Raw genomic sequence first — 219,452 nt, 5'->3', positions numbered from 1 at the left:
CCGCCATTGATTATTAGTCAAATCTATGTTGAAAATTACACACCGTCAGAAAAAAATAATTCTGCACACTTTTTGTTAAGCAAAAAATCTAGACTATCTTGAACTTCAAGCATTATTGCAACCAAAAAAAAGCTCGCTAACTCAGTGCCTGTATAAGAGTCATTAATACTTTGAACTATAAATGTCTTAATTTCACACTTACCTGATGTCCCCACAGTAGTATTGTTGCAAACTTAACACTTGCATGGGAGTGTCCTTGTGTACCACATCTTCAAGGTCTTCCTTCCTTTAAATTAGTAGTTTTCACTGTAAAGCTCTGGGTATTCAGCTTTTATCTTTACACAATTATTACGTACACAACTGTTGTCTTTCTTCAATGTTTTAAACAGAAAACTCTAGTGTTCTTTTTCCACGAGAGATTGTTCGCTGGGCTGTTCCTTTTTCATTTTTGTCCTTTTGCTCCAAAGGGGAAACTGTTCCCTAAATCGACGTCACCAACCACAGTCAGACAGGATGTGAGAATCTGCTTTCAGGTCATGTGGCACACTATGTGAGATTCCATGATTGCAGGAGGTAACTGTAGCTGACTTAATTGTAGCAGCAACTTCACAGTAATATGAGCTAGGGATCATTTATTTCTTCCAAATATAGTAGGTTACCAAAAATGGCTAATTTACTTTGAGCTTTTCCAAAGGGTTTTTTAAAAATGTTCCTGCTTGGGATGTGGGCATTGCTGCTAATTTGTCGTCCTTTCCTAATTGTCTTTGAGAAGGTGGCAATGAGCTGCCATCTTGAACCATGTGGTGTAGGCACACCAACAGTGCTGTTAGGGAGCAAGTTCTAGGATTTTGACTGAGCAACAGTGAAGGAACGCCGATAAAGTTCCGAGTCAGGATGCAGTATGACTTAGAGGGGAACTTGCAGGTGATGGTGTTCCCATACATCTGCTGTCCTTGTCCCGCTAGGCAGGTTTAGAAGGTGCTGTCAGTGCACCTTGTAGTTGGCACACATTGTTGCCACAGCTGCCATTGTTGGAGGGGGTGAATATTGAAGATGGCGAATGGGGTGTCAATCAAGTGAAATGTAATTTCATGTCGTCAAGCTTCCTATGTGTTGTTAGAGTTGCACTCATCCAGGAAAGTGGAGAGTATTTCATCACACTGCAGACTTGGGCCTTGTAGATGGTTGATAGACTTTGGAGGTGGGTTACTCACCGCAGACTTTCCAACCTCTGACCTGCTCTTGTAGATACAGTATTTATATGGCTAGTTCGAGTTCAATTCCTGATTAATGGTAACCCCCCCAGGATGTTGATAGTGGAGCATTCGATGATAGTAATACCATTGAATGTCAAGGGAAGTTGGTTGGAATCTTTTTTGCCGGAGGTGATCATTTCCTGGCACTTGTGTGGCATGAATGTTACTTGCCACTTAACAACCCAACCTGAATTTTGGCTAGGCCTTGCTACACATGGGCAAAGACTGCTTCAGTTTCTGAGGAGACACAAATGCTGCTGAACATTATGCAGTCATCAGTGAACGTCCCCACTTCTGAGCTTACGATGGAAGGAAGGTCATTGATGAAGCAGCTGAAGATGGTTGGGCTGAGGATACTGCCTTGAGGAACTCCTGCAGTGATGTCCTGAGGCTGAGATAATTGACCTTCAACAAACACAATCATCTTTCTTTGTGCTAGGTATAACCCCAACAAGCTAAGAGATTTCCTCTTGATTGCCATTGACTCCAGTTAAGCAAGGGCTCCTTGATGCCACACTCGGTCAAATGCTGCCTTGATGTCAGGGGCAGTCACTCTCACTTCACCTCGTGAGTTTGACTCTTTTGCCCATGTTTGCACCAAGGCTGTACCAGGTCAGGAGCTGAGTGGCCCTGGCAGAATCCAAGGTGAGCGTCTGTGAACAAATTATTGTTTATTCGCACTGTCAATGACACCTTCCATTACTTTGCTGATGATTGAGCGTGATGGGGCAGTAATTACTCAGGATGGATTTGTCCTGCATTTTCAGGACAGGACATCCCTGGGCAATTTTCCACATTGTTGTGTAGATGTTCAATGTAATAGATGTACTGGAGCAGCTTGGCTGGGGACACAGCTTGTTTTGAAGCACATGTACTTAACTCCCAAGGAGGGTTCAGCCACATTGTGGTGAAATCCCATTTGTTGCATAGATCATCTTCAACAAAGGCATCATGGCCTTCTCTCTGCATCCTTGATAACATCATCCAATATTATAACAGTGGCTAAACAGCTGGAATGTAGCCAGGGCCCAGAGTCTTTTCAGTATCCAGTGCCTTCAGCTGGATACGTGGAGCGAATCAAATTGGCTGAAAACCGGCATCTGTCATCATCGAATCATAGAATCCCTATAGTGCAGAATGAGGCCATTCGGCCCATCAAATCTGCACCAACTTTCCAACAGAGCAACCCACCCAAGGCTCTATCCCTGTAACCCCATGTATTTACCTCACTAATCCCCCTAACCTACACACCTTGGGGCACTAAGAGGCAATTTAGCATGGCCAATCAACCTAACCTCCACATCTTTGGACTGTGGGAGGAAACTGAAGGAAAGCCACACAGACACGGGGAGAATGTGCAAATTTCACACAGACAGACACTCATGGCCGAAATCGAACCAGGGTCACTGGTGCTGTGAACCTCAGTGCTAACCACTGTGTTACTGTACTGCCCAATGAAGCCATGTGACTCCCTGTGATGCTGGGGACCTCAGAAGAGGCAGAAATGGATTATCCACTTCTGGCTGAAGCTGGCCTCAAATGGTTCAGCCTTGTCTATTGCACTGAAATACTGGCGAGTATATCATTAGAGCCTTCACCTGCAAACATTTGTCCACCAACATTTGTGACAGGATGTTACAGAGCTGCAGACTTAGGTCTGATCCAGTGATTGTGGGGTCATTTAGTCCTACCTATCACACGCTGCTTCCGCTGTTTGGTTTGCAAGTGGTCCTATGGTGTAGCTTCACCAGGTTGACACCCTTTTTGGTTGGCCTGGTTCTGCTCCCGGCATGCCCTCCTGCACTTTTCATTGGACCAAGGTTGAATGGGGGATATGCAGGGCAATGAGGTTACCGATTAGAAGCTTAGAACCACAGAACCCCGATAGTGCAGAAAGAGGCTATTCAGCTCATTGACTCTGTCTGCTCTCCAAAAGAACATTGTATCCAGGCCCACTCCATCACCTAGTCCTCACGCATGGCGAATGCACCTAACCTGCGCATCTTTGGACACTGAGGGGCAATTTAGCACGGCCAATCCAGCTCATCTACATATCTTTGGACTGTAGGAGGAAACTGGCACATTCAGAGGTATCCCACGCAGACACTGAATACAGTTTAGGCGCGGCACAGTGGTTAGCACTGTGTGGATTTTTCACATTTTCCCCGGGTCTGCATGGGTTTCCTCTGGTTGCTCCGGTTTCCTCTCACAGTCCAAAGATGTGCAGGTTCGGTTGTCTGGCCATGATATATTGCCCCTTTGTGTCAGAGGGATTAGGACTGTAAAAGTTCTGTTGCTGAAGACCCACAACACCTCATGGATGCAGATCTTGAGCTGCCAGATCTGTGTTAAGCCTATCCAATTTCGCACAGTGGCAGTGCCATGATAGAGGTTTTCTTCAATGTGAAGATACGACTTTGTGGGGCGGTCACTCCCACCAATGCTGTCATGGACAGATGATTCTGCAACAAGTAGATTGATGAAGATGAGGTCAAGTAGGTTTTTCTCTCCTGTTGGTTCCCTCACCACCTGTTACAGGCTCAGTGTAGCAGATATGTCCAAATCAGTCAGTAGTGGCGCTACTAAGCCAGTCTTGGTGATGAAGTCCCCCACCCAGAGTACATTCAGCACCTTTGCCACCCTCAATGTTCCTTTCAATTGGTATTCAACATGGAGGAGTACTGATTCAGTCACTGTTGGGGGTCTAGGAACAAGAAAGGTGGTAATCGGCAGGATGTTTCCTTGCCCGTGTTTGACTTGATGACATGAGATTCCATGCTCTTTAGCCAACGTTGAGGGCAACTCCGTCCCAACTGTATGCCACTGTGCTGCCACTTCTGGTGGGTCTGTCCTTCCAGTGGGGCAGATGGTATTATCTGGGACAGTGTCTGTACAATATGATTCCATGCAATGTCAGACTGTTACTTGACCAGTTAATGGGAAAGTTCTCTCAATTTTGGAATAAGCTGCCAGATATTAGTAAGGAAGACTTTGCAGGGTCATCTCCGGTGCTGAGGATTCTGGATGGTCCACCTGGTGTCATTCCTTTTTGATTTCAAAGCCCTATGATACAACTGAGTGGCTTGCTAGGTCTTCGAAGAAAGCACTTCAGAATCAACCGTATTGCTGTGAGCTTGGAGACACATCTAGGCCAGACCAGGGTAAAGATGGCATAATGATTTCCCTAAAGGACATTAATGAACCAGATTAAATTTTATGATAATCAACGATACTTCATGGTCACCATTACGGAGTCTAGCTTTTAATTCAAGAACCAGTATGTTTCACTGTATACTAATACATGTGACAATAATAAATCAAATCAAATCAAGTCAAATTCTTCCCTGAGTAATCACTGTGGTGGGAGAGTGGGGGGGTGGTGGCATTGTTTGAAATTTGGCAGAGTTAAAGTGAGTACTGTATGTGAGTGTTGTTTGAAGTTGAAAGAACAGTGCCTTTATGTTAATCAGCAGTACAAGAAACAGCTAAGAGAATACCGGATTGACCTAACTTTTGAGCCTTGATCGTTTTTACCCCACATGGATGGGTTTTGCTTGGGATTCTGAAATTTGAGTACACAAGGCACATTACAGAATCCCCTACCAACAAGGAAACAGGGAGAACAAATACAATGAGATCTTTTATTTAGATGGAACAATGGAGAGTTCAGGGATCCACCTGAACCGCTGGTTAAACTCATTTCCATTTCCCTGGTCAGTTTCTCAATTCTGAGAAATCCATGCTTTTCAAATCAAACTTGGATCTATGTTAATGACACTTGAAAAATGTCCTAATTTTATTTGTGTAAGTACAGAACATTTAAACAAACTTTTAATACATATAGACTGCAGCGATTCAAGACAGCAGCTCATCACCACCTTCTCAAAGGCAACTAGAGGTGGGCGATAAATGTTGGCCAGCCAGCGATGCCCATGTCCCACAAGTGAATAAAAAAATGTGCTCATCCATGTCTAATTCGGAACATCCTGATTTTGGTAAGTAAGCTTCCTGTTGGCTTCTATATTAGTGTGATAGTGCTAGTTTCTATAGTACTTCAAGAATTGAAATAGTTCTAACCCCATCCACTCCCAACCTTTATATACATTCCTGAAGTTAGCACTCCTCCCATTGTTCTTGGACATTAAGCAATTTACACAGCCATTGAACCAATAAATCTTTTGAATGACTTGGTGAATCAAACCTTTCTTTTCAAGAAAAGCTTATCTTGTTCTGCTGGCTGTTGCAGACTTTGCCCTTGAGCAGAAAGAAACAAAGCAGTGGCTGTTGGGAAAGGAAAAAGAAATAATGAGAATGGTACGCACCATCCTAACGTTGATAAATTTTTCAGGGCAAGTGGGTCAACCCTCTTCAACCACAAAAACAGGAAATGCTGGAAAACCTCAGCAGTTCTGACAACATGGGGACATGATAGAGGTATATAAGATACTGAAGGGAATAGACAGAGTCAATAGTGAGAGACTGCTCCCTAGATTGGTTACAAATACAAGAGGACATGATTTAAGGGTGAGGGGGGAGAGGTATAATTTGGATATGAGAGGAAGGTTCTTTACGCAGAGAGTTATGGGGGTATGGAACACGCTACCGAGTAGGGTGGTGGAGGTGGGAACGTTGGACTCGTTTAAGGTTCAGTTAGATAGGCACATGAGTGAAACGAGGATGGAGGGTTATGGTAGGGGTTATTAAATAAGGGTTAGAACCTCGGGAGACACCGGAAAGGCAGGCTTGTGATTAACGTTTTTGTCTTTTTATTCCGCAGGTGGAGGTCCACCTCGTTGTGAAACGAGGGGCATGCACACGGTGGGTCGTGCGTGGGCTGCTCTTGGAGGTTCCGGGAGTGGCCTAGTACTTCGTGTCGGTGTGTGTGCTTGATCCTGGACCGGTAGACGGGCGCCGCAACATCTCGGTGACTAGCACTGCTAGCTGTGCAGATACATGGATTTGGGCCTGTGTCTGTGGGAGTTTGTGCATTCTCCCTGTGGTTGCGTGGGTTTCCTCTGGGCGCTCCGGTTTCCTCCCACACCCCAAAGATGTGCTCTTAGGCTGATTAGTTTTACCAAATTGACACTATTCTCCCCTGAATCTGGCTAAGTCAGGGGTTCTATTTGTAGATACGCAGGGTAGATTAGGTGTAGGGTGATGCGGCGGCGTGGGCTTGTTGGGCCGAAGGGCCTGTTTCCCGTGCTGGGTTGTTCTTTGTTCTTTGTTCTTTGTATCTGTGGAGAGAGAACAGAGCCAATGGCTGAGATTCTACTACTGCCAGCAAGGACGCAGAATTTAGTGCTCAGCCAAAACTCCATTCACTGCAGCGGCACTGGAGAATCCCAGCCATGGGCAAGGTTGTAGAATTGATGCCCGCATTGCAATCTGGATGACTCTTTATCAGAACTTTGCTTTTATCAATCCTCTAAGTGCCTTAGAGTTTGTAAGTCATGAATTTCCTCGGCTGGACGAGATTCTGAAACATAAGCAATAAGTTAACATCTGTGGTGTTGAAAAGTTTCCAAGAACACCTTTAATTCTTAGGGTTAGATATGGATAAGTGATGATTTAAGGCGAGATTTTGGAGACAATGTTTCATAAGGATGTAGCAATAATTTGCTCAAGATTTAGAGGAAGGTTCCATTCTGTGGTAGGGAACTAAAGTGGCTCTTGCTTCTGCGGATGGGGCACAGTGTAACAATTTGCTGATGCAATGCTCATCACCATCCTTCCTCATTTCTCAAATCAGAGCCCTGCTCTCAGACCTCCAGAAATAGAAGCTTCTGGAGTAAATTTCTGAATTCACATTGGCCTGTGGCATCTGTCCTTTCACCATTTTGCTCAGGGAGGCAAATTTTCAGTACTGAAGAGTCATGCGGACTCAAAACATTAACTGTGTTGCTCTCTCCGCAGATGCTGCATTGACTTTTGTTAAGTCAAATGCTCTGTGCTTCTATGTCATAGTGCCCAGGGAAGGGTCTGAGTTCTTCAGTTCAAACCCTCCTTTGCAAAAAAAGAATGTGGATATATCCTGAAGAAGAATCCCAGTGGAAACAGTGCAGGGGTTAAAGAGAGGTCAGCTGGTTTGTTTCTAGATATTTAGAAACATAGAAATCAGAAGCAGGATAGGCCATTCAGCCCTTTGAGCCTACTGCACCATTCATTTTGATCATGGCTGACCATCAAATTCAATATCCTACTCTGCCCTTCCCCTCATATGCCTTGATTCCTTTTAACTCCAAGAGCTATATTTAATTTCTTCTTGAAATCAGACAACGCTTTGACTGCAACTACATTCCATGGTAACAAATTCCACACATTCACCACTCTTCTGGTGAAGAAATTTCTCCTCACTTCAGCTCTAAAAGGTTTACCCCTTATGCTCAAACTATGACTTCTAGTTCTGGACTCCCCCACCATTGGGAACATTCTTTCTGAATCTATTTTGCCTAACCCTGTTAGAATTTTATAAGTTTCTATGAGATCGCCTCTCACACTTCTAAACTCCAATGATATAATTCTAGCTGATTTAGTCTCTCCTCATTTGACAGACTTGCCATCCCAACCTTCGTTGTACTCCCTCTATAGCAAGGACATCCTTCCTCATATAAGGAGATTGAAATGGCACACAATACTCCAGGTGTGACCTCACCAACGCTCTATACAATTGCAGCAAAAAATTTGGCTCTTTTCCTCATCCAACTTGAATAGATACTTATGCTTTGTTTCAGACACCTGAGGAAATATAATCTGAAGATTAACTGCACTAACTAACAGAGTTGATCAAACGATACCATTGCAAAATGTTTTCTTCCAAGCAAAGGCAATCCTTTTATGGAAGGAGTCTTATATTGGAAAACCAATAATCAGAAGTTTGGAGGAATGACATATAATTTACCCATGATTCATATTAAATTTGATGTCAAGATTCTTGATGTGCTAATCAATGGTGATAAATCTTTGGTACCAAGCGTTCCCCTTTTAGGACAGAGATGAGCATAATTTTTTTTCTCTCAGTGGGTTGCGTGACTTTGGAACTATCTGCTTCCGAAGGCAGTGGAGGCATTGAATATTTTTAAAACGGAGGTAGATAGATTCTTGGTAGGGAAGAGAATCAAAGGTTATCAGTGGTAGGTGGGAATGTATAATTCGAAACGCAAACAGCATTTGGCCCAGCATGGTAAATCCTGGCTAATGTGTGCTGGTGGTCAGACCTAGTGACATGTTTAGACAAGCATTTTCATTGTAGATTGAAACAATGGTAAAAGGAATGACACAAAAATGCGACAAAATTATAACAACAGAGTTCTGTAAGATTTTTATAAACCGTGCAACATATCTTTCAATTTCTGAAGTAATATCTTGGCATAGTGGTAGCGACTATTTACATCACATACATTCTACAAGGCTAATGATACGTTTTAGCTTCTGAGGCACCCCTAACTGCTGTGAAGTGGCAATCAGAATCGATTGCCACTCCGTTCTACTCACTTCCCTGGAGATGAAGCCATTCCTTTCTCACCTGACCTTCTGACTCAGGCTGGGTGAAATCACTGTAGGGTAATGGGTTCCCAAGGCCTTGTGTCAAGGCAGGTGAGTCAGAGGTCAGGAAGCCATTTCCTTTTTTCACGACACTAGTAAAACATGTAGGTTTGTGGATTCATCCAATTTGAGAGGCCAAGATGTGGTCAGTGGTGGGGTGTGGAACGGCAGTCGGGGAGGTCCTGTGGGCGATGGGAAAGGGGAGGGATATTGTGGGGTGTAGTCAATGGCTGGCAGTGTATTCGGGGGGCCCCATGAGGGGCTGGGGGAGTAGAGGGTGGGGAGGTAGTCATCTGGGAGTGTAATTGTGTGGTGGGGTGATAGTGGGTGGGTGGTTGTGAAGGGCATTTGGGAGTGTGGGGAAGCCCCTGAGGGGCACAGGAATTAATCTGGGGATCCCGTAGGGAGTTGGGGAAGTTCTGTGGGGTTCGAGGTATGGGGTAGGGGGGGAATCCTGAGGTTTGTTGGAGAGCCCTATAAGGAGAAGGGAGGATGTTGGGGATGTGGGAGAGTCCCATGGGGGTGGGTGAGTGGTATGATCATCCAGCAGTTAGAAGTGGTTTTAATGCTTCTAACTTCTTCTGGGTAATTATTACTTGAAGACAATCAGAGCCATCTGAAATTTGCAATTTGTATCATAATTTTGGATGGTTCCTGGTGCAGGAGACTGCAGTGCTTACTTGGGAACCTCTGCGGATGGGAGGGACTCCCCACTGTATCCTTGTGGTAGCCCCCAGATACGATACCCTGGAGCTCAGAGGTTACATGGTGTTGTTCTGACCAGGTGAGAAGGAATGGACCAGCTCCCCTCAACCTCCTCATTTGATTACAGATTCTTTTTCATGAGGATATGCCTTTTCCAAATCCAAGCGTATTTAACTCCTTATGCTGTGAGCAGTAAGGACCCAATCAAACACAGTTTTCTTGAGTTGAAGAGAGTGCAAATTTATTAACCATTAAATCTGACAAAAAAGTGACATCACACACACACAAACACACAGGTTTAGAAATAAGAGAATTTGGTGTTCAATAAAAAAAGTTCAAATGTACAGTTACGTCCTTTCATTGTCTGTGAGGTGCAGAATTTTACCCTTTGGGCTGATTTGGATCAGTTAGTTTTTGTGGATGCAGTCAGATGTAGAAGATGTTGCCGTTCTTATGAGATCTTAGTTTGCCAGTAGATTTCTCTTGAAGTTGGCTTCTGAACCCAGTAATATGCTTGTTCCAAGAGAGGGAACCCAGCTCTCAGCCTGTTTCCTCTGCTGAAAATGTCCTTGCAACTTCCGTGCTGTGACTCCAACCTGAACTCAAAATACTTCACCTATTGTGTATTTCCGAGGGGTTTTGGGTGGGTCTGCCTGTGGCAGCCATTGTTTCAATATCCATTTTTAATGTCATCTCCTTAGAGAGTTAAGAGTTTTAATGGGTTTCTAAATAATAGGAAAGTCTCTCTGTTCACAGTTTCTCATCTTCATCTCAGAAGGTGGCCTTACATTTTTACATAGTTTGTGCTGTCTTATTTCAAATTACTAAAATTTCCAGTCAGTTGAAAGTTGGAAATATATATTTTCAAAACTAAAGTGCAAATAACTCACGACAGTGTACATTGTACCACACTGCACAGTATTTGCTAAATTCCCTTCAGGTAGTGTGGAAGATATTGTAGCTCCTCAGCACAGATTATTAATCCTAGATCACAGTCCAGCAAATACTGTTCAGAAGACAATCCATTGCTCTGCTTTAAGAGCTGTGGCTTCTTCAATGGATATTTTATTGTTCTTCAGGCTGTTTTGGGACAGACACAAGAAATGAAGACGTCATGAAATGGCTGCCAGTGAAATCTAGTCAATCAATATTGTTTATATTCTCTATCACAACCGACCATGTTCAACAGCCAATGGAATAAATGTCTTGTTTTCTCAACCCCTGGATCCACTGCCACTCTGACCGATCACCAGATGGCAGCCCTTTTGTCTGTGGTTCCCTCCCTTATTGCTAACAAAAGCATCACTTCCCCAAGGCTGGTTCTGAGGCCGGGGGAGATGCATAATTTTGAATGGATGGGATACCCTTTGGGGTCCTGCCTGCCTAACCTTGATGTAATTTCAACTTAGCTAGGCATAGCCTTGGGTAGGAAACCTGTCCATTCACCTATTAAAGCCTTTACCTGGCCATTAAGGGCCTTATTTCATCCAGCTCAATTTATAGCCTGATGTGCGTAAGTAGGGTGGGAAAGTGGCATTTGCATATTTCCCCACCTTGGGTGGAAAAGTCCCCATCTCAGGGACACCTCACACTGAAGGCCCTCTCAGGGCTGCAGCACCCTCTCCTGGGACATTGAAGCTATTAGGCACCCCGCTCACCTGACCTTCCAACACCACGATTGCCTCCCTCTCAATAACCCCTTCCTCTGCCCGTTCCCAAACCCCTGGGCATCTCCTATCCTCTCTTAACTTTTCAAAGATTCCAGGAAATCGTCCCAGGCAGAGTGTTGTGTTCGGCCTCTGGCCACTGTAGCACTGTACCTTGCTGGGTTGAAGAGCCAATCTGACTTTGGTTTGTCTTCAGAGGAAAGTCATGGCAATGGGAGTTTAGGAATCGACGGCTATGTGTTAGGCAAGACTCTCAGGGTGGTGATTGCCGATCGCTTGCCATCCATAAAATTCTACCCATTGAGGGAAAACCATGTGCTTATTGAGTACCTATGCTGCTGATCTGATTCTAGGTGTTTGAAAGTAATAGTTAAATGAGTGAAGCTGGACATGCTTACAGAAGCACGTGCTTATATGGATAGAAGTGTGAACATAGAATCCATATGCCATACGGTGCAGAAGGAGGCCATTTTGTCCATTGAGTCCGCACCCAGGCTCTATCTCCATAGCCCTACATATTTACCCTGCTAGTCCCCATAACAGGAAGGGGCAATTTACCATGACCAATCCACTTAGACTGCACATCTTTGGAACGTGGAGGGAAACCAGAACACACAGGGGAATCCTATATGGGCACAGGGAGAATGTGCCAACTCCACACAGAGAGTGAACCAAGCTGGGAATTGAACCCGGGTCCCTGGTGCAGTGAAACAGCAGCGGTCACCACTGTGCCATCCCAGAGAATATGTGAAAGGATAAAATGAACAAAACTGGAGAGAGTGAGTTACTGGTGTAAAGTTGTAGCATAAAATCACTTTGTGTTACATAAATCAAAAAGGAATGTTCCTGCCTACTGCTGAACATCACAGAAAGTTGAAATTCTCATCGACTCAGAAACATGCAGTGTAACAATTGGAATACATTTCAGAAAATGAAGAGTTATTGAGAAAACTTCATATTTCATTGATACAAAAATATGACAAAATTGTAAGAACAGAGAGTATATGTTTCTATAGACAGGAGATCACTAAGACTATTATAGACTGTCCGGCATATTTTTCAAGTACTATCTTGTCAAATTAGGGATGGTTTCCCAACCTAACAATTCAGTGATGAAGCCTGGAACCTGCAAGGGCAGTAGCCAGATAATAAAACTATCCAATTAGGATCTACAGTCTGTCAAATTATGGTTGGCATCAATGCATTTATAATTGGTTCTGTTGCACCAGAGGCCCCCTGGTTGTAACATGAAACCCAAGCTGTGTTTATAGACACATCATTCTGTCTATTATTGCAGTTACAGATGGAAATGTGTCATATGAGCACACTAATTAGGAGCAGGAGTTGGCCACTCAGCCCCTTGAACCTGTCCCCACCAAAGTATAAATGAAACTTTCCCACCCTATTGTGGGCTTATCTGATGGTAACCTCAACTCCCTGTTCCCACCTGCCCCCAGTAACCGTTCAAACATCTATCTGCCTCTGTCTTATAACTATTTGAAGACGCTACTGACTTTCGAGGAATAGAGCTCCAGATTGATGACTCTCTGAGAGAAAAAACATTGTCTTTATCTCTGTCTTAAATGGGTGACCCCCAAGTTCTAGATTGTCCCACAAGAGGAACTACATCCTTTCTGCATTCACCTTGTCAAGATTCTTCATGATCTTATATGTTTCAATCAGGTTTCCTGCTTTTCAATTCCAGCAATGTCAGGAATCTAAGAGAATTCTATCCAGAGTCCAGTCGTGATACAAGTGGAGAAGAGTTTTCTGGTATCATAGCAAGAGAAAATTCTCCACAAAATGTCTGCTACCAGGTTTCCTCTGACCAATTGGTCCAAATACAACAACTGGACTACCAAAGCTAATGGAGAGACACTGGTAAGAGGACAGATTTTTTTTATTCATTCGTGGGGCCTGGGCATCACTGGCTGGCCAGCATTTATTGCCCCTCTCTAGTTGCCCTTGAAAAAGTGGTGGAGGCTGCCATCTTGAAGCGCTGCAGTATATGTGTTATGGGTTGACCCACAGTGCTGTTAGGGAGGGACTTCCAAGGTTTTGACCCAGCGACTGCAAAGGAAAGGCAATCTATTTCTAAGTCTGGATGGTGAGTGGCTTGAAGGGGAACTTTCAGCTAGTGGCATTCCCATGTATCTGCTGCCCTTGTCCTTCTAGATGTATGTGATCGTAGGTTTGGAAGGTGCTGTCTAAAGATCTTTGGTGAATTGCTGCAGTTCATCTTGTCGATAGTACACACTGCTGCTACTGAGCGTATGTGATGGAGGGAATGGGTGTTTGTGGATGTGCTACCAACTAAGCAGGGCTGCTTTGTCCTGGATGTTGCCTTGAGTGTTGTTGGAGCTGCACACATCCAGGCAAGTGGGGAGTTTTCTATAGCACTCCTGATTTCTGCCTTGTAGATGGTGGACGGGCTCTGGGGAGTCAGGAGATGAGTTGCTCGCCGCAGTATTCCTAGCCTCTAGGAATATAGAAATATCTCAATTTAAACTGTTTTGGAATTGTGGGTTACTCAGTAAACTATAGTTTCCTTTTTAGAATCTTTCCCTGTACCTTTTTCTGCTCTGTTGGAGGATTTTAAATTTTGATGAGAAAATACTTTCTGTTTCCAGTTGCAAACCAAAGCATGTTTTAGGCAGCTGTCAGCTGCTTAGAATAATTTCAGATATGACTGATCTTAGTTCAGAGAACAGGCTAATTCAGCAGTGATTATTAGATGACTGTATTTAAAGGGCCACTCTTACCAAATCTCTTGCATGGAGCTGTTTACTTTCAGTGCTTCAATGAAATCATTTGCTCCAAGCAGTGTAATGTTATTCTCAACCAACCTGGGAACAAAAAAGTCTATCAATTTCATTCTGTTTTCTCCCATTTGATTGTCTGTCTCTCTTTCGGTGAGCTTTACCCACCCACTCCAGCATCAAACTGTAGACCATGCAGATGCTAGCACTGTAATGGACATGTAGTAAATATACTCGATAATGCTGGTTGTTTCTTTAAATGAGGCCTCTTACTTGAAATATGTTAACTGTGCTATTTTACATCACTGACATCTATTCTCCCACAGCTTCACTGTGTATCAATTATGGCCCATAATAACCCCCACTGTGTGACCTCATTGTCCTCATTGCACCTCTTCATTGTGGGTGGCACATTGGCACAGTGTTTAGCATCACTGCACCAGGGACCCAGGTTCAATTTCGGCCTTGGCTCACTGTCTGTGCAGAGTTTGCACGTTCTCTCCATGTCTGTGTGGGTTTCCCCTGGGTGCTCCGGTTTCCTCTACACTCCAAAGATAGGTTGATTGGCAATGGTAAATTGTCCCTTAGTATCAGGGGACTAGTAGGGTAATAATGTGAGGGTACGGGGATAAGATCCGGGTGGGATTATTGTTAGTGCAGAAACACGGTCTGAATGGCCTTCCCCTGCACTGTAGGGATTCTATGATTATCTCACTATCCTTCATTTTACATTCTCTATATCTCATTTCCCTCACTGTACCCCCACTATATCTTTTACCCCCAACATGTATTCTCTATATCCCATTGTCCCTCACTCTGTGTCCTCTATGCCCTTCTGTCCCTCTGCAAACTGCAGCCTTCCATTGTGTCGTTTTAATTTCCTGCATGAAAACTATTCTTTATCTCCCACTGTTTCTATCTCTTGTAATCTGCTTCCCAATGTCTTTCTTCTACATCCACTGCCTTTGGCTCTGCACCTACTTTATCTTCCCCTTACCTGACATTGTATTCTCCACAGCTTTTCTCTGTTTCTCTCTTCACATTAATGCCTAATCTGTGAGTATTTCAGCAATTTTTATTTTCCTCTGAACAAGTTTTGCTACTTTCTATGTCTTTGTTATGTATTCCATATATTTACATATCCATTTGATACCATTAATACATTATACCACATATTTCAATAGGATTCGGGGTGGCACGATGGCACAGTGATTAGCACTGCCCGCTCACAGTGCCAGGGACACGTGTTCAATTCTGGCCTTGGGTCACTGTCGCTGTGAAGTTTTCACGTTCTCCCCCATGTCTACGTGGGTTTCCTCTGGGTGCTCCTGTTTCCTCCCACAGTCCAAAGGTGTGTGGGTTAGATTGATTGACCACACAAAATTAATTCTAGTGACAAGGGGATTAACAGGGTAAATATGATGGGTTACTGCAATAAGGCTCGGGTGGGATTGAGGTTGGTGCAGACTCGATGGGCCAAATGGCCTCCTTCTGCACTGTAAGGATCCTATGATCAAAAAGGAAAGATTAGTTTTAGAGAAAAAAGCCCATCAATCTTCAGGACTGTTAGTGATGAATCAACTATTGCAAAGATTAGGTTTCATTTTTACCAATCTATTTATCTCCTGTGTTGATGCTCAAAGACATGGAACTGGATTTGCTTTAGAATTATGACCAAAAATTGAACCCCTTTTTTATTTTTTCATGTAATGTGCACAATGCTGATAAGGATGGTGTTTATTGGCTATTGCTTGCTGCACTTCAGAAAATGGCAGAAAGCTGTCTTCTTCTAACTAAGTGATGGGCTAGGGCATTTCAGAGGACAGTTAAAACAGTATTGTGGGTCTGGAGTAACATTAAGACTGGGTGAGAATGACAAACTTCCTTCCCTGAAAGCCATTAGTCAATGAGATTAGTTTTTAATGGCAATCTGGTACTCACCATTACTTAGCTCAGTTGACTGGATGACTGGCTTGTGATGCAGAGGGATGCCAAGAGCACAGGTTCAATTCCTGCAGTGACTGAAGTTATTCATAAAGGCGCTGCCTTCTCTACCTTGCCAGAGGTATGGTGATCCTCAGGTTAAATCACCAGTCAGCTCTCCCCCTCAAAGGGCAGAGCAGCATCTGGTCAGCTGGGACTATGGTGACTTTACCTTTTATTACTTATACCCAATTTTATTTCCAGATTTCATTTAATTAACTGGATATAAATTTCCCAGCTGCCATGTTGGGATCTAAACTAATGTTTCTGGACCATTAATCCAGGCCTCTGAATCACTAGTCCAGTTACATAGTTACTGTACACACTGTTGATATTTGATACTTTATTTAGGCTTGCTTTATTGGGTACCGTATTATAATAGTTATAAAGCTGGACTAACAATCCAGAACCTTAAAAAGCTATAATTTGCCTCCTTAGTCAGTGACTTTGTTTAACAGTGACTAGAATTCAAAAGTACAGATAAAATACCCATATTCTAATGAACAATTGCTTAACTCAGCCAAAAAGTGCTAACCAATATCAGTTTATATTGAAGTCAATTTCAAGTTGCCACTTATAACATGTTAAGTGATTTGTGTACTCCAGGCCAGAGCAGGTGTGCTAACTCACTATTTCCCTTGCTAAGACAAACTGAGGGCCGAAAAAAGCCTAAGTGAATAGCTTTACGTTAAGATTCAATCACTATTGTATTTAGCGTAACTAATTCTCTCTCATCTCATTAAATGATGTGGGGTAACAGTTTCATTGAATCATAGAAGGAGGTCATTCGCTCCACTGAATATGCACCAACTCTCAAACAGAACATCTCACCCAGGCCCTAACCCCATCGCCCCATGTATTTACCCACTAATCCCCCTAACCTGCACATCTTTAGATTGCGGGAGGAAACCAGGGCATCCAGAGGAAACCCACGCAGACATGAAGAGAATGTTCAAACTTCACACAGTCCACCCAAGGCATGAATCAGGCCCAGATCCCTGGTGCTGTGAGGCAGTGCTAACCACTGTGCCATCCCTAAAAACTCTACTTCCAACAATTTAATAATGAGATACATTGACCTCAAAACATCTTGAGATGTCCTGAGGTTATGATAGGTGCCACATGACCGCAAGTCCTTTCTTGTTTTCTCAACAGAATCTCTTTCTCTCTCATCCAATGGCTTTTACAGAATGACATAATGACACAAAATAAATTGAGCATATCTGAAACACGTACCACAATGTTTGTAAACTCCTGTTTACTTTGAGCACATCAGCAAAGCACCTTGCTGCTTCATCATCCAATTCATTTGCTGTAAGCCTAATTTAGAAAAATCACATTTCTAGAATATTATTAAACTCTACCATTGCTAGCTTAGATTTGGCATTTATTTTTTATTCATTTCTGGGACATGGGCATCATTGGCCAGCCAGAATTTATTGCCCATCCTTAGTTGCCCTTGTTCAGTGGGCAATTGAGAGTCAACCACATTGTTGTGGTTCTGAAGTTGCGTGTAGGCCAGACCAGGTAAGGAAGGCAGATTTCCTTCCCTAAAGGACATTATGAACTAGATGGGTTTTTCCTGATAATGGTTTCACAGTCATCAATAGATTCTTAATTTCAAGAATTGGGAATATCTAATTACAAATACTTTTATTGAATTCAAATTCCACCATTAGCTATGGCAGGATTTGAACCCGGGTCCCCAGAACATTAGCTGAGGTTCTAGATTAATAGTCTAGCGGATAATACCATTAGGCCATCACTTCCCCCGCTGAGAGTACTTCAGGGGATTTAAGCACAAGTGTTAGGTAAAGTTAGGAAGTATTCAGAAAGTGCCATCCTTGAAAGACTAATTTTCATTGTTCTATTGTGTCTTCCATCAATAATACTTTCCGCTTTTTTGCCATACCAAAGACATTTGGGGAAGCGAACATTCAGAACAAGAATAAACCATTTAGCCCTTTGAGTCTGTTCTTCTCTTTTATTAGATTATGCTGGTCTGTACTTTAACTCAAATTACCTGCCATTGCCCTGGATCTCTTAGGTTATCTCACACCTAAAATCTTTTGATCTTGAAAATTTCAGTTGGTCCCCAGCATCCACTGCCTTGAGAGGAATAAAAGCAAATTCCTATCACTCTTTGTGCAAAGAAGGGATTCTCGATTTCAGTACCGTACAGCTACATGGAGAAGTACAGAACATAATGTTCCAATTTTGGAGGCCGAGGATATGGGATTTGATGGTGTTGATATCTGGGCTGGAATTCTCCTACCCTGCCCACCACGGGAATTGTAGCAGGCAGGGGGGTGGACCTTGCAAAAATCCACTGACCTCAGGCAGGATTCTCCGGTTTTGTAGCGAGTGTGACTGGATAATCCCATCCCTGATTTTTCTATTATCTCAATGTTAGAGACTGAGGGCGGGATTTTCTGGCTATGCTCATCCCAAGGCTGGAAATTTTCACCCAAGGTCAATGGACCTTTGCATAGTCCACCGAATTTTTTGTCTTGCCCGTTACGATTCCTGTGGCAGGCGGGTCAGGAAAATTCCGCCCTGACTTTTCTGTGTCTTCCAAGGAAAGAGATGCATGCATTCCATCTGCGATGTTAGTATGTGTGCCGTCCGATAATGTCATGCATGTGCGATTCCAGCATGAACATACTTCATCTCCAGGCAATGAACAGGGAAAAAACATGTTGCAACTGTACACTACTCTGGTGCGGCCGCACTTGGAGTACTGTGTGCAGTTCTGGTCCCCACATTACAAGAAGGATGTGGAGGCTTTGGAGAGGGTGCAGAGGAGGTTTACTAGGATGTTGCCTGGTATGGTGGGGAGGTCCTATGAGGAGAGACTGAGGGATTTAGGGTTGTTTTCGTTGGAAAGAAGGCGGCTAAGAGGGGATCTTATTGAAACATATAAGATGATTAGAGGTTTAGATAGGATGGATAGTGATAGCCTTTTTCCTCGGATGGAGAAAGCTAGCACGAGGGGGCATGGCTTTAAATTAAGGGGGGGTAGCTACAGGACGGATGTCAGGGGTAGGTTCTTTACCCAGCGGGTGGTGAGGGATTGGAATGCCCTGCCTGCTGCAGTTGTAAATGCGCCTAGTTTGGGGGCGTTTAAGAGATCTGTGGATAGGTTTATGGACGAAAAGGGATTGGTATAGGCTAGTGGGTCATTGTTTTTGTAACTGGTCGGCGCAACATTGTGGGCCGAAGGGCCTGTTCTGCGCTGTAATGTTCTATGTTCTATGTTAAAAACTTTCTTTTTAAACTAAAATCATGAGGAAATTGTTTTTAACCCACTCCAACACCAAAAAGAATAATCCAGGAATTTTTGGTGAACAATTTTTCACAAATGATTTCAGTGCACCTAAAAATACTGCAAGCCAGATAAAGGGCAGCACGGTGGCACAACGGTTAGCGCTACTGCCTCATAGTGCTACGGACCCAGGTTCAATCCTGACCTTGGGTTACTGTCTGTGTGGAGTTTGTATGTTCTCCCTACCTCTGCACGGGTTGTCTCTGGGTGCTCCTGTTTTCTCCTACAGATGTGTGGGTTAGGTTGATTGGCCATGCTAAATTGATCCTGGTGTCAAGGGTTTAGCGGTGTAAATATGGAAGATTACTGGAATGGGACCTGAGTGGGACTGTGGTAAGTGCAGACTAGATGGGCCCAATGGCCTCCTTTTGCACTGTAGCAATTCTAAAGGTCAGCTAGATATATAATTGGAATGTAGGAGTAGGCCAATCAGGCCCTCAGGCCTGTCCTTCTATTCAACTAGATCATGACTGATCAGAATCTTATTTACCCCACTTACATAAGAACATAAGAAATAGGAGCAGGAGTAGGCCTTCTAGCCCTTCGAGCCTGCCCCGCCATTCAATAAGATCATGGCTGATCTGTCGCTGCTCAGTTCCACTTTCCCGCTTTCTCCCCATAACCCTTAATCCCCTCTCTTATCAAAAACCCATCAACCCGCGTCTTAAAAATATTTAGCGAGGCAGCCTCCACCACTTCAACGGGCAGGGAATTCCAGAGATTCACCACCCTTTGAGTGAAGAAGTTCCTCCTCAACTCCATTCTAAACCGCCCCCCCTTTATCTTGAGGCTATGCCCCCTAGTCCTACTGTCTTTTTTGAGCGGGAAGAGTCTCTCCACCTCTATCCTATCCATCCCATTCATCATCTTATATGTCTCAATGAGATCTCCCCTCATTCTTCTAAACTCTAACGAGTACAAGCCTAGTTTATTCAGTCTCTCCTCATAGCTCAACCCCCTCAACTCCGGTATCAGCCTAGTAAACCTCCTCTGCACTCCCTCCAAGGCCAAAATATCTTTGCATAAGTGCGGCGACCAAAACTGCATACAGTACTCCAGCTGTGGCCTCACCAATGCCCTATACAGCTGCAGCAAGACCTCCCTAGTTTTATATTCAATCCCCCTCGCTATGAAGGCCAGCATCCCATTTGCCTTCCTGACCACCTGCTGCACCTGCAAGCTGGGTTTTTGCGACTCATGCACAAGGACCCCGAGGTCCTTCTGCACCGTCGCCTGCTGCAGTTTTTCGCCCCGTAAGTAATAGTCCTTCCTACCATTCTTCCTACCAAAGTGGACCACCTCACACTTGCAACATTAAATTCCATTTGCCAGTTCCTGGCCCATTCGCCCAGCCTATCTAGGTCCTTCTGCAGACTCTCCACACCCTCCGCACAATTTGCTGTTCCCCCAATCTTGGTGTCATCAGCAAATTTCGACACCCTACACTCGGTTCCCTCCTCCAGATCATCTTTATAAATGGTAAAAAGCTGAGGCCCCAGCACCGACCCCTGGGGCACTCCACTAGTCACCATCCGCCAATCCGAATAGCACCCGTTGACCCCCACTCTCTGCCTCCTATTTGACAACCAATCCTCTATCCACGCTAACACCCTACCCCCAACTCCATGTCCCTCGACCTTCTGCAATAACCTCTTGTGAGGTACTTTGTCAAACGCCTTCTGAAAATCTAGAAAGACCACATCCACCGGCTCTCGTCTATCCACCGCCCTAGACACATCCTCATAGAACTCCAGTAAATTTGTCAGACACGACTTCCCTTTAATGAAACCGTGCTGCGTCTGCTCTATCAAGCAATTCCCTTCAAGATGCCTCGCAATTTCCTCCTTAATGACAGATTCTAACATTTTACCTACTTGACTCTATATTCTACTTGACTCTATATTTACCTACTTGACTCTATATTCTACCTGACTCTATATTTACCCCACTTGACTCTATATTCTTAATTCCTCGGCCAAAGAAAAATCTATCAGCCTGAGTTTTGATATTTTCAATTGACATAGCCTTCAGTTTTTTTGGGGGGGGAGTGGATGTGGTGAGTTTCTGATTTACGCTACTCTTTGTATGAAGAAATCCCCTTCTGCTTTAATCTAGTAGTAAGTATTTGATGCAACTTCAATGCATTAGCTGCTAATGTACCAGCAAGGATATTTTCCATTGGTCATTGAATGAGGCTGCCAACTTTGGGATTAATTAATCCCCCCCATGTCTATTAAGGTCTAAACTGATACTTAGAGGTTTACAGCATTGAAACAGGTCTTTTGGCCCAACTTGTCTATGCCAGCCTTTTTTTTTAAACATCTAAGCTAGTCCCAATTGCCTGCATTTGGCACATAGTCCTCTATGCCCCATCTTACCTGTGTAACTATCGCTTTTTAAAAGACAAAATTGTACCTGCCTCTGCGACTACTTCTGGCAGCTTGCTCCAGACACTCATCACTCTCTGTGTGAAAAAATTGCCCCGCTGGACACATTTGTACTTTTCCCCTTTCACCTTAAACCTATGCTCTCTAGTTTTAGACTCCCCTACCTTTGGGAAAATATATTGACTAACCGATCTATGCCCTCATTATTTTACAAAACTCTACAAGATCACCCCTCAGACTTCTATGCTCCAGAGAAAAAAGTCCCAGACTATCCAGCCTCTCCTTATAACTCAAAACTTCAAGTCCCAGTAGCATCTTAGTAAATCTCTTCTGCATTCTAGTTTAATAATATCTTTTCTATAATAGAGTGACCAGAACTGTACACAGTATTCCAAGTGTGGCCCTACCAATGTCTTGTACAACTTCAGCAAGACATCCCAGCTCATGTATTTAATGTTCTGACCAACGAAACCAAGCATGCCGAATGCCTTCTTCACTTCTCTGTCCACCTGTGACTCCACTTTCAAGGAACAATGAACCTATACCCCTGGATCTCTTTGTTCTGTAACTCTCCCTGATGCCCTAACTTTATCTGAGTAAATCCTGCCCTAGTTCAATCTACCAAGATGCATTATCTTGCATTTATCTAAATTAAACTCCATCTGCTATTCGTCAGCCCACTGGTCCAATTGATCAAGATCCGTTGCAATCTGAGATAATCTTCTTCACTATCCACTGTGCCACCAATTTTGATGTAATCTGCAAACTTACTAACCATGCCTCCTATATTCTCATCCAAATTAATATAAATGATAAATAACAGTGGACTCAGCACTGATCTCTTAGGCACAGCGTTACCCCAAATCAGTGTATATACCAGAAGAGAATTACATTCCATCTGAACTGGAGGCTTATTCCTACAAAAAAGTATGTAATTAAAACTAATACCAGAGTATCTTCAGGGAACTGTTGTCCTCCAGTGCTGAAGCTAAATGTTTACCTCCTTCTGTGGAGATGTGATTTGCTGCAAGACTGGAAAAAGATATATCTAATTCAATGGTATATTTTAGATAAATCACAACATTACTTTTCTACTTTAGTATTACACAAAATAGAGTTGTCTTTTTATTCCCTCAGAATACCAGCGCCCATGGGAATGGGAAATGGCAATAGCTCTGTTCAGGTGACAGTATAATGAGCTGATGGTTGTTCCAGCACTTTAACCTAAACACCAGGTAGTTGAGGCTAAAGGAGATTTAAAAGCAAATTGGAAACAGTAGTTAATATCTGAGAGAAGGAAGTGGCTCAGGACACCAGCTGGAAGAGCTGAGGGGAGTGAGGTCAGCAGGCATTGAACTTGGCATCTCTGCTACGGTTCTCACCAATTTTTACAGATGCACTATAGAAAGCACCCTATCCAATTGTATCACAGCTTGGTATGGCTCCTGCTCTGACTAAGACTGCAAGACCATTTGATTTTAAAAAAGGTAGCTTTATCAGAATGGAGGCCTTTCTGGATTTTTAAAAAAACTTATTAAAAATATACTGTCTATTCGCATTATTTCTGTAAGGTTTTTAAAGTAGTTACCTTCTTGTGCAGAAACCTTTTCTATGCACTTCTATCACGCAAACCAGCCTCCCGTCCATTGCCTCGAAAAAACAGTCAGTATAATCAAGGACCCCACGCACCCCGGGCATTCTCTTTTCTACCTTCTTCCTTCGGAAAAAAGATACAGAAGTCTGAGATCACGTATCAACCAGCTCAAGAACAGCTTCTTCCCTGCTGCCATCAGGCTTTTGAATGGACTTACCATATATTAAGCTGATCTTTCTGTACACCCTAGCTATAACTGTAGCACTATATTCTGCGCCCTCTCCTTCCCTTGTCCCCTATGTACTCTATGCTCTGCCTGTACAGCACACTAGAAACAATACTTTTCACTGTATTCCAATACACGTGGCAATAATAAATCACATCAAATCAAAAGCTCAGATAGACACCTATATATATTCACAATTATGCTTGTCAAAATAACTTGGAGTTAAAAGACCTTCAGATTATCTACGTATTGTTGATTTTTTCTAGAACTGTAGATGAACTGAGACTTGTGTTGTTTATATAAAATGCCACACTGTAAATATTTATATATATATTTATCTTAAAGTCCTGCCAAACTGAACAAGAAACATGAGCTATAAAAGGTATTTGTAGATTCATTTAATTTCATTGTTTTTATGCATTGTTCTTGCTCAGTGCCAAAGCCTCTCTATGTTCTAATCAATCTCTAAATAAATCAGAGTATTAGTTTTAGTCTGCACGTATTGGTTTGATATTTCCAGATCTTGGAAAGGGTCAGGCAGATGTACAAGCATCTTGTGCAGTGGACGGCACAGCTAGAGGGTGATTGTTAGTGCTGGACATATATCTCACTCAGAGGAGGGAAAATGGTAACAATGCATGTTCAATGTCTTTAGGAAGCTTGTGGTAAATTTATGGGGATAGGACCAGGACCTGGATAAGATGCTCTGTTGAAAAGTTGGTGCAGACTTGATGGGCCAAATGGCCTCTTTCTTCACTATAGGGATCCTATGATGTAAATGCCTTCTCACTGTGAAGACAAGACAGGATTTTTCTGGGGGAAAGCCCACGTTATACAGTTCAATTCCTGTGCTTAGAATGTGAAAAATAGCTATAGCTATAGTCAAACACCCCAAGGTGCTTCACAAAAGTTTGATCAAGAAAAATTTGACACCAAACCCAGGATAGATGACCAAATAATATAAAAGCAAAATACTGCAGATGTTGGAATCTGAATCAAAAACAGGAAATGCTGGAAAATCTCAGCAGGTCTGACAGCATCTGTGGGGAGAGAATAGAGCCTATGGGCTGGGGGGGGGGTGGTTAACGGGGGTGAAGAAGGACAGCTGGAATGAGGAAGTGGGAAAAATGGAAGTGAGAAAGATGGATGATAAAATGGATGAATGAGATGAAAGGAAATGGAATAAAATAAATGAAATGGGGTGAAGGTGGAAGGGAAAGTTCGCGCTCTGAAGTTGTTGAACTCAATGTTCAGTCCAGAAGGCTATGAAGTGCCCAGTCGGAAGATGAGGCGCTATTCCTTCAGTTTGCGTTCGGGTTCATTAGAACATTGCAAAAGGCCAAAGACGGACATATCGACAATAGAGCAGGATGGTGTGTTGAAGTGGCAAGCAACAGGAAGGCCTGGATCCTACTTGCGGTCAGGCTGAAGGTGTTCAGCAAAGCGGTCACCCAATCTGCAATTGTCTCTCTGCTGTAAAGGGGACATGTTTGGTCAAAAAAGTAAGTTTTAAGGAGCGTCTCAAGAAGGGAGGTCAGGAGGTTTAGTGGAGGACTTCCACACAATTTGAGGTCTAGACAGCTGAGGGTATGACCGCTAATGTTGGGATGAAGGAGATCAGGGAAGTGCAAGTGACCAGAATTGAAGGAAGGCAGAGTTTTAAATGGGTCAGAATTTGTTGGAATTTATCAGGAGAGTTAATCCAGGATGATAGTGAGGTGAAAAGAATATTAATTAAGTACAAACAAAGATGGTCTTCTTGCCTTTTGAGAGTTGATTTCCATGGGTATATTAGCATTGACTAATTTTCAGACTCTGTCCCATTTATGTCATCCTAATTCCGCTAGGAATGTGATTACCTGAGCTTTCTTAAAGAAGGATGGTTTCTTAAAGCTTCAGCAAAGGCGACAGCCCCTTCATCTCCGATCTGATTCCCCCACATCCTGCAATTCAATTCAAGGCTGAGGGTCACTGAAGGTTTGTCTGGAAAACTTTGCTGAGATAATATATAACTTGGTAGGCAGGTCACTACCTGACTAGGTACCTCACTGAGACACAACAGGTATTCTCTTTCTCTCTTACTCTCAGTACTGCACCAAGAGTGTTTTGCGCTGTTTTGTTTTCCAGCCTCTGAAATCGATCTTAAAATTTATGATTTTCATGATTCAGAAGCAGAAGTATTACCACCGGGCCAAAGCTGGAGAATGCCAAAACCACTGCTACAATTAACTTGAGATGGTAGCATCAAGTCCTTCTTGATAAATCATCGCCATTTTTAAAGAGAGGCTGCAACATATGATTCAAAGTGCATTTATTGAGTCACAAGTAGACTTACGTTAACGCTGCAATGAAGTTACTGTGAAAATCTCCTAGTTCACTAATCCAGGGCCTGTTCGGGTGCATGGAGGGAGAATTTAGCACGGCCGATGCACCTAACCAGCACACCTGGGAGGAAACTGGAGCACCCGGAGGAAACCCATGCAGACACAGGGAGAATGTGCAAACTCCGCACAGTCACCCAAGCCAGGAATTGAGCCACTGTGGGTCAGGCAGATGTACAAGCACCTCGCCACTAACTACTGTGCCGCCCCTAAGATCCTCTGGTGAATTATGTGGAAAAAACTAGATAGAAAGAATCTTTTCTGATAACTTCACTTAACAAGACATTCTTTCTGTTACTCCATGATGAATAAAATATTAACCTTGCCTCAGTGGTAGACCTCTCAATGGCGCTCACAGCCACAATGGCAACAGTCCCCCTATCCCTTCTCCTCTAGTCATTGGTGCCATCCTGCCTGACCTTATCGCCGCCTCCTATTTCTTCTCCAGACCCTGGAGTGCTGCTAGCCAGATTCCCATGACCAACTTTCTTCTCCTTCCTCTTTCTGCCCTTTATCCTGGTGATTCCTGTGAAGTCTCCAGTAAGGGACAGAAGCATAAAGCTCATCTCTTTTGGTGAAGTGCTAAGAAAGTTTGCCAAATATGCATTAATAGAATGTTAGTTGCAGGAAGTCTCTTATTTTATATCAAAAGTCTTCTTCAAATTCTGCATAGTCAGCCAATTAGCAGCAACTAACTGTGAATAATGAGCGTGTGACTGTAAGTGTAGTTGTGATCCTCACCAATGACTACTCCTGTTCAGCTAGACACTTTTAGAAGAATTAATTGCCATACTAGCTGGCAAAAATGGAGTACAGCCTCTTTAATGAATGTTGGAAGCAAATTTAATTGGTCATCAAAGCCTTCATCATCCTTTGGGTGACTGTTCTTAGCATGTTCTTCAGCCTCTTTGCCAAGATGGCATCTTGTGCTAAAGGTCAGCTGACAAGGCAGTGGAGTTGACAACCAAATCTTGACCACCTCAGTGTCTCTTCAGTGAGTAACTTATTCAAGTAAAGTCACCCTCTTTGTATGTTGGACATGATATATAGATAAACGTGAAGTTCCAGAAAAACATGACTCTACAACAGACAATGCTATTGGGATCATTTGGACTCTGTGAATATGTGTAAGATGTAAATATGTTGGACATACATTTCTTCAAATCAAAACGAAAATAATATTTGTTCATGTTTAATAACTCAATATAACAGACCAGGGTAACATGAGACACATCATTCACCACCTTTTCCCTTATTATAGAGGTGTTTGATTGTCTTACTTTTCCCAACTGCTTGCGCTAGCATCTTCCCTCCTTCAGCTGTAATCTTGTTGTATCCGATGCTTTAAGTCAAAAAACAAGAAAGCAATTAGTTTACCATTTTTCTCCTCTTTATCGACTTAACTCTAGCTCCTAATGATGCCTAATAATGTTGTCTTTCAACACTATATTCTGCACCCTTTCCTTTCCTTTACCCCTACGTAATCGATGGGCGGGATTTTCCGGCCGCACTCGCCCCGAAACCGAAGTCAATGGATCTTTCCATGGTCCACCCTCTTCCCATGGTGGGCGGAACAGGAAATTTTGCCCCTGTGGATGGTTTGCTGGTGTAACGTGCAAGAAACAATGTTTTCCACCGTATCCCAATACATGTGACAATAATAAATCAAATCAAAGTGCCTTTCACTATCAAAAGGTCTCACAGAATCTCTGATTGAAATGTTATGGAATTTCTTAGGAATATTCAGCTTGTACACGTGCCATTACATTGTAATAGGCTCCTTCAGGGCATTGTGAATTGTGTATCTTTACTGCTCAAAGTCTTTGGCTTTACTATTCCAAGTGTTCCCAGGTAGACACTTTCCTACAACATGGCTTAAAATTATCATCAAAGGAAATGAAATACTTTGGGCCCACTGTTGGCTAAATGTTTGAATTAACCCCTTCAAAGGTTAAGTTCCTGGGAAGACACACACTTCTGGGTTGATTTATTAGTCTTCAGTACAAGAACTAGTAGCAAAATCCACAAGATTTCCCCAGTGGAGTTCAGATCACAATGATTAATGCAGTCAGTGTCTAAACAGAAATTGATGTCACGGTGACCCTCAGGAATTCCTCCCATTGCTATGGTAGCTGCAGTGACAGGTTATTTGAGCTAAGAATTTGGATTAAAAGATTAGACCAGGGAAGGTTTTTTTCCCCTCTGTTGTTATAGAAGGCTTTCCTGAACAAAGAACAAAGAGAACAAAGAACAGAAAATACAGCACCATAACAGGCTCTTCGGCCTACCAAGCCTGCGCTGATATGGGTTTCTATCCTTCTGATAGCCTCCCATTCATATCTCTATCAGGATATGCCTTGAATGTTGCTAATATGCCTGCTCCCACCCCCTCCACTGGCAATGCGTTCCAGGCATCCAGCACCCTCTGCGTGAAAAACTTTCCCTGCACATCTCCTCTAAACTTTCCCCCTCTCACCTTGAACCTGCACCGTCTTGTAGTTGACCTTTCCACCTGGGGAAAAAGCCCCTGACTATCCACCCTATTTATGCCTCTCATAATTTTGTTGACCTCCATCAGATTGCCCCTTAGCCCCTGTCTTCCCAGTGTAAACCTCCACTCAGAGCAGAGGAACTGAAATTAGCAAGGGAGGTTTAAGGATGTAGATTCAAAGAATTTCTACAGTGCAGAAAGAGGCCACTCGGCCCATCAAGCTTGCACCAACACAATCCTGCCCAGGCCCATGTATTTACCCTGCTAATCCCACTGATACTAAGGGGCAATTGAACATGGTCAAGCAACCTAACCCACACATCTTTGGAATTTGGGAGAATACCGGAGCACCTGTACGAAACTCATGCACACAAGGTGAGAACATGCAAACTCCACACAGACAATCACTCAAGGTCAGTAACAGACCAGGCAACATCCTGGTAAACCTCCTTTGCTCCCTCTCCAAAGCATCCACGTCTTCTGGTAGTGCACGCAATATTCCAAATGAGGCCCAACTAAAGTTTTATACAGCTGTAACATGACTTGCCAGCTCGATGCCCTGGCTGATGGAGGCAGGCATGCTTTATGCCTTCTTGGCCACCTTATCAGCTGTGTTGCCACTGCAGAAACGAAGAAACCACGTGCAAATTTGCAAATCATTCTACCCTCTGACTAAGGTCCAGGCTTTCATGGGCCTGAGTTGGGTGTCAGTTCGGGGCTAGGCTTTGGGCAATGGCGCACGATAAGGATGTTTCTAAGTTGTCCCCACACCACCCTGTCAGCCTGGCGTGAAGTTTAACAGTTAACGAAGGACAGATCAGCCTCAACAAAATGATTTGATGAGGATGTCACAAATACCATCTGACTGAACAAACAACAGCCTCACTGTCAGATTTGCCTTGTGGCTAAGGATGATGATGATTAATCATTTAAAAGCAGCTCCTTTCATTCAGAGATTCAGCTCGAATATCTTTTAACAGTTTGTGTTTCATGTCATTTCGAATGTGTTAGCTGCCGATGGTGCTCCATATCCTGATTTACAGCTCCTCTGTGGGAAATAGCTCTTTCTCCAACACATGCAAATTCATCCGGAAGCAATGGCATTCTTTCCACACATTCACGTGTGAGATTCCAATCTGACCAGATCATCACTAGATGGAGCTGCACTGCAGAAAGCAAATACTTCCTAATGATACAAAAACTGAAAGGGCAAGTTTATCTCGTGCGACTTGAAGCATCTGTTTGAAAAGCTGGGCTAGAGTCTTCATAAGTCTATCAGAACCTTGATGCTTAGCAATTTATGCATGCAAGGAGGGAGCACAAGTCTATGGGATTTTAGTGTATTTTGGTCACCCATTTACACTTGTCTCAGGACTTTCTGTGTGCTCAACAACCAGGGTCTACTTCATAGAATCATAGAATCCCTACAGTGCAGAAGGAGGACATTTGGCCCATTGAGTCTGCGCTGATCACAATCCCACCCCAACCCCTGTTCCTGTAACCCCACGCACTTGCCCTGCTAGTCCCATGCATTTAAGTTGAATTAATGAACTGCCCGCCCAACTTTATCAGCATTTCCCCCTTTACCGTCGCGTTCGCCGATCCGGGATCGCGCCGAAATGAACGTGCTGAATAAAAGTCTGAATCGGGCACTCCAGCTGCTGAAGGGGCCAGATCAGCGATTCCAACGGCTCTCTGACTCAGATTGGTGGTGAGGGGGGAGGGAGGTGGGTCAGATCATTTCTGGTTGGGGGGAGGGGAATGAGGCCAGAGCATTCTCTGGGGCACGGCAGGGCGGGGGGGGGGGGAGTGGGGAGAACCAGATCATTCTCTGGCGAGGGGGTGGGAAGGGAGGACGAGGTGGGTCAGATTTTCCTCTAGGGGGAGGGAGAGGGAGTGAGGCCAGATTGTTCTCTGGGGGGGTGGGGAAGGAGGGAGGCCAGATCATTATCTTGAGGGGGGGGGGAGGGCGGGGAGTGAGTGAGGCCAGATTGTTCTCTGGGGGGGAGGCGGGGTAGTGAGGCCAGATCATTCTCTGGGGGGAGGGGGTAGTGAGGCCAGATCATTCTCTGGGGGGAGGGGGTAGTGAGGCCAGATCATTCTCTGGGGTGGGGTAGGGAGTGAGACTAGATCGTTCTCTGGGGATGAGGGTGGGGAGTGAGGCCAGATTGTTCTCTGGGGGGTCGGGGGGGGTAGTGGTGGAGAGGAGGGAGGCAAGTAAGATTGTCTCTGGAGGGTGAATAAGGGAGACAGTGATGTCTGTGGGGGCCGTTGCTGCTGCTTTTTGCTCCCGGCCTGCTTTCTCCCCTTTCTGTGGCCTGGGAGCGATCTGACACGGGGGCACTTCTTCAAATTGTTTTCTAACTGCGCATGCACAGTTCAGAGCTCCGATCGTTTTGGCCGCGCTAAACCCCGCCCACAGCGCGAATGGGACTGGCGATGGTTTTTTCAGGCTAAGTGCGTATGGGGGTGCCTGAAAGTAGATTTCCAAATCGAATCTGAATTGCACCCAGATTCAGCACTTAGAACGAAAATGGTAAAATCAGACCCTGAGGGTCAATATAGCGTGGCCCCTCAACATAACCTGTACATCTTTAGACTGTGGGGGGAAACCAGAGCACCTGGAGGAAACCCACGCAGACACAGGGAAAAAGTACAAATTTCACACAGACAGTGACCCTTTGTAAGACACTTTAGTCTCCAAAAATAGGCTACCATACAACCTGACCTCCAATGATGTGAATAGTGTACGTCCAGACTGATGTTTGAAATCGTGCATGAATTCATAAGTTTGCTTACGTCAATTTGCTGAGACTTGAACATTCAGCGATCAGAGTTGAAACATACTGGGCACCAATGTCAGTAATCTGATTTTTGTATAAGCTGGAAGACCAAATATGAATCAAACAGTCACACTGTGGTCACACTGGGCTGCCACGCTGAGAAAATAATGTAATAACGTGCAACAAGACCACTTGAAGCAGTGATCATTTCAAGCCTTCTTAACTGTAGAAAGAGCAATCTATCCCTATGACCTTGTCCAGCCCTCCAAGAACTTTCCATCCCTCTGGTTCTTCCTACTTCGCACATTCTTCATCCATTCAACTGCCAAACTCAGGAATGACCTCCCTAAACCTCTTCCCCCCTCATTTCCTTCCTTTAAGTCATTCCTTAAAACTTCACTTTTAGTATAATGTTTTGGTCATCCATCCTAATGTCTGCTTATGGCTTCGGTGTCTAATTTATGTCTGATAATTGCCTGTAAGGTCGTTATGGAGTCATAGAATTATATAATCCCTACAGTGCAGAACAGGCCATTCGATCCATTGAGTCTGCACTGACTTTCTGACGCAGTAACCTAACCAGGCCCTCTGCCCTGCCCTATCCCTATAATCCCACACATTTCCCGTGGCTAATCCTCTGAACCTACATATCTTGGAACACAAATTTATCATGGCCAATCCGCCTAACCCACATATCTTTGTATTGTGGGAGAAAACCAGAGCACCCAGAGGAAACCCACACAGATGCGGGGAGAATGTGCAAACTCCACACAGACAGTCACCCAAAATTGGAATTAAACCCAGGGCCCTGGAGCTGTGAGACAGCAATGCTAACCACTGTGCTGCATAACAGCACCGAAGGAGACTGCTTGGCCTATTGTATGCCTGTTGACTCTCTAAAAAGGAATCCAGTCAGTTCCATTGTCCAGATTATTCCCACAGACCTGTCGGTATACCTCCCTCAAATGCCCACCCAATTTCCTTTTAAAATCATTTATCATTTCAATCGCTACTGAGCTGGTAGGTAGCCGGCACCATCATCACCACTTGCTGTTAACGCCACAGTATATAAATGCAACTTTTTTTAGCTGCATGGTGACTGTTTCATTTGGGCTTCATTCCACAGTGTATTCATGTGACATTGAGTTAGCCGTTGAAAGCAGATCTTCTCGCGTATGCAGATTTGCAGGCTTTCTGTCGCCTTTCACATCACAGTAGGGCTATTGTGTTAGAATAATTGTTAGCTCTAATCTAATCGAAATTCAGCTGAAGAGGCCAGAATTACCTCATGCCAGAGAACTAACAGTAAAACAGAGGCAAGCAGGCCTCGGAAACAAAGCCCGGGCTAATTCAAATAGCTCTTCGAGGTGAAGACATTATTAATTGCTTTTATTGCATGAATTATCCTTTCCTAAAGTATGATAAAGAAAACGCCTTTGTGTTCAGAGCAGAGGCTTCGGAGAACTGGAATGCAAACTAATGATCCACCATTTTGCAGACTTCTCGAACTAGAAATGCAAACCATCGTGAAAATACACCTGTTGCAAATATACTGTAAAGAACATTAATTGTGTCTACATATTATCACCACAACAAGAATTGTTCACAGCTATAATCCTGCTGGATTAGAAATGGTTTTAGAAAATGTTTTCATGAAGACAGTACCTATTGGTCGTTAAACATCGATCAAAAACTTTTGTCATATCCACATTGTGCTAACAAAAATCAATTTTAAAGTTTTTCTTCCTGTTCAAGTGTTCTTGTACCAGGCAGACTCACACTAATTGTGCTTGATGCCTACTCCAAAGCCTTTATACCTATCCTGTAAGTGGGGAGTCCAGTATTAAACGCACCACTCTAACTGAACACGTGGTAAGTTTTAAGAATGTAAAGTCATCATTGTTCATAAGTTCATAAGATATAGGAGCAAAATTAGGCCATTTGGTCATCAAGTCCACTCCACCATTCAATCATGTCTGATATTCTCCTCATTCTCATTTTTCTGCCTTCTCCCCATAACCTTTCATACCAATCAAAAATCTAACTTCTCCTTAAGTTTACTCACTGTTCCAGCATCCACTGTTATTTGGGGTAGCGAATTCCACAAATTCACAACCCTTTGGGAGAAATAGACTATGACCTTTTATCCTCAAATGCCCCACTAGAGGAAGCATCTGCTCCATGCCTACTTTATGCATACCTTTTATCATCTTTTGTCTTTTGGCTTTTATATTTTATCCCTCTTCTGATAAAACCTAGAATTCCACAATTCTAGCTTCATCAATGTGCAACTGTACCCCAAATCCTCTTGCTGTCCCACAACACATAGCCTACTTTCATTCAAAGTATAATTTTCACTTCTTAAAAATAAAAAAATGCACTCCCTCTTTTTTTTGTTCTTTCTCACATGGGGCATGGGCATCGCCGGCAAAAGCCAATATTTGTTGCCCATCTCCGATCGCCCCTTGAACTGAGTGGCTTGCCACATCATTTCCGAGGGCAGTTCAGAGCTAACCACATTGCTGTGGGCCTGGAGTCACATGTAGGCCAGGCCGGGTAAGGATGGCAGATTTCCTCCCCTCAGGGGCATTAAGTGACAATGAAAAAGATGGGTGTTTATGTCAATTGGTTCATGGTCACTATGACGGCATGAGACTACTTTTGTATAGCTCCAGGTTATTAAGCAAATTTAAATTTGGCCAGTTGCCATGGTGGGATTTGAATCCTTGTTCCCAGAGCATTAGCTTGGGCCTTACCACTATGTCATCATCAGCCATCACTGACATGGAATTCCATCTAACATTTTTAGTTTATTCCCTCATTTAGTCAATGTTCCTTTACTCTTCAGAAGCCTTGTTTTTCCTCCTAACTTGGTATCGACCTAATTTCAATACCATCCTCTACTGGTTTCCCATCTAAATCATTGACTACACAGATCTATATATTATACAGCTAACTGCCTATATCATATGTATCAACATGTACACTAAATAATGAAACATCACTTACTGGCGCACTGTAAAATAGGTAACTCAGTTAGCTGTGGACAGCTGGTTAGTGATGCAGAGCGAAGCTAACTGTGTGGGGTCAATTCCTGTACTGGCTGAGGTTATTCACGAAGGCCCATCTATTGAACCTTGCCTGAGGTTGGTGATCCTCAGGTTAAAATGAACACCAATCGGCCCTCCTCCTCAAAGGGGAGAGCAGCCTGTGCTCATCTAGGACCATGGCGACATTACTTTTATTTTGTTATGCACTGAAGATGTGTGAACACTATTCCCAAGTTTTCCACCTGTCACTGCATTTCTTAAGAATCCAGGGAAGACTAGAGTTTGAAATATCTTTGCAGCTTGCTAACTTACCCGAGAGATTGAACAATTTTGTACTTTCTGAGTTCTTCAGTTAGGACTTGAACTCCATCGTCTGTGATTTGGTTTGCATTCAGCCTGAATAAAGTCACAATAGAAGATATTAAGTAGACCAAGGTAAACTGGACGTAAAGAGCAGATTTCTCCCCAAAGAATTCTGATTTGTGGGAAAACTGGAGTAATTCACACTGTTCTTTTCAGTGGGAGTTCAGACTAGAATCTCCCACACTCTATGCACTGCAGAGGCCATCAGTGTGAATACCATTATATTTCAATTGGCAGGGCCTATTTCCACCCAGGAAGCTCAATTGCTGGCCAGTCCCCCCAACGCCCCCAACGTCCAATGGCCTAATCGCAACCCCCCACCCATCCTGGCCCTCCCCAGTCTCCAGCCAGCCCCCCCACCCTACAGTGCAGACACCCCCCGCAGCTGATTCCCCCACTCAGCCCACCCCAATCACTGACCTCCCTCCTGCCCCCATTGATGCCAATCAGAGTGGCAGCGGGACCCCCATCCCCACTGATTACCCCAGGCCCTGTCCCATCAGGCCCCAGCCTCAGGCCTGCCCCCTTGGCACTGGCCCATCCCTGGTAGGCAGTGTCAATGTGCCCCTGGATATTGGCACCTTGGCCCTTGGGCAGTGCTGGGGGCACAGGCTGGCACTGCCAGTATGCCCATTGTCAAGGAGGACCATCCCCACATGGCCCAAAACCCTGGGAGGGCCCAATTGCCCCCCCCCACTTCACTCCAGAAGGGTTGGGCCGCTAACTCCCTGAAAGTGGAGAGCTATAGTAATCTTCACTGGAGTGAAATACTCTGGCTGGGTGGGAGAGGCTAATGGGCCTGGATAATTCAGCACCGGGTCTGTTAATTACATTAAAATTAGATGTAAATAGGGATTTAAATTACTTCCCTGTCTTCCCACCAGCTTCCAGCATGGATTTGATGGTGCCAGAAATGCAGCACTGGGCGATGTGCACATGATGGGAAGACAAGCCCAGCTATGAGATTCTCCCACCCTGCCGCACTAGAACATTAGCACTCGGTGTGGGAGAATCGCCCCCCAAATGGCACTACTCTGAATAAGAACAGGGAAGCTTCCCCTTGTCTAGGTCAATATTTACTCCTTTCTCAGCATTAAAGCAGATTCTGTTCATTTATCTCATTGCTTGTGACCTTGTTTTGTGCAAGTTGACTGTGACATTACATCAGCAATGGCTTCGAATGAACCCCTTTCCCTGGCACATCCCAAAGTTCTGAGAGGTGCTATGTAAACGCAACTGTTTTTGTCTATAGAGCTAAAATGACTAATCTGATAGTGTGAGGATAGAACAGCAAAACTGTGAAGAAATTTCTGTTCACCAAATAAAACTCTGCAGCTTTACAGCAAGCACAGAATTCAACCAGATTCCGGAATGTTTTGTGGCAATTTCTGACTGCCTAGTGTCTTTCTGGTGTAAATTCACCCTGCTGGGACCTGCTCGGTGTAATTTTCATGTGATTTTCAAACGGGTAACCACACACATCTAAAGCAGTTGAGGACCTATTTGACTTTGCAAATCAGGATCGTCAGCCAATAAGGACCTCCTTGCAATAGCAGTGGGTTGAATGTGCGCTGTACGTACTTCGCTCATTAGTACTCAAGTCTTGGTGGTGGGTTCCTGAAGGAATCGATGGAGGCCATTTACAAATTAGCCAATAAATATTTCTTCATGTATTTTTGCAGAGCCTGGGGTTGTATTGGTAGCTGGAGTTAATCATCTATGGAATATCTGACCTGCATACGTAAAATGGACTGTAAGAAGTCTCACAACACCAGGTTAGAGTCCAACCAGTTTACTTGATAGTAATCTCACAAGCTTTAGGAAATGGCATTCCTTCGTCAGGTGTGTGGAAGGTTCTGATCAGAGAAGGGCATATAAAGACACACACAGTTTACAGAATACTGATTAGAATACATGTCTTTACAACTATCCCTTACAGCCATTCAATAACAGGTTAGCTGCAAAGACTTGTATTCTAATCAGTATTCTGTAAACTGTGCATGTCTTTATATGCCCTTCTCTGATCAGAACCTTCCACACACCTGACGAAGGAATACCATTTCCGAAAGCCTATTATAACTAAATTACTATCAAATAAACTGGTTGGACTCTAACCTGGTGTTGTGAGACTTCTTACCGTGTTTACCCCAGTCCATCGCCGGCATCTCTACATCATGACTACATAAAATGAAAGCAGATCTACTTTGATATTACATATTCTTACATTGGAAAAAGCTTAAATCTTTAATAGATTCATTTTTAGAACGCGGATACCACCGTCACAGCTGCATTTATGGCCCATCACAAAGTTAACTACAATTGTTAATCGATGTGTGAATGCATTCATATATAATTGGAAGGAAAAAGTCATTGCTAGTGTTCAATTCTCTGTAGACATTAGTAGCTAACCAGGTAAGTGATTTAGTGGATATACTTAACTGGACACGCAAGGAAGCCTATCACTGAATTCTGTTCATCACGAACTGTGTGTAGAGTGTAAAATGAGGTATAGTCATGGTGGACACAGATAGATACACTGAAAGGATAGGAGTAGGAGTTTAGCGTGTTTATAATTCTTACCGAATAGTACAAAGCTTACTGAAACAAGGAATCAGTTCTTTCACCCCATAGTCATTGATGTTGTTATTATCTAGTTCAAGTACGATTGTTTCCTGAAGATAACATAAAATAAATGTGATTGCACTGCAATCAGCAGAGTAGACATTGCAATAGGTGAAATTGATACAATCTTTACAGATTTGCTTAGCAGCAAGCTTGGCTACTTCCTTGCTCTGCACTTCAAATACGCACCTCAAGAGCCATTTGAAGTGTGGAACAGCACGCATCTGATAGAAGTTGCTGATCATGTAGGTTTTCACACAGCTGATCAGGTAGGACTTCAATGCTGACCTTTTTTTTGGACTTTTGTTTGGCAAGTCAAATGATTCAATAAGTCTATCTTGGTTTTGGAAAGCAAGCCACAGAGGAAGAAGATGGTTAGCTGAAAATGTTCTCGGCACTGGAGCAAGTATTCTTTAGAGGGCCCCTTTGAACTTTGGTGTGGGACGAAAGGAATAAGCACGTGCTGTGGTTTTCCAGGGGGAACATGTCCAGTGAGAAACTTAATGAGTTCTTTCACGCTGATTTTCTCATCTACAACCAAGGAAAATGCAGCAAAAAATGACTGCAGGGTCAAATGAAGGAACTCATAAGTTGATTGATTCCCACATCCATCGTAATGACCTGTATTTTTGACAAAGCCCAACTGTAAATCCTCCTCTGAGATGTCAGCCGCTGTGATTTGTTCCTGACTGAAGATGAAGTTGCTATTCTCAATCCCTTCTTTTGCCAATCTGCCGAATCGCATTAGTGTGTCTCTCTTGGTTCTGAATGTCTCATTCTGACTTTTGTTTCTTTTGTTCAATGCTGCTTTGGAAGAACGGTTTAGGAAAACCCCTAACATCAACAGGTAGACGTCAGGTAGTGTAACATAGTCCAACAACTGCTGGGAGCTACACGTGGACTGAAAGTGCTCGTAACATTTGAATATAATCCAACAAAACAACGGCACAGAGCACAAACTGCACAGGTGGGGGTTCGCCTCCAGCTGGGTCAAAAGTGAGGTTTGATGGGGTTTGTTTTTGAAGAACTTCCTCAAATACTGAAGTAAATGGTCCTTTGAAAAGCCTTTCAGGGTCATTCTCTTTCTAACCATTCTCAATGGTAGCTCTGTGCCAATTCTTGCTGTCAATAGTTTTCTGGACTTTTTCAATAAATTTCCATGGAGAAGATTCATCAAAAGGGCCACAGGATGCATGGGGTCAAAGGGCGAAGAGATGTCGGGGATGTCATTGAGGTCACAGTCAACGTTGATTTCATCAAACCCATCCAGGGTGAAGATAACAGAAGCTGGGTGTCGTAGGATGTAGCTGAATATCTCATCAGCATCTTTGTCAGGGTAACAGTTGTATTTGAACAGCAGATCTCTGAGGGAAATCCTATCTTCCTCCTTAAAGCTATTGAATATTCGGCATCTGAATTTGAAGAAGAATTTAGCATCAGCACAGAGCTCCCCTTTGGACCACAATTTCTGAAGTCTCTGGAGCAGTATGGTCTTACCAACTCCAGCATCACCAGTTATAAAGACTGTTTCTGCATCTTCGTTGATGACTCCAGTATCGCTGACCAAATCCTCCAAGTGGGAAATGTTCCCTTTAGTTTCATTGACTGCGTTGATTAATTCCATAAGAGACTCGGTGTAAGTATCATCCAGCAAGATGTCTTCTTTCTGAACATATGAAGTGACGAACTTTCTCTGTCTCCTCAGCTGACATCTAAGTTTTTCGGAATACTGACAAACTTAAAACAGAAATCAAAATTTTCATAATCATAACAGAATATATCTTTATTTATACATAATGTGCCACTTGGATAATTTCTGTCCCTTACTTCAGTCACAATTCCTCCCTCAAATAATGAGAACATTGATGTCCCCTTTTGTTTTTACAGCATCTACATTGATTTCATGTACAACATAGTTACTTACCAGCGTCTGTGAGTAGTACTGGTTTTCTCACTAAATGCTCAGGTGGTCGATACTGAATGGCTTTTATCCAATCTTACAGTTCTGGATAAACATCCTTAGCCCTGTATATCACATGCACAAAATACTCTGCAACTTCATGTCCTTTGCTGTGTATGATATCAAGGATTTCACGCACCTAAAGAAGGTGTATCAACAAACTTTAGGATTGCAAATATGAAACAGAAAATGGTGTATCCTGTGCTAGTTCAGAGCTTATAATATTCTCAAAATTGCCCTCAATCTCACCCAAAGCATTGTCCAAAGATGTGCAGGTTAGGTTGACTGGCCATGTTAAATTGACCCTAGTGTCAGGGGGAATCAGCAGGGTAAATATGAAGAGTGACAGGAATAGGGCCTGGGTGGGATTGTGTTCAGTACAAACTTGATGGGCTGAATGGCCTCCTTCTGTACTGTACGGATTCTATGACCTTTCGTCAGAGCTGAAACTGAACCACTATCAGATCAGCCATGATCTTATTGAATGGCAGGGCAGGCTTGAGGGGCTAGATGGCCTACTCCTACTCCTATTTCTAATGTTCTCATGTGACCTCAGACTTTTGTGAAATCCCCTAGTTGCCATATTCCGGCGCCTGTTCGGGTACACTGAGGGGGAATTTAGCATGACCAATGCATCTAACTAGCATGACTTTTTGGATTGTGGGAGAAACTGGAGTACCCGGAGGAAACCCACGCAGACACAGGGAGAACATGCAGACAGTGACCCAAGTCAGGAATCAAACCCAGGCCCCTGGCGCTGTGAGGCAGCAGTGCTAACCACTGTGCCACCATGCATGCCGCCCATTGCACACACTCTGCAGCAAATATATTCTTCCTGAGGTGCGGTGCTCAGTACTCCTGAGAGGGGCCAACCATGTCCGTATACAGCAAAGCTGTGTATAAAGGGATGGTTGCTGCATTTTGGTTGGCTCTACACGGCACTTAGTGGGAAACTTCCCTGTTCTGATGGAGAGCCATGATTTACCCATCCATTTGTACCTTGTCAAATTCTGTTTCTCTGCACAAGTTCCTTATCCTCCGAGGTGAAGTATCCAGACTGCAGCAGGTTATCCAGGATACACTCAGTGTTTTTAATTCCATTCACCAACTCCACTCAATGCACAGTGCGGAGATCTAGGTCAGAGGCAACATGCTGTTCATCGGTTGCTGTTCCTTCCATGGTAACTGCTGAAATTGTTATTTTTCCTTCTTCACTGGTACTTTAAAGAGATATTCCCCTTTAGGTTTTTCAGAGCTGGTTTCTGAAGGGGCCCCATATGGGGTGCTGAAACCTCAAACCAATCCTCTAGTAAACAGTTATGTTTCTGTCTAAGTAAGAAGAATACCTCACAGCTCATTATACATGTTCACACACTTCCTCAATGGGTAGACTCACTTCCGACACTGTTTACTTACTGTGTTAAGGACCTCAATCTAGATTGACAGTCCAGCATTATAGCGAAGGAGTGTTGCACCGTCAGAGATGTCATCTTGCCCTTTCAGATAAGAAATCCAAAGATGTGCAGGTTAGGTAGATTTACCATGCTAAATTGTCCGTTAGTGTCCCAAGGTGTATAGGTTCATAGAATCCCTACAGTGCAGAAAGAGGCCGTTCAGCCCATCGAGTCTGCACCCACCCAGGCCCCATTCCCGTAACCCCACATATTTACCCCACTAATTCCCTGACACTGGGGTCAATTTAGCATTTCTAATCAACCTAACCTGCACATTTTTGGACAGTGGGAAGAAACCGGAACACCTGGAGGAAATCCATGCAGACATGGGGAGAATGTGCAAACTCCATGCAGACAGTGACCCGAGTTAGGAACTGAAATACCCAGAACTGAACCCAGATTCCTGGCACTGTGAGGCAGCAATGCAGGTTAGGGGAATTAGCAACGCAGATATTTTGGGTTATGGGGATAATAAGGCCTGCATAAGATGTTTTGTTGGAGAGTCGGTGTAAATTTGTTGGGCCAAATGGTCTCCTTCTGCACTGTAGGGATTGCATGATTGAATGATTACCTGTGCTATTTCAAAGACAAATATGATCATTGTTGTAATATAGGAAATATTTAGATGATTATTGGAGCTTTTGTTTGAATGTGGAGCCTTTGTCTCTCCTAGTGTCATGATACTGTGCTGTTGATATATTTTATGCTTCTGTAGAGTGCTTAAAGTTAAGAATTTTTATTCTCAAAGTAGTCAGTATGTTTGAAGGGAAGCAGCAGATGCTGGAAAGCAGGATAATTACTCATTTTAACCCTACACCTCTACTTAGAATGAAGCTAATTGTGCTTTGTTTATAAATGAGAAAGGATTCCTGTTTTTTTCAAATTAATGTAGTGGAAGGTGAGTTAGGTTTGAGAGGGTCATATGATCATGTGATACTAGAAATAGGAGTAGCTTGACTTGCAACAGACAAAAACAGCTTTGTGAATTCAGTTTCCATCTGAGGCTGTTAAAAAAAGATGGCTACAAGTTGCTCTCTCTCTCTCTGAAAAGCCTCTCTCTGCAATGTATCTCTGGAACCTCCAGAGCTGTTACCCAAGTCAGACCAAGTATGTTTTTTTTTATTAATTCGTGGGACATGGACATTGCTGGTTGGCCAACATTTATTGTCCATCCAATTGCCCTTGAGAAGGTGGTGGTGAACTACCTTCTTGGGTTGCTGCAGTACACAGGCTGTGGGTTGACCTGCAATGCCACTAGGGAGGGAATTCCAGGATTTTGACCCAACTTTGGAAGTTCTGTCTAAGGATCTATGGTGAATTGCAGCAGAGTGTCTTGTAGATAGTGCACACTGTGATCCTTAACTATATTTAAAGTGTGTATTAAGTCCGGAAGAGAAATATTGCTTAATTGGAACTGAAATAGCGATAAGTTAGAAATTAGAATTGTTTCCTTTCGTGTTAAGTATTGTTCAACTGTTAAAAGTTAAGCTATTAAATTTTATTTGTTATATGCAAATTGTACTTGTTTTTGATGAAAGAACCTTGATGTGTCAGTAGAATCACAGTTGGCGTGAAGCATCTTATCCTCACATTTATGCTGAGAAAAAGTTGTTGGGGTATAATCTTAACTTCATAATATACCTTGGGGTTCGGCTCCAGCACCCTAACACTACTGATAGGGTGAGGACAGAAATTCTTTAAACCAGTTGTCCCTTTACCCTAATCTTTCAGAAACTGAAAGCATCTCTTGGAGGTCAGCTCATTAATAGACTAGAACACTGGCCTCTTACATGCAGTTTTGTGATGGATGACAGAGGTTGAAGCCAATGTGGGTTAAGGCCAAGGATGATGGTGGATCAGGCCAAGAATCACAGCCGAGACAATAGTAACTCACTTTCGTGTTAATGTGTTTACATGTGTTTAGTTTCCTTCTGTTGGTCTCTTTCTCCCCACTAACTCCCCTCATTAGTCAGGGTCCCAGGGCTACATTTCCTGATCTCCTTCAGAAGCCTGGTGCTGGACATGCTCCTCTAGTGAGGTTGCAAACAGACACCATCCTGCACCACTTGCTGGAATTGCAGCCCAGAGAATTTCTGGAACATTCACAGAGGCAAAGGTGTTTGAGATGGGAAAAGTAGATGGTTTGGAGATGGTAATGGACTGATCACTGAAAATATCCAGTCAATGGGATGCTATTAGCAACAAGTTCTAATAAATACTAATGTCACCTCAGGCTGATGTGACTACATAAGTGACTTAAATTTAACTGCTCGGTAAAATATGTTGTTTATTTGTCTGCAATGTTGCTGTCATAACATTAAAGCTTTAAGTTAAAGACAAAATATTGTGGATGCTGGAATCTGAAAACAGAAAATGCTGGAAAATCTCAGCAGGTTTGACAGCATCTGTGGAGAAAGGAGAGAGGCAACATTTTGAGTCAGAAGGGTCATCCTGACTTGGAACGTTGACTATTTCCATTTATGTACTAAAAGGAAATAGGAAAGATTCATACGTAATGATATATATTGCTATTCAAGTGCAGGCATGAACCATGATGAACTGTAAGACGCCAACTTCAATCGCTTAGCAGGATCTATGGAAAGTTCTAAAATGGATTATAATAGACAGGGATCTTCCTTGAATGGACATGAAGAAACAGCATGATTCTGTAGAATTTCACACCTCCTATTGTGAAGGCTTACTCCAAATCATGGGGAAAATCTACTTCCAGACTCATAGAATCCATACGGTACGGGAGGCCGTTCAGCCTATCAAGTCTGTACTGACCATATCCCACCTAGGCTCTATTCCCATAACTCTACACATTTACCCTGCTAATCTCCCTGACACTACAGCAATTTAGTATGGCCAATCAACCTAACCTGCACATCTTTGAAGTGTGGGAGAAAACCAGAGCACCCAGAGGAAACCCACGCAGACATGGGAGAACATGCAAACTCCACACTGATAGTGATCCGAGGCTGGAATTGAATCTGGGTCCCTGGCACTGTGAGGCAGCAGTGCTAACCACTGTGCCATCATGCTGCCCATAACTCCTGGTGATGGGGAGACTCCCCAGACTCCCAGTCTGCCATGTACTAAGACTGCGTGTCCACAATGAAGTGCTAAAGACAACCCTCTATCATTTATTAATGGATTTAACCTACACTATGAAAGACCATCATTTGCCTTTTAACATGTATCAACAACCTTTCATCATTTAATTGAGTCTGTTGATTTTGAAATTCTTTAATCCAAAAGTTGAGAGAAGAGTGAGACCAGGCAGTCAATAGACACCAACATCACAGCTGGAAAGAAAAGGTTGTGTCATCCTGCCTTTTTAAGATGTATGTGGCTTAAAGTATTTTAAAAGCCTCTTCTAAACAGCTCAAAGTGTGTCTGTAAGGTTAGCACTGCTGCCTCACAGTGCCACGGACCCGGTTCAGTTCCCGGCTTGGGTCACTGTCTATGCAGAATCTGCATCTTTGCCCCGTTTCTGTGTGGGTTTCCTTCGGGTGCTCCAGTTTCTTCCCACAGTCTGAAAGATGTGCTGGTTAGGTGCATTGGCCATACTAAATTCTCCTTCAATGTACGCAAATAAGCGCCAGAGTGTAGCGACTAGGGGATTTTCACAATAACTTAATTGCAGTGTTAATGTAAGCCTACCTGTGTATAGTGGGAGATTCAGAAACCCCTGCTTTCTGAGACTATTAGATTAGTTTAAAATCAGGACCACAATGTGCCTTATATATAATCAAAGGTATCACAATGTGCCTCACTCATATGCTATATAAAGGTATTGTTTGCACATATATAATCATTGTTGAACAAGTATAGATTTAAACTATATTTTTGTATTTTCTTGTGAGCTTTGGCCAACAAGCAGTTTACCTCTTGGTATAATGGGAAATACGTTTAGAACATAAGAACATAAGAAATAGGAGCAGGAGTAGGCCATCTAGCCCTTCGAGCCTGCCCCGCCATTCAATAAGATCATGGCTGATCTGTTGTGGCTCAGTTCCACTTTCCCGCCCTCTCCCCATAACCCTTAATCCCCTCTCTTATCAAAAACCCATCAACCCGCGTCTTAAAAATATTTAGCGAGGCAGCCTCCACCACTTCAACGGGCAGAGAATTCCAGAGATTCACCACCCTTTGAGTGAAGAAGTTCCTCCTCAACTCCGTTCTAAACCGCCTCCCCTTTATCTTGAGGCTGTGCCCCCTAGTCCTACTGTCTTTTTTGAGCGGGAAGAGTCTCTCCACCTCTATCCTATCCATCCCATTCATCATCTTATACGTCTCAATGAGATCTCCCCTCATTCTTCTAAACTCTAGCGAGTACAAGCCTAGTTTATTCAGCCTCTCCTCATAGCTCAACCCCCTCAACTCCGGTATCAGCCTAGTAAACCTCCTCTGCACTCCCTCCAGGGCCAAAATATCCTTGCACAGGTGCGGCGCCCAAAACTGCACACAGTACTCCAGCTGCGGCCTCACCAATGCCCTATACAGCCGCAGCAAAACCTCCCTAGTTTTATATTCAATCCCCCTCGCTATGAAGGCCAGCATCCCATTCGCCTTCCTGACCACCTGCTGCACCTGCAAGCTGGGTTTTTGCGACTCATGCACAAGGACCCCGAGGTCCCTCTGCACCGTCGCCTGCTGCAGTTTTTCGCCCCGTAAGTAATAGTCCTTCCTACCATTCTTCCTACCAAAGTGGACCACCTCACACTTGCCAACATTAAATTCCATTTGCCATTTCCTGGCCCATTCGCCCAGCCTATCTAGATCCTTCTGCAGACTCTCCACGCCCTCCGCACAATTTGCCTTTCCCCCAATCTTGGTGTCATCAGCAAATTTCGACACCCTGCACTCGGTTCCCTCCTCCAGATCATCTATATAAATGGTAAATAGCTGAGGCCCCAGCACCGACCCCTGGGGCACCCCACTAGTCACCAACCGCCAATCCGAATAGCACCCATTGAACCCCACTCTCTGCCTCCTATTTGACAGTTTAATTAGACAGTTTAATTAGACAGACCACATTCTTTTGTAACAATGAAGCATAGAGCCTGTACTCTATTATCAAGGGCAGACCAAGCAGGTACAAGCTGCAATGAATAGATGTATTCAGCCTCTATTGGTATAAGGGACAGAGAACAGCTAAGAAAGATGACTCATTCCCAGGACTGCTGGTGTTAGAAGCAGCTCTTGAACCTACTGGATTTGCATAGGCCGGTTTACTAGGCAATGGGGGAAAGAGTCATTGGGTTTGGCTGACTAATGAATCCCTAATTCTGCTACAAGTTAGAATGCTATTGGCAGAAGTAACTATAGTATATGAATGTATCTGGACCATCATCTTGGATAACAGGTGGAGTGGGAAGATGAAATCTTCAGATATGTATAATCTGTTGTGCTCATATGATGTAACATCAGAGCGAGGTTAGATTCCTCAGACTATCCCGCTAGCAAAACGTGATGGTCAAATAAAGAACGTCTTTAACTCCGTACTGTCTTTTGCAAGTCTTCACATTCGCTGAGATCAACTGAGTTCAAGACCCCTCAGTGGGACATCCTGAGAAATTCCCCTTACATTGTGACATTAATAAAACAAACTTTAAATTGGACATCAGGTTGTAGTCATTAGGGCCTGCCTACATTTCGGGCTGAACAATCTTTAGTTTGAGGGAACCCTGTGCTTTATCCAGGTTTGACCCCAGCCGTCTGAACTTAAATTCCAGGGTGTGTAAAGTTCCCTCCTTTGCTCAAAGACACATCAACTGCTAACTGTTTGGTTTGGTTTTAATATATGTAGAAGTGCATTACTGCCTTTAACTGTATCTTTCTTGGATATCTGCGTTGTGTGATTAACATGGTGAAAGATATTTCTGGGTGAGTGTGTGAATGGATAATATTTAAATTCATGTTGGAGGCACACATTTACCTACCTTATCAACATTAAACAACATTGATTAGAGACTGGAAGAAATTGGGTATTTCACTCTCTCCCTCTCTCACTTATCCATGACAATATGCAAACATTATTTTGATAGACGTTCCATTCATTCCCATGAGGTTTTTTTATTATCCACCAGTATGTTATACCATAAATACCCATAAATAAGTACAAACATTTTGCTGCTATTTGAGTGATGGAAATACCAATTAGACACTGTTTCAGTATAAAATATGTCATTGGTGGTGGAAGAGTAGTTATGATAGGTGTCATGGTCATTTCAGATTTTCAATGAAATCTTGGGACGTCTCAGCAGCTACAGTTTCTGATATTTGATGAGTCACAAAGGCATTTTTAATACATCATAGAAAATACCAGGGTTTACAAGCTGGCTGTACAGCAAGATTTCAGTTCTTGTATATTGTCCCATTCACTGGAACCCACACAGAAAACACTAGGCAGATTTCTTTTTCCTTCCATAGGCAGAGAGTGTTACGACTGTTGAATACTTTTTAGCTTCATGGCGTAGGATGGCTCCATCTAATCGCACAGAAACCATCATTCACAAGACAATCCGCCTATCTTTCGCAAACCTTTTGGCTTCTTCCGCAGAGATATTATTACCATTCAAGCTGATGGGGAAAGAAATCAAACAGGTTAACAATGCCTGTTAATATTTCAGTCAGCGGTAGCAAACAAGAGTCAGACATGCACCTGCAGACAAGCAAACAGGCAACTTTACCCATTAAGGACCAATTGAACGCAATTTTATACAGCTCGTATGTTTTTAGAGTTGGCGGGTGGGCCAATTGGCCAGGAAAGCCTTTACATTTAGGCTTCAACCTCAATACCGGGACAGCACAGTGGCACAGTGATTAGCACTGCTGCCTCACACTGCCAGGGAACCAGGTTCGATTCCTGGCTTGGGGCACTGTGCAAACTCTGCACAGACATTCTTCCCGTGTCTGCATGGGTTTTCTCCCACAGCCAATGTTTGATTTGATTTGATTTATTATTGTCACTTGTATTAACACAAAGTGAAAAGTACTGTTTCTTGCGTGCTATACAAACAAAAAATATTGTTCATAGAGAAGGAAAGCATAGAATGAGAGTAAAAGATAGAATTAGAAGCTTGCAAGAAGTTGCGTAGCTCTGGCGCCATCTTGGACAAATCCAATGTGTGGGTTAGGTGGATTGGCCATGCTAAATTGTCCCATAGTGTTAGAGGGACTAGCTAGGGTAAATGCAAGAGGTTATGGAATAGGGACTGGGTAGGATTGTGGTCGGTGAAGATGTGATGGGCCAAATTACCTCCTTCAGCACTGTAGGATTCTATGATTCTACAGGGCAGGATGAATTATCTGGGCTAAAATAAAATTTAAAGAGGTTTCTGGGGTCGGAGGTTTGTGTTTGGATTTGCTGCCTAGACACACTATGCATTTTCCATTGAATTTTGTTTTACAGGTCTGCAGCTCCCTGAGGCAGCGCCACAGCGGCTGTCCACCACCCCCCCCCCCCCCCCCCGCCCCCCCTAAGGACTGCGCCAGCCCACGCCTCCCCCTTTTCTCCACACCCACCCTCTTCTCGCTGGTTAATTGGCCAGCCAGCGTTCCAGGACTGACTGCAACTGGAAGCATGTTTTGTGTCCGCTTTCAGGTCTGCCAAGTGCGCCCACCCGACGGACAAAAGCGTCAGGCCTTAGTGACCACTAAGTACCGGATAACACATATCTCTTGTTTACAAGGTTCTGTAGGAGAACATTGATCTACTCAAGTCTTATTGAAAAAAAGCAGAAACTTCATAGTCTTGGAGAACCCTATGGAGCAGTGGTATGATTCACTCTTTGGTTAACAATCTGACAGGCTGCAACGTGAATGAACCCCTATTCAGGAACTAGAGGGTGGTTAGAAATATAGAAACTAAAAGCAGGTGTAGGCCATTCGGCCCTTTGAGCCTGCTCCGTTTTGATCATGGCTGATCATCAAATTCAATATCCTGATTCCCCCTCTTCCCCTCATACCCCTTTAGCCTCAATAGCTGTATCTAATTTTTTCTTGAAATCAGACGCTTTGGACTCAACTACTTTGTGGTAGTGAATTCCACATATTCATCACTCTCTGGGGTAAGAAATTTCTCCTCACCTCAGTCCTAAAAGGTTTACCCCTTATCCTCCATCTATGACCCCCTATTCCGGACTCCCCCACCATTGGGGACATTCTTTTTGAACCTACCCTGTCTAACTCTGGTAGAATTTTATAGGTTTCTAAGAAATCCCCTCTCACTCTTCTAAACTCCAGCGAATGTAATCCTAACCGAATTAGTCCTTATGCGGAGAGGGTTTTATGGGCTTCTACAAACCATGCGATGAGGGAGATGCCTTCCTCAGCCACTCGATATGAGTGGATTTCGACCCAGATTGAAAAGCCAGAGCTCCAATCCCCACAGAGTGGGACTGTCAGGAGCGGCCTCCTGAACCTTACACTTTCTGACTCACAGGGACCACTGCTAACACTGAGATAATCAATGAAGTGATTATAACCCATTTAAGCAGCAGAATTGTTTTAACGCATGGTAAAATTGCCTGAGGTTGTCAGTGTGGTGTAGTTAATGCTCTAACACTGGCAGGTAAACTGTTAAACACCAGCACAATAATGAAACACATGGGAAAACATGACTATCGCGAAATCACAGCAGTAAGTACCCTAACCACATGGTTAAGGGTAAATTAAAGGGGTTTTAGACAGAGGCTCAATGTGGAAGGATTCTGTGATCAGTGGGTGAAGGGGCTGGGTGACTGTTGGTGTGAGTGGTTTGTCCTGGGGAACTCCAGCAGTCTGAATTTCCCCAGATGTACTGGTACATCACAGTGCTGTCTTTCTTTTTCTCCTGACAAGTTCCCTATCCAGAAGTCAGGCTGACTGACCGGCTGGCTTGGCCACTTAGAGGGCAGGGAAAGGATCTGGCATAGAGCTAGTGAGGGGGGGAGCTGGATGGGGTAATGAGACGGGGGAGAGAATGGGAATCTTGGGAGGCTCCACTCCTTGATGCTGGGGATGGAGCTCAGACGGGGAGGCATGAATGGTGGGAGGTTGTTGTTAGTGGAGTTCAGTCCATCAAGTCTGCTCCGCTATTGAATCATGACTGATATGATTCTTATCCCCGTACTCCTGTCTTCTCACCATAAGCCTTGAACTCCTTATTAATCAAGAACCTATCTATCTCTTCCTTAAAGACACTCAATGACCTCGCCTCCACAGCCCTCTGAGTTCCACAGATCTACCACCCTCTGACTGAAGATATTCTTCTCATCTCAGTTTTAAAGGAGTGTCCCGTCACTCTGAGGTTGTGCCTCCGAGTTCCAATCTCTCCCACTAGTGGAAACATCCTTTCCACATCCACTCTATCTAGGTTCTCAGTATTCTGTAAGTTTCAATTCGATTCCCCCTCATCTTTTAAACTCCATCAAGCCTAGGCCCAGATTCTTCAATTACTCCTCATATGACAAACTCTTCATTCCTGGAGCATTCTTCTAGCTTGGTGGGCTAAGAGGAAGCATTCCCATTCCTCTTGGCCCACAAGCAGTGTTGTAAGGGCAATTTCCTTTTCCATAAAGTTGCTCTTGTGTTCCTAGAGTGGCCAAGTTTCTGTAGGCTTGGAAAACCCTGGAGACCATAGTTAAATCTTCAGAGTTCCATCTCCAGTTAGCTGGCCGTTCCCTGTTTTACCTCTTCCAAATCCAGAAGTGGGTTGGTTTAGGAACAGTTTTGAGATTTGAAAAGAAAGTTTGCATCGCATCTGATCCTAGCTCCCACCCACCCCACCCCCATTGATGGCCAATAGGTATCCCAGGACCATTTTATTTTGACTACACAGTTTTACCCCAGAGCTGAAGCCTTTCCAACCTCTCCAATGTGGATTGGCACACACATGGAAAATCGCCAAGGAAACAAGGACTCAATGGCTGGAATTCTCCAACCTTGCCCGCGCCAGTCCTGCTGCAGTGAATGGAGATTGGGCTGGGCGCTAAATTCTCCATTCTCGCTGGTGTGGAAGGGAACTTCGGGTCTATATTTCAATATGAGTAATTCAGGAATTCCATATTTGTGAAAAGAAAAATATAGGATGTTGTGGGAAGAGGAGGAAGAAAGGAGATAACCGGGCTGTTTTTGTTCTTTGTTCTTTTTTCTATAACTCTTTCAAAGAGCTTTTTCATTTTGTTGAATGTGTTGTGAGATTTTATAATATTTCTTACCAAATCTCTTCTATTGTTTCATTTTCATGCAGTATGTTGAAGAAATGATTTGCTCCCACCTCAGTGATTTTGTTGTTAATCACCCTGTGAATGAAAGAAGCTATTTCAATATTAATTCTGCATGACACTGTTTTCAGTATTAAATCAACATATTGTGCATTTCAATCCCATTTTTGCTACTTGGGTGGCATGGAGGCACAATGTTTAGCACTGCTGCCTCACAGAGCCAGGGACCCAGGTTCAATTCCGGCCTCGGGTCTCTGTCTGTCTGGAGTTTGCACATTCTCCCCGTGTCTGCCTGGGTTTCCTCTGGGTACTCCGGTTTCCTCCCACACTCCAAAGGTGTGCGGGTTAGGCTGATTGGCCATGCTAAATTGCCCCTTAGCATCAGGGGGATTAGCAGGATAAATACATGGGGTTACGGGAATAGGGAATGGGTGGGATTGTGGTCAGTACAGGCTCGATGGGCTGAACGGCCTCCTTCTGCACTGTAGGTGTTCTATGATTCTAACAGAGACAAAGGAAATGTATTGTTACAGAAAATGCACATTGATATTTACCATAAATGAAGCAGGCTTTTGTTGACCCTGAGCGCTTCAGCGAATAACTCTGCTGCATCATCATTCAACTGATTTTCTGTCAACCTAGTTTCAAGAAGGAAATGTTAGAGGTCAAAAAAAACCTCCTGAACTTGATTGTTGCTCAAACGCAGTAAACACAAGTCACAAGCAAAAGAGTAGTAACTTTTAACAAAAGCACAGAACAAAAGCTGGAAATGCACAACTGGTCAGACCTGATGGTACGACCTGAGTGCGTCCCTTCATTAATATGTTACTTGTTTTCTTTGTAACAGTAAACACAGACGTGCTCTCTTTCCTTCATATAGTACAACCGTTCCATGTCTTGATCATTCTCCGAGTGAGTAACTACGGCACTAGTCCTAAGTTGGCTGCTTTCAACCCTCGTTCTCCTGGCATTGTGTCCTGGTTATGCCCCAGCACTCATGCCATTGAATCAGTTGTGGGTTTAAGCCTCACTCCAGAGTCTGAGCACATCTTCTAGGTTGACCCTTCAGTGCTGCGCTGAGGGTTTACTGCACTGTTGGACACACTGGGCGGGATTTTACGGCTCGCTCATCCCGCAACCGGAAGATCCTGCCAAAGGTCAATGGATATTTCCATGGTCTGCCCCTCACACGCTCCACCTGGAACTGAGCCACTTCAGATCAGCCATGATCTTATTGAATGGCGGGGCAGGCTCGAAGGGCTAGATGGCCTACTCCTGCTCCTATTTCTTATGTTCTTATGGTGGGCGGGATGGTAAAATTCCAGCCACTGGTAGCCTTTATCCTAGTGGCAGAGGTGGCTGGTAATTGACTGCATGTGGGATCTTCCAGTCCCACCGCTGTCTTGTCCATCCTACTACCAGCTGACCCATTGTCGGCCCGGGGGGGGGCACTTTGGGCGGGACTGGAAGATCCCACTGGAGGGAAGGCCTACTGCCTTCCAGCTGAAATGTTAAACCTAATTATATCTGTCCTCTCAGGTGTCTGGAAGAGGACCCATGATACTATTTTAAAGAAGGGCTGGGGAGCCTTCCCCACTGTCCTGATGAATATTTATCTCTCAATCAACAGCATCAAAACAGATTATCTGGTCATCAGCTCATCAATGTTTGTGGGAGTGTACCCATCTGGTTCACTAATGTCCTGTAGGAAAGGAAATCTGCCGTCCTTACCCGGTCTGGCCTCCATGTGACTTCACAGCCACAGCAATGTGGTTGACTCTCAATTGCCCTCTGAACAAGGGCAACGAAGGATGGGCAATAAATGCTAGCCAGCCAGCAACACCCATTTCCCATGAATGCGTAAAAGAAAGGACTTGCTGTGCATAAATTGGCTTTCTACATGACAACAGCGACTACACTTCAAATTAAACACTTGTTATTTTTCTTCGTAGTGCATTTTAGGGATGGGCAATGAATGCTGGCCCAGCCAGAGAAGCCCACACCTCATGGATGAATTAAAAAAAAACATTATGTGTGCAAAATCTTTCAATTTTTTGCACGATCTTTCAGGCACGTTAACTTAAAGAGACCGACCTCCACGGGGAATTTGCTGCACTGCTACGCAACTAAGAGGGAACATTGCCTCAAAGAATAGCTAATATGCTCCAAAGCATTTTGGGCCTTCCGGAGATGGCGAAATGCCCTACGTAATTCCAGATACCTGCCTTATCTTCAGGAGCTAAGAAGACTAATCAGAATGTTTGGGGATAAAGAAGCTTTGACAAAATCTGCTGTTCCCCAGATAAGGCTGGATATTCTGAAGCTGAGATTTGTTCTTACCAAAATATCTCCAGGGATCTGTTATCTTTCAGTGCAGCTGCTAAACTCTTCCCGCCTTCTGTGGAAATGCCATTGGCTGCCAGGCTGGATAAAGGACACAGGTACTGTTAATGCACATTCAAGAACAATAATGACAGCTTATTAGATAACATAGATATGGATCAATATTCTAGACTTACAAGATGCAGTTTACTAAACTGTGATTTCAACTGCCTAGGCCCTAGGAATTTCTTCTCTATATCATTACATTCCTCTAATTCAAAGGTTCAAATCCCTCTGTGGTCTCATTTGTCTTTGTACAAAAGAAAGGGATTTGCACTTATATAAGCACCATTCAGGACTGCCAGAAGTCCCAAAGCTCTTTCCAGCCAATAACGTAATTTTGAAGAAAATCCCTCTCTGTGCCTCTCCCCCTCCCTACCTTGCTTTCTTTCTTCAGGTCACTCCTTAAAACCTTTTTGAACTAGCTTTTAGATCATAGAAACATAGAAGATAGGAGCAGGAGAAGGCCATTTGGCCCTTTGAGCCTGCTCTGCTCAGGGCTGATTGTCCAACTCAATAGCCTAATCCTGCTTTCTCCCCATAATCTTTGATCCCATTCACCCCAAGTGCTATATCTAGCCACCTCATGAATACATCATCTGACCTAATATTGCCTTAAATGGCTCAGAAGCACCTTAAGACATGTTAAAGGCAGTATACAAATATAAGTTGCTATTGTTGAAGGACGATGAAAGGAGAAAAGTGAATAGGAATAGTCTTTCGTGCCTTTTCCTATCTCCTTGTGCCTGTCTTTGTCCCATATCCCTGCATACATTAGTGAACAAAAATCTATCAATCCTAGATGTAAAGCTGACAATGAACCTAGCATCATTTGTGGAGGATGTTACACAACTTCTAACATCGTTTGCCTGTCGCTGTGTTTCCGAATTTCATTACCGGAAGGCCATGCTTTAATGTATGGACTCTCCAGCCAATGACAATAGTTATTCTTTCCAATAACTTGGAAGCATTGATCAAATCACCTCTCCGCCTTATAAATTCCGGGCAATATAACCCTCCTTTATGTGATCTTCCTTGGTAATTTAACCCTGTAAGTCCAGATAACAGAAAAGCAAAATACTGCAGACGCAGGAATCTTGAAACAAAAACAGAAAACGCTGGAAAATCTCAGCAGGTCTGACAGCATCAATGAAGAAAGAGAACAGAGCTGACATTTTGAGTCAGGATGACTCTTTGTCAAAGCTCTGACAAAGGGTCATCCAGACTCAAAACGCTGGCTCTATTCTCTCTCCACAGAAGTCCAAATAATATTCTGGTCGATCCATATCCCCACCCTATACCTGGAAATCTGCGCATTTAGTTTGGCCAATCCACCGAAGCTGCACATTTTCGACTGGGAAGAAACCGGAGCACCTGGAGGAAACTTACGCAGACACAGGGAGAACGTGTAAACTCAAGAAAGACAAAAACCCAAGGCCAGAATGGAACTCAGGTCCTTGGCACTGTGAGGCAACAGGCTAACCATTGTGCCACTCTATTATACAATTGTTGGCGAGTCCCGTCTCTGATTCGATATGAGTTTCCTTAGGGTGTGCATCGAATGACCCTCTCCCTCTACAGTTAACACTGATGCAAAGTAATTAAATTAGTTTTGCCATTTTCTTATTTTCATTAACAATCTCATTGCCATCAGTTTCCAAGGAGCTCACGGTGCTTCTGACAACTTGTTCTTTCTTGACGTAACTGTAGGAATGTTTATTTTTGTGCTGACTCTGATATTTCTTAACAGTCTCTTTCTACGCTAAAATAAAAACAGAAAATGCTGGGAACACTCAGCAGGTTTAGCAGAATGTGTGGAGACGGAAACAGAGTTAATGTTTTGAGTCAAATATGATTCTGAAGTTTTGAAGAGGAATCATATTTGGCATGAAACATTAACGGTTTCTCTCTCCATATCTGCTGTCGGATCTGCTGGGTATTTCCAGCATTTTCTGTTTTCATTTCCCATTTCCAGCATCCGCAATATTTATTTTTCTTTTCCCTTTAATTAACCTCTTCCAGTCTGTTTCGTTACCTTTTTTATTCTTTGCATCTTTCCCATTTGCTCTTATCTTTAAAGTTTAAAGTTAAAGTTTATTTATTAGTATTATGAGTAGGCTTACATTAACACTGCAATGAAGTGACTGTGAAAATCCCGTGTGGCCACACTCTGGCAGATGTTCAGGTACACTGAGGGAGAATTTAGCATGGCCAATCCAACTAACCATCACATCTTTTGGACTGTGCGAGGAAACCAGAGCACCCAGAGGAAACCCACACAGACATGGGGAGAACGTGCAAACCACACAGACAGTGACACAAGCCGGGAATCAAATCCAGATCCCTGGCGCTGTGAAGCAGCAGTGCTAACCACCCATGCTTGTTTTTGCATTTTGGCTTGCTTGTTGTTTCATCTTTATGTTGTTCCTTACTTCTTTAGTCATTCATGGCTGTGTTTTTTTTGGTAAATTGAACTTCTGCATGCTCTCAAGCCAAGACCGCTGGATAGACTGGGCAGTAGTGACATTACAACAGTGACATTATATCCACTGTTGGAGTGAGCTTACAGTTCTTAGGGAATGACCTATTTTGACCAAGCTGACATTTAACAGATTTATATCACCAAAATACTGTGAAGAATGTGATTACCTGAGCTCTTTTAAAGAAGGATGGTTTCTTAAAGCTTCAGCAAAGGCGATAGCTCCTGCATCCCCGATCCGATTCCCCCACATCCTGCAATTCAATTCAAAAGTTCTCACTGACAATTGCTATTCAAGCCAAACAAATGTATATTTATATATAGACAGAATGTCTGAGAACAAAACAATCTTTTTACCTTTAATGGATTTGTTACATTTGGTGCCACACCAAAGATTGCTACATAAGATAAAGATGCACAGTGTTACGGGTAATGTATTAGCATGGATAGATGTTTGGTTAACTAACAGAAAGCAAAGGCTGGGGATAAATGGGTGTTTTTCTGGTTGGCGATCAGTGACTAGTAGTGTGCCTCAGGGATCAGTGTTGGGACTGCAATTGTTTACGATTTACATAGATAATTTGGAGTTGGGGACCTGGTGTAGTGTGTTAAAATTTGCAAATAATACTAAGATGGGTGGTAGAGCAAAGTCAGCAGAGGACGCTGAAAGTCTGCAAAAGGATATAGATAGTCTAAGTGAGTGGGCGAGAGTCTGGCAGTACAATGTTGGTAAATGTGACGTCAACCATTTGGTAGAAATAACAGCAAAATGGACTATTATTTAAATGGTAAAAAATTGCAGCATGTTTCTGTGCAGAGGGACCTGGGTGTCCTTTTGCAGGAATCTCAAGGAGTTGGTTTGCAGGTGCAGCAGGTAATTGAGAAGGCAAATGGAATTTTGTCCTTCATTGCTAGAGGGATGGAGTTTAAAAACAGCGAGGTTATGTTGCAGCTGTATAAGGTGCTGGTGAGGCCACATCTAGAGTACTGTGTACAGTTTTGGTCTCCTTACTTGAGAAAGGATACATTGGCACTGGAGGGGGTGCAGGGGAGATTCACTACGTTGATTCCAGTGTTGGCTTAGGAGGAGCGACTGACTAAACTGGGGCTATACTCATTGGAATTCAGAAAAATGAGGGGAGATCTTATAGAAACATATAAGATTTTGAAGGGAATAGATAAGATAGAAGCAGGAAAGTTGTTTCCACTGGCAGGTGAAACTAGAACTAGGGGGCATAGCCTCAAAAAAAGGGAACAGATTTAGGACTGAGTTGAGGGGGAACTTCTTTACGCAAATGGTTGTGAATCTGCGGAATTCCCTGCACAGTGAAGCAGTTGAGGCTATCTCATTGAATGTTTTTAAGGCAAGGATAGATACATTTTTGAACAGTAAAGAAATTAAGGGTTATGGCGAGCGGGCAGGTGAGTGGAGCTGAGTCCATAAAAAGAACAGCCTTGATCTTATTGAATGGCGGAGCAGGCTCGAGGGGCCAGATGGCCTACTCCTGCTCCTAGTTCCTATGTCCTTATGTTCAGTAACAGAATCACAATGTTACAAACAACTTTCAAACATCCAAGTCAAATACTTTTCTCTAGTGGGTACTCTCTAAAGAGAAATAGCTTTGATTTGATTTATCATGGTCATATGTATCGAAGCACGGTGGCACAGTGGTCAGCACTGCTGCCTCACAGTGCTAGGGACCCAGGTTCAATTTTGGCCTCAATCACTGTCTGTGTTGAGTCTGCACATTCTCCCTGTGTCTGTGTGAGGGGTTTCCTCCCACAGTCCGAAAGCGTGCGGGTTAGGGTGACTGGCCATGATAAATTGCTCCCTAGTGTCAGGACTGCAAATATGTGAGTTGCGGGGATGGGACTGGATGGGATTGTTGTTGGTGCAAGCTTGATGGGCCAAATGGCCTCCTTCTGCACTGCAGATTCTATGATACAGTGAAAAGTATTGTTTTGTGTGCTATCCATACAAATCATACCATACATAGTCCGCAAAGTGTCACCACTCCATAATTGAACAAAGGACAATCAATCCAGCCACCCCCCCACTAACTGCTAGGAATCAGAATCTCTGTAAACATTGGAAATTGGCAATTATGAAACTGCAAAGCAAGATTTCTGCTTTTTTGAACGGACACATATTCTTTCCCCTCTCAATCTTCTCCTTTCGCTATGCACCATCCTCTAATGAAGGGGAAAGGTTAGTTAGCTGCTCCCAAATCGATGGCAATGTTACTCGATGACTTGACTCCATGAAGATCCATAGGGATAGCCCTCCCTCAGAAGAAGCCTCTGACCTTTGCTTGATGCCTTCCCACACAGGCACTGCTGAATTAGAAACAGAAAGTGCCAGAAAATCTCAGCCGGTATTGCACTCGCATTGCTGGAACTGGAAGCATGTCGTCAGTGCAAGCTACTTTGAGAGATAGCATTTGTCTGCTTTTCAGGAAAGCAATGTTAAGTAGATCAGGGATCCTGCTCAGAGTGATACTTCACCTACATTAAGCTGTAAGGGCATTAAGGGCCTCAGGGTCATTGTCCTGGGGAACAGAAAAATCATAGAATCCCCACCGTGCATGAGGCCATTTGGCCCATTGAGTCTGCACCGACCCACCAAAAAGCATATCACCCATGCTCAGCCCGCACCCCCCCCGCCTCATCACTGCAACCCAGGACATCCATCAGAGCTAATCCACCAAATCTACACGTTAGGAGCAATTTAACATGGCCAATCAACCAAACCTGCACATCTTTGGGATGTGGGTGGAAACCAGAGCACCCGAAAAAAACACGCAGACACAGGGGGAATGCGCAAACTCCACACAGTCACCCACGGCTGGAATTTAAATTAAAACCTTGGCGCTGTGAGGCAGTAGTGATGACCACTTCCTTGTGAAGTTGAGGGTTAAGCTACCTTTGACTCAGTTGGTAGAATGTCACTGAGTCAGGAGAGCTTGGGCTTAGGCTTCTTCTTAGATACTTGTATCTAACACTGGGAGCAGCCAGAGTAATGACACTGGGAGCGTGAGTGGAACTGACAGCGGCTCCGAGGAACAGCAGCACCGGTGGAGAGTTGGTGGGACTTTCTCAAGTGTGTGGGATCCAAGATGGCAAATGAGAACAACTTTGCTTTATTTATGGTGTCTGTTGTGGTTATTTTGTTATCTGTCTGGTTTTAAACAAATCCAGCTGGTTGCTATTTTGTATTATATTGTTTTTAATGTGTAAATGGAAGGTGGCATGTGTCTGCTTTTCAGAGAAGCGATGTTAAATAGATCAGGGATCCTGCTCAGAGTGGTACTTCAATTACATTAAGCTGTAAGGGCATTAAAAATTGAGTGCAACTGGATTGTACTTCACTGCAAATGACTGGTTAGATCTCAGCTTCAGTATTGTTGAATTCTAAGCAGCATTCAAAAGTCTGACAGCAGCAGGGAAGAAGCTGTTCTTGAGTCGTTGGTATGTGACCTCAGACTTATGCATCTTTTTCCCGATGGAAGAAGGTGAAAGACAGTGTGCCCGGGATGCGTCGGATTCTTGATCATACTGGCTGCTTTTCTGAGGCAGCGGGAGGTGTAGACAGAGTCAATCTGTGTGATGGACTGGGCTACATTCACCCAAATAAAACCACTAAACTGATTTATTTCTTTACTGCTTGTGGGGCCTAACTGTGCACGTTGATCGTGGACTATTTTACAATAATGATTGCAATTTTAAAGTACTTCTTTGGCTGTAAACACTTAAGCAGAGTTTTCACTTTATTTGTCATAAGAACATAAGAAATAGGAGCAGGAGTAGGCCATCTAGCCCTTCGAGCCTGCCCCGCCATTCAATAAGATCATGGCTGATCTGTCGTGGCTCAGTTCCACTTTCCTGCTTTCTCCCCATAACCCTTAATTCCCCTGTCTATCAAAAACCTATCTACCCATGACTTAAATATATTTAGCGAGGTAGCCTCCACCACTTCAACGGGCAGAGAATTCCAGAGACTCACCACTCTTTGAGTGAAGAAGTTCCTCCTCAACTCCATTCTAAACTGACCCCCCCCTTATCTTGAGGCTGTGCCCTCTAGTCCTGCTGTTCTTTCTGAGCGGGAAGAATCTCTCTACCTCTACCCTATCCATCCCCTTCATTATCTTATACGTCTCTACAAGATCCCCCCTCATCCTTCTAAACTCCAACGAGTACAGACCCAGTCTATTTAGTCTCTCTTCATAGTCCAACCCCCTCATCTCCGGTATCAGCCTAGTGAACCTCGTCTGCACTCCTTCCAAGGCCAATATATCCTTGCGCAAGTGCGGCGATCAAAACTGCACACAGTACTCCAGCTGCGGCCTCGCCAGTGCCCTGTACAGTTGCAGCAAAACCTCCCTGCTTCTATATTCTATCCCCCTCGCTATAAAGGCCAGTATACCATTCGCCTTCTTGATCACCTGCTGCACCTGCAGACTGGGTTTTTGCGACTCATGCGCAAGGACCCCCAGGTCCCTCTGCACCGTAGCATGCTGCAGCTTTTCACCCGTTAAATAGTAATCCCTCCTACTATTATTCCTGCCAAAGTGGATAACCTCACACTTGCTAACATTGTACTCCATCTGCCAGGTCCTCGCCCACTCGCTCAGCCTATCTAGATCCCTCTGCAGACTTTCCACACCCTCCGCACAATTTGCTTTTCCACTCGTCTGGTTTTGTCAGAGCGTGACAGCGGGCAGGAAAAGTGGTGTTGAAGCTATGGGCACCATTGGCAGCTTTCTCTGCCATATTGTTGGGTACACAAAAAAAAAGGCAAGGGGCAGATCCCAAAATGTAACACTGGCGGGACAGGCTCTGATTGAGCCTGCTCCACCAACAACTTGGTTTCATAAAGGTTGGGGTGTGATTTTTAAAGGCTGCCCTAATGCACACAAGTTCATATGGCAACCACCCCCACCTCCCTCACCACATGGGGCATTGCTTAAGAGCCTTAATAGGAGAAAAGGGCAGGTTTCCTACCTCAGATCCTGCCCGTTCCTCTGTGAAATTGAGTCCTGGGTCGGGGCGAGCAGGATCCCAGAAGGAATCCCATCCATGCAATTTGACAGTCCTGCTCTGCATCCTCCCCCCGCTCCCCCACACCCACCCCACCACCACCTCACAACCTATACGAGGGGGGGAGTGTAAAATTCTGCCCTGGGTTTAGAACAGAAAACAGCTCACTATGTACCTCCCTGTTCTGCATTTTGCCTCAGGAATACCCAAGATGGACATTGAATAAGCTCGAGATTCAGAGAAAACTTTTAATTTCCCCCTTTTCAGTGGGCAAGTCTTGGGGGTTGGGGGGGGCGGGATCAGTTCCTCATCCTCGCGATTCTTTTCCATGTCACATACAAAATAAAAATAATCAGGAACTTGAATTTAACTGGATAGTTTTCAGGAGTGATAATGTAATGAGGAAAGGGTGTTTTTGAATCATGTGAGTACTATTTTTGCACAGATAAGGTACAATCCTGGCTTGCAATGTGGTTTACCATGATTAATTTATAAAACACACCAGAAAAATAAAGGGAGAAAATACTTTCATATTTCTCTTTCAAAACAGATAGTCACATTGATTACTTGTGCTTGATTTCTGTAACTCAGAGTGTTGAGGTTACGTTTTGCATACAATTTGATACTAAGGAAATTTCAGAGCTGTTTGTGACGGAGTTTGTCTGCTGGAGAAAGCACAAAAACGTGTGGTGAAAATGCAACTTTGAACGGATGTCCTCTCAAAACCACACGTTAAATCTTTGAGGAACTTGGCATGAAAACTGCTGAGAAGGACTGGCTGGTGAAACTGCTGCTGATGATGAGGTGTTGCACGGTGGCACAGTAGTTAGCACTGCTGCCTCACAGTGCCAGGGACCCAGGTTCGATTCCAGCCTCGGGTTACTGTCTGTGTGGAAATCATAGAAACCCTACAGTGCATCACGTCTACACTGATTACAATCCCACCCAGACCCCAGCCCCATGTCCCTACATATTTACCCACTAATCCCTCTAACCTACACATCTCAGGACACTAATGGGCAATCAACCTAAGCTGCACATCTTTGGACTGTGGGAGGAAACCAGAGTTCCCGGAGGAAACCCATGCAGACACAGGGAGAATGTGCAAACTCCACACAGACAGTGACCCGAGCCAGGAATCAAACCTGGGTCCCTGGCATTGTGAAGCAGCAGCGCTAACCACTGTGCTACCGTGCCGTGGAGTTTGCACATTCTTACCGTGTCTGTGTGGGTTTCCTCTGGGTGTTCCGGTTTCCTCTCACAGTCTGAAGATGTGCAGTTAGGTGGATTAGCTACGCTAAATTGTGTCCCAAGATGTGTAGGTTAGGGGATTAGTGGGTCAAATACATTGGGTTATGTGGATAGGGCATGAGTAAGATACTCTGTTGGAGAATCAGTGCAGACTTGATGGGCCGAATGACCTCCTTCTGTACTGTAGGGATTCTATGACAAAGCTGGAGGTTTCAAATAGAGACCTTCAAAGGTGACCAGAGATTAGGCTGTGTTTATATAAATTTCTCAAAAGAATCATAGAATCCCTACAGTGCAGACGGAGGCCATTTGGCCCATCGAGTCTGCACCAACCACAATCCCACCCAGGCCCGATCCCCATAACCCCATGTATTTACCCTAGCTAGTCCCTTTGACACTAAGGAGCAATTTAACATGGCCAATCCACCTAACTCGCACATCTTTAGAGTGTAGGAGGAAACCGGAGCGCCCGGAAGAAATCCACGCAGACATAGGGAAAATTTGCAAATTCCACACAGTCACCCAAGCCCGGAATTGAACCGGATCCCTGGCACTGTGAGGCCAAAGAATGGGAGGCTGAAGATAAGACATGGAAAACTGATTTCCAAGCAACATCCTCCAGGATTGCGGAAATGAATGAGATGTTGTAAGAATTCAGAGTAAATAAGAGGTTTTTCATTATGCAAAGAATGACCTACAAATGGGATGGACTTCCAGGTAGAAAAGTGGAGAGAAAAACCCAAAGTCACTTGAGAAAAATTTCACTAGACTAAAACGGATCTAGGATCAGACTAAAACAAACCAAGTTCATTTTCTTTAGCTGAAGATTATCTTGTTATTTTCTGAAGACCAAGAGCATGAAGAGCAGATTGTATACTCACCCCACATCTCTAATAACCTTGTTTTTCTGAATCGCTTGTGCTAATAATGTCCCTCCTTTGCTTGTGAGTTTGTTGAGTCCAATTCTGCAATATCAGATTGATTAAAAAACTTCTATAGTACATATTTATAAAATATATTGTTTCAGCTTCAAATATCAAACTTAAAGTTTCCCCTTTTTTCTTTCATTGGCTCTTATTTTGTGTTTATATACAATTCAATCCAATCAAAGTCCAATTCAAAGTCTCAGCAAGTGAGACATTCCAGATCCAAGCTGACAAGACAGGCTCACCACTTCCTGTCTTGCACTTGATCTACATGACCTAAGCTGATAGGAGTTGGCATTGCACCACCTCCAAGGCTTGATCTCATTTGCATCTTAGCCAAAAGGCCAAGATGCTGCTTTAAAAAATTGCTTCAAATGAAGCCTTAGTGTAACCTCATGACTTCAACCAAGTGCAGGATATGAATACTATACTTGATCTTGGCCAAAAAAATGTCCCAACGGCAGAGAGTTAGAAAAAGGTTGGTCTCAAGGATCAAGCAACTAATTCTAGGTCAACTGGTCACTTGAAGAATGTGGTTGGTAGATTTTTGTTAACGAAAGATGGTCGGGGCAAATGCAGTTGCAAGAGTCTTGATATTTAGACCTCGCTGGGGTTGATATCTGTGGTGGGTGGATCTAAACATACAACAGCTGTCCACGTGCCGGATTCCCGGCTCCCTCTAGCCCCCATGGATGGACAGATGGGCTATCCACCTGAAAGCAGCAGGTTGCTGATTCAACTTGCTAAGGACCTCTTAACAACAATTAAAGAAGCCAGCTGGGATACCCACTCAAAGTTAAAGCTGTCATTGGGTTGAATAAAGTGTCCTGCCTTGCAATCTTCGCACTAACTCATTTCTTTCTCTTAAAGAAATAATTTTCCTGGGATACAATTACAGTGGAGGGGCATTCAATCTCCCATTGTAGCTTCAGTAGAAACTGGAGAAGAGTCATAACTTCTTTCTTATACCATTTATCCAGGGTTTCTATCGAATCCCTGTCAAAGCTATAAGATATTGGGAGGAATGTGCAGAAATTGTACAGCATTATTACTATTACCCTGGCCAATTGTCACCATTCCCCCCTCCCCACCATCACCACTTTAAAGATCTGTTGGGTAAAAAAAGGCAAGTTCCATCCAGTTTGACTTCTATTATTGTGATAATTGTACAATGCAATCATAATGGAGTTGTTGACAAATTACTATCAATCGCTATCAAATAGTCTACAATAGACCTAGATTCTGCTAGTTTCTCAATGGATTTGGTCTACTGTATCTGGAACGAGCTGCCTGAGGTAGTAGTGGAGACGGATACAATTTTGTCTTTTAAAAAGCATTTAGACATTACCTGGGTAAGATGGGCGTAGAAGGAAATGGGCCAAATGCGAGCAATTGGGACTAGCTTTGGGGTTTAAAAAAAAAAGGCGGCATGGATAAGTTGGGCCGAAGGGCCTGTTTCCATGCTGTATACCTCTATGACTCTATGACTAGTTGCTGGTCAGAATCAAATACCCCATCATTGTAAGCACCGATGGGTGCAATGAGGATTAAAATAACCTTGTCATCACAACAAGCTTGACCCTGCCCTCATCGGACACGGAGTTGGTACGAGAATATATGAGGTTCCCTTGGTGAACATTCAGCCTTGCACATCCCTCTTCCCTCAGAATTAACTTATACAAGATGAATATTATGATACTGATTGTATATTCTCAATGTTGAACAGAATATATATTGGAACAAAAACGCATAGTGTGTGTAATATGGCTCATATGATGTAATTCCTTGTTCCTGCAACAGTTATGAGACGATTTTATGCACAATTTACACAATCAATAATCATTAAGATAGGGTGGGACAGATTAAATGATGTTCTTTGGTATTATTTAGTGGTTTACAGTTTTGGAATAATCATGTATGCGTAAAAGTTTGCAAAAATCTAAAAACTCAACATTAACAGAATGAGGACTATAGAATCCCCACAGTGCAGAAGGAGGCCGTTCGGCCCATCAAGACTGCGCCGACCAGAATCCCACCGAGATCCTATTCCTGTAACCCCACATATTTACCCCGCTAATTCTCTGACACTAGGGTCAACTTAGCATGGCCAATCAACCTAACCCACACATGTTTAGACTGTGGGAGGAAACCGAAGCACCCAGAGAAAACCCATGCAGACACAGGAAGAACATGCAAACTCCACACAGACAGTGACCTGAAGCCGGAGCTGCACCCCGGTCCCTGGTGCTGTGAAACAGCAATGCTAACCACCGCGCCGCCCTAATAACACAATATTTCATGAAAGACTGCGATGTAGATACATAGAAAACAATACATATCTGTGCACATGTGGATATATAATCAGTAGATCTGGACCTTTCATTCTGACTGCTGAAGCCTATTTGTTAGTTATGTAGTTTTATGAAGAGTTCATTCCGTTTTGTGCCACCTCTCACATTTTGCTGCTCTCGGTAACCATTTATGCCCAGTGCCCCTGATAGAACACTCACGCCAAGTTTGCTTGGATAGCCGGTGGATGAGGCAATCCTGGATAAATTCTCACTTTTTAAGCTAAAGCCAATTGTAACGATCACCCCCCACACTCTTCACCAAATGTGCCCCAGCTGACTGTGGTCAGTCACCTCCTCGAAGACCAGAGCTCAAACCTATATTCTTCCAGCTCAGAGTGGCCCGGTTACTCACTGGAGAAACATGCTCAGTTAACTGGAGAAATCTGTGCTTTTTCTAAGTAAATTCATGACTGAAACTGGTGGAGTCATGAAGAACTGAGCATTGCTTTCTCCCAAATAAATGATTTGACCATTTAAAGGAACATGCCTACAGATTATTATCCTGAAGCACTGCAGCACCGTGAGTCATTGACGTTTACAACATGAAAATAGGCCCTTTGGCCCAACTTGTCCATGCTGACCTCTTTTTTAAACCCCTAAGCTAATCCCAACTGCCCGCATTTGGCCCATATCCCTCTATACCCAACTTATCCATGTAACTATCTAAATGCTTCTTAAAAGATAAAATTGTACCCACCTCTGGCAGCTTGTTTCAGACACTCACCACTCTCTGTGTGAAAAAATGGTCCCTCTGGACACTTATATATCAATCCTGTCTCATGTTAAACCTATGCCCTATAGTTTTAGATTCCCCTATTTTTGGGGAAAGATATTGACTATCTCGCTGACCTGGGCCCCTTATTATTTTATAGACCTCTATAAGATCACCCCTCAGCCTTCTACACTCCGGAGAAAGAAGTTCCAGTCTATCCTTATAACTGGAAGGCACTTTTGAGAGATTCTTGCAATATCAATGCAGAATCTTCATTTTTTAATAGGTTTTGCGCTGAGGAAGAGACACACCAATATTATTCCATCTCTGTTCTAACATTAAAGGTGTTCCTTAGAATTGAGATAATGATCTGAATTTTACGTGTAAAATGCGTGCATGTACCAGATCCGGAAATGTGTGAAAACACACAAAAAGATGTTGGGTGCGCACCCCGCTGTAATTGGGCACTTGCATGATACTTTGGTTGGTGGGCCATGGAGGAGCCCAAAGATGTGCAGGTTAGTTGACTGGCCATGCTAAATTGACCATCGTGTTAGGGGGGGTTATGATGTGGAGATGCTGGCGTTGGATTGGGGTAAACACAGTAAGGAGTCTCACAACACCAGGACTTTAACCTGGTGTTGTGGGACTTCTTACTGTGTCGGAGGGGAAGGGTAAATATGTAGGGTTACAGGAAGGGAGTGGGATTGTGGTCGGTGCAGGCTCGATGGGCCAAATTGCTTTCTTCTGAACTGTAGAGATTCTATGTGTCTGAAGTGTGTCTGCCTACAATCAAGCAACCAAATTAGCTCATTGAAGAGTTAATTGAATGCAATTTGATGTTGTCTGTCTGCTTTCACGGGTGGGCCGATTGGGTTTAAACTGCAACCTCGATCCAGGGCCGAAATAAAATTGAAAAACCTTCACGGAGCCTAAGGTATGTGGATAAATGTGCCGCCTAGACACTCTTTGCATAGTCTCTCTCTTTCTATCTATCCTATTTACAGGTCTGCAGCTCCCCGAGACAGATCATCCCCACCTCCCCAAACTAAGGGAACACATAGGAAGAATTAGCCTGCCACCATCCCTTTCCTCTGCTCCTGCCTGCTTCCCACCCTCCCCAGCAGTGCTGGGCCATTCACAGTGTGGATTTCACACACTGGTTGCCAATTTGTTATCCAGCAAGCGTGAAATGGTGTTGCAGAGCCTACCATGCACGCTCCCAACGAGCGAACATGGGAGGCCAATATTTCTGTAGTTTCCGCTGGCTATTGGTGGACTGCAATGTTGCCATTAACATTAAATGTGGTACAAATAATTTGCATAAACTGTCAACATATTACTTCTTACTTTAGCGTTCGAAGATATGGGCATTCTTCAACAACTCGGGCGATAAACTGGGCACCGACATCAGTGATCTGATTTCTGTACAGGCTGGAAAAGTAACATATCTTCTTTAGGAGCAGTGACACCCATACATTGACAATTAATTACTATCCACAGTTGGTAAATCCTTCTGCTCTGGCATCATCATTCACTATAGAAAGTCTCTCAACACCAGGTTAAAGTCCACACACACCTGATGAAGGAATAGCCTTTCTGAAAGCTTGTGGGTTTACTATCAAATAAACTGGTTGGACTTTAACCTGGTGTTGTGAGACTTCTTACTGTGTTTACCCCAGTCCAATGCCGGCATCTCCACATCACGATCATCATTCACTACCCATGAAGATTGTGAACACAGTAACGTGATTCAATATGATCAGGAAATAAGCAACTGGTGTTTTTAAGTTGCTTTTACATTGGCTTCAATTCACCATAGAACGGTTACAGCACAGAAGGAGGCCATTCAGCCCCATGTTGGCTTGCTGTAAGAGCCACTCACATAGTCCTATTCCTTAACTAACTCCACCACCACTTTTTCTGTGTAGAATCATAGAATGGTTGTAACAAAGGAGGCAGCGAGTTGGCTCTCTGTAAGAGCAACTCAGATAGTTCCATTCCCTAACTAACTCCCACGCTCCTCCCCACACTGTCATTGCCCCGTAGACCTGCAGTTTCTTTCTTTTCAGATGCTGATCCAGTTCCCTTTAGAATTCCACAACTCTACTCCACAGTTTCAGCTTGTTCTTCCGAGATCCTATCCTTTTGCTGCATAGAAAGGTTTGCCCTCATGTTGCTGCTGGTTCTTTTGCCAACCGCCTTGAAATAGAGTCCTCTGGCTCTGGGCCCTTCACCTCTTTATCTCCCTTGGTTCGGATTCCCCGTGGCTTTGAATCCTGATCAATTCTCATAAATCTTTCCTGCATCTTCTCTAAAGCCTTCACATCCTGGCTAAGGTGCCCAAAATTAGATTCAATGCTGCAACTGAAAGTCAACTAAAGTCTCATAACATACATCAGAACTTTCCTGCTTTCGTGCCTGCTTTTCTGTTTTGTGGTTATAGCTGAGTTATTGTGTATTTAAAGAATTGGCCTGGATTATCTGTTTCCCAAATTGTAACATTTCATCATTTGTTGAAGAAAAATTATTTTGCTACTTTCGAAAATACTCCACTGACAAAGGGCTGTTTCTCAGACTGAGACAGTAAATTGTGTTAAAATAAATTTTTGATTGTGGGTTACAAGGTGACAGAACATCAGCACTGAGAAATCAAAACTATTTGAAACATTTCACACATTGAATGAATAACACAGCATTAATTCAATGGAACTCACAAATACTGTGGTGGGAAAATATGAATTTAGAAAACTTATTGACCTGATTCTCTGCTCAAATACTCAGTAATCCATTGAACTTTGGAATCACTAGGGTTCAAAAAGAGGCCATTCGGCCCATCGAGGCTACAAAGACTCTCCGAAAGAGCATTCCCAACCAGGCCCTCCCGTCCGCCCTTGTCCCATAACCTTGCGCATTTGCAATGGCTAGTCCACCTAAACTACATCTGTAGAAACTAAGAGACAATTTATCATGGCCAATCCACCTAACCTGCACATCTTTGGACTGTGGGAAGAAAGCAGACACCCGGAGGAAACCCACGCAAACACGGGGAGAACGTGCAAACTCCACACTGTCACCCAAGGCCAGAATCAAACCCGGGTCTGTGGCTCAGTGAGGCAGCGGTACTAACCACTGTGATGGCCATGATTATTTACTGAATTCATTGAAGTGAGAGCCGGACCTATCCCTGCCTTTGGGGCTGAGATCTCCTCATACAAGAGGTAGGCACTGTGAAATACTAATCTGAGTCAGACCGGCCTCATGGGATGGCTGCAATCATCCAAGGGGGTCAAAAAAGAATTCCTTAAATTTCATTACATCACCCACCCTCATTGTTCCCGCAGCCCGCACTACCACCGAACTGGCATTTCTCGGCTGATTTTCCTCACCCAAGAAATCACATGGTTTAAAGTGGGCGATGGTGAGTGTGGATATAGTTCGTAGAGTCTCTACAGTGTCAAAGGAGGCCATTCAGCCCATCAAGTCTGCACCTACTCTCTGAAAGAGCATCCCACCCAGACTCAGCCCCCACCCCCACCCTATGCCAGTAATCCCACATATTTATCACGGCTGATCCACTTAATCTACACATTTTTGGACGCTAAGGGGCAATTTAACATGGCCAATCTACCTAACCCGCACATCTTTTGACGGTGGGGAGGAAACCAGAGCACCCGGAAAGTGGAAAGGAAAACGGCGTGGGGTGGGGGTTGCGGGAAGAGGATCAGAAAATGACAGCCAATTTTTTTCCAAACTAGTGCCCATTATACAAGTGATTTTCCCCATGCCCAATGTGTCAGATTATTTACAACTGGGTCTGAATTTCCTCAGGACCTGGAGAACCAGGAGGAGATAAGGCTGAAGTGAGAGACACAGCCGGTTGGACCCACTCCATCCTCTCACCCACAAATGACCTTATTCAGATCCACAACTAGGGTCAGGAGCAGAGGTCAGCAGCCGAAAGCAATCCATCCAAACTCACGGCTACTCAGTGACCCTAAAGGTCTTCAGAGCCAATAGCTATAATTCACACAATGATTACACATAATATTGCATATTCACGATGCAAAAATATATTAACTCAACACTTACCCAAGGACTTTAATAATTTTGTACTTTGTGAGTTCTTCAGCCAGTACCTTAGCTCCATCATCTGTGACCTGGTTTACACTTAACCTGAGTTTAAAGGGAAAGGACACATGAGAGTGATCAAGGAGGAATTTTATGAAAAAAAATTGTAAGTGCTGAACGAGCAAGAAAACGGGTGAGAATTGTGCTTTTTTTAGGGCGAGCTGTGATTTGTAATCCTATGGTTCTTAGTGCAAATAAAGGGCCAGGGTGCGATTCTTGCCAGTAGGGGGAAGGGCGGAGCCTAATCTTGCTTGTGAAGCCGGCTGCTGAGCCCTTGGGGCGCCATTGCACAGGCGCCCTGATCTCCCAATGTACTGGGAAATCTCCTGTTGCCTCCAGCTAGGACATTCAGACCCTCCCCACTCTGCCAATTGCTCCCTGTGCTGGTTTCCCCCCTCCCCCACAGACATTGGGACCCACCCCACCCTGATCGCCACCCTTTGCTGAGTTCCCTTCTCTCCCCGATCGTCACCCTTTGCAGAGTTTCCACCCCAAACCCCTCAGGTCATCACCGTGCAGACTTCACCTCCCAATTGCCATCCCTACAAGAGGTTGTGAACTACAAAGGTCATGAGTGTAGCTCAATCCATCACACAAACCAGCCTCCCATCCATTGACTCCGTCTACACTTCCCGCTGCCTCGGTAAAGCAGCCAGCATAATTAAGGACCCCACACACCCCAGACATTCTCTCTTCCACATTCTTCCTTCAGAAAAAAAAGATACAAAAAATCTGGGGTCACGTGCCAACCGACTCAAGAACAGCTTCTTCCCTGCTGCTGTCAGGCTTTTGAATGGACCTCCCTTGCATTAAGTTGATCTTTCTCTACACCCTAGCTATGACCGTAACACTACACTCTCTTGTTTCCTTCTCTCTGAACGGTATGTTTTGTCTGTATAGTGCGCAAGAAACAATGCTTTTCACTGTACATGTGACAATAATAATAAATCAAGTCAAATCAGCTTTGCAGCTTTCCTCCTACCTCGATTGCTACTCTCTCTGGGAGTGAAGCTGATTTTGCCAACAAAACAGTGCTGATATGATTGAGACAGGCAAGAAACCGCTGGGGGGGGGGGTAGGGGGGGACCCAATTCTTTGCTTCTTGCCTTGTCTTTTTCCAGCTTTCCTAAAGAACAGAATTATTGAACACAAACTCCAGTCATGGCTGAACCAGTATTTTGCAATGGTTCATTGTAACTTCCCTGCTTTTGTACCCTGTGCTTCTACACACAAAACTCACGACCCTGCTTACATTTTAACCACTTTAGTTTGTGTCACCACTTCTCATTCCACCTAACAAAGTATCACTTCACATTTTTCTGCATTAAATTTTAGCCTACCCATTCCACCAGCCTGTCAATCGCGTAACTTCCTCACAATTTCACAATACGTTCAAGTTTGTCTCATATGTAAATTTTGAAATCATGCCTTGTACACCCAACTGGCATGGAGAGCCAGTAAGATCGTACCCCAAGAGTAAGGATACATCACATACAAAAGACAAATGAAGTTATTATAATTTATCAGTAACTATCCAATCGATTAGACACCAAAAAAGGTGGAGAATCAGTACACAACTCATGATTAAAGGAGTACTTTCCATTTTTCTTTATCAAGGTAGACAGTGTTTGTAAAGTCATAAGGAGGCAGTTCACAGACAGGTATAGGCTAAACATTGATAAAGAGGAAGTAATAGAAAGGCTAACTGCACATAAAATTGAATGTCACCTGGACTCAATGGAATGCATCAATAATATCAAACAAAGTCAGGACGAAAATTGTGAAAGCACTGCCCATAATCTCCTAACCTTCTTAAATGCGGGTTGGCAGCAGGACACTGGAGAAATGTAAATGTGATAGCTTTGTTCTAAAAGGTTAGTAAAGGATAAACTCAGAAACTACACCTCAGTCAGCTCACCCTCAGGAAAGGATTAATTGAGGAAAGCCAGCATGGATTGATTAAAAGCAAATCATGTTTAACTGGTCTGGTTGAGTTTTTTGATGAGTTAGAAGGTTGAATGAAGGTAATGTAGTTTATGTAGTGTGTATATACTTTCAAAAGATACTTAATAAAGTGCCATATAGTAGGTTTGGCGGCAAAGTTGAAAATATTGGAATGAAAAGTCAACATGGATACAAAATTGGCTGAATTACAGGGAGCAGGGAATAATGTTGAACAGTTGTTTCTTAGACTGGAGGAAGTATTCAGTTTGGTTCCCCAGTGCCAGGATCATTGATTTTCTTGATAAATATTAATGACCTAGGCTTGGGTGTACAAGGCATGATTTCAAAACTTACATATGAGACAAACTTGAATGTATTGTGAAGTTGTGAGGAAGGTACGCGATTGACAGGCTAGTGGAATGGGTGGGCTAAAATTTAATGCAGAAAAATGTGAAGTGATGCATTTTGTTAGGTAGGATGAGGAGAGGTGACACAAAATAAAGGGTGCAATTCTAAAGGAGGGGATGGGAACAAATAATTCAAGGTGGCAAGGTGGGTTGAGAAAGTGGTTAAAATGTAAACACTGTCCTGAGTTTTTACGTGTAGAAGCACAGGGTAGAAAAGCAGGAAATATTGGTTCAGCCATGACTGGAGGTTGTGTTTGGTAATTTGGTAATTTTGAAGGCATTCAAAAAGGATGCAGAGAAGGTTTATGAGAATCGTTCTGGGAATGAGGGACTTCAGTTGTGTGGAGATATTGGAGAAGCTGGGGCTATTCTTCTGTGGGAAGAGTAAGTTGAGAGGAGGTTTCACAGAAATGTGTTCTTAGGCTGATTGGTGTAACAAATTGTCCCTAAATTATTCTCCCCTTAATCTGGTTTCAAATGGGGGTACCATAAGCATAGACATGGGTCAAGGCTGGAGGAGGAAAAACACATTGTTAAAATGGCAGCGTGGGCTCGTTGGGCCGAAGGGCCTGTTTCCCATGCTGTGTTGGTCTTTGTTCTTTGTTTGTTCTAAATGTTCCAACATGAGGTGTCTAGACAGAATATAGAGAGAAACCATTCCCATTGGTTGAGAATCAGTGAACACAGCTGTGAGGTAAATAACAAAAGTGTCAACATCAACAAGGGAAAATGTTGTTATGCAGCAAATGATCTGGATCTGGAATGCATTCCTTGAGACTGAAGTGAAGGTAGATTTAATTGTGGCTTTCAAAACAGAATTGGATAGGCATCTGAAGAGATAAAATCTGCAGTTCTTTTACAAAAGAGCAGAAGAATGCAACATGATCTGTTCTTGCAGAGAATTGGCATGGACACAATAGGCCAAACAGCTTCCTGGAAACTTGTATGATTCTATTAGGCATACAGCCAATAATTAATTACATCTTTAAAAAAAATCACTGTAACGATATTTGTATTTGTGTGGACAAATACTGTATATAACAATAATATTCTGATGTTTTTAGATGAGAATGAAAAGAAAGACTTGCATTCAAATTGTGGACTCACCCTGAAGCCGTAAAATCCCGCCCAAGGTCAACGGACCTTTCCATGTTCCACCCCTCACCCGCCCCATTGCCATAGTGGGCAGGATGGTAAAATTCCCCCCCCAATGTCTTTGACTACATCAGTAATACTTAATAATCAATGAAGTACTTCTGAAGCGTAGTCTGTCTTGTAATGCAGAAAATGCAATAATCAATTTGTGTACAGGAAGCTCCCACAAATAATAGTGTGACTTTTATATTTTGTGTCAACTTTTTCTAAGTATGTTTTTCTGTCCATATTTATAACGGGATTTGCCTCTACAATCATGTTGCACTGTAATAACACCCTCCAGACAGTGGTGGGGCTATAGCAGCCCTACTGTGAACCTCCTTTTTTTTGGAGCACACACAAAGCTCCAATGCTCAAACTAACCCTGCCTCCCACGTTGTAGTAGGTTTTGTCAGGTTCCCAAGAGTGTGTTGGATGGTTAACTTAATTATTATGAATGATTACATTATTTTAGGAAGGCCGCCATAATGAGTATATGCCAGAGTAAACTTTGGGCATGAAGGAATTCTGAGTGAATAGCTCTGCGTGTCAGAGAAAGACTGCAATGTTTCCTTTAAGTTAACTGATTCTTCAGGCTTCAACTCTTCATCGTTTCCAACCTTGCAGCCATGATGTAACAGGGGATGGTTCCATATAAAATGGCCGTTCCCAAAAGAACAACCTGAGATGGCTGAGAAATGCCTATGTTTACAGGCGCTTCCCTCCTATAATGCCAAGAATTATGGGAAATTTGGTGAAATAATAAAATTCTCTGTTTTGAATCAAGATTGTTTGTACACATTTCCACCCAATCCTCACGTTTTCATCATTGCCAGTCTGCATATCCTTTCACACCTTTCCTATTTATTTCTATTCAAGAAACAGCTATCACACATCTATACACACAATTACAGTAGGGGAAGGAATGGCAGAACACTTATTCTCACAGTTCCCCCTCAGCCTGTTGCTGGTTCTTCACAACAACAACAACAACTTGTGCTTATAACACATCCTTAACGGAGTGGAATTAGGCAAAAACGGACACCGTAAGGGGAACTAGGTCAAAGTTTAGCAAAACAGCAAGGTTTCATGGAGCATTGTAAAGAAAGAGGGAATGGTGGAGAAATTTCTAGAAGGAGTTTCAGTGCTCAGAACCTAGAGAGCTGAAGGCATGACTGCCGATTGTTGTGTGACTAACATCAGGAAGGCACATGAAGCCAGAAATACAAGAAGGTTCTGGCCTCTGACAGAGCATATAAAGCACAGACAGTTTACAGATTACTGATTAGAATGCGAATCTTTACACCTAACCTGCTGTTCAAGTCCTAAAGTGGCCGACAATGTGAGTGGAAGGAGCACTGATCACAGGTTACAGAGATGTGTATTGTCTCCAGACAGTACAGTAAGTGAGGTTTTGCAAACCCAGGCAAGTCATGGGGGTTACAGATAGTGCGACATGAACCCAAGATCCCTGTTGAGACCGTCCTCATGTGTGCGGAACTTGGCTATCAGTCTCTGCTCAGCGACTCTGCGCTGTCGTGTGTCATGAAGACGAACATCTCGCCAGGGCTATCCCCACACCCCCACTTCTTGCTTTCAGACAACCACTCAACCTCAAACAGACCATTGTTCACAGCAAACTACCCAGCCTTCAGGAGAACAGTGACCACAATACCACACAACCCTGCTACAGCAACCTCTGCAAGACATGCCGGATCACCGACACGGATGACATCATCACACGTGAGAATACCATCCACCAGGTACACGGTAAATACTCCTGCAACTCGGCCAACATTGTCTACCTGATACGTTGCAAGAAAGGATGTCCCGAAGCATGGTACACTGGGGGGACCATGCAGACGCTACAACAACGGATGAATGAACATCACTCGACAATCACCAGGCAAGACTGTTCCCTTCCTGTTGGCGAACACTTCAGTGGTCATGGGCATTCAGCCTCTGACCTTCGGGTAAGCATTCTCCAAGGCGGCCTTCACGACACACGACGGCGCAGAGTCGCTGAGCAGAGACTGATGGCCAAGTTCCACACACATGAGGATGGTCTCAACAGGGATCTTGGGTTCATGTCGCACTATCGGTAACCCCCGTGACTTGCCTGGGTTTGCAAAACTTCACTTACTGTACTGCCTGGAGACAATACACATCTCTTTAAACTGTGATCAGTGCTCCTTCCACTCACATTGTCGGCCACTTTAAGGCTTGAACAGCAGGTTAGGTGTAAAGATTTGCATTCTAATCAGTAATCTGTAAACTGTCTGTGCTTTATATGCTCTGTCAGAGGCCAGAACTCTCCATTCACCTGACGAAGGGACTAACCTGAAAGCTAGTGAGTTTACTATCAAATAAATCGGTTGGACTAAAACCTGGTGTTGTCAGACTTTTTACTGTGTTTACCCCAGTCCAACGCCGACACATCCACATCAGAAATAGAGGACGCAGAGATCTCGGAGGGTTGGAACTAAGAACAAAGATCAAAGAGAGGTACAGGCCTTTCAGCCCTCCAAGCCTGTGTCGATCACAGGGGGGCTGAAGAATGTCACAGTGATAGGGAGGAGAATGGAGATATTTGGACATCAGGATGAAAATATTTTAAATCATGGTGTTGAACTATGAACATATGTAGATCAGTGAAAACAGGACTGATGGGTGAACCACAGAATCCATAGAATCCCTGCAGTGCATTTGACCCATCCAGTCTGCACCGACTCTCTGAAAGAGCATCTTATCCAGGCCCAACCCCCCGTCTTGCTGAGAATGGGCAACTTTTGTTCACTTGCGGCATTATTGTCAAGTCAAAGGTTGTGTTGCATTTCAAATTTAGTGCCTTCTGCTTTACAATGGAACAGCTCAAATATGTTCTAATTCTTGGTTTCCTCTGGAAAAGTTAGACTGTGGAATTGCACCAGAAAAGGACAAAGAGTGATTTTTGTAGCGGTTTTCAAAATTATGTGGGATTTTGGTCGAGGGAGAAATAGTTTCCATTGGCAAGAGGACTGAAAACCAAAAGATATAGTTGAAAGATAGCTGGCAACAGTGCCCAGAAAGGAAGGGAACATTTTTTTTTTAGTTGCTTTCTTGTGTAATGTGCTGTTCAAGAAGTTGCTGGAAATAGATTGAATAATAACTTTCACAAGGGATTTGATTGGAAAAGGACACATTAGCAGGATTATGGGGAAGGATTAGGGGAAGGTTCTAAATGGATAGCTCTCTCAAAGAGCTAGCACAGGCACAATGGGCTGAATGGCCTCCTTCTGCCATGCATGACTCTGTGCTATGACTCATTTTGTTGAAAGATTATATTTCAGTCCTTGAAGCATGCACCTTTAAGACGCGAGATGGATAGAACCTTTGTCTGGTTCACAGTTGGTAATCTCTCCTCTGAGTCAGAGGTTGTGTATTCACGTCATGGGATGGGAGAAGGAGGAGAGGGAAGAGGCGGGATGGGAGGGAGAGGCAGGCGTGGGGTCCCTGGCCTTTCCTACTGGCATGATCTTCCGGTCTCTCTGTGGTGGGGTCCCCAGCAGCGGGACAGGCAATCCATGCAAAATACCGTAGGCGTTGGCAGGACCGGAAGATCCCATCAGCGGCCAATGGCAAGCCACCTCTACAATGGATGGGGGGGGGGGTGCCGTGGGGATGCTGCCCTTAGTTAGGAGATTTGAATGCATGCTCCAGTCTGCCGTTTTACCACTGTATTGGGGGGGCAGGGGGGTATGGTTGCTGGGGTGGCATATCACCACCTCTGGGATGACCTGTAAACTGAGGCCCCATTTGGTTACTGATGTGGTCCCCTCTCTACCAAAACTGATTAGCTTGACATTGATTCCATTGCTGTTTGTAGGGTCTCACTTATGTGAAATCAAGTGCCACATTTACCCACAGGACAACTGCGACTACAGTTCAAAAGTAATGAATTAATGTACTCTGCAGATTTGTGGAGGACGCACAAAAGACGTTATATAAATGCAAGCTCTTTCAGGAAATTCTGCGCAGTGCTTTGAGATGATAAAATGAGACCTCCCCCTCTCCCCCCACTCACGCCAGCTGTCCTCTCAGGTGGACACAGAAAGTACCAGGTACCAGTTCAGAAAAGATCAGGGGGGTTTTCGACAGCATCCTGCCAATTTCTATCCCTTAACCAGCAATATTTTTAAAGCACAGATATCCGGTCATTTATCACAAAGTTGTTTGTGGGAGCTGATTCTGGCCATTTGGCCCATCAAGTCTGCTCTGCCATTCGATCATGGCTGTTACGTTTCTCAGCTCCATTTTCCCACCTATTCCCTGTAACTTTTGGTCCCCTTACCCATTAAGAACCTATCTGTCTCTGTCTTAAGTGAACTGCCCTCCTCAGCCCTCTGTGGCAATGAATTCTACAGATTGACCACCCCCTGGCTGGGGGAATACCTCCTCATCTCGGTTCTAAAGGATTGACCCTTCATTCTTGGGCTGTGCCCTCCTACATTGTAACAATGGCTACACTTCAGAGGTACTTCATCGACTGGGAAGCACTTTGAGACGTTCTGACATCCTGAAACGTGCAAGTTCTTTCTTCCTTTCCCTTCGAATGGAACGACTCAACAAATGCTTTGACGAGAAATGGAAAAGAATATCTGAAAACATACCTAACCACCGTGAGTTTATCAAAACAAGGAATGAGTTCTTTTACTCCATAGTCATTGATATTATTGTTGTCCAGTTCAAGGGCAATTGATTTTTTACGATGGCGCAAAATATTGGCAATTGCACTGCAGTCGGCAGAGAAGGCATTGCAGAAGGTGAGCTTGATATAATCAGCGCAAATCCCTTTCGCTGCGAGATTGGCTACTGCTTCACTCTGAGTTTCAAAAATGTAGCGCAGCAACCAGACAAAACGGGGCAAGGCTTGCACTCTCAAAAATTCTTCAAAAGGCGCTTGAGGCAGATGCTTTAAGTGTGACTTCACACAGTCAGCAAGGTAGGCCTTAAGTGCTGAGTGCTTTTTTTGGACGCTTCCTGTGGAAGCCAAATGTTTAAACAGGTCCCTATTCACTTTAGACAATAGGCCGCAGAGGAAGAGTGTAGTGAACTGCAAATGTTCGTTTGTTTCAAATGGGTCCTTTCTATGATGTTTGTTATGGCCCAAGCACTTTAACAAAAGAACATTAGATTGGGCCCCAGTCAAGTTGCTGTCACATTTGGAAAAAAATTTAATGAGTTCCTTCGCGCTGATTTTCTCATCTACAACCAAGGAAAATGCAGCAAAAAATGACTGCAGGGTCAAATGAAGGAACTCATAAGTTGATTGATTCCCACATCCATCGTAATGACCCGTATTTTTGACAAAGCCCAACTGTAAATCCTCCTCTGAGATGTCAGCCGCTGTGATTTGTTCCTGACTGAAGATGAAGTTGCCATTCTCAATCCCCTCTTTTGCCAATCTGCTGAATCGCATTAGTGTGTCTCTCTTGGTTCTGAATGTCTCATTCTGACTTTTGTTTCTTTTGTTCAATGCTGCTTTGGAAGAACGGTTTAGGAAAACCTCTAACATCAACAGGTAGACGTCAGTTAGTGTAACATAGTCCAACAACTGCTGGGAGCTACACGTGGACTGAAAGTGCTCGTAACATTTGAATATAATCCAACAAAACAATGGCACAGAGCACAAACTGCACAGGTGGGGGTTCGCCTCCAGCTGGGTCAAAACTGAGGTTTGATGGGGTTTGTTTTTGAAGAACTTCTTTGAATACTGCAGTAAATGGTCCTTTGAAAAGCCCTTTAGTGTCACTTTCTTTCTAACCATTCTCAATGGCAGATTTGTTCCAGTTCTTGCTGTCAGTATTTTTTTGGAAGCTTTTAGTAACTTTCCTCGGAGAAGATTCATCAACAAGGCCACAGGATGCGTGGGTTCAAAGGGCGAAGAGATATCGGGGATGTCATTGAGGTCACAGTCAACGTTGATTTCATCAAACCCATCCAGGGTGAAGATAACAGAAGCTGGGTGTTGTCGGATGTAGCTGAATATCTCATCAGCATCTTTGTCAGGGTAACAGTTGTATTTGAACAGCAGATCTCTGAGGGAGATCTTATCTTCCTCCTTAAAGCTATTGAATATTCGGCATCTGAATTTGAAGAAGAATTTAGCATCAGCACAGAGCTCCCCTTTGGACCACAGGTTCTGAAGTCTCTGGAGCAGTATGGTCTTACCAACTCCAGCATCACCAGTTATAAAGACTGTTTCTGCATCTTCGTTGATGACTCCAGTATCGCTGAACAAATCCTCCAAGTGGGAAATGTTCCCTTTAGTTTCATTGACTGCGTTGATTAATTCCATAAGAGACTCGGTGTAAGTATCATCCAGCAAGATGTCTTCTTTTTGGACATATGAAGAGACGAACTTTGTGTCCTGCCGTAGGTCATGTTTAATCTTTTGAATGTACTGACAGACTAGGAAAGAGAAAGTAAAGTTATCACTGCAATTGTAATCATCCGAATAGGCCTATTTACTACCGACAACGATGAGATCAAGAGATTAAAATGTATCAGAAAAGCTGAATAGACTGGGACTCTTTGTTTTAGGAAATAGAACTCTAAAGGATGGAATGAAAGCAAAATTTAAAAAATATATTCCTACCTCTAGACAGGCCAAAACTAGGGCTCATAATTGTAAAATAGTTGTGAATAAATCTTGACCCAAAGAGCAGTAAGAATGTGAAATTGGCTACAGCAGGAAGTTGAGGTAAATAGCATACATGTATTGTATGAAATCATGGGCATGGGTAAGATACTCTGTCAGAGAGTTGGTGCGGACTCAATGGGCCAAGTGGTTTCTTTCCACAGTGTAGGGACTCTATGATCCTTCTTCAAGTATGGCACCCAGAAGGTGAGGGCACTGATATTTCAAAATGCTCTATAATTAATAATAACCTAGTCAATCTCCCATTGCATTGCAGAGAAAAGTCAAGTCATGTATCGTCCTCAGCTGAGATGAGAGGAGGGGAATTAGAGGGCAAGGCATAGTTAGACCAGAAATAATTAAGTTTCCATTTGAAAATTGCACAGTGGGTCCTCATTTTTGTGCTTGTAACCTGTATCCCAGAAGCTCACGCAAACTTGTCAGGCTGCTAGTAGTGCCCTATCACTTAACTACCAGGTGGCGGCACCATGGCACAGTGGTTAGCACTGCTGCTTCACAGTGCCAGGGTTCAATTCGGGTCACTGTCTGTGTGGAGTTTACACATTCTCTTCGAGTCTGCGTGAGTTTCCTCCGGGTGCTCCGGTTTCCTCCTACAGTCTAAAGGTGTGCTGTGCTAAATTGCCCCTTAGTGTCATGAGGACTAGTAGGCTACTTGGGATTATAGGAATAGGTCATGGGTAGGATTGTTGTCGGTGCAGACCGAATGTTCTCCTTCTGCACCGTGGGAATTCTATGGCAGATATAATTCCAGTGTGACAGATTTACCTCAGGATTTATAATGGAAAAAAACTGAATGGAAGAGCGATTTATTAATTGATTGGACGTGTGAAAGAAATACTTACCAGCATCTGTGATAATTACTGATTTGGTCAGTATGTAATCTGATGGCCGATACTGTATTTCTTCCAGCCATGGACTAAGGTCAGTGTAAACCTCACTGGCCTGGTACAGGATGTTTAGGAAATACTCGGCTGTCTCTTCTCCTTTGCTCTCGATCAGGTCCAATATTTTTCGAACCTAAAAGAAAGCACATTACAGTGTAATGTATGTCACAAACGTTCAACAGAATTCATAACTCAGTCTGAATGTCGGGCTGCAATGAATCTGGACAGCCTCAACCCAGTTCCTGGTGGACTGCAGAGGAAAGCAGTCACTAACTTGCTGCAACCTGGCAAATTGGAAAGGAAAATGTCATGCTAGAACAGGAGGGATCTGAGGCTGGGGCCGAAGTACATTGCTGGGAGTACAGCAGGTTGGGATCAGCTAAAGCAGGCAAGCCAGGAAACATTTGGGCTGAAAGGCTACAGAAATTCTACCAATATCTCTGAAGCATTTATGGGAGAGGCAACGAGAATGGGACAGATGTATGAGGACAGATTGACTCGTTTAGGATTGTTTTCGCTGGGGTTCAGACGAATGAGGGGGATCTCAGAGACTTATAGGATTCTAACAGGACAAGACAGGGTAGATGCAGGGAGGATGTTTCCAATGATGGGGGAGTCCAGAACCAGGGGTCACAGTCTGAGGATTTGAGGTAGGCCATTTAGGATGGAAACAGAGACATTTCTTCACCCAAAGCGTGGTGAGCCTGTGGAATTCATTACGACAGGAAGTAGCTGATGCTAAAACATTGAATGTATTCAAGACGCAGCTGGATACAGCACTTGGGGTGATCAAAGGTTGTGGGGAAAAATAGGATTAAGCTATTGAGTTGATCGATCTGCTTGATCATGGTAGATGGCGGAGCAGTCTTGAAGGGTCAACTGGCTTCCTCCTGCTCCTATCTTCTATATTTCTATAGCAGGTTTGTCACTGGACTATCAATCCAAAGACCCAGGGTAATGCTCTGGGAACATGGGTTTGAATCCCACTATGGCAGATGTTGAAATTTGAATCCAATAAAAATTTAGTATTAAAAAAAATTTACAACAATTGAATATTGACCATATTTTAATTTGTTGTAAAAACCCTGGTCCACTAATGTCCTTTAGGAAAGGAAATCTGCCATCCTTACCCATTCTGGCCTACATGTGACTCCAGACCCACAGCAATGTAGTTGACTCCTAACTCTGAACAGACCACTCAGTTCAGGGGCAGTTGGGGGTGGGGTAAAAAGTGCTGTTCAAGACAGCAGTGTCCGCGTTGAATCAATTTTAAAAAGCCTTATTTTAAAAGAAAGGATATACGAGTCATCCCCATTATGGTTAGGAGTAAGATGGTCTTATTTTTCTTCCTATGTTGCCAAGATTGGAGACCGAGGAATACCTAAGCACAGTGTTTCTTTGTATCAGTCAAAAACATTATTCCTTGTAGCATTTCTTGAGTTGAACATTGATAATGGAAAAATCTCACCAAGTATGCAATGGATTAAAAAAAAACCCCTCAGGGATGAGGGAAAAATTTTACCCTAAACAAATCACTGAGGCATCTTTTCCAAAAAAAAGGTTTGTACTTTTCCTCCCCTCCCCCAACAGTTTAAATTTCAAAATGTCAAACAAAGCTTTAAATATTTCATTCAAAAAATGAAGAACTAACATATTTCACAATAGATAAAATGTATTGCCTTTTCCGGATTTGATTTCATCATCAAGCCTCTTTCTTCAAGATCTCTGACTATTTCAAAAGACTTGGATCGTAAATGGATGTTTATCCTTCGAAACAGATGGCCAGAGCAGCCAACTGCATGTGTGTATCCCAAGCAGTATGTTTTGCATCGATGCAGTGAAAGATACCCCGTGGTATGTCTCCTCATTGTGAGGATCTGAGAGATCCTTCAGTTTTAAGGAAACTGAATATTGATTTTGTAAAGCTTTATTTCTTATATCTTGTATTAATGAGATAATTTAGCCCAATTCACCACCAGGAATGGGGAGGGCTTCAGTAAGAGCTCGTTTTACAACCAGTCCAAATTTTGTAGAATCATAGAATCCCTACAGTGCAGAAAGAGGCCATTCAGCTCATCGAGTCTGCAAGACCACAATCCCACCCAGGCCTTATCTCTATAAGGGGCAGCACGGTAGCACAGTGGTTAGCACTGCTGCTTCACGGCTCCAGGGACCTGGGTTCGATTCCCAGCTTGGGTCACTGTCTGTGTTGAGTTTGCACATTCTCCTCGCGTCTGCGTGGGTTTCCTCCAGGTGCTCCGGTTTCCTCCCATAGTCCAAAGATGTGCGGGTTAGGTTGATTGGCCATGCTAAAATTGCTCCTTAGTGTCTCGAGATGCGTAGGTTAGAGGGATTAGTGGGTAAAATATGTGGGAATATGGGGGTAGAGCCTGGGTGGAATTGTGGTCAGTGCAGACTTGATGGGCCAAGTGGTCTCTTTCTGTACTGTAGGGTTTCTATGATTTCTATAACCCCACATATTTAACCTGCTAATTGCCCTGACACCAAGGGTCAATTTATCATGGACAATCAACCTAACCTATACATCCTTGGACTGTGGGAAGAATCTGGAGCATTGGAGGAAACTCACACAGACACGGGGAGAATGTGTGAACTCCACACAGGCAGCCACCCGAGGCCAGAATTGAACCTGGGTCCCTGGTGCTGTGAGGCAGCAGTGCTAACCACTGTGCCACTGTGCCGCTCACTTTGTGCTCCAACTGAATCAACTGCAAGACTTCCCACTCCCTTTTGGGTTCACAAATCCCCAACACATGCTCTCTGATTTGAGAACCTTGTCAAAGCATCCACACTCCTCCTTCTCAGTGTTCACAGAGTCCTGTCCCCTATAATCCTGTACTCCGGAATTACCCTCACACAGTAGCCAGACCCATCTCCTAAACTCCAAGTTTCTGGGTCATAGAGGTTTATAGAAGGGAAGCAGGCCCTTCAGCCCAACTTGTTCATGCTGGTCTCTTTTTTAACCCCTAAGTTCGTCCCAATTGCCCACGTTTGACCATATCCCTCTATATCCATTTTACCCATGTAACAATCTAAATGCTTTTTAAAAAGGACAAAATTGTACCTGCCTCTAATAATATACCTGGCAGTTTGTTCCAGGCACTCACCACCCTCTGTGTGAAATAATTGCCCCTCTGGATCCTTTTGTATCTCTCCCCTCTCATCTTAAACCTACGCTCTCTAGTTTTAGACTCCCCTGCCTTTCAAATTATGCTAGACCTTGACGCTATCCATGACAGACTTAGACCCCCTGCTTGTTGCAGCCAAATCTCAACAGAAACATATAATGCTGCCTAGTTCATGACAAAACACACGTAAAGGCAGGCAACTAAACCAATTTCCTGTAAACAATCCTCTTCTTATCAGGAGAATGCCACAGGATATCAGCAAATTCAAACATTGAGGCAGAAGCAGAATGCAGTGTATGGCACAACTCTGAAATAAAATCAGAAAATGCTGGAAGTACTGAGCAGTTCCGGCAGTATCTGTGGCGAGAAAAGCAAAAGTCTGTTATCAGACCCAGTTTGGATGGATTGATCTGAGATGTTCGCCCTGTTTCTCTCTCTCTACAGGTGCTGTCTATGGTTGTTAACCTTGACAAATGAAAGGGTTCTTACCCTTACATTCTTACCCTTGAAAGGCTGAGGGACTTGAGGTTGTTTTCGTTAGAGAGAAGAAGGTGACCTAATTGAGACATACAAGATGATCAGGGGATTAGATAGGGTGGACAGTGAGAGCCTTTTTCCTCAGATGGTGATGGCTAACATGAGGGGACATAGCTTTAAATTGAGGGGTGATAATTACAGGACAGATATCAGAGGTAGGTTCTTTACTCAGAGGGTAGTAAGGGTGTGGAATGCCCTGCCTACAGCAGTTGTGGACTCGCCAACTTTAAGGGTATTCAAATGGTCAGTGGAGAGGCATATGGATAACATTGGAATAGTTTAGGTTAGAGGGTCATTAGATTGGTCCCACTGGTCAGCGCAACATCGGGGGCCGGAGGGCCTGTACTGCGCTGTAATGTTCTACGTTCTATGTTCTAGAATGGCTGGGAGAATGACTGGATTCGCCCTCAATCTCCCGGCACTGATTGAAAACAGTTTGGGAGATTTTAAAATGATAGGATACCGACTTCCGGCAGCAAGGGAGTCCATTTAATTACACAATGATGGGTTCACAGGCAGCATTCCAGTGCAGGCGCAATGTGATGGCATAGAACCCTTACATTACGGCTGCGTTACACGTACTGCGCTTGCTCACAATGTTGCTGCTTGTTGCTTCCCTGTCAGTGTCCGGCATTGAGCCAGAGAGTGAGTCAATCCAACCTGAGATAGAGGAAAAAGCAGCCAGCCCAGCGTGGAGCTAAAGCAGCGAGCGATTTAAAGTCCACTGTCTGAAGGTTCAATTGCCTGAGGACTTCAGACCCACCAGTCCAGCCCAGCCCGGAAAGCTATAAGAAAGTCCCAAGAATGCGAGAGAAAAGATGGAGTGCTGCTTCCAGATTCCTGCTTTGCTGCTGGGCTAGAAAAATTGCATTGATTACAAAGGCCTAAAAGCCTAAATTGAGAAAGCTTTCCGCTTGGGGCCTGGACTCAGGGCCTCACACTGAAATAAATAAAAATGGCTTTATTGTGAGCTTTGACAAAGGGTCATCTGGACTCAAAATGCCAGCTCTTTTCTCTCCTTACGGTTGCTGCCAGACCTGCTGAGATTTTCCAGCATTTTCTCTCTTATGGCTTTATTGTGGTTTGGAACTGACAGGTCAAAGGTCAATTGATGACATCATCATGGTTGGAAAAAGCCTCTCCAGGAATAGATTTACTCTGAGTTGGCAACCACAGCTGCTTGACCTGCTGAGTATTTCCAGCACTTTCTGCTTTTCATTTCAAACATGAAGGTGAAGTGCATTGAGTCATTACCTTAGCCGCTTGCGTAGGATGCTGCTGTGACAAATCAGCCTCTTCACTGGAGATATATTCGTGTTTTATCAGGTTGTTCAGCACACACTCTGTGTTCTTGATGCAACCAACCAAGACCTCTCGGTGTACCTTCAGCAACTTACTAAAGGAGTGCGTCGAGATGAGTGACACTTGCTGCTGTGATCCAAGCTGGGACACTCTATCCATTCTGGCACCAGCATCTTCTGCGTTGGAGTCAAGGACTTCTAATATTTTCCCTTGCCAGGCTGGTCACTGAGACGCAGAGGATCATTTTTGGATTCCACACCATGCATCTACATGAATCAGAATAAGTCAAAAACATAAGATTCCAACTACGGGTACCAACTGAAACATGCTAATGCTTAAAAGGGATAGCAAAGCAAAACAGTTAAATCGCAGAACCACCAACAGTTACAGAAGGCGGTCATTCTGCCCATTCTGTGCTTGTTCATTATCAGAACAATCCAACATTAATCCCACTACCCCACTATACCTTGCTTCTTTCTCCATGTTAAATGTTTACGCACTTAACATCGTCACTATCCATTTTCACTTGACCCCCAATAATGCTTGGTATTTCTTGGAATCCCACGCATTAGCACTCAGATTTGCAGGAAATTAGCTAAATGGCCCTAGATCTCTTTTTTCATCCATAACCTCAGTGTATTTCTCTTAGATTTTTATTCCCAATCCTTGTCCATTCTTCCAAAATATCTTACCTCCCTCTTGACTATAGAATAATTGTGTTTCATGGGCTGATTCTTTAGTAAAAAGCTTTAGCAGGATTAGTTTTCAAAGATATAAACAGTTTTCTAGCTCTTTCCTATCAATAAAGATCAACTCAACTTGTGCCATTGCAGGGGGGCAAAAGACTGTGGGCGGGATTTTAAGGCCTTACTCATCCTAAAACTGTAGAATTCCACTCGAGGTCAACGGACCTTTCATAGTCCGTCCCACGCCTGCTCTGATTCCCGTGGCTGGTGGGACAGAAAAATTCCAGCCCATAACCCAGATTTTTGTCACGGCAGAGAGGCTTTCCACTGTGGTGAAAATAGCAGAAGTGGTCAAAAATCCTAAGTGCCATTTTCAAACACAGTATTTAAAGTTAAAGTTTATTTATCAGTGTCAGAAGTAGGCTTACATTAATACTGCAGTGAAGTTACTGTGAATATTTCCTAGTTGCCACACTCTGGCACCTGTTCGGGTACACTGAGGGAGAATTTAGCATGGCCAATGCACCCAACCAGCACGTCTTTTGGACTGTGGGAGGAAACCCACGCAGACACAGGGAGAACATGCAGACTCCACACAGACAGTGACCCAAGCTGGGAATTGAACCCGGGTCCCTGGCACTGTGAGGCAGCAGCGCTAACCACTGTGCTGCCATTTGCTACTTTGGCAGCTGCAGGCCTGGTGTCGGTCGGGCTGGGATTTGTGCGTACAGCTTTTATGGAAGCAGCTGGCTACTTAAACAATCCTCTGCCTCCACTGCAGTGGGATTTTAGTAAGCCAGGAATATGAAACTGGATGTGTGCAGATTAGACCACGAAAGAACTGGTCTGAACTTAAGAACATAAGAACATAAGAAACAGGTGCAGGAGTAGGCCATCTAGCCCTTCGAGCCTGCCCCGCCATTCAATAAGATCATGGCTGATCTGTCGTGGCTCAGTTCCACTTTCCCGCCCTCTCCCCATAACCCTTAATCCCCTCGCTTATCAAAAACCCATCAATCCGCATCTTAAAAATATTAAGCGAGGTAGCGTCCACCACCTCAACAGGCATAGAATTCCAGAGATTCACCACCCTTTGAGTGAAGAAGTTCCTCCTCATAGAATTCCAATAAATTCGTCAGACACGACTTCCCCTTAATAAAACCGCACTGCGTCTGCTCTATCAAACAAACATGCCCTGCTGCAAATGTTGATTTCACAAGTTCACTATCTTTCTACATATACAGCCATTTAGTATCTGTTAGGTGCACTGTCACGCAGCATAGTAAAATAGGATATGTTTGGACAGTTGGGGTACCCCTTTGGAGAGGTAAGAACATAGAACATAGAAAAGTACAGCACAAACAGGCCCTTCGGCCCACAAGTTGCACTGATCATATCCCTATCTACTAGGCCTACCTATAACCCTCAATCCCTTGTACTCATCCAGAAGTCTCTTAAACGACCCCAACGAGTTCGCCTCCACCACCACTGAAGGCAGCCGATTCCACTCACCCATCACCCTCTGAGTGAAAAACTTACCCCTGACGTCTCCTCTGTACCTACTCCCCAGCACCTTAAATCTGTGTCCTCTCATAGCAACCATTTCAGCCATGGGAAATAGCCTCTGAGAATCCACCCGATCTATACCTCTCAGCATCTTGTAAACCTCTATCAGGTCACCTCCCATCCTTCGTCTCTCCAGGGAGAAAAGGCCGAGCTCCCTCAACCTATTCTCATAAGGTATGCCACCCAATCCGGGCAACACCCTTGTAAATCTCCTCTGCACCCTTTCAATATCTTCCACATCTTTCTTGTAATGAGGCGACCAGAACTGCGCACAGTACTCCAAGTGGGGTCTGAGTAGGGTCTTATAAAGATGCAGCATTATCTCCCGACTCCTAAACTCAATCCCTCGATTGATGAAGGCTAGTACACCGTACGCCTTCTTGACTGTAAGGTCTCTCTTTGGAGCCAAAGTTGAGTAAATATATCGAAATGAATTCAGTGAATACCGTAAAAGGTTTTGCAGAATAATTTAGCAGAATAAGAGGTGATCTCTTTGAAGTGTGCAAAATCCCTACAGGTTGGATGCAAGGAGAATGCTCCCCCTTGCAGGGAGGCCTAGAATCAGGGAACATGGTCTCAGAATAAATGGTAGGCAACTTGGGATAGAGGTGAGGAGGAAAACCCTTTACTCTCAGTAAGTCAAGTATAGAAAAAAAAATCAGTGCTTGATGTTTCATTTTGTCAGTTGACATACATTTGAATGTTATCATTAATTGTCGTTGGGGCGGCACAGTGGTTAGCACTGCTGCCTCACAGCTCGGGGGACCCTAGTTCAATTCCAGCCTTGGGTGACTGTGTGGAGTCTGCATGTTCTCCCCGAGTCTGCATGAGTTTCCTCTGGGTGCTCCAGTGTCCTCCCACAGTCCAAAGATGTGCGGGATAGGTTGATTGGCCATGATAAATTGACCTTAGTGAAAGGGGGATTAGCAGGGTAAGTATGTGGGGAAGAGGGCCTTGGTGGGATTGTGGTCAGTTCAGACTAGATGGGGCGAATGGCCTCCTTCTGTACTGTAGGGATTCTATGATTAATGAATCTTTGGAATTCTCTAGCCCAGAGGCTTGTGAAGTCACGCAATTGAGTTTATTCAAGACTGAGATTACAAGCTATTTAAGATATCAAGAGATTTGAGGATATTTCAGGAAAAGGGCACTATTGAAGAAATGATATCAATGATCTAGTTGAATGGTGGAACAGGCTCGAGGGGCTGAATGGCCTACTTCTGCTTCTATTTCCTAAATTCCTATTTTCACTGTTTTGAGGTGCAGCCACACAGTGAAAGGATCATTGTTCATCCTTTCAGCTCAAGTAAAACGGACAGAACATTATCATTTTCTGAAGCGAGTTCTCTGATGATTGATGAGACCTTTTTTGTTTCTGGAAGTGAGGATCCAGAGATTGACATTGCTTTCACAACACTTCAGTTTGGGAATTTTAGTTCTTCAGGGGAGATTTCCTCAACATCAAACAACGCGACATGCCTCAAAACATGAAATGTCTTTGTGGATGATTTCTTGACATACCTCCTTAGATTTAACATGTTATTAAAAATTTATATGCACCTTCTTGGTGTTGTTTCAGTGTCATTTTTAAGTGGCCTTATTAATCTCTTTTGTGGATTAAAACTTCATGCACTTCTTGGACTGTCAGATCCAAAACTATGACCGAAAGCACTCCCTGTCAATGTTACAGTGTGGGACATGCCTCCTGCACTTTTTCTTTTGTCTACTGCTGGATAATATGGTGAAAAAAGCCAGCACTGCAGCCAGTGTGCTATACACTGCTTTCCTCACTCAAGCCAGCAAAAGGAAAGGGAAATTTCTGCCTTATGTTGACCAGAATGAGATGTCCCTCTCCATGCCAGTATCTGTCCCATGATGTAGAGATGCAGGCATTGGACTGGGGTAAACACAGCAAGAAGTCTCACAACACCAGGTTTAAGTCCAACCAGTTTATTTGATAGTAATCCCACAAGCTTTCGGAAACGGTGTTCCTTTGTCAGGTGTGTGGAAGGTTCTGGTCAGAGAAGGGCATATAAAGACACGCGCAGTTTACAGAATACTGATTAGAATCAAGGCTTTACAGCTAACCTGCTATTCAAGTCTTAAAGATGCAGATAGTGTGAGTGGAGATAGGCTTGCCTGGTCTTGTAAAATCTCACTTACTGTCCTGTTTGGAGACAATACACATCTCTTTAACCTACGCTAATGCTATCTCCACTCACATTGTCTGCATCTTTAAGACTTGAATAGCAGGTTAGCTGCGAAGACTTGCATTCTAATCAGTATTCTGTAAACTGTGAGTGTCTTTATATGTCTTTCTCTGACCAGAACCTTCCCCACACCTAACGAAGGAACACCGTTTCCGAAAACTTGTGGGATTACTATCAAATAAACTGGTTGGACTTAAACCTGGTGTTGTGGGACTTCTTATAGTATCCGTCCCACACAGTATCAGTGAGGCTTAACTGCCCTTTAACCTCTCATGTTATTCAGACTTCAGCAGCAACACAAATGTGTTGGAGCTTAATCCATTGGCTGGATTTTATGGGGCACTGGGGTCCACTAGCTAAACGATTTGGGTGAAACTGGCCCACAATGCGAATGGCAATTTAATTTCTTTCAGGTAAGAATTCTGGGGGAGAGGGGTGCTGGGAGAGTCCCACTTTAGTGTGCTCCTGGCCATTTGGATTGATAGGCAGCTCTGGTCTCCCAGCAGCAGCACTACCAGTGGTCAATGTTGGGACTACAAGCGGTCGCCAATAATGAGGAGGCCGAACTGACAGGTAAGGCCCTGGGTGAGGGGGGTGGAGGTGGGTGAGGGGGGGGGGTGGTGGTGAAGAGTGGGGACAAGGAGTGTTAGTAGGGATGTGAGGGGTTGGTTCAAGAGCCCAGGGTGGGATGACTTTGGGGAGGTGGGTGCCTCCGATGGACCAAGGTGAGGCCCCTTCTCTTACGTTTGAGGTCGGGTATAAAGATTAATAAAAGACCACTAGGTCAATGGTAGTAAACTAACAGGAACAGTTCATTAACACATCTATTCTCTAGCACAGTCAGCACAAAACTGGCTAGGTATGTTCCAGCTAGGGTGGACCTGGAGTCCTGAGTCATCTAACCCAATCTTTTAAAGAGGCATGCCCCAACAACAACCCCACCCACCCCTTTCCTGCTGCTAATGTTGCTGAGCTTCGCAAGGGGCATGGGCCTCTGTGCCTGAGGCGAAATATTGACAAGAGCAGCATTAGGCTCTAAAGCCGACATTAATTTGCCACCTAAAAGCCTCAATAGTCCCCACTGCAGGCGGGTTACCTGACATCTGCACTGCACTCCACCCCCTCCCCCCACCTTAAAACGTCAGACCGATGGAGGCAGGAAAGCCAGCCCCTGCTCTTTATGTGCCCCATCCCCTTCTAATACAAATCTAATAGTCATGATGTGGACATGCCGGCGTTGGACTGGGGTAAACACAGTAAAAAGTCTGACAACACCAGGTTTCAGTCCAACCGATTTATTTGATAATAGACTCACAAGCTTTCGGGTTAGCCCCTTCGTCAGGTGAATGGAGAGTTCTGGCCTCAGACAGAGCATATAAAGCACAGACAGTGATTCTTTATATGCTCTGTCTGAGGCCAGAACTCTCCATTCACCTGATGAAGGGGCTAACCCGAAAGCTAGTGAATTTACTATCAAATAAATCGGTTGGACCGAAACCTGGTGTTGTCAAATCTAATAGTGGCAGAGCATCAATGCTGGGATCATATCATTCTGTTTCAAACAGTTCGACTGTAAGATACTGTTTCTAATCTTAAGTCTTTAGGGTAATAATCAGAGCTAAGAATCAACCAAGGTTTACTGCCTCTCTGATTGTTTTATCAATATAAAAAATATAACATGTTTTACAGCTAGGGATTAATGCAAATTGTGAGTCAGTAGCAGAAGACAAAACTCAGGATATTTGACTTCACGTGATTAAAAGGTTAATAATTTCGCTGATTGTTTTGTCTGTCAGTTTTATTTTTGTTCCGTCTCCTCAAATTTATTAAAATGGTTACTCTTAGAGTCACAGAAAATAGAATTCTGCTCTTCATGCCTGTTCGGCCATTCATAACAGCCATGGCTGATCACCAAATTCAATATCCTGATCCTGTCTTCTCCCAGGAAGTCGCCCTAGTCCCAGATGACCCATAGGCTGCCCTCTCCTGTAGGGAGAGGGTTGACTGGTGGCGATTTAATACACCTCAGGCGAGTGGCAAGGTTGAGGAGGTGGGACCTTCATGAATAACCTCAGCTGGTGTGGGAATTGAACCCACACATCCCTCTGCATCACTAACCAGCTGTCCAGCCAACTGAGCTAGGACACTGGGATGTATTTATATCAAACTTGCTGGTGGCAAAGCAGGCTTTGCATACTTTCCCCATGGTTAGCAATAACATCTGCTGTTTCAAATAGCATCATCACAGACTCTCATAGCCTTACAACTGCCTTACCCTTAACTGTCTAGACAGGCCATTGAATAGGAATGGGATCAAACTCCACAGCATTACTTAACCATATTTTTCAGCTCCTTTACCAAGTAATTATCCCAGGGTTCTAATAAATACTTTGTTTTCCTTTAATCTGGTATTTTTATTTCGTATCTCAAAGTCCAAAATCCTTGAACGCCACGACGCATAGCTGTGCTGTCAGAACTTCAGCGATTCCACAATTAAAGTGCTCGTTGACACAGAGACTGTTCTCACAGATCAACTTTATAATAAGGGTTTTGATCGAGGCAACAAGGAGAAACTGTCTGCACAGACAGCAAGGTCAGTAACCAGAGGACACATATTTCAGATAACTGGCAACAGGGCCAGAGGCGAGATGAGTAGGTGTTCTGTTTATGATCTGCTATGCACGGTATGAGAAGGCAGTGGAAGCAGAGTCAATAAAAGAGAATCGAATAAACATTTGAAAAGGAAAACTTGACCAGCTGACGTGAAAGAGTAGAGAATTGGGACTAATTGGATGGCACATTCAAAGAGCCAGTACAGTACTGATGGACTGAATGGCCTGCACCTATGCCATATGATTCTACAATGTCATTTACCATGGGGAGCTCACCGTCACACTTAGGTAAGTTCACACAGCTGTCTGTCTAGGCACAATCTCTTCTCTTTCTTCTCAGTGGGGGGATTCTTTCACTTCACCTCAACTAGGGTGTACAGTGGTTAGCACTGCCACGCCACAGCAGCAGGGACAAGGGTTCAATTTCTGGCTTGGATCAGTCTGTGTGTGGAGTCTGCATGTTCTCCCTGTACCTGCATGGGTTTGCTCCCACAGTCTGAAAGACGTGCTGGTTAGGTCCACTGGCCATGCTAAATTCTCCCTCAGTGTAGCCAAACAGGCACCAGAATGTGGGGACTAGGGGATTTTCACAGTAACTTCATTGCAGTGTTAATGTAAGCCTACCTGCATCACTAATAAATAAAGTTAAACTTAAAAATGCGAATCAATGGAGTGTTTGAGTTTTTTTCCAAATTGCCAGGAAACATTAATAAAAAATTGAGACGTTGCTGGGAGGATCATTTCTTTTTTGTAAATACACTTGATAAATGTACGAAGGTAAAATCTTTTTAAAAGATTCAGCTTACTGGAAATAAGTAGGGATAAGAAAGGGTTATTTAAGTAGGTTAGAGGTCATTTAATTTTCTCAGAGAAAAATCTGACCCCACCCATCCACATTCTCAACCAACATTTTTTTGTACGTTACTGAAAATGATCAACAGCAGTTAAATGAAACCGAATAGACAGACAGTAATGCGAGCACAAAGCCCCAGAGGAGTTACATTCCGGAATATGAGTAGTAGGCTGCTTACGTTGAAGAAACAGATTAAAATATTGAGTTTCACACCTCTCCAGCTTCTAGCAGACCAGCAAGGAACTGCGAGATCATACTTACACACTTCACCATACTGTGGATTGGCATAGAATCTCTATGGAGGCCATTCAGCCCATTGAGCTTGCACCGACCACATTCCTACCCCAGGCCTATCCCCATGTATGGTCCCCCTCACACTAAGGGGCAATCTTAGCATGGCCAATCAAGCTAACCCGCACACTTTTGGAGTGTGGGAGGAAACCAGAGCACCCGGAGGAAACCCATGCAGACACGGGGAGACCCCCCACACAGTCAAAATCTACCAGGGCAATCACTTCCTCCTCTTATCAACTTCCTTTGGAGGTCCAGTGTGGGTTACTGAACATCTAATTTCTCTGATATCCCATTTAGAATTTTTTTTTCACTCTTAAATATGTGGTTTTCCCCCATCAACGATCAACAGCTACTCTGACAGTTAGTTTGAGTGTAGTTCTCACCAATTTACTGAATGTTTATTTTGAAACAATCTTAACATTTGTTTTCCCATAGGACATCTATTCTGCATTTGTCACGCTTACAATTTACCCAGGCCAGAGTTCTCCAACAGAAATTGCTGACTAATCAAGTGACACTGATTAGGCACTAATTTTAGTGGAGCACAATTTACACATAATCCAAGTAAATGTACTTTATACAAATATGTTTAGTTAACAGTCACAATGCTCAAAAAGAATTTGCGTGCTCTGCTTTTCATCTTCCCATTTCCCCAAGGTGCCAAAAGGTCGAAGTTCACATGCATATACCATGTGATTATGTTAATTGAGATCATATAACCAACCCCATTTCCTAATTTACTCATCAGAAAAGCAATTAGCTTCATCTGGATTCCTAGTTAATAGAAATTAGAATCAGGAGTACGCCATTCAGCCTTTCGAGACAGCTCCACCATTCATTTTGTTCATGGCTGATCATGAATTTCAATATCCTGAACCCGCCTTCCCCTCATTTTCTGTGATCCCTTTAGCCCCCCAGACCTACATCTAATTCCTTCTTGAAATCGCACAATGACAGAGTTGAGAGTGAGTGCCCTTCACATCAAGGCAGCATTTGTTTTGAGTATGGCATCAATGATCTCTGGAGCTCCCTCCCTCGCAGAACTGCGTGTACATACACCTCATGGACTGCAGCAGTTAAAGAAGGCAGCTCACCACCACCTACTCAAGGGCAATTAGGCATGGGCAGAAAATTCTGGCCTAGCCACTGATTCCCACATCCTGTAAATGAACTTAAAAAAAAACTTGCTTCCTCAATACAGAGAACTGTGGCTTACCTTCAATTCCAGACATTGTTTCGCTGAAAATCATTGTGTATTCAATCGATCCCGACTGCTAGATCTCCTTCCAAGACAAACTTAAAGAGGCATCATGTACATAGGATGCCGTGTAAAAGCGTTTAAACAGATCAGTTGTGTAGTCAACAGTACTATTTCTTTCACAGTTCTGCTTTTGATCTGTCCCTGTATCTCTGTGCCCTGCTATTTCCTCATTTGCCCTAGAAAGTCTCACAAAAATTGTCTTTTTGAAACTACTTTGAACTATCTTGGAGCTCACTGAGTGTGCCCTTATCCACGAGTTGGAAGTTTATGAGTTCAAGTTCCCCTCTACCCAAGCACATTTCCTATATTGCAACAGTGACTGAGCTTTAAAAAAGTGCTTCATGGCCACAGACTGTGTAGCAGTTCTCACTCAATTGGTTGCACACATACCTCTGAATCACAAAGTTCTGGGTTTAGATCCCATTCCAAGATTTGAGCTTGACAAAAATCAAGGCTGAAACTCCACCACGCCACTGAGACAAAGGAGCATTGCACTGTTGGAGGTGTTGTTTTATAGAGGCAATGTCTAACTGAGGTATGATCCTCCCCAGCCTTTGCACTGGTGGATGTAGATGATCTTTTGTCATTACTTCAAGGAAGAGGAGGGGAGATTTCCTTGGTGTTCTGACCTGTATTTACTCTGTAAAAACCAGACTAGCTGGTCATTATTACTGTATGTGGAAGCTTGCTGACTGCAAATTAAGTGCGAGGTTTCCTGCATTATAAAAGGTGACTACACTTCAGAAGGTAAAGCGCTTTTCTTGTAGTGTTCATGAAAATTATAAATGGGCGGCCTGGTGCCACAATGGTTAGCACAGCGCCAGACACCCAGGTTCAATTCCAGCCTCAGGTGACTGTCTGTCCGGAGTTTGCACATTCTCCCCGTGTCTGCGTGGGTTTCCTCAGGATGCTTTGGTTTCCTCCCAAAGATGTGCAGGTTAGGTTGATTGGCCATGCTAAATCTTTTCTTAATGTCCAAAAGTTGTGTAGGTTAGGGGAATCAGCAGGGTAAATATGTGGGGTAACGGGGATAGGGCCAGGGTAAAATGCCCTGTCGGAGAGTCGGTGCAGACTCGATGGGCCGAATGGCCTCCTTCTGCACTGTAGGGATTCCAGTTTTGTTTTTTAAAAAGTGGTTTGAAACATCTAAAGGTCATAAAGTGCTATGGAAATGCAAGTTTTCCTTTTGGTATCCAAATAATCTAGAACCAATGGTCCCAGATACACTGCTGTGCACGTCAGAGACTCTTGAATGTGATACTAAACTGAGCCGCTGTCCTTTCAAGCGGATGCAAAAGATGCTGTAACTCTATTTGATGAGGGGCAGGAAATATAATGTTATACTCTGGAAAGAATTTGTAGAAGCTATTTTTGCTCATAGATCTTCTGATTAAACTACAACAGAACATATTTAGACAGCACTTTCACTAGGGTTATTCCGATGATACTGAGAGGCTCGAAAGAAACAGCTTCCGTTTATACAGTGCTTGTCATGATTTTAAAGTATAGCTGCAATGTTGGTAGTGTGTGAGCAAATTTGCACGCAGTAAGCTCCCATCAACAGCAATGTGATAGTGACCAGACCATTTGTTTGGTTGAGGGCCCACTATTCAAATACAAGATTCAACAGTGTAACATTGGGTGACCTATCTGTGTCATAGAATCCCTACAGTGCAGGAGGAGGCCCGAAGGGCTAGATGGCCTACTCCTGCTCCTATTTCTTATGTTCTTATGTTCTTATGAGTCTGTACCAACTCTCCAGCAGGGCATCCCACCTGGTCCCTATCCCCGTAGCCCCACATATTTACCCCGCTAATCCCACAACACTAAGGGACAATTTAGTATGGCCAACCCACCTAACCTGCACATCTTTGGACTGCAGGAGAAAACTGGAGCAGACACGGAGAGAATGAGCAAACTCTACAGAGTCACCCAAGGCTGGAATTGAACTGAGGTCTCCGGAGCTGTGAGGCAGCCCTGCTAGCCACAGTGCCACCATGCTGCCCAAAGGAGGTACAGTAGAGGTGCAATTAGTAGTCAGTCATCATCCAAGTAATATTAGTGAGGCTCGAGGTCCAATTTTAGGTTGGTATCAGGCCTCACAGTGGAGGAATATGCCTGTGTGCCACAGGATTTGTATCAAATGGCCAATAACCAATTTCTAAAAACTTTTACAGATACTGAGTATGGAAGATAAACAAAAGAAATCCCAACTTCTACACATTTTCATGAAAAATCAAAGTATGATGAATATTATAAATCTAGAATTCAACAAATGAAAATAATAGCCTGTGCTCAGGCCCTTCTCTATATAAGCTAGTATCCATGACACCAAAATTAGGGACTGGACATAATCCAAGCGTATCTTATTGCTCCAGATCCCTCATTTATAGCACGCTGCAGGGCAATGTTATAGCGTGAGCTATTTCGGGAATTAATCCCTGAAAACTAAAATCAGCTGCTATTCCTGTGGAAGAACTTCTTGCATTTTTGTAATGGCACTGATCTGAGTTATTGATGATTTATTTTCTTGAAGTGTTATATGCAGGAAATGAATTGACAGATATGTCGGCTGCGTTTCCCTTTGACAGAAAGGAACAGGATGCAGTTTATCTCAAAGAGAGTAGGTAAGTTGCTATATAAATGAACGTCGTTTCTTTCTATTCGGAGCGGTTGTCAACCCGACCTTCAGACATGGCAAAGACCTTGTCAACTCAACCCGGGTTGTATCAGTGCATTCAGGCGTTTTCCCTTGGTTTATACAAGGAATGCCAGTCCACCTGATTATATTTCCATCTGACAGCATTACCATCACCTCAGTGATGACACTCCATCTGTATGTATGACATGGCCAGGAATCTGAGATCCACCTCTCACAGCGCTGAGGCTAACACCAGATCACAGATTCCAGCTATCAAACATTCACAGAAAAACAGATCCAGCCAAGTATTGCCAATTTAAAATTAGATTCTTGATAGCTTCTTTTCTGAATGGAGTTCTGTGGAATGAATATACAAAATATTGAGTAAGTTTATCTGTGTGGAGCTTCCATAGCCAGAGCACCATGGTGGCACAATGGTTAACACCGCTGCCTCACAGTACCACGGACGCAGGTTCAATTCCAGCATTGGTTGATTGTGTGTGTGGAATTTGCACATTCTCCCCGTATCTGTGTGGGTTTCCTCCCGGTGCTCCGGTTTCCTCCCACAGTCTAAGGTTGTGCGGGTTAGGTTGATTGGCCATGTTAAATTGCCCCTTAATGTCAGGGGGATTAGCAGAATAAATATATGGGGTTACAGGGATAGGGTCTGGGTAAGATTGTTGTTGGCGCAGGCCTTATGGGCTGAACGGCCTCCTTCTGCACTGTAGGGATTCTCTGACTCCATGTTCCATGTTGATCGTGTTAGGAGCACCATTGCTTTGGAATTTGGATTGCATGTCAAACTTGCAGGATGAATAAGAGTTACTGTCAGGACAATAAAGCAAAGCTATCTCATTTAGTCCCCTGGGATATTGTTCATCAGATCCTGGGAATTTGTCAGATCTTAGTCCCTTACCTTTCTATCTTCAGTATTTTCTCTCTGCTGATATTAATGTCCTTAATTTCTTCGCTCATTTTGGTATCTAGGTTACTGTTTATTTCCTACTGTGAAGTCAGGAGCAAGAAGATCGTAACAGAGGGAACGGCCAGAAAACCTTGGCCGTTTTGCACCACTTTATTTCCTAGTCTTGGTCACCATGTAATTGTAGTAGGGCAAACCCAGGGAGTGTTGCCTGCAGCAGGAGAGGAATGTATGGAAAGGGTTAAATAGATGGCACTGTAGCATCCATACTCACTGCAAGCAGACAGAACAAAATACAAATAACTACATCTGAGACAGCACTAAATAGTCACATCCCAGGTAGGATCGTTCCATGGTTACAGCAACCATGAGAGAATTGATTTCACTTAGCAAGGCTCCAGAAAGTCTAGAGGAACTGTTGTGTCTCTGAAAAATTAATCAAGTATCTGGGAGATGGGACAATTAACACCCCACTGAAATCAGTTTAACAAACACAATGTTTTGATATTGTAAACAGGTAGGCAGGAGATGGCCACAAAACATTTAAAGCGAAAGCACACAAGACAATGGAACCATATACTAGAATCAAAAACAAAACTGTAACCAATTCAAAGTAACAATATGACAACCTTATGTAAATGTAATGCTTTGTAATATAAAGAAAGGGATATAACAATGTATAAGAGCCAATGCTCAGTAGAGCAGCTCAGAAGTTCTTTCTTACGCTTGTTGAATAAAGCCATTTTGTTAAAGTTCTACATTTTTGGAAGTTTTCAGTTCATTCATTCCCTCCTACATAGCCATCTCTGTAATGGTGATTCAATCTAAACCATTCATCTCTATTAGTGCCACTTATTCATATCATGAATGTGTATATCCAGATAAAGAACTTTTCATTTAATTTGTTTTTAACCACTATTCGCAACACAGATGTTAGTTATTGATACACAAATACTGTTAAATCATCTGTCCTTTCCTGTCTCACTTTGTATGATTTTATCTGCATAACTCCACTGTTCTATTGCCTTGACATTTTCTTTGGATTTATAAATGTACCTGCACCCAAACCCTTTCCTCCCACTGTTAGTTTAAAGTCCTATCCACCACCCTAGTTATACAATTTGCCATCTGCAGAAAGATAATTCATTGTCACTATTGGAACCTGGCAAACTCCAGATCACTATATAGCCAGTTCAATCAGGGAACTCAACTTGGGACAGAGCCTAAAATGGCATCTGTAAAAAGAATTTCCACTCCTATTCTACTCCAGGCTAAGCAATTAACTACAAGGCCAAGGGGACTGTTCAATATTTAAAAGGGCCATAGACTTGTTGAGCACATAATCCAATGTAGTACTGAGGGGGTGCTACATTGTTGGAGGTGTCACCTTAAACTGAAGCCTTGTCTGCTCTCTCAATTATGAGCAATGGTAACGCTGGAACACTGTACAGAATGTTCAGAGAACAGACTAGGAGATGAAAGTTGGTTATTCACAGCAGATAATGCACAGATATCTAATTGGGATGCCTATCGTTGGGCCAAAGGCCTCATCACATCGCTGAGGGCCACACACTATTTCAAGCTGCTGGATTTGTAGCTGCTTGACCTTCTCACCGTGACCCTCACTTGACAAAGTACAACACAGCACGGGAAACAGGCCCAACAAGCCCGCACCGCCATTTTAACATTATGAGTCCCCCCTCCACCCATGACCCTTCTCTATGCTTATGGCATGCCACATTGAGGGAAGATTAATTTAGAGACAATTTGTTACACCAATCAGCCTAACAGCACATCTTTGGGGTGTGGGAGGAAACCGGAGCACCCGGAGAAAACCCACGCAAGCACGGGGAGAATGCGCAAACTCCTGCAGACACTGGCCCAAACCCATGTATCTGCACAGCAAACAGTGATAGTCACTGAGCTGTCGTGTTGCCCAGCATCTGGTCCAGTTTAAGCACACACTAACGACATGAAGCATTAGGCTACTCTCGAAACAACCAAGAGCAGCCCTCGTACGACCCATCGTGTGTATGCCCCTTGTTGGACAACAAGGCGGATCGAAGCACCTGTGGATTAAAAGAGAAAAACATTTCTCTTAAGTCTGTGGGAATGTGGGAGGGGGTTGAGGGAAGCAGACAAAGGGGGTGGGGAACCAGTTGTGGGTTGGCTAGTGGTTCTCAGGAGCTGGGGGGCATACTTCTGCTCTTCCTGTCTTCCATAGCAACCTTTAACAAAAGATGAGGGCTGGAATTTTACCGTCCCACCTGCCAGGGGAATCGGAGCGGGTGAGGGGCGGACAATGGAAAGTCCCGGTGGGACTTTACGGTTTCAGGGCGAACGAGGCTGTAAAATCCTACACTAGGTTTTATTCGCATGCTACAACAACTAGCAATGTCGTAAACCATCCCAAACCATCCATTCTGGCCAAACACAAGCAAAACTAACCAAGCACTAATCAACATTCATTCTGTCAGAAGGCAGCTCTTTGGTTCAGTGTTTGCTGCTACTACATCCTGAACTGTTTTCTTGGCAGTTTTTGTCATTGCCTTCCACTCTAAGGGGTAGGGCAAGGAGGCAGGTCCCAAGTCTATCTCAGCTGGAACGGGAATTGAACATATTGGCATTATTTTGTACCACATGCCATCTAGCTAACTGCACCCCTTCTCTCCCCACCACTTCATTAGGTTGGTGTTAAGTCCTTCATGGCCTGTTTTAGGATGATTCCCTGGGCATCTGATAGTGGATCTGGACCAATGTAACATTAACTGTTTTTTTAGGCATTCCTGATGCAGGAGGACAAGACCCAGAAAAATCGGTTCTGTTCGCATCCCGCCAACGCCTGCCACCACCCCCCGCCCATCATCCACCACCATTGCTCCCTTTCTCCCTCCCCCATGTCCCCACCCACCTCAGCTTGTTTGTCATCCAAAAAATTATAGAATCCCTACAGTACAGAAGGTGGCCATTCGGTCCATCGAGTCTGCATCAACAGCAGGTGGTTGTAGAGAATTGTTTTTCAAACTGGAGGCCTGTGACCAACAGTGTGCCTCAGGGATCAGTGATGGGTCTACTATTATTTGTCATTTATATTAATGATTTGGATGAAAATATAGGAGGCATGGTTATTCAGTTTGCAGATGACACCAAGATTGGTAGCATCATGGATAGTGAAGAAAGTTATCTCCAATTGCAATGGGATCTTGATCAATTGGACCCGTGGGCTAACAAATGGCAGATGGAGTTTAATTTAGATAAATACAAGGTGATGCGTTTTGATAGATTGAACCAGTGCAGGACTTACTCAGTTAATGGGAGGGCATTAGGAAGAGTTACAGAACAACGAGATCTGGGGGTACATATTCATAGCTCCTTGAAAGTGGAGTCATAGGTGGACAGAGTGGTGAAGAAGGCATTCAGCATGCTTGGTTTCATTGATCTGAACATTGAATACAGGAGTTGGGACGTCTTGTTGAAGTTGTACAAGACATTGGTAAGGCCACACTTGGAGTACAGTGTACAGTTCTGGTCACCCTATTATAGGAAGGATATTACTAAACTAGAAACAGTGTAGAAAAGATTTACTAGGATGCTACTGGGACTTGATGGATTAAGTTATAAGGGGAGGCTGGATAGACTGGGACTTTTTTCTCTGGAGCATAGAAGACTGACGGGTGATCTTATAGAGGTCTATAAAATAATGAGGGGCATAGATCACCTTGTCAATATCTTTCCCCAAAGGTAGGGGTTCTACAACCAGAGGGTATAGGTGAGAGGGGAGAGATGCAAAAGTGTCCAGAGGGGCAATTTTTTAACTCAGAGGGTGGTGAGTGTCTGGAACAAGCTGCCAGAAGTAGTAGCAGAGATGGGCACAATTTTGTCTTTTAAAAAGCACTTAGACAGCTATATGGATAAGATGGGTATAGAGGGATATGGGCCAAATGCAGGCAATTGGAATTAACTTAGGGGTTTAAAAAAAAGGCGGCATGGACAAGTTGGGCCTAAGGACCTGTTTCCTGCTGTAAACCTCTATGACTCTAAGACCATATTTACCTTGATAATTCCCCTAATGCTAAGTGGCAATTTTGCGTGGCCAATCCACCTAACCTGTACAGCTTTAGAGTACGGGAGGAAGCTGGAGCATCTGGAGGAAACCCATGCAGACATGGGGAGAATGTGCTAACTCCACACAGTCACCCAAGGCCAGAATTGAACCAGTGTCCCTGGCACTGTGAGGCAGCAACGCTAACCACTGTGCCACCGGCAGACCAATGTCTAAGTCTGAGTACCAGAGATAAACGTGTGGAATTTGCTGATGAAATCAGAAAAGCAAGTACCAGGGAAGCGATTAAAAAATTCATGGCTGGTCAGACTGTTGACATATTCCATGACCATGAGATGCAACTAAGAAAATAGGGAAGGCGTATCGGTCTCTGTGAATCGAGAGAGGAAGGAAATAGCAGATAGCTCGTGCCAACTCCCCTCTGAACTTATTATTTCCTTCTCACGTAACAAAAAAAAACATTAGAAAGTCTGCTCAATATTTTTCAACAGCTCGGTGTAGCAAAATGTTCTCATCCTTGCTTGGTTTTCCACTGTTTTTAATTGTACATGTCTCCAGTAATTCTCAGTTTTCAGGCTTTAGCTCGCATTGTTTGTAAGTGAAAGGTTTAATTGTAGTTCAGTTATCTTTGGTCTAGTTTTTCAGCTGTGATTTAGTAACAGTTCAATCAAAGTACAACAGAACCTAATAGTCACAAAAAATGTTCTGAAACATAGCACTGCTGGAGCCAGCCAAAGTTGAACAAATATCCACTAGATTATTGCACGTGAATCTTTAACGTGATGCCTTCCTGAATATCTAAAGGCAGGCCCGTAGTGCAATAACTATCGGATAAAGCTGATTTAATTTTGTCACAGCTAATGCAGTCGGCATCCCTTACTTTAACTCAGAAGTAAATATTGAGCATGTCAATGAGTGAGAAATCAAACTTTTCTTTTCATCCAGGGGACATGGATGTTGCTGGCTGGGCCGGCATTTAACTGCCTTTGAACTGGATGTCTTGCTAGGCCATTTCAGAGTCAACCACATTGCTAGGGCTCTGTGGTCACATGTTGGCCAGACTGGGTCAGGATGGTAGGTTTCCTTCCCTAAAGGACGTTAGTGAACCAGATGGGTTTTTACAACAATCTGCAGTGGCTTCATGGTTACCATTAGACTTTTCAGTCCAAATATGACTGAATTCAAACTTCAACATCTGCCATGGTGGGATTTGAATCTGGGTCCCCAGAAAATTACCCCGAGTCTCTGGTTTACTCATCCAGTGACAAGACCACTACATCTCTGCCTCCCTGGCAGCTGATGACCCAGAAAAACAGATTTATTGTTAAACAAGTATGGAAGGTAAAATCTGCATAATAAACCTTTCAGAGAAGTATCGTAACAGTGACGACACTTCAAGAGTACATCATTAGCTATTATGAAAATATGTAAATGTAAGCCTTTTGTTCTTTTCTCTTCAACAAAATTTTACGATTCTTCATATTATAAGTTATTGGCATGGCAGTGCAATTGTTATGTTACGGTCACCAGATTAGTAATCCAGATGACTACATGAATAATTTGAGAGTGATTTGAATAATAATTGAACCACAGTACCAGATTTTGAATTCAGTTATTTTCAAAGTCAGAAAATAAAAAGCTGATATCAGTAAAAGTGACCATCATGGAAGAACCCAGCCACTGGGATAGACAAGGTGCCAGTAATCGGTGCCAATCCCAAGCCCGGATATATGGGCAGGGCTCGTGGCTGGAAAGGGCCTCAGGCTGCAGGGCTAACCATCCAATCCAAAAATGATGGTTGACACAAAAGGTGATTGGGCAGCATCGTGAAGACCCTGTGTGGTAAAGTAGATGGGACGGTGGCACAGTGGTTCACACTGCTGCCTTACAGCACCAGGGACCCAGGTTCAATTCCTGGCTTGGGTCACTGTCTGTGTGGAGTTTGCATTTTCTCCCCATGTCAGCGTGGGTTTCCTCCGGGTGCTCTGGTTTCCTCTCACAGTCTGAAAGATGTTCTGACTAGGTGCATTGACCCAAAAAGCCACTGGAGTATGATGACTAGGGGAATTTCACAGTAACTTCATTGCAGCATTAATGTAAGGCTTACTTGTGACTAATAAACTTTATTAAAAAAAATTAAAATGAAAACCCAAAAGTAGAAGAGTGAAAATAGGAATCAGCAGAAGTGACCGTAAGTCATTTGATTGGACTTTTTATTGTCACATGTATTGGTATACAGTGAAAATATTGTTTCTTACATGCTATACAGACAATGCATACTATTCATAAAGAAGGAAAGGAGAGAATGCAGAATGTAATATTACAATCATAGTTAGGTTGTACTTGGAATACAATGTTCAATTCTGGTTGCCACACTACCAGAAGGATGTGGAGGCTTTGGAGAGGGTACAGAAAGTATTTATCAGGATGTTGCCTGGTATGGAGGGCATTAGCTATGAGAGGTTGAAGAAACTTGGTTTGTTCTCACTGGAATGACGGACGTTGAGGGGCAAACTGATAGAAGTCTACAAGATTATGAGGGGTATTGACAGAGTGGATAGTCAGAAGCTTTTTCCCATGGTGCAAGAGTCAATTAGGGGGCATGGGTTTAAGGTGCGAGGGGCAATATTTAATGGAGATGTATAATGAAAGTTTTTTTACACAGAGGGTGGTGGGTGCCTGGGACTCGCTGCAGGGGGAGGTAGTGAAAGCAGATACAATAGTGCCTTTTAAGGAGCGTCTTGACATGAGTAGGATGGGCATGGGGGGATATGGTCCCCGGAAGGGTAGAGTTCAGTTGGACAGCATGGTCAGTGCAGGATTAGAATGCCAAAGGATCTGTTCCTGTGCTGTAATTTTTTTTGTTCTTTGTTCTAGTTAGGATGTAGAGAAAGATCAACTTAGCTCGAGGTAGGTACATTCAAAAGTCCAATGGCAACAGGGAAGAAGCTGTTTTTGAGTTGGTTGGTAGACCTCAGACTTTTGTCTCTTTTTCCCAATAGGAGAAGGTGGAAGAGAGTATTTCCGGGTTATCTGGGGTCCTTAATTAGGCTGGCTGCTTTTCTGAGACAGTGGGAAGTATAGACGGTGTCAATGGATGGGAGTCTGGTTTGCGTAATGGACTGGGCTTTATTCAGGATCCTTTCGTTCATCTGTCATTGTCAGACCACAGCTGGTTTACTGATGTCCTTTCACAATGGACACTTGCTCTCCTTGCCCAGCCTGGCCTATGTGTCTCCATGCCAACAGCAACGTAGCTGAGTCTTAATTGCCCTCCAAAGTAGCCTAGCAAGCCACTCAGTTACGCTAAATCAGGACATAGTATGACCACATTGACCGCTGCTGTTCAAGGAGAGGTCCACCACCACTTTTGCAAGACAACCAGAGATGGGAAATACACAATGGGATTTTAAATGCATTTTTCCCTCAGTGACAACCGCACACTGGTTAGCACTGCTGCCTCACAGTGCCAGGGACCCAGGTTTGATTCCTGGCTTGGGTCACTGTCTGTGTGGACTCTGCATATTCTCCCCGTGTCTGTGTGGGTTTCCTTCAGGTGCTCCAGTCTCCTCCCACATGCTAGTTAGGTGCATTTGTCATGCTAAATTCTCCTTTAGTGTACTCAAACAGAATGTGGCAACTAGGGGATTTTCACTATAACTTCATTACAATATTATTGTAAACCCACTAGTGACTAATAAGTAAACTTAAAACTAACTTGTGATTATCTAGTGTCTCTACCATGCTAGCAAATTTCTTGAGTTATCAGATAAAAGATTAACAAAAGATTTTTCATCTCCTTATATCAGATTCTGGGAGCCAGGCAGACCTTAGGAGGCCTACTCTCTTGCCCCTGAGAATCAGTTGTTAGTTAATTCACTCTCTGATTTCACTCGCAAACCAGGGGCAGGGGAAGCACCTCCTCTCACTTTCTCCCCAAGATCCCAGCTAGCATTTCCACTTACTATGTGTCAGATTTGAGGCCCCAAGGGTCCCACCCAGTAATTTCAAAGCTTGTTGTACAAAACTCTTTTTTCCCACAGTGAGAAGGCTTGTGAAACCTGTTTTACATTAAAACTGAAAAGCTCAACTCAATTAGCAACTTGCCTCACCTCAGGCGCCAAGTTGGTGTGGAGCCTTATCTTATGAAACACTGAGCCATGTAGTCCATGAGTACGTGTAATATACGTAAAGCCCGTGATTATATATAAAGTCCATGACTATATACAATATACATAAAGTCCATTACTATCTAAATGTAACCTGTTCATTCTTTTCTTTCATAGAATCAGCAAATCTCTACAGTACAGAAAGAGGCAATTCGGTCCATCGAGTCCACACCAATACAATCCCACCCAGGCCCTATCCCCATAATCCATTTACTCCAGCTAGTCCCCTTTGACACTGAGGGGCAATTTAGCATGGCCAATACACCCAACCCGTACATTTTTGGACTGTGGGGGGAAACCGGAGCATCCAAAGGAAACCCATTTTGTTCATGCAAAATGCAACAATTCTTCACATTATGAGCAATTGGCATACAGTGGTTGCATTTGCCTGAATTACTGGATCAGTAACCCAGGGTCTTTATCAAATCCCACCATGGCAGTATTTGAATTCAGCGTTTAAAACTGGAGTAATCAAATGTTGGTATCAGTAAAAGCAAACGTGGAGTTGTCAGATTACAACTGATTCACTAACGTAGAGAAGGAAAGTTGCTGTTCTTGTCTCATCCAGTCTAAATGTGACCCACATCCCATTTTCAATGTTAGTGATTCTTAATTGCTGTCTGAAGTACCCCAGCCAGCCACAGAATTGCATCAAATCACTACGTACAATAACCACACTAACAGCAGAGGCTCCAGAAGAAGACCACCAGCACTTTCATGAGGAAGCTTGGGATGGGCAATAAATGCACACAGTCCGAGGAATTTTCTAAATTGAACTTTCCTTCAACATTGACCGCTTACATTTATGCAGCCCATTTAACATGAAAGTACAACCACAGAAGCATCATCAGACAAAACTTTACACCAAAGCCACAAGTTGGAATCATAAAATCCCTCCAGTGCAAAAGGAGGCCATTCAGCCCATTGAGTCGGTACTGACCACAATCCCACCTATTCCCGTAACCTTCATTTACCTTGTTAATACCCCTGATACTAGGGTCAATGGCCAGTCAACCTAACCCACACATCTTTTGACTGTGGGAGGAAACTGGAGCACTCAGAGGGAACCCACGCAGACATGGGGAGAATGTGCAAACACCACACAGTAGTTTGTACTGGTAGGAGAGGGAAGAAAAAATTTGGTCAGGATCATAGAATCCCTACAGTGCAGAAGGAGGCCATTTGGCCTATTGACCAACAACAAACCCACCTAGCCCCTATCCGCATAAATCCATGTATTTACCCCACTAATTCCCCTAATACTAAGGAGCAATGTAGCATGGCCAAATCAACCAACCTGTACACGTTGAGGAAACCATAAAAAACCCATGCAGATAGAGAGAGAATGTGCAAACTCCACATAGACAATTACCCTTGGCCGGAATTCAACCTGGTGCTCTGAGACAGCAGTTCTAACCACTGTGCCACCGTGCCAGATAGTCAACTGCAGGGATCATTGTATTGAGCAGAGGTGGAGAGGCAGAGACCTTCATGGAGAAAATTCCAGAGCTTAGGATCTAGGCAGCTGAAGCCACTTCCATAGTGCAGTGGAGGAAATGATGGAAAAGCACAAGCATTCGGAGTTGGAAGAGGAGTGTAGGCCCAGAGGAGTTTTAAGTCCCTTTGTGTTATAGACACAGCAGGTCATGAAGGTTACAAGACAGACTCTCTTGCCCTTGAACAAGTTGTTACTATTTCACCCTCTGATAATCCCCCTCCCCAAAACCCTCGGGGAGGGAAGCACCTCTTCTCCACCCTTCCCCCAGTAATGAAGCTAACACTCCAACTTACCACATCAAAAATCTCTCACAATGGAGGCACCCCACTCTAACAATCGTTCAAAATCTCTTGCACAACATTTTATCCTGGAGTAAATAACTGCACCGACTCAAACCTGATTCACATTAACACTGATATCCCCAATTATAATTTCCAGGAGTGTAAATTGTACAAACTGACGGTGTTTACAACAAGCTTCTCCACTCACACAGCATTTTCAACAAGTAGTCACGTACCAGAATCTCAGCGACATACACTTGTAACAGTCTGTCTTGTTCTTCTGCCTGACTACAGTGTGACTCTTGCAGCCATTTACAGGAAATGAGGTCTGGTTTGTAGCAATGCCCAGTCAAGTGTGGACGTCTGCCAGAAAAGCTGCAGGCAAAAGACTACAGCATGCATTTCTGAAATTCAATTGTCAAGTAAGTATATATCTGCTGAATTTTACAGGGAGCTGACGATTAACGTAGCATTCCACACCCTTCACACAGACTCAAAATAAACGTGTAACCAAACCCTTTACCCTTCCATTGCAAACTTCTCATATAGATTCCTGACTACTTTGTGGACAGATATATACGATGGTGTAGATTTCTATCACCTGTCATCAAATGTGGAACTCTGCACAAAGTTCTGGTTCTGCAGAAAATGCAAAAAGTAAAGGTAAAGTATATTTATTTGTCACAAGTAGGCTTACACTACCACTGCAATGAGGTTACTGTGAAAATCCCCTAGCCGCCACACTCCAGCGCCTATTCGGGTACAGTGAGGGAGAATTTAGCATGGCCAAAGCACGTAACCAGCATGTCTTTCAGGCTGTGGGAGGAAACCGGAGCACCTGGAGGAAACCCACGCAGACACCCTTGGAGAATGTGTAGACTCCACACAGACAGACTGGGAATTGGACCCGATACTGTGAGGCAGCAGCACTAACCACTATGTCACCTGTGCCACCTTAAAGAAACGATCATTAATCCACATGTTTTTATTTTTTTGTTCAAGAAAGAGGCACATTTATATGACAAGTAAACTTTATGTCCATTTATTACCTATGTACTTGCATCTTACTGTCATAGGGCATTGGTGAGGCCGCAGCTGGAGTACTGTGTGCAGTTTTGGGCGCTGCACCTGCGCAAGGATATTTTGGCCTTGGAGGGAGTGCAGAGGAGGTTTACTAGGCTGATACCGGAGTTGAGGGGGTTGAGCTATGAGGAGAGCCTCAATAAACTGGGCTTGTACTCATTAGAGTTTAGAAGAATGAGGGGAGATCTCATTGAGACATATAAGATGATGAATGGGATGGATAGGATAGAGGTGGAAAGACTCTTCCCGCTCAAAAAAGACAGTAGGACTAGGGGGCACAGCCTCAAGATAAAAGGGGGGCGGTTTAGAACGGAGTTGAGGAGGAACTTCTTCACTCAAAGGGTGGTGAATCTCTGGAATTCTCTGCCCGTTGAAGTGGTGGAGGCTGCCTCGCTAAATATTTTTAAGACGCGGGTTGATGGGTTTTTGATAAGAGAGGGGATTAAGGGTTATGGGGAGAGGGTGGGAAAGTGGAACTGAGCAGCGACAGATCAGCCATGATCTTATTGAATGGCGGGGCAGGCTCGAAGGGCTAGATGGCCTACTCCTGCTCCTATTTCTTATGTTCTTATGTTCTTATGTTCTTCGTGACCAACATTTCTTCTTATAAAAGAATGCAGGAATATATTTGTTGAAATTCCCAAACAGTTTTGTCACCTGGTATCTGCAGATGATTTTTCTGAAACTCATTCATAAGCTACGAGAAGTAAGATGGGCTTGCATTTATATAGCACCTTTCATGACCTTAGGCTGTCCTCAGTGCACTTTATAGATAGTTGACATTTTTGAAGTGTAGCCTCTGTTGTCATGTAGGAACGGATGCCACTGGCAAGGTCTGCATTTCATGCCATTCCTAATTGCCCTTGAGAAGGTGGTGGTGGATCTTCTTCTCAAACCTCTCCTCTTTCCATGGTGAAGGTGCTCCTAAATTGTTTTTAAGGAGCTCCAGTATTTTAACCCAGTAACCACAAAGAAATGACAATAATACACCCAGGTCAGAGTGGACTTGGAGACGTCAAAGTGTTGGTGTTCCTGTGCACTTGCCGCCTTTGCTCATGTAGATATTGGAGACCAGGGATTGGGAGATGCTGTAGAAGAAGCCTCAGTGGGTTGCTGCACTATACCAGATACATTGCAGCAACCCACTGAGGTTTCTTCTACAGCATCTTCCAACACAGACTTAATGTGCTAGTGGTGAAATAAGATGGTGGATAGTTTGCTGATCAATCAAGCTGCTTTACCCTGAATGGTGTCAAGCCAAAACAGTGAATGTATTCAAGAGGCAGCTAGATATAGCACTTGGGACAAATGGGATCTAAAGTTATGGGGAGAAAGAAGGACTGGACTATTGAGTTGGATGATCATCCATGATTGTGATGAATGGCAGAGCAGGCACGAAAGGCCAAATGGCCTCCTCCTGCTCTTCTATGTTTGAGCCTCTTGTGCATTGCTGCCATGGCAGAGATGGAGTTGTCCATTTGGTTGTAGACATTCTAGGAACAATGCATTATTCCAGGGAACAAGATAAGTTAATGATAGTTCCTTAGGGTCTGGGCACATTAAATATTAGGAAGCCGGTCATACATTTGTGGTCTCGCTCTAATAATTTCTGGGGTCTTTCAGGGTCACATTGAATACGTGGCCAGTAGAAATCTTCTGACTGACTTATCTCCCTCAGATCTTATGTGCATCAGGTTGAGGGGCGGATACGTTTTTTGCCACAATGAATCAGAAAGTCACGTCTCTTCCAGCAGACAGCAGTGACAGTTTGCAGCAGACTGCATGTTAAGGGATGAGGTCCATAAGATGAAGGAATACAATCTATAGAAACTGTGAGATCTGGGGCCTCTCAAAGTGTTACAGAGAATGGCTGATTGCAGGGACATTCTATTCCTGAAGGGCACACTATTACATATATTTTGAATATATGATTCTCTACTACTACATATATTTTATGTATAAAATATATGTAGTAGTGTGCCCTTCAGGTATAGAATCATAGATTAGAACTATAGAATCCCTACAGTACAGAATGAGGCCACTCAGCCCATCGAGTCTACACTGACTTTCCGACAGAATATCTCACCCAACCCCATAATCCCACATATTTACCCTGCTAATTACCCTAACCGGCACATCTTAGTACACTAAGAGGCAATTTTGCATGGCCAATCCACCTAACCTGCAATTGTTAGACTGTGGGAGGAAATCAGAGCACCCGGAAGAAACCCACCCAGACATGGGGAGAACATGCAAACTCCAAACAGACAGTCACCCAAGGCTGGAATTGAACCCGGATACCTGGCGCTGTGAGGCTGCAGTGTTAAACACTGTGCCAACGTACTGCCCGGGTGCCTCTAGCAGTAAAATGTGTAAAGCATTGAGGCTTTCAGTCCACTCAGTGTATTATGTTCTGTTGTCTTTGGCTTTTTAAAAAAATTGTTCTTGAGATGTGGGCATAGCTGACATGACATGACACAGCTCGTAAACCTGCTTCTTGAATCACTGCAATCCTCATGGTGCTAATAGAAGGGAATACTTGACCCAGGTACAGGTGGTGGGTCCACTTTCTTCATGCCTTTCTCTATTATTCCACCATTACCTACACTATCGCTCCAAACTCCTTAAGTTCCCATCTCCGTGGCTTTTTGCATCCACTGTCGGAGACCCAAAAGAAAGTGAAGAACTCAATAGAATCACAGAAGGAGGCCATGCAGCCCATCATACCTGTGCCAGCTTTTTTGGCTATCCAACTAGTCCCAAATCCCCACTTTTACCCCAAAGTCTTGCAAATGTTTCCTTTCCCAGTAGGTGCTCAGTTCTGGTCCCCCTAGTACAAAAAGAGTATGGAGTTACTGGATAAGATGCAAAGGAGATTTATAATTGTGAAGTAAAAGTCTGGGCTATCAGGAAGAGGCTTGGGTTCTTTACTCTAGAGAAAAAAGAAGGCAAAGAGGTGACCCAAAGAAAGTCTTCAAAATTATAAAGCTTTAAGCTGTCATGGTTGGGTGAGGAATAGTTCCCATTAGAACCACTGGGGTCACTTTTTTTTTGTATTTTTGATACCTTGAGATTCTGGGATCCTTGCTCGTTTTTTGACAAAGTGCAGCCCAGACAGATCCGATTATCCAGTGGAGGAGGGTGTGCAACATGGGGCCATGAGCTTATGGCTGTATCCTGCTTTCCTGAGATTCCCGCTCTTCATTGTATCTCTTTACCCGCACAAGAGGAGACACCGATTCCAAAGATTGCAATGATTGAAAATTGGAATCAATTGAATATTCATTGATCTTTTCTGTATGTTTATGTGGAACAATGGGGGCGGGTGGCAGGGGTGGTGGGAGGAGAGTGCCCACTCGACTTGCTCTTCCGCACCTCCCATGAGCACCAGAGGCTGAGGCCATGGCTTGTGAAATGGGACAGTTACTGGAGTCCTTTCAAACAGCACCCTCAACCTTCCCACAGCACCTGACAGCCTTCAGGGAGCTGTCTCTTCCGTTTATAAATCCCTTCCCACCGCGTCCCCACTCGCTGCGCAGCGCAAACCCAACCGGCAGACACGGTTCTTATTAGCCACCTGGTGAAATGTCAAGTTTACAATGCAATTTCGGTGGGCAGTGGGTTTTTATGTCCGCTTCTGGCCACGCCTACATTGGGCACATCCCGAGGGTGAAATTCAGCCATGGATACCATAGATATCCATGGTATATCTATAAAGAGATAGCCAGGGAGAAAGAAATAGAAGGATTTGATGAATTTAGCTGATAATGGGGCCATGTTCAGCATCCACAGTGACACAGATCAGAAGCCCTGGGATGTTTTCCTATGTTAAAGGTGCTACACAAATGTACATTACATGCTTTTTGTGTTTTTAATCCAATGGGCGTTTATATCCAATATCTAAGAAGGAAAGATAAAATTGGCTAAAGACATTTCCCTTTTAAGTGAGTATATCTGTGCTTCCAAAAGGAGTCACATGAACCAATGATTCTGGCAATGTACTGAAAACCATCTGCAACTGGAAATACACTCCAATGATCTGATTAAGCAATAACGTAATTGTGAAGGAAATATTGCACATTCTCTGGAATTACTTCACACATTAACTATGCAATGCCTTGAGAAACTGCATCTCAGGTCCACCTTTGACTGAGTTAATTCATAACAGGATGTCTCAACATGTAAAAAAACCCTTGATTACTGAAAGGATAGCCTCTTCAGCTACTTTAAATTTTGTTTTTTCTTTTCACTGTCCATTGCAGAGAGGTGATTTAACAGTGTGTGCGACTAGCATTGTATATCCACACTTTTTATAGCTTTGGTGGCTACGGGCTAATCGTATAGGGTCAAAAGTTCAAATATCACCAAGGGAAATTGTGAAAATAAATCCAATCTGCTAATCTGTGGAATTTGTTGCAAAACCCAATCAGTTCATTAAATCCCTCCCAGGGAGAGAAGCTCACCACTCCTCTTCCATCTAGCCCATACACGATGCCATTCCATACTATATTTACCACTTGTTGTTTTTAACATATTCACAAAGTTCGGCAATGAGAAGGACTGCCTGCTCAGCAATGATCCAGGCATAGCAAAGCTGAGAGAGAGATGAGCAGGGAACAAAACTGACCTACACCTCTGACTCTGCTTATAGTGCTGCTGGTCACAAAGGCGCTATTTCACCTAATGTTGCTTCCTGCTTTGTTACGTAAACATTGGGGAGTTTGAAGATTGCTCATTTGCAGGACTTAACTATTATCACACTATATTTACCCTTTCCATTTACAGGCAGCACAGTGGCACAGTGGTTAGCTGGGAATCAAACCTGGGTCCCTGCCTCACTGTCTGTGCAGAGAATGCACATACTCCCCGTGTCTGTGTGGGTTTCCTCCCACAGTCTGAAAGATGAGTGGGTTAGGTGCATTGACCCGAACAGGCACCGGAAAGTGGCGAATCGGGGATTTTCACAGTAACTTCATTGCAGTGTTAATTTACTTGTTCATCTGGTTTCCTACCACAATCCCAAGATGTGTGAGTTAGGTGGATTGACTATGCTAAATTGCCCTTTAGTGTCAGGGGGACTAGCTAAGGTTAATGCATGGGATTATGGGGATAGGGCCTGGGTGGGATTCTTGGCAGTGCAGGCTGAATGGCACTGTAGGATTCTATGACTCCTTATGCCTCAGTAGTCCCCCTACTTGTGACTAATAAATAAACCTTTTTTTAATCTGTAAGTCAGCAACAAATCTGACACTATAGTTAAGAAAGCCCAACAATGTCTCTACTTTCTCAGGAAGCTAAAGAAATTCAGCATGTCCACTATGACTCTCACCAATTTTTACAGATGCACCAAAGAAAGCATCCTTTCTGGCTGTACCACAGCTTGATATGGCTCCTGCCCTGACCAAGACCGTAAGAAACTACAAAGGGTTGTGAACGTAGCCCAGTCCATCACGCAAATCAGTCTCCCATCCATTGACTCCATCTGCACTTCTCGCTGCCTCGGAAAAGTAGCCAGCATTATCAAAGACCCCACGCACCCCAGATGTACTCTCTTTCACCTTCTTCCGAAACAAAAGTCTGAGATCATGTACTAGCCAACTCAGGAACAGCTGCCTCCCTGCTGCCATCAGACTTTTGAAAGGACCTATCTTATATTAAGTTGATCTTTCTCTACACCTTAGACATGACTGTAATACTACATTCTGCACCCTCTCCCTTCCTTCTATCCGATGTAATGTGTTAGAATCCCTATAATACAGAAGGAGGCCATTTGGCCTATCAAGTCTGTACTGACCACAATCCCACTCAGACCTTATTCCTGTAAACCTCATTTACACTGCTAATCCCCCATTTAACATAGCCAATCAACCTAACCTGAACATCTTTGGACTGTGGGAGGAAACTGAAGCACCCAAAGGAAACCCAGACAGCTATAGGAGAAAGTACAAACTCCACATAGACAGTGACCTGAGGCTGGAATTGAACCCAAGACCCTGGCACTGTGAGGCAGCAGCGCTAACCACCGTGCTGCCCCAATCAATGAATGAGTCGAAACGTTGGCTCTATTGTCTGCTCACTGATGCGGTCAGACTTGCTGACATTTTCCAACCTTTTCTGTTTTTGTTTCAGGTTCCAGTCTCTGCAGTATTTTGCTTTTAAAAGGCATGCTTTGTCTGTTTGGTGCTCATAAAACAATACTTTTCACTGTATCCCAGTACATGTGACAATAATAAATCAAATCTGCTTCTCTCATTTGCCTTTTGGGCCACAACTTTAAATCTGATTATCTTAATCTTGAACTTTATTTTTTGAAATATCATTTGGCTTTCTGATAATACTAAGCTGTACATGATCAAATATTAACATCAAGGCGTCTGTGAAAAGGAAAGTTTTGTACTGTATATTTATGCTGTGTCTTTTACAACCCCAGGACATGAAAAGTGCTTTACAAGTTTAGTCACTGTAGTAACATAAGGAATGTAGCAGGCAAATTGCATTTAGCTAGATCCTATAATTTAATAAGGTGATAATGATCAGATTATTTGTTTTATTGATGTCCATCCTTCCCAGGCCCCTCTCCATCCCCACTTCTTTCCACTCTCCCCTCTTAAAGTTACTTCCGTACTCCCATTCACCCACCACCCTGGGCACACTCATTCCCCATTCACCTTCCTCAGTTCTCGCCTGCCACACCATTCACCACACCCCGCCCCTGCCTTGCCCCAAGGGCTCTCTCCCCTCACCATTCACCCCCCCATCCCCCCTGACTTGTCCCAAGGGCTGTCTCCCCTCACCATTCAGCCTCCTTGGGGCTCTCCCCAGTCAAGTGTGTTGTCCCCTAGTTCCCCCAGCACCATGCCCCTGAGACCAATGGTCCCCAATCAGTGTGCTGTGAGGACTCCGTAAGTGTGCCAGGAAAAAAGATTCACAATTCATGCAATGAAACTAAAGCTAATCTTTGTTTTCAGCTCCGTGATCAGCGTCCCCAAGACCTGACGAATCTCAGGCCTCCCATGCATGCGCCGCCCTGGAAAGAGCCGCATGTGTGTGGTTTAGAATTTTTATGTTGGTCAGGCCCATGTACATGGGACTTGGAGCTGAAGACAAAGGCCCCATACACCCACGTAAAAAGTGAAAACTCAAAAACGGTTGCAACACCCCAGGGGATGCTAGAGAGGTAAAAACAGACTGACGAAAAGATCGGGAGAAGTTAATAATGAAGTTCCCAGCAAGGGAAGAAGACAAAATATAGGAGGCATGCCTCAATAACTTTTTATGCAATAGAGGCGTGCATGCCATGACATGTAAAGGGTTGGGAACCACTACCCTAGACTGGGTGGCACGGTGACACAATGGTTAACACTGCTGCCTCCCAGCTCCAGCAACCCGAGTTCAATTCCCAGCTTGGGTCACTGTCTGTATGGAGTTTGCACATTCTCCCCATGTCTGTGTGGGTTTCCTCCAGGAGCTCTGATTTCCTCCCACAGTCCCAAGATGTGCAGGTTAGGTGGACCGGCCATGCTAAATTGTCCCTTAGTGTCAGGGGGACTAGCTAGGGTAAATGCGTGGGGCTGCGCAAAGATATTTTGGCCTTGGAGGGAGTGCAGAGGAGGTTTACTAGGCTGATACCGGAGTTGAGGGGGTTGAGCTATGAGGAGAGCCTGAATAAACAGGGCTTGTACTCGTTAGAGTTTAGAAGAATGAGAGGAGATCTCATTGAGACGTATAAGATGATGAATGGGATGGATAGGATAGAGGTGGAAAGACTCTTCCCGCTCAAAAAAGACAGTAGGACTAGGGGGCACAGCCTCAAGATAAAGGGGGGGCGGTTTAGAACGGAGTTGAGGAGGAACTTCTTCACTCAAAGGGTGGTGAATCTCTGGAATTCTCTGCCCGTTGAAGTGGTGGAGGCTGCCTCGTTAAATATTTTTAAGACGTGGGTTGATGGGTTTTTGATAGGAGAGGGGATTAAGGGTTATGGGGAGAGGGCGGGAAAGTGGAACTGAGCAGCGACAGATCAGCCATGATCTTATTGAATGGCGGGGCAGGCTCGAAGGGCTGGATGGCCTACTCCTGCTCCTATTTCTTATGTTCTTATGGGGATAGGGCCTGGGTGGGATTGTTGTCAGTGCAGACTGAATGGCACTGTAGGATTCTATAACTCCTTATGCCTAGTAGTCCCCTGTGCCCACCTCTCTCTCCTCAGATGATTTGTGCCCCCGAATGTTATTATGCCCATCCCCTTAGGGCAGTGCCCCCCCCATTCATCCCAGCCCAGTTGCTCCTCCCAAGACTTGATTTTCCCAGACCCCTAGTGCCCACCCCACACACTTCTCCCTATTGCCCATCTCAACATCCCCACCCCCACCCACCCACCCCTGATGTTTCTGAGCTGACACTTTGAACAAAGTAACACGTTTGTGTTTCTGTATACAGAATGTACAGCCAGTGGAGCGAGGCAGGATCTTCCACCCTCACAGACTGGGCTCCGACTTTCACCCTGGGCTACTGGCACTACACTCTTCCCTTCCCCCACACCCCACAACGCACCCTTTACCCCGGCTTCTCACCTCGCAGCTTCTGCTCCGGAGGATCGGGGCTGAGCCAGAGCCAGGGGTGGCGAGATAAAGCGAGAGAGTGTTCCCAAGTTATCGGAATGAAATGATCCCGCAGAGCCGGCAATCCGAATTTAACCAGGAAACTGTCAGCCCCAGAGAAATATATCACCCAACCTCAGAGAGACTGCCCCTCACTCTGCACACTGCACACAGAACAGCTGCAAATATACAAGTACAGCAAAGTAATCCCTTCCCAGCAATTTACTTATTTCACAAAAGATTTTTAGCCATTCGTCCTCCCACGTTACACCATTCCTTGTGACAGTTCTGTCCAATTTCTTTTTCCCCCCTTTTGCATGCGTTAAAACCTTCGTGTTGAACTTTAAAACGTAATGCATTTTACACAAATCAGTCCTCCCAATATAACTTAATTAGTGGTACTTTGTGGCTCTGATTCACCCTATTTTTACTGTTGATTGGCATTGGTCTGACACACATTTAATAATTTACAGTTAATTATTTGTTAGAATTGTATGCCTCTATTTGTTGAGAAATTGGGATTTTCCAGCCACATTCGCCCTGAAACCGGAAAATTTGGCCCGAGGGCAACGGACCGTGACATGGTGCGCCCCTCGCCAGCTACAATTCTTCTTGTGAGTGAAATAGGAAAATTCTCCCCTTTTATTTCTTCCCCAGACAGACATGTGCAATATCTTGAAAGGGCCTTTGCAAGGGAGGGCAATACTGGGTACTAAATTTTTCTGGATAGAGTGCCTTGCCAGTGCCATCCACATCCCATCAAAGAATAAAAGCATAGTGTTGGCTGTAATAACTAAGCAGAATATTGCAGTGCTGGAGAAAGAAAATGCCCTGAAGGGATTCAGGGACACAATCTATTGCATTATGAATTAAGAAAAATAGGAGTGTCATTATGCTACTGGGTGTAATTTGTAGATCACCAGCTAGTTGGAAAGATATAGAGAAGTAAATTTACAGGGAAATTTAGACCATAAGCCCATAAGCTATAGGAGCAGAATTAGGCCATTTAGCCCATTGAATCTGTTCCAGCATTCAATCATGGCTGATGAGTTTCTCAACCACATTCTCCTGCATTTTCCCTGTAACCTTTGATCCTTTTACCAATCAAGAACCGATCCATCTCTGTCTTAGATACACTCAGTGACCTGGCCTCCACAGCCTTCTGTGGCAATACATTCATAGATTTACACAGAAATTTCTCCTCATCTCAGTTCTAAAGGGTTGGTCCATTACTCTGAGACTGTGCCCTCGGATCCTAGACTTGCCTAAACGATGGAAAAGTCTTTCCTATGTCCACGCTACCCAGGCCTTTCAGTATTCCATAAAATCCCCCCTCCTCCTTTTAAACTCCATCAAGGAATGACCCAGAGTCCTCAAATGCTCAAATTTGTCAGGATGCAGAGATAGTTTTATGTATTTGTGTTTCTATTGTTGGATATTAGAAATAAGGTACATATGTGTGCGAGTCTTATTTAGTGCTTCTGTGCACATAGGGTTAAAATTCTAGTTAAATTCATTATAAACAAAAGTGTTTGCATGCAAAGAAATTTTGGTTTAATTTCAAACTGTGTCTGTATTGTGATTAGAGAGTTTATGATTTGAAAAGCAAATGGAGCTAAGGGAAGGACTAAGCTGTTGCTTGGCAACCAGGGACTACCTTTAAGTTAGAAAGACTTATTGAGTTTAGTTTTAATTGGATGCTTAGCAGCTGGACAGGAAACAGCTCTCACAGCTCTGCCAGAAGCAGACACAGGACAGTGGAGTAATGGAAGGAAAGCAAGTCCCAGAGACTAAAGAACAGATAGTTCTAGAAACCAGGAAATGATGAGAGATCTCAGGAAGATTTATGTCAGAGGGACAAAAAGAATTAATCTGAACAAGCTATTGTTAATCAGAATTCCAATAAAAGCAGAGAAGGTGTTCTGAAACAGAGACAGATGCAGGAATCAGATTTGAAGTGGGGAATCAGATATTTAAAATAAATCAAAAGTTTGCTGACATCTTAATACAGCCCAAGAAGCTATTGGCATGTCTGGATCCTTAGAGATTGTGTGAAAGATCCAATCCATGTGGCAATTCAAGGCAGAGGACTACTGAAAGGAAAGTTGGAAATCCTGGAAGTGGATCCTTGCCTGAGGGAAATAATTGTTTGAAAGAGGACATGTCTTTCTGAGAGTGGAGTTTGGGAAACCCTCCTGTGGAAGCCAGAGTCTTGTGAGACCAGTTGGCTCACAGTAAGAGTTATCTGGGGGGGATTTGAGAAGAAATCCACAGAAGTTTGATGGGGTGTCATCTGTCATTTGGTGTCAGAGTGGGGTGTGTCTGACCACAGTTAACTTGTTGGTCTACAGGGACTGTATTTACTGAGAGAATTACATCATAAGTTGTGTTATCCTTAAAATTTGTGTACATTTGTGAAGATAAATGGGAGCGAAGCATTATTGTGCTACAGTCAAACTCTTCATGTTTAATAAATTATTTGTTTCTGTTGCTAAAAACTAATTGGTTGTCTTGAGGCTCTGTCCATCCACATTTTCTAAAAACAAAGTAAAAGTATGGTCTTTTGAACCAGGGTTCCATGTTGGGACCATCCAGTAGTAACACCTACTGGGATTGTTACACATTACGTATGCAATTTAGAGTAGTGATAATTAATGACTTTAATTGTCTTAATATATACTGGGGTAGTAATACTGGAAGAACTCTCACAACACCAGGTTAGAGTCCAACCAGTTTATTTGATAGTAATCTCACAAGCTTTCAGACGTAGTAATATAGTACAGGACAGAAGGGGAAGAGTTCCTACAGTTCAAGAGAATCTATTCATCTGCATGTTCCCGGTCCAACAGGAAAAGAGATGTTGTTGGATTTGGTTCCAGGGAAGGAAATGAATCAAATGCCCATTAGGGAATTTTTAGGAACAGTGATCACAATGTCATAAGGTTTAGGCTATTCATGGAAAAGGACAAGGAGCAACCTAGAGTAATAAAAGACTAGATTGGAGAATGGCCCATATCATTGGCATGAGAACAAATCTCTCCTGGTTAAACATGGATCACAGATTAGCCAACAAAACTAACAGCCCAATGAGCTGCCTTTAAGAGGACATATTCAGGTACGGTTGAGGTACATTTCCAACTACCTGAAAGTTCAGGCCAAGGCTCTCTGGATGACGAAAATGATATAAATTAAGATGCAGCAGGAAAAAGGGGGCACTTGATAGATGCCAGGGTAATAACATAAGTGAGAACCACGCTGAGTACAGAAAGTTCAGAGGGGAAGTGTGAAAGGAAATTAGAGAGCCAAAGAGGAAGTATGTGAAAAGGTTGGCAGCTAGCAGAAAAGGGAATCCAAACGTTTCAGTAGCAGTTAATTGTAAAATAAAGGAGGGAGCCTAGATTTCCGGGGGTGCGGGGCGGAAAAGCAATCTATGCAGGAAGGTAGAGGTAGTAAATAAATACTTAAAGATGTTACCCAAGTCATAGTGAAAGGAAGGCAGTTACTTGAATGGGGTAAAACTTCATAAAAAGGAACCATTAGATATGCTGGAACAAAAACAGAAAATGCTGGAAAATCTCAGCAGGTTTGACAGCACCTGTGGAAGGAGAACAGAGTTGATGGCCAGAATTTTACCAGCATGCCTGCCCCGATTCCAGGGGCGGACAAGGCTTGGAGAACGGCTTTCTCCGTTGGCCTCGGGGGGAATCATGTGAACCTCAGGCGGACGTGCCAGTAAAATTTTGCCAGTTGTTTTGAGTCTGGATGATCCTTTGTCAGAAAAGCTAGCTGTGCTTAAAGTTGATGGGTGAGAATCTCCAGCCCCCCCCACCCCTGCCATTGGTGGAAGGTGGTGCGCTGTTTGCGAGGGAATTCCCATTGATGTCGGGTTTCCCATCGGCATGTTGTCGGCGGGACTGGAGAATCCTGCCGGCGTGCACGGCCAGTGAATTCCTGTCAATACGGCACCGATCTGGATGAATAGAATCTTGGATGCTGAGGGAATTAATGATAGAAGCTGCAGATCGGCATTAATCTTACAATCTTCCTTACGTGCAGGTGTACTGCCAGAGTACTGGAGAATTTAAAATGACACACCCTTGTTCAAAAAGAATGTAAGGGTAAGCCCAAGTGTGGGAAAGTTTTAGATACAAATCCCTGAGATAAAATATCCAAATCCCTGAGACAAAATCCCTGACACCAGAATAGAGGGCACTGCCTCAAAATAAGCGGGGGGGGGGGCGGGGGGGGGGGGGGCGGGGGGGGGACTCAGTTTAGAACAGAGTTGAGGAAGAACTTCTTCTCTCAGCGGGTAGTGAATCCCTGGAATTCTCTGCCCATTGAAGTGGTGGAGGCTGCCTCGCTGAATATGTTTAAGTCACGGGTAGATAGATTTCTGATCAATAAGGGAATTAAGGGTTATGGGGAGCAGGCGGGTAAGTGGAACTGATCCACTTCAGATCAGCCATGATCTTATTGAATGGTGGAGCAGGCTCGAGAGGCTTGATGGCCTACTCCTGCTCCTATTTCTTATGTTCTTAAAATTTCCAGTCAGTTGGAGAGGGGCAGCTTAATTAGGAAAAGCGTGACTGAACTTTTTTTTAAAGGTGAATTTTGTTTAACAAACTTGATTGTTTTGATGAGATAACAAAGAAGGTTGATGAGGGTATTGAGGATGACATAGTGTATGCAGCCTTCCAAATGGCACTTGATAAAACGCCAAATATACTTGTCAGTCAAGATGAATGCCACAGAACAAAAGGTAGAGTTATAGCATGGGTATGTGTTTGGCTGAGTGGTGGAAACCAGGTACTAATAGTTAATGATGTTTTTTCCAGACTGGACATAATGTTGAATTTTTACAATGATACAAAGGCACCAATCATTCCTCGGGGATGGTGGAAACATATTATGGGTTTATTTATTAAGAGTATGCACATGAGAACACATGTAAGTGGTTATAAAACTTCAAGATGCCCAAGCTGCATAACTGCATGTATGTGCTCTGCTGAAAGTGAAAATGAAACTCAAACAGGACTGCATGACACACTTGTCACGTGGGATGGCACAGTGGTACAATGGTTTGCATTGCTGCCTCACAGCCCAGGGACCAGGGTTCGATTCCCAGCTTGGGTCACTGTCTGTGTGGAGTTTGCATGTTCTGCGTGGGTTTCTTCTGGGTGCTCCAGTTTCCTCCCACAGTCTGAAAGATGCACTGCTTAGGTGCATTGGCCACGCTAAATTTTCCCTCAGTCTACCTGAATAGGCGCCAATCAAGTGTGACAACTAGGGGATTTTCATAGTAACTCCATTGCAGTGTAAATATAAGCCGACTTGTGACACTAATAAATAAAGTTCAAACTTTCCTTTCTAATGGTGTCATGCTGCAAACCCTTAAAGCAATATTACAAGAGAAGGTATACAGGATTGAACAGAAAATGAGTGCCAGGACCCACTTCTGTTCTTGACTGATAGTACTGATGTAGACTTAGTTTGCAGGGCGTAATTTCAAAATTTGCAGCGAAAAATCTTGGAATATTGTGAACTGTGAGGAGGATAGTGATAAACTTCAAGAGGATATAAATCAGATATGGAATGAATGGACATTTGACAGATGAAATTTAATGCAGTGAAGTGATACAGTGGTTAGCACTGCTGTCTCATAGCAGTTCAATTCCCGGCTTGGGTCACTGTCTGTGTAGAGTCTGTGCACTCTCCTTGTGTCTGTGTGGGTTTCCTCCCACAATCTGAAAAATGTGCAGCTTAGGTGCATTGGCCGTGCTAAATTCTCCCTCAGTGTACATGTGCTGGAATGTGGCGACAAGGTGATTTTCACAGTAACTTCACAGCAGCATAAGCCTACTTGTGGTATTAATAAATAGTGTTTAAAAGTACATTTTGGTAGAACAAGCAATACAAAATAAGGGGCATAATTCTAAGTAGAGTAAAGGAATAGAGAGACCTACGGGTACTAAAGCCACAAATAGTTGAAGGTGGCAGGGAAGGTTGGGAATGTTTTAAAAATTAAGGGATTCTGTAGGGGATTCTGGGCTTTATAAATGGAGATATGGAGTACAAAGGCAAGGATATGATGATGAACCTGTGTAAAACTCTGGTTCAGCCTTATCGGAAGTATAGTGCCCAACTCTGGGCACCAAAACTTATGATGTGGGTATGCCGGCGTTGGACTGGTGTAAACACAGTAAAAAGTCTGACAACACCAGGTTTTAGTCCAACCTATTTATTTGATAATATACTCGCAAGCTTTCGGGTTAGCCCCTTCGTCAGGTGAATGGAGAGTTCTGGCCTCAGACAGAGCATATAAAGCACAGACAGTTTAGAGATTACTGATTAGAATGCGAATCCTTACACCTAACCTGCTGTTCAAGACCTGAAGTGGCTGATAATGTGAGTGGAAGGAGCACTGATCACAGGTTAAAGAGATGTGTATTGTCTCCAGACAGTACAGTAAGTGACTCAACAGGGATCTTGGGTTCATGTCGCACTATCTGTAACCCCCGTGACTTGCCTGGGTTTGCAAAACCTCACTTACTGTACTGTCTGGAGACAATACACATCCCTGTAACCTGTGATCAGTGCTCCTTCCACTCACATTATCAGCCACTTCAGGTCTTGAACAGCAGGTTAGGTGTAAGGATTCGCATTCTAATCAGTAATCTCTAAACTGTCTGTGCTTTATATGCTCTGTCTGAGGCCAGAACTCTCCATTCACCTGACGAAGGGGCTAACCCGAAAGCTTGCGAGTATATTATCAAATAAATAGGTTGGACTAAAACCTGGTGTTGTCAGACTTTTCACCAAAACTTAGACAAGATGTGAAGATCTTACAGAGGGTGCAGAAAAGAGCTATGAGAATGCTCAGAGGAACGCTGGATTTCATGGCGAGTTTAGAGAAGCTGGGTTTGTGCTCCTTCAAAAAGAGAAGTTTGAGAGGAGATTTGGTAGAGGTGGAAATCTCCCATTTTGAGACAAGGGTGCAGCATTGGGGCGGTTCAGCTGACTCCTTTCCCATTGGCCAGAATGACAGGTTCCCATGGCAGCTTCTGTGCTCGGAACCTCATTATTTATGTGCAGGTGACTTCCCCTCCTGGCAGGCTGGCAGCTGGTTCGTCTGCCCAATTCCAGCTGATGTGTTCTAAGATCCTGGTGCCATATTTAAACACCAGTCCAGCATGCTCATATCACTCTCTCAAGCCCCACATTCCTTCACCAGGTCATGCAGGATCTCAATTATTCAGAAGGCAGCTTTGACCATCTAACGGCCCTTATTCAGCTTCCTGTGAGCGTACTAGCAAAGTCCAGGAGTAGTACAAAGAAGCACACAAACTGTACCTCTCTGGTCTGGGAGGCCATTGCCCAGTAGGTCAGCGTGGCTGCCACTCGCCCTCAAAGTGCCATCTAGTGCAGAAAGCGGAAGAATGATCCCATCCACTCCGCCAGGGTAAGTCCCCTCTCAGCTTCCTCCACTGTCAAACTCTCAGCATGGCATCATGTGCTCAAACTGTTTCCCTCTTCATGAATCTCACACATTCAGTGTCAGAAGACACATATTTTAACACTCACTCTCTCAACAAGACTTTCACAACACCACCATCCCATCTGTCTTGTTGCTCGAGTTCCAATCTCTGTCCCCTATGAGGGGAGCTCACCACATGCATCTCACCCAACCTTTGCCCCATTCCCTCCCATCATATCTCTTTCCTTTGACTTCATATATGTCAAACTTGCTCACCACAAGCCAGACTGAGCCCAGGTCAGGAGAGGGATGGCAGATATATTCACTTTCACCTAGTTTGAGGAGGCTGCTGCAAGCTTGCTGGCAAGAACTATAATCGATCATGTGGCAACGCAGAGTTTGGTCTCTCACAACAATCAATTTGGATCTCAACTCCATCACCCAGTCCTACAACTCACAGTGAGTGCAAAGCACACTGGATTATTCTCAACTCATCCACTGAAACTGTTATAGAATCCTAGAATCCTACAGTGCAGAGGGAGACCATTCAGCCCATCGAGTCTGCATTGACCACAATCCTACTCTGGCCCTATTCCCATAACCCCAGATATTTACCCTGCTAATGTCCTGACATTAGGGACAATTGCGCGTGGCCAATCTATCTAACCCTCACGTCCCTGGACTGTGGGAGGAAACCGGAACACGTGGAGGAAACCCACACAGACATGAGGAGAACACGCAAACTCCACACAGACAATGACCTAAGCCGGGAATCAAACCAAGGTCCCTGGCACTTGAGGCAGCAGTGCTAACCACTGTGCCGCCATGTCTTTTTGTAGATACCAGCTGGCCAGCTAGTCAGCCTAGCAATTCCCCAAAGAACATCTGAGGATGAGGGGGCTCAGGATAAACAATCACAACATTTACCTACACCCTCCCTCAGCAGAGGCACATTTCTCGGTGGGACGTAGTTCAAGGTTAGACTTGGGGTCACTTTTGAGACAACACCTCACAGACATGGCCCTGCAGCAGTTGGTCCAGGCACCTGGATCACATCTTCAGCAGTACGATAGCCTGTGCTATGAGGGAGCATGTGGGTGGTACCCCTCTTAGATAGAACCAGTCTTACTTTCGAATTTGGAAGATACCATTTTACTCGAGGCTGTGTTGAGGCTGTGGTGCTGCATCTTTATCACAGGGCGGATTCCGACCCTCCCTCATTGGCTATGTGCTTCCAGTTTACCTGAGCCTCACGATGCCACTTACTATTTTCCAGCCTTCCCCATATTTACCAGATCCCATCATTGTGGTGGTGGACATTAACACACTCCCTCATGAATCATCAACTGTGGGTGCCCATGCCTCATGTGGACCTGTACCCACCCCATCTGGAGGGTGTGAACGCATTTACAGCATTACCCCTCTTCCACAAGAGGTTTAAATAATCTCCCTGTATTGTGTTCCGCATGTAGAGGTTGTGGATAACCATTGTGACCATCACCATGCCCTCTTCTGCTCAGTACAGAGCCCGCCACACCCAGGTACATTGACTGTAGGACAGCCCTGACACCAAGCTGTGTATTTTTCCTTTGAAGCCCTGGGCCTTCCCTGTGGTTGGGGCACACCATGTTCCCAATGATAGTTCCTGCTGCATGCCCGCTGCTCTCCTGCACTCCCTTCTCTGATTTCAGACTGAGGTCCGCATAGCCTCTGGCCTGCCTGAAACCTGTGACTCCTTTCCAGGCTGGCAAATGTATACTGGGTGCAATACACAAAGCTGTGCAGAATAATAGGACACAAGTTTTTGCGTCAGTCTGGACTCAGTTGGGTGCCCTTTAGCTTCTTGACTTGGGATAACAATGAGGCCTGAGAGCGGCAATGGTCAACGAGACCAGCACAAGAGAGGCAGGAGGCCAAGAGCAGAGGAAGCATCTCATCAGAAGCCCACGAAAAGTGGCAGCAGTGAACCAGGAGGCCAAGGAAAATGGCTTGAGTATGGTTAGTAGTGAGGGAGGGTGGCAGCAGCAAGGCAAATAGCCATGCGAGGTGGCATCCACAGCAAGTCCAGAGGCCAGAGAGCTCAACCAATAATGGAAAAGCAAGTCTTTGAGCATCTCCAACTCAGTCCGACCTTCTACAAATGAAAGCACTCGCTGCTGGAGCAGGCCCAGGTAAAACTACCCAGATCACAGTCCTTTGGTAATCGTACGCTGTTGCAAAAAAAACCAAGGCCAACTCACAAAGATCAAGAGGCACAGTGGTTAGCACTGCTACCTCACGGCGACAGGGACCCCAATTCAATTCCGGCCTTGGGTCACTCTCCATGTGGAGTTTGTACATTCTCCCCCTGCCTATCTGTGTTTTCTCTGGATGCTCCAGTTTCCTCCCACACTCCAAAGGTGTGCGGATTAGGTTGATTGGCTATACTAAATTGTCCCTTAGTGTCAGGGGGACTAGAAGGGTGGGACATGAGGTCTGGGTGGGATTATTGTCGGTGCAGACTCGATGGACTGAATGGCCTCTCTCTGCACTCTAAGGATCCTGTGAAACTACCAATGACGCAAGAACGGAGACCATGTTGAGGCCTGTCCCGGCCTGTATTAGTTCAGGTTCACAAAGACAGATGACACTGTGGTTAACCCACGCTGCAGCTTACGTTCTGGCAGTTGTCAGCATCATGATGAGCCCACACCCAAAATCAGCCCCTTGGGGAAGGAGGGAAATAACAGCACTGCTTTAAATTGTGCAAGTTGGTCACCTTTGAGAAGAGAACTTTCCCATGCATTCCTGAATAGGTAGGGTCTAGTGGTGAACCACAGCTGACGTAGGTTGGGGTGGCACCAATCCAGGACACAAAAGAACAAAGAACAAAGGAAATTACAGCACAGGAACAGGCCCTTTGGCCCTCCAAGTCTGCACCGGCCATGCTACTTAACTAAACTAAAACCCCCTATGCTTCCAGGGACCATATCCCTTTATTCCCATCTCATTCATGTACTTGTCAAGACACCCCTTAAAAGTCACTACCATATCTGCTTCCACTACCTCCCCCAGCAACGAGTTCCAGGCACCCATCACTCTGTGTAAAAAATCAGCCTCGTATATCTTTTTTAAAACTTGCCCCTCGCACCTTAAACCTATGCTCCCTAGTAATTGACTCTTCCACCCTGGGAAAGAGCTTTTGCCTATCCACTCTGGCTATGCCTCTCATAATCTTGTGTAGACTTCTATCAGCTCTCACCTCAACCTCCGTCACTCCAGTGAGAACAAGTTGAGTTTCTCCAAGCTCTTCTCATAGTTAGTGCCCTCCATACCAGGCAACATCTTGGTAAATCTTTTCTGGACTCTCTCCAAAGCCTCCACATCCTTCTGGTAATGTGGCTTGGTGGATGATGAGGTCTTGGTTGATGATGGGAAAGGATGTGCAGATAGTTTGAGTCATGTTGAGATCAAAAAGGAGGAGGTATTGTGGTTCTTGAGAGACATCAAGGTAGACAAGTCTCCAGGGCCTGATAGGCTCTTCCCCAGAATACGAGAGAGGCAAGAGCGGGAATTGCTGCAGCCTTGAGAGAAATCTTTGTATCCTCACTGGTACAGGGGAGGTCTCAGAGGACTGGAGGGTGGCACAACTGCCTCACAGTACCAGGGACCTGGTTCGATTCCGGCCTTGCGTGACTGTCCGTGTGGAGTCTGCATGTTCTCCCCGTGTCTGTGTGGGTTTTATCCAGATGCTCCGGTTTCCTCTCCCAGCCCAAAGTTGTGCAGGTTAGGTGGATTGGCCATGCTAAATTGCCCCTTAGTGTCCTAAAATGTGTAGGTTTAGCAGGGTAAATGCCTGCTATTACCAGGATAGGGCAGGGGTAAGATGCTGTTTTGGAAAGTCAGTGCAGACTCAGTGGGCAGAATGGCTTCTTTCTGCACTGCAGGGGTTCTATGACAGATAGTGGGAGGCAGCATATTGCAGATTGAAGGGGTGGTCAGCAATCAAAAACTCCTGACAAGGACAGAGCGTTTCAGATTAAAGAGAGGACAGGAGGTTGAGATTGGAAGCCATCCATCAAGCTCACAGCTGATTGAACCTTTTGCATTTTCTTTGCTGTGACTAAGTGATGGGAGAGAATGATTGAGTGAAAATTGAATAATACGGATTGATTGAATGGCAGTCCATAGAGAGAATAGAAGGTGTGAATGGCCCTTTAGCATCTCTTAGCCTTTCCCCTTGTTTTTGGTGCTATGACTCATCTTTCATTCCCTCCCCCTGCAGTGTAAATATCTCCCACTTTCTATGCCTTTTAGCTTTGACCCAAGGGTCATCTGGACTCGCAACATCAGCTCTTTTCTCTCCTTGCAGGTGCTGCCAGGCCTGCTGAGATTTTCCAGCATTTTCTCTTTTGGTTTCAGATTCCAGCATTCACAGTAATTTGCTTTTATCCAGTTTGTACTCTTCAATTATTTGTATTTATCTCTCTCTGCCTTAAATTATCGGTAAGCACAGGTCATCTCTTCACTTGTCATAGAGCCTGTCCACACTTTACACATACTAATTATACTTAACTGTTTGCATTTATCTATTAGCACTCATGATTACCTGTAAAAGACTTGTTATTTAGCTGGCCTACACTGGGATGGGGTTGGTCTGAACCGTGCTGGGACCAGAGTGCTGGCGAATCGAGTAAAGAGGACAGTAGGCAGGGCTTTAAACTAATTAGGGGGGGGGAGGGTGCGAGGGTAGGTGATGTTACGAGGTCTAAAGTTAAGGAGAGGGTACAGGTAAGGGAAGAGGCCGAGGATGTCCCAATAATAGAGGGAGTAGGGGGCGTGAGTATGGTTGGTGGCGTTCTGGCAAATAGGGTCCAGGTGAAGGCTGGGATGAAAGTGCTTTATCTGAATGCACGAAGCATTCGGAATAAAGTGGATGAGCTGGTGGCGCAGATCGACACAAATGAATACGATCTGGTGGCCATTACAGAGACGTGGCTGCAGGGTGACAGGGACTGGGAGCTGAATGTACAGGGCTATCAAGTGTTTAGGAAGGATAGGCAGGAGGGAAAAGGGGGGTGCGTAGCTCTGCTGATTAAGGATAGCATCACGGTGGTAGCAAGGGATGATATTGGAGCCAAGGAGCAGAGGGTGGAATCGTTGTGGGTGGAGATTAGGAACAGCAAAGGGAGGAAGACGCTGGTGGGTGTCGTTCTATAGGCCCCCGAATAATGATCTGGAGATGGGGCGGGTTGTTAACGCGCAAATAAGTGCGGCGTGCAGGAATGGGACGGCCGTAGCTATGGGGGATTTCAATCTGCATATTGATTGGTCGACCCATGTTGGACGCGGAGGGCTCAAGGAGGAGTTCTTGGAATGCTGCCGGGGTAGTTTCCTCGAACAGTGTGTGTTGGAGCCGACGAGGGAGCGAGCTATCTTGGATCTGGTGCTATGTAATGAGGCGGGTAGAATTAGGGACCTTGCGGTGAAGGATCCTCTTGGGGAGAGTGATCATTGTATGGTGGAGTTTCTGGTGCAGATGGAGGAGGAGAAAGTGGGTTCCCGGACACGCGTACTTTGTTTGAATAGAGGGGAGTACGGTAGGATGAGAGAAGAATTGGCGAATGTGGACTGGGGGAACGCGTTGGAGGGAGGGTCTGCTGAGGAGCAGTGGAGGATCTTTAAGGAGATCTTTCTTGGTGCTCAGCGGAAATTTAATCCGATGGTCAAAAAGGACCGTAGGAGGAGAGGTAATAAGCCGTGGATAACGAAGGAGGTGAAGGAAAGTGTTAAATTAAAAGTGGAGGAATTTAGAGTAGCTAAGAGTAGTGGGCGAGAAGAGGATTGGGAGAGGTTTAAATGTCAACGAAGATTGACAAAGAAGTTGATAAAGAAGGGTAGGAGAAACTATGAAGCTGGGCTAGCGCTTAATATAAAAAAGGATAGCAAGAGTTTTTCTAAATATATAAAAAGGAAGAGGCTGGCTAGGGTGAACGTTGGTCCTTTAGAGGATGAGAAAGGGGACCTAGTGGTAGGGGATGGGGATATGGCTAAGGTATTGAATAACTTTTTTGTTTCTGTCTTCACGGAGGAGGACGTGAATAATTTGCCGGGTGTTAGCGATGGAAAGGTGGTAGGACTAGAGGGTCTTAATGACATTACTGTTACTAGAGAGGCAGTGCTCGACAGACTGGAGGGGCTGATTGTGGACAAGTCCCCAGGACCGGATGGAATGCATCCGAGGGTTCTGAAAGAAATGGCGGAGGTGATAGTGGATGCCTTGGTGGTTATTTTCCAGACGTCGCTGGATTCCGGGGAAGTGCCGGATGATTGGAAAACGGCTAATGTTACGCCGTTGTTTAAGAAGGGTGCCAGGCAAAAGGCGGGGAATTATAGGCCGGTTAGTTTAACGTCTGTGGTAGGTAAAATGTTAGAATCTGTCATTAAGGAGGAAATTGCAAGGCACCTTGAAGGGAATTGCTTGATAGAGCAGACGCAGCACGGTTTCATTAAAGAGAAGTCGTGTCTGATAAATTTACTGGAGTTCTATGAGGATGTGTCTAGGGCAGTGGATAGAGGAGAGCCGGTGGATGTGGTCTTTCTAGATTTTCAGAAGGCGTTTGACAAAGTACCTCACAAGAGGTTATTGCAGAAGGTCGAGGGACATGGAGTTGGGGGTAGGGTGTTAGCGTGGATAGAGGATTGGTTGTCAAATAGGAGGCAGAGAGTGGGGGTCAACGGGTGCTATTCGGATTGGCGGATGGTGACTAGTGGAGTGCCCCAGGGGTCGGTGCTGGGGCCTCAGCTTTTTACCATTTATATAGATGATCTGGAGGAGGGAACCGAGTGTAGGGTATCGAAATTTGCTGGTGACACCAAGATTGGGGGAACGGCAAATTGTGCGGAGGGTGTGGAGAGTCTGCAGAAGGATCTAGATAGGCTGGGCGAATGGGCCAGGAAATGGCAAATGGAATTTAATGTTGGCAAGTGTGAGGTGGTCCACTTTGGTAGGAAGAATGGTAGGAAGGACTATTACTTACGGGGCGAAAAACTGCAGCAGGTGACGGTGCAGAGGGACCTCGGGGTCCTTGTGCATGAGTCGCAAAAACCCAGCTTGCAGGTGCAGCAGGTGGTCAGGAAGGCGAATGGGATGCTGGCCTTCATAGCGAGGGGGATTGAATATAAAAGTAGGGAGGTCTTGCTGCAGCTGTATAGGGCATTGGTGAGGCCGCAGCTGGAGTACTGTGTGCAGTTTTGGGCGCCGCACCTGCGCAAAGATATTTTGGCCTTGGAGGGAGTGCAGAGGAGGTTTACTAGGCTGATACCGGAGTTGAGGGGGTTGAGCTATGAGGAGAGGCTGAATAAACTAGGCTTGTACTCATTAGAGTTTAGAAGAATGAGGGGAGATCTCATTGAGACGTATAAGATGATGAATGGGATGGATAGGATAGAGGTGGAGAGACTCTTCCCGCTCAAAAAAGACACTAGGACTAGGGGGCACAGCCTCAAGATAAAGGGGGGGGCGTTTTAGAACGGAGTTGAGGAGGAACTTCTTCACTCAAAGGGTGGTGAATCTCTGGAATTCTCTGCCCGTTGAAGTGGTGGAGGCTGCCTCGCTAAATATTTTTAAGACGCGGGTTGATGGGTTTTTGATAAGAGAGGGGATTAAGGGTTATGGGGAGAGGGCGGGAATGTGGAACTGAGCCACGTCAGATCAGCCATGATCTTATTGAATGGCGGGGCAGGCTCGAAGGGCTGGATGGCCTACTCCTGCTCCTATTTCTTATGTTCTTATGTTCTTATCTGCTGATACTCTTGGTTATCTGTGGGTGTCGGGCTTTCGTCACTCTGCCTGTATATTCTGTGCCTGCGTGCCACGCTACATCTCACCTGATGAAGGAGCAGCGCTCTGAAAGCTTGTGATTTTAAATTAACCCGTTGGACTATGACCTGGCATCATGTAACCTCTCTTCCTGTCCACCCCAGTCCAACACCAGCATCTCCACATCACAACATCCAAATCAAAGTGTTCACAGATTGGATTGCCAGGATCCCAGTCAGATTGCCATGTCGCTCCTTTCAATTTAATTTAATCAGGAGCTGCACATTCCGATCAGGAGCCCGACATTCCGATCCCTGGGCTGCTGATAAAAACGCAAAGCAGCAGGTCGCTGAGACCTTCACTTCAGCGCAGCAGCATGAGGGGGAAGTGAACCGTGGCAAGTGAGTGTGGGTGTTGTTGATTCTGACTTTAACACAGAGTTTTTTAGCACCTGCTTCTGCAGTCTTGGGGCTCCTGCTAAGCAGTTACCTCATCGCCCCTATTTGGATGAGGTGCTGACGCAATGTGGGGCCCGCGTGTCCCTGGTAAATTTGCTATCCTGCCTGAAGGTAACTCTTCCCTTGCCAAGATTCTGCCTCTAGAAAAATCACAGAGGGCGGTTAAGTTTCAGGCAACTAGCAGACCCACCCTGCAGAGTGAAATCTACAGCTCGCCCAGCTTGTAATGAGCCCCGCCTCTGTAGCACAGTCAAGCCCATTGTCTTCCCAACACCTCTCCCTGCTTATTTAGGTATTTTACTTATCCCAAGGTGCTTTTTCCAAAAGGCCAAGGAGTCCTTTATTGGAGGTAAAAGTTCTCAATCTCCCATAACATCCAGACAAACAGGGCTGAAGATAAAGAATTGGAGAAATCCTTGATTAGTTCCAGCAAGCTGTCAATCTCCCACAGTCAAGCTTTCACAGTAACTTCATTGCAGTGTTAATGTAAGCCTACTTGTGACACTACTGAATAAAATAAAAAATTAAACAGTATATGAACAAATCATAAGGCAAGCTGTTTCATATTGAGGCCCTGACAGAGTCGTTCACTGACTCTAGTGAGCATCCTTTGGGATGTCCTACAATCAGTTTTTCTTATTTTTACTGACCAGATTCTCTAAGCATGGTGTCGCAGTTGTTAGTGCTGCTGCCTCATAGCATCAGGGACCTGGGTTCCATTCCCAACTTGGGCCACGGTCTGTGTGGAGTTTGCGCATTTTCCCCGTGTCTGCGTGGGTTTCCTCCGGGTGCTCCTGTTTCCCCCCATAGTCTGAAAGACGTGCTGGTTAGCTGCATCGGCCACGCTAAATTCTCCCTCAGTGTGCCCGAACAGGCAACGGAGTGTGACGACGAGAGGATTTTCACAGTAACTTCATTGCAGTGTTAATGTAAGCCTACTTGTGACACTAATAAACTTTTTTACCTGCCTACCACAGCCTGACCACTTTGAATTAGACCAGGAATGAACTAGAAGAACTCCTGAAGAACTGTGATAAAAGCAACGCCCGAAGCAGCTGCTATAGTGATTCCAGCTGTGATTCTGTATCTTTATCATTGACACCCATTGCTCAGGACATCTCAAAGGATGCTTTGCTAGATCCAAGGATTTTCACTTTATCTTCTGGTGGATGTAGCTGTTACTAGGGGGCATAACTATAAGGTTCATAGTGGAAGATATAGGATGGATGTCCGAGGTAGCTTCTTTACTCAGAGAGTAGTTGGGGTGTAATAGTGGAGTCGGACACTTTAGGAACTTTCAAGCGCTTGTTGGATAGGCACATGGAGCACTCCAGAATGATAGGGAGTGGGATAACTTGATCTTGGGTTCGGACATAGCTCAGCACAACATCGAGGGCTGAAGGGCCTGTACTGTGCTGCACTGTTCTATGTTTCTATGTTTCTTGTTATTCCCTATCCCATCATCTGGTTATTGTGGGAATCAAATTGTCTCTGATTGTAGGAGATTGCTAGGTTTAATCAACAACTTCCCCTTGTCTTGTTATTTCATTCTCATCATTTTAACCAGCTTGGGATGATGATGATTTGCTTCATAGAGCAGGGTAACCGAGAGCTCAGTTAGTGGCGTCTCCTGCCACCCTGTGGAACAGGAACTAACCGCAATGTCTGTTTGCTGCGTCTCCATGGAAAGCTAATCGTTCAATAAATAGTACTTTCACTCTGTGATTATATGGTGATGAACACAGAGAGTGTGGAGTTTGGGCAGCTCTGTTCCTGTAAATATGGGAACCTGGCAGAATGTGATATTGTGCCTTAATGCAGACCACCAGAGGCAGCAGAACCAGAATCACTTACATTCCTGAAATCTACCAATGGGAGGCAATAGCAAGTTGTGTGGCTAGGAGAAAAGTTACAATAGGATTCAGGGATTAAGTGAGTGGATAAAACTGTGGCAAGCTGATTTCAATGTGTTAAACTGTGAAGGCATGCACTTTACAAAAGATTACGTAGCATATACGACACAGGGATGGACTATTCGACCTGACCAGCCTGTGATCCACTTACGCTTCCTCCTGTCTTTTCTCACTTAAATTTGTCATTATAATCCTTGATTCCCTTCTCCATTAGATGTTTGTGGAGCTCCCATTCTCTGTGGTGGCAAGTTTCACATTCTCACCACTCTTTAGTAAAGACGTTTTTCCTGAATTCCTGATTGGAATTCTTGATGGTGACCCTACATTGATGGTCTATTTGCTCTGTGCATTCCCACAAGAGGAAACATTCTCTCTGTACCCACTCTATTCAATTCTTCCAGAATTTTAAAGCGCTCTATTAGGTCATTTTTCAGTCTTTTTTAGGGAGATCTTTTCTGATATGTATATCACATATTTCTAGCATCATTCTCATAAATATTTCCTTCACCCTTTCCAGTACTTGGAGTCAGTTAGCTCGGATGGCTGGTTGGCTAGTTGGTGATGCAAAGTGATGCCAACAGCATGGGTTCAATTCCTGTACTGGCTGAGATTATTCATGAAGGCCCCACCTTCTCAACCTCACTTGAGGTGTGGTGATCCTCAGGTTAAAATCACCACCAGTCAACTCTCCCATTTGAGAGGAGAATCCTATGGTCATCTGGGACTAATCTCCAAAACGATATAGATGAGTTGGTGGGGTGGGTGGTAAAGTGGCAGGTGGATTTTAACATTGAGTGAGGTAATACATTCAGAGGGGTCAGAAAGTTATAGGGAATACAAAATAAAAGGGAATATGCTAAGCAGATCGCTGAAAGTCTGCAAAGATAGTCTAAGTGAGAGAGCAAGGGTCTGGCAGATGGAGTACAATGTTGGTAAATGTGAGGTCATCCATTTTGTAAGAATAACAGCAAAATGGATTATTATTTCATAGAATCATAGAACACTAGTGCAGAAAGAGGCCCTTTGGCCCATCGAGTCTGCACCAAGCACAATCCCACCCAGGCTTACCCCCATATCCATACATATTTTACCCACTAATCCCTCTAACCTACGCATCTCAGGACACTAAGGGGCAATTTTTTAGCATGGCCAATCAACCTAACCCACACATCTTTGGACTTAGTTAAAAATTGCAGCATGCTGCTGTGCAGAGGGACCTGGGTGCCCTTGCGCAGGAATCTCAAGGAGTTGGTTTACAGGTACAGCAGGTAATTAAGAATGCAAATGGAATTTTGTTCTTCATTGCTTGAGGGATGAAGTTTAAAAACAGCGAGATTATGTTGCAGCTGTGTAAGGTGCTGGTGAAGCTACACATGGAGTACTGTGTACAGTTTTGGTCTTCTCATTTGAGAAAGGATATATTGGCATTAGAAGGGGTGCAGAGCAAACTCACTAGGTTGATTCCAGAGAGGGTTGGCTGATGAGGAGAGACTGAGTAGACTGGGGCTATACTCATTGGAATTCAGAATGAGGGGCGATCTTATAGAAACATATAAGATTATGAAGGAACTAAATAAGATAGAAGCAGGGAACTTGTTTCCACTGGGGGGTGAAACTAGAACTAGGCAGCATAGCCTCAAAGCAGATTTAGGACTGAGTTGAGGAGGAACTTCTTCACACAAAGGGTTGTGAAGCTGTGGAGTTCCCTGCCCAGTGAAGCAGTCGAGGCTACCTCATTGAATGTTTTTAAGGCAAGGATAGATAAATTTTTGAACAGTAATTAAGGGTTATGGTGGGCAGATGGGTAAGTGAAGCTGAGTCCACAGAAAGATAATGATCTTATTGAATGGCAGAGCAGGCTCGAGGGGCCTGATGGCCTACTCCTGCTCCTAGTTCTTGTGTTCTTATGAAGTGAAAGATCTTAGTATCTTGAAAATGAGTGATGCCTAAGTGATGAAAATTGGAGGGAATACAGAGCTCATGGAGGGTTATAGGTTGGAGCTGGTTTCTTGTCAAATCCCAGGAGACTGTCATATCAGAAGGCAGACTCTCTTCCTCCTGAATAAGATTGTAGATTCCTCAGTATCATTTCCCCTTCCTTGCTCCAATCCAGGTCAATGTTTTGGAATTCTGCAGCAATTAATTCATTTTCTGACTCTTAAGCCTGGAGATAGAATATCTTCTACTTTCCAGGATAAAAGTCCACACAACATCCAGATGCTCAACACCAACCAGGATAGAGCAGCCAGCTTGATTGACATTCCATTCACCATCTTAAACATTCATAAGAACATAAGAACATAAGAAATAGGAGCAGGAGTAGGCCATCTAGCCCTTCGAGCCTGCCCCGCCATTCAATAAGATCATGGCTGATCTGTTGTGGCTCAGTTCCACTTTCCCGCCCTCTCCCCATAACCCTTAATCCCCTCTCTTATCAAGAACCCATCAACCCGCTTCTTAAAAATATTTAGCGAGGCAGCCTCCACCACTTCAACGGGCAGAGAATTCCAGAGATTCACCACCCTTTGAGTGAAGAAGTTCCTCCTCAACTCCGTTCTAAACCGCCTCCCCTTTATCTTGAGGCTGTGCCCCCTAGTCCTACTGTCTTTTTTGAGCGGGAAGAGTCTCTCCACCTCTATCCTATCCATCCCATTCATCATCTTATACGTCTCAATGAGATCTCCCCTCATTCTTCTAAACTCTAACGAGTACAAGCCTAGTTTATTCAGCCTCTCCTCATAGCTCAATCCCCTCAACTCCGGTATCAGCCTAGTAAACCTCCTCTGCACTCCCTCCAGGGCCAAAATACCCTTGCGCAGGTGCGGCGCCCAAAACTGCACACAGTACTCCAGCTGTGGCCTCACCAATGCCCTATACAGCTGCAGCATTCACTCTCTTCACCATTGGCACACAGTGACAGCAGTGTGTACTATGTACAGGATGCACTGCAGCAACTCACCAAGGCTCCTTCAATGGCATCTTTCAAACCTACCCCTTTTCAGTTCTGAACAGCAGACATATTGCACCCAAAATACTAATGCTGTTCCTCTCTCCTGCTGAAGCTTTCCAGCACTTTTTGCTTTTGTTTCAAATGTGTTATTTCTCCATCAATGAGAACAAGAGCAGCAACTGCAAGGATCGCCACCACTTGCAAGCACTCCTCCAAATCATGTATCATCCTGACTTGGAATGTCATTGATCGCCTTTCCTTCACTATTGTTAGGTCAAAGACCAGAACTCTTCATAACAGAACTCTAGATTTGTCAATAGCCTGAATATGTTTATAACACATGGTCTCCAGTGGTATGGAGAGGTGGCACATCACTAATTTCTCAATGGCAATTTGGAATGGCAATGAATGCTGGACTTCCCAGCGATGCACACATTCCATGAATTTGTGAGGTTAGTGTAGCTTTAAGAGGTTTTTTAAACTGTGGGCACAGCCTTGGATGATGTCATTGCTGGAAGGAGGAAAAAAAACTGCGGGCAGGTCAGGTGACTGAAGTTTTTCAGCTTTCAGTTTCATTTTGTCTGCAGCATTAGAAGCTGGAAAAGAAGCCCCTGTTTTGCTTTGAACATTTTACCTGTTAACTGAAAAAAAGGCTTGTTGTCATGCTACAGTAAATAATGTGTTTTGAGGAGCTGATCTGACTACAAACTGCTCTGAGTTTTCAAGATCATTTGAACTCAGCATTCAACGGAAGGAACTGGATTCCAGTGAGCTTTAGCCTGTACAGAGATAAATCTGTTTAAAGGGTTTTGTTTATTGGACATTGGTTTTAATTGGAACATCTGATAAACATTAGTGGTTGTTTTGCTTATAATTGATAAAGGTTATTGCTAATTTTTTTCCATATATGTTAACTATATTCTTAAATAAACTTTGTTTGATAAAAGCTCCATGGTGGGCATTTTAAATCACACCTGAACTGAAACATCTCATGCTTATCCTAGCCAAATTCAAGATGCAAAACTTATGCTTCAGGCAGACTTTATAAAACACTTCGGAGTTTCTAACCTGAAGCATAACAGGACCAATTAAGGAATTTTTGCAAGGAATAAATCTCACCAAGTCTGGGCCCAGGTGTGGCTGCCTTCAGGCTCGTGGTGGCCAAAACCTCAGATCTCATTCACAGAATTATTCACTACGCGATCTCCTTCGATGACCTGAAGCAGGAAATCCCTGCGCCTGGACTGTTACTTGCCTTGTGAAGCGCTGATGAAATTTTCCTTGGGAAGCATCCAGTATCAGAGGAAACCAGAGGTAACTGGGCCTCCCTCAGTCCAATCCAGTCATTCTCCTGCCAGTCTCATAATGGAAGATTGGAGGAAATTTTCATGAATTCCAGAGTTCAGAAGCTGAAAATTCGACTTGAGCCACAAGTCAGGTGTTGACACCAATCTATCTAAATGTAACCAGAACATTTCCAAGTATGATTTCTGGACCCAGCACTCAAGCCATCGTCTCTGGAGCAACTCAAGGATCCAAAATATAAAGCATGTTGCTTTTTTTGGCTCATATGCTGTATATAATCCACAAATCTGAGTTCACTTCCGCCCATCAACGTGGGTTTCCTCCGGGTGCTCCAGCTTCGTCCCACACTCCAAAGATGTGTGGGTTAGATTGATTGGCCATGCAAAATTGACTCTTAGTGTCAGGGGGATTAGCAGGACAAATACGTAGGGTGATGGGGATAGGGTTTGGATGGGATTGTTGTCAGTGCAGGCTCAATGGGCCAAATGGCCTCCTTCTGCACTGTAGGGATTCTTTGATTTCTTTTGAATCACTATTCATCCATCGTTTCGTGACTTCCCAGAAGTGCATTATGGTCATTTTGGAGTATATAAACACTTCATTCTGTCTAAGTCTATGGCTATATCTTAATACTGTAAACGTTACTTTGAAAACAAAATGCAGGGTACAAAGTTTGGTTCAAGATTTTTATTTTAACCCACAATTACAATATAGGCTCGCACTAAATCACACAAGGTAGCATTTCTGATTTTACTTCACAAAAGGATTATTTTAAGCAATAAAGCTGCAGAAATATAAAGATTACAACATCACCATGGCATGCAGGCTTGTTAAACTTCGTTTATAAATCTCAAATGTTCCTGCTGTGAAATGAGGATTTTTTTTAACGACTTATCCCTAAATCAACAGACACTGTGATAACAGTTTCGCACTTCAGGAACCTACATAGGAAAGAGTGCAACTGTCAGCTTTGACAAAGGGTCATCTGGACTCAAAACGTCAGTTCTTCTCTCTCCTTACTGTCAGATGCTGCCAGACCTGCTGAGATTTTCCAGCATTTTCTCTTTTGGTTTCAGGTTCTAGCATCTGTAGTAATTTGCTGTTATCAAGTTTTTACTCTAGCACAACACTATGATTGCAAACAGCTCTTATAATGACCTGTTCATAGCAAATATTGAGGTGTACATTACAATTAAAATAGACTACACTCGGGATCATTTTCTCACATTAACCAAAGAGCTTAAATTAGCTATTGGAGCCAATGTTTAATGTGTAGAATCCCAGACAGTGATGAAACTCATCCCACAGAAGCAGATGGTGCAGATTCAAATTGCTCTCTGCTTCTTCTCTTTCTACCTCTTGCCTAGCGGATCAGGTCACATATTGCTTCACTGTTGTCCACTGTAATAACGGAACACCTGGTGGCCAGCCGGTGAAGTGACAACTATTTATTTCCAGGAAAAGACTATGAAAATCATTTACAGCAAAGTAACAGCATTATTGTAACTATCACAATGCGTTGTCTGGTTCTCCAACTTAAAGCCTGCGCTCCAGCTCCAAATTGCACGCACTGCCACCTCATTGATCAGGAGTCACATGTTTACCAAGATTTGCCAAAACCTTAGATGAGAAAGTCATGTGGTCTCTGATGATAGGATATAACCAATGATAACACTGTAGTGTGACCAATGGTAACAAGATGTAAGGGTCAGCTGACCCAGTACACTATGTAAGCAATGACAAAATGATGTGGTGGTCAGCTGACTCAGTATAAATAAGAATTTGTTGGGAATTGGGGGCGGGGGGGAGCTTGGAATGGCCCAGGGTGAGGCCTCAAGTGCTGGAGTAATGAAGTTTCTTTCTTAAATCTTTTTCTTTGATTTATAAATTGGAGTAAGTTTTGTTTTATTTTATTGCTCACAACTGAAGAGTTTCTTCTGGAGGACCAACATCCGAGGTCACCGTGACGACCATCCAGGCGTCACTTAGTGCCACAGCTCTTCCTCCTAATCTCACCCAGACCAATTCCTCTCCTTCACTCACTGATGGTGCAATCTGCTTTCCCGACAATCATTAGCTGAATCTGCTACCTCCAGCCTCCGATCTGTAAGACTTTATCACAGGATAAGTATTCATCTGAGTTACGGGAAGGGTCCGCAGTGATGAGAGACTGCACCATTGCTTAAATCAGTATTTTGCCATTAAATATACACATTGACACAGATACTACATGACCATAGTCGCATCACTCTACCTTACCATCCAAATCATTCTGGGACTGTCTCTTTGCCCGTAGTCTCATTTCCATATTTGCTGGATCTGGTCATGGGGGAGGTTTGTAATGGGTCAGTGAATGCCTCTTGTATACAGGACACCAAAAAGCCACTGCAGCAAGCTTGTCCTCGGTGACAACCTCTGACTGGGTTACCACCACCTCTTCCTTCATATCTAAGCCAGAATCAATGTCCTGAGGACTGGCTCTTATGCTTACAGCGAGCAGAATGTCCCATCCGTAGGCCGGTGTGAAGGATGCTGACTGTGGAGTGCCCGTAGAACCTGTTGCCTCTGTGGAGGGTTCCTATGATTGAGGTGATCAATGTGTTCTTTGTAGGTCTTCCCCCTGGTTTGTACCTTATATGACATTAGTCCAGTTTATTCAAGGATAACACCCGGAATCCAAAGAATGCATCACTGAGGTTCTTCACATAGACCCTGTATCGCTCAGCTTGAAGACTCTATCCAGTCTCTGACCATTGTGGCAACTTCTGGGCTTCTTGTTTTAGCACAATTTTTCAGTCCAGACTTGGGAACATCAAGCTAAGTCAGCTTCTATACCCAACTCCTGATATTTCGAGGTAAGATTTCAAATCCTCAGTAGGATGCCCTTGTGATCCACCGCATAGGATGATGTGACGTAGTTTCACCAACATGGGGTCCTTTTGGGTCCATGTATTGTGTTTGTTGGATACTGGCGGTTTGTCCATAAAGTTCAGAATCTTTAAGACTTTGTCCATCTTTGAAGGAGAAAGTAGACTGGTGGGTATTGGGAGGCAGCTCAAGTCATCCACATTGGCTCTGTATATCCCTGGACAGTATTCTAAAGTATACTCATAGACACCCAGTAGCAGTGCCCAATGTTGGATCCGGGCTGGTGAGCTGAGAGGAACCACCTTGCCTTCTTTGAAGAGGCCCAGAGGTTAGTGATTGGTTACCATGGTGAAGTGCCAACCGTAGACGTACTGATAGCACTTTCTCACTACAAACACCATGGTCAAACTTTCCTTTTCGATCTGGGCATGCTTCCCCTATGCATCCGCCAGGGTTCGTGACGCGTACATGACTGGATGTTTTGACTCATCATCCCAACGGTGCGATAATATCTCCCTCTCCCCGCCAGTAGCGGGAGGTATCGCAGGTCATAGTGAGTGGTCTCAGACTGTTATAATGGGTTAGTATATTCGTTGACAGTAATTGTTGTTTGGCATTTGCAAAGACTTCCTCTTTTGGCATCTGCCAGGATGACTATTTTTGAAACAGTACATGGAGGGAGACAGCAGGGTCACCAAGTTTGGTGTGAATTTACCGTATGAGCCTGAAGAAAGACTTCAACTCCATCGTGTTCCTTGGCACAAATGGCACAAGCCGAAGACACCTCAAAAGGGCAAGCAGGTATACTCATCCAGTCCTTTGAGTATTTACTGTGACATACTTCCTGGATGACACCACAAGCTCCAATTGGAAGTAGGCATAACTCATACTCAATTTGCAAAATGTGTCCCCCAGCCAGCTTTGCATACAAGTCGCCAATGTGTGGCACAGGGTATCTGTCTAAGCGGAAGGTTCTGTTGACTGTCAACTTATAATCCCCACAGAGACAAACCGAATTGTCAGGTTTTAAAGCTGGGACTATTGGCATGGCCCATTCTGCAAGTTGTACTTGACGTATAATGCCAATTTCCCATAGACCTTTCCAATTAGCCCTCTATCTGGCACATAGAGAATAAGGGACCAGTCATGCACTGAAGTATTTAGGTCAGGCCTGAGTCCACGCAGATCTTGGCCCTAGTGCCTCTAATCTTCCCAAAGTCTTCTTGCAACACTTCAGGATAATTCCCAATGATTTTGTATGAATCGCCAGTAACCATTTTTTAAAATGTGTTGCCAATCCAGGTGGATTTTCTGCAGCCAGTCACTTCTCAAAACACTGCACCACTATTCGGGGGATAAATCCAACTGTCTGTTGCCCATGTGTGATTGGGTTACAGTGGTCCCAACAAAACGTGAAGGGGTCCCCAATATATGTGGTCAGTCTAGCCTTGGTATCCCATAGGCTTAAAGGCAAGATGCCCATAGTGGCTTAAAGGTTTGCTCCCAAATAACAGATTTAGCAGCTCCTGTGTTTACCTCCAAGTCTAAGGGTTGACCTCTTGCCTGGAGTTTTATCGGGATTGGAGCCACTTTGGGTACAATGATGCAATTCAGCTACATCAATTCCTCGTTCTTGGGCTGGTTCATTTGGAAAGCCTTGCCCTGAGGTGGCTTTACCCTTCAGCCTGTGCTGAACACATTTTGTCAACTTTTGTGGCCTTGCCTGGGGCAGACCCCATGACTACACGTGCAGCATTAATGTGTTCACTCCTCACTGTATTGTGGAGAGGCTTCCCGTCTAATTCTGGAATCTCACGACCTCCGACACCAATCGCTCTTTCTTGGCAGTAAATAGGAGACGCTGGGGACTTGGTTCTGTGGTATGGGGCTCATCGAAGGCTGAGGACGGTACCGTATATGGATCCTTGAAACTTCTGGGCCCCTTTCTCCACTTTATTTTTGCGGGCAAGACCAATTCTGTAGCTTTCTTCAGGGTCCAGAGTTGGTTCAGTCAGTAGCTTACTTTGGGTTGCAGTACTGTTAATTCCACAAACTAAACAATCCCTAAACATGTCCGGAGGCACTGACCCGTACTCGCAGTGTTCCGCCAATTTCCGCAATCTCGTCAAGAGTGACTGGTTCCTCAGGAAGCCTATTTTCCATGTTAAACCTCTACTGTCGCAGGGAAACCGATGCTTTAGGGTTGTAGTGGTCCAATACCATCTCCACCAATTTGTCAAAAACATGAATCCAGAGCTGCCGGATACATTAAACTATTTTTGATGCTGAAAGTTGAGGCCACACAAACAGTCCGGAGGATGGCTTTTTGCCAGTCGTCCCGTTCTATCCTGCTTGCTCGGAAGAAATATTTCATTCTTTCGGCATATTATGGCCAATCCTTCACACCCACATCATAATTTTCCAGTTCCCCAAACAGCGGCATTTAAAAAACTTTCCTTGTCACTGTCTTATCAGGTTCGTTGAAAGACAAGGCTGTTTCTTGTTCCTCATTGCCAATGCAAGAACTCAGAAAAGCTGACTGGAAAGGAACATCACTTATTTATGTGGTGTCCATACACCAGTCCTTGGTTGGGACTGCAGTACAACGGGCCCAGTCCTGGCCTGCCTTATAAAAACCTTAGGTACTGAGTTCAAGCTGGGCAGGTCATTCATTACCGGTTACCAGGAGAACTCATACTCAGTAAGTCCCAGAGCAAAATCAATTTGTGATTCCCAATGGCTCTCGTGAGGGTTATGACAGAAAGTTAAATTGAAGTACAAATCCTGAGTAATTTTACAGCATATTCATCATTTCTGAAGCTACTCCTTTGCAAAAGTGATCATTTTTGTTTTACCAATTCCAACATTGTATTTTATGCACTCGCCAATGAACAGTCGCCAAATGCATCGCTGTGTTTTATAGCAAGACTCAGAAAGCTTAGCTTGTTAAAGGATATTTCCTTTTCAATCTATCGACACTTTCTTGCAACCATTTCTCTTCGTAATCTGCTTTGCCATCTTCTAGTGTGTGTAGAACCTCATTGAAAGTTAACTGTGACGCTAAGTCAAACGCCTTCCTTTGCTTTAGCATCGTGTTCTGTATTAAGTATATGTCAGTCAGATGGGTTAGCATTGATATTTCTCGCTCAATGCTAGAAATCTCCTGTTCAGTGAACTGAACTCTGCTTCTCAAGATCCACTTCACCTGCCACTCAGTCTTACTCTGGATCTTGGCTTTCTGTTCTTCCAACAGCTCACTTCCTCTGGTCTTCAACTGAGCGATCTTGGAAAGTAAGACAACCTTTTGTCCCAGGACGGCCAGTGTGTGCATATTTGTGGGGGACCCTTGTAGCTGGAAGTGCAAGTCCTGGACCTCGGTGAAATAATAGTTGGACAATTCCACCTGCGTTTCAAGAACTTGCTCCAGACTTTTCTTCAAGCCTTTCAACTCCTCCTCATTTCCCACGATCTTTGCTTTAGCTTTCTCTATTTTAGCTAGGGTGCCCTTGATGGCGTTCCCGTACCGGCCACTCCTTCGAATGGGTGTTGAGCACTTGGGGCAGAGGCTGAGCTTCGGCTCAGGCCCATCTTGCTCCGACTGCTGCATCCAGTCATCGAATCCGTGAACCGCAAAGATGTGACCGCAATCTTCCAGCTGCACAAACTTGGTTTGAGCTTCGTCCTCCTTTCCGAAGAATATCTCAGTGACTTCATCCTCGTGGCACACACGGCACTTGTTGGGGCACAGCTCCCCGCACAGGCCGATGCACGGGTGCCCACACTCGAGCGTCTGGGGGCACGGCTGGTTGCAGCGCTTCCGGTTGCAAGGCTGGTGGCACAGCCTGGTGCAGCAGTAGTGCGGGCAGGCCCACTCGCAGGGCTGCTGGCAGGGCTCGCAGGCCTCGCCGCACAGCTTCGGGCACTTGTCATGCGAGCAGCGGTTCTCGCAGGCCCGGCCGCAAGGAGGGCACTCCTTGGAGCAGGACGCGTCGCACGGGTGAGTGCAGATCAACGTCCGCTCGCACGGAGAGCTGCAGGGCAGGTGAAGCCGCCCGCCGGCACAGTCGTAGCAGGCAGCCGTGCACGAATGGCCGCACGCCAGCTGTGCCCTGCACAGCTGGTTGCACAGCAAATTCCTGCCATTAGCAATCTCACTCTCCTTCTGCAGGTGGCACAGCGTCTGCCTCTCATGACCACACCTCAACGTGACCCTGACCTTTGCCGGGCATTTCTTGGTGCAGGTCTCCCCACAGCGGCGCGCGCACCGGTGCCCACAATCCAAGGTTTTCTGGCAGGGCTCCTGGCAGACGAATCTTTCCAATGAAGAGGAGCAGGGCACCTGTTGTTTGTGACCACACTGGGGGACGACTTTGGTCACCTTGACGTTACACTCGTTAAACTGCTTATGGTCCAGGTTGGAGGGATGGCAAGGAGAGCCGCAAGTATGGCCACACTCCAGCCGTATGGTACAAGGCAAGGAGCACCCTCCCGCAGGAACCTGAACAAAATCCTCAGCTGTTGACACCGAAGTACCATTCCTTGGATGGTTCTGGCAGCACAAACTCAACGCGGGACCCATCTTGCCATTACTGCATAGCCAGTCAACTATCGCCCTCCACAGCGGGACTTTTCTCGATAGCATTTTCATGTTGCCGATGCAGTACAAGCCTTTCTTTGCCCGAGACAGGGCCACGCAGATGCGGTTTGGTATCCGCAAAAACCCCACCACGCCCTGCGCATTGCTTCGAACGAGCGACAGGATCACTATGTCACTCTCTTCCCCTTGATACTTGTCCACCACACAGACCCGAACGCCATTAAATTGGTTTTTTGGCATTATCTTCCTCAAGTAAAGCAACTGTCCCGAGTAGGTGGTCAGAATGGTAATCTGCGATGGCTTGTACCCCTGCTGGATCAGATAATTGCAAAGGGCTTTCACAAAAAGTGCTTCGTGTTCGTTGTGAAAGCTTTTTCCTTCCTTGGTCATATTCTCCAGCTGCTCATGATCAATGAAGTAGAGATTCGTCGAGATTCCCTAATTAAAAGGGGAGAGAAAGGGTTGTTAATACTTAAAACGGGAGTTTAAAATTTAGGATTGGGAGATAATGGCATAGTGGTTAGCATTGCTGCCTCACAGCACCAGGGACCTGGGTTCAATTCCCAGCTTGGGTCACCATCTGTGCAGAGAATACACATTCTCTCCGTGTCTACATGGGTTTCCTCCAGGTGCTCCAATTTCCTCCCACACTCCAAAGATGTGCAGTTTAGTTTGATTGGCCATGCTAAGTTGCCACTTAGTGTCAGGTGACTAGTAGTGTAAATATGTGGGTGTAGGGCCTGGGTGGGATTGTGGTTGGTAGAGACTCGATGGGCCGAATGGCCTCCTTCTGCACTGTAGGGACTCTATGTTAAGGCTAACTTCATCAGTCCACAGTCTACATCAGACAAGTATCAAGGCCTTAGAAAGGAGATTTGTTAGAATAGTACTACGGATGAGGGAGTTCATGTTGTATCTTTTACTCATTCATAGGATGTGGATGTCACTGTCAAGGCCAGCGTTTATTGCCCATCTCAAATTGTCCTTTAAAAGGTGAGCCACTTTCTTGAGCCACCCTTGTTACAGTTATAAGGAGGGAGGTCCAGCATTTTGACCAAGTGACTATGAAAGAATGGTGATGAATGTACAAGTCACAATGGTGTGTAACTTGAGGGGGGAATAAAAAGGAGATGAGGGGGCAGAATCTTGTTGCCAGATGTCTTGTAGTCTTGCTGGACATCTGCATTGCCTCCCTTTGGGAGGATCCACCAAGCCACAAGCCAATCAGGCAGCAACAAGGCCAGCCGCAGGCCTTCCCCTGGAATCAAGACCCCGAGGGCAGAAGTCTTGTGTACTGAGAGATGCTGGCCAATCAAGAGCAGTTCTTGTGCTTAGCGGCACCACTACAGGAAAGGCCATCTACCAGAGCCCCAGGATCGTGGAGCTTGCCAGGCCGCAGGTAAGTAACATGAGGGGGAAGGGAGTGCTGTTGCAGGGGAAGAGTTTCTAGGGACTGGCAGCAATGGCACACTGAGCGAGCTTCTTGGCAGCACCCCACCCATGATGTTGTGTTCCTTTCTCAGGCACGGAGTACCTCTGATTGCCCCGGCCCCCACCGACAAACTGGCCACACGGTTTCATCTGTTGTGCACCCATGGTGACAGGCCCACTGTTAAATACCAGCAGCTGAAGGATGAATATCTTAAAGGGTCATTAATTAGCCACATAAGGGCATCAACAGGCAACAGGAGGGTAGCTCGACCCTGGGCCTACCCACCCAGAACATAATTCTGGCTGAGGCAAGGTGGCGGTGGGGTTCTGATGAGCCATTACCCCACTTAATTATATGCTCTTCGTGCCACCGTGCCAATAGTGAGAGCACAAGATTCTGCCCAAGAGAATGGAGAAGGTTAAGGAAAAATTTAATTGTTGTTGAAAGTGCAAATGGTTTCAATAGAATAGATATAGAGTAAGTGTTTAGACTGGCAGGGAGGCCACTAGCCAGAATTTGACAGAAGAACTCGAGGAGAGATGTGAAAAATTATTTTTACATCACAAGTTGTAATGATTTGGAATGAGCTACCTGAAGGCATGGTGGAAGCAAATTCAAAAGGAATTAAACTTTTAAAAATGATCTTTTCCTCTTGCGGGAGCTGGACAAGATCAGTTTTCATTTCACATTCCCAATTGCCCTTGAACTCGAGTGGCTTGCCACATCATTTCAGAGAGCCAACCACAACTTTTTGTGGGTCACGTGTAGGCCAGACCAGGTAACGGGGGCAGATTTCCTTCCCTAAAGGACATGAACGAACCAGCTGGGTGTTTATAACAAATCGATAATAGTTTCATGGTCACCATTAATAAAAAGATGTTCAAATCCAGGGTGGCATGGTGGCAGAGTGGTTAGCACTGTTGCCTCACAGCGCCAGGCATCTAGGTTCAATTCCAGCCTTGGGTGACTGTCTGTGTGGAATTTGCACATTCTCCTTGTGTCTGCATGGGTTTCTTTGGGTGCTCCAGTTTCCTCACACAATCCAAAGATGTGCAAGTTAAGTGGATCAATGGGGTAAATTCCTGGGGTTACAGAGATAGGACCTGGGTAAGACAGTCTGTTGGGGAGTAGGTGCAGACTTGATAGGCTTCCTTCTACACTGAAGATATTCCATGATTATTGATTGAATTTAAATTCTACCAGCTGCCTTGGTGGGATGTGAACTCTTGTCTCCAGAGCATTGGCCTGAACCTCTGGATTACTAGTTTGGTGACATTAACACTACGCCACTGTTTCCCCTCATCTTGCCATATGTACTTGAAAGAGAAAGATTTGCAGGGATATGGAGAAATAGTGGAGTGAGACAAGTTGATTAGCTCTTTGGAGGAGTAACAAGGCAAGCAATGAACAATAGGAAGCACAGAGGACCAGAGAGACCTTGGTGTTCATGTCCAATGCCCCTGAAGGAAGCGGGGTGGGTAGGGGTTAAAAAGGCATATGGGGTACTTGCCTTTATGAGTTGAGGCACAGAAGGGAGCCTAGGGCTGCAGTATTGTGTGCCACACTATGGGAAGGATGTGTTTGCACTAGAAAAGGGTACAAAGGAGATTCACCAGGGTGTTGACTGGGCTGGAGTCTGCCAGCTATGAAGAGAGGCTGGTTGGGCTGGGGTTATTCTCCTTGGAGCAGAGAGAAGGCTAATCTTGGTGCACAAAATTATGAGGGGCATGGATAAATGTTGATAGGAAGCTTTCCCCTTAGAAGCAAGGTCAATAATAAGGGGGCATATATTTAACATAAGGGGCAGGAGACTTACAGGGGCTTTGAGGAAAACCTTTTTTACCGAGAGAGAGTGATAGTCTGGCATTCACTGCCCCTCAGGATAGTAGAGGCGGGAACCCTCACAACATTGAGATGAGCACGTGGAATGTATTAACCCTTCACTTCCCACTGAAATGGCCTAGCAACCAGTCAGTTCAAAGGTAACTGGGGATGAGCAATGAAACCCACGAAAGCGTGTTACAAAATCCACAATATTTGCGGATCATTAATTATTGATAAAAAGGTAAAGTACTGCAGATGCTGGAAACCTGACATAAACACAGAAAATGCAGGAAAAACTCAGCTGGTCTGGCAGCATCTGTGGAGACAGAAACAGAGTTAAATATTTTGAGTCTGTATAACTCTTTTCAGAGCTAAAGGGAAGAATGTGATGTGTTTATACTGGTTAAGAAGGGGTGGAGCAGGTGGAACAAAGTAGAAGGTCAGGGAGCTCTATGAGATTGGACAAACATGTTTTGGACACAAGACAGGGGAACTGTTGGAAAATCTCAGCTGGTCTGACAGCATCTGTGGAGAGAGAATAGAGACAAATTTTCGAGTCTGGATGACCCTTCATCAGAGATGCTCTGCCAAAGGGTCATCCAGACTCGAAATGTTTGGCTCTATTCTCCCTTCACAAATGCTGTCAGACCTGCTGAGATTTTCCAGCATTTTCTGTTTCTGTTTCAGATTCCAGCATTTTACTTGTAACAAAGGAACTGTTAATGACACAGCTAAGGGGTGAAGTAGATGCTGATAGTGGCAGAAAGGTAAGATAGCAGACTGTGTTCATAGCAGAACAAATGGCGCAGCGGGGGATAGGGGGGTGGGCAGGGGAGGGTTTACACTGGGACAAAAGAAAATTTAGATCGAATCCAGAGTCTGGATTCATTTCAACTTAAAGATGACACTTGGCAGTGTGACACTCCCTCAGTACTGCATCTGCTGAGATTTTCTGCTCAAGGTCCCTAGATTAGAGTGCTTCGAATTGAGCCACAGCTCAATTGTGTTTATAGTGTGATTATGATTAAACCAGTGTCTAACACCTCTTTAATGTGCCTTGGTAGTCTAAGGACTAGACTATCAACAGTGACTGTAGAAAACATAGGAGTGAATTTTACATTTGGGGCACACCTGAAGTTGGTGCAAGTTTGCTTGTTATTTTGATATGATATTGGATGGCCATGCGTTCTTGAAAGACTGAGCGTTGAGAGAAGGGAAATTGCGGGCTGGCGGTTCCAACATGCTCCCTTGGGGACACAACCACTACGGAGCTGTCTGAGTGTGTTGCAGACCTGCACAGTCATACACTGACCAGACACATTGGTTAATTTTATTTAAGCCCTGAACTTTGATCCCGCCCTGGATCATAGAATCCCTACGGCGCAGAAGGAGGCCATTCGGCCCTTCAAGTCTGCACCAACCACAATCCCATCCAGACCCTAGCCCCATAACCCCATGCATTTATCCTACCTACTTACCCTGACACTAACAGGCAATTTAGCATGGCCAATCCACCTAACCCGCACATCTTTGAACCGTGAGAGGAAACCAGAGCACTCGGAAAAACCCATGCAGACATGGGGAGAATGTATGGAGTTTGCACAGTCACCTGAGTTTGGAATTGATGGGCTAAATGGTCACCTTCTACACTGTAGGGATCCTATGATTCGACAGTCATCTATCCTCTGGGGCAGGGGTCTCAGTATGACACCACATGCTTCAAGGGTTTAGAGTAAAAGTTACCTTGATGTTTTCGTACTGTTTCACAGACTCCACATTTTCCAACTTGTCATAGATGTGAGGAGTTATCAGTTTTGCAATTTCAGGGCGCATTCGATGCTGAACAAGGTAGAGAAAGGTATAGCAGTGAGACTTCTGCATATTGCTTCAAATAAAACAATACATACGCACTGACATATTAACAGAGTTACACACCTAAAAAGCACCCAAAAACAACTGGTACACAAAAGTCTTGACAATCTAAGAAATATTACCAGAACAAAATATACAGTTGTGAACAGTAAAGAAAATTTCAGGGCACAATATTTTCAAAGGAAATTTTCACCATATTTTTGGTCAGGCAATATTTGACAAGGATACAAAGAACAAAGAACAAAGAACAACCCAGCACGGGAAACAGGCCCTTCGGCCCAACGAGCCCGCGCCGCCGCATCACCCTACACCTATTCTACCCTGCATGTCTACGAATGGAACGCCTACCTTAGCCAGAGTCAGCCTGAGGAACTTAGACACAATTCTCTTCCTCACTAGATAGAAGTCGATTGATCATTAGGTTTGCTTTCTATTGAATGGATCAATTAAATCTTCAATACAAAAAATATCAATTCTCAATTTAGTTGGGGCTAGTTCACAAATCTTGCTGCAAAAATGAGGGGAAAAAAATCTACTCAAAAGCAAATAGCTGAAGCTCTGGAAATCTGCAATACACGATGTGAAGATGCCAGCGTTGGACTGGGGTAAACACAGTAAGAAGCCTCACAACACCAGGTTAAAGTCCAACAAGTTTATTTGATAGTAAACCCACAAGCTTTCGGGGTTTGCCCCTTCATCAGGTGAGTGGAGAGTTCTGGTCTCAAACAGAGCATATAAAGGCACACACAGTTTACAGAATACTGATTAGAATGCGAGTCTTTATAGTGATATTCAATGTCCCGGCATCCAGTGAATTCCATAGATTCACTCCCTCTGGGAAAAGTAGTTTCTCCTCATCTGTTTTAAATCTGCTACCTGTTACCCTAAAGCTATGACCTCTTGTTTTAGACTGCCGCACAAGAGGTCTCTGCAAAACATTTATATCTGCAATACAAACAGAAATTGCTGGAAAAATCAATATGTCAGGAAACCTACGTGGAAAAAGAAACTGAGATAATGTTTTGGCCTGATGGACTTTCAAATATATTTTCTGATAAGTCAAAAATGTAATTTTTTGCAACAAGGACACTTTGTGACTGACAATCCCTGCCTACCCCTTTCTTTTGACTCCGTACCTTCCCTCTCCTGATCATGACACTACGCCTAGGTACCCAGTTTTTTTACAAAGATCTGGCATTACTCCTCTGCCTGATCTCTGCAATTCATCACATATACATCTGTCAGCTTTGACGGGACAGCAATCAGGAATTGCGTTCGCTGGTGAATCTCTCTCTCTCACTGAGAGTACTTGAATTTCAATATAATGCCCTATTAGTGTAAGGGAGATGGTGGTGTTTTGGTGATGTTACTAGACTGGCAAGCTGGAGGTCCTAGTTAATCCTCTGGGGACAAATCCCACCATGGGAGGGTAGAGGAGGTGATGGCTTAGTTGTACTATCGGTAGATAATTAATCCAGAAACTCAGCTAATGTTCTGGGGACCTGGGTTCAAATCCCACCACAGCAGATGGTGGAACTTGAATTCAATGAAAAATATCTGGAATTAAGAATCTACTTATTTAGCCATTATTGAACATCATCATTTTAAATGATAGCTAAGCGATGGATTTTAAATGTCAGAACTGACATTAATGTCATCAATTGCCTTAGACCACAGCGCTCAAACAGTTGCGATAAGCAATATCACTTAAGCATTCAGACACCAAAAACAATCACAGTTTATTTTCTATGGTCAGAGTTCACCCACAAAAATTCTAAGTGTCAAATTCACGGTAAAACTGGAGTAATTCACCGTTTTTTTTTCAGTGGGATTTCAGAAAGAATCTCTCACACTCTCTGCACTCCTGACGCCATCAGCGTGAATGTCATTATGTTTCAGGAGGCAGGGCCTATTCATGCTGGAAAGGCTGAAACCAGCGGGCGTCTGCATGTGCGCAGTGGCCCCAAACTGTCAGCCTCCCGACTGCAGGCCAGCTCAATCGTTAGCCAGCCCAGGAGCCCCAAACTGCTGTCCCTCCGCCCTGACCGCCCATTCCCCCCCAACCCCCATATCCTACCCAGCTCTGACCCCACACCACCTCCCCCCCCCCCACCCCCCCAATACCCTGGCCAACCCCAACCTGCTGCGCTAGACAATTAGCGCAGTGGGATGGGAGTATCACTCCCTCTATTTCTGAATTTCAAACATAAAACTGAGTTAACTTTAGAAAAAGTACAGTTTTAGGCCCCTTATTTGAGGAAGGATGTAGTGGTATCAGAGGCAGTTCAGAGAAGATCCACTAGATTGATTCCAGAGATGAAAAGTGAGATTAGGCCTATATTCTCTAGACTTTAGAACAATGGAAGGAGAACTAATTGCGGAACATAAGATGATAATAGATATTGACAAAGTAGACGTACAGACGATGCTTCCTCTTGTGGGGCAATTTAAAACAAGAGGTCATAGTTTTAGGATAAGGGGTAGCAGATTTTAAATAGAGATGAGGGGAAACTACTTTCTCAAAGGGTCGTGAATCTATGGAATTCACTGGATGCTGGGAGATTGAGTAAATTTGAGGAGACAGCCAGATTTTTATTTAGTTAGGGGTTGAAGGATGATGTGGAATGGCAGGAAAATGAAGTTCAGGCAGAGGCAAGATCGGCCATGGTCATATTGAATAGGGTTGTGGGGCTGAATTGCCTATTCCTGCTCCTAGCTCTTTTGTAAAACCAGACCCCGCTTTGAAGATGTTCTTTCATGGTATTCTTTATATCTTACAATTCTTGCACAATAGCCCTTCCACACCCATTGCTCCCACCCCATGCCATCTTCCCTATCCCCAGATTGAAATTCTCTCCCCATCAACCCCCCCTCACAATTTCCCCTCTACCTCACCCCCCCCCCCAACAAAACCCCAGTGCAATTTCTCCCCTACCTACCAACTCCCACTGGACCAATCTTCTTCCCCTCCACCCCAGCTTAACTTTTCAAAGGTCAAGCTTCTCGGAAAGGGTGTGAAGCAACAGGTGGCTGTATTAGGTCATATGACCAAAGATTTGGGCAAAAGGCTAAATGGATTTTAAAGATTCAAGAAAAATCCCAGACCGCTGACTCTGATAAATGACGACATATATTGGAAACTTCAACATTTAGACAATGGCACATGGCGCCTCCATTTCAGATCTTCTGACTTATATCCCAAATAAGTGGAAGAGGCCCAAAAAAAAAGCCATTCATTTTCTGACATCTATTCTCCCTCCTTCCTCCCCTCCAGGTAGTGAACTTAAGCTCAGCAAGAAAGGATAGAAATAAAAGCAGGGAGGAGAAAAGGTGTAACAACAGGGTAGTTTCACTTCAAGGGAAGCAGACATGGAATGATGAATAAGACTCTCAGGAATCCATGGGGAGGCAGTAGCATAGTGGTATTGTCGCTGGATTAGTAATCCAGAGACCCAGAGTAATGCTCTGAGGACCTGGGGTCAAATCCCAACACAGTTAATGGTGAAATTTAAATTCAATAAAAAAAATCTGAAAGTTGACCATGAAACCATTGTCAATTGTCACAAAGACCCATCTGGTTCACTAATGCCCTTTAGGGAAGGAAATCAGCCGCCTTACCTGATCTGGCCTACAGACTCTTAATCACCCTCAGGAATGGGCAATAAATGCTGGCCCAGCCAGGAAGGCCCACATCCCATGAATAAATAGAAAATAAAAAGTTGATAGGGAAACTCACTTGATAATCAAGCCGGACAAACTCCACTTTCATGTTTATCAGCCGCTCGAACAAAGAAACTTCCAGGTTGAAATCTTTCGCAAGTTCGTACACAGTTGCGCTTGGGCGGAGCTGAAATTAGAAAGCGATAACACAGTGAGGTTGCCAAGATCTTGGTAAGCTGGGACTGATTATCGGGTGAATTGGCACGAGCGACTTCTCCTTTGCCAATCTTCAAAACTGAACAGGAAATTAATTTAATCAGGGCACAGAGCGCCATTCAGGTTTGCCTCACTGAAGGTGAACAGGTACAAACTAGAACAAAAAAAAAAATCTGCATTACATGTTTCATGAATTCGGGGCACCCCAAAAGTATTCTACGGCTAATGAAGTACTTGTAAATCGTAGTCACTGTCATAGTGTGAAGAAATTTGGTAGCTAGTTAGAGCAAACTCCCAAATGACCAGATAATGTTTTTAGTGATGTTGGCTGTGGGATAAATACTGTGAAGGACACCGGAATAGATTCCTCTGCTCTTCTTTGAAGTAATACCATCTTTTACATCCAGTTGAGAAAGCAGATTGGACCATCATCTACCATCGCATCCGGAAGCCAGCACGTCCCACAGTGCAGCACTCCTTTTGTACCACACTGGAGAATTGGCCTTGAATATAGGCTCAAATCTCTGGCCTGGGATTTGAACCTCTAAATTTAGAACTCCTTGGGGAGCATGGTCCCAATGAACCAAGGATAATACCATGTCAATATAGTCAAACGTCTTCTTGCAGTAACTATACCTGTTGGAATACTTGAATCATCTGAGTGGCAGCGAAGGGAAAATTGGAAGGAATGGGAACACACTTCTGAATTGCTGCCCTTAAATTTATATGAAAATTCATAATTTGCTTAGGCAGAAACAACACAGATTTATGAAAAAGTAATGCTGTTTAACAAAGTACTTAGAGATTTTTGAGCATATAACTAGGAGGGTAGATAATAGGGAACCTGCGGATGTACTGTATTTGCACTTTCAAAAACTATTCTATAAGGTGCCACACATGACGTTATTAAACAAAATGAGACCTCATGGGGTTGGGACTAATGTATTGGCATGGATTGAGGTTGGAAAATAGCAGAGATGTAAATGGGTTACCAACTCTTTACCAAAATGAGCCCCATTCTGATTTTTCTGCAATAATTCTTACCTGTTGATGATCACCTATTAAAATGAGATGCTCGCAGGCTGAGCTAAGGGTGGTGATTATGTGAGCCTCTAGCACTTCAGCCGCCTCTTCTACAATCACAATCTTTGGCTGAATGTCCTGCAGGACAGTTCTATACTTTGCCGCACCTAAGGAAGATAATTGTGCACACACTTCAACATGTGTAATGAATAAACCTGCAACAGCAACTTATATGAACACAGCACCTTTAACAAAATAGAACACGCTTCACAGGAGACTGATAAAGCGCAACATGACAGAGCTACATAAAGAGATATTGAGCAGGTTTTTCGACCCCACCCCGTCCCTGCAGTGTGTTTTGTCAGGGTTGAGGTGGTCCTCCATTGGTCCATGGTGGGATCTTCTGATCCCACTGCTCTCAGAGTTTCCCATCGCTTGCTCTCTTCCTCCACATTGGGTACCTAGGGCGGAGGGTGGGGAGGTTGCCATCAGCATCACTCTCCAGAGAATCCCCCTCAATCAGGCCAAATAAAGCTTGGTCAAAGAGTAGTGTTTAAGGCGTGTCTTAAAAGGAAGAGGTAGCGAGGCGGTGAGGTGCCAGGATGATATTCAGAACTTGGGGTCCAAGCTACTGAAAGCTGTTAAAATTAAGAATGTTCAAGAGGCTGGAATTAGGGAAGCATACATATCTTGGGAAGGTGGTGGGACTGGAGAAGATTCAGAGATGGGGCAGGCAAAGTCATGGAGGGATTTGAAAACAAGGATGGGAGCTTTAAAAATCAAGATGTTGTCTGACGGGGAGCCAACAGAGGACGGCAAGTACAACTGAAAGGCACTTGATGTGAGTTAAGGCCCGCATGGGCAACAGATGTTTTGCGTGACTATAAACTTATAGAGGGTAGAGTATGGGAGAGCAGCTACGAGTACATTGGAATAGTCTAGTCTCGAGGTAACAAAGGGAAGAATGAGAGATTCAATCTCAGATGAGCTGAGGCAGGATTATGGAGATGGTCTTCGTGATGGCATAAAATGTCATAAGCTCATCTTGGAGTCAAATGTGGCACCAAAGTTGTGAGTGGACAGCTTTAGTCACAGACTTTTAATTTGATTTATTATTGTCATTTGTATTGGGATACAGTGAAAAATATTGTTTTTTGCGTGCTGTACAAAGTATACCGTACATGGAGAAGGAAAGGAGAGGGTGCACAATGTAATATCATAGTCATAGCTAGGGTGTAGAGAAAGATCAACTTAAATGAGGTAGGTCCATCCAGAAGTCTGATGGCAGCAGGGAAGAAGCTGTTCTTGAATCAGTTGGTGTATGATCTCAGACTGAGGATTGAAACAATGGTATCAGTTTTCCCAGTACTTAATTGAAGGAAATTTCTGCTCATCCAGTATTGGATGTCGGATAAGCAGTTTGATGGTTTAGCAACAGCGGAAGAGTTGAGAGAAGTGGTGATGAGGTAGCATTCAGGTACACTCTTGAAGCTCATATGGGAGTCAAAGTAAGTATGTTCATGTAACCTTGTGAAGTAATGCATAAGATACCATGTCAAAATAATTTGTTTATACATTTCAGAAAAAGTCTATTAATACATTGGAAAGCAAATTTCTGTCATTCTCTCCAATTCCTCCCTGTAGATTATAGTAAGAAATCTCACAACATTAGGTTATGAAGTCCAACAGATTGATCTGTTGGACGTTAACCTGGTGTTATGAGATTTCTTACTCTGCTTATCTGAGTCCAATGTTGGCATCTCCACATCATGTGTAGATTATTTCCTGGCTGTCTAAACCACTCCTACTTCAGTAAAGGTATTGCAGGAGAACTAAAGTGGGGAATTTTTGTACACACAATGCTTCAATGGAACAATTGGAATTTTATATAGGGTTGATGAAAGAAAATGAAATGCTGTTGAACTAGCTATCAGATATTAAAATATACAAGAATTATAGATTTGTTTTTCTTACTGTGCAAAGCAAATATCATAAATGGAATTTACATTTTCTGATTGTAGCATATGTAAGATTGGAAATGTGAGAAATAATATGCCGTAACTGTTAAAGTAAGAAGTCTCACAACACCAGGTTAAAGTTCAACAGGTTTGTTTGGTATCACAGGCTTTCGGAGTGCTGCTCCTTCATTGGGGTCACAGAGTGTTTAGCATTGCTGCTTCACAGTGCCAGGGATCCAGGTTCGACTCCCAGCTTGGGTCACTGTCTGTGTAGAGTTTGCACATTCTCCCCATGTCTGTGTGGGTTTCCTCCCACATTCAGAAAGAGGTGCTGGTTAGGTGCATTGACCCAAATAGACGCCACACTGCGATGACTAGGGGAATTTCACAGTAACTTCATTGCGGTGTTAATGCAAGTCTTACCTGTGACTAATAAATAAACATTTACTTTAGGTGAGTCACATTCGGAGCAGTGCTCCAAAAGCTCGTGATACCAAGTAAACCTGTTGGACTTTAACCTGGTGTTGCGAGACTTCTTACTGTGCCCACCCCGATCCAATGCCAGCATCTTCACATCATGGCTATCACTGTTAGAAGTAGCTGTGTATACCTGTTGTGGTCATCCCCATTATTTTAGATTGTCGAAGGACTATCATTTCCTCTTGATTTCTCAGCTCAACAAGACGGTTGACAATTCTCTGATATTGCTCCTCATATGTTAACATTTGACGCCTGCTTTCGACTTGGTACTTTGACAACCACAGCCTGCAATAAAAATCACCATATTACACCGGCACCTGGACAACTCATTGACAGACGGCAAAGTGGGATTAATGCTCCCGCCTGCCCCATTCCACCTTGCCCCAGAGCTGAAATCCAAGACTGGTGGGGAGGGGGGAGGGAGGGGAAATGGCAGAGCCATATGATTGAGAAGAAGGGTGCAGGGTGGAGATCCCACTGTCTGCCCAACTCTCTCTAATCAATTCGGAGATAGGCAGGCTTCTGGCCCAGACACTAATTGGGATGCTTAATTAGCCACATGATATTTATTTGCATTGATTATGCATCCCTTCATTATTTTAAACACATGAAAAGATCAGCCCATAAACCTTTGGAGTCATAACGGCACTTACTAGCTATCATTGGAATATCAGAAATAGGCCATTCAACCCTTGAGCCTCTCTACCATCCAACACAATCAGGGTCAATGGTTTACATCAACTTCACTCTCCTACACTATCCCCATATCATCAATTCCCTTAGCATCCACAAGCCTATTGATTTTTGTCTAGAACATACGTAACAACTGAGCACCAATGGAGTTATGAAAGGGCAATAATGGATTGGCTGTCTGTTATATGCAGCCCCTGATGTCGGTTCCAATACAGTGAATTGAACCAAATATTAAGCATTGTGTCAAATGGGCAGCAGATTTCATTCATGCCACCACCGCCGGAACTCTACTACCTTCCCTGTTGGCCTTTGGGCGGGAATTCCCAGCCTTGCCCGAGCGAGGCTATAAAATCCCATCTCACAACTTGGGTTTCTTCCCCAGTTCATGTTCCTGAAGTGGACCCAATACTGACTGATTTAAGAACCAGAAGGAATGAATTGCTAGAGACATTTTGGCATTATCTTTGTAATGAGAGGCTGGATATGATGCTCCCTGGCTGACAGAGTTGAAGCACAGGCCACTTGAAATCCAGTGGGCAGCTTTCCCTCTGCCTACCTGCCCGGCCCTGACCTCTATGTGTCAGGCCTGTCACCTGCCCTTGAATCTATTGAGGGCCTCATCCTACTACCACCAACATTCTGTCCACTACACAGGGTGTCCCACTCCACAAAGGAAACTAGCAGCTTTATTTATGTGGGCTGGTTTCAGGCAAGTGGCAGGGACCTCTTTAGGGGTCTTCTGGACCCACCAGAGGCACCGCTCCCCGAGGTCATTCTCACCTTGTTTCCACTCCCCCCGCCCCCCCCACCACCACCACCCCCACTCCCCAACTACTCCTCTTACAGAAATGCCAAACCCAGACTTAGCTGTGTTCCTCAGAGGCCTGCCAGAGGTACCAACAGTGGGCGCAATGCTGGCAGCTCTCCTAAGATAGGATATCCACCTGAGATTAGGGACAGAGGTCTCCCCTTAATGCAATTAATCCTACTCTCAGCATTAAACTGCTGCAGGATAGCCAAGGAGATCATGTGTGGGTTCCCCCGACCTTTTAGCTGGTGGGACAGGAACCAATGTAAATTCAATTTGGGGGTTATATGAAGACAAGTTACATCTTTCAAAGATTATTGCAAGGTACCATTTGCAATGAACCTCCTGTGAATTTTCCTTATTACAAGGAGCTCAGATATACATTTAGTACGTGCAGCACATGAGCCTGTTTTTGTGAATTGCTAGATTGTTTTCTGGTGCCACTACGTACAACCATGTTCCAACGTTTGTGCAGGCATGTTTGCAAGTAAGGCAAGACCACGATTACCATTAGTTACGTTCAAGAGGGTGGCACAGTGGCTAACTCTGCTATCTCACAGTGCCAAGGACCTGGATTCAATTCCGGCCTTGGGCAACTGTCTGTGTGCAGTTTGCACATTCTCCCTGTGTCTGCGTGGGTTTCCTCCGGGTTTCTCCCACAGTCCAAATATGCGTGGGTTAGGTTGATTGGCCATGCTCGAATGCACCTTAGTGTCAGGGAGATTAGCAGCATAAATACATGGGGTTACACAGACATGACCTGGGTGGGATTTTTGCTAGTATAGGCTCCTTGGGCTGAATGGCTTCTTTCTGCACTGTATGGTCTCTATGATTCTATGAAAAAGCACGAGCTACCAAGACAGTATAAAAGGCACGTGGAGAGGGGCAAAGGACAAAGTGACAGATTGTACAAACATTTCATTCCACCCACAATATACCAGCAACGTTGTTGAGATTATCAGGATGCATTAAATTTTCTTAGGAGGTTTTATTTTGACAGCAGCAGTTGGAGGAGTGAGTGGGTAGTGGCAGGGTAGAGGATACCAAAATGTTCTCTTTTGAAAATAAATATTTGATCTAAAAGGATACAATTTACAGATCACCCCAAGCACAATGAATTCTGAGTAAATGAGTGATTAAACCTGTATAGTTTCCAGCGATCGCGCAATGCGAGTTCCCAAACGTTATCTATGTTGTTGGCTTCATCTTCTGGCATGTGGTCAGTGCACTTCAGCTGTTTCTTCACCATTGCTCGCATCTTTTTCTTACTTTTCGTTACCTTCTATTGATAAAAACAGCAGAGAGACAGTCATTACAGTGAGAGCTAGTGATGAGGGGAAACCATGAAGTTCTTTAGTATTTTTCTCATCAAATTGAACCTAGAAAATTCATTGCATTTAGTCGTGCAATATGATGCTAGCACCCGCTTCAGAGCAGTTTTAACTGAAACACAACTATAATTCTGACTCTGTGCACATCTGGAACAGATTTTCCACTCCAGTTTGAACAAAGATCCCTGTTAAGCTTGAGAAGTTAGTGATAAGCCATTGTCCCACATGGAAATACACAGCCTTTTGCATGAAATAGGATACTCAATCCAACCAGTTGGTGTTGGTCTTTATTCTCCATGTGACCAATTAACACTAATCACATTTATTCACCCTGATCCCATTATCCTCCACCTCTCTCACCTTGACCCACTTGTCCAACCTACCACTGAATGTTGAAATGTTTCTGCCCCAAGCCCCAATCCTGGAAGTGAATTCCACAACCTTTCAATTTATATAGGATCATAGAACCCCAATGTGCAGAAGGTGGCCATTCAGCCCATCGAGCATACACCAGTAACAATCCCACCCAGGCTCTTTCCCCATAGCCCCATATATTTACCCTGCTCATCCCCCTGATACTAAGGGGCAATTTTTCATGGCCAATCAACCTAACCTGCGCATCTTTGGACTGTGGGAGGAAACTGGAGCACCTGGAGGAAATCCATGCAGATATGAGGAGAACGTGCAAACTCCACACAGACAGTCATCCATGGAATTGAACCTGGGTCCCTGATGTTGTAAGGCAGCAGTTTATTTAAAGTTAATTTTTATTACTGTCACAAGTAGGCTTACATTAACACGGCAATTAAGTTACTGCAAATGCCCCCTGGTCGCCACACCCACTGCACCACTGGTAAAGAAGTTTTCTATTCTGTTGGTTTGAAATCTCTTAACATTTAATCTTCTATCTATGGTCCCTAAACCTTGAGCCCTGAACAGCTGGGAACAGTGTGATTTTGTCTGCCCTGTTATATTTCAAACAGCATTAAAAAAGGTCAATGTTCACTGGAGTGCCTGTGATATTTAAAACTTTATAAACTTTTTGAAGGTTAAAACAATAGTTTCACAATCATTGCTGCTGAATGCTAGCTGGTGTAAATCCCAGATTTGGAGAGTGCCTCCTCAAAATATCTTTGAACTCCAAACCAGACTTCAATGCCTTGTATAGTGAGTTCATTCCCTTTTTAACGTGCAAATGCTGCAACAGTTTTATTCAATCATTCCTTATCTTTCTTTCTGAAGGAGATGTTCCATTTCTGGGAGAATCCAAAAGTAGGCGCTATAAATATATGTTACAGTGCACTCGGGGAGCTGTTGTGGCAACATGCATTTATTTACATGCATGCTATGATCTGGAGCTATGGATGGTGATGGAAGAGGCTCCCAAAAATCATTTCCATCACATGGCTAACCAGGAATTTCTCTCACTCTTAATGTGCTACTTGAGTGTCTTGGAAGGACTGAAACTCAACCCGATGTATGAATGCAACTTCGTTGGCCATCAATCCTGGGGTGGGACTTGAACCAGGGCTTGATGGCCAAGGAAGTTGTATTCTGGCTTAGAAGCAGCTGGATGTTACCCATTGTGCTACAAGACCTGCCAAACATAAGATACTCACTTCTAAATTCAATAGGCACTCAGGAGAAATTTGTTTACCCAGACCCTGGTTAGAATATGGAACTCACTACCACCGAGAGGAAATTAGGGTGATTAGCATCCTGGATGTGTTTAAGGGGAAGCGAGGTGAGTACATGACGAAGAAAGAAATATCTTGATAGTGAGGTGAAGAGGGATGGAAGGAGGTGGATGAGCAACATAAATACTGGCGTAGATCAGTTGAGCTCAATGGCCTGCTTCTGTCACGTACATTTTATGTATGGTGACCAACTGTGTTGAAAGTTGGTTCCATTCTGTGCAGCTGAGCCTGTTGCAGCAAGTTTTCCATTCGTAATGCAGCCATGTTGCATTTTCAATGAAACAGATTCCGAGGAAAATTCTGCCAGCTGGCTATTCCTCTGCAATAATTGGCTAAGATTCTCTTCCCAACAAACCTCTGACCTTCTAACATGATTTGAACACTGACTTGCTTTTTGGGCCGGGGCTCATTCACATAACGGAGTGAAAGCACAGCAAGGGCTCATATAGGGACCACGTTAACCCACGGCAGGATGGAAAGAGATGGAAGCATCATAAAGCACCCTAAAAATACAACACAGCTGAGTTCTGTGCTGCAGCTTCAGGCAAGAATAGGAATGGAGGGTGAAAGAGAAACTACAGTCACCCAAACCGACATTGAACTCGAGTCCCTGGCGCTGAGAGGCAGCAATGCAAACCACTGTGCTGCACAATACTCCCAATGCTTCTTGGGTTAGCCCAAGGAGGCAACCAAACAACATGTTGACATTGTCCCAACTTCCCAACCCTAACTGAAGCCTGAATTACATCTTTAACAGCATGGACAATCCAAAATTCCACCAATTAGGAGGCAAGGGCAGCAGGTCCATAGTAACCCAATAATCCCCAAGTTCCCCTCTAAATTGTACACCATCCTGGCTCGAATAAGTATCACCAGTTCTTTACATGATATGGTCAAAATGCTGGTGGTCCTTGCTGGACTGTGTTGTGGCTGTTCCTGCCCCATATGGGCCACAGCAGTTCAAGAAGCAAAGCTCCAGCATGAACTGCGGCAGTGCTACATTGTCCAAGTACAGCCACTCAGCTTAGAGGCCCCTGTCTGATCACACGACACCATTTAAGAAAAGCAGGGGAGCTTGGCACTGTGCTAGCCAATGAGTATCCCTCAATCAACATGACTGAAACAAATTATTGGCTTTTCTGGGCCTTACTTTGCTAAATTTGGCTGCCATGTTTCCCACAGAGTAACAGAGATTTCAACACAATTCTTCATTAGCTGTAAAATTCTATAGAACATCTAGAGGTCATGATGGGGCATGGGTTAGCACTGCTGCCTCACAGCGCCAGGGGCCTGGTTCAATTCCCGGCGTGGGTCACTGTCAGTGTAGAGTTTGCATATTCTCCCCGTGTCTGCATGGGTTTCCTCTGGGTGCTCTGGTTTCCTCTTGCAGTCCAAAGACATAAGAACATAAGAAATAGGAGCAGGAGTAGGCCATCTGGCCCCTACAGCCTGCCCCGCCATTCAATAAGATCATGGCTGATCTGTCGTGGCTCAGTTCCACCTTCCCGCCCTCTCCCCATAACCCTTAATCCCCTCTCTTACCAAAAACCCATCAACACGCGTCTTAAAAATATTTAGCGAGGCAGCCTCCACCACTTCAACGGGCAGAGAATTCCAGAGATTCACCACCCTTTGAGTGAAGAAGTTCTTCCTCAACTCCGTTCTAAACTGCCCCCCCTTTATCTTGAGGCTGTGCCCCCTAGTCCTACTGTCCTTTCTGAGCGGGAAGAGTCTCTCCACCTCTATCCTATCCATCCCATTCATCATCTTATACGTTGGTTAAGTGGATTAACCATGTTAAATTGCCCCTTAGTGTCGCGGGATGTGCAGGTTAGATGGATTAGCCATGGTGGGGTTATGGTAACAGGGCTGAGCCTGGGTGAGACGTTCGTTTGGAGAATCAGTGCAAACTTGATGGGCTGAATGGCCTCCTTCTGCATTGTAGGGATTCTATATTGTATAAATACAAGTTATTCCTTTTCTTCTGGAGGGGGAGAACTATGATTGAGCAATAAATGGCCTTTGTCAATAGTATCCGCAGCCCAGAAATAAACTTTTTAAAAAATTACCTTCCATTCAGCATCACCACCCTCCTCCTCCTCCTCACTGCCAGCTTGCGATTTGGCAGTGCCTTCATCGTCATCAGACTGAAAGGCCAGAAACTTTTGCCGGATTGCAGCCAGGCGGGCAGTTGCACTCTTCACTTGTTTCTGAAGGTTATCATCCCCGATCATCCTCTCCGCTTGCAACAGCTCAACTTCCTCAGTCACATGAATCAGTTCATTTTCATCCTCCGTTTGCTCTTCCTCATCAGACAGATCGCTGGTGCTTGCTGAAAGAAATCAGGAAGTAGAATCCTTACAGTGCAAAAGGCAGCCATTTGGCCCATCGAACCAACAATCCCACCCAGGCCCTAGCCCCATAACACCCTCTGCTAGTCCCCGTTAAGGTGCAATTTAGGCATGTCCAATCAACCTAACCCGCACATCTCTGGAGTGTATTTCTTGATTATGAAGCAAAACAATGCAGAAACTAAAATGAAAAATCTTTTGCTTTTTGCTATTGATGGGGACCAACGATAAGTTGACATTAATCAGGATGTGATAAACATTCCTTGATACAGTCACCCAGAAACTATGCATCGAATTTATTTAGATCTTGATCTAGAGGGCACAGCCTCAAAATAAGGGGGGGGGGGTGGTTGCAGTTTAGAACAGAGTTGAGGAGGAACTTCTTATCTCAGAGGGTGGTGAATCTCTGGAATTCTCCGCCCATTGAAGTGGTGGAGGCTACCTTGTTGAATATGTTTAAGTCACGGGTAGATTGATTTCTGATCAATAAGGGAATTAAGCGTTATGGGGAGAGGGCGGGAAAGTGGAACTAATCCACTTCAGATCAGCCATGATCTTATTGAATGGCTGGGCAGACTCGAAGGGCTAGATGGCCTACTCCTGCTCCTATTTCTTATGTTCTTGATGTGAATTAAGATTTTGGTAGAATTAGAATTTTCTACATTACCTGTGTTGCCCTCTGTGACGACTGACTCCGTCTCCTCCATGTCCTCCTCCGCGGTTTGTTCTTTAGATGTCAAGTAAGATCTGGGTGCAGATGTTAATTTTGATTCTTCCAGTGTGGCCAACTGGCCAGTGGCAGTATCTTCAGCGGCCAACTTAAAATGTAAAGAAAACACAATTTGTGAACAACCATTTGGAATAATTCAGATTATGGATTGGTAAATGTTGTAATCAAGGCTGAAGTAATTCTTTATGCCATTACTGCTCCAATTTGTATTGGAAATGTGCTAGGTTCCTGAAACACTGATAACAAGGACTTCTCACAGAGTAGTTTATTCACTGGCAGAGCAGCTATGTCATGTTTATACTCTCCTGCACTCAGGAGAGAACTCCTGTGCTCCTTTCACATGACCCTTTTTGTAGTCACGTCATCACATCTTCAGGTGACCACTTGGGTCTGCAGACATAGCACCAGCTATCAGCCTAAGATCGTTTTTGGAAGCACTGTGCTCTAGAATAAGCTGATACAAATTTAATCAATGATACAGGGTAGTTCTCCCCAGCCAATACTGACCTCTGAACCAGCACTTAAAAAAAATTAGCATGATTAGACTGCTATTTGTGGATTTTGTTGTGTTGCCATGTCTAATACCAGGTCAGGAAGGATCCAGGGTGAAGAGCAATTTCACTCCATTACAATCTTAACCCCAAAGGTACATTTCCATTCTCCACATCAGTTACTCTCTTGTCCCTGAAAGGAGCTATTGATTTGTTGAGATAGTGTGGGACTGTGCCAGTCAGGGACAAGGGAAATGTTTCATCTGACATGTCTGTTTAACTGTAGCAAAATTGAAGCCTTTTGGTCCATGGTGAATTACTATTGGATTATACCTTGCTGGTTATGCAGCATATCTACAGTTAGAATAGTTACTGCTGTTTGTTTCTCTCAGCAACACAATGACATACACACCCAGACTGATAATTTATTGCCCCTCAAGGCAAGGCAAAGAAGATCAAAGTTCAGGAAGGTCGGGATATGCACCCTGTTTTCTGAATAGAGAGTCTCTCTGATCAAAGTCTCCAAAAATGACCATGGCTTGGAGGACTGTGTGCAGAGTCTGCATGTTCTCCCCATGTCTACATGGGTTTCCTCTAGCTGCTCTTGTTTCCTTCCACAGTCCATTGGCCATGCTAAATTCTCCCTCAGTGTACCCAAACAGGCGCCAAAGTGTGGTGACTGGAGGATTTTCACAGTAACTTCACTGCAGTGTTAACTTAAGTTTATTTATTAGTGTCACAAGTAGGCTTAGCTTTGAACTTTGGAACAGGTTATTCAACTCAAATACAAGCATGCCATGGGGTTATTGGCAATTATGCAGGAAAACTGATGCACTCTCAATAATATAAAAGCAAAATACTATGGATGCTGGGATCTAAGTGCTGGAAAATCTCAGTAGCTCTGCTGAAGGCTCATCCAGACTCAAAACATTGGCTCTATTCTCTCTCCACAGATGCTAATCAGACCCACTGAGATTTTCCAGCATTTTCTGTTTTTGTTGCACGCCGTCAATGTTTGCACTGTCTAATGTAAATAAGAGAAATGCAGTTTTGGATTGCTTTCATTCTTGGATGTTTTCAAATAAATCTGAAGTGTTAATCAGGCTGTACTGCTTCTAGACAATACACGGGCTAGCCCAAGAGCCCAATGCTTAGTAATAAACTACATAAAAAGTAGGCAATCCCTTTACCAATTATGGTGAATGCAGAAGAGGTTTTGTCCTTTGTCATTGAGGGCAGTAGTAATAAAATAAGAAAATTCTGGAAAAGCTCAGTAGTCTGGCAGCATTGGTAGCCGGAATTCTCCCACCATGGAATCGGAGCGGGTGATGGACCAACAATGTAAAACTCCATTGACCTCAGGTGGGAATTTCTGGTCTCACCCGAGCAAGGCCATGAAATCCCACCAGTGTTACGAGTCCTGTATGACCCCTGCTGGGCCAAACATCCTCTAAAGTTTCCCCCTACCTTGAGCTCTCATCTTGCTCTAGTTAATCTTATTTCCCCTCATGCCCTCTGTAAACTCAAATTGCCCACTATCCCATCTCCTGCTGCCTTTATTCTATATCCACACAAAATCCTGACCATTCAACTGCCTCTATTGAACTGTATGGTAGCTGATATTGTCAACGGGTTTCTCACTTCAGGTGCCAAACTCTTTTCTTTAACTCTATCATCACCTCCAAAACCAACACTTGAAATCCACCATTCACCACGAGTGCAAATCCCAAGAAGGACGCAAGCCTGATTTGCATGAATTAACATTAAAGTAGCAAGCTTGCCGCCACTACTTCTACCCTCAGCGAAAGGTCCCAGCCAGCTGTGTGACATGATGCCATTGTTCGAGACTGGTTTTCAAAAACAAAAACCAGTCAAGGTGACTATACCGGGGGTGAACGGTTAAATATGGTCTCCGAGTTTTGCCGGACATTGCTTCTGGCACACTGGTAGTACCCCCTGCCAGTGACAGAGGGCAGTGCCAGGAGGAGCTCCATTGCAGGTGTTTTTCCTTATCACTAGGGGAGGGGTGAGATTGCTCTTCTAATTGTGGTGGTACAGGAATGAAGAGAGTTTCCCTCCTCCATTTGGGCGGGGGGTGCAGTGGAAGGGGTCCTTTAGTTAAGAAGGCCCACCAACATCTCTACTTTCTCAGAAGACTAAGGAAATTTGGCATGTCAGCTACAACTCTCACCAACTTTGACAGATGCACCATAGAAAACATTCTTTCTGGTTGTATCACAGCTTAGTATAGCTCCTGCTCTGTCCAAGACCACAAGAAACTAGAAAGGATCATGAATGAAGCCCTGTCCATCAGTCAATCCAGCCTCTCGTCCATCAACACTGTCTACACTTCCTGCTGCTTCGGAAAAGCAGTCAGCATAATCAATGACCCCAACACACTCTCTTCCACCTTCTTCCATCAGGAATAGGATACAAAACTCTGAGATCATGTACCAACCAACTCAAAAGCAGCTTCTTCCCTACTGCCTTCAGGCTTTTGAATGGATCTACCTCGCATTAAGTTGGTCTTTTTCTACACCCTAGCTATGACAGTAACATTACATTCTGCACTGTCTCCTTTTCTTCCCTATATACGGTATGCTTTGTCTGTATAGCATGCTAAAAATACAATAATAATTGAAATCAAAAATTGGAAATCTGGGTATCCTTTAAAGATGAGCTAGAAGAAGCTGGAAAGGACAGGAAATGAGGGGAGCAGATTTCCTAAAGGGAAGTCCCAAAAACTAGCGATTAGGGGCAAAAACAAAAGTGTCTGGGAAGTTAGCTAAAGGAACAAAGAACAAAAAGTCAAACAAGGTTGGTGAAATAAAAAGCAGAGGATGTGCTTGGAGTTAAAGAGAGCTTTAAAGATTTAAAGTCAGCTGAGCGAGAAGCCTGATGTCCAAGGTAAATCAAAGGTTTGGTGGCACCTTACCACAGCCTGTGAAGCGATGGTATTCTGTTGGACTGGCTGGATACCTGAGAGATTTGGCAAGTGACAATCCAAGGCAATGAAACACTAAGAGAGGTTGAAATCCTGGAGGTGGATCCTTGGTGAAAACATCAGAGAGAAAGCTTTGTTTGGAGGAAAATTCCAAGCATGTTCTTCAAGAATGGAGTTTGGAAACAATTACATGGAACTCAGGAGTTCCAATGAGACCAGTTGGCTCACAATGTGAGAAGTATCTGGTGGGGGCGAGGGTGTTGATGAGAAATCCACAGAGATTGTTCGGAGTGGCATCTGTCACTTGGTTTCAGAGAGTGGTGTGTCTGACCCTTGTAAACCACTGGGCCTACATGGGCTATGTACTTACTGAGAAAATTAGAGTATAAGGTAGATCTTGTAACTTGCATTATCTCTACGAATTTGGTGTGCAGCTGCAAAGATATAGGTGGGATGAAGGAGTTGTGTATTATATTGAACCTTTTTAATAAATGTTTTATTATTTTGTTGAAGTTAATTGGCAGTCTTGTGACTCTGTTCATCTACGTTTTTAAATAAAAGTTACGATCCAGAGAGCCAATGTTCCACTCTGGGGCTTGGCTACCCAGTATTAACACCAGCTGGGATCATTACAACTACCTTAGTGAATAACTGACTGCATTACAGTTTTTCTATATTTTGTGGACCAATTCAGTATCCATTGGCCTTATTTTAGACATGGGCCTCTTGAACTCTTAGGAACTATAAACTACCTAAAGTAGAGCCTACAACATTCTCATTAAACTAGAATTCCTGATTCTCCAAATGCTTCTTGCACAGCCAAGTGGTAATTTGGAATTTTCTTCCACTCCTCTTCCCCCTCTCCCCCATTACAGTAACTTGAAGTCTAAATTATATCTTTAACAATATTTCCCAAACCAATGAACTTCACCACCTTGGAGGGAAGGGCCACTGCCTTGAAGCAATATCATGATCTACAATTTCCCTTCCATTTGGGCATGGCTATGTAACACTATTTCTTTCTCATAATGGAGTCCGAATCCTGGAGCTCCCTCACTAGCATAACTGTAGAAGTACATTCACCGCACGGACTGCAACAGTTAAAGAAGGCAGTTCACCACACTTATCTGAAGGTACTCACTACGGCTCAGTGCTCTCACCTCCGAGCACAAACGTTGTAACTCCACGTGCTTGAGCACTAAACCAAAGCTGACACTCCATTGCAGTCCTGAGGGAGTGCTGCACTGACAAAATGCTGCCTTTCAGTTGAGACAGTAATTCATTGTCCCATTTTCCCTTCCAAATGGATATAAAGGAAGATCCCATGGTCCTATTTTGAAGAAAAGCAGGGGAATTCTCCCCAGTCTCACAGTAGTGGCTTAGCTAACATCACTTAAACAAATGATCTGGTCCTTATCACATTGCTGTTATGGGGATTTGCTGTGCAGGAGTTGGTTGTGTATATATCCTTCATTACAACAGTGACTACGTTTGATAAAAAAGTGCTATAGACATCCTGAGATCATGAAAGGCACCATCTAGATGCAAGTAGGGGAGGCGATGGCCATTTGGTATTATCGCCAGTTTATTAATCTAGAAAGTCCAGTTAATGTTCTGGGGATCCAGTTTAAACCTTGCCACAGCTGATGGTGGAATTTGAATCCAATAATATCTGAAATTAGGAATCTACTGATGACCACGAAACCATTGTTGATTGTCAGAAAAAAACATCTGGGTCACTAATGTCCTTTAGGGAAGGAAATCTGCTGTCCTTACCTGTCTGGCCTACATGTAACTCCAGAGCCACAGCAATGTGGTTGACTCTCAACTGCCCTCCGGCAACTAGGGGTGAGCAGTAAATGCTGGCCACCCAGTGACGCCCATGTCCCATAAATGAATTTTTTAAAAAGTTCTTCCGTTCTTTCAAGGGCAACTATGGCTGGGCAATAAATGTTAGCAATGTTAACAATGCGAGAATTAATTTTTAGAAAGTACCTTCCAATCATCTTCGTCCTCACTCTCAGCTTGACATCTGGAACGGTATAAAGTCCCTTTGAGATCGAAGTCATGAAGTCGTCCCTGGCTTGCGGCCGTGTGGACAGTCACGTTCTGAACTTGCTTCTGACAGTCGTGACCTCCAATCAGCCCCTGTGCTTGCAGCAACTCCGCCTCATCGGCCAGTTCAATTCGATCACCATCTTCCACCTCTGGCTCCTCTTCGTCTGTCAGCCCAGCGGCGCTTCCTAAAAGAGGGACATCAGCACCGAGCAGGTAATTTCTCCCGTCATTCAGAAGCAAAACGCGGTAGAAAATGTGGGAAGAAAATTAAGAGGCTTTTTTTAAAGGAATTAGTAACAGTGAACCGACAGAAAACGCTGGACACGCCCAGCAGGCCTGGCAGCGTCTGCGGAGATTGAAACAGAGTTAATGGCGGCGGAATCTTTCCATGTCCCTGTGGGCGGGATCGCTGGCAGGTGGGGCTGGAGAATTCACCAGGGAGGTATAAAAGTGGGGTTCACGTCAGCTTGGAATGGCAATGGGATCTTCTGATACGGCCCGCCATGGCAGATTGGGAATCCCAATGGAGGCGGACAGGAAATGGATTTAGATCCCGCTAACGCAGCTGAAGGCCTATCTGGAATCGTCCCGTCCCGCCCCGCCCATGCCCGATTCTCCATGATGTCAGTGGGAAATGACACCAGTCAGAGCACGCCTGTACAAGCGCGGCACGGGGTCGGGATTTACCTGAAAAAAAAAGGGCTGGGGCTGCCCCTGGAGTTTGGGATGGAGGCTGCCAGTTACCCCGGAACACCCCGGGAGGGGGAGGGGGAAGCTCCTCTCAGGATCTTCCGGCTTCAGTGTCTTCGGGGAAGCCCATCTTCCAGTCTCAGAGTGTTCCTGGAAATTCATCTTCCAGGAACACTGGATCAGTGAAGTTGGCTGCCTTTTAGATATGGTGCCTGGATAGGACAGAGGGGAATGTGCCATTCAGCCCGCCCCGCCATGGAAGACATTGCTGTTGCGTACGTGCAATTGTTTGTGACTGATTTGACAACAAGGAAAATGGATTTCTGAGGTGCCACACCATAGATTACTTAAACTGACCAATGTAGCTTTATTTACAAGATGTCGACTGAAGTCTAATATGGAAGAGAGATAAAAGCCTGTGAATGCCTCTGTTGACATCACAGCACGTCATGTGACTAATCACTCAGCGATGCATCGCTTCACAATACATAACAGCTGCATAATTAATGATGGCGGGGATGGAAGATACCGAGAGATACCCATCAGCCTCCACAGCAGGGAATACTCCCCGTCACCACCATGGGGGTTATTCCCAGATCAGAGAGTTCCCCTCATCATTCCTGGTGGTGACCTTTAAGCGGCACTGTTTTTATTTCAGTTGGTGCTGTTGATGAGAGAGGTCAGCAGGAGGGGTTGAGTGCGGATCTCTGGATGCAGCAAGGGCAGTGGTTCAAGGAGCGCTGGATATCTCAAAGATATCTGTAACCGTTGGATGCGGAAAACGAAAGGTTAAATTTCAATTGGATCCTCGTGGGAAAGTCGGAGACAGTCCGTGAGGAAGGAAATTTTCACATTTGAAACCTGATCAAACACAAGGGAAGCAGGAAGCCATGAATGTGGAAAAGGCAAAACAGACAAATGGAGACCCCATCAGAAAGAAGAACAGAACATCTTCAAGGTCAGCATTCCTGGACATTAGGCGGCAGGGAATTAAAGACTAATCCAAAAACAACATACCACAAATGCTAGAGGCCTGAAATAAAAGCAGCAATGATGGAAATAATCCACAGGTCTGGCAGCAATGGCAGAAAGAGAAGTAGAGTTAGGGAGCTGAATAATACAGGGATGACAGGGTTAAGTGGGGGGTGGCTGGTGAAGAGTGTGGAAGGCATGCCTATCCCAACCCCCAGAAACCATGTTGACATGACAGCAATTAATGAGAGCTGAGTGGGACAACAGGAGAAGCAAGGCCTATAAACCCTGGAGCTGATAATCCAGGGTCTTGAGCCGGGAGGATTATGGTGGAGTGTTTAAGGGAGGGAGTGGGTAGGAAGGAAGGAGCAATGCAATCTAAGAGGGACTGCCCCAGCTTTGACAAAGGACAGTTCCTCAGGAATGACCCCCCACCACCCCCCCCCCCCCAACTTCTTCCTGGCCTTGAAGCATTTGACTCAAAAAGGGAAAAAAAAACAGGTTTCTCACTCCCGCCCAAGCCAAAAGTTTAATGACATGGATAACGTATCATCAGAGTCAACTGACTTGATAACAAGCATGTTTGACTCTAGATTATTCATTTAAATAGGATGGGTGGGGCTGTTGATTTTGGTCCCTCCCCCCCATATACAGGCGAGAACTCAGGGATAGGCAGGGAGGTGGTGGGATTTGCACCTGCCCAATTTTATGAGATCCACCCGCAGTTGAAACACACCCACACTGGCCACATCAAACTCAGTCCAATATTTCAGCTCATGACATTTCATCAGAATGGAGTTGATGGTTTGATATGTAGCTGTTTATACAGTTTAAAGAAATGCAAAGATGCATTGAGCTGCCTATAATGAACATTCTTTAATAAAATAACCCAGAAACTATTATATTCACTTCATTTTTTTTTTAAACGGAGGAAAGAATTGGGATTTTCTATTACCTGTGTCTCCCTCCGTGTCATCTGAACCTGTTTCCTCCAGGTCATCTTTTGCACCATCGTCTGCTGTCATCGATTCAGATGGGAAATAACATCTGAATGCAGATGTTATTCCTAACCATTCCAGTATGACGGATTTGCGAGATCGCTGACCTTCAAAGGGCACCTTAAAGTGTAAAGAATCCCAACTTGTTAACAATTATTTTGACCACACCTAGAAATAATCCAGATCATATTATTGATTGGTACAAGTGTTAACCAACTTGTGCTTGAATTAAGGGCGGCACGGTGGCACAGTGGTTAGCACTGCTGCCCCACAGCACCAGGGACTCAGCTTGGGTCACTGTCTGTCTGGAGTTTGCACATTCTTCCAGTATCTGCACGGGTTTCCTTCAGGTGCTCTGGTTTCCTCCCACAGTCCAACGATGGGCGGGTTAGGTGGATTGGCTGTGCTGAATTGCCTCTTAGTGTCAGTGGGGCTAGCTAGGGTAAATGCATGGAGTTATGGGGATAGAGCTTGGGTGGGATTGTTGTTGGTGCAGACTCAATGGGCCAAATGGCCTCCTTCTGCATTGTAGGATTCTATGAGCCTATTATTCTATGATTTGAATCGTTTGCTCCATTACTGCTCTCAGCTATATGGCAACGGATACCAGCCCAAAGTAAATTTTGGAATGTCACTTTGGACCCTGGATTGAGAAAGTGCAAACTTGATCACCAACACACTATCTGTGTGGAGTTCCAGGTATTGGCACCAGCTATTGTTCCAACGGACAAAGTCTATTTAACTGTAGCCAAAAAATTGAAGCGATATTTGTCCATGATGGATTATTTGTCAGATTCTTTCTTGCTGGTTATACAGCGTGTTAGATAAACGATTATTATTGCTGGCTGTTTCTGATGGAAGCATTGGAACACACACCTTTTACGTGTGGACTGCTTATACATTCCGCCCTCAGGACAGGGCAAAGACGATGCCAAGTCCAAGTCAGTCTGGACATGCATGGGGTTCATTTATGACATCTGACCTTAGATGAAGGCCAGTCAGGTTTGTTAATTCAAATGGAAGCATGTCATTGACCTATTTGTATTCACGAATCTAGTGAGTGGATGGACTATCTAATATTAATAAGAGAAATGCAAACTTTAGCTCCTTGCATTCTAGAATATCTCCAAAGAAGTCTGGTATATTATTCAGTATTTCTATAACCAGGCAGCATGTTCATGTGGCCATAGGGCTAACCAGAGGACTCTGGTTCCTAAAAGCCACATAACTTGAAGTTTAGTTTATTTATTAGCATCACAAGTTACTGTGAAAGCCTCTCAGTCGACATACTCTGCCGCCTGTTCGGGTGCTGTGAGGGAGAATTTAGCATGGCCAATGCACCTAACCAGCATGTGGAACACTGCTGACTCACAGTGCCAGGGATCCAGGTTCAATTCCAGCCTCGGGTGACCGTGTGGAGTTTGCACATTCTCCCCACTCCAAACATGTATAGCCCCTTAGTGCCAGGGGATTTGCAGGGTAAACACGTGGGGTTATAGGGATAGGGCTGGGGTAGGATTGTTGTTGGTGCAGGCTCGATGGGCCAGGGGCCTCCTCCCGCACCGTAGGGAGTCGATGTTAGCAACCCTGTTTCAAGCATCAGCTTAAAATTGAGAGGTAACGCAACACATTGCTTCTGACATTGAGGAGGTTAGTGAAGTTTATTAATAATGAAAATAACTGCTTCTAACTTATCCTAACTTGCACCGAGTTCCCATCACCTCTGACCTACATCAGCTTCTGGTCCACTAACTGAATCTTTGAATTCTTATGCTGGTGTTAAAATGGCATTACCACTCCACTTATCTGTAACCTCCTCAAACCCAAACAATCCTTTCCGCCACCTCGGGCCTCTTATGTAACCCTATTCCTTTTGGCTCATCATCACTGGCCGTGCTGTCAGCTGACCCGCTCCCAAGGTCTGGAATTCCCTCCTTAAACCGATCCATCTCTTTCTCTCTCTCTTCTCTGCTTTAAGACGTTCTCCACGGCTTACCTCTTCTGCCAAGTTTGTTGCCACCAAGTTTGTTGCCACCAAGCCTAATATCTCCTTTTACTGATTCAGTGTCAAATTTAGTCAGATGATGCTTCTGTAAAGACCTTTGCATTGTTTTACTTTGCTAAAGTTCAATGCTGAATTCAAGTTGTACCAATGGTGTCTGTGTTTATTCAAATTTCAAAGCTAACTGTTGGTTTATACCCTGGATAACAGTATACTCATCCATCTACTGGAGGCATAATTATGTGGCAGCATGCGATATATTCTAGCAAGTCACAGTGCAGGGACACCCTTCCATATGCAACTCCAGGATCTCACCACATCCAGCTACTTTGTAGGAGATTTATCTGCAAGCGCACGCTTTGGCAATTACATTGCTATGCTAATTGCTTTATTAAAGACAGGGAGTGTCAGTTACTGCCTTAACCCACAAAAAAGTATAAATAGACACAACCGGAATAGTTGCAGTGAGGGAATGGTAAGGAGTTTGCATCTCTGCCAAGCTGGATGTTGAATAAACTTGCTGAAGTAAAAGACAAGTTGCTCTATTATTCCTCCATTACATACTAACATTTAATATTAACACAAGGTGCACTTATGGGAATGAACAGGAATGCTGAACCCCCGGAAATATATCACCACAAAATTATGATACAAACAAAATAAATAATGAGGGGCATTGATAACTTAGACAGGAATAACTTTTTCCTCTTGGTAGAGGGATCAATGATCAGGGGCATAGATTTAAGGTAAGTTGGAGGAGGATGTGAGGAAAAACTTTTTCATCCAAAGGGTGCTGGGAGTCTGGATCTCACCTGCCCAAAAGGCTGGTGGAGGCAGAGACATTCATATAATATCTAAGACGTATTAAGATGTGCATGTGCGATGCCAAGGCATACAAGACCGCGTACTGGAAAATGGGGTTAGAAATAGTTAGGTCGTTGTTTTTGACCAGTGCAGACGTGATGGGCCAAAGGGTATTTTTCTGTGCTGTATACCTCTATGACTATGACCAGCTTCAAAAGATTGCATCTTGATAGAAATCCATAAACTTTGCCAATGAATACTGGATAACGCAAGGGAGAATTAGCTTTCAGATGCATTATGATGTACTGTTATAGAGCTCCTCCTCCACTCTTGGCTGGATACTTGGATGAGGAAGAGGGGGGAATCTGACACGGACTGCTGAGAAAGAGTGGGCAGGAGGGATGGAACAATCTCAGGCATTGAGAGGAAAAGAAGGGACCAGTAGCAGACACACAACCAGTTATATTCCTCCACATGATAACCAGCCAAGATGCATTGACATGAGTTTTCTGTTTGTACACACACATGCAAGTCTAGAAAGTTAACATTCCCACCTGCAGACTCCTCAAGTGTTTGGGAGCAATGTGTTTTGATAAAGTATACATCTGAAGTACACCACTGTCACTTGCTTCCAATGACGCAGCAAGCGTTTCAATTGTTCTCTGGATCTCTTCCCTTTCATTAATCAGCTGTGGGAATACAATAAGGCATCACAACTCTGAGATAAGTGAGGAAAGCTCACTCCCTTGCATCATCCCCCCCAGTGACGTTAATACTATTCTGCAAGCCAAAATGATCACAGTGGAATAGTTAACAGGGGATTTCATAGAAGTATTCAAAATTATGGTGGCTCTTTATAGAGTCAGTATGGAAAAATAAGGAGTCACAGAGGACAGAGATTTAGGACAATCGGCATAAGAACCAGAGGGAGGAATGATGTTTTTTAATTCGGTGAGTAGTTTTGATCTCGAATAAATGTCTAAAGAGGCTGGAAGCAGGTTCAATAGCAACCTTCAAGAGGGAATTGAGTAATAGGTGGGAGGAAAGGGTGGGGGTGTCCTGTAGGTGAGAGGGAGGGATGAGAAAGCAAGAGAAAGGGAAGTGCAGGACATGGTGGATGAGGGAGATAAATAGTGGAAGGAGAGATGAGTAATGGTGGCAGAGAGAGAGAGGGAGGGGAGGGTGAATGATGGCGGTAAGGAAGAGTGGCAAACAAGAGGGAGGAATGCAAAAGTGAGCAGAGGGAAGAGTGAGGAATATTTGGAGGACAGGTGAGATTAGTGGAGGGACAAAAAGACATGGAGGAGGAGAATGAGGGGTGGGAAGAGGAGGAAGAGGAAGAAGGGAGGGAAGGGAAAGAACTTGATGAAAGTCTTCCTTTCATTCAAAATGGAGCAGATGCCTTTCAAAACTAAGTGAATTACTCACGTTTTCTTACACTGCATATTGAAGGTCAGCGCCGCAGTGTACTGTATGGTTAACATAAAGGTACCCATGATACCACGGACAGATTGATTCTAAGTGTCCAGCTAACGTGACAATGGGAGAGTTTCTGATCCGAACTCTGGGCGGATTTTCATGCCCAAACTTATGCACTGAAAAAATAATCTAGACCGTTTTTAGCTGCTGCAGGTAATGAGCTGGACTTAATTTGCCAACCAGCTTATAGAGGGTGCTACTGTGCATGGGCAGACTTCTGATTCTGCACATGCTCAGTAGCAACTGCCAGGGTCTGAGGCAGAGATCTGGTGCAGTGGTTAGCACTGCTGCCTCACAGCACCAGAGGCACAGGTTCGATTCCCAGCTTGGGTAACAGTCTGTGTGGAGCTTGCACATTCTCCCCATGTCTGCGTGAGTTTCCTCTGGGTGCTCTGGTTTCCTCCCACAGTCCAAAGGTGTGCAGGTTAGGTTGACTGGCCATACTAAATTGCCCCTTACTGTCAGGGGGACCAGCAGGGTAAATATGTGGGGTTACGGAGATAAAGCCTGGATGGGACTATTGTCAGTGCAGACTCAATGGGCTGAATGGCCTCCTTCTGTACTGCAGGGATTCTATGATTCTTCTACCTCATTGTTGTTTGTGGGTCCTTATGCACCTGTCGGGTGCACCTACATTTCAAACTGTCAACCATTCAAAAGTACTGCTTTGGCTGTAACATATTCTGGGAGATCCTGAGGTTTTCAGAGGCATTGTCAGAAATCGCATTTATACTCTATTCAATCAAAGTCTGTCAGACAACTGCAAATGTCACTTCCAAACGCATTCGGTTGAAAATTCAAAGAAAAATAACGAGATCATCATCAGTTCTTCAAAAGGAAGGAAACCATTCCCCATTTGATCCATTAACTCTTAGCTTCTCTCTCCAGTAACCTTACAAGTTTCTTAGTTTCAGCAATCCACAACAGCAACTAGGAATAGAGACTAATGTACCTCCCCATCTCTGAAGATGAAGATGAATAGGAAATGGAGCAAAGGTCCCTACCCCTTACCCCTGGTCCCCTTCCCACCTTATATTAATGCAAGTTAAGACTCTTACTCAATGAAAGTAGGATGCTAATGCCACTTTATTATTTTATAAATTATTTTGTGTACTTAATGGGTTGCAAAATGAGTGCATCTCAACTGTAAACATTCACTTGTCCAACTCACCGCAGTATGTGTGCCTTTCAGGAAGCCTGGCAGATTTTTCCGGAAGTTTGGGTCCTTCCTGAGTGCGTGCACAGAAAATTTGGACAGTATTTTACTGCTGCTTCTTCCTCCAATTCTGACCAACCCAGTGTCCAGGAACGTGTGGATCCCTGAAATAACAGGAATCATTCGATTTAAGGTTTCTTTTGACACAAAAGACAAGCAGCAGCATGGAGGGGCGGGGCCAGGCTAGAGTGGCCCAAACGGGGGAGGGGGATGGGCGGCACTGCGCACACTTTCCGAGATCGTGGGGTGGGGGGGCCGCTACTGCTCTGCATGCAATCGGTAGGGAGGGAGGGAGGGGGTTACATTTTCAGCCGGTGTGGGGCTTGCATTCAGCCGTGGTGGGGGAGGGATGATGAGTTGAGGCTGACTGCAGCAGCAGAGGCCTGACAGATCTCTTTCTCTCTGCCTTGCCTCTGCTGTTGGAATGCGCATGTGCAGCCGCAGAGGTCTGCACATGTGCAATAGCTCTCTCTGCTACTTGATCAGGCTGGCTGGCAAATTAAGGCCCGTCCACTGTCTCTAGTAGCTAGAAACAGTCTACCCTATTTTTTTCAAGCACCTTGTACATAATATTGGGAGAAAAATCTCGTCCATAAAACAAATCTGCATTCCCATTTTCACACTAGCTGGACACCTAGAATTTTTCTCATAGAATTCCCTACATTTGGAATTTTACTGCCTTGCCCACCCCAGAATCGGGGCGGACGAAGCTTACAGAACTGGATTCTCTGTTTGCCTTGGATAGTATCTTACAAGCCTCAGGCGGGGGAGGCAGTAAAATTCCAGCATATATCATGGAAGGGGTGCATCAAGAATGATACCAAAGGCTGAAAGGGTTAAATAGTGAAAATAGGTCATATGAAAAGAGGCCTGTGTTAAAATGTGTACAGAGCATTAAGTGTTGCTCTAATCAAAATGTTTAAGATGATTAAAGGAGCTGACAAGATGGAGATAAACTATTTTCTGTGAGGAGAGAGTTCAGAATTTGAAAAAAAAGAGGCCATAATCATGAAGTTAAACTAGTTGATGCTTCCCCTCCCTGAGCCCAAATGGATGGTGCGGAAACAGACCGTGTTACTGGCAGAGACCGGAACAGCAGACACATGACTAATCAATGTGAGCATCGCTCCAACACTATCAAACAGCTTTAATTATCTGCTGCATACTGGAGTCTCTGACCTTCCAAGAACTGATCCAGTGCGTGGTTGGTGTAGCACACTACCAAAATGGGAGAAGAACCAGCAGACTGCCAAATGCTCGCGTTAGCCAGAAGAACCTTTACAGCCTTGAGTCCCAGAAAGGTCTTCCCTGCAAACCATAAAACATGGCCATTAATAAGGATGCAAATACATTTTTGAAAACTGAACGATTAGAACAAAGTTGATTGTACCCAACCACGTCAGAAGGTGACTGGACTTGGGTGAAGGGTTGCAAGCATTAACCTTGCTGTTCAACACCATTCGCAACTCCTCAGATGCTGAGGCAGTCCATGTTCAAATGCAACAAGATCTGGACAATATCCAGGCTTGGGTTGACAAATGGCAAGTAACATTCGTGCCACACAAATGCCAGGCAATGACCATCATCAATAAGAGACACTCGAACCACCGCCCCGTGACATTCAATGGTGTTACCATCACTGAACCCCCACTGTCAACATCCTTGGGGTTACCACTGACCAGAAACTCAACTGGGCCCACCACATAAACACAGTGGCTACAAGAGCAGGTCAAAGGCTAGGAATACTGCGGCGAGTAACTCACCTCCTGATACCCCAAAGCCTATCCATCATCTACAAGGCACAAGTCTGGAGTGTGATGGAATACTCCCCACTTGCCTGGATGGGAGCAGCTCCAACAAAACTCATGCAGCTTGACACCATCCAGCCCACTTGATTGGCACCACACCTCCAAACATTCAATCCCTCCATCACCGACGCTCAGTAGCATCAGTGTGTAGTATCTACAAGATTCACTGCAGCAATTCACCAAAGGTCCTTAGACAGCACCTTCCAAACCCACGACTACTTCCAGCTAGAAGGACAAGGGCAGCAAATAAATGGGAACACCACCACCTGCAAGTTCTCCTCCAAGCCACTCGCCATCCTGACTTGGGATGCCATTCCTTTGCAGTCGCTGGGTCAAAATCCTGGAATTCCCTCCTGAACAGCTTTGTGGGTCAACCCACAGAACCTGGACTGCAGCAATTCAAGAAGGCAGCTCACCATCACCTTTTCAAGGGCAACTAGGGAGGGCAATAAATGCTGGCTTAGCCAGCAATGCTCATGTCCCATGAATGGATATAAAAAAAACTTGCATTAATGGGTGGCCTGGAGGCACGGTGGCTGTCTGCTAATTGGCTGATGTGTTTACACAAAGGTATTTGGGGACTTACAGCAAAACTACAGTAAATTCTATTTCTTGTCATAAGTGGGCTTACATTAACACTGCAATGAAAATCTCCTAGTCAACTCACTCCGGCGCTTGTTCAGGTACACTGAGGGAGAATTTAGCATGGCCAATGCACCTAACCAGCAGGTCGTTCGGGCTGTGGGAGGAAACCGGGGCATCCAGAGGAAACACACGCAGAAATGGGGAGAACGTGCAAACAGACAGTGCCCCTAGCCAGGAATCGAACCCCGGCGCTGTGAGGCAGCAGTGCTAATCACTGTGCCACCCCTGACAGGTTGGAAATAAATGCAAGTTTTTTCTACTATGGTACAGAATGAAGAGGTTAAAACCACATTACCTGTTCCTGGCGGACCCTGGATAATAGCGAGCTCCTTGGTTACAGCCGTCTGCATGGCGGTCATCTGGGATTCGTCAAAGTTTAACTTTTCTTTAGAAGGCCATGTCCAAAAATGACGCACATTGAAACCACTGTTAAAGTTCGGTAGGTTGAGCATGGAAAAGAAAGACAGCTTTGGGCTTTTGAGAGTTTCTTCCTTCATCAGAGGCTCAAGTGTATAGTTTTGAGGACCATATTTTAGATATTTCGGTTCTGCAACATGAGCCTGGCACTCGATAATGTATTTCTGAAAGGGTAGCTCATTGTTTTTTATTTCTTTCAGACCTTCCAGAATATGGCGATACGCTTCAAAGTACGCAATCGTTTCGACCATTAGAAAAGAATCAGTTGACTTAATGTCCACCAGGTGATGCCTGCTTTCCTCAATGAAGCTGAGTGTGACAATACCTTGTCTCAGTTCGTTGAGGTCTCGGTTCGCCACCGTCGCAAACAGCATGGTTTCAAAATTGTCTTTGGATAGGCAAAGAAAAGACCCAAAGAGCAGTCGCTTGGAGCTCTCCCATCGCACAAACTTTAGCAGCTTTATATCAAACTGAACCTGAAAGAAGACACCACTACGTGTGCACAGGGGGCCCAGGACATGCGCGTCAAAGTAAATTCTGATATCATCTATTTTGTTCTTCTTCAGCTCCTTCTGGTCACAGGTCAACAATTTGGAAATGCCGTCCCTTAGTGGGCGAACAAAATCTTCACGCAGAAGACGAAAGTGTATGTCAAGGTACGTGGCAGTGTCTGGATACCTTCCAGTGACAATATTGGGTCTCACATAGGGCTTATTGATTAGATGAATGTCATCGTAGGTTGGATATATTGAAATGCTCCGAAAATCTCCCACTTCAGGCCTCGTGAAGTAGTTGTAGACGTCAGATTTCAAACTCCCATCTCGCTTCCTGTCCTGCAGAGTTGTGACCATCTGCTGCAGATTTTGCAAGTCCTTCTTAGCTTCTGCCGAGGCGGGAACGCCGATAGACTGCAGGTAGGCTGAAGTCGACTGCACCAATCCAGCTAGCAGTGACACTTCCAGGAAAGCACTGGCAGGATAGACAGTAATCAGCTGGCAGAGCAACTTCACGGTACAAGCAAGGTGGGCAGAGTTCTCCGCGTGCGCCTCCGGCAACACTTCTGTCTGAGCACTGATGACAAACTTGGGGAGGATACTTTTCAGAAACATGGAATCCTTGATCAACTCTAAGAGATAGTGTAAATTCTGACGACTGGATTGGCATTTGAACGTCAAACAGAGGACTTTCAGAAAGGACACAATCAAGTGCTCGTCAGGGTTGGCCTGATTTAGGAAGTCTTTCAGCCCACTTCTTGGAGAGACCAATCTCGTTATGATGTCCGCTGGTTCCATCACAGACAGCCGTTCCAGCTCTGGACCGTTAATCTTCCACTGCTTGTGTTGATAAGGTTTACCAGATGTAGCTGCAGAAGTTCGAGTAGGTTGGGTATGTTGGCTGGTTCGAAAAGCGCTTGTGTGTTTGTGTTGTCCCTGGCTGTCACAGGTTTCACTCCCAGGTTGTTTGGAACTTTGATGCGAACTGCGTTCACGGTTAGCGCGATGGTGCTCTCTGCCTCTCCCTCGAGAGGATGGCTGTCTACCTAAAATTGGAGGAGAAACAGAACATATTGGTACAAGAAGTATCGAGATTATGAAGTTATGATGCTCAGTCAAACCAAGAACAAAAGAACCAGCTTGATTGGTAACCCCTCCATCCAGTTACATATCTACCCTGCTGTGCCATTAGTGAACCAACGCTGTGGATGACTTAACAGGACTCCTTCAACATCACCTCTCAAACCCACAACCTCCATTGCCTAAGAATGCCGCAGGGGCAACAGGAACACCATTATCCCCAAACTTTTTTTTTTTAAATTCATTCATGGGACATGAACATCGCCGGCTGGCCAACATTTATTGCCCATGCCTAGTTGCCCTAGGGCAGTTGAGAGTCAACCACATTGCTGTGGCTCTGGAGTCACGTGTAGGCCAGACCCAGTAGGGACAGCAGATTTCCTTCCTTAAAGGACATTAGTGAACCAGGTGGGTTTTCCTGACAATCAACAATGGTTTTGTGGTCATCAGTAGACTCTCAATTCCACATACTTTTTATTGAATTCAGATTTGACTATCTGCCATGGTGGGTTTTAAACCCAAGTCCCCAGAGTTTCTGGATTAATAGCTTAGTGATAATATCACTAGGCCATTGCTTAGTGGTATTATCGCATACCATTTTCATTTAGCTATCTAATCAGTACTCCCTCATTGTTGCTGGATCAAACTTTTATCCTATCCAAGAGAATTGTGGAAGTACCTCCCCCACACGGAGCCCAGCAATCCAAGGAGGAAGCTTAATACAACATTCTCCACGGGAATTAGATGTGCAACAAATGACAGCCTTGACAGTGTATTTCTCAGGAATCTCAGCAATTTCCTTTTTTTTTTTAAGTATCATGCACCTTAGCTTTGGCCTTATGAAGCAAACCATCATCAGTGACAGTTTCTGTCTGGTAAGTAGCAAATACCAGAATATTTCATTGAAACACCAGAATGAAGAATAGTGCAAAATTTACATCTGCAAACATTACGCTGGGTGTGTGAGATCAGTGGATTATAAAATTCATGAACATGAAACTATTATGCTCACAGTTATGGTATAGTTTACTCTTGGTAACTGAAGATTTCTTTTGTGCCAAGAAAAATAGAAGATAGGAACAGGATGAGGCTGTTTGGCCCTTTGAGCCTGCTCTGCCATTCATTACAATAATGGCTGATCATCCAACTCAGTAGCCTAAAAATTACTCAATAAATTGAGTTGAGTAATATTAACACTTCATTCAAATTATATTGTGATGCTTAAGATATCATTAGATCATTTGACAGCATGAACTTCTTATCCAGCCCTTCTGTCTTTTGTGGGTGACACAGCAGCACAGTGGTTAGCACTGCTGCCTCATAGCACCAGGGACCAGGGTTCAATTCTGGCCTCGGGTAACTGTCTATGTGGAGTTTGCTAGTTCTCCCCACGTCTGTGTGGGTTTCCTCCGGGTGCTCCGCTTTCCTCCCACACTCCAAAGGTGTGCGGTTTAGGGTGATTGGCCATGATAAATTGCCCCTTAACATCAGGGGGATTAGCAGGACAAATACATAGGGTTAAGGGGATAGGGCCAGGCAGGGATTGCGGTCAGTGCAGGCTCAATGGGCTGAATGGCCTCCTCCTGCATTGTAGGGATTCTATGTCACATTCTTTGCAAGTAAGATCAGCAAACCCTCCCTCATCTCTGATAATGTTATCCCTAAGTGTCAGCCAGGTTCTGTGCTGGTTCTCTAGACTCTGAATCTGTGGGTTCAACTCACATTATAATGCTTGGGCACATGATCCAATTTCATATTTTTAGTTCAGCGCACAGTCCTTCAATGGGACACTGAAACACAGTTCTGTCTGAGGTGGATATTAAGAAGAATCTCACAAAGTTGTTGGAAAAACTATAGGGAGTGCTCCCCGGTACCCTGGCCAACATTTATCTCTCAACCAATAATGAAGGACCTGGTCATTGTCATGTTTGTGGGAACATGCTGGATCTGCCATGTTTCTCCAGGAAAACAGGGAATATATTTCGAGAAGCCATTAACTGCCTGTGGAATGTTTTGTGATATCTACGTTCATGACCGGTGCTGTGGAAATGTAAGCTTCTTACTCTTCCTCATTTTACATTATTCTGCAGTTTATCACAAATGAAACTAAAGGTAAAATTTTCATGTGGCAGCCGGGGCAAAGAATTTGGAGAGTAGTCAAAAGTAAACTGATGCTCCTGTCCCACCTGCGATGATGCCAGCCACTGTAAAATCCCAGCCCGAGCGTTCATCTCTTTAATAGTGACATTTTAAACATTCTACACCTCAGCCCCGAGTTTGAAATTTATAGCTCGCACTTTGCTGACCTCGTGGTACTTGCTGTTGTTGAGTTTTGCTCTTCCCACTGTCAATTAGGTCAGACTGACTTCCATAAAGATTGGGATTTCTCCTGTGATGCTGTGAGTGGTTGCGCTGTTCAGACCTGTTCTCTTCCTTGGACCTATTTTGTGTGCGGTGCGGGTTCCTCCCTCGGTGCCCATCTCTTACTCCTGTAATTTAAAAAAAAAGCTTGTGTCTTATTGCTTGCAACACCACTACATGTCAAGAATTTATCTTTTGTTAAGTAAAACTATATGTATCTTCCATCTTAGCTTTGGTTTTATTGAGGCAAAACTGCCATCGGTGGGAGTTTGTATGTCATTAAGTAAGTATCAAACACTAGAATATTTCACTGAAACAGCAGGGATGGAGAATGGTACATAGTTTACACCTGTAAATGTTACACGGGGTATAAGAGATCACTTAGTGAACTAGTGGATCGCAAAACCTGTAAAGTTGGGATTTATTTGCTCAGAGTTCTAACATAATCTTTATTTGATAACTAAATGTCTTCACTTTTAAGAAATGCTATAATACAAATCAAGCAATGCAAAAAAATGTGCAAATTAAGTGCGAAAGAAAACTGTACTATTTGAATGAAGTGCAAACCCTTTTGTCCCATACTCTGCCAGTTGGTACATGGAAGACCGTTGACTGATCAGCAATCCCTCCCTCATCTTTGATACTGGCTTTTTCCTCTAAGTGTCAGCCACGGCTCAGTGGTAACTCTCTAGCCCATGAGTCAGAAGTTTTAGGTCTAAGTCACACTCCAGATCAGTGTTGGCCACCTGGGCTAGTGAGGTTCCTTCAAGTCCAGATTGAAATCAAGCTTGTTCGCCAACTATGATCCTTGAATGAGGTTAAATACATGCCAAAAATGGGTTACAGAAAATGCTTAACCATTTACATATTAATAGAAATTCAAATGGTAAAAACAAAAGAAATATTTACATATTGGAAGCAGAGGGCATGCAATGCTCTCATATTCAATGTTGTGAGCAATGCACCTACCTTCCTTTCCCTTACTTTACATGTGCCACATATGCAAAACACGACATGAACAGAAATCCGTGGAATATGCCAACTCTGCACATGGGCAATGGTCAACAAACGGTCTTGTGGGCTGCACTCAGAAACCAAACGGGCTGCATGTGGACCCCAGGTTGCCCAACACTGCTCCAGATACCTGAGCACATAATCGCACAGTACACAGTCACAGACACAGCCCTTAGAACGCGGCACTAACAGAATGCTGTCTGGTCCTACTCAGTGCACGCTTATATTAAAAAAAATCCCATGATGCTTTTGGATGAGAGGCAGGGGAGTCCTCCATGATATCCTGGCCAATATTCAACCCTGTACTAACAGGTAATCTGGTCATTATTACGGTGCACATATGCACTTCAATGTTTTCTACGTAGAAGTGTAATCACTGTTGCACAAAGTACTCAACTGGCTTTTGAAGTGTTTTGCACTTTCGTTCATGAAAGGCACAAAAGAAATACAAGTTCTCTCTTCTCTGAAGTTGGTAGTTAATTTATTGATGCCCAAATCAATATGGTTAATCCTTTAATATTCACGTTTTAACATTAGATACTATACCTTCCTAAGTTATGTAGATGACCCTTGCCTACCTTGCTCTTTCTGTTGCTCTCTCTGTGTCTCAGTCTTCACACTGTCACTTGGGAAACAATCAAGCAGGTTAGGCTGACTTCCATGGGTCTTGGATTTTCTCCTACGATGCTCAGATAGATCACGCCTCTTAGATGTATCACTTTCATTAGCAAAAACCGACCTATTTGGCACTTGCCTTCTTTGAAATCCATTTCCGCGTCCTGGTATTCAATATAGAAAAAAGATAGCTTAGCTCATTTGACACGTGTGACAAAAAGATAGAAAGGAGACAAAAATACATAGAAACGAGAAGCAGGAATAGGCCATTCGGCCCCGCGAGCCTACTCCGCATTCATTTTGATCAATAGCTGATCATCAAATTTAATATCCTGATCCCCCCACCCCCCCCAACAAATCTCTTGGTCTCTTTAGCCTCAAGAATAGAAAATTAGTCAAGAGGCCAACTGGGACGAATGAGTGAAAGAGGGATTTCTCCATTTCCCACCTCTATGTAGAGGCATAACCAGGAAAGTAAGACACAAAAATATCAAAGGATAGTGGAAATCGGGATCTCACAGTCAATCTAAGTTTTCAGGTGATATTTTTATACTGTGAGGACATCAAGGGAGATGGAGGAAAGGCAGGCAAATGGTACTGATATACAAATTGATCTTGATATAACTGAACAGTAAACAAGCTCAAGGGGCTGAATGGCTTAATCCTATGTTGGCCTGGAAACAAATTGGCTGCAAAGCAAGCTCCGAATGCTGCAACAAAAATGGTACGTAGATGCCTGCAAAACATACATTTTGGTATTATGTATATATAATATAGTAATGTCACTGGGCCAGGAGTCTGTTAAAAAACACAAATCACACGTACTTTATTCTTTCACAGGATGTGGATGTTCATAGCTGGGCCAGCATTTATTGCCCATCCCTAATTAACCTTCAGAAGACAACAGTGAGCCACCTCTTGAACTGCTGTAGTCCATGTGGTGTAGGTGCACTCCATCCTCCCTCCCCCACAGTGCTCTGAGGGAGGAAGTTCCACGATATTGACTGCAGCGAAGGAATGGCGATATAATTCCAAATCAGGAAGGCATGAAGGTTGGAGGGGAACGTCCAGGTGGTAGTGTTCTCATGCTTCTGTTGCTCTAGCCCTTCTAGGTGGTAGAGGTGCGGGTTTGGAAGATACTGGAAGGGATGTCACTTGAGTGGGCTGCTTTGTCCTTGTTGGTATTGAGCTCCTCTAGCAATGTTGGAGCTGCACAATCCAGAGGGTTTCATCACGCTCCTAATTAGTGCCTTTTAGGGAGCGGACGGACATTGAGTAGTCAAAAAGGGGAGATACTCAGCTCAGAATTCCCCAGTCTCTGACCTATTTTTATTTATTCATCTGTGGGGCATGGGTGTTGCTGGCTGGCCAGCATTTATTGCCCGTCCCTAGTTGTCCTTGAGAAGATGATGGTGAGCTGCCTTCTTGAATCGCTGCAGTCCATGTTTTGTGGGTTAACCCACCACACCATTAGGGAGGGAATTCCAGGACTTTAACCCAGCGACTGCGATATATATCCAAGTCAGGATGGTGAATGGCTTAGAGGGGGACTTGCAGGTGTTCCCATTTATCTGCTGCCCATGCCCTTCTAGATAGAAGTGGTTGTGGGTTTGAGAGGTGCTAAGGATCTTTGGTGAATTGCTGCAGTGTATCTTGTAGATAGTACACACTGCTGCTACTGAGTGTCAGTGGTGGACGGATTGAATGTTTGCAGATGTGGTGTCAATCAAGTGGGCTGCTTTGTCCTGGATTGTGTCAAGCTACTTGAGTGTAGTAGGAGATGCACCCATCCAGGCAAGTGGGGAGTGTTCCACCACACTCCTGATTTGAGCCATATAGATGATGGATAGGCTTTGGGGAATCAGGAGTTGAGTTACTCACCACAGTATTCCTAGTCTCTGACCTGCTCTGGGAGCCACTGTGTTTATGTGGTGAGTCCATTTGAGTTTCTGGTCAATGGTAACCCCAAGAATGTTGACAGTGGGGGTTCAGTGATGGTAACACCATTGAATGTCACAGGTGGTGGTTAGATTGTCTCTTATTGGTGATGGTCATTGCCTGGCATTTGTGTAGCGCAACCGTTACTTGCCATTTGTTCTCCCAAGCCCGGATATTGTCCAGATCTTGTTGCATTTGAACATGGACTGTTTCAGTATCTGAAGAGTCACGAATGGTGTTGAATATTGTGCAATCATCGGCGAACATCTCCACTTCTGACCTTATGATGGAGGGCAGGTTCTTGTAGCCACAGCATTTCAGGAGACCATTTGGGCCTTTGAACCTGCACTGACTCTCTGACAGAGCATCTTATCCAAGCCTACACCCTATCCTATACCCATAGCCACACACATTTATCCCGCTAATCCCCCTAACCCACACATCTTTGGACACTGAGGGGCAATTTAGCATGGCCAACACACTTAACCTGCACATGTTTGGAGTGTGGGAGGAAACAGGAATACCCGGAAGAAACCCATGCAGACACGGGGAGAATGTGCAAACTCCACACAGTGACCCAAGGCTGGAATTGAACCTGGCTCCCTGGCACTGTGAGGTAGCAGTGATAACCATTGTACCATCGTGCCGTGCCGCCCTGTTGATTGCCTAGTCCATGTACATCTCTTAAGGGAATCAAATACCAGGTACAATTTCCAAAATAAACTTCCATATTTTTTCAAAGACCCAAGGGGATCATAGGTTTCAATGAGGCTCATCCATGGCTCCAATCAAGTTGAAAACATTTGCCTGCATTTTGCAGTCAGTTGTAAAGTGACAGCACTCGTCCAGATCTTAAAAGTGTTGTCCTCAATGATTTAGCAATGTCTGTGATGCAGATTTCACCTTTTCCCAGCATTGATTTCATTCTGGGGCCAGCTATAGGAGTTTCTGCAATCAGCAACAGTGATGACATCAAGTAGGCCAAGCAAGCAAGCATATTGAAGAATTCTCAGACAGCAAACCATAGCATAACGGGTAAGTTTTATCATTCACATTTTGTAAGTTTGACAGAAAGTAAAATAAAGATGGTATGTGACACTTAAAAGGTAGAAGATGAAATAGCAAACAAGCTTTACGGAAAGGGTTTTTTGACCTCGCTCAAGCGAGACCAGAAATTTCCACCTGAGGTCAACAGACATTTCTGTCATCTGCTCCTCACCGCCCCAATTCCATGATGGGCAAGGTGGTAGAATTACATAAGAACATAAGAAATAGGAGCAGGAGTAGGCCATCTGGCCCCTCGAGCCTGCCCCGCCATTCAATAAGATCATGGCTGATCTGTCGTGGCTCAGTTCCACTTTCCCACCCTCTCCCCATAACCCTTAATCCCCTCTCTTATCAAAAACCCATCAACCCGCATCTTGAAAATATTTAGCGAGGCAGCCTCCACCACTTCAACGGGTAGAGAATTCCAGAGATTCACCACCCTTTGAGTGAAGAAGTTCCTCCTCAACTCCGTTCTAAACTGCCCCCCCTTTATCTTGAGGCTGTGCCCCCTAGTCCTACTGTCTTTTTTGAGCGGGAAGAGTCTCTCCACCTCTATCCTATCCATCCCATTCATCATCTTATACGTCTCAATGAGATCTCCCCTCATTCTTCTAAACTCTAACGAGTACAAGCCTAGTTTATTCAGCCTCTCCTCATAGCTCAACCCCCTCAACTCCGGTATCAGCCTAGTAAACCTCCTCTGCACTCCCTCCAAGGCCAAAATATCTTTGTGCAGGTGCGGCGCCCAAAACTGCACACAGTACTCCAGCTGTGGCCTCACCAATGCCCTATACAGCTGCAGCAAGACCTCCCTACTTTTATATTCAATCCCCCTCGCTATGAAGGCCAGCATCCCATTCGCCTTCCTGACCACCTGCTGCACCTGCAGGCTGGGTTTTTGCGACTCATGCACAAGGACCCCGAGGTCCCTCTGCACCGTCGCCTGCTGCAGTTTTTCGCCACGTAAGTAATAGTCCTTCCTACCATTCTTCCTACCAAAGTGGACCACCTCACACTTGCCAACATTAAATTCCATTTGCCATTTCCTGGCCCATTCGCCCAGCCTATCTAGATCCTTCTGCAGACTCTCCACACCCTCCGCACAATTTGCCGTTCCCCCAATCTTGGTGTCATCCGCAAATTTCGACACCCTACACTCGGTTCCCTCCTCCAGATCATCTATATAAATGGTAAAAAGCTGAGGCCCCAGCACCAACCCCTGCGGCACTCCACTAGTCACCATCCGCCAATCCGAATAGCACCCGTTGACCCCGACTCTCTGCCTCCTATTTGACAACCAATCCTCTATCCACGCTAACACCCTACCCCCAACTCCAAGTCCCCTGACCTTCTGCAATAACCTCTTGTGAGGTACTTCGTCAAACGCCTTCTGAAAATCCAGAAAGACCACATCCACCGGCTCTCCTCTATCGACCGCCCTAGACACATCCTCATAGAACTCCAGTAAATTTGTCAGACACGACTTCCCTTTAATGAAACCGTGCTGCGTCTGCTCTATCAAGCAATTCCCTTCAAGATGCCTCGCAATTTCCTCCTTAATGACGGATTCTAACATTTTACCTACCACAGACGTTAAACTAACCGGCCTATAATTCCCTGCCTTTTGCCTGGCACCCTTCTTAAACAACGGCGTAACATTAGCCGTTTTCCAATCCTCCGGCACTTCCCCGGAATCCAGCGACGTCTGGAAAATAACCACCAATGCATCCACTATAACCTCCGCCATTTCTTTCAGAACCCTCGGATGCATTCCATCCGGTCCTGGGGACTTGTCCACAATCAGCCCCTCCAGTCTGTCGAGCACCGCCTCTCTAGTAACAGTAATGTCATTAAGACCCTCCAGTCCTACCACCTTTCCATCGCTAACACCCGGCAAATTATTCACGTCCTCCTCCATGAAGACAGAAACAAAAAAGTTATTCAATACCTTAGTCATATCCCCATCCCCTACCACTAGGTCCCCTTTCTCATCCTCTAAAGGACCAACGTTCACCCTAGCCAGCCTCTTTCTTTTTATATATTTATAAAAACTCTTGCTATCCTTTTTTATATTAAGCGCTAGCCCAGCTTCATAGTTTCTCCTACCCTCCTTTATCAGCTTCTTTGTCAATCTTTGTTGACATTTAAACCTCTCCCAATCCTCTTCTCGCCCACTACTCTTAGCTACTCTAAATTCCTCCGCTTTTAATTTAACACTTTCCTTCACTTCCTTTGTTATCCACGGCTTATTACCTCTCCTCCTACAATCCTTTTTGACCATCGGAATAAATTTCTGCTGAGCACCAAGAAAGATCTCCTTAAAGATCCTCCACTGCTCCTCAGCAGACCCTCCCTCCAATGCACTCCCCCAGTCCACATTCGCCAATTCTTCTCTCATCCTACCGTACTCCCCTCTATTCAAACAAAGGACGCGTGTCCGGGAACCCACTTTCTCCTCCTCCATCTGCACCAGAAACTCCACCATACAATGATCACTCTCTCCAAGAGGATCCTTCACCGCAAGGTCCCTAATTCTGCCTGCCTCATTACATAGCACCAGATCCAAGATAGCTCGCTCCCTCGTCGGCTCCAACACACACTGTTCAAGGAAATTATCCCGGCAGCATTCCAAGAACTCCTCCTCAAGCCCACCGTGTCCAACATGGGTTGACCAATCAATATGCAGATTGAAATCCCCCGTAACTACGGCCGTCCCATTCCTGCACGCCGCACTTATTTGCGCGTTAACAGCCCGCCCCACCTCCAGATCATTATTCGGGGGCCTATAGACGACACCCACCAGCGTCTTCCTCCCTTTGCTGTTCCTAATCTCCACCCACAACGATTCCACCCTCTGCTCCTTGGCTCCAATATCATCCCTTGCTACCACCTTGATGCTATCCTTAATCAGCAGAGCTACGCACCCCCCTCTTTCCTCCTGCCTATCCTTCCTAAACACTTGATACCCCTGGACATTCAGCTCCCAGTCCCTGTCACCCTGCAGCCATGTCTCTGTAATGGCCACCAGATCATATCCATTTGTGTTGATCTGCGCCACCAGCTCATCCACTTTATTCCGAATGCTTCGTGCATTCAGATAAAGTGCTTTCATCCCAGCCTTCACCTGGACCCTATTTGCCGTAACGCCACCAACCATACTCACGCCCCCTACTCCCTCTATTATTGGGACATCCTCGGCCTCTTCCCTTACCTGTACCCTCTCCTTAACTTTAGGCCTCGTAAGGTCACCTACCCTCGCACCCTCCCCCCCCCTCCAATTAGTTTAAAGCCCTGTCTACAGTCCTCTTTACTCGATTCACCAGCACTCTGGTCCCAGCACGGTTCAGACCAACCCCATCCTGCCCGAACAGGTCCCACCTACCCCAATACTGGTGCCAATGCCCCATAAATTCAAACCCATTCCTCCCACACCAATCTCTGAGCCACCCATTCACTTCCTTAATCTTATCAACCTTACGCCCGTCTGCACTCGGTTCAGGCAGTAGCCCAGAGATGACCACCTTGTCGGTTCTACTTTTTAATTCCATTCCCAGCTTCTCATACTCCCTCCCCAGATCCTCAGTCCGCACTTTGCCTACGTCGTTGGCACCCACATGTACCACAACGACCGGATTCCGGGTATAAATAAGGACAGTGCCAGGTGAGGGCAGGGTAATGTTCTTCCTCCTCTTCCACCCACCCACCCCCATCCCCCTTTCCTTACTGATATTCATTGAAATCATAAAAACCCTACAGTGCAGAAGGAAGCCATTCAGCCCATCAAATCCACATCAAAACAATCCCCATCTAGGTCCTATTCCCACAACCTCACATATTTACCCCTCTAATCCCTCTTACCTACACATCCCAGGACACTAAGGGACAATTTAGCATAGCCAATGCATGTAACCCGCATATCTTTGGACCGCTGGAGGAAACCAGAGCACCCAGAGGAAACCCATGCAGACACCAGGGAGCGGGTGCAAATTCCACACGGACAGTGACCCAAGCCAAGAATTGAGCCCGGGTCCTTGGTGCTGTGAGGCAGCAGTGTTAAACATTGTGTCATTGTGCCACCTTAGGCTCACACGTGAAAATTGGTCTCTACAGATCACCCAAATTAGTGTCAGAAAATTTACCTTCTCTTGTTTTGCCAATACGTTACATTTTTGTGAATATATACTTTAACACCATCTTTGTAAAGAATTGTTTTTTTTTTCAATCTCATCCACGTCTCTTTTTATGATCTTAACTTTGGCCTCTCATTGAAGCCTTGGTGCTTAGTGATGGCCCTTCAAAATACATCAATCAGATCACCTTTTAGTCCTGAACTTTCAAAACACTCTTCATGACTGTGCCCCTACACCTCTGGTAACATATGGATCAATCAACGATGCCCCAGTCAGATCTATCGACCACAGTGTCTCAGCTTCAGCCTTGGATCAGCGGTAGCCCTCTCATCTCTAAATCAGAGGGTTGCAGAGATTGGAGCTCAAAATCCAGTGGAGGACTGAGGGGTTGCTGCATTGAAAGTGTTGCTGTCATTCAGGTGGGATGTTAAAATGAGGTCCGTCTGCTTTCTCTAGGCAAACTAATTCAGAGAAGAGCAGTGTAGTATTATTCCAATATAGAGACCTCAACTGCTGTCACAAAAACAGGGTATCTGGTTACTATCCCATTGCTATTCATGGGATATCTTTGGACTGTGGGAGGAAACTGGAGCACCTGGGTGAAACCCACGCAGACACAGAGAGAATGTGCAAACTTCACACAGGCAGTCATCCAAGCTGGGAATCGAACCCGAGTCCTTGGCGGTGTGAGGCAGCAGTACTAACCACTGTGTCACCGTAAAAAAAAGTGAAAGCCTCTTCTCAAATAGTATTTCTCCATTCTAGTTTTTGGAAGTAGGCTAACTGCTTTTCTGAGTTTCAATTTTATAAGTATTTTTGACATTGTCAATGAAACCAAAGTGGTTCTTTAGAAATAAATTTAAAATGCTCATGTTATATAGGTTAGGAGGCTTAGTGGAGTAAGTACATGGGGCTACAGGCATAGGGTCTGGGTAAGATGCTCTGGTTTAGAGTCAGCACAGACTTGATGGGCCAAATGGCCTCCTTCTGCACTGTAGGGATTCTATGGTTCTAATAAAGGATGTTCCTTACTCACCCCTTGGGTTTCCTTGAACACTTGCTTTAGATGTTTCTTTATCACCACTTGCTGGATGGGAGTGACCTCCAGAGGTCCTGGGCCCTTGAAAAGGTTGACTCCCACCATAGGCTGAAGGGTGTCCAGCGGATGCGCGCGTGGAGCTGAATTGGCTTTCACCTTGTTTAAATACCGAAAAAAACTGGTCATTTCCACCTCTTCGTTCTTTTGAATGATGCTGGTTTGGCCGCGTGCTGCTTGAACTTCTAGCTTGGGCCGGTTGTTTGGTGGGTTGCTGTTTTGCTTTGGGACAGAATGCAACAGGAGTTTTAATAGATAAGTTTCAACACTCACTGACAACTATTAACCATTCCCCTTCCCCGACCACAACTGCCCCGAGGTCAGGGAAGGCTGGAAGGGGCAGCAAAAGGCAACCCTGGCATTGTTCCTGAGTTTGGACAATAGGGCGATAGCAAAGTCCGCAGTTCATTTTACACTTATCCTGTTTCAGGTCGATGTTGTTAAAAATCAGGGGGGGGAGGGCGGGGAGTAAAGAGGGCTCAGACCCCAAAGCATTCGTCCAGAAAGTGAGTGTGAATGGAAGAATAATGAACAGCTCTGTTCAAAAGCAAAAACACGAAGATACAGACCACAACATGGCAAAAAAAGAAAATCAAAATGAGGGACAGAGTTCATGGTCTGAAACTGTTGGACCCAGTGTTGAGACCAGAAGGCTGTAAGGCGTCTGTTGGGCTTCAGTGCAACACTGCAGCAGGCCTGAGGCCAGAAATATTGAGAGCAAAGGTTCTCTCGCTCTGGACAAATGTTTTTATTTTTTACACAACCATTACCATTTCCTTTGTCTTTAATTCCACGACACGCCATGTGGGCGGCACGGCAGCACAGTGGTTAGCACTGCTGCTTCACAGCTCCAGGGTCCTGGGTTCGATTCCTGGCTCAGGTCACTGTCTGTGTGGAGTTGCTCATTCTCCTCGTGTCTGCATGGGTTTCCTACGGCTACTCTGGTTTCCTCCCACAGTCCAAAGATGTGTGGATCAGGTTGATTGGTCTTACTAAGAAATTGCCCCTTAGTGTCCAGGGATTAGTGGGTATATTATGTGGGGGTAGGGCCTGGGTGGGATTGTGTTCGGTACAGACTCAATGGGCCGAAGGGCCTCTTTCTGCACTGTAGGGTTCAATGATTCTATGACGTCTTTACCAGTCAATCCCTCCTACCCTCTATACTATTCCCTTTTGTTCAGACTTCTCCGTGAGGCAGCAAGCAATTTCTCTCTGGGACATCCTGCACTGTCTGGTGAAGAAAAGTGGGCTGGAGAGAGTGATAGGAGCGCACTGGACTGGTGCTCAAACGTGGCTCCAGGACTTTTAAATCCTATTGCTGAAGGTGGGCAGACAAATCCGCTGCCAGCTCACCAGGAAAGTGGGCAGGAAGCTCGTCTGTGCATAATTAGAGAGGTTCCAAATGCTGTATCAGACCCGGGATCCCGCCATCCTGGTCAGAGGGAAACATACCACCCACCATTCCATATTGTCTCAAAAATGGCGAATCCCCCCACAAAGAGTTCCTTATTTTTTGTTCAGATGAAGTAAACAAAAGATAAATGGGATCTGGGCATACAGGTATACAGACCCTGGCAACACAGATGGATAAGGCGGTCAAGAAGGCATGGACAGTGTATGAAAGCTGGCAAATTATGTCACAGATGTATAAAACCTTAGTTCGGCCACATTTGGAATATTGCATGTGGTTCTGATCGCCACGCTCCCAGAAGGATGTGGAGGCTTTGGAGAGGGTGCAAAGAACGTTTACCGGGATAGTGCCTGGTCTGGAGGGTTTTAGGTATGAGGAGAGGTTGGATAAACGCGGATTGGTTTCACTGGAAAGACAGAGCTTGAGGGTGACCTGATAGATGTCTACAAAATTATGAGAGGCATAGATAGGGTTATTAGTCAGAGGCTTTTTCCCCAAGGCGGAAAGGGTCGCCTGTAAGAGATCACAGGTTTAAGGTGAGGGGGGGCAAGTTTAAGGGAGATGTGCAGGGAAAGTTTTTCACACGGAGGGTGGTGGGTGCCTGGAACGCATTGTCATGGAGGTGGTGGAAGCAGGTACATTAGCAACATACAAGGTACATCTTGATAGACACATGACCAGGAGGTGAACAGACAGAAAAGTTAAGAAGTTTAAAATTTATTTACTAGTCACAGATAGGCTTACGTTCACACTGTAGTGAAATTACTGTGAAAATCCCCTAGTCACCACACTCTGGCAACTGTTCGGGTACACCGAGGGAGAATTTAGCATGGCCAATGAACCTAACCTGCGCTTCTTTGAACTGTGGGAGGAAAGTGGGGCATATGGAGGAAACCTGTGCAGACACAGGGAGAACGTGCAGATTCCACACAGACAGTGACCCAAGCCGGGAACTGAACCCAGGTCTCTGGGCTGTGAAGCAGCAATGCTAACCACTGTGCCACCATAGAAACATGATAAAAACCACATATCAGCAGAGACTCGGTGGGCCGAAGGGTCTGTTCCTGTGCTGTATTGTTCTTGGTAAGTTTTTGGATCTCGTCCATCATGGGAATCATCGCGAGAGGGACAGAAAATTTGGCGGATCATTTAAACATTCTTTGACTTTAGGCGGGAATTTCCGCTCGGGGCGAGCGCAACTAAAAACTCCCGCCTGAGATGTAGCACAGCAACAATAAAATCTGAACGTATTTGCAGGTTAAAACATGTAAACTCAAGATTTGGATTGCTGAGTAAATAGCTACTAATAGAGAATATTAGCAGGCTGAGTGGGGGCTAATTTAGAAGAGTAGGAATTATTGTATCCAATTTGGAAAGCAAAATAAAGACTGGAATGGACAAGGGAACTAAGTATCAAACATAGTGATACAGTTGGCGAACAGTGCTACATGTTGTTTGTTGACTACACAAAACAGTCCGTTGTCACACTGAAAAAGGCAGTTCTTACGCACCGCCTGAAAGCAATTGAACTCTGAGCCATCTAGCATTAACTCAATTACAATTAGACTTTGCACCCTTAGAATAGACACAACCTCACCACTGCAGCAGAATGATATATTACACATAACTATCCTTTCATAACATAGAGCAAAGTTTAACTCACACATGCAAATGGCACAGACCAACCCATAACATACTTTTAAATTTTGTGAAAACAAAAGATTTTCTTCATGATCTGATCACCTGCAGCCGATCCCCGGGCGCGCCGGTCACCTGCAGCCGATCCCCGGGCGCGCCGGTCACCTGCAGCCGATCCCCGGGCGCGCCGGTCACCTGCAGCCGATCCCCGGGCGCGCCGGTCACCTGCAGCCGATCCCCGGGCGCGCCGGTCACCTGCAGCCGATCCCCGGGCGCGCCGGTCACCTGCAGCCGATCCCCGGGCGCGCCGGTCACCTGCAGCCGATCCCCGGGCGCGCCGGTCACCTGCAGCCGATCCCCGGGCGCGCCGGTCACCTGCAGCCGATCCCCGGGCGCGCCGGTCACCTGCAGCCGATCCCCGGGCGCGCCGGTCACCTGCAGCCGATCCCTGGGGGCAACTTAGCATGGCCAATGCACCTAACCCGCACTGTGGGAGGGAACCAGATCATCTGGAGGAAACCCACGCAGAAATGGGGTGAATGTGCAAACTCTAACAGACAGTGACCAGAGGCTGGATTGAACCCAGTCCCTGGCGCTGTAAGGCAGCAATGCCAACTACAGTACCATCCAATCTTTCCTTATAGCTACATTTCTCCAGCCCTGGCAACATAATAAATCTTTTCCACCAATACTCTCTTGCAATTTCATTGGAAGATGAATGCTAAGCTGCACTTCAAAACTGAATATGATGCATTTTCAGCTTTCCTTAAAATATTTTGTGGTTTAAATTCATGCTACAACATCTAGTACACTCCAAGATATTCTCAATTTAACACAAATAAACTCTCAGTACATCTGACCTTTCATGTTCAGGACCAGATTTGGCTTCTCCATCCCCTTTAACTGTTTGGCCATCATTAATCGCAGTTGTTCTTCCTGAGATCCCATTGTGCTGTCTCTGTAAGGGATAAACTCAGTTTATTCAACAACAGCAATTTACATTCAACTAGTGCCTTTAACATAGTCAAACATCCCAATGTGTTTCACACAAATGCTTATAAATAAGTATCTAAATTCTTCCAGTTCTGACAAAAAGGTCATAAATCTAAAACAACTGTTCCTCCAGGTGTGGCCTCGTGTGCCAAGTGTTTCCAGCATTTTCTTTCTTTATTTCAGATTTCCAGAATTCATATTATAGAATTGTTCAAGCTCTTTGATATAACTTTGTTGGTGCTGCTTTGCCACTTTGACTGGTTCTTGTTCTGCACAGGGCAGCATGAGGGAAGATGTTGGCCCAAGTAACATTCAGCAGAGCAGCAAGTGAGAAAGGGAGTGTCAAGTTCATTTATTAGTCAGAAGTAAGGCTTATATTAACAGTGCAATGAAGTTACTGTGAAAATCCCCCACTTGCCACACTCTGGCGCCTGTTCAGGTACACTGAGGGAGAATTTAGCATGGCCAATCCATCTAACCCGCATGTCTTTAGACTGTGGATGGAAGCCAAACACCTGGAGGAAACCCACGCAGACAGGTGAAGAACATGCAGACTCTGCACATCAGTGACCTAAGCCGGGAATCGAACCTGGGTCCCTGGCGTGGTGAGGCAGCAGTGCTAACCACTGTGCCAGCCTAACGGGGTTTGTTTTCACTCTGGGTGAAGATACAAAACAGGTGAGCTCCCATTCAATATTTATTCCAATTTTCACATTCACTGGCTGGGATTTTCCAGCCCTTCCTGGTGGAGTATCTTCCAGTGATGAGGGATCTTCCAGTGGTGATGCCCCCACCTTGCTGGCTGCATGGTTGGCAAGGAATGCAAATGATGATTGGCTTCAGTGGGACTGGAAGATCCCACTTGTGGCTGATGGCAAGTAGCCTCCTCTGCCACGAATGTACCGTGATCGGGAGAGGGGAATGGAAAATCCTGGCCATTGATTTTATGAACGAGAGCCCATTCAATACCCATCCCATGTCTGTTTTGCAATTTGATTAGATCCAGACTGACCTGTATCCTAACTACTTCTCCCCATTTTGGTTTTTGAACTCTTGATACTCTCACCCACACAAATATCTATCAATCCCAGTTTTGAAATGTTTGTTGACCCCCCCCCCCCCCCCCCCCCCACACTAGTGGCACGCTGCCTCACAGCACCAGGGAGGTGTGTTCAATTCCTTGCTTGGGTCACTCTCGGTGCAGAGTCAGCACGTTCTCTCCGTGTCTGTGCGGGTTTCCGATGGGTGCCCCGGTTCCTCGCGCAGTCTGAAAGACGTGCTGGTTAGGTGCATTGGCCATACTAAATTCCCCTTCAGTGAACCCGAACAGGTGCCGGAGCGTGGCAACTGAGAGATTTTCACAATAACTTCATTGCAGTGTCCACGTGTGACACAAGTAAATAGACTTTAAAAAGCCTCAACAATATTTTAGGAAGACAGATCCAAACCCTGAAGGCGGCCTTATTCAACTTTTAACACACTGCCCTCTTGGTCAAGACTTGCCATTTAAGGGGAACGCTTTCTGTCCAGTCGTTTCTAATCTTTCACACGTCACGGCGCGCCTCCATGCTATCTAAACATTCTGAGGTACTCTTCCTATTTTCTCTAAACTTGCCCTCTAGCAAAGAACATTTTAGAGGTGATTTTCAGCCTGCATTCATCAGAGAGAACGGTGATGCAGGCGGAAAATCCAGAGAGAATCAGGAAACGCAGCTTTCCATGTTTTACTGTGCATGTGCGGATAACAAAATTCAGAATTCCACCATAATAAAGCGGAGCACCAATAGATTCAGTTCCAGTTGTCACCAACCCTGGGCCATTGACTTAGCAACATGTAAACAATACAGTACAAACGCAAACTTTATAAAGGGAACATTGATTTCCTTAAAATCGCAGTTCAGAAATAATCTATCCAGTTCATACAAGGTTTAATATTTTTAAAACTATCAACTTGAATGTTGACTGGTTCTCTTCACAGACATTGCCTGATCATCTGATTTTTCCAGCATTCTTTCTTCTTATGTCAGCATCTGCAGTATTTCGCTTTTGTATGAATATTTTGAGTTCTACCTCAGGTAGAAAAATGAAGGAAGAGAAAATAGCATTAATATAATTAAAAAAGAGAGAGAGGAGAAAGCTGAAGTGCAGGACAGAAGTCTAAGCAGAATACAAGTCTCATCTCTCTCGGTCTTCCCAGGGTTTTTGTGTGCTTTTTGAGGCTTCGCTTTTTGTGCAGATGTATGGGACCTTTGTCTTCAGCTCCAAGTCCTGTTGGTCATGCACATGTGCCTGACCAATGTTAAAATATCTAAACCATGCACGTGCGACTCTTTCACAGCCAGGAACAGGAGGCCTGGGTTTTGTTGGGTGTTGGAGATGCCAACCACAGAACTGTAACTGAAGTTATTTTCATTACATGAATTTTGAATTTTTTTTACATGGCTTCGTAGTCCACTATTAGGGATGATTGATCTACCCTATGAACATCTTTGTTTATCTCACATACCTCAATTATAACACTCCTCAGTTTTCTAAACTCAGCTTATACAATGTGGCCTTGTAAGTCCCTACTCAAAATTTTCATATCATTTTGTATCATTTGCTTCTAATAGCCTTCATTTGATGTCAACTGTTCTCAATTGCAGTCATTTTGCCATCTTTTCACGTGAACTGTTGTTCCCTTCCACTCCTTCTTTCCTTCACCTCCCTTTCCCCAATCCCCATTTCCCCTCCATTTCCTACCTCTTATCCTTCCCTCAAACCCCTCCCTGAGCTTGTACACTTCCACCCCCACCCCTTCTCCCCTCCCTCTTTCCCACCTCGCCACCACTTCCAAACCGCACCCCCCACACCTCCCCCCCCTTCTCCTCTCCGTCTTTCCAATTAGCCAATTAGTCCAATGACATCCTCCCACTTCCTGCCCCCGCCGCCCCTGAAATCCAGATTGGAGCCTGGCGAGGTAAGGTCAGGGTCCAGCCACAAAGTGAGAGGTGAGTTCAACGAGGCCCCTCAGCCTGGAGGGAGTGCGATGAGGGTGCGGGGAACACAAGCGAGGGCGGAGAGTGGAGAGAACAAGCAAGTGCTGGGAGTAGAGGGAGAGAGGGAGGGTGGAGGATACGAGGGGAAGAGTATGTAAGTTGGAGAGAGTGAGGGGTAGTGTAGGAAGAGTGGAGGCAGTGGGATGTAGGATGTAGCTTACGGAGTGGGCGGGTGAAAATTATAGAGTCGGAGACTGAAATGAGCTAAGAACTGATGGGGATCAGGTAGTGCAGCCAAGCATGTACTATAAAGCAGAACAATTTTTCAGACTAACTGAAAGCTAAATAAATCAAATACTAGTTAAGTAAGTAATTACCTTAAATTTTTCAATGCATGTTGCTGAGCATGTTTGATAGTTTCAAGAGCAGTGGGATAGCTTTGAGCACACTAACAAATTCATTAAAACTATTGATGTCAAACTCTAATTGAAAGCATTGAGTTCACGTAAAAACAAAGATGATGTCAACATTTTCAGGTAGGGAGACCAGTTAAGTTAAAGTTAATTGATTAGTCACAAGTAGACTTACATTAACACTGTAATGAAGTTACTGTGAAAATCCCTGAGTCACCACACTCCTGTTCAGGTACAGCAAAGGAGAATTCAGCATGGCCAGTGCACCAAACCTGGACTGTGAGGGGAACCCGGAGCACCTAGAGGAAACTTATGCCAACACAGGAAGAACGTGCAGTCTCCACACAGTGACCCAAGCCGGGAATTGAACCCACGTCCCTGGCGCTATGAGGCAGAAGTGCTAACCACTGTGCCAACATGCTAAAATAAATCCTTTTTTTCACTTTTTAGAGGAATTCCCAGTTCCAAATACATACACAGGACAATCAAGTCTACCACCATATGACATAGGAGAAGAAGTAGGCCATTCAGCCCATCAAGTCTGCTCCACCATTCATCTGATTAATTGGATATGAGAATCCTCAACTCCACTTTTCTAAAAAAATTCATGGGACATGGGCATCATTGGTTGGTCAGCATTTATTGCCCATCCCTAGTTGCCCTTGAGAAGGTAGTTGTGAGTTGCCTTCTTGAACCACTGCAGTTAGCGATTGAAATAATGGAGTGACTGGCCATGCCATTTCTGAGGGCAGTTGAGAGTCAACCACATTGCTGTGGCTCTGGAGTCACATGTAGGCCAGACCAGGTAAGGGTGACAGATTTCCATCCTTAAAGCTCATGAATGAACTTTCCCATCTTATCCCTCAAACCCTCAATTCTTTTAATGATTAAAAAATCTGTCTATCTCAGCCTTGGAACATATTTAACGACCCAGTCGCTACAGCCATCTGTGACACAGAATTCCACAGAATCATCACCCTCCGAGACACTACCCACCCACCCCAGCCTGTATTGAATTTTTACAGGGCCTCAGATCTGTTGAGACTGTTAACGCTACTTAAGGCCACTTACGGTCTCATCCTGCCCCCACTGCTACTCAAGAAAGGAGAACAGATTAAACTGTAAGAAGTTTTCTCACAACACTAGGTTAAAGTCCAACAGATTTATTTGGAATCACAAGCTTTTGGAGCACTGCTCCTTCATCAGGTAACTCTGAAAACTTGTGATTCCAAATAAACCTGTTGGACTTTAACCTGGTGCTGTGAGACCTCTTATTGTGCACACCCCAGTCCAATGCCGGCAGCTCCACATCAAGGTTAAACTGAGTTAGTGTAACATTGGTTATACTCAAATCATCAGTGTACATAACTTGAGAGAGAATAATGTCTCCAAGTACATTAAATCAAATCTCAACCTGGTAGTTTAATGATCTGAATTCAGTTTTAGTAAGAAGGAAATAAAAAGTTAATATTAGTTAACCTGGTTTTGAAACTCTCTGAAGTAAACAGGCAGGTCCCTCTGGTATGGAAGTGCAGAAGAAGGCTCACTGCTACTGTTCAGGAGAGCAAATGGCACAAACCATTGAGTCTTTGTGAGAAAGCCGATAGTTGACTTGGGCGGGATTCTCCGGCCATTCACGCCGGTGGGATTCTCTGGTCCCGCTGCAGTGAACAGAGATTTAGCTGAGCGCTGGATTCTCCATCCTTGCTGGCAGCAATGGCAGGACGTGAAAGGCACACATGCACCACACAGTCAGAAATATCACTTCTTAATGTTGACCCAGATTAATCAGTCGTAATGACATCAAGGGGAGGCGATGGTCTGGTGGTATTATCGCTAGACTATTAGTCCAGAAACTCAGCTACTGTTCTAGGGACCTGGGTTCGAATCCCGGCACGGCAGATGGTGGAATTTGAATTCAATAAAAAAAAAATCTGGAATTAAGAATCTACTGATGACCATGTCAATTGTCAGAAAAGCCCATCTGGTTCACTAATGCCTTTCAGGGAAGGAAATCTGCCATCCTTACACAGTCTGCCCTACATATGACTCCAGAGCCACAGCAATGTGGTTGACTTTCAACTGTCCTTAGGCAACTAGAGATGGGCAATAAATGCTGGCCAGCCAGCGACGCCCATATCCCACAAATGGATAAAGAAATTGTCAGTGTTTGCCACCATTGCTTTGTGAATCTGACAGCAACACTCGTACATACACGTGTGAAGTTAAAAACAGAAGTTACTGTCAGAGATTCCCCACTCCTCCAGAAGGGTGTCCTCACAGATGGAGATCTTGGGCCAAGATTTTGCAGTGAAACCGCAGCAGAGTTTACACCAAGCAGGGTAAGCAGTTAATCACACTCAAGTATTCCCACACACAGCAAACCAGGAATTAAAAACAACTGAATCCCTTCACTGTTACTTTAGCAAAATAAGTTATTGAGGAATACATATGGGATTGAAGTAGGACACAAAATAAAGACAAACAAACTTGAAACAACTATATTAAAATTTGTAGCATTTTATCATAATTGAGCATCTCTACAGTACCAAAGGAGGCCATTTGGTCCATCGAGCCTGTACTGACCACAACCCCACCCAGGCCCTATTCCCGTAACCCCACACATTTACCCTGCTAATCCCCCTGACACTATGGCCATGCTAAATTGACCAATCAACCTATTTGATATTCAAATCTAATTACTCTCTCAGGCCACCCTTGCTCCCTCCAGTCTCCACACTCTCGAGGTTAGTGACTTTGTTTAACATTATGAACTTTGGTACTCTTTTAAAAGTTACACCTCAATTAACTGGGTGTAACTTTTCAAGTGTTTCACAGAAAGACAAAATCTAAGACTGGAAATTTTTGTCAGTTCAGTAATTTCTAATTAACTGCATTTTGAGGGCCATAATAGTGTACCCATCTCTGGAGAAGTATCAGCAGCAAGCTCTGAATTACTGGCCCAAATCTTTCCATCCAAATTATTATTTGAATAGGTGTAAAATGAGAATAGTGAATATTCATGAGACCTTGGTGTCCTCATGCATCAGTTCACTGAAAGTAAGCGCGCAGGTACAGCAGGCAGTAAAGAAAGTAAATGGTATGGTGGCTTTCAGAGCGAGGGGATTTCAGTATAGGGACAGGGATGTTTTGCTGCAATTGTATAGGGTGTTGGTGAGGCCACACCTGGAGTATTTTGTGTAGTTTTGGTGTCCATATCTGAGGAAGGATGTCATTGCTATAGAGGGAGTACAGTGAAGGTTTACCAGGCTGATTCCAGGGATGGCAGGTCTGTCATATGAGTGAAGACTAAGTCGGTTAGGATTATATTCACTGGAGTTTAGAAGAATGAGTGTGGATCTCAGAAACTTGTAAAATTCTAAAAGGTTAGACAGGATAGATTCAGAAAGAATATTCCCAGCGATGGGGGAGTCCAGAGGTCATAGTTTGAGGGTACGGAATAAATCTTTTAGAACTGAGGGTAGGAGTAATTTCTTCACCCAGGGGGTGGTGAATGTGTGGAATTCACCACCACAGAAAATAGTTGAGGCCAGAACATTGTCTAAGTTCAAGAAGAAATTAGGAATCAAGGCATATGGGGGGGAAATCAGAACACTGAATTTGATAATCAGCCATTATCAAAATGAATGGTGAAGCGAGCTCAAGGGGCCGAATGGCCTACTCCTACTTGTAGTTTCTACGTTTCATCTCCAATTGTCAGAGACCAACTGTACAACTGAAAACATGCTTCAGGAAGTTCTTCTTTCCAGCCCTTTGTTTCTATTTGAAAACATTATGCCTCGTTGAATGAGATATAGCTGGGTGTATAGTGCTTTGAGTGGCTGAGTAAGCTTTTAAATGATGTAGTGACTCATTGGCATGTGTTGAAGTTTAATGTAATTACCACTGTGAAACTGACAACAATTTCTGGTATCTGTACATGCAGTTTCTGTAATGATTCCTTGCTCCTCCAAAGACATGTCCCTGTGATTCACCGTGGAATTCAGGATATAATTTGCCTTAGACACTTGACCATCGAAACTTCTTGGAAAATTACAGTGCACAATACATCTGCAATATTTATTTTAATCAAAGTTTTATTACAAAAAACTAAGGTGAAGTTTATTCATTAGTGTAATGAAGTTACTGTGAAAAGCCCTTAGTTGCCATGCTCCGGTGCCTGTTCGGGTACACTGAGGGAGACTTCAACATTGCCCATGCACCTAACTAGCATGTCTTTCAGACTGTGGGAGGAAACTGAAGCACCTAGAGGAATCCCATGCAGCCACAGGGAAAATGTGCAGATTCCACACAGACAGTGACCCAAGTCTAGATTCAAACCTGGGTCGCTGGCACTGAGAGGCAGCAGTGCTAACCACGGTGCCACCCCTAGTGGTAACACCTTCATCAAACAGTACATGTAGATCTTGGTAATAAAGATAAAAAATGCTGGATAAACTCAGCAGGTTTGGCAGCATTTGTGGGGCGAGAAATAGAGTTAACGTTTTGAATTAATGTCTCTTCTACAGACAGATTCTCGAGAAGAGTCACATGGACTCGAAACGCATTGTTCCCCGGGGGGGGGAGCGATTAGAAGCTATGGAGAAACGTGGGTACACACATCACTAAATGTTAGTGCAATTTATAAATTAAAAATGCACTATGGCCTTTCTTTCAAAATGTTTAGAATATGGAAGGGAGGAAGTCATGCTTCAGTTGGTCATTAACCAATCTGAAAAATCGCTAAAGACCAACTGAATCATCACTCCCTGGTCTTCACCAGGGTGAAAGAGTCAATTGCGAGGGGGCATAGGTTTAAGATGTGAGGGACAAGGTTTAAAGGAGATGTACGAGCAGATTTTTTTTCTTATACAGAGAGTAGTGGGTGCCTGGAACTCGTTGCCGGGGACAATAGTGGAAGCGGATACGGTAGTGACTTTTAGGGGGCGTCTTGACAAGTCCATGAATAGGATGGGAATAGAGGGACATAGTCCCCAGAAGGGTAGGGGGTTTTAGTTAAGTTGGGCAGCATGGTCGGTGCAGGCTTGGAGGGCTGAAGGGCCTGTTCCTGTGCTGTAATTTTCTTTGTTCTTTGAAATACTACATTTAGTTATGGGCAATACGTCTCAGGCTTTAGATGGGATGCAGCACAGATTCAGCCAAATGATACCAGGGATGGAGGTTGCATAAACATGGCTTGTAATTCCCTTGAATAAAGAAGCTTGAAGGCTGATCTAGTTGACATGTTTAAAATAGCAACGGGATTCGTATAGGTTTGATGCAGACAAAAGACTTCCATCTACTGGTGGAATTCCAAAAATAGAAGCATAACCGTAAAATTACAATTAGGCTATTCGGGAATCAAATCAGAAAGCACCTTTCACTGAACTGCTAGTGGGAATCAGGCACTCCCTCATCCAATGCACTGTGGATGCTTAATCAGTTCAGGCAATCATAGAATCCCTACAGTGCAAAAGGAGGCCATTTGGCCCATCAAGTCTGCACCCACCACAATCCCTGTAACCCCACGCATTTACCCTGCTCATCCCCCTGACACTAAAGGGTCAATTTAGCATGGCCAATCAATCGAACCCGCACATCTTTGGACTTGAAAATTTCAAGGCTGAAATTGATAAATATTTTTGTTGAGTAAGGTTATGAAAAAGACGTGGTGCAAACAGAGTTGAGATAACTGGTCAGCCATAATCCAATGGAACACACAACAGTCTTGTGAGACTGAACACGCTATGCTTGTTCCTCTGCTCTGGAATGCAAATCAAACCTAAAGCAGATTCATCTTCAATACTCTGCATGTTATTTGGTGTATTTGCATATTATGCATTTGAGGAAATAACTTGCTAGTATTTATATCACAGCAGTTTGTCATATTTTCACCACAAAGCATTGTAGATTTTAAGGCCAGAATTTTATCGTCCCGCTCGTCATGGGATCGAAGCATGGTCGGTGCAGTCTGTTGATCTCGAGCAGGTTTTCCAGTTTTAGGACGAGTGAGGCCATAAAATGCAGCCCAAATGTTTTACACAACACAGATTTTTAAAATATATTACATGTCCTATTCTTTTCCTTCCTGATGCTTGTGGTTTAACTACTGGGATCTTTTAAAAAAAAGTTTTTCCCACATGACACAAAACCAGAAGTGTAAAAAGTGCAAAAATCTTCAGCATCCCCAATTTTAAACCATTGGACTACAGCAGTCCAGGTCACAAGCTCTGGGATTCCTTCCCCACAGCATGGTGGCACAGTGGTAAGTACTGCTGCTTTACAGTACCAGGGACCCGGGTTCAATTTCGGCCTCAGGTCACTGTCTGTGCAGACTCCACATTCTCCCCGTGTCTGTGTGGGTTTCCTCTGGGTGCTCTGATTTCCTAAGGGTCTCAACGTGTGTAGGTTAAGGATATTAGCAGGGTAAATACATGGGGTTAGAATCATACAAGCCCTACTGTACAGAACATAGAACATTACAGCGCAGTACAGGCCCTTCAGCCCTTGATGTTGCGCCGACCAGTGGAGCCAATCTAATGACCCTCTAGCCTAAACTATTCCAATATTATCCATATGCCTATCCACTGCCCATTTGAACGCCCGGCGAGTCCACAACTGCTGCAGGCAGGGCATTCCACGCCCTTACTATCCTCTGAGTAAAGAACCTACCTCTGACATCCGTCCAATAATTACCACCCCTCAATTTAAAGCTATGTCCCCTCATGTTAGCCATCACCATCCGAGAAAAAAGGCTCTCACTGTCCACCCTATCTGACCCTCTGATCATCTTGTATGCCTCAATTAGGTCACCTCTTAACCTCCTCTCTAACGAAAACAACCTCAAGTCCCTCAGCCTTTCCTCGTAAGACCTTCCCACCATACCAGGCAACATTCTGGTAAACCGCCCCTGCACCCTTTCCAATGCTTCTACATCTTTCTTATAATGCGGTGACCAGAACTGTATGCAAAACTCTAAGTGTGGCCGCACCAGAGTTTTGTATAGTTGCAACATGATCTCACGGCTCCAAAATTCAATCCCTCTACTGATAAAAGCTAACACACCATACGCCTTCTTAACAGCCTTATCAACCTGGGTGCCAACTTTCAGGGATCTATGCATATGTACACCGAGATCTCTCTGCTTGTCGACACTACCAAGACTCCTTCCATTAGCCCTATATTCTGTACTCCTGTTACTGTTACCAAAGTGAATCACCTCACGCTTTTCCGCATTAAACTCTATTTGCCACCTCTCAGCCCAGCTCTGCAGCTTATCTGTGTCCCTATGCAAACTGTAACATCCATCCTCACTTTCTACAACTCCTCCGCCTTTGGTGTCATCAACAAATTTACTAACCCATCCTTCTACACCCTCATCCAGGTCATTTATTTTCTGCAGTAGCCTACCATGGGGAACTTTATCAAAGGCTTTGCTAAAATCCATATACACCACGTCAACTGCCTTACTCTGATCCACCTCTTTGGTCACCTTTTCAAAGAACTCGATAAGGTTTGTGAGGCACGACCTACCCTTCACAAAACCGTGTTGACTATCCCTAATCAATTTATTTCTCTCTAGGTGATTATAATTCCTATCTCTTATAATTCTTTCCAAAACTTTGCCCACAACAGAAGTAAGGCTCACTCGCCTATAATTCCCAACATGGTCTCTACTCCCCTTCTTGAACAAGGGGACAACATTTGCTATCCTCCAGTCTTCCGGCACTATACCTGCAGCTAAGGACGACATGAAGATCAAAGCCAAAGGCTCTGCAATCTCCCCCCTAGCCTCCCAGAGAATCCTAGGATAAATCCCATCCGGCCTAGGGGATTTATCTATTTTCATTCTCTCAAGAATTGCTCGCACCTCCTCCTTATGTACCTCAATCCCGTCTAGTCTAAAAGCCTGTCTCAGTATTCTCCTCGACTACATTGGCTCTTTCTTGCGTGAATACTGACGAAAAATATTCATTCAGTGCCTCTCCTATCTCTTCAGGCTCCACGCACAACTTCCCACTACTGTCCCTGACTGGCCCTAATCAATCTTTTATTCTTGACATACCTATAGAAAGCTTTAGGGTTCACTTTGATCCTACCCGCCAATGTCTTCTCATGTCCACTTCTAGCTCTTCTTAACTCTCTGTTTAGCTCCTTCCTGGCTAATTTGTAACTCTCCAGTGCCCTAACTGAGCCTTCACATCTCATTTGCACATAAGCCTCTTTCTTCCTCTTCACCTAGTACACCACGGTTCCCTCGCTCAACCACTTCCTCCCTGCCTGATAGGTACATATTTATCAAGGACTCGCAGTAGTTGGTCCTTTAACAAGGTCCACATTTCAGTTGTTCCCAGCCCCTGCAGTTTCCTACTCCAACCTATGCATCCCAAATCTCACCTAATAGCCTCATAATTACCTTTCCCCCAGCTATAACTTCTGGCCTTCGGTATATACCTATCCCTTTCTATCACTAAAGTAAACGTAACCAAATTGTGGTCACTATCACCAAAGTGCTCACCTACCTCCAAGTCTAACACCTGGTCTGGTTCATTACCCAGTACCAAATCCAAGGTGGCCTCACCTCTTGTGGGTCTATCTACATACTGTGTCAGGAAACCTTCCTGCACACAATGGACAAAAACTGACCCCTCTAACGCGCTTGAACTATAGCTTTTCCAATCGATATTTGTAAAGTTAAAGTCCCCCAGTGCAGAAGGGGGCCATTCAGCCCATCAAGTCTGCATCAACCACAATCCTACGGGCCCCATTCCTGTAACCTCACACATTTACCCTACTAATCCCCCTGACGCTAAGGGGCAATTTAGTGTGGCCAATCAACCTAACCCACACATCTTTGGGCTGTGGGAGGAAGACAGAGCACTCAGAGGAAACCCATGCAGAGAAAGTGCAAACTCCACACAGGCAGTGACCTGAGGCCGGAATTGAACCCAGGTCCCTGGCACTGGGAGGCAGCAGCACTAACCATTGTGCTACCATGCCCCCCACCCCCCGGCCTGGGTAGGCTGCTTTGATGGAGAATTGGTACAGAATCAGTGGACCAAATGGCACCCTGCTGCACTGTGGGGAATTTATAATGTACCTCACTGCCTTCTTTACCTCATTCCTTTAGCGTTGCCTGCTGTGACTAAATCAGGTGACATGCCTGTATGTTTTTGCCATCAGTAGGCAAACACATCTCCCTTTCGTGACGTGCTGCCTTCCCATACCAATCACACCGCAAAAGGGCTTATTACCCAATTGGACCGTACTGGACTGTCATACAAACAGCCCCCACTCACTCTGTGTTTATCTGGTAAAGGGAGAGGTTCAAAAGGAAATGAAAACAAAAACAAAGTCTTATTTTTTCCTCCAGGGTCACACCCAGCGGGTGCGTTGGAAATTGTTCATCTGTTTTCTGGAACGTTAGCAACCCTAGACAATTTAAAGCCTTTTTCTTCGATTAATCTTTTGGTTATCCTTATCTCCTTATGCAGCCGAGTCTCCTACTTAAGTTTAATGATGTTCTTGCCAATGCCTTGGGGTGTTTTATAACCCCAAAGGCACTACTACCATGTCAATACAAGTTTTTGAGGCATCCGACACTCTATGATACATATATCACATTACATATATAGATGTTCATATATATATGATATAATACGTATAAGCACTTCGGGTTATCTTATATATAAATAAACAGTGCCTTTAGGAACCTGACATTGGAAATAATATTTTCCATTTTATTTCTCGATTGCTGCCCCTATTTGCGCTGTTCTTGGACACTAATACACGACATTGCACAAGCAACCCCCTTTCAAACAAACGCTTTAGAGCAAAATGAATAACACTTGCAATTAAGACAAACAGATTGAAATAAGAGAAGTGGAGGAACATTGTTAAGAGCAAGCGCAACACGGTCAGTAAATCTTTACAACGAGATGGATTGTCACCTGAGAACGCATTCAGTCCCACCGACGGCCCCTACACGTCGAATCGCCACTAGTAGCAGCAGCAGCGTCCAGTGAAAGAAGCGAAGGAGGCAACACTCGGATCCAACCACCTGACCTACGACTCATCGCCTGGCTGCTGCTCAGTTTCGATTCCTCAGTGTTTGCTCATTGGCGCCCACGCCCCCTTTTAAAGCCTATAGGTTAAAGAACTTGGAAGAAATCGAAACTGAACCGAGTGCTGTTTCCTGTGAGATGCGGTTCTCGGTGTACAGGAGGAAACAACAGCTGACGCTCCTACACAAAAAACAAAAAATGCTAGAAAATCTCAACGGGTCTGACAGCAACTGTGGGGAGAGAATAGAGCCAACGTCTCGAGTCTGGATGATCCCTCGTCAGAGTCTCTTGTAACTCCCTTTATAACAGAGGAAGATGCTAATAGGTGTTTGAGGGGCTGGCACAGGCATGATGGGCTAAAGGGCCACTTTTTGTGCTGTAAAACTCTTATGATTCTTAAAAAAGATAATGTGTGCATTAAAAACAAACTTAGCGTTAGCACTGCACAGGTATGAATCGGATTTCCACGGAGAATAAAAACAGAAACTATGGGATATATTTGGCAGGTCTGGCAGCAACTGTGGAGAGAGAAGCAGAGTGGGTGACATAGTGGTTAAAACTGCTGCCTCACAGCGTCAGCGACCAGAGTCCAATTGCAGTCTTGGGTGACTGTCTGTGTGGAGTTTGCATACTCTCCCCATATCTGTGTGTGTTTCCTCTCACTGTTCAAAGATGTGCAGGTTAGATGGATTGGCCACGCTAAATTGTCCCTTAGTGTCAAAGGTTTGGGGGATTAGTTACGCTAAATGAGCGGGTTACGAGATAGGACGTGGGAGTTGGGCCTGGGAGAGTCAATGCAGACTCGATGGACCAAATGGCTTCTTTCTGTACTGTAGGGATTCTAGAGTTAACATTTCAGGTCTCTCGCCATCTGCAGTATTTTGGTTTTGCTTAGATGGGGATATGGGCCGGAATTTAACCACCACGCCCGCTATCAGAGTTGGCAAGGCTTGCAGAACAAAATTCTCCATCAGCCTCAGGCAGGATTTTACAAGCCTCATCCGAGCGAGGCCGTAGAATCTTGGGACATTGATTGTTTCCAAACGGAATAATTATAAGGCCATTCAGCCCCTTGAGCCTGCCCCAACATTCACTTTAATTCGTAGCAGATCTGTACTTCAAGCAGCATTTGCCTGCCTTGGCTTCGTATCTGCGGATAATTCGCAGTGCATACTAGCTGTTTGTGCTATGTTGGCTTGTGCTGTTGTGTTAAAATTGACATGTTATTGTGTTATATTGGATGTTATTTTTATAATTTATTATGTGAGATTGTATTCTGTTTTGTAAATTGAAAGTGTAATGTATTTTGTAGTTTTGCATTGTTTAAACAGAAAGCTATTTCGAATGGGGCCACTTTATTGAATTGAAGCTGGTTTAAGTATATGAGGCGAGTCCCTCAATAGGTTCCTCATGCAGTTTTGTAAACTGAATTGAACTCACCACTGTTTATTTATTTCTGCAACTTTTGCCCTGACTGCTTCACTCTGTACCATGCTTGTAAATGACCCTTCCTCTTACATCAGTAACATAGAATTTCTGCACCGGCAAGGTTCTTGTGAGTGCTCTCCCCCACACTGGAGCCCCTTTCTCGGGCTCAGCTGCTCTCTCACTCAGGCTGTTCCTCGTGCCAGCTTTTTCCTGCCACAAATGATTCACTTTGTTCAGCACACCTTGCAATTCGTTAACACTCTGCATTCGGTCACTTGGACTATCTCCACAGCTTTTTCTAAAGAGATTTTGGTCTCAGCCAGTAACTTCTGTATGGTGAGGCTGTTTATTCCACAGGCCAAAAAGTCCCTTAACAGAAGAAAGGTAGTGGTTTTTCAAACTGGAGGCCAGTGACCAGTGGTCCCTCAGGGATCGGTGCTGGGTCTACTGTTATTTGTCATTTATATTAATGACTTGTTTGAGAATTTAGGAGACATTGTTAGTAAGTTTGCAGATGACACCAAGAATGGTGGCACAGTGGACAGTGAAGATGGTTATTTCAGAAAGCAATGCGATCTTGATCAATTGGTCCAGTGGGCTGATGAATGGCAGATGGAGTTTCATTTAGATAGATGCGAGGTGATGCATTTTGGTAGAACGATCCAGGGCAGGACTTACTCAGTTAATTGTTGGGCATTGAGAGTTAAAGAACAAAGAGATCTAGGGGCACATGTTCATAGCTCCTTGAAAGTGGAGTCACAGGGCAGTAAAGAAGGCACTTGGCATGCTTGGTTTCACTGATCAGAACATTGAATACAGGAGTTGGGAAGTCTTGTTGAAGTTGTACAAGACATTGGTAAGGCCACACTTGGAATACGGTGTACAATTCTAGTCACCCTATTATAGAAAGGATATTATTAAATTAGAAAGAGTTCAGAAAAGATTTACTAGGATGCTACTGGGACCTGATGGTTTGCATTATAAAGAGAGGCTGTATAGACTGAAACTTTTTTCCCTGCAGTGTAGGAGGCTTAAGGGTGATTGTATAGAGATCCATAAAATAAAGAGGGGCATAGATAAGGTGTATAGTCAACATCTTTTCCCAAAGTCTAAACCTAGAGGGCATAAGTTTAAGGTGAGAGGGGAGATATACAAAAAGCCCAGAGGGGCAGTTTTTTCACTGTTATTTGTTATTTATATTATTGACTTGGATGAGAATTTAGGAGACATCGTTAGTAAGTTTACAGATGAGACCGAGATAAGTGTCTGGAACAAGCTGCCAAAAGTAGTAGTAGAGGCAGGTACAATGTTGTCTTTTAAAAAGCATGTAGATAGTAAGATTGGTATAGAAGGATATGGGCCAAACGTGGGCAATTGGGACTAGCTTAATGGTTAAAAACTGGGCAGCATGGACAAGTTGAACATCTATGACTCTATCTCCCGTAAAGCTGGGCTGAATTCCCTCAATCTGGCCACAGAACTGGAGATGATCTCCCCGGCTCTTGGACTGCAGAATGAAATGTATAACTCAATGGGAGGATTGAAGGTCAGGGATTAAAATCATTTTTGACCAAGTTGATTATCTGATCCAAAGACTGGGGGTGGGATTTTCCAGCTATGCTCAACCCAAGACCAGAAAATCCCACCTGCGGTCAATGAACCTTTGCATGGTCCATGTTCTGCCCTCTATGATTCCTGTGCTGGGTGGTACGAGATGATTCCACCCTTTGTGGCTGGAGCATCAGACAATATTAAACTCCTCACTAGGCTGTAAGTTTGTGGGCCACAGACTGGAATAGTATCACCTTTCGTTTTTCCTTTGCTACAAAGAAACAACCTTCCGATATCTTGCCCCCAGTGTTTCACTTCTGGGTCAAATGGTTCCTTGTTGCAATTAAAGGCATTTTTATGTGGCGTTCGTACCTTGTTTCTTCATAGTTTCCTTTAGCTGCACACTGCAATC

General features: G+C 44.5%; 3 protein-coding genes across 5 annotated transcripts; all 3 read right to left on the bottom strand.

Annotated features, from left to right (window-relative positions):
* Positions 1 to 10,513: 10,513 nt before the first annotated feature.
* On the bottom strand, positions 10,514 to 40,274 carry LOC145357302 (nucleotide-binding oligomerization domain-containing protein 1-like). Its single transcript, XM_080210535.1, is given in 13 exon segments — positions 10,514 to 10,583; positions 13,933 to 14,016; positions 17,149 to 17,232; positions 22,573 to 22,656; positions 25,304 to 25,396; positions 27,093 to 27,167; positions 31,116 to 31,199; positions 34,462 to 34,545; positions 37,093 to 37,447; positions 37,450 to 38,871; positions 39,059 to 39,233; positions 40,094 to 40,109; positions 40,111 to 40,274. Coding segments are annotated over 13 exon segments (2,790 nt in total).
* Positions 40,275 to 46,609: 6,335 nt separating this feature from the next.
* On the bottom strand, positions 46,610 to 118,987 carry LOC145352969 (nucleotide-binding oligomerization domain-containing protein 1-like). 3 transcript variants are annotated; one of them, XM_080203285.1, is made up of 12 exons: positions 118,798 to 118,987; positions 86,041 to 86,354; positions 81,059 to 81,233; positions 78,166 to 79,966; positions 69,993 to 70,076; positions 67,251 to 67,334; positions 62,793 to 62,876; positions 55,794 to 55,877; positions 53,103 to 53,186; positions 51,317 to 51,400; positions 50,757 to 50,840; positions 46,610 to 47,136 (listed from the first exon to the last, which is right to left on the bottom strand). In XM_080203285.1, exons 2-12 carry the CDS (start codon positions 86,245 to 86,247, stop codon positions 47,067 to 47,069), a joined length of 2,841 nt encoding a protein of 946 aa, XP_080059411.1. In that variant the 5' UTR covers positions 86,248 to 86,354; positions 118,798 to 118,987; the 3' UTR covers positions 46,610 to 47,066. The 3 variants fall into 3 exon arrangements, with proteins under 3 accessions (XP_080059411.1, XP_080059406.1, XP_080059418.1); XM_080203280.1 differs by lacking the exon at positions 118,798 to 118,987 and adding an exon at positions 109,381 to 109,505; XM_080203292.1 differs by lacking the exon at positions 118,798 to 118,987 and adding an exon at positions 95,526 to 95,638.
* A 23,607-nt stretch (positions 118,988 to 142,594) lies between these two features.
* On the bottom strand, positions 142,595 to 216,029 carry LOC145352959 (NFX1-type zinc finger-containing protein 1-like). Its single transcript, XM_080203269.1, has 19 exons — positions 215,948 to 216,029; positions 202,474 to 202,571; positions 198,505 to 198,786; positions 190,317 to 190,517; positions 188,670 to 188,852; positions 184,668 to 186,329; positions 183,099 to 183,227; positions 181,875 to 182,023; positions 179,779 to 179,913; positions 176,376 to 176,538; positions 173,696 to 173,943; positions 168,203 to 168,353; positions 167,254 to 167,516; positions 163,299 to 163,438; positions 160,786 to 160,940; positions 158,239 to 158,384; positions 157,055 to 157,165; positions 153,190 to 153,285; positions 142,595 to 148,628 (listed from the first exon to the last, which is right to left on the bottom strand). Exons 2-19 carry the CDS (start codon positions 202,559 to 202,561, stop codon positions 146,532 to 146,534), a joined length of 6,399 nt encoding a protein of 2,132 aa, XP_080059395.1. The 5' UTR covers positions 202,562 to 202,571; positions 215,948 to 216,029; the 3' UTR covers positions 142,595 to 146,531.
* Positions 216,030 to 219,452: the final 3,423 nt, after the last annotated feature.

The sequence above is a fragment of the Carcharhinus amblyrhynchos genome, chromosome 2 (assembly GCF_965287045.1).
Source record: "Carcharhinus amblyrhynchos chromosome 2, sCarAmb.v2.hapA, whole genome shotgun sequence".
Taxonomy (NCBI): Eukaryota; Metazoa; Chordata; class Chondrichthyes; order Carcharhiniformes; family Carcharhinidae; genus Carcharhinus; species Carcharhinus amblyrhynchos.
This window is presented reverse-complemented; position numbering and strand designations above follow the sequence as displayed.

Bases quoted from the DNA above. Each gene is read 5' to 3' on its own strand.
- LOC145352969 (XM_080203285.1), bottom strand. From the start codon at position 86,247: ATGGATAGAGTGTCCCAGCTTGGATCACAGCAGCAAGTGTCACTCATC. The intron at 81,234-86,040 runs GTAATGACTCAA...GCTTTCTTTTAG, and splicing joins ATCCTACGCAAGCGGCTAAG to GTTCGAAAAATATTGGACCT. The intron at 79,967-81,058 runs GTAAGTATTTCT...TCTCTTTCCTAG, and splicing joins AGTAATTATCACAGATGCTG to TCTGTCAGTACATTCAAAAG.
- LOC145352959 (XM_080203269.1), bottom strand. From the start codon at position 202,561: ATGGGATCTCAGGAAGAACAACTGCGATTAATGATGGCCAAACAGTTA. The intron at 167,517-168,202 runs GTAATGTAGAAA...GATTTCTTTCAG, and splicing joins CGTCACAGAGGGCAACACAG to CAAGCACCAGCGATCTGTCT. The intron at 148,629-153,189 runs GTAACTTTTACT...CCTTTTAATTAG, and splicing joins AACAGTACGAAAACATCAAG to GGAATCTCGACGAATCTCTA.